The sequence below is a fragment of the Rhamphochromis sp. 'chilingali' genome (genome assembly GCF_963969265.1).
Source record: "Rhamphochromis sp. 'chilingali' genome assembly, chromosome: 8".
In the NCBI taxonomy this organism is placed as follows: domain Eukaryota; kingdom Metazoa; phylum Chordata; class Actinopteri; order Cichliformes; family Cichlidae; genus Rhamphochromis; species Rhamphochromis sp. 'chilingali'.
The window spans coordinates 22,449,350-22,737,707 of record NC_137935.1 but is presented as its reverse complement, the minus strand read 5'-3'; the positions used below and the strand labels follow the sequence as shown (position 1 = coordinate 22,737,707).

General features: G+C 40.5%; 5 protein-coding genes across 8 annotated transcripts; 3 read left to right on the top strand and 2 right to left on the bottom strand.

The window, feature by feature from the left end:
* Positions 1–23,869: 23,869 nt before the first annotated feature.
* On the top strand, positions 23,870–25,262 carry LOC308401106 (uncharacterized protein). The gene is made up of 3 exons (XM_080889168.1): positions 23,870–24,143; positions 24,242–24,524; positions 24,657–25,262. Exons 1-3 carry the CDS (start codon positions 23,881–23,883, stop codon positions 25,116–25,118), a joined length of 1,008 nt encoding a protein of 335 aa, XP_080745294.1. The 5' UTR covers positions 23,870–23,880; the 3' UTR covers positions 25,119–25,262.
* A 3,663-nt stretch (positions 25,263–28,925) lies between these two features.
* On the bottom strand, positions 28,926–39,874 carry fzd4 (frizzled class receptor 4). The gene is made up of 6 exons (XM_080889245.1): positions 39,179–39,874; positions 34,644–34,781; positions 34,130–34,516; positions 33,583–33,728; positions 32,699–32,946; positions 28,926–32,540 (listed from the first exon to the last, which is right to left on the bottom strand). The coding sequence occupies exons 1-6, from the start codon at positions 39,440–39,442 to the stop codon at positions 32,122–32,124; spliced, it is 1,602 nt and encodes a 533-aa protein (XP_080745371.1). The 5' UTR covers positions 39,443–39,874; the 3' UTR covers positions 28,926–32,121.
* Positions 39,875–109,157: 69,283 nt separating this feature from the next.
* Positions 109,158–118,298, bottom strand: LOC308400940 (uncharacterized protein). 2 transcript variants are annotated; one of them, XM_080889006.1, is made up of 8 exons: positions 118,245–118,298; positions 115,419–115,447; positions 114,684–114,754; positions 113,456–113,749; positions 112,934–113,230; positions 111,751–111,858; positions 111,598–111,641; positions 109,158–111,410 (listed from the first exon to the last, which is right to left on the bottom strand). In XM_080889006.1, the coding sequence occupies exons 1-7, from the start codon at positions 118,248–118,250 to the stop codon at positions 111,598–111,600; spliced, it is 849 nt and encodes a 282-aa protein (XP_080745132.1). In that variant the 5' UTR covers positions 118,251–118,298; the 3' UTR covers positions 109,158–111,410. The 2 variants fall into 2 exon arrangements, with proteins under 2 accessions (XP_080745132.1, XP_080745131.1); XM_080889005.1 differs by having other exon boundaries at positions 109,161–111,410; positions 111,602–111,641.
* Positions 118,299–123,159: 4,861 nt separating this feature from the next.
* Positions 123,160–265,008, top strand: dync2h1 (dynein cytoplasmic 2 heavy chain 1). 3 transcript variants are annotated; one of them, XM_080889712.1, is made up of 97 exons: positions 123,160–123,195; positions 124,127–124,330; positions 124,907–125,080; positions 125,211–125,349; positions 125,563–125,681; positions 126,019–126,163; positions 126,537–126,682; positions 127,100–127,186; positions 127,822–127,956; positions 129,401–129,514; positions 129,617–129,728; positions 130,188–130,312; positions 131,603–131,778; positions 132,048–132,243; positions 133,325–133,420; positions 133,663–133,824; positions 133,967–134,065; positions 134,335–134,474; positions 134,765–134,993; positions 135,704–135,831; positions 136,331–136,446; positions 136,756–136,883; positions 137,168–137,317; positions 137,430–137,635; positions 137,828–137,983; positions 138,105–138,219; positions 138,940–139,110; positions 139,650–139,808; positions 142,264–142,337; positions 142,546–142,695; positions 143,097–143,229; positions 143,323–143,440; positions 143,615–143,727; positions 143,925–144,038; positions 144,156–144,297; positions 148,033–148,238; positions 149,187–149,369; positions 149,585–149,767; positions 150,071–150,294; positions 150,566–150,681; positions 153,975–154,174; positions 154,286–154,417; positions 154,619–154,751; positions 154,993–155,200; positions 155,302–155,431; positions 155,813–155,968; positions 156,132–156,391; positions 157,318–157,564; positions 157,706–157,857; positions 158,008–158,152; positions 159,385–159,487; positions 161,273–161,437; positions 172,244–172,368; positions 172,802–173,050; positions 173,430–173,538; positions 174,266–174,379; positions 177,560–177,702; positions 178,044–178,125; positions 179,073–179,236; positions 179,708–179,845; positions 180,999–181,112; positions 181,263–181,423; positions 181,847–181,970; positions 182,138–182,259; positions 182,563–182,649; positions 183,168–183,294; positions 184,326–184,467; positions 184,933–185,042; positions 185,349–185,369; positions 186,353–186,451; positions 187,133–187,256; positions 190,148–190,311; positions 190,504–190,623; positions 199,715–199,849; positions 200,775–200,918; positions 203,960–204,049; positions 208,616–208,681; positions 208,795–208,845; positions 208,926–208,979; positions 209,257–209,388; positions 212,925–212,997; positions 216,925–217,085; positions 217,527–217,652; positions 221,879–221,989; positions 223,337–223,406; positions 223,691–223,776; positions 228,024–228,099; positions 228,324–228,544; positions 229,305–229,409; positions 235,982–236,098; positions 238,332–238,439; positions 239,845–239,946; positions 248,070–248,159; positions 261,161–261,270; positions 261,389–261,470; positions 262,592–262,708; positions 264,328–265,008. In XM_080889712.1, the coding sequence occupies exons 2-97, from the start codon at positions 124,148–124,150 to the stop codon at positions 264,487–264,489; spliced, it is 12,921 nt and encodes a 4,306-aa protein (XP_080745838.1). In that variant the 5' UTR covers positions 123,160–123,195; positions 124,127–124,147; the 3' UTR covers positions 264,490–265,008. The 3 variants fall into 3 exon arrangements, with proteins under 3 accessions (XP_080745838.1, XP_080745837.1, XP_080745839.1); XM_080889711.1 differs by lacking the exon at positions 123,160–123,195 and adding an exon at positions 123,220–123,499; XM_080889713.1 differs by lacking the exons at positions 123,160–123,195; positions 185,349–185,369 and adding an exon at positions 123,220–123,499.
* A 3,712-nt stretch (positions 265,009–268,720) lies between these two features.
* LOC308400880 (piggyBac transposable element-derived protein 4-like) lies at positions 268,721–270,508 on the top strand. The gene is made up of 2 exons (XM_080888907.1): positions 268,721–269,628; positions 269,717–270,508. Exons 1-2 carry the CDS (start codon positions 268,945–268,947, stop codon positions 270,263–270,265), a joined length of 1,233 nt encoding a protein of 410 aa, XP_080745033.1. The 5' UTR covers positions 268,721–268,944; the 3' UTR covers positions 270,266–270,508.
* Positions 270,509–288,358: the final 17,850 nt, after the last annotated feature.

Genomic DNA, 288,358 nt, shown 5'->3' with positions numbered 1-288,358 from the left:
TTTCCCTGCATTCTACAGTCACTAGTTCTCCTCCTCCCACTCACTTTCACTCCTCCTCTCCCACATAGCCGTAACAGATATAAATAGAGGTAATAAATTGCAGTGAATGTGCTGGGGTGTGCATTTATGTGTGTGTGTGTGCGCTCGTGTGTGTACTGAACTCTATACATGTTGCACACATGACACATTAATTTACAGCCATGCTGATTTCCAATTACCAAACAAAAAACAACAGCAGCAAAAAATAAAATAAAATAAAATAAATACTGATGGAACTTTACTCAATCTTAAATTTCACTGGTTTTTCACTAAGGGGCAAAAATACTGCACATATAACAGTAACAATTTAAAGAACAAAAAAACATCAAAATGCTGTTGGGTTTCCTTACACAAACATAAAAATACCACACATACATAAATTATTAATATTATATATATTGGTAATAACTTTATACCAATTTTGTGAGAACTTGGTGGAGACCAAAACAGAGCTGAAAAAAGACTGATTGTGATGTGTGTATTGATTGCACCATGATTTTGTGTAAAGGGACAACTGGAAATTGGTACATTTGGCTCCTCCCTTATTTCCCAAATTTCCACCCCAGTAGAGGATGCATTCATTTGATATAACACAGATGTGAGATGCCCTCACCTTTATTTGGACTTGGGATTTTTGTGTGTCCTTCCAAGTGTCATTTTTTTGTATGAACAAAAGAATCCACGTGGGTTGCCATTATCACACCAGAGGCAACTATTATTGCCCTCAGACCAGCCAGAAAAGCCATTTAAGTGCATACATGCATGCTGACTGTATCAGCTTAAAGACTAATGTTACACAAACTACACTTCAGTATTCACTTTTAATGATTCACTGGTTTATAATTATACTATATAAACTGAAAGAACACACATACATAAAAAACAGGGGTGGGAGAGCTACAGGGAGTGAGAAACATAGTGGATCATGGTCATATGATCTGTACTGTGAATTACATTTAAGGTCAAGGACTGTACCTTGGTCAGTTAAAAGATCGAATCTCTTCAAAGCCTTATCTTTTATAACTGATTTGTAAAATATTTGTATGTGGATCTGTTACTTGTATCCACATTAAGATGAATGTTTCAGTTTTTCATGATAACCTGAATGTGACAACTCTGAAAGTCCACAAAAGTCCTCTCACAATTGTGCAATGGCACAATTAGAATAATACTGCACTCTGTATACAACAGGATTCTTTTGATAAAAATCACAAAAGGTAAAAACATTCAAAGGAACTTGTGTATCTTTAACAGCATAATTGAGCATTGTGATTGGGTGGCGAGAAGCCAATAAGAGCAAGAGGGGGCAAACTAAGGAGTCACAGAGTCAGACAGCAATTGAAAATTGTGTTAATTTATTTAAAATAAATATTAAATTCCTGCCCACTAAAACACGAATCTTATCAAAAAATAACAAATAAAGGGTCTTTTTGTTTTTTTGTTTTTTTGTTTTTTTTTTTTTGGGGGGGGGGGGGGGGGGGTTACTGCCCAAGGCAGTAAAAATACAAAAATAATGAAAATAAAATTGCACAATGTCCCAGAGTAAAACCCATCTCAGCAGCTCAGCAGTGTAACAGCAGTACGCTCAGTCTTTCATGTTCAGTTCTCTATCTTTCTAAATCATCTATTACTGTTGGCTCTGTCTCCTCCTCTTGGCCAGATGCTCATCCTGAAGAAACAACTCCATGACCTCCATTTCCAATTGAAGATTTCCATTTTCTGTGGCCATTAAGCTGTGCCTCTCTGCCAACCCCTTGCTTTGCTAGTACGGTGGCCTCCTGTCTCCATTTAAACACAGTAGACTAAGCATTTGTGAACTGTTTTGTTAACTTGGAAGATGTGTGTACGAAGTAAAATGCCAAAAATTTTTAAAAATGTAAAACATGCAAAAAAGTCCACACCAATAAAACCAAACAATAAATCACGGGATAAAATACAAAAATTGCCTCTGCTGGGTGACACGCATAACTGCAACTGTGCAAAGAAAAGGTCTCTAGGAAGGTGCGGATGTGATCAGATTCCTCTCTTAGCCTTAAAGTACAAGCACAAAATAGATCATAAAATAATTAATCAGTATATAAATGACGACTAATTAATGTTAGACATTATTAATTAGTCATGATATTAATTACTAATAAAGTAGTGCAGCCACCATGACAGTAAGTTCATTTTTATACCACTCTATTCATCTTTCATTTACACTGTATTTAGTTACACAGCGTTTTTATTGAAAAGTTTTGGGAGACATCCACATCCTTGCCACATGAGCTACATCCTATGACAGCTGGGACAGACTCTCTTCTATCCAATTCTTCTAATCTCTTCTAAAAAAAAATGGATGAATGTACTTAGGAAGCAAGACAAATAAATACTTCTGTACAACCTGTTTCCCACATTTACTTTTCCCTGGTGGCTCTTACCTTATGTATTTCTTAATCACCTCTCAGTCCTTTACTCACACACAGAGGCAAGTAATATGCCATGTGATTTATGGTTTTATTAGCATCAGTATGTGTCCCTGGGTGTGGAAATAAGGTGGAAAAACAGAGCAAACAAATGAGCCCAGCTGAGACCTGACCCTACACTCATCTGTCCATATCCATTGGGGGAAAAAGATAGGAGAGATAATAGAAAGGCATTAGAAGATAAATGTGAAATATATGACAATTTCTAATCAGAGCTTATCAACACAAGACAGGAATTCCCAAGATTTATCTTAAAAAGACAGCGCTGCCAACTGAGGTGGTTTCAGGTTGCCATTTATGTCCCAAGGTCACTCTGTCTAAAAGGTTAGAGGTCGTACCTGAAAACTGGAATATGACCACATCACGTCTATCAGTACTTACAAGTGTTAAGCATTTCATTGAAATCAACATGTACATAATGAATGTGTATCCATACCATTATCGTAACTGCCTACACAATATCATGGTCAATGTTTTCGATCAGCTACAAACAGAAAAAAAAAAGCTGCATTAATGTGAGTATTTAACCCTGTAGGAGAGGCTAGTAAAGAGAAATCAGTGAAATGGAGCCGCAAGCTGTGAGCAGTTCTAGAAGAATAGTGAAGCTGAGGTGTGATGAGGATGTGACGAAGAGATAGTGATGATGATGATAAATGGAAAGGGGAAGAGAGAGTACCATTGGGGGAAGGTTGGATGTGCTTTGAGAGCTCCAGTGTGTTGGTATGGCCTCTCCACACATCTGTCTCCTCATCCCATGGGGGGGCATTGCAAAAGCAGTTGCAACAGGGCATGTGTGTCCTCACCTCTCCCCTCCAAACACAAACATCTGGCTCATCACACAGGCCATATGCCTTGTAAGCCCTTACTCATCTCTATCCTCCTGCCTCACTTTCATGTCCTTTTCTCTTTCTGTCCCCCATCTCGTTGCCTTTGATGAAGTGCCAGGAGCTGGCACATGCTCTTTCTCCACAGCTTTATGGGCACACTGTCTCCCTCCGTAACTGTCCACACTTACACACACACACACACACACACACACACACACTGAGGAGACAAATTAGCTGTCTAATATGGTTTTAAGGACCTTTAAAGCATTTATTAGAGTTGGATGTCTCGAGACCACTTTTACGTGGTCTTGGTCTTGTCTTGGTCTCGCTGTCTCAGATCGACATAGTGGTCGGGAGATTTGGAGTCGACAGTATCCATGACACACAATGTAATGTTCGATAATGTGTCATGCACAAAAGCTTCAGCTCTAAAAGCCGTGCTTAGAGAATGCTTTCTAGTGAATCAGGAGAGTCGACTCCCATTGAGCGAGAGCCAGCTTCTCACGTCATTTTTTTTTCGCTGCTCAGCTCTCACACAGTGGCTCAGCTATGCTCCAATCCCTCCATATTGTGGCCAATCACATGCGAGGATATAGGATAATATCATTATGTGAAAAACTGAGATGGTGAGAGATGCGACAGTCAAGTGGAGCGTCTGTCTGTCCTCTCAGTAAGTGAGTGAGACAGTAGACAGCGGTGAGGAGGGCAGCAAAAACACATAAATATGCCTCACACCCGTAAACGAAGCAGCATCTGGCTGCAGTTTAAAGACTTTCTTGTCTCTGTCTCGGTCTTGGTCTTGACTCGGTCTGTCTTGGTCTTGTCTTGGTCTCGATACCCTCTGGTCTTGGTATTGTCTTGGTGTTAGTTTAGGTGGTCTTGACTACAAGTCTAGCATTTATCTCTTACTGCAGGTAGCAGCATACCCTAATCATTGTCTCACTGACAGATGAGAGAATACTACTTATCACTATAGTTAACTAATGTAGACCACATTAACAACAACAGTCTCTTCCACATCGATATAAAGCAACAGCTTGAAGATAAAGAGGTTGGTAGAATTAAAAACATGAGGCATCTTTATCAGTAACTCAATTTGCAGAGTAAAATCTGTTATGCTGTTTTTCACTCAGTACGGATTTACTCAGTTGCTAGATTTTGTTGTATACTCACAAGGATACATCTACATGTCCTTTTATACTTTTCAAAAATATATTATGATGTTTATGTGAGACATCACATTAACATCAAATTTATTTGTTAGCTGAATTTATTGAACATGTTTTTATCAAGGCAGTGTCCTCACTTGACTTCTTTGTCTTTCATCCCCTCAGAGTCACAGCTCATTGCTGCAACCAAACAGCTAGATCAGGGGTGTCAAACATAAGGCCCGGGGGCTAGAATAGGGCTACCAAAGTCTCCAATTTGGCCCACTGGACGACTTTGGAAAATGTGAAGGAGGGGGTAAATTCGAGACTTTGAAATGTATTGTCACAAGTCCAGCACCTTTTCCTACTGATAAAGACACTACTTCATGGCCATTCATAATAACCAGATGAATTAGGTAATAGATAAACAACTAAATTACAGAAAATGACTTTTACAGAGGGTTTAAAGTAAAAGAAAAAAATCTGTCAGTTAACAAAAAATTCAGTGCTTGTTCCACCAGGAGTTAACAGATATTTTTTTTCTGTAATTTTACACATTTATTTCTTGTTGGTTGGGCCCAAAGCAGCATCTTTATCATGTAGAAAAAATGAGATGTATTGATAAAATTGCACTTATATTAACATATTTCCAGTAATACATACATAGTTAAACTTCTTTACACCAACAGAAGGTTGATGTAAAACGTGGTCAGACTCACTTAAGATCAAATCAGGCTGTACTTGGTTGACATTCTTGCTCTAAATAAAGCAGGGTTTTTTCCGACCCGGGACTTCTACCTGTGATTCGATGTGAACACGTTTCCTGTTATTTTCCACAAATCCTCACCCAGTTGTGTGTTGTGAGCCCATTTTTAATGAATTTAAGAGGAAAAGCGGATTGGTTATATAACTGAGAGTTTTGTGAATGAACAAAGACAGTAAGCTCAGTGCATGGGATCACTCAAACAGATGAGTAACAACAGTGAGCTCACTGACGGTCACAAGTTCGTCTCCAAAACAGAACACTTCTGTGTTAATGTGCTTAACGGTGTCCAAAAACATTGTCGGTTTGTGGGCTGAAGTGTTTTAATACCAACATACTGTATGCCGTTCTGCTGCTGAAATGTCAGGCAGACTAACTTCATCTGATCATGCAGAAATACACATTGCACCTGCTTGTTAGTTTTTGTAGTTACTGGTGGCCAGTTTTACTCTGCGTGGGTTTTGCTTTTCCGTAGTTACTTTTAGAATGGCTCATCAGTTGTATGCATGGACTGCAAAGTTCACATCTAATTAAAAACAAAACAAAAGAACAACAACAACAACAAAATTGGCTCACAAAAATGGTATAATCAGTGTGAGCTTTAAATATCATATGTGTGAGAGCTTTTCACACCTGAAATTAGCTCTCCTCCTGTAATGCCTGATGGAATAAATTATACCACTCAGATGAACAAACATGCAGACACATATTTATCAGCAGGCAGATGGACATGAAGGGAAAAATGAAGATGTGCTTGAGCACACACATCTCTTATATATCTCAGGAATCGATCTAAGCCATGTACCTGTCTAAAAGAGGATTTAAACCACAAGTCTACAAGCAGTCTGTCACGCTGCACTGCCCAGCACACAGACGTGGGCACACACACAAACACTCAAACTGTCTATTCTTTTCCATCATCCACATTCATCCATAATGCATGAAGCCTGTGTCTGGTTATTGGAAGTAGAGAGAGAGAGAGAGAGCGTGTTTATCCTATCCTGTGGGTGTGAGCCTGTGCGTGTTTGACAGAAAAAGGCAGCATAACAAGAAGAAAAAGTTTCACTCGTCTTAAACGAGAACTAGATATACCTCTACTACGTTCACATGCACTCTCTCTGGCTCTCTGTTGCGCACACAATCTTTCAGTGACTGCTTCCTCCTTTTGTCCTGTCACTCCACCTGTCTCCTGCAGCGGTTTCCCTGGGGACCCAGCCAGCAGTGACCACTAGAAAATACAGTGGGGCAAAAAAGTATTTAGTCAGCCACCGATTGTGCAAGTTCCCCCACCTAAAATGATGACAGAGGTCAGTAATTTGCACCAGAGGTACACTTCAACTGTGAGAGACAGAATGTGAAAAAAAATCCATGAATCCACATGGTAGGATTTGTAAAGAATTTATTCGTAAATCAGGGTGGAAAATAAGTATTTGGTCAATAACAAAAATACAACTCAATACTTTGTAACATAACCTTTGTTGGCAATAACAGAGGTCAAACGTTTACTATAGGTCTTTACCAGGTTTGCACACACAGTAGCTGGTATTTTGGCCCATTCCTCCATGCAGATCTTCTCGAGAGCAGTGATGTTTTGGGGCTGTCGCCGAGCAACATGGACTTTCAACTCCCGCCACAGATTTTCTATGGGGTTGAGGTCTGGAGACTGGCTAGGCCACTCCAGGACTTTCAAATGCTTCTTACGGAGCCACTCCTTTGTTGCCCGGGCGGTGTGTTTTGGATCATTGTCATGTTGGAAGACCCAGCCTCGTTTCATCTTCAAAGTTCTCACTGATGGAAGGAGGTTTTGGCTCAAAATCTCACGATACATGGCCCCATTCATTCTGTCCTTAACACGGATCAGTCGTCCTGTCCCCTTGGCAGAAAAACAGCCCCATAGCATGATGTTTCCACCCCCATGCTTCACAGTAGGTATGGTGTTCTTGGGATGCAAGAACACCATTTCAGACGGGCCTGGACATGCACTGGCTTCAGCAGCGGAACACGTCTGGCACTGCGGGATTTGATTCCCTGCCGTTGTAGTGTGTTACTGATGGTGACCTTTGTTACTTTGGTCCCAGCTCTCTGCAGGTCATTCACCAGGTCCCCCCGTGTGGTTCTGGGATCTTTGCTCACCGTTCTCATGATCATTTTGACCCCACGGGATGACATCTTGCGTGGAGCCCCAGATCGAGGGAGATTATCAGTGGTCTTGTATGTCTTCCATTTTCTGATGATTGCTCCCACAGTTGATTTTTTTCACACCAAGCTGCTTGCCTATTGTAGATTCACTCTTCCCAGTCTGGTGCAGGTCTACAATACTTTTCCTGGTGTCCTTCGAAAGCTCTTTGGTCTTGGCCATGGCGGAGTTTGGAGTCTGACTGTTTGAGGCTGTGGACAGGTGTCTTTTATACAGATGATGAGTTCAAACGGGTGCCATTCATACAGGTAACGAGTGGGGGACAGAAAAGCTTCTTACAGAAGACGTTACAGGTCTGTGAGAGCCAGAGATTTTCCTTGTTTGAGGTGACCAAATACTTATTTTCCACCCTGATTTACGAATAAATTCTTTACAAATCCTACCATGTGAATTCATGGATTTGTTTTTCACATTCTGTCTCTCACAGTTGAAGTGTACCTCTGGTGCAAATTACTGACCTCTGTCATCATTTTAAGTGGGGGAACTTGCACAATCGGTGGCTGACTAAATACTTTTTTGCCCCACTGTAGATTATATCCTTAACACTTTCCCTGCCAGTGACTCAAGACCTCCCAGAATTTTCTTGTTCAATACGTACACATAGGCACATTGAAAGAAATTTAGAGTTTTAACACCACTGCATGGTGTGAAATTACTCATTGCCAGAATATGTTGTCATCGATGGGGATAGTGTTAACCAGCCACGATGAGAAGATGGGAAGAAAACTGAGATTGAGAGAAGAGCGAGCAACATGGCTGAGATGGAGGGACAGGATGAAGCAGGCTAAGTGTAGGGGAAAAGGTATAAAGGAAATATCAGGTGAAAAGAGGAGCAAGAAGAGTCCTCAATGAAGAAGTGGTAAAGGTCTTAAATGGTTCATTAAAACTAGCCTGAACTGTGTTAAAATTGGGGAAAGACGAATGTGCGAATGAGAGAGAATGAGCAGAAGAAAAGTGAGGATAAGGGAATAGTCAATACTGAAAGTGTAAAGTTAAGGAACCATAATGTGGTCACTTTACCTTGTGATACTAAAGAGCTCCACTGTCATTTGTAATATTGCTTTAGGGCTACCAGTATTATAGCTAAAAATGTAAAGTTTGAGGGAAACAGGCCACGCAGCCATTAAACATTAAACAAAAAAACATTTATATAGATGAACCATGATGTGGACGCATCTTGCACGCTCTCCCTCCCTTATCTTCCCTGCTGCTGCTTCTATGTCTTTGTCTAGTCTCGTCTAACTCTAACCCTAAAAGAGTTTCTCAGCCTTGGTCTCTAAAACCTAAAGAATTATGGATTTGATCAACTGGTCCCGTAATGAGATTCATACCTTCCTGGGCTTGGGAGAGCCCGATTGTCCTGTGGAGACGTTTGCTGCCGGACACTCGATGGTCGGTTGCGTTGTGTGTCTGGCGACACTCTCGATGGAGGACATTGAATGACATCTACCAATTCAGAACCACAATAACAAAGTTCTGGCTGATTGGAGCTGACTCGGACCTGGCTTATCTAAGAACAAGAAGCGGCTACAGCTGTTCAAAACCCCATAAGGCTGGCCGACATGTAGATGTTGGGCAGGACTGTGAGTACTCAGACTGTATTTTGAACGCAATATGGATAAGATCTTGGAGAAGAAGAACGGGAATTGAGAGAATTGGTGACCAGTGATGGACACTAGACCAACTGTTAAAATTGGATGCAGTTGTTCGCGCTAAACCCAAACATTCACCATCTTCACTCATGCGGCTATCCCACTGGCGCCAGCTGAAGGCCTGCCAAGGTCGAAGCTGACTGGAACAACAAAAATTCTCCATGATAACCGGACTGTTGTCAGAACTCGTTGTACCTCCTTCAAGGCCACCTGGGTCCACTGGAGACTGTTGATCTTTGCTTAACGTGGAGACACTTTCTCTCAGCTGAACACGGGATACACACCCACACACACACGAAACATGTAGACTGATACTGATACGCCCTCACTATCACCACCCCTCCCCCGAATCCAACGCCTCCACCCATGCTTACCTCCCGTCCGATTTGGACAGCGGATCAGCTGGAGGCGCGATTGAAGATTGCAGCGGTCCCAGATCAGCTGTACACACTGGAATATTCTCCCATGTTGCTTGTCTGTGTTTTGTTGTGTTATGGTGTGTTGATATCTGTGCATTCCTGGATTATCCTTTTGTGTTACACATTTCAATGTTTTTTTTTCCCTTGCTACGTAGCCTGACCTGTCTCCCAAAGTGATGTTTGTGTATTTTATGTATGGTCGGCGAGGTCTGTCATCTCGGTTGTGGGCAACTGCAACGGACAAATAAAGGCTATCTCATCATCTCATCTCGAAAAGTCAGGAGATCACCAAAAAAAGATGAATCTTATCCTGAAAACTTTTAATAATTTGTACAAAATGAATGACAAACATGCAGATAACACCTACAATATACAATACAATATACAAGACTACACTGAGAGACAGACAGAATATAACACATGGAACTCAATGCTAAACATGAGACACAAATCCTGAAACACAAATAAACAGAAACATGGAATCCCAACAGTAATAATAATAATAATCATAGCACCCAAAAAACACAACAATCATTCAAAAATAACCAAAACATCAGAACTCAAAATACTGACCCAGAACCGTGACAGACATTTAAGGCAACAGTAAACATTAAACTGTTTGCCCATCATATGTATGAAAAATGGATGAAGCAACTTTCAGAAATTCGTTTCTGGACTATTATTTTGAAGGCTCGCGTGTGGTTTTTGGTTGTTACTATGTTGATTTTTTTAAACTGCTCTGTTATTGAGTGAAGACGGGCTGATGCTGCTGCTAGCTACTGTAGCTTGCATGTTAATTCTAGCTGCATCTATATTAGTGAAAACTGAACAGCTGACTCCAGCATTACAATTGGATGTAGTAGCAACTCTTCAACCGCAAAGTAACTCTGCTATTTAAAGTAGACTCCAAATGTGACCATAGTTTACAAATAAGTATTATCCAGTTTTGAAGAAGAGTTGGAATTAGCTTTCAAAACCACAAACTCATCAGGAAAATGCTTACCGACTCCAGTGATACAGTGGCTAGCACTGCTTAATGGCAAGCAGGTCCTGGCTTTGAATTCAGAAATTGCCTGGGACTTTTCTGTGAAGGGTTTGCATGTTCTCCCCATGCAGTTAGTGGGGTTAGGTTAATGTGTGAATCTAAATTGCCCATGAGCATTAATGGTTGTCTGTCTCTCTGTATTAACGCTACTGCCAACCTGTCCAACCTCTCACCCTGTGGATGGCAGCTGGGATAAGTTCCCCAGTAACCCGAATTAGATATGCAGAAGCGAATAGATAGATGGATGACTAAAATCCAGTGAGGAATGGGTATTTTTGTCATGGTTTGTGTAGGATTGATCCCAATTTTCCATTGGAACAAATGCAAGTTTAAGACACTTTGCAATTTTTGCAGTTTTAAAGACCTGGAGTCTTTATTTCATATCCAGTCTATGGCTCATCATAATATGTATTATGTTTTGCAAGCATTTAAAGATAGCGTGACTAATTAAGAATGACAATCAATGTCTATTGTATTGAATGTACAGAATAGATTTATAAGAGAAATGAGAAGTAGCTTAAATATAAAAGAAAAGGCATGATGTGCTTGTAAATGGGTATGTGCGTTTGTCTCTATGCATCCATTTTTGTTCGAGTGAGTGAAAGTAGGTTTCTTGACATTTTACTTATACTGACATTAAAGACTTGTCTGACATTTAAATTTCCCATTGATTTTTGCAGACAACTCCACCGCTGCTGTACAATAAGACTGATCACCCACCTCAGTATGTGCTTTTGCTCTTAAATGCATGACAGCGATTATGTATACCTACAGAAGGCCAGAACCAGATATAAGAGTGACCTAATATGTAACGTTTATTGTTGCTTCTGCTTGTTAATGTTTTCAATCCAGTTGCATACATGCGTGTGTTCATCATACTGGTGAATGATATTCAAACTACTTATTGCTTTCAAGATCATACCCTTAACTTAAGTTAAGAAGAAGAAAATACAGTTTTAGTTTGACAGAAGGATGAGGAAAGCATCTACAGAGTTTGAGCAGAACAGCATTAGATGAAGCAGAATATGATGGTGAACATGGTCACATAAACTGGCTAAGAGGACATTGTATGCACTTTGCTCTGTGGAAAAGTGCCTACATGCAGAATGTCATGCTCAGCGTGCTACTGCTGGACCACACAGCACTGGTGGTTTATAAATGCAATTAGTGCCAGAGCTCCTTGAGCTGGTGATTTACTTTGCAGTGGTTTAACAACACCTGAAGCCATATGTTGTGGACACAGGCATGAATCACTGTAAGAAATGTGTAGCACTTTCCATTGATCACCCTTTGGTGACGAGTCAGTTCAGACAGTTGGGAGGCTTCAGGTTGGAACCTATCAGCGATTTTAGAATGAATGAGCATGTTAATGTTGGGGATTTATTCATCTATGTGGGTTTCATGAAGCAGACACTACTGTACATCCAACAGGTGCTCACTTGTTTTTTTTGAAGATGTTATACACCTGGGTTATTTTGTGAAGTTCAAATAATATACATTAGAATTCGTTCATATCTATAGACTATTCATATGTTTGTTATTCTTCCTGTATTCTTTGGCCATTTTCTCAGCAAGAATAACTAACATGCTGCTGCAAATTCAGCAGTGTCAGCGTCTATATCAGAGAGCTGTCAGCATTCCTGTATTTAGATGCTGCTACCAGATAAACCCAAACCAGGAAAATGCTAACAAACTGAATGATTCTCATGGAACTATGTTAGTATTAAAAAATGAATAAAAAAAATAACAATGATGAGGGAATCCATTATTAAATCTAGGCTGAGTAGTCAGTTAAGTGATTGGTGAAATCTATACATTATTTGTTTAGGTAATACTTAGTTTCATGTATGAACTAGTCTCCACTCATGCACAAAAAAAAGACAAATATTATTATTTTATTTAAGTTTTCTGAAACAGATGCCATGTGATGGTATATACCACAGGATTTATTCTATAGCAACACTCGAGCTACTTGTCGCACTCTGCTTTTTTTTCTTTCTTCAATTAAACTGACACAGAAATACTCCATTAATCTGATACATTGTATTGTTCACCAGCAGAGATCAATCACTGGTTGCTGGAGGAGCAGCGAAGTTATATGAAAAAGATGGTGAGACCTTGGGTTACTCTGTGCTTTTTTAAAAAATTCTTTTTTTCTTTCTTCTTTTTAGCTTCAGATGTGATGATAAAGGTGAGTCAGCCTACATGGACAAAACTATGCACTAATTGCTGCAAACCATTTTGTTCAGAGTGGGTAACAAACCAAACCAAAAAGAAGATCAACATTTTTCTCTGCTGTATAATTGGGCTTCCACAAAACAACATTTAAATTTAAATTTAAAACCATGCTTAAAGTAGAGTACACGTGTTTTTTTTCTTATTTAAATATGTTTACAGAGCACTGACAATTCACATTTAAACATCTGTGTTTAAATTTTAAGTTACATATTAAATAAGGGGAAACTGAAAAGCTGCTAAGTGATTGGCTGAGTCTTACAAAAAGTTCATATTTTTCACACAACTTACGAATATTTAATCCCTGCAAGGCAGCTTCAAGTCTTTGGCATCACATTGTTACTGTAGAAAATGAATTCCCAGAATTTCCTGAAAAACAGGACCTCAGTGTGCTCAGTTGTAGTAACACTTCCCGTGTCCACCCATGTGAATATTCATGTAATAACTGGGTATGCAGTCCTTTACTATTTCATTTCTGTGGATCATTCATACTTCTAGCTTCACATTTAAACATTTCGTTGCTGAGTTTGTAAAAGGATCCCTGTACACGAAGAAATAACCAGACATTTAGTTTCGTAGTACAAGTAAAAGTATTAACTGTATTTCTTTTTTTTGTTTTGTTTTTTGCAGCAGCTGTCATACTCTCCTCCCGCTGCGCTCTATATATCCACCCAGATGGCAGCAAAGACTTTAAATGCTGCAGACTTCCTCATTTGATCATAATGCATATCATTATGTATCAGCAATGAAAATACCACCTGAAGTAATCCATCCATCATCCACCCATTCATCCATCTGCTCATCTAATTCATGGTTGAGCTGGAGCCCATCCCATAATGTGTTTTTCTAAAGTTATGTCACTACACTGTAATGTGAGACATTTTATTGCCTCAGCATCTGAAAATAAAGTGGTTGTGAATGTTGGTGGATTATTGTTTTTACTGTCGCTGGTTTGACATCGAACACCTCAGGCTTTCTCCTAGCAGGAGTGCAATGAATGGTCACTGGGACAAAGTACTCCATGGTGTTGTCTTTGAGCTAGAAACCTTTTCCTCCTGGACAACTCCATAGTTGCATTGCTGGGGGAAGAAGGAGCACTGAAGCTCTCACTTGTATTGTTATATTTTCCCAAAGTCACTGGTGGGAAGTGTTTATGGTTTTATCACAGTGATATCAGTGGCTTTCTTGGCCTAAGAACACACCTCTGTATGTGTCTCATATCACTGTACTTCCAAAGGCACAAGCACAGGCTTGTACTTAGGGATTGCACGAAAGAGTAGGATGAAATATATATATTTCTATCTCTACATTTCTGTAGGCAAATGGTTAACAATAATTACAATACTTAAATTAATGCAAACATAAAATATTATTAGAGATAAAAATTTGTCATTTAAGTATATCTTTTACAGATCAAGCAAATGAATCAATAGCAGTAATTACTTATTAATTTATCATTTTAGTAAAAAGATAAAGGTGCCTAAAAGACCTTCAGTGCTTTTTTTTTAAACTCCTAAAACAAAATCCATCTTTTCTTTCACCAGAAAAACGGCAGCTGTGCATCCATACTTACACTGGTTAGTGTTCAGAGCCCAAATCCCTCATATTTTCTATATTTTCAGACATTGTAATATTTTGTATCACTGAACAAAAAAAAAAAAGAGTCTCTTTTCTTTTTTTTCCCCTCTCAAAACAAAACCCATTCTTCTCTCATTTACTGTGGAATTGAGGCCACACAGTGGCATTATATCCACTGACAGTAAACAAAGAGATTGTCCATTACCTGGCCACAATGGCCCAGCTGGTTTCTGGCTGAAAATATATTTTTACAAGTATTTTTTTTACAGCCCGCTAATAAGAATGTTGCCAGCTGTGATATTTGTGGGAAGACAGTCTGCTACAGTCATAATACCACAAATCTGATCAAATATAATCAGAAGAAAGGGCACAGCAAACTGTTACCAAGCAGAGAGCAAGAAGAAGCCACAGTAGGACCAAAATGAATTTAATTTAAATTCAGTAATTTATATTTCTAAGAAATAAAAGAATATCCAGGGCTGAATGGGAAACTACTGCAATCACTTATCAGATAGTTTGCAATGACACTTTTCATTTTTGCATGTCAACCATCTCTAATTTCATCCTGTTATTTTACATTCTAATTACCAATAAATGAAAAACCCTCACACCCCTGCAGCATTGCGTTTAGTTTAAAAAACCCTCCTGACTATACACCACTGAAAAGCAATTTGATCCTGTTGTATTCAATATAATGTGAGACTAGCCACTGATGGGGGGACTTTGGAGCTGACTTTAACTAGTGTGCACTCTGGTTTTTTGCACTTGTACTGCCTCTGTGAATGTCTGATAATCAGGCAAATTATCAGACATTGTTGTTTCCTCTGCACCACGTCAGATTCACATACACTAAATGCTGCTAGTCATGACTCTGACATATTCTTTCCTTTTGCTCTACCCCTGATGAGTCCACTCAGAAATGGCTCTTCCTCAGTGAGCACCTACGGAAGTAAGCGATGTAAGTCACATGCAGAATTATACAAATACAATTGTTGGGCATCACATGCTTTTAAATGGGAATCCATCCATCTTCTGCCATTTGTCCAGGTTTGGGTAGCAGGTGCAGCAGCCTAAGCAGAGACTTGCAGACTTCCCTCTTGAAGCACATCACCTAGAAGGCATCCAGGTGGCAGTCTAGTCAGATGCCTAAACCACCTCAGCTGGCTTCTTTTGATATGGAGTAGTGGCTCCATTCTGATCCCTTCTGCAATGACCCACCTCCTCACCATGGCTAAGTTTAAAATTAAAATATAAAATTCTCAAATAGAATTTGTAAAAAAAAAAAAAAAAGTGTCCTGCAAAAAGGGCGTCTGTCAAATAAGAATGTTTGAGCACTAATTAGGTCTATCTTTGCTCATCCCCTGCTGGCCAATTTAAAGAATGCAGGTTTATGGCCCTTCTGCACTGAGCACACTTCTCAGACCAAGAAGTGTTGTCCATAACCTTTGTTCTTTGTGTAAATGCTAAAAATCAGTGTTTCATTATAGCAGTCTTGTGAGCTAACTGATTAATTTACTCTAAACACAGTATACAGTCTTAACATCACACTACCTAGAAAGCTTACCTGTAAATATGTATGGAGGGTGACCTGAACAGTGTGCACTGCACTCTACCATCTACCATCTGCCTCATCAATCTTTGACTGCCCCCCCCCCTCTCTCTCTCTCTCTCTCTCTCTCTGGGGCATTTTATGATCAAGTGATTGTTTAACTTCAGGTTAAACATTGTAGATGCAGGTGTTTCTGTATAGAGAGATGCCGCTACTTGTAATTTCTTTTTTTTTTTTTTTTTTTTTTTTTTTTTTTTCTTCTAAATGACATCAGAAACAGCAGTATGCGACATTACGTGATGGCAGAGCTTCAGTTCATCCTTTGTCATTTTTTTTTTTTTTTAATAAATAGGACAGGGGGAATGAATGAGAGAGAGAGGGGGAGAGAAAGAAAGAAAACCAAAGGGGAGAAGAGACGGTGAGAAGGGGGGGGAAGAGAGAGAAAAAAAAAAAAACTCCTGGGTCACCTGTATGGAGAAAAAACAAAACAAACAAACAAACAAACAAAAACAAACAGAGGAGACAGCAAACAACAAAGAGCAACATAATAATAGAGAAAACAAAGCACCATCACAATAAACTAGCTAGTCATAGATATCAGTATTTACTAAGTAATAAACGATATTGTGCAGCACGCAAGATAGACAGCGCACAGTGTGCTTTGAGGCAGCAGCCAAGAAAGCTTTAGTCCGCGTCTGTGAATACCCATGTGTGCATACCTGTGTGGATCAGCATGCTTGCATTCCAAAGGTTTCTCCATGTAATGATCTGCTAGGGAGTGTGGGGGGGCCACAGCCCCGTCCTCCAGGGTGTGAAGCGGGTATGGAGGAGATCAAAACTCCAGACATCCAGAGGCCCCCAGAACACAAGAGACCATGGAAGACCAACAGAGGGGCAGCCGCGCCACTGTCCCAGTAAGAGCTGAGGAGAGTCCCAGATGAGGGCTCGCCCAGCAGCCGCGGAGCAGAAGTCAGGGGGAGTTGCAGTGACGCGCCCGTGAGCTCCGCCGGCCCCCAGCTGCGCCTGAGTGACCGAGCCCTAGGCCGAGAGGCCGGGGGCACCCCACCTCCAAAGGGGCCCGAGCGAGCCCCAGGCCCCAGGCCCCGACAAGCGGCCGCCAAGGAGTGAGCCGGTGTGCACCCGGACGCCCACCCCCAGACACAAAGAACCACCAACACACCGACACCTGAGGGAGTCCGCCACCGGCAGGGGAAGTGGTGGTGGGTGGAGATAGGCCTCCAAACCTTGGAGGGCCTGAGGTGTCCCCAGAGAGGTGGCGTCTGATACCCAACCTGACATATAGACACAGACATACAGGCACACACAGACACAAACATCCATTCCCACCCTCATGCTCTCATATGCACTCACTCCACACTCAACCAACGTGGAGACAGACATAAAGAGACGCTGTACACACAATCACACTCCCCAAGCGTACTCTACAAACCGGGTCTAGGTACCCTTGCCCCTGGAGGGGGGAATTGCACCCAGACCCAGGTGGTGTTACCCTTTTCCCTGCGGTGGGGAGAGGCAGACCACCCCGACTCCGCAGCAGCAGGGAGGCCCCACACCCCAGACCGCAGTCGGACGGCCAACTCCTCCTACTAGCCCTCCCGCTCCAGCAGGCCGCAGAGAATGGGGGTGGGAGAAGACTCCAAACCTCCCTCCACCCGCTCATTGTAGTGTTGATGCATATGTGTTCTAAGGTGCAATTAAAACCCAGGAGGGCATGGAGCTACCTGCCAAGGAGCAGCAGGTAAGCGCATAGTCCCTCCTGCTAACCCTCAATGACTAAGTGTATTTAAAATTGAGAGTTGGGCAACGACGTCAGGGGTGAGGTATACACCCTGATGGTGATTTGGACTCCGTGATTGTGCCCACCCCCAAGATCCTATATGTATGTGTAATGAGAGTGTGAATAATGTGAATGTCTAAGTTGTGGGATAAAATTGAGGCAGAGGCAGCCAGAAGGGGACGGGGGGGGGGGGGGGGGGGGGGGGGGGGTAGCCTCCTCTGCACCCTGGTGACATACCCCCACTCCAAGGCCCTGCATGTGTGGGTGGTTGTGGAGGAGCGGGAAGAGGGAGGCAGCTGGAGATGGGGAGGGAAGGAAGGGAGGGGCAGGTAACCCCTCCCTGGGGCCAGCTCCCCCGCTGACCCCAGTAGGCACTCCCACCCTCCGCGACCCGCCAGGGAAGGGGGGCCCAGGCCCATCAGACCGGGGCCCAGTGCAGTAGCGCCCCCCGGCTCCACAGAGCCCTGGACAGTCCACCCAACCCCACCACAGAGAAAACTGCACCCACCCCACCAACCACACATCTTCCAGACAACATAAGACGGTAAACGCCCAGGCTGAGATCTTCCTCCACCTCTCCTGTATCTCCCCCTCCTGCAGAGAGTTCCTGAGAGAAGAAAGCTCCTGCAAGATGTGACCATCCCCCCCACCAGTTGAAGAGCCCCCCAGGCGGCTCGATGCACCGGCGGCACCCTGCTCCAGGGCCGGGCCCCCATGCACCCACCCGCCCACAACCCCGGCAACACACCAACCAGGACCCGAGCCCCCGAGGCCCGGCCCGGGCCCCAGCCCAGAGACGGAGCGCCCCCAAAACCTCACGCCCATCCCGGACCCACCCAGGGGCAGCCAGGTTGCCAGGTCAGTAACCCACGTCCGTCAGCACAGACCCTCCCCTAGCCCCGCTGCACGCAGCCGCGAGGAAACAGTCACCTGAGAGCCAACAGAGCCCTCAACCGGACGTGACCGCTACCCCGGGTTGAGCCCCCCAAGGAAGATGCCTCCGGGGAACCCCCCGACGCCCTAAGCCTGTCCCTACCCCCTCACCAATCACAACAGTGAAGGCGGGACCAAACTACTTGTAATTTCAATTACACCATTACATGTGAAAATTATATTTACAAGCCTCGCCTGTTCAGTTCCATTTAGTTATACATGGCTCATCTTTTGAAGCATTTACTTGCAGCTGATGTCAATTATTATTCATGAAACCTTGAAAAGCTAAGATTTGTAATTTTTATTCTGCAACCCACAGACCGACTCCACAGACCAGGAAACAGAATCCTTTATAGGTGATTGATTTGCTCACTTCACAGGAAACATTTGGACCTTTCTTAGTGGTAAAAGGACAGATGTTACTAATAACAGCAATGACCTATTCAACTGTTCCAGCACATGTTTTTCACATTAGACTTCGAGTAGGGGAGGCACAGGTGTATTAATGAGGCCTCGCTACGTTTGCTTTGGGGCGGTCTGGCTTTTTTTTTCAGTGCTGGGCCACTGTTGAGGCTTACTGGGTCAATTAGTGGAACTTTGCCATCATTGGTTACAGCTGTGCTTTATATCTTTTACTGAAGAACAAGCACGTTGAAAAATCTAAACTGTAATAACTGTATTGTTTTCACTAGTGATGTTGACAAGAGGATATTTAGATCTAGATTGTGAAGAGCAATGAAAACACAGCAAGCATACACTCTGTATGATGTGGCTCCAAAATGACTTGGTATTTGTCTGTTATTTGTTGCCAATAGCTATATGTAATACTGCATTCAATTACTTAGTCTTGTAGCTTTGGGTGAGTCGCAAGATGCACAAACTGCCATCATATACAGTAAATGACTGCAACTCAGAGACAGACTCCAAAACCTAATTATGTCAATCACTTAGACTCATGGTTACACAGTCACTTACACTGCTCAGTCTCCCAGAAACCTTTCTTGGTGATGTCTGCATAGCACTATTTATGTGTAACATCTAATCATGGTTTTTAGATGGAGCTTCTTTATTAAATGGCAAACTCTCGCATGACATCCAGCAGCATCCTTGAATTTACTAACTAATCAAAATTCAGTTCAAGATATGTTCATTTCCTTTTTAAGAATCATATAGCCCGAAGCAGCTTTTGAGACATTTTCTTTATTTATCCTGAATAAAATCTTTTCAACACAGAGTAAAAAGCAATGCCCTTCATGTAAGTTCAATTAAATGCTTTTTTTTTCTTTTCATTTTACCTAGTTTTGTTGCCATTTCAAATGAAACTGCCATTAATACTTTGACTGCTTTACCTTAGGCAGTTTTTGTGACATACTTTTCACATTGACCTGTTGGATTAATGCCAAGGAATAAAAATAAGCCCCATAAATGTCCTCAATTCTTTATTTCACTTGGTTTTTGCTTAGGGATATGGTTAGATTATTATTAGGAGAATTCATGAGATTTGAGGCCTGTACTTATCAATTTACAGATCCTTCTTTGATAAATCAGTAGCTTTAATAGCACTTTTTTTTTACATAAACCAGGAGAATATGATACATCCAATCAAACATTTCTCTGGAATGAAAGGTCAACCTACTTTAGGAGGATCACATGGATTAAGCAACAGTAATTATACCAGTTAAATTGTCTTTGTTGTAGCAAGAGACTTTTACATGAGGAAACGTCCCAACTGCATGCCAAACTGTCCCTTCAAAGCATATGTTACACTGCTGTAGCCCATTTTCTGCTGTAACTGAGAACAAACACCAAAAACAACAACAAAAATAACCTTTGACAGTCCCTAACATATTAATAGTACCACTATAACAATCGAAAAATATGGCTGGGAGCTGAGAGGCAAACAAAATTACTTAAAAGAGTAAGATGTGCAGTGGAATAGAACAAAACTAAAAAACACTAATTCAGAGAAAAAAGCGATATTTGTTGGATTTCTTTCTTAAGTACAAATTCTTGGAAAGAGCTCATGTGTCCATTAGTCATGTGAATGATAAAATGCATTATGGCTGCTTTCATCTTCCTTATCTGATTGTGTTTGTTTTGTGACTGTAGTGTCTTTGAGTTTTAATTTGTCTGTGCATGGTCCCACATTTCCATATTGGAGTGACTGGGTGCAGCTGTAGTGTGTTAGACCAGTTCTAATAAGCAGGGCACAGCAAGTCCCGGATCATAGGCTTTAGATAATTGTCTCCTTCCTATGCGGGTGTCCAACGAAGTAGAAAGGCTGCAGCACAAAATGACCCATGAGTGAACAAACAAACGTACACACCCACAAATGCTGTCAAATATGCGACGGTACAAAGCTTACTAATACAGCCCGACATTCAGGCACATAAGCTATTCAAACCGGATGAAAGAATAAGGGAATTAAAGGTTTACAGTTGAGAGAACACACACGTCTGATCCATTTCATTTACTAACTGTTCAGATGTTCCAAATTGTACTTCAGGTTTAGTTTAGAGTCTCTGAAGGCACATCGGAGTCATCTAATTAATATGTAGAAATGCTAAGTCAAAATTTATAGTTGACTTTACTGTTAGCTTGACTTTTTCTTAAGGGTCAGATTATGAGCCGTAGCATGAAGTAACAGTACGGCACAGTAAAAAAAGCACACTACAGATGTGATGATTGCTTTGAGACTGTTGATGGAGAAGTATCGAGAAGGCCAGAGGATGTTGCAGTGCAGAGAGAAACTATGATGCATGACGAAGTCAGGAGTGCCAAAGAAGTATGTGAAGATGGTGTGGGACATGTATGAGTACAGCAAGACAGTCATGAAGTGTGCAGTAAGGGTGGGGGTGGGATTACATCAGGGATCAAATCTGCACTCCTTTATTTGCAATAGTGATGGACAGGTTCACAGATGAGGTCTCTGTGGATTATAATGTTTGCAGATGACACTGTGATATGTGCTGAGAGCACTGAGCAGGTGGAAGAGGGGATGGAGAGGTGGAGGTATGCTCTGGAAAGAAGACAGAATACAGATGAATGAGAAGGAGACAGGTGGAAATATGAACGTCTAAGGAGAAGCTGTAGTAAAAGTGGATGGGGGCAACCATTGAAAGCAACAGACATTACGTAATAGAGATGAAGAAGAGAGTGCAGGTGGGGTAGAATGGATGAAGGTGAGTGTGAGGGATTATAGGGAAGGCTTAGGAGTTGGTAGTGAGACCTGCTGGTCAGAAAAACTAATAGGAAGCAAACCCTGACAGGCTCTTGAATTTAGATTATGTATGAGTCATTTCCAGTCAGCCAGTCTGCCAAACTGACTGTCTAATTGACGAAAGCAACGGACTCATTATTTTGTTTTGGTTTTCAGGCTTTTCGCTGCATTTTTTTCTCTGACTTTGTCTTTAACACTGCCCCTCTTTTTCTCAGTCAGTTTCCCCTTCTGTTTCATTTCCTCTCTTCCTGCTCTTCCATCTCTCCCCCATCATTTTTCAGTCTGTTTTTCTGTCGGATATTCCCTGTTGCCCCACAATCCATCAGTGTGAGCGTGACTAAATTGAACCGTTGACATTTCTAAAGTTGACAAATGTCCTACTAAAATAACACGGAATCATTCAGCCTTTCACCCGCACGAGACCACTTTTTTTCCCACTGTCACACATTTGCTTCTCCTCTCATACAAAAACCACTGTACACAACGGATTACACCTCTGAGGGTTCATTATGTGCATATTAGAAAAAGTGCTAACACAGTTGCTTTCTTGTGTAACAGTCATTATCCTCCTGATTACATTGGACCGGTGAAAGCGTTCACCCGTGTGAATTCGCTCACTAGCTCACCAGTGTAATAAGGTAGGTAATAATATGGCATATATTATTCTGATAAATCCCTACAAAACCAGCCATTTAAAACACATTCTCAGCCGCTGAAACGTTCAGGCGCTTTGAAGGGTAAGTAAATAATTTGTACAGTTCAAATTTTGGCACATCTAATAAGGATTTCATTGTAGCAGTAATTGTAGTAGTATTAGTAGTAATATTGTAGTTATATTAGACCATGTAGTCAATGAAAAACCTAGACACCAAAAATCCAAGTTTACATCTTAACAACGTTACTTTTGCGTTCAATTGATCCTTTATTGGTTGCAAATTTTCTTATTTCAGAAAGAAAATAAGAAAATCTTGATTTTTTCATTATTTCATGTTAGCAGGCAATCCACACAGTGCCACCAGACAAGACTGCTGTTAGGACCAAATGGAATATAACCAAGTACATTTTCTCAAGTAATTTACAGATGTGTACTTTATTTAAATATTTCTAATACTACTTTCTGCTTTTACTTAAATGCTTACTCAAGTTTCTACATATTTTAAAGCTTTATTTTGTTATTCATTTTCAAAATAACTTGCATTAACATAGCTCAAGCTATCAAGCATCCAATAATCCAATAATATAACATGTATGATTCTGAAAACTGCCATCCTGAGAATGTTTCCCATACGTACTTTGAATATATTTTAGTTATGCAACTTCTGCTTTACTTCAGTAGGTTTGTAACTTGTATATAAGTTAAATCTCTAAATACATTGGAAAACTATAAAAACTGTTATCCAACATGTATATAGATTATGCCCAGTGTTCCCCGTGGTCTTTGTTCTTCTGCCACAGCATTTAATAAATCCTAGAAACGCCTCTGTACAGGCCTTTACAGTTTTTTTCAGTCGCTAACAAGCGTTTGTCCAAACAGTTGTCACATTTGCAAAACTCTAAACACAATTAGCACAGCATCGGTCTGTTGTGGCCATACCATTCACACATTTCATGTCGTGTTCACCCAATATGCAGTCAGTGAACACATTTCCACAATGCTTACATTTTCTTAACAGACAAGCTATACCTCCCAACAAAATTATGGACTGTTTTTGTAGTATCTACGAATGTTAACACACAACATCCCACAATAGCAAAAACAATATTCCAAACCTTAGATACAGTATAAAAGCCTCTGCCTCTGCAATGATATCAGTACAAAAACAATATCAATATCAAAAACATATCTCAGCTGATAATAAACAAACAATTGAATAATTGACACACAGCTGATTTATGTTGGGTAAATTGGGCCAACCACAGCTTCTTCCATTCTGGCTTAGACTCAGTGGGGTTTATAAGGCAAGACCTTGAGGAGTGATGTTTTTGGAAACAAAAAAAAGACAAACACTGTAATGTCTGGTCGAGGAAGAGTAAGAGCAAGGGGCCCAGGGAGAAGAGCAGGCCCAAGGAGAGGGCAAGGTAGAGGTGTAAGAATGCGTGGTGGTGGCATTCCAAGGGCTGCAAGAACAGTAGTCAGTGATGAAATTCGTGCCACTATCATTGACCATGTAATCAACCATGGTCTTTCACTAAGAGAGGCTGGTGAAAGAGTGCAGCCCAATTTGAGGCGGTCAACGGTTGCCTCCATTATACGCATCTTTCAACAAACCAACAGGTAAGTATTGCATTTTACATGGATTGTTTCTATTCTCACTTGACATGTCAATATTGTCATACAGTAATGTATATGTTGAATTTTTTGTCTTTCTAAAGAATGCAACGTCTTCCACCCTCTGGGGGAAGAGGAAAGCTCCTCAGTAATGATCAGGAGCTTGCCATTGTAGAAATGGTTACTGCAAATAATGCAATAAAACTGCGTGAAATTCAAACTAGAATTGTGGCGGACCATGAGATATTTGACAATATCGATAGAATCAGCCTCACAACCATTACGCGGACATTGTCCAAACACAGAGTGCGGATGAAGCAGCTCTACACTGTTCCCTTTGAGAGGAACAGTGAGAGGGTCAAGGAGCTACGACGACAATATGTCCAGGTATAGTGTATATTCAATCCAATGTCCAGTTCTATAAGCTTTGCACTTTGCAAGTAGGTAACCTACACAATACTAGGTTACAGTACAGTATGGTATACAGTAATAACATGACTTACATAAACTTTGTTTCAGAGAGTTATGGAATTGGAGGCCAACCAGGCCCCTCATGAATTCATATACATCGATGAGGCAGGATTCAATCTGGCCAAAAGGCGTCGACGTGGACGAAATGTAATTGGAAAAAGGGCCACAGTTGATGTGCCAGGACAGAGAGGGGCAAACATTACCATGTGTGCAGCAATTGCAAATGCAGGATTACTCCTTCACAGATGTCAGGTTGGACCCTATAATACAGAGCGCTTGCTTGCCTTTCTCAATGATCTCCACCAGCGCCTGGTTCCAGAGCAGGGTCAGGAGGGTGAAAACATGAGGACCTTTGTAATTACCTGGGACAATGTGGCTTTCCATCACTCGCAAGCAATAACAACATGGTTTGAAGTCCACCCAAGACTGGTAAGTCTCTTCCTTCCACCCTATTCACCTTTCCTCAACCCCAGAGGAGTTCTTTTCTGCATGGCGGTGGAAGGTTTATGACCATCAGCCACATGACCAGATGTCCCTCCTTGAAGCCATGGATGCTGGCTCCAGGGACATCACAGTTGACGATTGCCAAGGGTGGATCCGACATACCAGGCGGTTTTATCCCAGGTGCATCGACTTGGATAACATCAGATGTGATGTTGATGAAAACATGTGGCCTAACCCTGAAGATCGCAGAGATTAGATGCAAATTTTTTGTCTTTTTTTAGCCCCCCTCCCCCTCCCCCCTTTTTATCTTGGCTTTTTGCTGTTGTTTTTTTTGTTCAGAATGCTCTTGTGTGTTTCATGGATATTTTGTTCACTGTAAGCAATACTGTAAAACTTTCTCTGTCCTATCATACCGTGTTTCTACTGTACCTCCTGTGGTAAACAGTAAAGAAACAAAAACTTGTTTGCTTTTTACTGGAATGCTTTTGAATGTGAACATTACTGTACATGTGGACATACAGTTACCAACCAAGACATTTCTGGTGTCAAAATGGTGGATTGCATGTTTCGCATGCAAATACCTGTAAAACTGAATCATAAAGGTCTATGCAGTTTTTGTAATGTCAATAATAGCCAGTATTTTGAAACCTGGTGTACTTTGATTGACTGCATGTACCTTGTGAAGTGAAAACAAGTGTTATTCTTTGACAGACTAATTTCATTTTGAGTCAGATTCATAGTGTTTTTGTACAGTTAGTGTGTGCAGAGAAAGATGTGTTCTGTTTTGAAATGAAGAGTTAGTATATATTTAACAAAATGTATTTTTGAGAAGGAAATTATCCATTTGGCCAATTGTGTTTTGTAGGTGTGAGTCTGTGTTAAGAGTTTAGAAAAGTATCTGAAGTATGGGTAGGCGCTTGTTAGCGATTGAAAAAAACTGTAAGTTCAAGTCGTTCATTTACACACATTTAGAGAAACAAGCAATAGCGACGCTGAGAAAAGTGACACTGACAGTGGCACAGTGACATCTAGTGGTGAATGATGGTTTGACATGAAAGCAGCATAATTCATACAATCACAAATCATCAAATGTGTAAAGAGCAGATTTCATGAAATCTGGTACTGTGTCAGATGTTTTACAGCTTAAATGTTATGAGATGTTATCACTTTGTATTATTATACTGATATTATCATAGGGCAGTAAACACTGAAAGCCTAAAGAAAGATTTTTCCGTGCAAAGTCAGTGACATGTATGGAGGGTCTAAATAAGAATTTAAGCGCTCTTTAGGATGAATGTAGTTCCATCAGCAAAAAAGAATACTTACAATACTCTACTGCCAGATTATTATTGACATTACAATAAAAAATACACTCTACATGTTCCAATTTCTGGTCTGACCTTAACACACAGAGTATGGTTTTGTTAGCCAGAAAAATAAATTCCAATCTTTCACACTCATTGCCACGTAAAAAAGAGCTCTCTGTTTCAGCTTGATGGCAAATAATTTGCCAATCTGCCTCCTGGCCAGGCTTTTGGATTTCAGTCTCAACTCGTTAGCATGTTTGGCCCGAGAACCAGGATTTACAAATTCTTCTTGCATCGAATTGGCTCTTAGGCCAGGACACCTACGTCACCCAGAATCCCCAGGAGTGGCCATTACTCAAAACTATTCATACAACATAGATGCTCGGTAGAATGGGAAAATGATTTCAACATTGCTGAGAGTGAACAGCTGCAACCTTCTGCTGCTGGACGATGACAGATTTCCTTTCCTCTCTTTATCTCGCTCACTTCCTTTTGCGTTACTCTCTCTTCTCTAATTTTGTCAGTTTGATGTCGCTTTTCTTTCACTTCTCGCATTTGACTTGTTTTTCCCGACCCTGACTTCTAACTTTAGCCTTTTTCTCCCTTCACTTTACTGTGATTTCTTACCCCTCTTTACATACCGGTACACACACACACACACATACTGTACATACACAATTACACACAAGGGAACCCGACTCTGAAAATACATCTCCAAGAATAATGGCTGAAGAATTTTATTAGGGCCCTTTCACATTTCATGTGGAAAAGAATTCTAACATGCTGTTCGCTAACATAGTGTGTGTAGCACTCGGTCTGTATGTACGGTTATTTCGTCCAAATGTCACCAGGAGAGTGGATATACAGAAAATATGCTCTAGAGCTGTCACTTGTGAGGAAATGTCACAGTCAGAAGTGGAATTTCTGTTATTTTAAGGCTTGAAAATTAGCATTTAGGGTGAGCTTCTCCCATTGCAGAATTTTGCTCATGACAAGCTGCGGTGTCTCTAAACAACCAAAGAAATGTGGAAACCAACGGGTAGATGGAGAAGCGTGGAGATTGAATGACCTGTGGCATTCACTGGGGGAAAAAAAGAAAGAGAAAAAATTGGGAGGCTGTGTGCTCGAATGCACCCTCGAGTGAGAACACACATGAACTCACTATACAAAAACCACCATATAGGGTATAAATTTGAGAGAATTTAACTCCTCCTCTTGCTTGTCTGTGTTTGTGAATGCACATGTCAATGTGTGAACATGTATGTGCGTGTACTCTCACTCTCTCTGTCTGCATGTACCGGTGTGTGTATGTGTGTGCTTTAGAGGAGCCACATCTGGAAACAATAGAGAAGGAGATGCTGTCACTTTCCCTTTACCTCAGGCTTTCGAGTGTGTTCTTAAAGAAACACTCAGTTCACTCACAGTAAATTACAGGAAGGCAATCTGAGCTTCAGACTTAGATATTTGGACTCTCTCGCTTGCCGACGCACACACAGATGCTCTCGGGCACATACACACATTCATTCAGACAGTCTAACATGCCCAGAATTAATCAGTTTCTCCAGATGTAATTTTACCCCTGCACCAGTAAATTGCAGCCTTGCTTGTATTAAGTGTAATTGTAAAGCCAAATTACAGCTAATTTTGAAGTGAGAGTCTGTGTGTGCTTCTGCAAATACTCCTGTGTGTGCTGTAAACGTGTGCGTGTGTTGGAGGGGTTGAAAGTTCATAGCTGATAAGATGTGATTGATGGTAAAGTCGTGTTTACACAGCATAATCACTATGTTTACACTGTGGATTCAAATGGAATTTAGTGGATATAGAGCATTACTTATCCTAACCCAGAGTGAATGTTAAAAAGAAACGCAAACTCGATAAAAGACCTAATAGGGTTGCGTGCCGGCAAATAATTGCACAAATTGTAAATGCACTTGTGTCTGAAAGACCATTAAAATTGAATTTGCCTCATTAGACAAGAGGTGGCAGCATTGTTCAACCCAGTAAGTAAACACATCCCAGAGGACGTGCAAGGATGTTATACTGCATGGGCCAAAAGCAAAACAGTAAAGCAGTTATCCATGGGTTCACTCATTCACACTACTTTTAAGTGGCCTTTATGAGTCATGGACTGTCTGTTTGTTTATACAAAACTACAATTTTATATGATAACAATCTTACATTTTAAATGTCTTACCATTACAATAGTATGCTCACTAACTGCACTCTATGACCAAACTCTACTCTTCTGTACATAACACTTACTTTTTTTAAGTTAATTTATTCACAACAGACGGGAAAGCATTTTTCAGTCACCTCAAATATAAAATTCTGCTTTGGTTATTCGAGTGATGACGATTTGAAAATAGGAAATATTTACCGTTTTACTTCTTTTGGAATATTTGTCTGTAATTTGAGTATCTTTGTGTTCAGGTAAAGGTTTACCTTTAAGCTTTAAAGAAACTGGAGGGCAATTTTCATTTTTTTTCCCGATGTGCAACGAAAAATGTCACTACAATGAAATCAACACTCATCAAAGTCAGAGGCACACATATACCCCGTCAGCATGTCAGAAAACAATTTTTTTTATTCTTCTGATACAAAACTGTTTTAAATAACAAACACATTTTAAAATTTGTTGTCATTTTTTTTTACAAGGATAAATTAGCAATTTCATTATAAAACATTGACGATACTGACTTTTCAACACAGGGGTCAGTCCAGACCTTAAAGGCTGCGATCAGTGCTGGTGAACTGACTTCGGCAGTCATTCATATCGGGGTTTCTGGCAAACATTTAACAAATCGGTATAATCAGTGGTTCTCAATCTTTATTAAGCTTGACACATACGCACTGGGTTTCAAGGCACATTCTGTGATTGTTTGGAAATGTTACCTGAAGCTCAGTGTGGTCATAGGGTAGACCGCCAAAACATTCGCAGGGAAACTACATTAGCTCAGAGGGGAGGTGGTCAGAGGTTAATTTAATTCACTTTGAGTGAATGTAATGTTTGTTTGACTTTGGAAATGTAATAAATGTGCCAGGCTGCGCTGGTTTAAGAAACACTTTCTTGAGGGGGTTCTAGGTTTCACCACAACCATTAAAAGTTGTCTCTTAATGTTAAAAAATGGCTCATATTTAACATATTTTGGGGCAATTGAATCCCCACAATGATTTTCTGTCCAATTCTAAACATTAAGCCAAAAACAGGGGTACGTGTGAGGCACTACAGTTACAGAGGACACACAGGAAGACAAAGCTCCAGGTCTTATATATTTCAACTGTTTGAAACAGACATTTCCTTATTCTTCTCAAATATGGAAGGCAAAATGTGACAGATATCACATATACTACAGATATAAAGGCTTGCAGAACTGCAAGAATGTTGCTGGGAAGATTGTCATGCAAATATACGGGACACAGGAGAAAATATCAGAATTTGGTAAATACAGCTCCAATCCAACTTGAGAGACAATAACTTGTTTTAGTCATCCATGAAAATGTGAAATACAATGAGCAATAATCTCTTCCTTTGAGGGTTTGATTGTCTGGGAAATTAGCCTTATAAAAAACACAGTCTAGGCAGAGAGACGGAGAGAGAGACATGATGTGACATTTATAGAGAAAGAAAATATACACACCAACAGACCAGAAAAGAAAAGCACACAAAAGAAGATGTTTGATTCCTGATACTGACCAAAATATAGTCATAAGTGAGCTGATGAACAAGATTTGTGGACAGAGAACCACGAGTACACTTTTATGTACAAAGGTTTTGGACAGTTTAGATGTTCAGATGAAGAGTAATGTCAAAATATCATGTCAGGCATTTACTGGTCCTACATTCAATCTGCAGCAGCACAACGAGAATCAGGAAGGACTCTCATCAGTGGCTAAAAGAATTGCTCTAACCTCCACATATCTGTGCCATTCAGGGATAATGTGATTAAACAGGAGGAATAAAAGAATTAAAATCCATCTAAGGACTCAGGTATGACACGTATCTTCATGCAGCATATACTGGGCGTAACTATACTTATGACAACTGGTGCTGTTTTAGCCCACAAATATGCCCCTTTGGGGCCCATGTGGGGTCATTGCGGACCCGTAGAACCCACAAGGAGGTCAGTGCAGGTTTTTTGTAGGTACACCAACTATAGCTTGCCCACAAAAAAAACACATGGGGATTCAAAAGGGCAAATCTGCTATGGGCCCAATATAAGCTAGCCATCATGGGCTACACCTGGGTTATTTTCTGGTCAGCCATCACTGGGATACCCACAGAATTCCCTTTTTTGGGACCCAAAGGGGCAAATGTCCCATTGGCCCCACATGGGCTTACTTACATTTACCTCACATTTGGGGGGGGTTGTGTGTTTTGTGGGCCACAGCGCGTAAAACTGCTGTGGGCCCTGCGTGGGCACACCCACATGGGGTCCGTGGAATAGCCGTGGTTGCTCTGCCCACACAGTTTACCCACAGCTACAGTCCACAATTCACTCTCTGTGGGTCCACACCTAATACAGACCGCTTGTCTTCACTTTACTTTTATTGCCAAACATTTTGACAGTGATATCTGTGTGAGCACATGCATGTCTCTGTGACGGCCCTTTGCTGTTGCGTAATGTGTATTATGGCAAGTGATTGTCTAATAACCTCAAATTCTCTAACCGTTACCCTGCCATAGAGACAATATTTGGGTAAGAACAGAGAGAATAATTTCCAGGAAAACTATACACATCACTGGAAGTTAGCCGAGCTCCTCGTAGAAAAGCACAAATTCCTTCATTTCCCAGGACATCTTAGCAATTACAAATTTATGGGGCAATAAAAGTCACAGCTGGTATTACCAGGATTCATTGCGGTGTGGTGACTACCTCAAAATGTTTTCTTTTCTTTGCACCTACATCTGACCAAACTCTCCCCATCAATGAGGCTGTGCATATAAATGTGTTGTATAATGATTCACTTTCAGTCTTACCAATGCTTTCCCAACCCTTCACATATTATATCTCTATAGTGCATAAAACAGCTTAGAGCTGGTTTCCCAAAAAATTCTGAGAATAAAATTAACTGTTCTCTTGAACTGAAAAAAGTATAGTTCCCCAAAAAAGCAGAAAAATATAACCAAATAAGGCAGTGTATCAGATTCTCAGTACACTTTGTCTGATACGCTCAATGTGGAGGGGGTTTTAAAGGTATCGGGTGCTTCTTGGAAACTTCAGCCCACACCTATATGATACCTGCTCCAGTGTAAAATTTAAAACTTGAAGGAGACCCTAAAAGGACACAATGGCGTTAGGGTTATTTGTATTCAGCAGGTTCAGTCTCTTCTGCTGAGGCTCTGGAGAAAAGAGAGACAGAGAGGTAGACGTGGTGCTGTACAGCTTATTGGTGTCCGGTCTGCTTGATGATGCTTTAGTTCTGCCTTTTCCATCTCTCTTTTTCCTTAATTTGTTTTGCTTTCTCCAGCTCTCTGAGCAAAGGAAGTCTATCAAGGTAGAGAGGCTATTGTTGCTACTAATGTATGACTCTCATCTTGTCTCCTTCATAGAGGCACATGGTCAAGGACTGTCTTTACTTTGATGATGCAATTACATCCAGAGGCTGTTTTGGTGATATTCCTGCAACGTTCCTGTGCCACATTTGCAATCTCCGTCTCATCTATTGATTATCTGACCTCCTTCATTCGTCAGAGTGAGTTTCTGTACATGAGAGAGAAACAAGCAGAACTCCATTCCTGTCCATTCTCTCCTTCTTTCTCCTCAGACCACCGTCTCATTGCCTTTCCCTGGTTTGATCCAGCTCTCGCCCGGTGCCCTCTTGCCACCTCGGCTCGCTCTGCTGTCCCTGAGCAGGCGCGCAGAGCAGCGCTGCCAGGTGTGGAGGGTTTTTGCTGACCAGATCCACATGCCCGACGTGATGCCCACAAGCAGTGACATGAAGATTCGAAGCATCTCTGATGCCACATATGAGTCCTGGGTGCTGGCCCTGAACTCCCCCCAGTTAGAGAGTTGGTAAAGATAACAGCCAATAACGGTGGATGCTGGAACGGTGTAAAGAACAGAAAACACTCCAATCTTCACCATTAAACGCTCCAGCTTGTCTGTTTTGGCACCGTCCTTCTGCAGATTGGAGCGAATCTTGAAAAGAGCCACAAGGCCAGCACAGATGAACAGAGTGCCTGAGGAGGAGGGAGGAGGACATGTGAGGACCACCAGATTGAAAATTGTAATGAGAAACTGAGTATGTTAAAGAAACGCTGAGGAAGAAGAACAAAGTAGAAAATAAGGAAACCCAACATAAGCAGATGAATGAATACCAATATTATGCTTTAATTACCTATAAGCAGGTACGTGGCCAGTGGTGCAACCACAAAGCCTGTGAGTGCTTCCTGCTGCTGGTTGCCAACATAGCAGAGCCCAGTCAGGTCATCTGCATCCACCAGTCTCATGATGAGGATGACAATGGTTTTAACTGCTGGAATGGCCCATGCAGCTATGTGGAAATAGGAGCTGTGCATTTCTATAGCCTCATGGCCCCACTTTAGTCCTGCAGCCAAGAACCAGGTGAGGGTCAGGATTACCCACCTGGAAGAGAGAGCAGACAAAGGAGCGATATAAGCAACACATTTTCCTCATGGGTACACTTATCAGATTATCTTTTTCTTTTTATAGTGAATAGAAATCATCTGTTTCTAGAAACTAAGATACTTAGAAAAAACCATAGGCTCCTGATTACTGTTGGAACGACACATAATTTTTCATTTATGTAACTTTTTCATAACCAATCAGGTGGATATGGCCAGTCCTCAATTATAATTAAGTTATCCTGACACCGGCTAGCCATGAGTTGCATAATACAGGGTTATGATCATATTTTAGGAGAGAGTGAAGTCATTGGTCTGTTGCTTTTCCAAATAAGGAAGAGTGTAGGCAAACAGGAAAGCAGGGCCCAAGCAAAAAGGAAGAAAAACAGCTGTAACAGCAGTGTTTCCAGTGCAGGACAGATTTAAGAAGTGTCACTTTTACCTTTGCATGTGTCGGAAATGAACCCAAATGGTACATGGGTTATGAGACAGGGCAGTAAGACTTTAAGGAAAACAGGATGCAAGTCTCATATTCCAATTGTTCTAGCAAAAGGCATTCCCAGCTGCTGATGACAATGATTAAACTGGGGAAAAGAGATGAAGGATTTATAAAAACTCAGTGTTTATTTGCACTAACCAGAGAGAGGACGCCATGCCAAAGAAATAAAGGAGGAGGAAGACTATGGAACAGCCGGTGCTCTTTAATCCTTCTTGTACCAGAATTGGCACTGCTGCAGCATCCAGATCGCAGGAAACACGTTCCCTCCCAAGAGTCAGTCGTACCTGTTAAATGACATAGAACAGAAAGGGAAAAGAGGTGAGGCTGAATTAATCCCAGAATAAAGTAAAAAGAGAACGAATCGTCTTTCTTTCTAAATGCAAAGAGGCAGAGCTGGAGATTACTGAATTATCTCAACGCAGTGATGAATCAAAAAGGGCTTTTAGTATTTAATCACTGATGTAACATTTTGAAAACTCAAAAACAAACTGTACTCTTGTTGGATTATGTTCAACTGCTGGCCCTGGTACTCTACAACATTTTTATAAAATATAAAAAATAATCAATATCCAAAAACTGGTCCATAAGGTGCTCATCTGATTATTTTTGATGAAATAGCTTTATTGATTTGCTCACAACAAGTGAAATTAAATAGATCAAAATTATTACTAAACCTCCTGCTTACCAGGTAGGCTACGCTGTACAGGTTACAGCACATGGAGAGAAAGATGATGGGCCTTTCTGGGTAGGAGAAACGCTGAGAATCCAAGAGAAAGGTCAGGACTGTCAGAGTGGTTGAGAGGAAGCACAGCACAGCCCACACTGCCATCCACGCATCCGTGAACACTTTGGCCCCTCGCCTGTAGAGCCCGCTATCGTAGCCGCACTGCATCGTACAGCTTTCAGTCTGTTTAAGCCAAGTATATTGGTCAGGTGCAGATCCCAGGGCGTGACACTCCTCTTGGTGGGGAGGATGGCGGACGGGCTGGTATGGAGGGTCTTCATCCCCTGGACCCTCCATACACATGTGGTTGTGGTCGTTTTGAGGTGGGAAGAGGCTGCAATTGAGCTCCTGGGCAGAAAACATAATGGGTAATGTCAGTAATGGATTTAAACGTTTCTTGGTTTTCCACATTGCTAAACTATATCCTGAACTTTTTTAAGACATGCATGATGTCTTTGATGGTGATACGACTCACCTCAGGCCATATGAAGCCAAACTCGTGGAGCACGGGGAGGCATTTTTTCTTGACCGACAGACACATGCTGCCACATGGACCAATAGGGATGGGAACCTTGTCTGTGCACATTGGCACATAAACTGAGCACAAGAAGAACTGTTGGAAAGTGGAGATAAAGAAATACATGTTTAACATGTGATCCTTTGTGAATGTAATCAAGTTTGGCAAACTATGTTTTCTGTGATGAGATTTAAAATCATGGAGCAGGGAGTGACTGCAAAGCAACTTTTGATAGAAAAAGCAATGTCACACGGACAATATATTAGTCTAATACTAATATACTGGCACATATGCACTTCTCTTTGGGGAGATTGTTCACAATACTCTCATCGATGTCTGCAGTTGTGTTAGGGAACCACAGCCAAGTAGGTGCATGGTCAAGTTGTGTCTAATTTGTCAAACACATTGCCGGAAGTTCAGGAACAATGGCCACTCATCATTTTCCTGTTCAGCATAACTCAAACATAAGGTATGGGCAGAAAAATGAAGGACAACCAACATAAAGCTTCTTACTTAAGGTGTTGGTCCATTACATGGCTGTCAGAAGTGCTTCAATAAGCCTTGGCACTGATTCTTCAAGTGGAGGCATGGAAACTACTCTTCTAAAGGATTTTCACTCATTGGTTATTTTTAATGATGCTAATGGGGAATGCTGTCTAAAACATCTGTCCAGAATCTCCACAGATGTTCACCTGGGTTGGCACCAAGTGACTCTAAACCCCCAGTATATTATTCAAATCATTTTCACTCTAATCAAATTATTCAGATACCCTTTCTTCACTTGAAAAGGCCAATACTATCAAGATAGAAGTGTTTCATCATAATATAAAGGGGATCCCTCGGAACAACTCTGAGTTGGAGTGACCCTTCCCTCCAAGGCCTCTTCAGAAGCAGGACAAAAGCTAATGCTCCACACCCAACAACAGTTAATAATTTATAAAATGAATACAAGTTGAACTGTAGTGAAATAAGAGCCAGCATGATATCATCTGTAAATGCTTGTTTATTTTCAACCACAATAATCATTATCATTCAACTTGGCCCTTTTATAGTCCAGCTCAAGTGGGCCTCTTTGGGGTCCGCCCGACAGTTCGAGAACCACGGCTCAAAAGGGGACAAGTGGACGCTAATGATGCCAGCAGCACTCCTCCCATAGAATTCTCAAAGCAGTGAACTCTAGAGGGCTTTTTCATCCTCTGTGAAGTATAAGGAATATATATGAATATGTATATATGAATATCAGAAGTTTTTGCCCATTAAAAACTGGCACTAGTATTGGCCCCAAACCCCACTAGCAGGCTCCAATTCCAATTCATCTAGAGCAGGGGTGTCAAACTCAAATACACAGTGGGCCAAAATTCAAAACCGAAACAAAGTCGCGGGCTAAGGTTAATATTTATTGAAATATATTTATTCCTCCAGATATAAGAATGAAGCTTTTCTTATGGACTCAAACACGTTTTGCTGAAAAACTGAATATGGAACAAGCAAAGCTTAATACTAAACAATATATATATTAGCTGTATAATACTAGTAGGCCAGCTCTAATAGTCATTTGTATGGCTTCGCCAAATTTGGCCCGCAGGCCAGAGTTTGACACCTATGATCTAGAGAAAGTGAAAGCAACAGTATACTTAAGCCAGTTTCAATTAAACACTGAAATTGCAGTAGGAGCGCAACAGTTATCCAATCTTATGTCATAATTTTTAAGACTTTGATCCACTTCAATCAAACTGTGAAGCACAAGGTAAATTGTGTCATTTGTGTGGTGTATTTTAGAGGAGTGAAAACAGTGCTGTGGCCCTGCAGGCTTTCTGTATATTACAACTGGATTACAGCTGCTAACTGTACAGTACTCCCACATGTGGCTCCTCCAGCTACTTGCATATACGTCTCGCTATCCTGCTGCTTTTTCTGCTCCGACTTTCATTACATTGCATCACCTCTTCTATTAGTAGCTCTCTATTTTCACCTCTAATAAGGAATGCCACATCTTGAGTCAAGACAGAGAGAGTCAACACTAACCTGCTCCAAGGTTACGCATACAAATCCGTACCATCAAAAACAATCTGTGATGATTACAGCAGCGAGGGCATGTGCCGTGTAATGCTGCATGATCCCCCTGATCTAAGCCTGAGTTTTATTCTGTCCCATGGCAATAGTTTTGAAATAGATATCTAAGTCAGTGTTATAAAGATAGTGAACAGTCTGGAGTCACATTTGACTGTGTTTGACACATTTTGACAGACATTCTGGCAGCAGTGAGGGAAGAAGTACTCTGGGGTTACAGAGGGTAGCAATTTTAAGTGATTTCATGCATTTATAGTGAAATCTGTTTGAAGCCAGAGTGTAAAATTGTACCAGGCTCATGATATGAAAACACACAGAAGCAGAAAGTGCATTTCACTCAGCTACCATGAGATAACGGAAACAAGCTCTAGGCACTTGGAGTGGTTAAAAAAAAAAGTGCTGGAGTAAAAGGTTTGATGCTGTTTTTCCATTTGAAAAATATCAAAATATGTATTGGGCCACAGCAGGAACTACATGTTACAGAACTGCAGCCTTGATCCAGTTATAAACAAATCGCAGCTTGAAATTGGCCCTTGAACGGAGCCCAAATGAAACATGAATCCAACAAGGGTGTCAAGGTTGGGAAATAAATATCAGGGAAATGTTATACAACTCTTAGTGTCTGTGAGAATTTACTGGCGGGGAAAAGTTAAAATTGTTGCCTCTGTGCACTGAAGCATGTTTGAGATATAAACAAATTTAATATACATTGAATGACTGAGCTACTGTTCTGCTACATATCTACAAGCAGACAATGTTGACTTGTCTTCTGATAATGAATCAGCGACTCGTTACCACAGCAATATCAAAATCACTAATCCGAGTCTAAGAAAACGTCCTTTAAACTCTCAGCTTATTACACTGTTCCCTGCTCAGCATCTGGGTTGTCATGTAGTTTCACTGGTCTGGCCCAAAGTGGCCTTTATGTGGCCAACAATGTAAAATGAGTTTGACATCCCTGTTATAGTGTTTCTCACCAAAAACAGAGAATGTCTGTTCTTGAATTTTATGGAAGACCTGCCATCCTGAATAATTGTGACTTGATAAAATGCAGTCAACCCAGATGTTGTAATATTGTCTTGGTTTGACTAAAGCATTCAAAGAAGTTCATGAGACATACAACACATGTTATACTTCAAATAATTCTCACGGTGGGCTCTGCATACTCAAGCGGTGACAGTAACCTCACATATTCTGGGTGTTTTCCCTGACTCTTGGTAACCTGAGTCCTGTCACTTCACTGCGAAAAGCTACTCCGGTTACTACTCAGGAAGCCTCCCATTAGAGCAAATGTTAAATGATACGGTTCCTCTTTCTCCTTTCTCCCTCTTTAGCATCTGTGTGTGTGTGAGAGAGAGAAACTGGGTTGTCAGCTAAACTCACTGGACAATTTACAACTGGAGGAGGACAGTTTGGCTTCATACTGCAGTTGCTTCTTGTTCTGTGTGGTTGTCTAGTACACACTGTATGCTTCTTAAGCAGTGTATTAATTTAACATGCCAAAATATTTTTTTACCCCTATTTCCCAACAGCTGCACACAGCAATAAGTCACTCTAACGCTGTAATAAAATCACATGCCACTCCAGACAGGGCAGTGGACTTAAAATAAGGACCGAGGGAGGAAAAAAGCACTTGGAAAGGTGTGGGCTTGGTTTCATGTCAGTGTACGGGGATGTCTAGACGATCTGGACATGCTTGCATGCCTTTGAAACTGGGCGTCTCTAAATAAAAGGAATAAAAGCAAATTATAGAAAAATGTAAACACCACTTGTCCACACTGAAACTTGCCATCTCTAAAAGAAATCTCTGATGTGCCACCAGCTGCTCCAATAATTGAAAATGAAATGACACATAATTGGTCCAATCTTTTTCTTTTTTCCTTACATGGTGCAGGAGTCAAACAAGCAGCATTTGTTTTATGACACTGAGGGCATCATTGTTAACAAGACAGTGCAGTATATAGCACTAAAGACTCAGCTGTTGCTGTGAGGGGCATGAACTCAGAATGTCAACAGACAGAGGGGGCATTTTCAATGAATTTAGCATGACAGCCTGGCACAACAGGAAAGGAAGGAAGGCACGGAGCCCCCAACTCCCGCCCGATCCTCTTGACTTCGTGGGAATCAACCCATGTTATGGCCCTCATTATCACCGGGGCCATCAGTCTGATCAGTTCGCGGTGCTGCAGCTCTGTCATGCGCTTTGAGACAAACACACTGCTTTCTCTCTTTGACGCACGCAAATAAATATAGCGGAGATTCCAGACTGAGCCATGCTTTTTTTAGACCAGGCTTGTTCCTAAATCTGTGCACGTTAATGGTGTATTATTATCATCATCATTATTATTATATTTGCATGCTGGTTATTCTACTTTGTTGTGGTGGCTTGACATCAGTCGCTACGATTTGCATGGGTCCACTACCTTGAGTTGACTTGAGCAGCCGTACTGAATGAGCGGCGTGAACGTGGTCAGTTGCAGCTCTGCGTCCGACTGCAGAACGTTGCCGACCAGGTTGGGCATCTTGGTGACGTTGTAACCGAGACCCTGGCACATGCTGATCCGGATCGGGTCGCAGGTCATCTCCTCCACCTCATCGCCAAAAGCCCTGACCAAGCAGAGCGGAGCGACCAATCCGGATAAGAGAAGCACTGCTGACCCCGTGAGCGACACCATCATCCCGGGCATGGTCACCCTGATATTGAGCGGCTGCCCCTCTGTAAATGTTGCCACAGTTATTATCTCGTCAAACACAGTCGGGTTAAGTCGCCCTGGAACCTAGAGCGGCGTTTGTAGTCCAGCTGGAGCGGAGTGCGTGTTCGTCCGTGCGCTCTGGGAGCTACACAATCCCACTCTGAGCCATTCAATAGATTCAAATATCCTGAACGCAGCAGTGGATCATTGCGATATCAAAAGCGCGTGTTTTCAATTAAGATAACGTGCGCACTTGCAGTTTGAGAAACAAACAAACAAAACTGCATCTTGATAAATCCTCAAGTCCTTCTTATGACGTCTCCCGTCAGTAACTCCGTGTGGGAAAGCGCAGCGGACCGACAAAACATACAGCGGGACTGATTTTATGCCTACTGCTTCCAAGCGTCCAGCATTAAACTTTATTGTGTCTGTGAAGGGAGACTATTTTCCTCGTCCAGAGAAAAGCCGACCAATCCAAGCACAGGAGTTGGGTTTCCCTGACCAACCCCTGGCCAGGTGGGCGGGATCCAAGAGAAAAATAGAAGAGCGAGCTTCATCCACTCCCCTCTCCCCTTTATACTCTCTACCCCCTCTCGCTCTTTCCTTTCCTTCAGCATTTTGCCTTCTCCCGACTCATTTCCTTTTTCATGCTTTTCTTTTCTTTTCTTTTCTCATTCTTCTCACTGTGTTTCCTCTCCGTTCCCCCTAAAAAGAAAATGAGAAGCATTCCCCAGCTAATTCTGACAATATCCAGAACGTGTATTTTGACCGGCTGATGTGGTCTACATATAATTTTATTGGCTGTATTTTTAGAAAATATGCATCTGAAAAGTAGATTTAGTGTGTGTGTGTGTGTGTGTGTGTGTGTGTGTGTGTGTGTGTGTGTGTGTGTGTGTGTGTGTGTGTGTGTTTATATTTAAAGTCCTTAATTGTCTTTTAAGGGCATCTGGCATGTCACCACAGGTTCCACTCCCCTTCTCTAAAGGCTTGTCAGCTCTAAGTGCTCATGACATTGTAATTGAAAATAGGGCCTTAAGTGATGCTGAAGCATTGGAAATCTGTTTTGCATTGCAGTGAATGCACATACTGGACAGGTTTTGTTTGCAAGTGGCACCCAGGGATAAGGTTTCTTTTTCTTTTTTTTTTACAGCATGATACTAGCGGTGAAGAGTGTTGCTTTGGATTTTCTGTGTTGTTAAGTGGCCTTGGGTGAGAAAGGGCTTGGATATGCTTGCAAATATTTTGGGAGAAAAGATGCTTGATGTGTGTGTTCTTCAAAGTAACATGCAGAGTTATGACAGCTTAAAGAATATCTCAGATGTAATCCAACTCAGAAAATTCAGATGCAATTGCAGACTAGCAGATATGCAGTACTCGGGCTTTTCTGCAAAGTTATGATTCTCTAGTTAAATTCCATCTATGTGCAAGGACTGCTGTAGTTCTGTCATTTAAATATGTACCACGTCCAAGCATTATTTATCAAGGTTCAGGAGTTAACCTATTGAAACAACTGAATACACACCCTTTCATGGACACAAATAAAAAAGTTCGCCCTGACCCCAAATATGTGTCTGTTTAAGCTCTACTATCTACGCACACAAAGTAAACATTATCAACAAAAACTGGAACACACAGGACGAGAAAAGAACAGTAACATTGCACAGATAGCTAATTGTGATATAATTTGACTTGAAACTTGAACTAGAAACACTTTTACACATCAGACCGTTTCTATCATATTTTATGAGATTTCCTGTCTATATCAGAGAGTTGCACAAATGCTGAAAACATGTCCAAATCAGCAGCAGTCAAGTTGACTGGTGTCATTGTGCTGCTATTCTGGCTCCCTCTTAGATCACCCCATGATAGTTTTGCAAATCCAGTGTGAAAACTGATTGGCAGCACCAATGACCTCCCCAACCAACCACCCCAACCCCCAACGCAGAAACACTCACACATTCAGAGGGGCACATATTCGCATATGCACCTTCCCCCTCTATTGCTCTTCGTCTGAACCCGAGGTCAAGACCTGAAGTAATTAGCACCGAGCTGAAACAATAGCGTGTGCCTTGGAGCTGATGGCTATCTGGGGAGTGGCTTGTGTGCATGAAAGTGTGTGTGCATGGATTCAAAAGAATGAAGTGAATGCATGGGAACTTAAAACGAAGCAAACTTGGGACCAAAGTTCTTGAGCAAAGCTTAATTTAGGAAATTGTGATAGTTCAAAATGAGACTGCTGGAAAAAGTAAGTATCCGTGAAAGCAGAGAAAAGTGGCATCAGCACACACACACACACACACACACACACACACACACACACACACACACACACACACACACACACACACACACACACACACACACACACACACCACCTCCCTCACCTTCCCAACAGAGTGTGAATAGCAGAAGTGAGCATGTAGCATGTTTGAATGGATGAACTAATGACTATTACACTGGGTAGATAATGACCACAGTTACCCTTTAAGCCGTAAAACTAACACATCAGACATTACACACCTACACATTCCTGAACTGACATTCAGCTGCTCAGCAAAAAAAAAAGTAGTCCCATTTAAATATGTTTATACATGTAACTTGTATTTAAAAGAAACAGATGTGCATTATAAATATTAATACAGCTGACTGATTGCATGGGACGCAGATGTTCTGGCTGTTCATAATAAATTATTTTAGTACTTTGATAGTAGTTTTTATGAATCCACATGGAGGGTATTTTTCGAGCCATCCTGCGTCTTAGCGCAAACCACGTTCTAACCAAACCAGCAATCAGCTTTGAAAGGAAATAGGTCTGCCAATACTTTGGTCAGGCTAAGCATAACATCAACATTTACACTGAGTAGTTAATTTATAGTGACTGTACAGAAAGCAGGATTTGAAGGCTGCAGAGGTGGGACCTGGTCGAGTAAATATGTAATCAAAATCTATTAAATGCTTGTGTGGATGTGGGAAGGTGAAGAATTTCAGCCATTCAGGTCACCAGTGGCAGAAGTCGCTTCAACAACAGCATAACAGCGCAGTTCCGTTTGGTGTGTTTTTACTGATTTTGTAACAAGAAAGAATAAACCTTTAAAATGACTTTCTCAAACATACCGCATAAGGTCTGTGTGCGGTTTGTTTTGCAATCCAGTAATGCTGATTTCCACTGCTGAAGGCCAAGCAAAAATAGTCAGGGCTTTCTAATTATCAATGCCACACAGTTTTCTCCAAGACAGCGTTCATGTGACTCTTTTTGCATGCTGATGCCAACAGAAAGGACTCGGTGGTGTGGTTCTCATCCCCAAATTACCCACCCCTGCTAACATTTTGATGGTTTAATGCCTAAAGAGCCCTGCCTTTGGAAGGACATGTGCCCTGGTTGGCCCGAGTTCAAACTTCCCTGAGGTCTTAACTTCCCCTAATCCCTACTCTGCACCACTGCCACCTTTGTTACTTCCACAATAACAAAAAAGTACATGTGCAGAATTATAGACACCACAGGAGGTAAGCTGGTTGGGCAAATATAATAACTGAAATGCCTCACCCACTCCCACTCCTACCAGTTTAATTCAGCTTTAGTCTTTGGTTAATAAAGGGAGAAGTGAGGGAGAAGAGACAAATTAAAGAGATGTCTTGACAGAGTCGAGTCTCTGCATCTTTTGTTGCGGTGACTGCTGGTTTTAAAATGGTTGTGCCAATGCTGAGCTGATTTATGATTACTGGTAATGAAGCTTCACTTGAGATGACAGCTGCTAAAATCAGATACAGTCTGTGAGTGGGCAGGGCACCTGCATCTGTCCTAATGATTTAATAGCAGATGTTCAGAGTGAATTAGATTTTGTTACTTACTTCCTCCATGGTTGCTCTGTTTATTTTCTGGGGGGGAAAGCACATTATAGCAGCTACACTCTCCTTTCATTTTTGTCCAAAAGACGCACCATTATACCACATGAAACCTTTAAAACAGCACTAAATACAAAATGCTTTTCCCTAAAAAATATATATTCATATACTAAAGACATCTGAGATTTGTCACAACCCTGTGAAGGCCAACTGGGTCTTACTGTGGGAATGTAACCATTCTAATCTTTCAGCTTGGCAGGCGGAGTGAAAAGCACTACCCTGAGGACAGAAAGAGAGACACAAGTGTGTATCTGTCACCAGATAGCATCTTATGGCTCCATGCCCGATCCCTTAGTCCTTGAAGTGTGGTATTAATAGGCCTGCCAACTCCTTGGAATGGTGTGAGTGTGCATAACTGAAAATGTTCGACATAGACTAGTGTGCTGCTAATGATGTGCGGCTTTGCTTCCATGAATTTAGCATTTTAAACTCCTTTGCATGCGAAAGTTTGTGTAGGGTTGGTGCTACATGTTGATGATGCTGAAGTGAGTGGTTATGTCAGTATGGGGTTCGGGGCGTTTGACAGAAGAATGTTTTTTTTACCAATTTTTTTCTTTTTCCTTACAAGTGATCTGTCCCCCGTAGGATAGTAGGTTCACATTACTCCATTGTATAATGCTATATACCACACATTCTCTTTCATCAGCGCTCCTCCATCGTAATCTAGCCCCTGACTCCAGCTCTTTACTGCCACTACCAGCCTCCTTTCAAGCTGTCAGTCTTCTCCTCCTCCTCTTTTTAGGACTGAAGTCACAAAGCTTGCAAATGACATCAAAATTTAGATGAAAAAAAATAATACTCATAATTTTAGGTCTGATATGAACAGTTTATATGTTGAAATGTTCGGTAAAACGTTTGGAGAATCATGTTCTCGGTCTTTTGGGTTGTGTGGAAGAGAAAATGTTCAGTAAATCAACAAGATCAGAAAGGGACCCTTCTAATGTTAAAATCCTGAGCTTTACGGGCAAACGAAACAAGTTTACAGTCAGTTACAGTGTTGCCAATATTCAAGTTCATTGCAACAAAGTAATATGTCAGCCAGGGCAACTATATGGCTCCTTCACATAATGGATTGCATTTATATAGTGCTTTTCGAGACCCTCAAAGCACTTTACAATTCCACTATTCATGTAAAATACTCTCATTATCTCAGTTTAAAATGACATGGCCATGAATTTAATGTGATTTGTCATTTGACACTGAGGTTTTTCTCATGTCTTCTTGGCAGGATATTGGCATATATGCTGTGTGCCTGACTTATTTGCACTGTAAACAGTGGCACATGTGACCTAAATAGGGAAAAGAAATACAATCAAAATGATAAAATACGAGATTTATTTACATTTTTTTTATTTTATACATATTATAAAAACAGCTCAGCTGTAAGGCCTCTTATAGGCAACAAGATTTATGGCAGTTTTTCCTTAAAAATTCTGTTTTTCTTCTTATCTGAGCATGGGACATGTATATAATAATACCCTACATAAAATATTGTCATTAACTTCTGCATAAAGACTTGACCCTCACTGGCAGGATACCACTGCACACCGGGAAGTGTCTTGTCTATTCATCTTAAATTCTTAAGCCACTTTTCTGAGTGGTGACTTTAGCCCAAGGCGGCCCTGTTTGGCTTGTTTGGTGACAAGCAACAGAGTGCTGATAGATGGTTCCTGTCCGTGGCTGTAAATCGGCCTCTTGTTGGAAAGTTAACCCCTGTAACCCTGCTTGTCTGTAACAGCAGACTCCTCTCTCACAGCCCAGGGCAGCTGATGAGCTTTTCCCAGAAGTCCGATGAGCAGGTGGTAGCGGTCCAGTTGGGATGCGGACGGATGTGCTCTCTTCTTAAAAATGTCCCCATTTCTGTATATGACTGCGTGGGTGAGTATTTGGCTCAGAAGAGAAAGAGAGGGAGAAAAAAAAAGAGTAAAAAAAAATCAGCTCCTATCTTCGGAACATCTGTGCAAGCAAATGAATGCAGCTCCCTGTGATTACAGCAGTGCCGTAATAATGGATGAAAAAACATGTGTCTGTGCAGAGCATGTCAGGAGAGGTCAGCTAAGTAGGCCGGGCAAACCAATTAGGTAGCTGTTGCTGCTGAATGTGTTTCTTTGTGTTATGACTGTGTCTTTATGGTCATTATTAATTAGAAGGGAGATATATTGTGCAAACGCTTAATTCTGATGAACTGTGAACACATTCGTGCTCACAGAGAATTAGGGAGTAGTTCACCTCCTCCTCCTGACCTTTTGCAGACACAGCTGTTTCTCCTCTCCTCTGGCTGGTGACTGGGATGAGTTTTATTAATGTCCTGTAACTAAGTAACTACATAATATGGATCTCTGTGGCCCTGCTCAGTGACTGATTTATCTCCCTGCTTGCTGGGAGTGGGTGGGTCTGACTTTACAGTATTTCATGTATGAAGAGCGACATGCCTTTTTGATGAGCTGAGTAACTTCAGCATTTGTTAACTAACTGTATTCTAAAATATATTTGAGTATTGCTGCAATTTGTCCACTGCTTCCAAGTAAAGCAATCATTTTTGTGGTATGGCGATTTTTGGCAAGTGCGAGTGTTCAATCGAACATGACAAAAACCAAGCACGACTGTATGTCTGTGTGTGTGTGTGTGTGTGTGTGTGTGTGTGTGTGTCTGTGTGTGTGTCTGTGTGTCTGTGTGTGCGTGTGTTCTTGGCACACTATTCATTCATGAACTGTAGAACCACCATGACACCATAAGATGACTGCATACACCATGAGCACGTCCAATAATACCTTTTGGGTAGTTTGTGCATGTTCCCTCCGACTATTGACATTTGTGAGTCAAGGAAGAGCAGACAGAGTGATGAGTGGTTTAAAGACTCAGAGCACACACAGTAACTCACAAACACACATAAGCACACGAGTTTGGAAGAAAAATATGTGATAAGAGCAGGCGTGTGCTCGTTCTGACTATGAAGTGGAAATGTTCTGTCAATTGTTGTGTCGAAGGGCTGACATCCAACGTGCAGCTGTGCACCGGAACAGAGGGGGGGAGCGGGAGAGAGCAAAGGAGAGACTGATTTATTATGCTTAGAGGAGGAAGGTGGACACCCTGTTTTTCCAATACAGTGGGAGATATGCAGAGAGGAAAGCAGGAGCGACTTCAGAGAGCTGGAAGCGGATACAACTGCGGTGTGCACTCACAGAGAGACAAAAAGAGAAAGCAAAGAGAAGACGAATCTGTGTTTATTTCTATAACCAACTGAAAGAATAACTGTAACACAGTCATAAAAGGAATCGTTGTTTTAGTTGTTGAGTGCTCAGTGTTCTGGTTTCTACAGCAAACACACCATCATCTGCTTCTCCCTTAGTTTGTTATTCATAGACCTCTGCGCTGACTTCCTTGGCACCTGTCTCTTCCCCATCTTGTTGCTCCGCTCCCTTAAATAGAACTCGTGTCTCCAGAGGAAGAGTAAACACTAGCCCTGTCGTGGGAATACAGACAAGCACAAATACACACACAAGCATATAGCAATGTACTCATTGTTTATATCTGAGCACACATGGGGTGAGTAAATCACAAGATCAATTGTTTAGAAGTGGAAAGTGCAAGAAAAACAACAATGTAAGATAAAATGTGTATTTTATGATGCAAAATACCTCTGTTGGATATTTATATGTCAGCGTTTAGTTTGATCTGGCCTCAGTGTTTTGGACCCAAAGCAAAGATGCACTGCCTCTGGGTATGTAGGAGGAAAAGGCCATTACGCTTGTGTAGGCTGAGGCACTCCCCTGCATGTGTGCCTTTGTGATAATATGAAAACATTCATAAACAATCTGCAGCTTCAGGCATGTTTAAGTTCCACACTTTCCTGAACTTTTCTAGGTCATTTTACAGCAACACCAAAAATGTTTAATGTTAGGAATGGTGATAAGTCATTGTTGTTCCAAACTACAAGGATAAAATTGGTTTAGGAAAAAAAATAGCAAGGAGTGTTTCGAAAATAATGATTTGTAAAACGTTACATATTAACCCGGTGGGCTGTTTGTCCTGCCCACCAGGTCGTGCCGCCCCAGACTTAAGTACGAACTGTTCAGTGCTACAGAGAGCTGAACTGGTCCTAGCCTGAAGAACTGTGGTGTAATCACTGGAAACACTGTGAATGCTGACTGTTGATGTTGACTAGACAATATTGGCGCATCTTTTTAAAACCAAATGTGTGCGTCTATATCTGTGTGCATACACTGGTTCCATAACGGTTCCACCTTATTATGTACACACACGGGTTGTGGTTAGAGTGTTTCTCTTTTACATGTCTGACAAGAGTTAAAGAAGCAGCACACAGCCAGACTGTTTGATATGTGGAGTGCCTGCTAGACACAGTCCCCTCCCTCACAGTGTTGCTCTCACATAAACACAAACACTTTTCATTCAACAGTCAGATTCCTGTTTTCGTGCCGCTCATTCAGTCTCTGGACAAGAATAACCTGAAAAGAATTCACATTCTGACACGCCCCGTCTCGGTACTGATGATATTGTCTTTTGATGCTTTTACACTCATACCTGCGTTTCAAATTCTCCACCACAGAAACCGTATAAAGCATTCAAAAGATCACAACCGTATAAAAAATGCATCTGTGGCTCTTTCTCGTTTTTAGTCAGTACCTGAGTGTGTAATGCCTCTGTGTACAGTGTAAGCGAACGTCAGTTTTGATACCTGATGTGGGTTTGTGGTCATACGTCATCCAGCATATGGTGAGTGTGAGAGTGAGTGTGTGCTTGCAAAATGCTTTATACAAACGGCTTATTCATCTTTGTTGCAATAGTGGGTGCCCGCCATAGCATTCTCACCATACCACGTCCGCTCAGTCCAGTTGTGTGTTTATGTGTCCCCTCTTTGTCTCACGGCTGCTAGCTTTACTGCAGACAGTGGCTGACAGACATAATCTTGCATGCACACTGAACCTTTCTCTGAAGACACACACACAGAGAGACACACACGCGTGCACGGACTGGAAGACAAATGATCCTTGCTGACACACAGACAGAGATGTAGACAAGCTGCTTTTCCGTTTGAATGCTCAGCCAAACCGCAAGCCGCAATTACACTTGTCCCTGTCTGTTTGACTGCGGCAGAGATAGCGTGCTGTGTATTCACTCTGTGGCAGAAGATGATGACAGACAACGTAGATGTCATGGTCTTCTTTAAAACTAATTGTAATGGTAAAAAAGATCAGTTACAGTACTACAAAACTAATTCTCAACAATATATGCATTTTTTTTGACCAGAGTAAACACAAAAACTTGGTCTTCTCCCTTTTTTTCACTCTCTCAGCATAAATCTATGTGTCACAGTGAGGAGGCTCTGTGGAATGTGTTGTATATGCTTTATAGAGCAGCGTTTCCTGGAATTAATTGGCAACGTTTTTAGAGGAGCATAACGCAGGTGCAGAGGAATTTTGGCTGAACTGGTAAAAATTTGTCAGAATAAATTGACGGAATTACAAGTGGAGTAAAACAAACTATGTGAGCAAATGGTGCGCAATAATTCATGCAGGATTTAGAAAGAGCTCAAATCCACTGGCTTTACATGACCGTTAAAGCGCTGAAATATCAACCACCGTTTTTTGGGGATAAATTATAATGAAGTTTCATAACAGCATAGCAAGGCATGTCAGCTCCCTGCCAGACACTTCCTTAGTTTCATATGTTAATGTCATGTGTTTTAAATATCAGTCATAAAGCTTTCTTTCCCCAAAAACTCCTTTCCTTCTCTTCTCTCCGTTTTCCTGTTTTTTTTCCTCGGGGTTTCCGACCCCTGACCCTCGTGAGGTCACTCATGGCAAATCATCAGATTGTTTTCCTGGCTGCTGTCAGCATCTCCCATGAATTTATTTTTTCCACTTCCCCCCCTTCAAGGTTTTTAAAAAAACAACTATATACATTTCAGGATGTGAAGTCTTTACTTTTGAAACTGTCAGTCGACAGTTGAGGATGAAAGGGTGAATCTGTACGCGTGTGTGCATGCAGTGTGTGTTGCTGCGTGTGCAAAAGTCCAGGGGGATTTTTGGCCGCAGATGTAAAAGTAATTTCTGGGCTATTTCTCTCTGGATTCTTTGTCTTTCCTCCATCGCTTTCAGACTTTATTCCCTTCCTACCAAGTTTGCTCTCATTTTGTTCTGTGTCAATTTGTCCCTGTTTGTCACTCATATTTCCATTAGCATCTCCACCTAACTTACTTTCTCTCTTTTCATAAATCCTCATTTAATTATTATTGGCTTACTTTCCCTTTTTCCCTTCGTTCTTTTAATGGCCGACTAACCCCCCCTCATCTCTGTTTTTTCTTCTTTTTCCCCCTCCTCTACTCTACTCTCCCTCTCCAAGGCCTAGTATAAGTGTATATATCTGGCCGAGTGTTTTATTGCACTGTCAGGGGGCTGGGGAGGACTAATTTCACCCATAAAAGCAGCTCGGAACAAGAAAAAAGGGGCGGCAAACGGGGATTGGGGGCAAATTTATTGGAACAGTTTGTTTTTTTAAACTGTGAACAGCTATTATTTTCCTTCTCCTCTTTCCCTTTTCTTTCCATCCTGGCAGCGGAGCGTAGTTTTCGCTCTCGCTCGCTCGCTCGCTCTCGCTTCTGCGCACACAATGAAACACTGAGACATGCTTGTGAACTAATACTGTACAATCAAAAGGTGTCTGGGAACACGAAGAAATACAAAGATTTGATTATACATTAAGATAACCACACACACACATGCACAGACTCTTTGGTGTGGTTTGGGGATGATGTGTTTGTTTGTCTTACTGAGTGCTACCGCTACCACAGACCACAGTGTATTTTGTGAGGGCAAGCCATTTTGTCTCACTGCAATTTGGCAGACAGCCTGCAATTGTCAGCTCAATGCACACAGATGTGTGTGAATATGTGTGTTTATGTGTGTATTCCCTTAGTCTGGTTCCCATAACTTAGCCCAGCCATAAGTTAAGCTTCCAAAGAAAACCCACACCCACTGAACCAGCTAAAGAACTAAAGAAAGCCATTATTAGTTGTGACAATACATCATATATGCAATATCTTGATATATATGGAAGTTAAAGGGGAACTACTATGCACGTTTCCAGCTCTATATTTTTCCACTGGACTGGCTCTCCATGGCTCACAGTTTAAAAAATGTCACACTTATCTTACACTTGGCCTTGGGGCAGCTCGTAAGTTCAACCAATGTCTGAAACAGCCCACTGGCCAAGAGTCATGACGTTTCTGGCCTCAGGAGGACTCAAACAAAACATCTGTTGTCTTTGTGCTGAAACAGTAAATTCTGTCATTTTTGTTATTGGTTGTTATGTTGACTTGTGTTTTTCAGCTTGTAGATGTGGATAAAGGTATTTGGCCACAGCTCTTAATCTTTAAATTCAGGTCTTTCCAGTCCCATTGCTATAGGTGAATAACATCAAGCAACCATCCATGCTGTGTGCCTTTACAAACATTTGTCAAAGGAGTCGTTAAGAAGAGCTCACTGAATTCAAGCATGGTACTGTAATAAGACGCCATCATTCCAACGAATCAGTTTGAGAAATTTCTTCCCTTCCAGATATTCCACCATCAAGTGTAAGGGGTGTTATTGCAAAGTGGAAGTGTTTAGAAACCACAGCAGCTCAGCCATGAAGTGTCAGACCACATTAAGTTACATAGCAGCGTTGCCAAGTGCCGAGGCACAAAGTGTGTGAATAGTCACCATCGCTGTGCTGACTCAGTAATTGCAGGGTTAAAAACCTCCTCTGGCATTAACATCTGCACAAAAACTGTTCACCGGGAACTTCTTGGTTTGAACTTTCATGAATGAGCAGCTCCTGTAAGTATAATGGACAGGAGTACATCCTGGTACATTTGTCCATAAAATAGGGGAAATAATTACTTGAGCCACTGCTGAAGAAACAAACAGTCTCTAATTTTTTAAGGCAGTTTCATTATAATAGTGAAATCTCCAGATCTCAGATGGTTATGTGTGTAAAGCACACCTGCCCACAGAATCAGTGTCTTTTATCCAACCTCTCCATGGGAAAGACCAAAGAGCTGTTAAGGGATGGCAAGGACAAGGTTGTAGACCTGCACCTGGTGTGAGACTGGTCATGTGAAAGGTTGCAGATGATTCCCAAACTAATCATGTGGATTGTTAAAGAACTGAAGGCCATTAGGACCACAGTCCCCATGCACACCATTGATAACACACTACACTATACTGAACAGAAATCTTGCGAGGGTCCCCTTGCTCAATAATGAACATCTACAGGCCTGTCTCAAGTTTGCCAGTGAACATCTAAATGTTTCAGAGAAGGTTTGGGACAAAGTGCAATCATAAACAAACTCCCACCATCTTTGGAGGAAGAGAAATACTAAATATGACTAAAAGAACACCATCCTCGAAGCAAAGCGTGGAAGTGGAACCACTATCAGTACAAGATGACTTCACCACATTGAGGGCCCGATGGACGGGGCCATATACCATATAATCTTGGACGTGAGCCTCGTTCCCTCAGCCAGAACACTGAAGATGGATCATGAATGGGTTTTCCAGGAGAATGACCCAAAATACTGTATACTGCTGAGGTAACAGAGGGGTGCCTAAAGAAGAAGGACATTGAGGTCATGGAGTGGCCTAACCTGATCTCAGCACTATAGAAAATCTGTGGAGGGAGCTGAAACTGTGATTTACTGTTGGATATGGGAGATGAGTGGGCCAAAATCCCTCCTGAGATGTGTGCAAACCTGGTGGCCAGATACCAAGTCTAATAGTAATGCTTTGCTTGAGGAACAAATACTCATTTCATTCACTTTCATGCAAAAAAAATATTACTTTTATGTTTTTTGTGAGTTACAGTTGGTCAAAGAGCCAGAGAGTTTCACTTGCCTCAACCAAGCGACAACCTCCAGCGCCAGAAAAAAAAAGCTGACTTGTAAGTGCCAAAGTTTAAATTTCCTGTACTGAACCTGGCTCCAAAAGTGCGTCAGTCCCTGCAGACTATAACTTTGAAGTGCCCAACTTTACAACATTGAAAAAACATGTCTACATCATGGAACAAAAATTTGTTTGGTCCTGTTTGAATCCCCACCCCTATAAAAACTCTCCTAGGCATGCAGGGGGAGATCTTCAAGACTTATTTTTTATAACTCATCAACTTTCATACTGGACTTAGGGAGCACTGATTGACAGGCGTTCTATCTGCAAGGCTTCATCTCTGCTAATTGGATCCACTGAATTGGATTTGAATGCATTTGAATGGAACTGCCTGAGAAATATTACAGCCTTCTGTGTGGTGCTCTGTGCAATGAGCCTGTACAGTGTAATGCTGACATGTCCTGAGATCACATAGCTTATAGATAACTGATAACTCACAACGCGAGTCCAAAACGAATGGATGACGTCACTGTTTCTGTGTCCATGTTTTATATCGTCTATGGAATCGAGCAGACATCCTTTACCATGTTTTATAGTTTTGCCGTTACCTAATTAAAGGGCATTGCCAAAGCAGCTCTTGTTGACTGCTATAAAATGATGAAGTGCTTTAAAAATGTTTATTGTTGTGAACATTTAAGTATTCTGTAAGAATCTCATAGTTTATTGTTCTGTAGTAAAAAGAATTTGCTTAAAAAATTGAGAAATGGGTTTCAGTATATTAGTTATTGGATCAGATATGAAAATAATACCACCCAACCATTATATGACTTTCTGAGGGTGTTTATATTTACCTGGAGGCCTGTTTGGAAGAAACACAGCTCTGTGTACCTTGTAGTATTGGTAACAATAAAATTGCATGCTGAAGTGATTAGTGAGCAAGAGAAAGAAAGCTGTACTGCTTCTCTGCATGTGCCCACTTATGCTGCCACCCAGAAGCATGAGTGCTGTTCTCAATATGCGTGTGTGAGCGTGTGTTTGGGTGGGTAGGAGTTTGGTTCAGTATAAATTGAATTCCTTGTTTCTAACTATATAAACAAGCACATGCAGTTACATTTGCAGTATTTTGTCCTTGGTTTTCCTGATTAGCTAACAGCTAAGTTACAAGGGACTTTATAATGCTGTGGTTTTCAGGCTCGTGTATTACTGAGTGTATAATGCTGGACCAAAGAAATGCAGTGCCTGAATGTGTCTGTGCGTGTTAATGAAGGCAGATTCCTGTTTGAAAGTGTGCAGATTGGGGCTTCATTTGCTATATGTACCATGTTTGTATGTTAATGGTGTCCAGCTTTAAATGCACTTTTTTTTATCTCATTCAGTTCAGGTATGTAAACAGATTCATGCTTGACCCTGATCACGGTGTCTTTGTTTTCCCTCAATGCCAGTTTTACAGTTTCATCATGATTCATCCATCCATCCATACATCCATATATACATATATACATTTGTCTGTCCATCCTTTTTCTGCCACACCAAATTGTTCCTGTAGGACATGTCCAAAACACCTCACCTGGTTCATGTCAAAGTAGAAGAAAGAAGATCATCAAGATTTTAGAACAATTTTTATTTTCCTCCCCACTTTCTTTATGTGAAAGTCTTTAGGGAAAAGGTCCTTTTTCTACTTGTGGAAACCCCCACAAAGCACAATGACACACTTTTGTACTGTGTGTATAATTCTTTGAAATATGAAGAATCAAGCTTAATTTTATCCTACAGCAAATTACCTCAAAGCCCGTGCTAAGCCTGCAGTCTACGGACCCACTCATTTTGTATTTCTGAATGTGTGTGTGTGTGTGTGTGTGTGTGTGTGTGTGTGTGTGTGTGTGTGTGTGTGTGTGTGTGTGTGTGTGTGTGTGTGTGTGTGTGTGTGTGTGTGTGTGTTTGGGAATGGGAGTGAAAGAGGATATCTTTTGCTGAATAGAGGTTTCAGGAAATGCCGCTATAGGAGCCCGATGTAGCTGGACTGTATAACTTGGTGTTCTCACACACACACCTACGGACACACACACACACACACACAGTTTGACAGGCCGGTGTTTTATGGTCACCAGTTGGCTCAACTTAACTTTCCTTTACATGTGCCACTTGTGAACGTGTGTGTGTGCAACGTTTCCCTCTAACACAGGTCCGTGCACAAGTTGTGAGTGTGTGTGCGTGGGTGTGTGCACATGTGTGGCTATGAGGTCATTAGAAGCAATTAGCTGTGGCACTGCAGGGCTAGTTAGGAGGTTGCTGATGGATTGGAAACATCCACAAAGCAAACTCACACTTCTTCAGTTACATCCTCTCTTCTCCGCTCTCCTCTCTCACACAGTCCACACAACAATCACTTGCTGTGCTCTCAGACAAGTTTGTGTGCGTGTGTATGCCTCAGTTCAGGTAAAACTGTGTGTATAGCTGTTGATGTGTGTGTGTGTTTTTGTGTAGCTGTAAGTGGATTTGATTTCAAAGGTATGTCTTAGGCCCATTTGAATCATTAAGTATGATTAGTGGAGAGGGAAGGAGGCCTCCTACTTGCTCTTTACCCACAGAGAGAAAATGTACTACACTGTACTACCAGCTGTGCTTGTGCCAAAAAAATGAAAACAACTCTCTCTCTTTCTCTTTCTCCCTCTCGCTCTCCTGTTTTATGTCTAATGTTTTCCTCTTTCTTACCTCACTTTGTTTTTCATTTTCTCTCCACTTATTTGAAATATGTCAGCTAAAGCTGGTACACTTGATATTTTCGTATGCACACTTCAACCTGTTTTCCATCTACAGTCTACTTAAATTTCTATAAAGTGGTATGTGTGTATAACACACAGATTTGATTAAGGGTCATAAAGGCTACTAACCAAGGCTTACAAGGTTAATCCCCAGGCTCTGAGCGCTAAGAGCTCCAATCACATGAGTAATTTATACTTGCAGAAATATGGACACATTATATGCCCAAACCACTGCATTAGGACCAGTTATATACATAGAAAGAGTTAGTTTTAAGGTAAGGTAGAAAGTTAGCCTTTTGCATATTAACGATTCTTTAAAATCATTAGTCTACTGCCAAGTTCAACTTATTTGATGTCGTACAGTCTGGTTGGCAGAGGAAGAGGAAGTGGAAGAATAACATATGCGTTTACAGTGTCATCTGATACACTGAAGTGAAAAGGGGTATCTACATCTGGATTCTTCTTATTTTCCCCAGCAATCTTCAGCTGTCTCCAGAATATTTTGGTATTTTCTCTGTGCGATCGACAATCTGAAGCTTACCTATAAGCTTCTGTGATGGAAGGGAGACATCCAGGATGGATGATTTATTTGTTGAAGTTATAAGGACTTTCTGCTCTCAATCCACATCAGTACACTGCTGTAAATCAACAGGCTGGGAACCTGTCCAGCTTGCTCTCCTTTTTCTTGTTTTGATGGAGGTTAGTGTCAGGCTTTCTTCTCTGTCTCTTTTTATTTTTGGTGTAAGTGTCACACACTTCTGGGGGATTTGGTAGGAGCCTCTCAAAGCTGCATGTCAGACAATATTGAGAACCCGCTACACCCCTTTCAAAACTTCAACTCGAATGCTCATCTGCCCGTTTGCTGTGATTGGCCAGCTGTTTGGTGATGACAGAAGATCCTGGCTGTGCCTTTCTGCAGATTTTTGCATTCAAATCCGAACACACAAGGGACAACACACACATGTGTGAACTTTGCCGTGCACTGTACACCCACATAGACTAACCACAGCATCCCGTCCTAAGGGGAAAAAAAGAAAAACACGATGATAATAAAGTAAACATGACTGCTGTTCTGCTGTGTAGGTACATTTACATTTATGCACACAGGTGCTTCTGTATAATGGCTTGTTGCCACAAATGATACAGCAGTAACTCATTGCTTTTAGGCATGTGGACGTGGTCAAGACCAACAGTTAAAGTTCAAACTGAGCATCAGAATGAGGAAGAAAGGTGATTTGAGTAACTTTGAATGGGACATGGTCGTTAATACCAGACGAGCTGGTCTGAGTATTTCAGAAATGCTGACCTACTGGGATTTTCTTGCTCAACAGTCTCTAGGGTTTACAGAGAATGGCCCAAAAAGAGAAAATTTCCAGTGAACAGCAGTTTTCTAGGCCAGAGGTCAGAGGAGTATGGCCAGACTCTTTTGAGCTGATAGAAAGTCAACAGTAACACAAATAACCATTTGGTACAACTGACCTATGCAGACTTACTTAGACTTAGATCCTCCCGCGCCGATCGGCGCATCGGGCGACAAGAGAACGCCATCGAACTCGGTCTATCGCGGCAGACCGAGTTTGATAACGTTCTCTTGTCGCCCGATGTGCCGATCGGCGCGGGAGGATATTTCTCTCTTGTCGTTTCTGTAGCGGTAAAAAATTTTTATGGGGTCGGGTTGCTAGCCCAACGCCCGACCCTCCTCCTCTCTCATCCTGTCTTGGGACCAGCCATGGCGGAGTTATGCAGAAGAGAATCTTTACATGAAGCAGATGGACAACAGCGGCAGAAGATCACACAAGGTGACACTTCTGTTAGCTAAGGTTGGGAAACTGAGGCTGTAGTTCACTCAGGTTTATCAAAACTGGACAATGGAAGATTGAAATATGCTGCCTGGTCTGATGAGTCTTACAGTTTTTTCTGATTGCTTAAACCCTAACTGTGATTCCTGTAGCACAATCTCTAAAACTATTCAGACTTATAGCAAAACCACTCACTGAGTTTGCAAAACTAAAAGCACAAAAACTGCTTTGCACTCAGTTTGCAATTTTGTAACACACACTTTGCAAAACTGTAGGCACAATTCACTGCACAACACTAAATTACCAAATTTCCAACACACTCCTAGCAAAAGTATACACATGTATAGCTATCATTAACACTAATTTGCCAACTGTCTGGCACACTTTCACATGTGAAAACTTTTTTAGATAATTAGTTCACTTTGCAATCAGCCTAAGCACTATAATACAGGTAAGCTGTGTGTGCGGAGTACAATGGAGGGAGCAGAAAGAGTGAGAAGTAGAGGAGGCCGAGGAAGAGGACGTGGAGGTGAAGAAGTAGGATGAAGAGGACGACAAGGACAAGGAGGAGCAAGAGGAAGACGAGGAGGGGGGAGAGGAAGGGTAGGAAGAGTAAGAAATAGAATTGCTGATGACATCAGAGCTACAATAGTGGACCATGTAATCAACCGTGGAATGACCCTGAGGGTAGCTGGCCAACGGGTCCAGCCTAACTCGAGCCGCTACACTGTAGCAAGTACCATAAGGACATCTTGAAATGAGAATCGGTGAGTACAGTCACTTCGCACAAAGATTTGTAGCACTGCCATATGCCAATGAGAAACACACCAATACCATTGATGTAAAAATACTGAAATTGTACTTTACAGAATTGCTAGATGACCAGATGCTGGGGCAGAGGAAGCATGTTCACTGCAGACCAAGTAACCCATAGAGTCATTATGGCGATTGCAAATAATCCTATACTTGGAAATAAACACTTGTGTTTGTTTTGATGTGTGTGAATAAACACCAGTACTTGAAGTTTGGATCCCTCTATGCTTATGGATCTATGACAGAAGTATGAGCTCAAACTGACATAGCCTACCTTGTGCACAGAGAAAGCAAAGGCCAGATGTGTTTTGTATTCATACCATCAGTGTGCAGTTGGCGCATTGTGTGCTTAGTAGATGATGGCTTGTGTGTGCTGTTTGATACGGAAACACCATTTTTACGAAGGTGTGAAGAGTTAATCTAGCTGTGTTTGCTTTTGCAAGAGAACTACAATGTTTTGATGATTGGGTGACAGGTTTTCTTATTTGTGTGAAGAGTTTTGCAAAATTAGCCAATAGTTACAAAAAATGTGCTTAAGCATTCAGAAAAAACTGTAACTTTTGCTGTGACATTTGGATGGCAGAAATAGCAAATGATAAATGAATGAATATAGTTGGACCTTATCTCACCTCCAAACAGGGTTTTGTAGAGCCCCACAGGTGTTTGCCTATATATATATATATATATATATATATATATATATATATATATATATATATATATATATATATATATATATATATATATATATATATATATATATATATATATATATATATATTTCTCCTAACTGACCCTCAGCCTGGCAAAGCAGTTCATTTCACATTCAAAATGCACTACAACTACCAAAACACTTCATTCAGGTCTCAAATGAACACATTCCTCCAGAACACTAGCAAAGGTTGACAGCCGACAAACACACTTTGTCACCCACAAAACAATGACCTAAAAAACACTAACAACATGTAGCATTACACAGTGTTTTCTTGTGTAAACCAAGGACACATCTCTGTTTATAATTTCAATATATGTTACTGGAATGAATCAGACATCATGTATTTATGTTTATGTATTTTTATTTTTTTGCACTAAGTAATCCCAAAATACAAGAATTTGTATACACACCATCCACTGATACACATACAACAGTAATGCTAATCTACTCGGTCTCCTCCATTTGGCCACAGGTTCTCATCCACATCACATCTTATGTCATCTAGGGTAATACACCTAGGAAAGAATCTTCTGGCTGCCAGAATTGAAGGAGTTGAAAAATTGAAGGAGTAACACCTGTGTAGATGTTCATCTACAATGAGAATAAGCTGTGGCTGGTTAAACTGCATTTTTAGATTTGAAATATGTTTCAATAAAATATTGCTGTCTTTTCAAGTTTTGCATTGTGTTATTGTTTTGACCATGAGTTTAACAGTTTTGAAAACAGTATGTAAGCACATGCAAAATGTCCTGTCCGTACAAAGCTTTTTGGCAGTTGTTGTGTCTGAGTGAGAAGATGATTCATGAAATTTGAGAGATGTAGTCATTGAATGCATTTTGAGCCAAGACAATGATAACTGGTCCTCAGTTTAGCCCACATAGACTTCTGTTGTGCTCACTGTGTGAGGAGTTTTGCAAACGTGACCTAAGTATTGGGAAATGTGTCCTAGCGTCTGTAAAAAACTGTAAGCTTAGTATGATTTTTTTCTTTGTTGCTCCCAGGTGACTGTTACCTTCATTCCCTCAGCTATTGGATCACTTAACACCACTTAGACAAATCCTTATGTGGTTGTACATTTTTAGACATTTCACCTTGTTATTCTATTTCTTATTTCACTTTTAATGTATTTATTTATTTATTACCTCATTGTTGTTGACATGTAACAGTTTTTGATTAGTGGTTGTGTGAGTTTGACTGTGAGATTAGGATGTGTGGGTAAGCTGTGAACAAATTCCCATTTTAGGGGGATTTGTAAAGTTAATCTCAATCTGTTTTATGTCTATTGTCACTGTTGTTGTCTTTCTACATTTCTCCCCTTGGAAAATAAAATATTTACTGTTCAAAATGTATTTAAGTAAGTTTCCTGTTGGCTGTTACATGCATTTGGTGCCTTTTCCCCACCCTTTTAACAATTAGCATCATTACACCTAATATACTCCATTCTTTATAATCATCTTCCCACTTTTGTGCTACAGTCCGCTCCACTTCTGCTCTTGCCTGTTCTCCTCGGCTGCGTGTTGTTTCAGTGCCTGGAATTTGTTTTAGGTAAAAAGTCATCGCTTCTCAGCACCACACCACACACCACAAGTAATAGTTGTTTTAAGATGTAATCTGGGGGCACTTAGGCTTGTGTATTTCTGCAGCGAGAATGTTCATGCATGTATGTTTTTTCTGCTGTGGAAGTGTGTGTGTGTTTATGTGTCAACAGCCACAGAACTGTATTCTCAAATTAGTCTGTGGTTTGTCAAAGCTTCAGAAAACAGCTTTTTTTTTCAGGCAGCTGAAAGATGTATGTTTGTGTGTGTCACTGTGTGTGTACGTGTGTGTGGTGTGCGCCTCTCTGTTGGCTCTATGTGTAAGCCTGATCTGAGCTCGTGTAAAACTGTGAATGCTGAGAAATCAGGCAAGCGCTGAGGTCATATTGTGCTTTTGGCCAATTTCTCCTATCAGTAACAAACCCACACACACACACACACACACACACACACACACACACACACACACACACACACACACACACACACACACACGCAGACTCCTTTACCTGAGCTCTCTCTTTGTTTCTCTACCTTTTTGCTTTACCTTTGATCTTCAGACATTTTAGTTTTAAATCTAATCCTTACTCTTTGCATAAATGCACCATTATCAGTAGTTTACAGTAAACCCAATCCCACTGCTGTGGCCAGTTTACAGTCATCTCTTTTTACTCCCTCCTTTTCTTTCTTCTCAGATGACTTTTTAAAAAATACAAAAAATATTACACAAATAACAAGTCCTAATTTGCTTATTTTATGCCTCTTTTTAGAGACGGTGTGTGGCTTTTTATTGTGGTGTGTGGGTGATTTTGTCTTGCAACTTTGTTTGTTTACTCACAAAAAGAAAGAAGGAGGAGGAAAAGGTGGAGGAGGGAATGGAAAAACTTCAGTTTTATTGCATGTTAACAAACAGATCTGCGTAGTTTACGACTCTTTAATGAAGGAGCGGTGCTGCTGCTCCTGCTGTGTCTCCTCAAGTGACTGTTTTCAGGAGAAGATGAGGGTTTGAGAGAATATAAAAAATAAATAAATAAAAGACCCGGAGCTGTGATTGCAGCGGTGGATGAAGCATGGATATGAAACGAAAGAATTGTGAACGTGTGTGTGTTTATATGTGTGAACATGTGTTTCAGCAGTATCTAATAGCTGCTTCATCTGGTCTTCATTTGGTAATAAATGTTTGGCTGCTTCTGTACTGCTTGCACATGTGTGTTTGTGTGAGAGTGTTTGTCACAGAGAAACCATAAGAAATGTCTGTATTGGATTCTGATGTGTCAGATGTGTCACCAGGTGTGAAGATTTGTCTACTTCCCACATTGCTGTCTGGCTTTTTCTTTCGTTATGTGATCGTAAATAAAGCTAGTTAGAATGAGAAGCTTTTTATTTACTCTGTACAGTTGCTTCCCCCAACTGGAACTCTAAAATCCCCCATCAATGAGCAAAGCATGCCAAATGTTTTGTTGCAGGATGCGAGCAAAGACACGATTCTTTATTTACTTCTGCCAGCTGAGAAGCTGACGAACCAGTGGATTAGTTATACCAGCATCAGTGCATCAGTATACTGGCTCAACATTCAGATTTTAAAATTACAGGAGTTTTTCCACCCTAGAGCATCAAATACTGTCACAAAGTTATAAATGAGGTGTGGGGGGGGGGGGGGGGGGGGGGGGGGGGGGTGCGGGTTTCACATCAGTGCCTTTATGCATAAGCTATGGCAATATTGGACATCAATAACCAGTGGTGCTGTTTTATAGTGTCAAACATCTGCATAAGGAAGTTGGAAGGACACCAGTGGTTTGTTTTGTGGGGCTCTCTGTTTTGAAAAAGTTGCTTCAAGACACTAAAGCAGCTTGTTATGTGATACCGAAGAATGTAACAGCACTGAATAACCCAGGTAAATATTTAAATGGTGCCTGCTTATATTCATTTTCCTTTTTAGATTCTTATAGAGAAGTATTCTAAAATTATGTCACTGAATATTTTGAGGTCTCTCAGAGGTTTGAGCATGGGTATAAACTGTGCAATCTCCTCTACACAGATGCCCACCAGCACAGATGCTTGCAGAGCACAGGACTGGTTCTCAGGCTCTGCAGTAATTTGGGGTCAGAGTTTGGGCCTCTTGTCAATCAGCAGGTCATTAGAGCTCTTTAATGACCCCCTCCTTCGTCTTCTCTTCCTCCTCCTTCTACTGCTCCATTTACTGCTCTCCCTTCGTCTCTGTCCCTCCTACCCCTTCATCCCTGTCCCCTAACTGCACTATATTCTAATGCTTCTTGTTTATTTCTTCTCTTTCCTATATCCTCTTGTGCCATGTTTGATTTACCTCACTCTTGATTCTCTGTCTCTTTTTAGAAATCCAGCAGATTATTTTCTAACGCTTTACCTTTGCCTCTCTGTTTCATTCACTACTTCTTTTCCTCCTCTTCTTATTTTGGTATCTCCTCCAGGGGCAAGTGAACTGGCTGACATGGTGCAGGCCTGCACTATTTCACATGTCTTGGGGTCGATTCCTTGCATTCCCTCAGATAACAAAACAGTCCGAGTCTGTTTTTCTTCTTTTTTATTTGTCATTCCCTGATTTGTCTTCCTCGCTCATTCCCTTCTTCCTGCTCACTTTTTGAACCCACTCTGTTGTCTTTCTTTACATTCCTGCATGCCTCACTCTTATGTCTCTATGACAGTGAATAATTCGGCAGCATCTATCTATTAACTGTGTGTCAGCCTAAGGGCGCTTTATCATTTGTCAAATGACATCACCCAGCAACTGACACTCAAAAAAACAAACAAAAAAAAATGTGCACAAACAAAAACTGTGTTTGGCTTTTTGTGGGGTTTTTTTTTTTAATTAATTGATTTTGGATGGAGGCTGAGGACTGTAGTGCCTGGAAAATGTGTTCTTTAGACTGTTTTTGATCTGTGTATTTGATCTTTGTCTGGCTTTCCATCTTTAAAATGCTACATTTGTTTTAGGTTTTTTTAAACTATCTTTTCCAACTTCCACCTGAAAGTATCAAACCATTAAGAATGGTATTCATTGTAACTGATTGTGCAGTTCATTGGTTGCATTCAGAAGATCTCACCCACTCAAGACAAGGGTTGTGATTCTACCAAATACGCCATAGTTTGTTTCAGAAGCATCCCAGAGGCAGCTTCCTGCTCCAAATCCCTAAAACTAGGTTTATATTTTATGGAAGTCAAGCTGCTCAGAGCAGATGAGGAGGGCAGGTAATACGGTCAATTATCCCAGGAAAACACCACGTACGCAACAAGAGCGCCACTTCTGCACCTGGTAAGAAACCGAGCAAACGAAGAAACACAACTGCATTTGAGTCTCGGCGTCATGGACATGCACTGGGAGTATTACCAGGGATATCCTCATCTCAAGTGTTTCCTGACTAGCCCTGACAGTGTATGGCTATAGTTTACTTGATGTACCTACAGTCTTTTCCTAACCCTAACCGCACTGTATTTTCTGCAAATATTATAGAGCTCTGAACGTAAAAAAAACATCTTTGACCATAATCTGGGGTTTTTCCACAACCATCTATTATCAACACTCGTATCGGATGTCAGGGCTTGCTGGAAAAGTATGATAATGATCTCTCAAATCTGATTTGCAATCAGATTTTACACCGATCTCTTCCTCCATGAAGTGTAGCTTTAGTTTACCCCAAATGAGCTCCACTAGTTGAAAGATTTTTATTAAAGGCAGAATCAGAGCTGTTGGAGAAGTTGACGGGATCCTCAAAGAAGCCAGGAGAAACGCCTGCTTGAAAACTGTACTTTTCAGCTCAATTTCAACAACTAACCCAATCCAAGTTTCTCACCTTCAGTACTGAGTGAGGCGGTCTAGACGTTACAAAATGCTAAAACATATTTAGCATTTTGTACTTTGAAGGAGACATCCAATTATCTCTGTAACAATGGGAACATTTATTTTTTAAAAATGAGCACAATTAGAAAAGGGTCAAAGGGACCAGCTTGAGTGTGTGCTGAACAAGCTCTGTTTGTATTCTAAGAGCCCCGCCTCCTATCTCGACAACATGTGGAAGTAATATCAGCACAAATGTGTTTCTCATTAAAGCAGCATCAGCAGCGCGTATGAACATGGTCAGGATACACAGACAAATTAGCCCATTTCCCCCAACATGCACATGCATGCCTAAACACACACACAGCACACACACAACAGCACATGCACCCATGCATTGACACCTAAACACATGCAAGCACATACACTTTTTTATGAGCACATGCCTGCCTAATAAGCACTCAGCAAAAAAGCAACATAATGACTTTAGCTGTGTGTTGCTTAGTGTTCTGTGTTTCCTTGTAGAAGACAAACTAATTAAGCCAGGCTGCTGAAAAAGTGTAGGAATGTGCTTACAGTTTTTTACAGACGCTAGGACACATTTCTCAATACTTAGGTCACGTTTGCAAAACTCCTCACACAGTGAGCACAACAGAAGTCTATGTGGGCTAAACTGAGGACCAGTTATCATTGTTTTGGCACAAAATGCATTCAATGACTACATCTCTCAAATTTCATGAATTATCTTCTCACTCAGACACAACAACTGCCAAAAACCTTTGTACGTACAGGACATTTTGCATGTGCTTACATACTGTTGTCAAAACTGTTAAACTTATGGCCAAAACAATAACACAATGCAAAACTTGAAAAGACAGCAAAATCCAACAGCAATATTTTAGTGAAACATATTTTAAACTAACAATGCAGTTTAACCAGCCACAGCTGATTCTCATTGTAGATGAACATCTACACAGGTGTTACTCCTTCAATTTTTCAACTCCTTCAATTCTGGCAGCCAGAAGATTCTTTCCTAGGTCCAAGATGACATAAGATGTGATGTGGATGACAACCTGTGGCCAAATGGAGGAGACCGAGTAGATTAGCATTACTATTGTATGTGTATCAGTGGATGGTGTGTATACAAATTCTTGTATTTTGGGATTACTTAGTGCAAAAAAATAAAAATACATAAACAAATATTAACGAATTCTACATGATGTCTGATTCATTCCAGTAACATATATTGAAATTATAAACAGAGATGTGTCCTTGGTTTACACAAGAAAACGCTGTGTAATGCTACATGTTGTTAGTGTTTTTTAGGTCATTGTTTTGTGGGTGACAAAGTGTGTTTGTCGGCTGTCAACCTTTGCTAGTGTTCTGGAAGAATGAGTTTATTTGAGACCTGAATAAAGTGTTTTGGTAGTTGTAGTGCATTTTGAATGTGAAATGAACTGCTTTGCCAAGCTGACGGTCAGTTAGGAGGATTGTGTGAAGTGTTTTGCAAAAGTGACCTAAGTATTGAGACATGTGTCCTAGCGTCTGTAAAAAACTGTAATTATGTGCTGTTTGTCTACGTGTGTCTGTCAGTGGGGTCATGTAGAACCAGGCATAGCAAGCTTGGTATAAGAAAGATTATGAAAATCAGACTGTTTCAGCTCCACTTATTTCCCCATTGGGTGTGTGGATGAATCTACAGTATGTGTGTGTTGCATTTAAACGGAAGGGATTGGCTTCCTGTGTTCTGATTGGACAAAGTCTGAGGAAAGCCCCCTCTGGTCTCAGTCTCATTCACTGTTGTCACACTTTTCCTCCATAAAAGTGGCTATAAATATTACATGATTTATACTTGTACGTGGACAGAAAGTGCAGTGTGTGTGTGTGTGTGTGCGTGTGTGTGTGCGTGTGTGTGTGTGTGTGTGTGGGTGAGCGAGAGAGAGAGAGAGAGAGGGTGTGTTTAGATTCATAACTTTTATTACCTGTTCTTAAAACCTGGAATCTCAGTATAGTAACATTTTATGGTTTTCACATAAAATATGTATATGTTGATACATTTGGTGAAATAATCAGACATATACCATATATGTGTTTATCTATAATTGAACTTGGCTCACTCACTCACTCACTCACTGTGGGCCCTGTCAGAGTCATTGTTGATCCTGGTCCTGCTCTGGGTGAGGGATGTTTGGATATCCTCTGAATAATAGCGAGAGACGAAAGCTTGGGCGGACACTGTAAGTATGTCTGGCGTGGTATTTTTTTGGAAGTACATTTGTACTCTTGCTGAGATGAAATCTTGGCCAGAGCTGCGAAAACAGAAAGACAAAAAAGATTAATGACTGACTAAATGTCCATTTTAGGTAGTGAGACTTTTGAAATCTTAGAGGGGGAAAAAGAAAATAGGCAGACCTGCAAATTGATTCATTTTTTCATATTGTCTTTCCTGGGAAACATTCAAGAAGAATGGAATGAATTCTCATTTTTATACCCAAATTTGATCCGACACATTGAACATAAAACCACTAAAAACTCATTTTTCTTTTCAGGAATGCCTGAAAATTTCAGCATTTTTTGTAGAATAGTATGGAGTGTGTACGGATAGCAAAAAAGCTTGCACATACTGGTGGATTATCAGGGCAACATAAAAAAAATGATTTTGGTAATTTCAAAAAATGCTAAATCAGGGTGTAAAACTTTACATTTATAGGTGGTTTTATGAATTTGTTAAGCTCAATTGTTCCATAAAGCATATGTGAATGTCAGAGGATTGGATGTTCGGTGTCAGATATGTGTGGGGAAAAAAAGAGGTTTCTGAAAGTATTTCACAATCACAGCATCCTAAGAATGAAAGTAAGGCTACAAATCACATAGAAATACCGACTGGAACAGTGTGATCAAAAGGCTTAAGGAGCCTGCCTGTAAAGATCAACAACAGAGACAACCTTTCCCGTTAGAGGTCATCTTCTAGGGTACGTCCAGATCGGCCTTAGCACTGCTGCAAAAATATATTACCACTTGGAAGATTCATTAAGAGCACTCCCACTTAGCCTCTCCAATGGACTCCTTCCTCGAAGGGAAGACCGTGAATTTTGTTTATTCAGACAGCACTGCAGAACTCTTACACTGAAATTTGTATACATATGAATGTATACAGGATCAAAAAAACCGAGACAAACAAGAAAACTCTGCAGTAATTTTGAAAGTTATCTGAGTGCTCACTATAATGCCATTGTAGTTGCTCAGTGAAGCTTGGGGAGGAAACCGGTTGAACCTGCTGCAGACGGACTCTGAGAAAGATGAGAGTGTGAAAGAAAAGTGAATATAGAGAGAAAGTTTAAAATGGCCAAATGTTACCCAGCTAGGTGCCTTTTCATAGCATCTAGTAATAGCTAAAAATAGTTTGAAAGTGACCGCCATGCCAACGTTATGATGTTCTTGTTAAACTCAACACAGCAAATGGGACCAACTAAGCTAACCCCAAACCCTCGGCCCCTCAACACTCAGGGTATAAAATGATGACATCACGATGAGCTGTATGGTGGCTTTCCAACATGCTAAGTTTGGCGTGCAACAAACGAGAGAGAATTTAAATATACAGAAACATTTGCAGCTTTAAATACTAGTCTATGTATTTGATGCTCTATTCACAGCCATGTAGTGACCAAATTAGCCCTATTTTTTTCAAAAAACAAAAAAACAGCTGCATTTAATTCTTTCAATCTGATATTTCTCTCTTTGGCTGTCTTCATTCTACATTGTGTACGATTCAATTTTTTTTGCTGTGGTGTTTCTGCCGTGTACTGATGAAGTAAAACTTTTTCGCTGGTGTATAAATCCTGAGGCTGTTGTTTGCTGCACTTTTTTTTCTCCATGTTTAATTACCTGTGGACCAGCATGAAAAAATGAGGTGTTCAGGGCTTAACAGAAGCTTAAATTAGAAGAAAATACAAAATGTCACAGCCATCTTTCATCCAATTATTTTGTACTTACTGGGGCAATAAAATTATTTCAGGTTTGTTCACAAGTCAAGATGTTGATACTAAGCCAGGGAAAACAGTTGTGCAATACCTGCTGTGGCTCTCACTTTTTCCAAGTCTGATCGAAGGATCCCGCTGATGTCATTCGGGCTTGGAGGCAGTTTAATAGAAAACCTATGCTGCAAATGGGAGTTGTGGAGTTCATGTCAACAAGAAGACAGCACTGGTTCCATTATCCAAAATACAAATATGATTCATTTCTTTGATCGGTACATGCAACTACAAGAGAGGATACTGACCTAGCATTATTTCACTGGAGCTTCTTATAGTGTCTGCTTATGAAAGAAACCGTAAAGTACAATCAAATGCAAAGTCCTCCATTGCAGCACCATCCTCTGCAGATGTGTTTTGCAGATATTGTCTACAAGGTTGACCTTTACTCTGGAAAACCTCCCAGTTTTCCTTCTCAGAGTTGACTTTACAAATCAAAAAAAGTAGAATTAATCATTTGACCAGTGACGGGAAATGCATGTGAGCAGTTTGACAAAACACAAATGCACACATGCAAATACACACGTGCACACACTTAGCAGGGGCTTTATGGTTGGAGCAGGGGCGCTGGCTTATATATTCAGTCTGCCTGTTTTCCTAATCTTTGATAGTCCCCTGACGCAGGTCTAAGCCTCGTCACTGTATTGGTTCAAAAGGGGTATTAATCACATTTGGGAAACGTGCCCAAATCCTCTTTCCTTCCTCTTCTATTGTTTTGGTCTCCTTCTTTATCTGTTGCTTGTCTTCCTCTTCTGGATTTTGTCTTCTCTTGTCTGAAACGCTTCACTATCAGCCTCTACTGCCTCGTCCAGTTTTTCCGTATCCCAGGCCTTCATGTTTGTAAGCGTGTGTTTGCGTGTAATGTGTGAGCACACATAAGTCTACGCCCCCTCCCCTTCGGGCAGTGTCTTGTACTAAATACAATGCTAAACTCGCAACAATGACACTTTACCCTGCTTCTCTTATAGCCTTCTTATAGCAGGTGGACGGGTGTGTGTGAACAGAAACCGGAGACTGAATTGTATACCTTATGGTCACATTTGTAGAAGCAGAAGTAGAACAAGATCGACAAGCTCATGAAAAAACAAACTGAAGGAAGTGGCTGATGGATATGACAGAGCTCAATAATTGTAAATGAGTACACCAAAATAGAGGAGGGGAGGTGGGTTTTATAGCCCCATCTGTCTAACTGAGTTAATGATCAAACAGATACTGGAGCTGAGTCTCACTTTAAGTCTCCCCCTCTGTCTAACGAGACAGGGGCACTCAGCCCAGACTAATGCAGCTTTTCTTCTTCCTCTTCCTCAGTCTGTTGCTTAATTAGTGGCCAAAGAGAGAGAGAGTGGGGGTGGACTGAATGAAGAAAGAATAGAGAAAGAGATTAAGAGAGCGATAGCCTAACTTGTCACGGCTCCACCATTTCTTTGGCCCTGTCCATCAATTCTCACATCTTGTTTTCCTGTACACGACCACAACTTTCACTCTCTTCCTCTGCAGGAACCAGAAGTTTAGGTGGGAAAAAACAATGAGATAGTTTCTTGTAACCAGGAAAAAGTCTGCTTTCACACACAGCACCATGAATAGGGCTTGGCCAATACACAGTTTTAAAGTAAAATAGACATACATGAATACGTTTGCTCTGACAATGGCATTTCTTATTTACGTATGCACTCATTCAAATCATGTGTGACGTTGTGTCAATTACAGATGAGCCTTCTCTTTTGTTAAAAGAAGGATGCTGTTAAATGCCTCAGACTGCTGGTATAGTTCAGGCTGTACACAACTCCACTCGCCCATCAGCTCCGAGTGACAAAAACCTTGTCTTGCTTACTGCAAAGGAAGCAGATATGATTAGCCATTTCAGTTAAATAGCAGGGGAACTATGGAATTATTGGACATTCAAATCACTTGTTTTCAACCGTTTCCCCATTGTGTTCAGCAGGACGTAGCGATAGCAAAACAGCTGGAAGCACTGACGGTGAAAACCTGTGGGGATGTGATTGTTTCCCACAAAGAAACAAGCGGGAATCATTAGGAAATTGATGAGCAGAATCGATAATCCCTTTGATATCAATAAAAAATCAATTCCCTTTTCTGCTCGAGAGGACTTGGAGAGCTTGGCTTGATGATAATTGGGCTAAAATTACTCCACAGCAAGTCATCTGAGTTGGGTCGATTATGTTGTGAGTGGTGGAGCAGGAGGATAAAATGCGAGTCAGCTTTGACTTGGATGTACCTGGGGTAGGGTTTGAGGATGTGGGATTGCAACAATCTAGGTGGAGAATTGTCTGGATTTGGGTGCAGTCTGGGCATTTTAAGAAATCACTGTGCACAGTGGTGACTCCATGGTAGTTCTAACTGAAAGGCAATCCTGGCTTAGGTTGAAAAACACTTTTGTTATAGAAATATCTGCTGTAAAATGACAAAAATTGTCTTTTTTGTTCATTGAGGGGAATTATCTTAAAGGCACTGATTTCGCTAGTGCAGTTGGGTCCAGTAAGTGTTTAAAAAGAAGAAAAAAGTGATCTTTTCTATGGTGAGAGCCAATAGAAATGGATAAAAGAGTAAATCATTTTGGGTAAACTATGATCTCATGATCCAGTCTGCTCCATTCACCCCTTCTCCATCCTTCATCCTCCGATCTCTTTCTCCCCCTACTTTTCCGCTCTGCAGGATATCAATTGGTCAGACCACCTGTTGCTGTTGGCGACGGGGCCCTGACAGGAGAATGTGATTGGACGGCGAGGTCGTTAACCTCTGTGGTGAACCCTGGCAGGAGGGGGTGACGAGGACACACACTGCCATAATAAACACAAACACGTATACGCAGACGATCCCACTGACATGCACAAATACCCCCACACACCAAAATTATACACACCCCAAGGAAACCCAAACAAACACACACACATTTAAAAGCACTTTCCCCTCTCCCTCCCCCGTTCATCCTCCTCCCTTCCTCTGAAGGAGTATTTAGTAAAACAGCGATTGGCTCTATTGAGGACCAGTCTCTTTTCTCCTCTTCTCTTTGTCCTCAGCTGATTGGCAATTTGTCTGGAGATGAATCAGTTTGCTGGTTTCACAGGAGAGGCTGAATGGAATAAATTCCTAAAAGGCAAAGAATTAGAGAGCTAGTTAAGAGAGAGGGGGTAGGACAGAAAGGAGAGGGGAGTTGGGGAATGAGAGAGACATCGAGTGAACTAGAGGAAAAGTGAAAAGGGTGAATGAGAGTGCTGATTTAAATGGTGTATATAGCACTCCAAAGAATTAGAGCAGAGACAGAGTGCTTCGGGCAATTAAAACGGCTCGCTGCACCTCTGGTCCTGTTGTCATGGGTGGAGGGTCCTTTGTAAACCTCAGTGCTCAAACTATGGCTCCAAGGTCTCTGAAAACAAATGATTTTATCTAAACTCTTGAACGACTGTTGGTGGGACTTTTTTTCTTAACTGTAACATTATGTCAAAGCTAGATGGCTTAAACAGAAAGTTACAGTATTGTGCAAAAATCTTGAGTTACTCCTCATTTATACGATGCTAGGAAACTAGGAAAAAGGTGGGTGAGAAAAAGATCTATTGAAACGAGTGCAAATGTACATGGAAATACAGTATAAAGCAGCTTCTGTACAATTCTAATGAATTCAAAGTCACTATTTCACTTTTATTTTTTTGGCACAGTCCTTGAACTCTTTTAGAAAAGCTTTCTAATTATTTCTCTCAGCAGTCGTCAGGAATAGTTATTCAGGTTTCCTGAAGGACACTCAAAGCTTTTCTTTGGATGCTGGCTGCCTTTCGTTCAGTGTTCTGTCAAGATGATCCCACACTGATTCAATAATGTTGAAGGCCGGGCTCTGGGGAGGCCAGTCCTTGACTGATACTGTTCCACTGTGTGTTTTTCTATTCAGGTATACTTTTACTTACTTGCCAGCCTGTTTGGGATCATTGTCATGCAAAAACAATGAAGCTGCTGCCAGTCAGGTGCTTTTCAGATGGGATTGCATGGTGGATAATTATCTGACAGTACTTTTCTTCAGTCATATTTACATCAATTTTAACAAGATCCCCGATACCACTTTGCGAAGAAGCATTTTAAAATAGTTTCTTCTCCTGATTTAGTTGCCTTTTTATGTTTAAATGATTCATAGATCAGTGTTAAGTTGCAAACAAACAAAACAAAAATATTCCTTTGAAAATGGTGAGGACAGGACTAAACTGAAAATAAGAAAATGTCTCATAGACCATCAGAAAGCCGGAAGAACTATTGTTCAAGACCACTATAAAAATTACAAAGTCTCCTTAGAAGCAAAACATGAAGAAACAAGGAACTGCACAGGAAGAGTACATTCTGGAAATGTTAAAATTACCAGTACCTTTCCAGCACCAAAGGATTTCTGAGGCATTTTGAAGCTGAAAAGCATCAGAGACAGCAAGTAAGAGAAAAAAAAAGCAAAAACTAATGGCGTATTAGTTAGTGACAATGCTGGATGTGTAAATATAAAACTTCTAACTCTGTTATCACATAACTGATGAAATGAGAAACATGTGCAGTGTAATTTAACATCTAAACAACCTTTCCAGTTGTCCAGTAAATGAATCATCAGCAGATGTCTCATAACTGTGTCTTCATCTTATGTGGAGCCATGGAGCCATGGAGAGGTGGGACACATCCAGGCAGCTATGGTCGTTTTCTTCGTAAAAAAAAATGTAACTGGAAAGTAACGTGTAGCCAGCATGTGATTGTAGCTGGAAACAAACCACATGTCAACATGTCAACATCACAAAAGAAAATCCACAATTACACAAGTTATGTTTTTAATTTATAGCCATATTGCAAGGTTCAAATAAAACTTCACAAATGCTTGACTGTCACAATAAGCTACCGACAAATAGTCACACTCATACTCCCATGCACACAGACACAGACACACAAACACTTCCGTTGGGATGTCCCCTATTCTGTTATTTTGGCACAGTTGACAATATAAACCTTCCTAACAGACAAAGGCTCTTCCTGAAAGGCTGTATATGATATCCTCTATCTCTGTTTTACTCACATGCACTCTCACACACACACACACACACACACACACACACACACACACACACACAACAGCATAAATGGACGGAGGCATAGATTTCCGCTGGGATGTCGTCTTCTTCTTTGTTTTGCGACAGTTGACACTGCCAAACTTCCCAAGAGACAGTTGCTTTAAGGCTGGACATTACATCATGACACACAAACACGTACAGCAACATTATACTGTACTCATGCACCCACACGACCATGGGTGTTTGAACAGAGTGTGATGTTCAAACTCTCTGTCACTTTGTTTTAATACTGCACAAATGACGTGATACATTTCCTGAAACCTTTCATATTTTCTCATAAGTGTAAACAGAAAACACGACGTGAAACTGGCCCAACCAGTCTCTTGAAATTTGTTTTATTCATGGACGTGGTTTTCAGATCATACAAACATACAGATGAAATTAAAAAATAAATATTTCTGAGGCTTTCTGACACTCAGCCATGTCTTAAAGAAAAGATTTGCTGTTTATAATTTTTAAAAAGCATTTTAAAATTTAAAAAATACCCAAAAATCTGTTGCAGTCACAAACATCCATCCATCCATTCGCTACCGCTTATCCTTTTCAGGGTCGCGGGAGCCAATCCCAGCTGTCATAGGGCGAGAGGCGGGGTACACCCTGGACAGGTCGCCAGTCTGTCGCAAGGCTAACACACAAGGACAGACAACCATTCATACTCACATTCACTCACAGATTCACACCTAGTGGCAATTTGGATTATCCAATTAACCTATCCCCACAAACTGCATGTCTTTGGATGGTGGGAGGAAGCCGGAGTACCTGGAGGGAACCCACGCAGACACGGGGAGAACATGCAAACTCCACACAGAAAGACCCCGGCCTGATGGTGGAATTGAACTCAGGACCTTCTTGCTGTGTGGCAACAGTGCTAACCACCGTGCCACCATGCTGCCCCCAGTCACAAACATATTTCAGGCATTTTTCACTATAAAGATAGAATGTGATACAGTAAAAATACAGTACTGCAAAGACACAATGTATATCACAACTGATTCTGCATCACCTCTTGTTGCTACACAGGATCTGACCCCATGTTTGATCCTCCCTTTAAAGAGTAACATTATACAATTTACTTTTGGTAGAGCATAGATGTTAGCCTTTATTTTATCTGAGCCTTCTCATTGTGGGGGCCACAGATAAGTAACAGATGTACTCTGTTTTACTCTAGTTTCTACTGATGTTGATGGCATTCAAGAAATTTTAGATCATTTCTCATCTGCTGCAACTCTGTTTGTGAATGTCTCAAAAACAAACTTGCACCCAACCCTGAGAAGAACCATCCACCTGACATACTGCTCACTGGGGCAGTGCAGTCACCTACACCAACTCATCAAACATTGAAGGTGAGAGGAGAATCCTTTCAGCAGCAAAAAGCTTTAGTACATTACATAAATGACTCATGACATCAGAATGGAAAGAAAAATCAAAGTGTATAGCGTGTTTGTTCTTCCACTGTCAACCAGTAAGCTAGCCAGAACTCAACTCAGACACCTGCAGCATGTACAGCAAATAAAGCGGGAAAAGAAAATGCCACATGTTGAAGTGCTTAAATGAGCCGGGACAGTCAGTGTGTTATCCCTTAACACAGCCTCTCAGCTGCGATGGACTGGCTATGTCAGGCCTGTTCTCTACAGAGAGTTCAGCCATGGACAAAGGAAACCAGAGTAACAGAAACTCCACCTTAAAGATTTCCATCATGTGAAGAATGCTGCGATAAATGACGACACCTGTGAGGAGGATGCCTTAGACTGAAATAAATGGTCAATTCAGGCAACCGAAGAAAAGCCACATACAGAGAATGTCAAAGCACTTCCTACCAGCAAAATCAGCACATAGACGCAACCGCTGTGGAAGATACTATTGATCTGTGGGTCTTGTGGACCACAAAAGTTCCTGCCAAAAAATTATATCTCCACACTGTCATCATCGAAAGTGGACTGCTGACGTGGTTGATTAGGAGACTGCGAATGAGTGTGTGCATTTTTCCAGTGAGATACCAAGAAAACAACTCAATCACTGCAGAAAAAAGATAAATGGACTGATACTTACATGCTTTTCTGCTATGACGGACCACTCAGAGCAATTTTCACTACGAGTGTGTTTCACACACGTAGGTTTTTGTAAGCACCTTGTCTAACATTGACACACACTCTCACGGATTCAGGGTTTAGTATCATGCCAAAGGACACTTTGACATGCAGCCTAGAGGAGCCAGGAATCAAACCTCCAACTGTCCGATTGTTAAGCAACCCACTCTACCCCCTGAGCCACAGCTGCTTCAAAAAAAAGCAAAGCACTCACTCATCAAATCTTTATGTATGTATGTAACCCCCCATGTGGAGAGATATGTGCATGTTTTAACGTTCACACAGAGGATCATCTCAAACCGACAGGTACAGTTCTGTCTCTTTTTGGCAACTCACACAACACCTACTGTCTAACTTTTAGGACACCTGAGAGTTAAGTGTTGAAACTCTAACTACACGTTTCTCCATTGTGGAATTTGATGTTTTTTTTCTGGGGCTCTTTTCTTTGTCTGTGTCTACATAGGAGTGGTAGTAATTGCACAGGTACATTTTTCAGATGTCTGCCAGTAGACCACCTCATTGGGGCTGTCAGCACATACAAGGCATGAAAACATACAGCAAGAATGAGTAAGGATGAGGGAGGAAGGAGAGGACAACAAAATTAGATGGGTACAGTGGCAGGAGAGCAGTACAAAAGGAAAAAGGTCAAGGAAAATACGGAGAAAGATGGAGAGGTGAGATGGACAAGCGACAGACAGCATGGAAGCATAAAAAAGAAGAAAGGGGGAAGAAGAGAGAGAGAAAGGAGAAAGGAAAGACGAGAGAAATAGACAGGGTGATTTAATGGAAACACACTGCTGTCATCAAGGCTAAAGCCCAAGAGATATTATACACATCCCTCATTATATATGGATTAAGCAAAGACAGACACATGGACACACACACACACAGTGCCCACACATATAACGCTTATAGCTGCACACAAAAATGTGCTCAAAAAGTCAAGCACACACATGGAAATGTTCTCATGGTCAAATTGTGATAGCCTGTCCCGATTTTGTTAACCTCTACCCTCTCTGCCTCTGAGGCATGTTTCCTAAAATGTTCCCTGGTCAACTGAGCCTATGGAGTTACCCTCCTGTATGGAAAAAAAATCAGCACTTGGAAATCTCATCATTGCTTATCTGTGTTTGTTCAAGACCCTTTAAGGGCCTAGGCTAAGTGATGGTCTTATTATTTCAATTTTGCCTCATGCAGAAAGAAGCACTTCGTAGAGCTTTCAGATTCAAACATACAAAGTCGTGACTCATTGGTTGCCGAGTACATGAAACCGAAGAATGCATGTACAGACAGTCACAACAAAGTCAGGCAGACAAATAGTCTGGCAAGCACCCAGCATCCCAAAGAACCAGAGAGCCGACAGCCGACAAAATCCCCGCAGTGAGCTATTCATACTAGACATGCATAACAGTATAGGCTAGGAAGTGTGTCACGTAACTTATTTTTCATTTGAGTATCTTCTTTGGTCTGAAGTTGGGTTTTTGGTGCTGGTTGTTGGACACTGGAACGTTATTTGTAAAAATGGGATTAGTTACTCATTAAAAAAAAATTAGTGGGTTTAATGGTATGGGTTAAATCAAAAACCGAAACTCATCTTTCTCTCTTTCTCTCTCATGTCTGATGTCAAAAATACTAACGAACAGACATTAATGGTTGATTCCTCACAGGCCCTTTGAAAGGCAGAAAGTCCTCCCAGGTGTCCAGCAGGCATACGTGTAACAGTGAAGTTGCAAAGAGTAGAGGTAGTGAGTGACTTTAAATGTATGAGGTCAACAGACAGATGGACAAAAAGACAGGACGCCAAGCTAAAAATGGCAAATCTGATGATACCAAGAGTTTCATCAGGAGTAACCAGGATGGACATCAGAGGAACAGCTCAGGCTGAGCAGTTTGGAGGCAAAGTTAGAGAGGGTGGGCTGAGATGGTTTGGACATGTGTGGAGGAGGGATAGTGGATATACTGGACAAAGAATACAGAACATGGAGCTCACAGGCAGGAGGAAAAGAGGAAGCCCACAGAGAAGATTCATGGATGTAGTGAAGGATGACATGCAGAGGCTAGTGTGACAGAGGGATAGGGTGAACTGTGGGCAGACGATAGAAGACGATATTGCCACAGATAAGATAAAACACGGATGTAGCTTCCAGGTCCAAAAAAACAAAAAAACAATGCAGAAGCGCTTTGGTTCTTTGATTCTCCTCAAAGAACATAGATGGTGATAGTTGTGATTGCAAAAAGACTTCCAGTCCTACAACTTGACCTCTGTAAACACTTTCCTGCTAAACTTATGAGCTCAGTAGTTTAAATCAGGGTATATTGAATTAGATTTACAAGATTTTGTAAATCTTGGTCATATTGTGGTTTAAAATGGAGGATTATTCCTGATATGCTCATTGGACAATGACGTATGAGTGACAAGTCTTTAGCCAATAAGCAAGTGGTTTCACAGCCAACCCTCCTTAGTCACATCTGGTTTTGTCGAAACCAAAATAGTGACGGTGAAAAATGCTCAAATCTTTCATGGAAGCTCTGTCCATCTTTTATGGACATCATGTATATAGACTTGCAGGCAGGCTGATCTTACTATTTCAAAGTGTGGGCTGAGTTGGACTCCTGTGCTGCCGTGCCAGGGTAACACTGGTAGTCTGCCCAGTCCAAACTAAAAATTAGTTATCCACATAACCCCATGATGAGTGAGCTCTGGAGATCCTTATAGATGGATTTTGTTACCTTTTGGCAGAACAAGTTTAGCTGTCCTGTTGTCAGCCTTTCAGCTGCTAAGCAAACTGCACTGGCTGTGGTTTTATATTTGTCTTAAAGAAAGGTGAATAGTTTAAATCTAGGGCCTAAGAAAACATTGATTCATGTTTTTATTGCAGTATTTAAGATTTGTGGACATTATATCCCAAAACAGGGTCCAAAAATCGGTCCTAATTTTGAGGAACATCGCCCGTGCCAAAAATATAGGATTGTGTAACTGAAGTAAAGAACTATTTTCAGCAACAAGAAAAACATCACAGGTCTGTTTTTCAGTAAAAACATGACAACACAGAAATAACTGAGTCTGCCTGAATCCACAGAAAAAGTTCTTCAAGATGTTTGGAACCACCTGTCTGCCAAGTTCCTTGAAAACGGTGATCAAGTGGAGAAGAAATAGGGGGGGGGGAAGGAACATTTATAGTCAAATCAGGTTTAGATTTTTGAGTTTGCAGCTCTCTAAATCAGGGGTGTCAAACATAAGGCCCTGGGGCCAGAATTGGCCCGGCAACGACGCCACTTTGGCCCACTGGACAGCTTTGGGAAATGTGAAGAATTGCATAAATTTCTGATCTTTTTGCTGTATTTTTATAATTTTTACAGCTTGTCCTGCTGATAAATAAAGATAAAGACCTCCTCCATAGTCATTTAAATACACCAATGTAGTTAAGAAACAGATAAACAGTTAAATGACAGAAAAGTTCCTGTTTTTCATTGCCTGGTATCAGTGTTGGGTAAGTTACTTTAAAATAGTAACTTAGTTACATTACTAGTTACTTCTCTCAAAAGTAACTCAGTTACTTCAAGTTACTCGTTACTTTCAAAGTAACTAGTTACTAGAGAAAGTAACTTTGGTTTTACTCAGAATTCTCTTGTTAATGTGTTTCTTCCATAACTTTGCCAGTCTTCTAGCTTGCTTACTTGCCACAGTGCACTGTGCCACCTACCAACAGAAAGGAAAAGATAATGTGCACATTTCCACGAGAGAAATCCCACGCCTGGACCGTCATTGACTGCTGCCATGATTCTAGCCTACGTCACAGCGTCATGTGCGTCTTTTACATCCAACACAAAAACTGCAGTCGTGGTGCTTTCGATTGTACTCAGAACTCGGAAATTCTGCCTTCTGAATAGGAAGATGTAGGTAACACCAGACTGCAGATGAGCTGCATACAGGGCTGGACTGGGACAGAAAATCGTCCCGGGCATTTTGACTAGAGACCGGCCCACCATTATAGGAAAAATCATAAAGCCTTTGAATGAAAACAAACACTGTTGTGACAGTGATGTGCACTGTTCTGATGGTATATATGCATCAATCTATCAATCGTTTGTTGTAAGATTCAGATAATTATTTAATAAAAGCTAGACATTTGAAATGAGAATAAGAAAGAAAAGTATTTCTTTGTGCCCCCCTTCCCCTGTTAATGCCCTACCTGGCCCCCCTGGCAACACTTTGCTAGACCCGCCCCGCACAGTTACCAGCTGTCAGCTACTTAGAAAAGGATCCTGGTGTTATTTGTCTCTCAGAAACAGTTCATAACTTCAACTCATCCATGTCACCTAAAAGGTAAACCTGTTTCTCCATCACCTGCTCAGCTCTGATGATCCAATAAGGACATCTCCTGGTTTCATCTTCATGTTTCCCTCTCACCAGATAACCAAACCATATCATGACCAGCAGCTTTTTTACAGCTGTGGCTCCAGCAAACATCAGCTGATACTAGAAATTAATATTAAATTCTAACAACAGCTGATCAAGCTTAAACGTGCTGCTGTTGTTTAGCGCGACATCCGCTGGTTTCCTCTTTCTGGCGCAAAGTGGGCGATAAACAAACAAGAGAGCCGATCAGCTGATCATTGATCAGTTTCATGATTGAAGTAGAAACAGGAGAGAGAGAGAGAATGAGAGAAGAAGAGGCAGCTGTGCAGCAAAGACACAGAATAACTCCAGCTTTGTGTCTTTTTCATTGTAGCTGAAGTCCGGGACAAACTGTGTTTCTTTTCACCTCAATAAGAAACACGTAATATTTTCTCTGAATACCAGGCGGGACGGTTGGCAACTCTAATAACTTATGAACAAAATAAGGTTCAACATCATTAACTTCATAGCACCACCCAGCTGTATAGAAACTCCGTCATGCTAGCTAGCACGCAGTACGGAAAAAGTCAGAATAACGAAAATAAACTCCACCTAAACTTGGTTCATATCTGACCCAGAGAGACTGCAGGTCATAACTTCTTACCTGAAGTTCAGTTCACACTTGGACCGGCGGCCGCCTCGGGTCTCTTTTCCTTCTGCGTCCCCTTTCCTTCATCCACCTGCTGGCCTCCACCACTTGCTAATGTTACTGAATCTGTGGAAGCTCCGCGATGCCACCACACGAAGTAACGAGTAACGACCCTATCTAAATCCCAGTAACGACTAACGCGTTCCTGGTTTTGGCATAATAACTAGTTACCGTGCTCGTTACCACAATAATAACGTAGTTACTGTAACGCGTTACTTAATAACGCGTTAGTCCCAACACTGCCTGGTATGGACATTTTAGTTGAAAAAAAGACAATTTTCATCAACCAACAATAACTTTGTTTTATAAATGAACGACGGTCGGGGCAGTGATGTACCAGAGGTTTTTACTGTCATTTAAAACATTTAACACGTATGCTGTTGAACTTGAACTTCTCTATCTTATGTTAAGATATCTCAGGAATTAAATGTGTAGTTACACGTTTTTTAAGTGGAGTTTCACTTATCCGACACAATTAAGATTCAATGTAAAGTCCCTGCTCTAAATGAACAAATATATAAATATAACCCAGATTATTATGCTTTCTTTTTTAAATCCAGTCTTACTTTTAATGCCTGTACATGCACTGATGTTCCTGACAGTGTGGTGGCAAGAAGTTGGCATCTTACCAACTCAGGTTTAGTGGCACAAAAAGTGAAGCAGTGCTGCAAATAACTGATATTATGTTTAAAAAGTGTTTTGAATTCAAATGTTTCAGAGAAGGAACATGGTATGCAAGCACAGCTCGCTTTTGGCTTAATCTTTATAACTAATAAGAGCCAAAAAGTAAATGTGGGTATAACTCAGCAATTTAAAACTTTAAATGGTCATTAAATGCTGGATGGGTGCAGATGCTAGGTGCAAACAAAGAAACATTTTAAAAGTAAATTGTATATGTGTGGATGTGTCCTGAGTGTTTCCTCTCTCCTCTCATGTTTGCCCTTTGTCGTGTTTCCACCGTGTCTTTGCTGTGTGGGGAGCAGTCAGATCAGATCATCTCTTTCACTGGCTCTTCTCCTGTTTCTCACATTATCATCCATTATCCATCTCTCCTCCGCTCTTTTCAGTCCCTTTGTCATGTGTGCCCGACTCCCCCTTTCTGTCTCAGAGAAACTCTCTCAGATTCTGCAGCGCAACAGCATCTCCCATGTGCACAGTTGCTCCATCTCCTTTTTGCATCCACCTTTTTACTACCTTGCTTTGTTTCTTCCTCCCGCTCACACAGACACACTTAGACGTATGATATCCCTCTCTCTGCCTCTTGCTCCTCTGTAGGAAACAATGCACAGGAATGGGCGTGCAGAGTGTGGAGGGGGGGTAAAGTTGCTTTTCAGAGATGTCAGGGACATCCTGTTACGCACGCACGCACACACACACACACACACACACACACACACACACACACACACACACACACACACACACACAAAGAGGATGTCGGCCGGACAATGGATAGGTCTCAGGAGTCTTAGTGTGGAACGGAGGCCTTACCATACTTTCCACTCCTTATTCCCTGCTCTGTGTTTAAAGATCTTTTTCCACCATATTCCATCTTAAAGCATACATATTCTCTATGTCTTCAACGCCATATTTAAATGACTTTTGCATCCCTTACTGTCTGTCTACCATCAATAAAAGTAACAAAGAAGCAGATTTCTGCTACATGCTCATATGTGCGGGTGTGTGTTTGAATACAGGGCAGGTGTACGAGTGTGTGAATGAGTCTTTGTGCAAGCCAGGTAGGCAAGTAAAGCTGAGACAGAGTCAGAAGTGCAGCCATGGGGTGAAGAGTTCAGACAGAGAGTAAGTAAAAAAGCAAAGGGACAGAAAAAAGAGGAAAAATACAAAAACAGTAGAAATGTTTCTGAAAGGTTCGAATGAACGTGTTTGTCAGACCATGTGAAAGACATCGGTCTGGACTTTCATAACATTCAGAAGTGGAACGAGAGGATGTTTACTCAAGACGTGAAAATCAAAACAACTGCTGCTGCTGCTCAGTGTCTTTTTGTACATTTTTTAAATGAAACTGCTGTTATTGAATTTGCTCTTCCACTAATTATAAAGAATCCTCACCGAGTTTCTGACTGACTTTGCTGCAGATGAAATTCAATCACATGAAAATTTACTGACTGATTGTAAATCAGGGAAAAGTGAATCTGTACATCAATACATAACTTCACATGTCTGTGTGAAGTTGCGTATTGAAACGTTCCTTTCAGTGACTGACTGTCTCACTATAGTTTAATGAAACACTGTATTTGTTCTCACCCCCAACCAGTCGTTGGAGATGAGCCTGGTGCTGTTTAACACAGGGTCTTTACCTTACAATATAAAGCACCTTGAGTTGTGATTTGTAAATAACATTTAATTGAATTGAATGTAACTTTTTGTTCCTTGATATTAACACTATATGCAGAATAGAACATTTTTATTAGCAACAAGAGACATGCCTATTTTTACCGGTTGATCTTGGTTGTAATTTTCAGTGTTTGTTATATTTGGAAAAAACAAACATTTTCCTTCAATACCCCACAAAAAATGTTCTTTTAATATGGCTCAAGAATGCACATTAAATATCATGTGGGCATTACTGGTTGGGGAAAGTGTGGGAAATTTCAGGGACATTTTTCCTATTTTTTCTTCCCTAAAATGTATTTTTACTCTCACAGCGCTCCACAGATGCGGTTCTTTTTTTTTCACCACGTTTCCCATTTTTGTCTTTATGTTTTCCCGGGGCACTGAGATAATGGTGGAAACTTAGTGTGAGAGTCATCTAAGCACATGCTACCAAAACACATGATTATTAGGTTTTGTTGGCTTTTTTTTTTTTTTTTCAGATCTAACGCTATGCGTGACAGTATGAGCCACGGATGAATGGAGCAGAGAGATGGGTGAGGAGAATGCAGAGAAAGAGTGTGGAAGAGCAAAAGAGAGCTCGAGAAGGAGCTGTGCCCAGTGCTATTGTCCTGTCTGTCAGTCGCTGGAGGGAAAGAACAAAGAAAACTGGTCGGCTGTGGCGTATCACATGTCTGCCTCACTCTTTCTGACTCTTTGCTCTGTTATTCACTCGCACTCTCAGTATTCACTCCAGGAGATGTGTGACTTCTCTGCATTTGTCCTGTCTTCCAACCTCCCCTCCACAATTCTTCTTCTTTTAGCCTAATCATCTCTCCTGCTGTCTCACTTTGTTTACCCCCTCCGAGATATAAACGTTCTACTCAGAGGCAGGTGGGGTCAGAGCAGGTGGAAGGCAGGACTATAGGTAGGCACAGGAAGAAAACAATGAGGAATGGTGGGGGGAGGAGACCCCGGACTACAGCACAGGAAAGGAGGTCGCTGCAAGGCCAGTACATCCCACACCTGTCCCTTGGTGCCAGGGAGGGGCAAATAGGAAGATTGGGGAGATGGAGAGGGACACACCTGTCCCATGAGGAGCTCACCTTTTGGAGAAATGACTGAAAGAGCTGAAAAGAGAAGAAAGGGAAAATGTAGAAAAACACACTCGTCCCCTGACTTTTGATGGGGGATGAGAAAAGCTGTGTGTATGCTATTTGCAACAAAGGAGATAAAAAACAGAAGAGCATAGATGCTGGACAACAAAATTAGTCACTGGTAGCTCTTCACACACATTTTATTTCTCTGCCTTGGTCCACAGACCATCCTGATGATTCTCCCTGTTGTTTACTTCTACCATCTGGTTCCAAGATGGCATCTATATTCATTGGCCACCCAGCACCGTAACATGGAAAAAGTTAAATAATGAAATGTTTAACCAAATGGATCTATTGTTATGGTAACAAATCGGTGCTTGGAGAGACATGTGCTGGACTACTGCTAATTTCCATGACATAACAAACATTCTGTCTCAGCTTTCGGAAGTATAATGGCAAACTGGCCTCTTCTCTTCTCTTCTCACACTAAAAAAAATCTTTGTGGGAGATTTTTTCCCCTGTAAAGTTGAGGGAACATTTGTAGCTTCCAGAAACAGTCCAATAAAAACAGACCTCTGCCTCACTTTCTGTCATCTCTTGCTCCCTTGCTCATTTTCACTCTCTCTCTCTTTCTATTTTCTTTCAGCCCCATATTTCTATCGCAACTTGTCATCCCTTCAAAAAAAAAAAGATCATACCATTCCAGCCTCTCTTATTATGTTGAAACAGGATCACGCTGCTCCAATGTCAAGAAGTTGTACGACTGCTAGTGTGTTCTCATGCCTGGTGTTTATTCACCAAATAAAGATACCTCATAAAGGGAGTTACAAATACAATGAAAATGAAAAAGAATGTGGGACCTTGGCCCACACATTTCCAGTGGCCTTAAAGCTTGATTTGTAGTGCTAGGTTAAATCTACACTGCTGCCATGCCAGAACCATAAACCTTAAACTGCAGTCTACGTCAGCGCCTGATGTGCACCTTTCCAGAAAAGTAACTGTGCATTACACCGATGCAGCCTACAACAAGTGTAACAAGTCCACCTTGTTAGCTATATGCTTTGTAAGCATGTGATCGCAGACAAATGCAGTTAATATGAGAAATATATAACCATCCCCTCAATGATGGTTTGAAAAACATTAAACTGGTTTTCCCTGTGCAGCCCTAAATCACATGCTGGCACCCAGTCATCATGTAGTAACTCCTGTTACAGGCTCTGTTGTCAAGGCAACATGAACGTGAACAACAGCATATTTACAAATAAGTGTCCTTACTATTATTCCTGATTATTCATACTTCTATCATGCTGCTTGATGCTTCACTTGCCCTGTTTGAGGCCATGTGAAGACAAGTCCTCAGCTTCACTGCTTTTTATTGGATATTTTATTACCTGGCAAAGGAACAAGAGCTGAACATTAGCCACTTAGATAACACTGCTGTATTTGCGGTGATGTTATCATCAGTTTGCACCTGCCCTATAAGTACTGTGGAAAAGATAAAGAATAAAAGGTGGTGGTACACAGTTTTGTTGTAGTCATCGACTGCTCAGATGCCCACATTTAAACTCAAAATGCCACAGATGTGATGATAACACAAACATGGCATCACTTAAGAAGCACAGGCTGGTTTAATGTGAGCTGTTTGAGGATTACTACTTTCCTATCTGGTCTTTCTTTGAGGATCACAGCATTTCTTTGTCATGTTAATCCAGTAATTCCCTGCACTCGCTTACTGGGGCTAGATCAGAGGGTACAGCTGGGGACACCTACCTCCGAGTTGATTACTTAGGCCTCTTGTTCAGCTGACATTACACGTGTTTGATGACAAAGGGACCCACATCCCAGAGAGGCTTTAACTGGTTCATGTGTACCTCCCCAGTCATCTCTCACTTTTTCCCTTCATCGTGTCGCGTGTGATTGATAATCAGGCTTCTTCACTCAATGGTTAGAGTCATTCTTCTGAAAACCTGTTAAGATTTCGAAGAATCTTCCTCAGGGACACAAGACAAACAAAAGCGCTAATATGTCACAATGTGTTACATAATGTTTTCTAAATGTGTTTTCATATTGAACTTCTGATGCTTTCTATCAGTGGAAATTAAGATTGATATTCACATTAAGCTTCAGAGGGGAAACCCGTCTAACCTAATTATGTGAGTTTATTATGCCATGCATGACTCCACTTTAATATACAGCATGAGTGTCGAAAATCACTGGCAAACTAGTCATAGCACAATGTACCTTACCTTTTTCTTATTGACCTGCTCATTCCCTCTATCTTTTGTACAGATTACTTAGCTCTGATGAGCGTACACTGCTCTGCTTTAAAAACAAACTGATCTATCAAATAGTTGACTGATCCCAAAGAGGATGAGAGAAGTGAATTTGTTCAAGGAAAAAGAAACTTTTTTTTCATCATCATCATCTCTTTTTTTCTGTTCCTTGTCTTCTCCACACCTTCCTCTTTTCTTTTTCTTTAACCGCTTGTCAGTGAGGCATTTTCTCAGTTTCTTTAGCGTTTCTGTTGAACCGAACTCTTCCTTGTAAGGCCTCACTGGTTGTCTGCCACTTTATTTCAGGGGAATCGGTTTGTTTTCTCATGAGTGAGTGGAAAAAAAGGCAGATCTGGTTACAAACTACTTCAAAAAGCCCCACACACAGTACATGGAACGTAGGACATTTGAGTTTTTGTTCACTTTTCAAAACATGGGATGATTATCACATGCTTAATCCACATGGTTGGGGGGGGGGGGGGGGGTTGAGCTCCTGGACAGATATCATGTCATTGTTATTCACAGAGAATCCAGAAGTGTGCTCACTTTGTAATCACTCCTAAACCACTATATGTTACCAAATCTCTATTAAATCTATATGTGGGTTAAGCTACAATATTATTTTCATAACAAATCGGCTGTAACATTATGATTTCTTATTTTGAGACTTTAGGATCTCCTAGCAGATTTTAGCTCTAATGCAGAATACTAAAACTACCCTATTAGGTTACCAACGCTAGTTTCCATTGTTACTGCCCGTATACTCCCTCATACCACAGCTAAGTAGTGCCAGGCCTGTGGTAAACCCCGAGGAGAGAACAGATTTACAGAGAGAGGTTGGGTAAGGATATTGATTACAGTATATCTTTTTATTTTACCCAAATCAGGAACAAAGACGACAACGGTTTGTTGTTTTTGACACTGCAGGTTTTTCTTTTGGTATGTCTATTACTTTTAAGTGTCATACTTCTAAACATAAGGGAAAGCAAGTTATGCATAAATAAATATACATGGTTTTATGCTGGCTGATAACATCGCCCCACTGACTCTTTGTTGACAGGAAGCATTCTAGCTTTAACCTTTCACTCCTGCCACTGACCAGATATAATCTTTTGACCCCTCGCACTTTCTTCTTCCTCTTTCCATTTGTTCTGCCACAAAATAGACAATGTGAAAGAAAATTTCCCAGCTGGTGAGAGAAGAATGTATTTGTGTTTTGTTTTTTCTTCTAAAACATTAAATTTATACCATATTCCTCATCAGTTAATAATTATTTCTCTCTATCTAGACAGACTGATAGCTGCTTTACACACATGTCTGGTAATGGTGTCAACTGCCATAAAACATAAAACAGAGCTTTGTTTAAACAGTGTGTGCCCTTCATGTGTGAGTATAGTTTGTTGTTTGCATACACTCATAACTGGAAGCAAGAAGCTTGGATGATTTGTGGGTAGTCAGTTATTTGTGAGTTTCTTGGTGTGTGTTGTCAAAAACTCTGACAGCACTTAATAGGGGGTTTAAGAGGGATTTGGGTCAGAGACGAGGAGATGCTAAAATCAGGTGTAACAGCGCAGCATGTGGAAAAGACTCACTTAGAAGTTAAGTCACATAATAATTTATTTGGTAAGCTCCAGCAGATTTTTCTTTGTGTACAGACTGTTATCAGTTGACTTGTGCTGCTACTCAAATATTCACTGCTCTTAAAAAGAAGGAATGAGCTGATGTTACACAAAATATATGGATGATTTCTAATCTTTAGAGAGTATAAAGCTAGTGTAAAAGGTAAAATGGGTGAAATAACCTTATCATTATAAATACTTTAAAAAAAATGTATGTCTGCTACTCTTAATGTAATCTATCAACAGCACCCTACATGCAACCAGTCTATTATAGTGCATCACTGTAAACTTTACCACAAGACTGCAAACTAACCAGATGAGCCTGCACTGATCTGCCTGGTATTTTCATGCAATGTACTAAATACAAGACATTTCCAAAAACACAATTTAAATAAATGTAAATATATGTGTGTTTACGATGATGTGCAGGGATGATGTTTGACTCCTATTTTGACATCTTAATTTATATGACGGACTGTTCAGAACTCCAAGGCGCTCTCTTTTCAAATATTATTCAAAATGCCTTGATGGTCATGTTTGACCTCGAAAACTCCGATGCATTTCGATGTACAAGTTTTCATCCAGGAGTTAAACACAGTTTCTGAAAACTCTAGATGTTTTCTAGTGGTGTTCCAATAATAACAATCCTCTAGCTAACAGTGGAATATACCACCAGTGGTGCCCACCAAAGGAGGAAACTTTGAAACCTTGACAGGTGAAGGAGTCCAAAGGCATTTTGAATCATATTCAAAATGAGAGCGCTTTGGAGTTCTTTGATTATTAAATCTATATCCATCCAAAGAGCACCTGAAACCAAAACAATTTAAATCCAAGAAGTGCTTCGTCTCTGTTGAGACTGTTCTGCTAGCTTCTGTCTAGTAACTCGGCCCCCACATCCACACACCATCTGCATGGAAACCTTTTCCTCCCAGACAATGGACATAACGTTAGTGCAGATAGGATTGTGGGGAGAGCTTGATTGCTTGACCTATCATGAGATGATGGCCCTTCCATATATCTGACTGACTATTAACACTGTTTTGGCCTGCCTAAAGTTGGTATGGATGTTTGCTACCCACCAGTACCCACCCAGGATTTTAGAGTTAGGGTGTTTTCAAGTGTTTTCAAGTGTTTTCAAGCTGTGTTTAACTTAATCAGTGTCACTGATGCCTGATCTGTACAGTTTGTGGAAGAGCAGCCATATAACTAAATATGACTTACTGTCAGTGGAAACAAAAATATAGTAATCCTGGCTAAAAATAATATTTTGGAAATATAATTTTAGAAGAAAAATGTTTCCAACCAGTCTGCAGCACAGAGAACCAAATCATTCTTATATACAAAACAACATTCATCTAAGTTTATCAGAGAAATATGATGGAAAATATGGATGTTTCTGCTCTCCCTTCCTTTCTCTCAGTGGATAAAAGCTAAGACTTAGATAGTTAATACAGAAGAGTCCAGGGTCAGTCTGTCTTTATCTAATTCATCCTCTATGTGTGTGAGTTTGTGTGCATGCCCAAATGAGAAACACTTTATCACAGAGTCGAAATAGCTCACTGTGTGTGAGCACACGGGGTGTATTAGTGTTCCAATTATTTCTGCTGGGAGTGATTAGGCTTCGAGTCTACAGGAATCCAGGGGTCATATAGGTTACCACTCCATACTCCCCTATCCCACGCACAAATACGCACACACACACACGCTTATACAAACATTCCTTTCCCCATAACTCAAAGTTTTACCTTTCAAACTGCATTTTCAAATAGTCACTGCAACTCTCAAGATCTAAGAAAAACAAAAGCACGAGGATTAGAGTGGCTACTGTTTCCCTAGCAGCTAATCCTCAGCCCACACTGTGGCAACATTCGGGGGAGGTGGTCTGTTGAGGGGTCAGTGGGCAGGTCAGCAGGTCATGGTCCTGTTTGAGGTGAAGCTATGGGAGAGGATGATTGAAGCACTGACATGAAGGGACTTAAATATACAGCAAAGGGAGAGTGGGGGTGGGTGGGGGCTCTTTTTTTTCTTAACAGAAGAAAAAAGCGTGGGGTAACCCTTACAATTTAATGTTCCTCACTGTACCTCCTGGAGAGAAGACAAACTACTTACTTTGAGATAAGTTAGGTGGAGACAGGGCATGGGGGGGGGGGGGGGGGGGGGGGGGGGTAAAGAAAGACACAAAGACAGATTCAAATGGATGAGAGGAGTGAGAAGGATGTGACGGTGGATAAGGACAAATAAAAGAAGAACAGAATGGCTGACCTTTCGATTACACTGTGGTGCTTTTAAAAAGATCAGAGTGACCAAAACCTGAGATTACAACTTTAACTGCCACTCTGGCCCTGCTTACGTGCCAGCACCTTTTGATTCATAGATTTCTTCTATCTTCTTTCTTGTGTTTCTTTCTCCTTATGCACTCAAACTGACTTGCTTTCAGGTACCTGTGTGTTCACGTGAAGGAGGACAGGTTGTGCAGCAGCTGACTGAGATGACAGCATGCTCTGCATTTATGTGTGGTGAAGATACAGTGGGGAAAAATGATTTGATCTCCTGTTGAATTTGTAAGTTTGCTCACTTACAAAGAAATGACTCTAGTTTTTATAGTAGTTTCATTTTAATGGAGAGAGAGAGAGATGTATCGACCAAGAATTAAAAAAAAAAACACTACACATAAAAGTTATGAATTAATTTGCATGTTAGTGAATGAAATAAGCATTTGATCCTAAAGCAAGAAAAACCTTTGTTGCCAAGCACAGCCATAAGACATTTCTTGTAGATGTCACAAGGTTCTCATACACCTCAGGAGGGATTTTGGCCCACTCCTCTTTACCGAAACTCTTTAAATCCTTTAGTTTCTTGGCTTGCAGCTTTAGCTCCTTCCACAAAGTTTTCATAACATTGTGTTTTGGTGACTGGCTAAGCCACTCCATGACTTCATTGTGTGACTTTTCTTTGTATTTTGTATTTTGGGCCGTTGTCATGCTGGAAGACCCATCCACGTCCCATCTTCAGTGTTCTGGCTGAACGAAGTTCGCGTCCAAGATTTTATGGCACACGACCCCCATAATTGGACTTTGTGGTGAAGTCATCCAGTACCCTTAGTAGAAAAACAGTCTCGAAGCATAATGTTTCCACTTCCTTGCTTGACTGTGAGGACGGGTTCTTTGGGTCACACTCTGACCCACAGCACTTTCTCCCAAACATTCTCTGAATCATTTAGATGTTTACTGACAAACTTAAGGCGGGTCTGTACATGTGCATGACAAAGTACAACTGCAACAAAAACGTACATTTAATACAGCAGGGTTAAGACCTCTATCAACTTAAAGTTATGTTATTGGTTTGTTTCTTTATAATTTCAAGTATCGATGGTGTTGTGGTAAGAATTAGTACTGTTCGGCTAAGTGAAATGGAGAAAAAAACGGTATATATACACATGCACTAAAGCCTGGGAGCCTCTTAAAAGTAGCGGTGTGATGAGACAGCGATTGAAAATCCAGGTTCTTATGACTACACAATTGTCCTTGGAACATTGCTGAGTGCACACATATATTCATGTCTGTGGAAGCCAAAAACAAGTAAAGTCATGGTTGCCTTGACTGATGTCATGGTTGCAGTGGGAGTGGTGCCTGCTGACTTTAAAAGAGTTTTGTCCTCTAATCTCTGGGCTATCTGGAGCAATTCAGGGCAATGAATGTTAAAAAAATATTACCTTAGCTTCCATAGAGACGAGTTAAAAATAAAATCAGTGTTGGCTAAGAAGCGAGGCATAAAATCATCATTCTTGTTCTGTGTTCAAACACAATGTGTCAAGTTATAAATTATAGCCTCCACTTTGAAAAGATCGTCTACTCACGTATCTCATGTCTGTTTGCTTCCACCAGGTGTTGATGATGTACAGCTGTTTTTTTTTTTTAAAGGCATGAGACAACAATGACTTGTTCGCTGCCTGTTTACTTTAAAGTACACTGCAGGGGTGTTTTAAAAACATGTAAAAACAAAAAATCAGGCTTTTAGTAACAGAAAATGGCCATTAACTAAGCTTTGCTGTATATATATATACACATACTTGATTTTTAAAGCTGAGAAACGTTGCCATACCAAATGTTTAGCATCTTGTATTTCTATGCAACCTTTGGATGAGTTTCCAGCATGAAGTCATAATGATCTGGCCGTGGAGTGAGAGCATTTAAGGGTAGAAGTGTGAACATGTCTCGCCACACACCAGTGGTTAGATTCAAAGACACGGGGTTATAAAATTACAACCTCGTCTGTTTAGCGCATGCAACAACTGTTGCCAGGAAGAACACACACTTAAACTCACACACACGCTCACACAATAAAAACAGTGCAGTTTGATATGTGGTACTAGGTCAGTCCAATCCAAGTTGTATAGTTAGGTCCATGAGTATTTATATAATGATACTACACCACAACAGTAGGTTTTAAATCAGGAATCAAAATGTGATTAAAGTATCAACTGTAAGCTTTAATTGAAGGGAGTTAACAAAAACTTTGCACTAACTTTTTAGGAATTACAGCCATTTTTTATACCTATATAAAAGAAAAAGGATCAAATTCAACCAATAAACAAATTAGCTGTATAATATTTAAACCCTTATTTAAAGACATGTTCATATAAATGCTTAATGCTTTGCATAGATCACTTTCATAGAAATTCATTACCTCTTGGTAATTTTCACATTTTCTTGCTTGAATCATATTTTTGATATATCTTTGTCCCTCCATCACTCTACTGCCATTTTTTGTTTCTGAGTAATATTTGTCTCTTCAAAGTAAGAAAAAAGTTTGATATCATGTTTGAATCCAGAATCACATGCAAAACCAAAATGGAATTTGGTTATTTATTTAAAAAGTGTCTCTTTTTTTTTAAACATGATTGCTTTTCCTCTGCCTCCAAAATAAAATCAAATATTCCAAGTATGACAGACTTTTTTTAAAAAAAATTATGTCTTAACAAAATGCAAGTATTGTCAAGAAAGACTGGAGGAATCTTGTCTGGCCATGGATTCAGCTAAGTGACAGCAGAAGTAAGATGAGGTTGTTTTGGGTGTTGTAATCCAACTTTTGGCTGAGGCCCAGTGCTCACCTAACCAAAGTGCCTGGGAGGTGTGAAAGATCAGATGCTTTTATTGGCTAATATTTCACTTAGATACAGGAAAATGTAAGTAATGACTAATACCTTTATACATAAACAAATTTATATAAAAACAAGCTTAAAATGTTCACACGAAGCACACTATTCAAGCCTGGGTGAGAGTGAGTAGATAAAGGAGATGGAGGAGAAAAGACAGGAGCCTCCCACACATTACCTGGAGGCATATTCCCCCTCCTCCCTTTAATTCATTCTGTCATCCACCCTCTCTCCCTGCCTTGTGGCTTTGAGTAGTTGTCACTTTGCCTGTCACATTAGAAAGACAAGAGGGAGGATAAGTAATATAATACATGAAAGCTAATACTGGTGTAGGTCATAGCAGTTTATCAAGTGTCTGTCATCCTGAACGGCAGCTGCTAAAGAAAAAATCCTGTGATTAAAGCTCTTCATGGTGTTGAAGGGAAAATCCTTCACATTAGAGAAATATGCATGCTATTGCTCCCCATCCCTGTATATACTGTTACTTAAATATAAAACAGCTTACCTCACTCCAGTCTCACTGTCAGATATTTCAAAATTTCACAGGAGATGCATCACAAAATGTTATAATATGTATATTACTGGAATAGCAATCAAAGATAATTCCAGTTTACAAAGTAGGTAAGATGTGGTGTCAAAGTCTGCTATTTTTTAAAATTAATTAATTGTGGTAACTAATCATGGATGTGGTGTCATTGCTAAATCTAGGGACATTTGATGCTAAAATAACACAGGCTGACTATACCCAGCACTTTAGCAAAACATGAAACCCCTTTTTAATACCCAGCAATGCTACTGCACAGCAAAACAGTGTCTGCAAACAACTACCATAAGTTAAAGGAAAGTGCTAATTAGCTTTGCTTAGCAACAAGCAGCACCGATCAGTCAAACTCAGCCTAAAAGTAACAACTCTCCACCAGCCTAGAGCTCTAATGAGAAATCGTGCTTTGGGTCATTTTAATTTTGATGTATAGTGTAATTGTAAAGTTTGAGCTAGATTAAACGTGCTGTTGGTGTTTCAGCTGTTTTGCTTCAAATAAATAATAAAAAGTGATTAATCGAACCCGACTGCATATAGTTCATCACTAGAAATCTTTGAAGTGAACTGCACAGACTGGTTTCATTCAGCAAAGCGATTTGATATTTTGATATTTTGTTGTAGACTGCTCACACTTATCTGCAATAATGCTTCAATTTCAAATCATTGTTCTCAAGTTGATCCAGGACGTTTATATGTAATCTGTTACAACAGTAAGTACTTTATCATTCATTTTCATTTCCTCTTACATTTTTAGTTTTATGATCTTTTCTGTTGCTGTAGGATTCCCGGACCTAAGCAAATAGCTCAGGGATTATTCACATTCATCCTGCTGTGACCCGATAGTTTCTATATTTAACAGTGTTGAAAGAAACTTAAGATTAAAAACAAAAACTTATCAAAAGAAGTAGACTGCGAGCTCTTACAGCTAATAACACAAATGTGGTTTATAAATGGGGCCGATGACTGTGTGTGCAGGATAAAAGCAAAAAGAAAAAAGAGAAAGTGAGGGGAGTGAATAAAGAAAGAAACTGGTAGAGGTAGAGAAAGATGAGAGCAGTGGCAAGTCATCTGTGGTTCCCATGGTCCAGAGAATGAGCTGCTTGTGCTCACATGGTTGAATGTGTGTGTGCCATTAGAGTCCCCCCAGAGCGCTGAGACCAAAGGGGTCTCACTGTGACACCTATTATCCCCCGAAACATGACACACCACCAGGGAGGGAGACAAAAACAGAAAAGGCGCTTGAGCCCACATTTCACTTGTGTTATAGCGACTGCTTGCTTGAGCGCGTGTATGCAACTAAACACGCGTGTGCGTTTAAATGTTTCTGCATTTAGCAGCATCTGCTCCGTGTGTTAATGCGCACACATGCTGGCAGAAACTGTGACTGCACACAGACTGAGTTTATGTCTGTGTATGAACTCCCCGTGTGTATATTTCTGTGGTAGATGGTGAAATGCAGCAGATCACTGAACTGTGCCAGGTGTTTGCCTTGGCCACACTTCTAAGGCCCTGACACACATTTTACATAGTCCACGGGGGGAATGTTGTAAGGCTTTGGGGGGCTGTTGGTTTTGTATGCAGAATGAGCACAGTTTAAAGGAAAGGAATGAATTATTTTCCCTTTCCACTAATTTAACTCACATGATTATACTTAGGTCATGGAACTATTGTAAATGTCTTGATGCATTCTCAATGATCCAGGAAAGTAAATCTCCAAAAGTTGATTCTGTTCATCTGGACATCCAGATGACTTCTTCAGTCTCAGCTGACTGCAGGTTTCCCCAAATCTTATAAATAGTACATTTGCATAATGACTGAAACCAGCCCACTGAGGAACAATGGGCTGGGAGGTCAGTCCCTTAATCTCCCACAAAACGCTACGTCCAGATGAACAGAATCAACTTTTGAAGAACTATTGTAAATGTCTTTTCCTTTCACTTTCAATTAGATTTGGTAATCCTCTTGCATTTAGTTTAAGGTGGATTTTTTTCCATGAGAAGTCTCTGAACAGGACATATTGCACAATGAGACGAGGATAGGAGCAGCAGACACAATGTGAAAATGCTAAAAACAAAAACAACAACAACAAAAAAAAAGAGGCAACTCCTAGAATGGCCACTTGGAACAAGCAAGATATTCATGGTAAAATTCCCAAATTCAGGCTAAAAACATATTTAGAACCAAGTACAACACAATTTGGGTTTTTTTTTTTAATCTAATGTCCCCCTTTTCATAGCTGTACTCATATGTTTATATATTATCAAAGTTAAAAGTTACAGTTTGGTAGCTGCTTGATAGCTAGTAGCCTGTTTGCTAGTCCTGATGCTTTTTTTGCTATTGGTTGTGCTGTTGTCTGTACAACAAGCCATGTTATTTGTCAGATAATAGCTAGCTGACATTGCTAACATGAATTATTATAGCACCACTGATATAGTACTAATGCTATTATGTACATAGCAGGAATTGTTATTTGTCAGATAACAGTTGTCTAACATTGCTAATGTTAGCTGATGACCTAGCTGTTTCTCCAAACGTGAACAAGTCAAGACTGAAGCACTAATAATGTAAAAATTCATTTCTCAGAGCCCATAAAAGTTATACTTGGCAAATGCATTACTAACCACAAAAATCTGCATACAGCTAAATTATGGTGTGCTATTAACCATGTATGTAATGTTTGCATATGAAAGAACTTATTATTAGACTTAATTAAGTCTATTCAAGCCATGTTTGTGCTTACTTGTGCTCACACCAGTGGGCCTGTCATTAGCTTTGATTGTGTATGTGTTATTTTATGATAGTACTGCAATTTCTGTCTGCAGTGCAAATGAAGTGCAACAAATTGCTTTTTATGGTCACATTATGTTCATTAGCAAAATATCTTACCAAGAAACAGTTTGTCAGTAACTAATAAAAAAATAATAGAGCTTTCTTTGAACAACTTTTACTGCAAAAAATTGCTTCTAAATAAATAGTCACCATAAAAATTGACCCCAAGCTGGCAGAAAATAAGAAAGCATAATACTAATGTTTGACTGAATTGGCCCTTTCACATACATTGTGTAAAATATAGACCATTTTACTTATAACCACATACATGATATCATTAAACCACTACCTGTAGCTGACTTGTCTTCTTCGTGATGCGCAGAGAATCCAGAAAGAAGTAATCAGAGAACACTGCATCCATCACCCAGTTTGTCCAGTTTTGTTATGCTTACTTAACACAAGCAGAATAACGCATTTACAGGACAATATTTATTATACTTATGATCACAAGCAAATTATTGTCTTAGTTCAATTCTCAATACAGAACATGTTAAAGAACACAATGTGAATTTGCTGTGAATGCATCTGTCTGTCTGCAAACTGCTCTCACTCAATCAGGAAGTGAATGACCAAACTTGGCGCACAGGTACATCTTAGGCCTCTGAAGGTTTTATCTGTGTCACATATGATTTCATCGTGTTACCCAGCAAACCCCTACCAACAAATGGCATTTTGTTAGCAGTTCAACACCTTATAAAAGCATCATTTTGCCTTAATTTAACAACATTAAAATCTAACATTATCTATATAAAATATTATGATGTCATCACATTGCCCAGCATAGCCCGGAGACCAAAGTGACATTTATGAAGCAGAGCAGGACATGGGCATGGATATGTACTATAAATGCTTGAATGTAGATATAGATGAATGTAATGTGGATTAAAAGGAAGATTGGTTTAAGGCGATGCTGAGTATGGAGCAGTGTTTCTTTCATAGCATTTTGGGATGCATATGCAATAACTGTTCCCACCTCCACACTCCAGCCACAAGGCTCTGAAGTTGAAAACACACCCCGTGTTGCTTAAAGGCTTGTGTGTGTGTTTGGGTGGGGTACGGTGGTTGTACAGTAGATATAAGTGGAGGCTGATTGGAGGGGGTCGACTTCAGACATTTTAAACCCTGGCTCCTCTCTTTCTATGGGCCCTATCAGGTTTCCAAAAAGGCTGCCAGCAACAAAGCAATAGAGAGCCAGAAAAGAGATGGTTCACAAGTCAGAGGGGTGTAGAGTGGTTGCAGGGGTCAGCATAAAGGGGGGTAAAGTAGGTCTGGAGGGAGAGAGAAGAGGAGAAGGGGGGGAGAAAACAAGCAGAAATGGGGCGCAGTAGGAGGCGGGAACATATTTGAAAAAAAAAAGTGAGGATGTGTAAAATCCTAACAGCGCATAAAGTTAAACTAGAATAAGGAATCGACAAATGAAAGGTAGAAATAGGTTGAAGAAGGCAGAGAGCTAAAAAAAGAAAAGAAGAAAGGTTAGAAATAAAAGAAATTGTGTCCCTTTTTTGAAAGTCAAAGTGCTGCCTGTTCATCCATTTCTTTCCCCCTCTTATTTTTCCTCTGAAGCCATCAAAATAATGGATTGTCACGCTAAATAGCCGGATACAAGAGGGCACAGGGGTTGCCTGAATGGGGGAGAGTTGGGAAGGAGGGGTAATTGTAGGAGGCCAAGAGAGGAGGGTAGTCTGGATAGACAGGGGGCGGACAGACTGATGCATTGGGAATGCTTCAAAGTCAATTTATTCGCTATTAAGGAGCGCAGCCAAAAACAACATGAAAGACGATAATCATTCTGATTCTGAGATTAGGTTTTCATCAGTTTTGCTTTCCAGCTTTGGTTTTGTGGAAAAAAATGTATCAGGCTATTTTATTTCCTTTTTTTCTGATCGACGATTATGAATTTTTGATAAAGTATTTTTCTCGAGTTTGGCTCAGACATTTGTCATGCAGCACTCTCACTACATTAGAGGCACAAGGTTTTTACAAAACACAGAGACAGTCTTTGGTTTCTATCAGAATTCTACACTTTGTTCTTATGGATACAGCTTGAATAATTTTTCAATATTTTAATCTAAGAATGTGTTTTGACTGTTGCAGATAGTCAGCAGACTTTCTTGGAGCGAATCATTTTTAAAGGATTTATAAACGTTCTGGGTAAGATAGGCTTTGAATGCACAAAACAAGATAAAATTTAGTCCATCTGTAGCAACTGAATGTCTGCATATACGAGACAAACCCTCTACCCCACCTTCTTTATTATCTATTATGCGTACATTTCCATTGATTTTCTGCAGGGTGTCCTTATCTATTGCAACACTGCCTGTTATTTGACATTTTGGCTATTTGGGAACTTCTGTTAGCCAAAAATAAATCCCCCGTCCACAAAAAGATCACGTGGTCATAAGAAATTGGTCTCTATTGTCTTCCAGATGTTTCCAAATGCTATCCAGAAACCAAAGACAATATGGTGCTACAAAAAGATATATTTTTCCAGAATAATATTCTGGTGTCAGTTGTGCATTTTTTTTTTCTATATTTTAATTTTATTTATTTATTTAATTATTGGTTCTGCTTTTGCTAGACTTTGTATGGAGTTCTATTCTTTTCACCTTTGATATTACTTGCTTGTGTTTTTTTCCTTCTTTTAAAATCATGAATCACAGGGGTTCTTTGATTTATATTTGATGTATCTCAATATTGCAAAAATCAAGACATCTCAGTTCTGTTTAGTCTCCCCAATACAGTATGGCGTGCATGAGTGTTTTGACATACAGGTTTAGCTGTATAAAGCATAAAGGGAACATGAAAAAGATTGTTTATAAAAATGGTGACATACTGTAAAAGGCTTTAGGTGAGATCGTGTCAATAACACAAAAGATCTAAAGGGGCTATTAAAGTGTGAGATAAGAGAAAAAGTGTTTATTTTGCATCTGGATGGTTTCTGGAGGTTCCTGAAAGTCAATTTGCATTAAATCCATATACGGTGCTGCACCAAAAATTTCATTTTGATTGCTTCAACCGCTAGCAGGTTGCCTCAGTCACCCATAGTTTGCACAGAAGATAGCAACTCGGCTAAAAACAATAGAAGCTAATGGAGACCTTTAAAGTAAAATTTGCACCAACGTTTTCTGTTTCCAATTTACTTTTCACTTTTTAAGTTTTGCTCCAACAGAGTGAAATGGTAAGAGTTTGCAGATAAATTGGGATCTTTCATGCAAACAAAGGGGTGCCTGCAGCAACCTGCTTGTAATCAAAGCAATCACAAGAGTTTTAGTGTAGCACCCTCTTTCCAACTGATTTCACCCAGTGCCAGTGAGCAACCAGTCAAAGTTGGGATCGGGAAACACTCATTTTCCGTCACGACTGGTGGTTTCCAGATGGTCAATAAGTGCTCTTTAGGTCTGTGTCCCGTAGGCTTTAGTTGATTAACTTTTGTTGTTTCGGTTGGTTGTTGGTCAACACAGGAAGGGACGACATTCACGTAGTCAGTCAAAGGCTTTAAGACAGTACTTACATATGTCAGTCATGAGGTTGAGGTTGATGTTCTCCATGTGTCTGTGTGGGTTTCCTCTGGCATATGTAGAGCATGAACATGGATATTAGGTGGGATGCAAAATGAGAATAGTGCTTAAATATTCAGACGAAAGTCCTTTGTGAATTTATTTGAGAAAAAGGCTGACTGTGTCTTACAGTGTAGTGTCTTTTGAGTGGCCAGTATGAATAGAACACCTCTATATAAATGCCAGGCCATTCCATTCTGTAAAAACAGTATATTTAAATTCATATCATAAACATGCAATGACTGATTGAGTAATCAACTTGGAATAACAAATACTCAACTAGGAAAAACTTTGGATTTGCACAGCCCAGCTACTTTATCAGAGCCCTTTGGCACACTCATCTGAGCGTAATGTCTGCCTACAAATTCATCTTACTCCCAGGGTTCTTTTTTTACATTGTGTTCTTCACATTTGATTTTTTCAGCTTGTGAACACTCAATCAACAGAATAAAAGAGCCAACAACAGAATTTCAACTTGTCAGCATCCTAGCCAGAACGTTAATGGTACCATAATGCTGCAAATAAAAAAATGCTGTGTCCTTCCTAAAAAAAAAATAATTGTGGTTTTCTGCTCTTTCATGCAAATACAGCATTTTATTCTATACCTTTAATAACTTACTAACTTGCATGGATGCATCAGGGGGAATTTAGGGTTCAGACACATCCTTGGGCAAGACCAGGGTGCATCGACATGAGCGAGATCGAATCTGCGTAGATGACCCATTCTCCCTCGTGAGCCATCCTAAATACATGTACTGAGAGCTGAGAACACTTTGGGCTATTCAGTTTCTACCTTTACTTTTGGAGACTTGTTAATGTTCACAGATGTGGGTGGAAAATTCTCACAGGAACAGTTTAAAGAAAAAAAATTGATTTAAAGGAGACACAAATTACCAACGTTCCCCGCTCTCTCGTTATAAATTCTCTCACAATCTTCCTCCTCATCCTCAGGGCTCCTGATTTCCCCTGGTCTGTTTGCATATAACATGCTTTTGATTTACACCCAGTCCCCTGTGAATGTGAGTGCGGGCCTGCGTGCTCGATGTTTGTTTTTCCTCCGGCCTCGCAGTGAATGCTTGCATGTTTGGGTGCATTTATCTCTATGAATGTACATTTCTCAGCTATTCTCTGGGTTGTGAAACAGGAAGGTGAGCCTGACCACGTCCCATGGTGACGTGCTTTAACAATGTGTATTCTGCTTCCAGAAATTTGTCTCATTGGAGCAGTTGGGAGAGTTGGCCGAACATGCAGTGCATCCTCCCCCGATGCTCTGTTCTGCTATGAGAAAGATGAGATGCTGCAATACCTTTATAATGGATTGATGGTGCCTGCGGGTCTTTCAATGATTTGAACTACAACCAAACATGGTCTCTGTGCAGACTTTCAAATGAAGATACTCCTTTTTTTTCTGGGCATTTATTCAAACAAGCATTGATTTTTCTATGTAAGGCTATGAAGCAGACCGAAGTCCTCATCAAGCAAAGGTTAGCTCTGACAAAGACCATGTGTGGTTAAAACTCAGCGCTGAAGAATCCACAGAAGAAGTATTAATCTACAGAGAATCTAGGGAGAGCGATCTTTCCCTTTGCCCCAAAACTCTTATCAAGTTTAACACCTGGTGACTTGTTGGTTCACAAAATTTATTGTTGTTTTTCACAGATTTGGATCCCGCTGAGCTTCATCTTTTTAAGCGCGGACTGCCAGGGCACGCACACTTACACGAAAAAGCGGGATTTTTACGATCACACTTCAAAAGCGTTTTAGTATTTTCAGCTGTCTTCTTGTGTTTGATATCAAAAACATGGTCCACTCAGACTTAAGAATGGCTGAGAGTGATGCTTTTGCTTATTTATTATATTTGTGTTCATTTTTATGTCTCGAGGCAAGAGTTTGAGTATTATTCAAACAAGAGAATTGGCTTGCCCTTCTCGGAAGTCTTTATAGAGCTTGTTCTGAACCAAAAATTGATAGTAAACCATAGTTTTAAAAAAAACTTATAAGCATTCGCTTTAATGTTGCACGTTTACTGTTCCTTGCAGCAGGAAGGAACGGCTGAGTAAAAAGACTAGAGCTGAGAGTTAGATTTTACTGTGCTACTCTGCAACATTAAAAGTGTTTTGTACTTAACTGCAAATGTTGGCGACTTTATTCGCTATGTCAAGTACAATCGTGACATGGAGAATTGAGAGAGAGAGAAAAAAGAAAGGATCGGGGCTGAACTTTGCAAGCACTAAATATAACAAGAGCATGGGGGTTTTAAAGAAGCTGCCTCCAGCCATGCATGCTTCCTCTTCCTCTGCTCTCTCACTCTCTTGAAGATATCATCAGACCACCAAGACTAAACCTATCAGAGCATCTAGTAAATGTGTAAATCCAATAAAGGAGATAAAAAAAAAAACAACATTTTTACAAGTATGTCCTAAAACTGAGAGAAAAGAGTTCCTCCTGGTGGCTATTTTAGGACAAGCACAGATATAGTGCAGGTGTGTGTGTTAAGAAGGATAAGCACCAGACTGTTTATAGACCAAGCTGTTTAAATTAGGTTCTGGTCTTTTATGGATGAAATCTTCAGGAAACATGTGACTATTTAAAACACTAGCTGTGCCAATCTGACAAACTCTCATGCTGCATAGCATGGCTTAAATGTTGTATAACTAATAGCAAAAAAAGTATGTAATTGTCAAGTATATTTAGGTACATAATTCTGTGCTTTTGTGTGAGAAAGCGCAATTTTTACTACCACAAAAAGTGGCAAAAAGACACTTTGATGAGCAATGTTTGGACTTAATTATGCCATGACAATGTCTCCAATTGCACCAATATATGTCTATATGTGTTTATTCAATGTGAAAAACCAAACAAGAAATAGGACTTATTTTCTGAAGATTAGAGCAAGTTGTTTTTGTTACAAGGACACTTGTATGGTGGGATTCTCAGAGTCATCTCCCCCAGACGATGTCCTTGCCTTACAAGGTTTCCCGCATCCACAATTCCATAAACCACATAAAGATCCGAGTATCTCTTTCTACAATCACTGCACCTTCTTGTAAAACTTGTTCTCAAAGTAAAGAAACACCACACTCCATTAAAAACGTCTGATGAGGAAGATTAAAACAACGAATCTGCAGATAAATATTTTATACTATTTACGTCCTCTACTATATGTTATTAGCTCAAATCTAACCAATTCAAACTCCTCATGTTCATTGTTCATAAAAGAAATCCATACATGCACAAATTAGAGCTCAAAGTTCTTTTTGAGCTTGAGAAACCACAATCACCCCTCTCAACACTCACATGAGTGCACACAGACTTCCCCCTTGGGTATTTGCATACATGTGCATGAGCCTTTTCACACGATAAATGCAAGCAGTGGCAAACAAAAGTATGGGTGCAAATGCATTAGGGCAGTCATGCAAACAAAGGCTTGTGCACTGCAAACAAGTGCACATTCCCTGTCAGTCTGTTAGACGAACGTTCTCCCTTGGCCTCCCCCTTGGACATAAGTACACACAGAGCAAGGGAGTGTTTGTGCAAACTCTGTCCTCTCTGGTCTATTTCTGAGGCGATGAGAAAATGATCAAAGCTATGTGACCAGACTCCAGGAATGACCTTCTAACTGTCTCAGGTGTCAATTATTGCACACATACTGCACGCACACCTTCGTTCACTAAGACAAACGTACGTGCAAGACAGATGCAAGCTCATGCACAGGGCTTCAATCTGATAAACTCTTCTAACATATGGAAACAAAATTCTCTGGTGGGTGCGTTTTTTGTTTTTTTTTTCCACATTAGTGTCTGTACACCATGTCCCTCCTCAAATCCCTCAACATGTCTGGGATGTAGAGATAAATTTAAGATGAGGTTGCTGCAGGGACCCTTTGGTGTCAAGTATCCCCTGCTTGCAGAGCATTTTTCTTCGCATCTTTCTTCACTTTCAGTTGCTAATTATGTCCCCTTTAGCCCATGTAACACAAAAGCATACTTTTTTAAAACGGTAAAAGACAGCTTTCTCCCTCCTTAACTTATCACTAAGCAGTAAAAGTTAATTGCATAGTAGCTATAGAACACTGCCATCAACTGTGTTGCCTTCATATAGATTCTTGCTCCCAGAAGAGATGAAACTTCACCCAGCAACAGAAAGGGGAAAACACTTGCTGTGAAAAGAGGGTGAAGGGGGGTATGACTGAAGAAAATATGTTGTTGGCAGAGCACAGCTTAGTCAATATTATGCAGCAACAGCTACTGCCATGGTGCCATGATGAAGTGATGGCATACATCCATGCACTTCACACGCACAAAAACACACACCAAACAGCAATCATCTATGTAAAACTATAACCGACATATTAGGATTTCCCTATAAGTAAATTCGGCTCATCTACTAGCTTCTGGTCAACTGATTTGATAAAAAAAATACTAGCTCTATTTTTTTGTTTTTGTTTTTGTTTGAGGGTTGTTGTTTTTTTTTGGGGGGGGGGGGGGGGGGGGGGGGTTAAATTTTTCATAATTAAAGACTGGTTAAAAAGTTGAGTATGGAATGCGGTACATTTCTTACCCTCATTGGCTGCCATCTTGGCTATGTAGCTAGTTCATCATTTCAACTTGATAAGGTACCAAGAACAAAACAATAACACACATTTTTCAGGTTGTGCTAGTTTTCGTTTTACTCATATTAATAAAGGCAAGAACAAGCCAATACTCAATACACAGCTTATGGCTGCGCAGTTGTTGTATGCACTACAGAGCAATCCACAACACACATTACTAATACTTCTGGTAGTCTTTGATGTTCAGCTTTTGCAGAAACATGAAGCTGCCAAGTATCTGCAGCCAACTGGGCATCCCACCAGCCATTCCTTGATACTAGTTGCTCACTGGTCTCTCACACTATCTCCCCTCATAGAGTCTTCCCACAAGAGTGATCACCTGTCTGAGTGTTTCAGGCCGCAAACTAGTGTCTACTCCACACCTACCCTAGACAGATAGATGGCTACATAGATAGATAGGTAATATAGTCTTCTCTCTATATGTTTGCATGCATGAGTGTGCGAATGTAAAGGTCAAATCTTAAGCAGTACTATAAATATTCAAAGGAGATGTGACTCTAGTCAATGTCTGCTCAAATTTCGCTTATGCACACACACACACACTCACACACTCACACACGCTCATACATATACACACACATGCACACTGCTTTAGATATTGGGTTATTGCCTAGTTAAAAAAGCCCTCGCCAAGAGCTCCATTGGTGGATCATCATTACAGAGGGGTGTTAATAGTTCTATTGAGCTAGAAGCCAACTATTTCTCACAATACTTCACGTTCTTTCAAATCTCTGATGATAACTAATGGCTCAACCAAACCAGGCCCACACATTTGCACCAGCAATGCTTTTATCCTCCGACTAAGAAATATCTTCATTAATGCACACTCAAATAGCCCGTACTGGATTCCAGCAGTTTCAGAAACCTGCCACTAGAATTTTCAAAATGCAGAATGAGATTCTTTACTCACAAATATGGACAAAAAAAATATGGACATTCTCATTTAATGAAACACTAAAAAAAAGTTTTTCAGTTTACGAATTTGGCTTAAAAGTGACAGATTGTTGTCCGGGTCACAATTTTCCTCATCTATTTCTCTATCTCCTCCTTGCTTTCTCCTTTTATGTTAGTGTTATTTTCCCTCTCTCAGGCACCAGCCCATGGGTCACAAAGCACAGAGGTGATAAATGCTTCCAGGTCACCTCTCCTGTCTCTGGAGGTCAGAGAGAGAGGGTTTCTGCAGTGACAGCAACATGATCAGTCAGCCTCAGCACCAGAGCTGAACCTCCTGACCTGCTTGGTCCCTCACTGCGACCGCTCCAACAGCCTCGTTATGTTTCTTCTCTGAGCACCATCTACAAAACATATCTAACTTAGGGTTCTCGATGTGGAGCCCATTTCCCTCAGTGGCTCTCAGTAAGGTTGTGTGCAGGCAGCACTGAATGAAAAAGAAACTGCCGTATATTTCCTGTAGCTAGTGTAAAGAAATACAACAGTTGTATCACTATTTATTAAAAAACAATAAACTCCTACAGAAATTACACCGAAATCACAATCATTTGACATTTCCAGTTCCCCAAAACATTTCTATGTGGTTTAAAATGTGAATAAAAACAGACTGATCTGTTGATGATGCAAATCTCATAGACCCATATTTTATTCAGAACAGAAACACAGAAAACATATCTATTGTTCACATGAGAAAATGTATCATTTTAAGAAATAATCCCTTTGAGTTGGATGGAACAACAAGCATCAGAAACATTGGAACAAGGCCATGTTTTTCACTGTGTAGCAATAGTCTGTAAAGATCTGGGAAATGAGGAGACCAGCTGATGGACTTTTGACAGAGGACTGTTGTCCCACTCCTGTCTGGATTCTAGCAGCTCAACAGTCCTGGATCTACTTATCTCATGTTTGCTTCATGATGCGTCAGATGTTTTTAGTTGGTGGTTTCAGTTTCGTGTGGCTTGTTGAAATATGCAAGGCCTTCCCTTAAAAGGATGTTGTGTGGATGTCAGTATATGTTGCTCTTAAACCTGTATATACCTTTCAGCATTGATGGTGCCTTTCCAGATATGCCAGCTGCTAATTCCATAGGCACTAATGCACCACTGTACCATCAGAGGTGCAGGCGTTTGGACTGTTAACAAACTGGATGGTGCCTCCTCCCTTTAGTTTCCATGTGTTCCAAAAAGAATTTCAGATTTCATTCATCTGACCACAGAACAGTTTTCTACCTTGCCTTAGTCCATTTGAAATTAGCAGAGACGTGGACTGACAGCCTAACCTCAAGAAATGAACAGATTGCCGAACCTCTACCCATGTTGAAAACCTGCCTCTCTAAGATGCTCTTTTTATACCCAATCACGTTAATGACTTGTTGACCATTAACCCGATCAGTTGTGAGATGTTCCTCCAGCTGTTTCTTTTTAGTACCGCTTACCTTTCCAGCCTTGTGTTACTCCAGTTCCAACTATTTTTGTTGAGGTTTGTTATTGGCATCAAATTCAAAATGAGCTCATATTTTTATGAACGTGAAGTGTCATTTTAAACCTTTGAAATGTTTTCCATCTTCTATTGGAACTGGGGTTTAAATTGGCAAGTAAAAATATAAACTAAAAGTAACACTTGTAAACATAAGACAGAAGACCTAAACAGACCACAGACTGAGTGACTAACTAGTAGGTCCTTTATAGGCATGATGGGAAATGAGAGCCATTGGTACAGCCTACAGCCTCAAATGTATGTCGGCTTGTTTATTTAAAAAGCCGACACCAAAAAAAGTGCAAGGCTAGAATGAAACAGCTGGTCTTTTAGTAAAGGGACAGACATTAAGTCACCAACTTATTAGTGTTTTGTGACAGTTTATTTACATCAGCAATATCTGCAAACATACAAACATTTTCTTGTCCAATCAGAATACTCGATTTGTGGTATTACTTGACAATACCTACAAATTGCTGTAGTATTTTGGGCACATTTATGAGCACATTACGATTACTGATACTCCAATGCAATTCTAAAGTACATTTTAAAAGTACAGTTTTGAGCTGAGTTAAGCTGTCTACATTATTCTACGTTGTTTGCCTTGCTACACTGCACTCTCTGTGTATTTAGCAAACATTACCAATCCTCCTCAAGCTGATCAGCTCCCCTCTCCTGCTGTGAATTGATGCCTTTGTGCTCCAGCTCCCTCCACTAAAACTAATCTAGTTGACTTTCATAACTAGTATAATCTGATTATAAGTCCCACACAGAACAATGTGGCAGAGGTCACAAACCACTTGCTGAGAAATGCCACAGGCCTGTGTTCTGACTGAGAGCATTCTCCATTAAGCAGTAGATTACACGCTCTGCTGCGTCACTGGAAAAACACAAAAGTCTGCTTAGATTCTTTATGATGATCATAACTCCTCTCTTTGCCCTGACTCCTAATGTGTCTATAAAGACTTGTGCTTTATAAACAAAGGGAAAACTGGATAGTTTTGCTTTCCTTGTAGGCTAGCGTGTAGTACTATTAAGTGGTTTTTGTTCATTAAACAGAACAATGGAGAAGGGAATAAACTTTTTCCTATATACACCAAGACATTTTGTTTTCTAATTGTTGTCTATTCGGTGGTTAGTTTTACCATAAAATAGTAATTTCACTTCATGCTGAACTTAAGTACCTCATATTCTTTTTCAGTACTTCAGATTGACTAATGTTTATGTTTAAACCAACTCTGACATGTGGTGTGTTTCTCTTACAATCACCAGAGAAGAAGGTCCTCCCTGGTTTGTTTGGGTTAGGCAGCAGAGGAATGAGAGGAGGGAGGACAGAGATGGGGCGGAGTGGGAGGTGAGGGGATGATGACAGGGGAAAGGGGGTGTGAGTGAGCGGGGACAATGCTCTGAATTTTAAAAAGGGGAAAAGAAAAACATGGGTGAGAAAGGGAGTGGAGGCTTGGCGAAGAGAAAGGAGAAAGGGTTGGTAAAGGAAAGAGAAGAGAAAGGTGGTAGTAGGAGAGAATGGGACAAGTGGGAGGGGGTGAGATGGCAGAGGAAAGGATGTTTCTGGGAGGATGGGAGTAGAAGAGGAAAGACTGGAGAAAGGGAAGAGTTGAGTCTTTGCAAAGAGTGAATAAAAAATGAAGGAATGGAAGGAAAAAATTGGGAAAGTTAGTGGGGAGAAAATGGAAAACAGGAGGAGGAAGGCACGGACCTTGGGGTTACATTCCTGAAGTGCAACGAGCCTGGTGCTGCTCTGCTGCGCAATGTAAACACAGGGCAGAGACGTGGACTGACAGCCTGTCACAGTGACTCATGATGAGAGAAAGTGAGAGAAAATCTGCTTCTGGAGAAATGAGAACGATAATGGGAGCAATAAAATGTAAAAAATACTGCCTGCCACTAGTACTACCCCCCAGCCTCCTGGCAGTAGTATCTTTAGGTGGGACAAATTCAGTGAAAAAAGGAATAAAGCACCTGGTGCTGTAGCAGCAGAAGACCACACCAAATGCCACTCTTATCAACCGATAACAACAAACTGTGGCTCAGCAAAATTGGCCAACAGAAGATTGGTCAAAAATGTTGGCTGGTATGATGAGTCTCAATTTCTGCTGCAACCGTTGGATGGCAGAGTCTGAAACTGTTATAAACAAAATGAAAGCATGGATCCATCCTGCCGTGTACAAACAAAGTGCTGTAATGTTGTGAAGGATAATTTCTTGGCACACTTTGGGCCTGTTAGTACCAACTGAGAATCACTGCTGACCTTCTGTATATATGTGCGAACACAGCGTACCCATCTCCTGACGTCTGCTCCAGCAGGAGAAAATGCACTCACAAAGCTGAATCATCTCAAACTGGTTTCTTTAAGATGACAGTGAGATCACTCTACTCAAATGACTTCAATAGTCAATAGATCACAATCAAATAGAGCATCTTCCAGGCAGTGTGATGATAGATTCACATCATAGATAGCATCTGATAAAGCTACAGAAGCTGTGTGATGCTACCATGTCATAACAGACCAAAAATCTCAGAGGAATGTTTGGAGCACTCTGCTGAAACTTTGCCATCAAAAATTAAGGAATTCCTGAGGGCTCAAGGGGGTCCAATGTGGTACTAGCAAGGTGTAACTTATAAAATGGCCACTAAGTATATAGTACTGTGTAAAGGTTTTAGGCAGGTGAGAAAAAATGATGCAAACAAAGAATGCTTTTAAAACGGCAGTATTAATCATTTATTTTCATCAATCAACAAAATGAAGTGAATGAACCAAAGTGAAATCTAAATTAAATCAGTATTTGGTATGACCAGCATCCATTCTTCTAGGTACACTTGCACACAGTTTTTGAAGAAACTCGGCTGGTGGTTGTTTCAAGCATCTTGGAGAACTAACCACTGATCTTCTGTGGATGTAGGCTTCCTCACATCCTTCTGTCTCTTCATGTAATCCCAGACACACTCGATGATGTGGGGGGCACACGATCACTTCCATTACTTCCTGTTCTTCTTCATGCTGAAGATAGTTCTTAATGACTTTGGCTGTATGATTGGGGTTGTCGTCCTGCTGCAGAATAAATTTGGGGCCAATAAACAATCATTTATATTTCTGAAAGTGTTCTTTGTTTGCAGCGTTTTCTCCCTCCCGCACCTGCCTAAAACTTTTGCACAGCGCTGTAGGTACAAACTTGGTGTATATACAAAAAGACAGTTCAGTGTGACGTGTACACCATATTCACTTGCATCTCCTCTCTCAAAGACTTAATAGTGAGGGAATTACCCTATTTATGGCATGTCCAGTCTACTCTACAACACCTTTCTTGTACTGGGAAGGAAAGTGCAGACACTGATATAATTACACATTAAACAATGTTTCCTTCTTAGGCAGAAGGAAGTTAACTTTGTTTCACAGGCTATCTTAAGACAAGTGTGCTTGGGATCATGAGGTATTTCAGTAACATCCAAATGCACTTGTACACATAAACCTGAAAAAACAATCATATACGTGAGCAAGAGTCAGCTCAATTTTGTGGTGCTCGTACTACATCTAGTGGCAGTTTGACTACATTGCAGCTGAAGGTGAACTTGGAGGTTTAAAGCTGCGTGTGGTGTAGTGAAGTGCGAGTGTAACTCTTCCCACAACTTCAGTTAAATTACATAACTTTTATTGGTTGAAAAGGGACACAGACAGAATTTGAAACTCTAAAAACAAAAAGAAAAGATAAATTAGGCACCGAACAAGAGTGTTTCAAGCAAATTTAGGAAATGAAAACACCCTTTAGAGAATTTTTGGTAATTCCAGGGAATGGGGAATAACAGACAGGCTCCTCTTACCAAAAACTGTAAATAGCACAAACATTTTACCGATAAATATCTTCAAGGAAGTAAAAGTTAGACTGAAATAAATATTATGCTTAATAGCATACAAAAGGTTACATGTGATAACCTGAGAACAGTCACCTGAGAAAACGTCAGAATTGTGGAGAAGACCGCAATATCCCCCATTAGGGAACGTTTAACGGCCATTTAAATAAAATACAGAAAAAACACATTTCCCTTGTATTGAACATTGCACCTTACAAGGAAATCTGAAAATACTGGAACTTACTGCACAATACACAAAATTTGCTTAAAATTACAAGTTAATCTGCACAAAATGTTCTGAATTCCAGCTTTTCTTCATCCACATTTTTTCCAGTACATGTCAGTTATTATTTCTGACCCCAATGTAGTACTATTCTATTAAAAAATAAACAAAAACAAAAAAAATCAACACTAAGATGACTGAACTTTTCTTTTTTGTTTATTAAAATAAAAAAAATATATAGTATTTACACTGTTGTTTAAAAATCTAGGGAAAAAAACATTAAAAATTGGCTACAGAAGAAATGTACAGGAGGGGATTTTAAAGTGCAGCAATGACAGTATTTTCTTTTTTTTAAATGACTCATAGTCCACAAGTGACCATTGTAGCGAGTGTGCCAGGTTCTTCCCGCAGTGGTTGGTGTAACAACAAAGTACACATATACATAGTATACAAATACAAACATACATATGTATAATTCTTCTAACTTCTTGTTTTTCGTCTATCGTCACACGGCGTCAGGAGGTATTTCTGTCACAGTTTTCCAGTATTCAACAACAACCTAACCGCACACCGCTGATAAAGTCTGTTTTTTTGCTTTTACATAGTGAAGTCAGCCATTCTCACTTTACTGACGCACTTTGCTTCACCAGTAAAAGAACAAGATATGATACTTCCTCAAACGCTAAAAGTCACAAGTGTTGAGTGTGAAATGTTAATAGCATGTAGTTCCTGGTGATGGGTCACTCACTCTTGGCGAGGCCTGGTGAGGTTATTCCTATTTTGCGTGGAACCAGCTGATCACAGTGTGTAATTGACACAGAGGAGACGATATCTGTCCCTCTAGATCCTTGAACGTGGGTTTAATGTTGTCCTTCACTGGTTCACCCCTCAAGCAGCTTCTTTTTCTCCATTTTTTTCACAAAGTGATATTTCCACCCTGGATTAAATAAAACACAGAAGGAAATAATTAGGCAGAAGGAAAAAACAAGGAAAGCGAAAGCACTATCTGTTCTAATCTACAAGCAGAAATCAAAAGTACAATTTTGATTTCTATGAAAAGTTACACAGATTACTGTGTAATCAAAGTATTATGACTACACTATTATAGACAATTAAACACTTACTTACGCCTCATTTGTATTTACTCTCTCTAGCCTCATACTGCCTCCTGAAAAACAACACAGAGCCTGCCATGAGTTTCTGCACATTTTGAGTTATTCATTCTCTTATTTTCATGTCCCTGCAGTTTTACACATGTGTGCAATTTCTGTGCTCACCTGTCCGTCTTCTCCAGCACAAAACACCTGCAATCATGACCACCACCACCAGTATACAAATGGCTGTCATAATTACTATATCAGTGCTGCGTTGATCCTGATGAGCACCTATCAATGAGAACAAATGTATCAGAATCAAGATTATTACAAAGAACCCCACATGACAAGTATTATGAAATACAGAAAAAAAGAGTTATTATATTTAATTACCCTGAAGAACTAAAACAAAAAAGTGAACTGAACTAAAAACAAGGCATGTCTGCCTTTTCTTTTCCATGCTGGGGAACTTAAAGGTCAACTTAAACTATTTCATGAAAATGAACTGCCGAATGTTTTAACTGAATCGTTTTCCTTAAATCTGAATTAAACTGAATTCATTTCACAGAACTAACATAAGTACAAACCCCACTGTATGATTAAACTGTATGATTCTTGATTCAGGAAAACGTTTATAGCACACTCTTAGCATATGCAGAAAAGACTCGTTAATCTTTCTTTTTACATTGGGCACAGCAGTAATACTACACTACTACTGCTGTCAGTGCTGATATTGTGATGTTATCAACCCAGCAACCACAATGTATTCACAGTGTCACAGCTTCACTATTTTAACATGAAGGTAAATTAAAAACCACCAAGCAACTGATCAGAAAAGAAAAGGGAACAATCATTATAATTTAATATGTCAAAACATGACATATAGTAAAACTGCAAAGCTCTAAAAAACCTGGAACTTCCCCCACGCACCCACTCTGTTGTTGTATTAATAAACATATAGTAGGCTCAAACAAATTTTACATTTCCATAATACCTCAGTTTAAGAATAAATACAGCACGTAATTTTTATCACGTCAGTCTCAGCAGTAATTTGAGTTTGATTCTGCAGGAAATGCTTTGCTATTCAGTCACTTTCATTCGTCTTGCTGAAAAATGTAATCTAGTAGCCTCACATAAGTTTTAAAAATCTCAAAAATCACAAAAACTCAACCTAAACTGTTCTGTGTCAGCCACACAAATGCTGACAGAATAAGAGGATGTTGCTATGAAATAAAACAATAAAGGGGATATATGCCAAGAGATTTCCACTGGCTTTCAAACTTCCCAAAACTTGTCCAGTAGCTAATTGTGGGAACTACTTTGATAAAGAAATAATTGTCTTTTCTAAGATGAACAGGCTACTCACAGACTGAGAACTCATCCGAAGTGACGTCACCCACGGAGCAGCTGAACTTTATCTCCCCGTTCGAGCAGTTATAACTCACAGCGGTGGTAATGTTATACAGAAATGTACTTGGATTTGGGGAAGAGACAGACTTCACATGTTGCCATATCTGCCTGATGGTCTCATTAGTGCTGGTAACTATAGCCTGAACTATCATGCTGGATTCTGGGTATCCATTATTTGATGTACACGTTGTCTGGCAATTCTGGGTTTCCTCGCTGCAGACTGGAGGACTGAATAAAGGCCTGCTGTACTTTGCTAGAAGAAAGACACAAGGAAAGTGATATCAGCCTGGTGTTTCCAACATGTACAAAGGGACTGGCGTATATATGAATATAAACAAAGAAAACAGCTGTTTTCTTTGTTTATATTTATATTACATGCACATACTTTACACTATTGTAACGCTTCATCTTAAAGGTCTATTCACACTGACAGTCATATAAAAATGAACTTCATGAGATGAATTGAAGACATAAATACCTGTGACACTGAGGGTTATTGAGTCTTCATTAATATGCTGCTCGTCTTTGTACCGAATGTGACATTTGTATTCCCCACTGTGTGAGACCTTTAGGTTATCCATGAACACAGATGAAGTGTTGCGATCAAACTTTGTGTTGTTCCACGTTGCTGGTACTTTTTTAGATTCATAATAACCATTAACAAAGACGTTGTCTCTTTGGAGGTAAAGTAAGTCAATGTTCTTTACTGATTTACCAGAGCAGTGAAAAGTCACATTTCCACCGACCTCCCCTTTGAGAATAGCAGCACCTCCTGTTAAAAAAAAACAAAAAACACAAAAACAAAAAAGGAACAGGGATGAAGTTTTAGGGCATATATCTTTTATTAAAGAAAATATCTAAAGGGAGAAATGAATGCAAACAGTTTCTATTTTAGGGCAGACATGTGTTTCCATGCGGTTTTGTTTAAGCTCCTGCAGAGTTCCGCTGCATGACGCGGTAGGCTAATTTCACTTCTTCATAAGCCCCTTTGTCTTTCCTTTTTGTGCAGAATACACGGAGAGAACTTTTTTGTTTTTCCTGTTTTGAAGTGTGAGTGTTTTTGACTGATTATCTACCAACTCGTAAGAAAACATCTCTGGCTTTAGCTTCCAGATATTCAGATTTTTCTACTAATTGCATTTTCCAGCAGTTCTGGGCTGGACTGGTAGCTGGAAACTGAACAGGGGGCATTAAAGGGACTAAGACAGGAAAGCTATAATATTCTGAAGGAAGACATAGAAAATAGTTTGGAAAATGGGGTTCCTTGCTTTCTTGGTGAGAGTCAGATGAGAAGAAATAGTCAACACTCGTGTTTATACACTAAATTTGGAGCTAAACCCAAAAACCCATTAGCTTAGCTTGTGTTAGCATAGGGTGCTGCTGTAATGGCTGGTCCAGTCATGTGGATGGCAGCTTCCTATTCATTACAAAGATGTGCGAATAGCATTGATCTACATATTCACCTTTTACAAAGAAAGGAAATCTCCTAAAAAGTTTAACTTCTTCATAAGACCACTCCATCAAACTAAGAAAAAATTAAAGTTATGTAAATCTGAGTTGGGGGAGCACACGTTTGCTTTCTTTCCTTAGCTAGTGATGTGCAACCAAGCATAATACTGTCATATCACACATTCTTATTCATGTAATAAACAACTGGTTTCTATGTTTAACCACAATGAACGAGTGCTGCTGGCAGAACTGCTCACCTGTGACAGTGAAGGGCCAAGTCAGTGTCAGAACAAGAGATAGCAGCAGATCAAGGGAAAACCTTTGAGTTCTAGGAACACAGAAAATGGTGAATCATTAAAGTGGCACGCGGAGATAAAGAATCACACACACTTTTTTTTGCATCAGTGCCTAAAGATGGCTGAGATAGCTGACAGTAACAACAACCAGGAAATAACTGAGACAGTTCAGTAAACAACATCTGTGGCCAAGCAATGATCGTAAAACACAGATAATGAACTTGGGCCAGATTTGCTCTCTTCTGTCACCAACTTCTTGAAGCTAAAATGATCACTTCTCTTTTCAGTTCAAGTAACAACACAAGCGCACACATGAGATCAGTGGGAAGGCTACAAACTCATGTCTGGATCCATAAGCTTTCACATTAACCTTACGCTGATGCCCATAACTAGCTAATATAAATAATTAATAATATAATATTTAAGTAACAGGAGATATATAGGAGGAAACTGCTTTTAAAATTAGAACACCAGAAAATTACATTCCAAAATTTACTTCCTAGTAATCCTTTTGGGCCTTACTTACTGTAAGTCTTACAAGTCCAGTCACAACAGTGGCACATGGATATGTATCAGAGCAACAGTTAATAACAGGAACATGTGACTGGGTGTTAAAATATCAAAAGTGCCCTAACCACACGCTGCCTTGTGCTGAAATCATGATAGGAATGAATAGAAAATCGGAGCATTACTTACAGGAAATGATACCGGCTCCAGGTGGACGCCTGTTAGAAAGACAAACTGGTTAATCACTGAAATGAAATGTAGTGTGAGATGCCATCAAGTGGCACATGTACACCTGAACACTCAAAAATAACTTGCATGCAGTGATTTCTCACCATTTACATTTGTCAGGAGAATGATAGTTTTGTCTTAAAATATCATTAATGCTACACAAGGGCGATATCAAACACCCAGTCCCGAAACCCACCCAATCCTACCCTTTCAGTGAACTAGAATCTTATTTGAAACATTTGACTGGCTCTTTACAGTCATGTTTTGGGGGAAAACAGGCTGTCTCATCCTGAAAGAACACACCCAAATGGTTTTCAGTATACAAGAAGCAAAAGGAAAGTCCCAGTCAGTATAAGAGAGGGCTTGTTCTAAAAGGGTGTATTCCTGTACCTGCTAGGAGAAAACAACATTCTAGTTTTCTTTTACTACGCATTTGGTATCATAGGAACCAAATGCTAACCACATAAGCACATAGCTTATTACATATCCTCCCCTGTCTTATATAAATTTGGAAAAATAAAAAATGAAATATAATAAACAAATAGATCAGTTTGTTTCGTCCAACAAGAAGCACAGACTTTATTTGTTTTTGATGAACTAGTTTCACTTGAAATTGTTTCTAAAACTATTCATGAGGAAGTGATCTTTTTTTTATGTGACTTTGCTGGCAGTGATCAGAAATCTCAGGAAATTCCCACTTGGAAAATCAAATCGGGATTGTTTCAGTTGTAGGATATGGTGTAGTAGGATAAAGCACAAAAAAAAAAAAAAAATCACATATGCTTCTCTCCACATTGTCAGTAAATATCTAAAGTGAAGGTGTTTTAAAGAGGCTGACCAGTGGAAACACCCCTACCCTTCACGAGTGGCCATTTAGCAGCAGTGACTGTCATAAGTTGAAACAAAAACAGAGGGAAATCCCAAAGGTCAAGTAACTGCATGGTGTATTTGGTTTCAGGAATACTGATACAAAATGAACTGTGGAAGTGATAGTAATGCAGATGGATTTCTTTTTTTAAATCAAGGACTCAAATTAAGTGACAATTTTATCCAACTCTGATGTGGCCATTGGGGGAGGGTGGTTACATTTCCCTAATGAGACATGTGAGAGTAAGCTGTGAATAGCATTTTGTTTGATATAATGTTACATAAAATAATTTACAGATCTTTGATGTTAAAACAACAGGGCACACCTCCAAACTCTAATGCAAATTACAGTACTTACAAGTATATTTAAAAATAGAATTTCTGATTCTGTGTTGCAAATCAATCTGTGAATGTATTTTGTTTTCCTTTTTTCATTATTGTATTTGCAACTTCTGCTTTATCACTACACTGCTGTGCAAACTGAACAGCATTAATCAGCAAGGCTTTGCAGTACACGGGAATTCCCCTGACGTAATGATTGGAGAGAACACTCATTCTGCTGAGCTATTCTCATACACACATACTCTCCTCTAAACCCCTTTTGTCTTACAAATTAAAAACCTCACACCTGGTTCACACAATCAGCTGAATTCATCCAAATGGAGTTTCACGACTCATCTTCTTTTTAGATTTTTTAATCTAAATGATACTAAACAACAAGCCAGACTGTAAAGGATTCTGTGGAGTGCCTCTGTTTGTCTTCTAATGCTGACACTTTCTGCATTTGACCTTTGTTTTTCCCAGAGACAGCCAAAACACAAAAGTTACTTTCTCTTTCCTTTCTCATTCTCTTAATTATTTGGGTTCATGCATGGTGGACACACTGTTTCATACTAAAGTCGTTTTCCTAGAAAGGCTGTACAGTCACACAGACATTCAGTCGTGCTGAAAAAATATCTACATATAACAATTTCGATATATGTATATGAATGTCTATCTGTTTATCTGTGTTAAACGCTCAGGATTTTTTTCTCTGCTTTCTCTTTGAGAGCACATCTATACTAGTCGTTACCATTACCGTCACAATTTATACTCCAGAGCTTAAACACATTTCCTGAGAAGCATTCATCCCTCTATACAGCCATCCATTTTCTTCCGGTTATCCGCATTCATTTAACTATAAAACCCTTCTCGGTTCTTTGCTAGCTTTGCAATAAGCATGCTGTCTGTGCAGCTGGTTACAAAGAGTTGTATTAGCAGTATATTTTTTCTGTCCTTGATGCAGTTTCCACTTTACCATGCCATTTTTGTTCTTTTCCATCCATCCAGCTATCCACCTATCTTTCACTTTTCCGGGGGACAGGTCGCGGGGGCAGCAGCCCTAAGAGGACGCCGAGACCTCCCTCTTTCCCCAGCCACCTCCTCCAGTTTATCCGGGGGAACACCGGGGCGTTCCCAGGCCAGCCGAGAGTTTCTGTCCTGGGTCTACCCTTGAGCCCCTCTCGGACGGCTGAACTCCTCACCGTATCTCTAAGGGAGAAGCCACCCTCCTTTCGAAGAAAGCCTATTTTTGCCATTGTATCCGTGATCTCAGTATTAGTTTCAGTTGAACACTTAAAGTTTTAACTTGTATAAGGATTCAGCTCAAGCTACAACCGAACTGTTAATTTGTTCACTGCTCCTGAGGCAAGCTAGAATAAAGCAATGTAAACACCGAGACCCTGACACACATGCCTGCACACTCCGCTTCTCTGTCACTTTCACATAGCCTCGATTGTTTACACAGCAGCTTACATTATTGAGTGACTCACATTATTATTATCATCTAGCATAAGCATGAACGATGATGGTAGCCCGAATCAATTCAAACACTGTTTAAGTATGTGACATTATCAAACTTCAAATGACGCAAACACTCACCATCATGCCGCCGTGCTCTCTGTGTTAAAATGAATCGCTAAATCAATGTAAATTCTTCAACTAGTCTGGTATGCTGAGGGGGCGGGGGGAGGAGGAGCCACATCTCAGTTCCTTTTTCATATGCTAGTAAGAACTGATAGCAGTTGTTACTAGCATAAAGGCTAAAGGCATGATCACTGACTGTTTTGAAAATGTAGTTAACGATAACTAGAAAATCTAAATCAAATCGTTGCCTCTTTCACTTGGCAAAATCAACAAGCCTTATAAAGAATTACACAGCTGTGAAGATTTTGATTGTGTGTGTGTGGGTGTGTGTGTGTCTGTGCGTGCCTGCTTTTTTATGTGGTAATACAATCAGCCTAAAACACTTCCGTATGCATCAATTTCTGGCTCATCTGAACATGTGACAGAAATTCTTCTGAAGAAATCCCAAATAGTTCTCCTGGTAACAGACTGTATAAATGAGAAATAAAGAAACTAAAGAGCAAAGTTAACCTTAGTTTATTAGCCCTTTTAAGGTATTGTTCTGGCATCGACTTTATCTGCTCCACTACATGCCAGGAACATCAGTGCGCTTCAGTCACATTTCACCAAATGTAGGAAAAGGATATTTTCTTTCAGGTTGCACAGTAACACAGACATAAGCAAGCACCCCAGTTTTATTGTTGTAACACAATAAAAAAAATCACATTTTTAAAAAAGGCTTTAGATGAAACACCATGTGATATTCATTATTCATTATGATTTTCATTTTGAATCTTAGCTAACATGTGTAACTTTGTTTGACAGACTACAGTGAATGTTTCATTGTGCCACCTATGTGACTATGTACTTGGAAACCTATGTACTTGACGTTCGCTAAAACTGGTTAACGCACACAAACACAAAGACTGTGGCTTTCTGTGTGGCCAAGTTATGGACTTTCTCTGTGGCTTTTGACGTTTTATTACAGGCAGTGACCTGTGAGTGTACAGTACACGCCCACCTCTGATTTTTCATATCATCTCTTTGACTAACCACAAAGTGTTTCACATTGACATTATGTTTTTTGAATTCTTGCCAACTTTTCTAGAACTTCTTTTGTTTTTCTTGTTAAATAATTACAATGTGTCTGATGACACAATTATTAGTTGATTATTTCCCCATATATGACATTTCCAGGTGGACAATTTTCTCATTTCTAGTGTATTAGAAAGGTTATTGTTTAATTTAACATGTAAATGATAAAGATTTACACACAAAGCATTTCCCTTCAAGTGACCTTTAGCTCAAAAATTTTGTTCATACGAAATTATTTGGGATGTTTCTTGTAAAAGTTCTGTTTTCCTTTGCATTGACCTTTTCAAAACACGTTGGTTAGAGTGGCCTCGGTTAAAAGGGGGAGTGTCTAGCTGCGAGGAATAGGGGGAATACCCAAGATGGGCCGGCAATTTCTCACGAGGCCATGAGGTCACTGACACACCCATTTAGAGAAAAGAATTCTCCACAGCACCTGGCAAATATACTCGGATTTAATAACGAAACAATGTGGAAAAGATTTATCAGATAATGTGGGAATTTTTTAATGTATCCAGGGAAAATTTAAGAAACTGCAGTATTGTTTGTAAATGACTCATCCTTATGCTTTTCATTTAACATTTAGATGACAAACCTTTAATGAAAAGGAATATTATTTAATGCACATAAAATACAAAATACATTTTTCTTACAACTTTCATATCAAGATCTTCTACATACTACCTTGAAACTTTGTCTTACTTGCTTGGTGAAAAAGAAACGTGCTGGCAATGAGCACTATGTGGGAGGAAAGGCTCTAAGATTTGAAACAAGACATTAAACAAATCAGCTCGTACCATGTGTGAAACTCCCCTCACACCAAGCAAAGGCTGAATATCTCTGTTAAAATAATTTTACAGGCGTCCCTGCATAAAGCTGCATGTTTATGGCAACATAAAACCCTTCTCGGTTCTTTGCTAGCTTAAAAAAATGATGACCACGATTTACACATTTCTACCAGTCCAAGTCAGATCATCTAATTCCATCTCACCCCATCTCTAGCATCCTCGTCTGTCACACCAACCTCCATCACTAAATCCATTAATCTTTTATGTGGCATTCTTTTTTTCTTCTCCTGCCTGGCAGCTCAATATTCAGCATCCTTTATCCAATATATCGACTTTCCCTCCTCTGCACCTGTCCAAACCATCTCAGCCTTGCCTCTCTAACCAGACCGCTCAGCCCGAGCTGTCCCACTGATATACTCATTTCTAATCCTGTACATTCAGTTCATTCACAATGAAAATGAAAAACAATTTCAATTCTGCCACCTTCAGCTCTGCCTCTTGTCTTTTTGTAAGTGCCACCTCTCCGAACCAAACGTCACAGCAGGTCTCACTGCCCTCTTGTAAACCTTCTCTTTCACTCTTGCTGCTATCCTTCTGTCACAAATCACCCCTGACACTCATCTCCAGCCACACCCTGTCTGCACTCACTTTTTCACCCGTCTTGTGCACTGGATGGCTGACCCCAGGTATTTAAACTCATCTACTTTTGCTATTTTGATCCACCTTTCCACCTGTCTCTCTCTCATTCACATACATGTAATCAGCCTTGCTTCTACTGACTTTCATTTGTCTTCTCTCCAGCACATGCCTCCCCCTCTCCAGATTCTCTTCCACCTGCTCCCTATTCTCACTACGTATAACGATGTCATCTGCAAACATCATAGTTCACAAAGACCCCTGCTTGATCTCATCTGACCTCATACACTACTAATCAAATGTTTGGACACACCTTCTCATTTAATGTTTTTTTCTTTATTTTTACTACTTTCTACATTGTAGATGCATACTGATGATATCAGATAATGAAGATAATATATGAAGCAAGATATATGGAATTATGCAGCAAAGAAAAAAAAGATAACTCTAAAAATGTCTTATATTTTAGATTCTTGACAGTAACCACCCTTTGCTTTGTTGACGATACTGCAAACCCTTGCCCTTCTCTCAATGAGCTACATGATGTAGTCATCTAAAATGGTTTTCACTTCACAGGTGGGCCTTGTCAGGGTTCATTTGTGGAATTTCTTGCCTTCTTAATGGGCTTGGGACCATCATTTGTGTTGTGCAGAAGTGATCTAATGAGTCCAAATTTGAGATCTTTGGTTCCATCCACCATGCCTTTGTGCAACGCAGAAAAGATGAACAGATGATCTCTATATGCATGGTTCCCACCATGAAGCATGGAGGAGCAGGTGTGGGGGTTCTTTGCTGGTAGCACTGTTGGAGATTTATTCAAAATTGAGGAACACTGAACCAGCATGGCTAACACAGCATCCTGCAGTAACATGCCATCCCATCCGCTTTGTGTTCAGTTGGACCATCATTTATTTTTCAACAGGACAATGACCCCAAACACACCAGGCTGTGTAAGGGCTATTTGACCAAGAAGGAGAGTGATGGAGTGCTGCGCCAGATAGTCTGACCTAAACCTGATCGAGATGGTTTGGGATGAGATGGACCACAGAGTGAAGGCAAAAGGGTCAACAAGTGCTCAGCATCTCTGGGAACTCCCTCAAAACTGTTGGAAAACCATTTCAGGTGACTACCTCATGAAGCTCATCGAGAGAATGCCAGTACTCAAAGCTGTAATCAAAGCAAAGGGTGGCGGTTTTGAAGAATCTAAAATATAAAACATGTTTTGAGTTATTTCACACTTTTTTGGTTTACTACAAAATTCAGTATTCATTCATTCATAGTTTTGATGCCTTTAGTGAGAATCTATAATGTAAATAGCCATGAAAATAAAGAAAAAACATTAAATTAGAAGGTGTGTCCAAACTTTTGACTGGTAGTGTATGTCAACCTGTCCATCATTACTACAAACAAGAAAGGGCTCAGAGCTGCCCTTGATGTAGTCCTATCCCCACTTTAAACCAATGTGTCACTTATATTGTGGCACTCACCACTATCTCTCTGTCCTCATATATGTCCTGTACCACACTCACATATTTCTTTGTCATTCTTGACATCCTCATATAGTATCACAGTTCCTCTCTTGCCACCCTGATTCATCAGTCCCACTTTAGGGTCTTTGCACGTGCTGTATTAGTAACTGAGTGATTGAAGACTGAACACAAAATTGACTTGAACTCGTATAACGGAAAAGATTGCTTTAGACAGTGATTTGAGAAATGTGTGACCACAGATTTGATTGTCAGTGTTACTAGCTTCTCAGCATTAAAGATAAGTTTGCAATTTTGTAACATACTTACTTTCATATATAACAATATCTTCATTCATGATGTAAATGCGCAACGCGATATGAGCACAGTGTGTGCCAAATGAATCAACGCAGAGTCAGTGAAAGAAACTAAACTACTTACAGAAGGGAATCCCTATTTGTGAAGTGGTTTTTGCCATGTTTACAAGTATGAGTTCCTTATCCAAGACCGAAAATGGTCAGTCTAGGATGAGTAATTTATGTCTGGCAGGGAATCTTTGTCTTAAAGAAGAAGCTAACCACATTAGATAAAACAATACTGATTCAGTTAACACAGCTTACTTACATTGTTCTTAAATTAAATTGTGTGAAAATGAAAGCACACAGCAAACGTGGAGGGGGGGGGCAGCATACACCTAACGTCTACAATGTCCCACTTTCTTTACTAAATAAGATAAACAAACGCGTCATTATTGTTTTGAATCCTTTGCAACATTATTCTTACACAGAAGCATGCTTATTTAAGGTTTCTTACCTCAGCAACTCACACTGGCTCACAGTAGGCTACCTGACCATTTCCTAATGCTAATATAAAACCTACACTTTTTCTGCCCTCGCGGTTTCGCTCAGTTCGCTTCACGGATTGATAAGATCTTTTAGTTTGAAAATCTAAATCTGCTTGCGTAGCTTCCGGAATGTCGCCGTTGAAACAGTAGCCGAATCGCAAGTATATACTACTCTACTATTAAAGTAACAAGGCAATAAATACTATTGCATTCTAACATTTCTATGTGGTAAAACAAAGCAAAACAAACATTTAATTTAATGTGGCCGCATACGTAAATGCCGCATAAAAACTACGTAGGAATAGCTGTGTCACGTGAAACAAAATCTCGTCGTTGTTACCTGGCAACGACACTAGCATTGACGAACTCCCTTACAAACTGAGAGGGGCAATTTTGCTAAAACTTCAAACCATGGATTAAGCATTCAGAAGCTTTCGGAGTTTGGTTTCTTTTCGAGACATAACGGTATGAAACCAGATATTCTGTAGCTTGACTGTGCGCCGAAAGTGAGCCAGCGAACTGATGCACTGCACTTTAATCTACACAGGCAAGGCTAGTGTTAGCTATTAGCTGATGGTTTACTCTGCCCGTGGCCATTCCTTTGCCACAACCTGGTACTGCTGCTTTCCAGGCATAAATCTGATTTTAAACAAAACGAAAAAAGCTAGTGGTTTGATGTGCTAACGATGTTTCAGCGCAAAAACAGCTACTAATTTAGCAGGGATGTCAGCACTGGGTCAGTTCAGCGACTCTAAATACTACCCAATAACCTCTAGCTGGACACTGAACCAGTGAATGTAAAAGGTTTCGTGGGTTTACCAACGGTAGGCTGTTCAAATAGAAATTTAGTTTGATAGTATTTGATATTAAGGCATATTTCTTGCTGGATAAAACAGCAAAAAGGCGAGATTATCCTGAATAACCATGTATATCAAAGCCGCTCGTTATGGTTACTTTTAATTATTGTTATTTTTTTATTTAGTCTCAAGATCTATGCTTGATAAGCAATACAATTGTGTTTACTCTTTAAAGACGCATTCCTTTACAATTATTTATCCCTACATTTGGATGTCTTTGCTTTCTTGCTGCCAGTATTTTAGTTCCAGCAGAAAGATGCCACATGGTTCAGATGATGTCCGCAAGAAGTTTATTCTGACCACAACTGGAAACTTCTATGGATTAAAGCCATCATCATCACTGACTGACAGCCCAGAGCTCAATAACTTCTTAGATGATGGAAATGAATTTGTCTTATCTGTCAGCAGACATGACAATGACCTTCGCTTATCAAATAAGGTAAGTTTTCTTTAAAAAAAAAAAAAGTTATTAAAAGGGTCACATTACACATCGATAATTGTTGAACTGATGCAGTGTTTAAATCTATAACATCTTTCAATCTAATCCATATTTAAAAATGAATTATCAATAAATATATTAATGCAATTAATATTTATATCTCTAAATATCAACTTAACAAAGAAATTGATTTGGGTTTGTTTTTTTTTATACATGATTCACTTTCTCCAACTTATCTGGGTGTTCATCAAAGAGGCAGCAGAAGTAGAGATGTTAGACATCCCTCTCTAGATGGTTTGATTAGTCTGCCTGTCAGTGTCCTGCTCCACTCTCCCCTCACTTGTGAACAACATCCGATATACTTGAACTTCTCCACTTGAGGCAGAAACTAATTTCCAACCTAGGGTGGGCACCTTTTTCTGGCTCTGAACTGTGGTCTCTCACACAGAGGTGCTAATTGGAGGGGCAAATAACAAAATGTTATTTGACGTTCTGTACAGTTACCTTCCATGTGTTGACTTGACGGTTTAGTGCCTTTTTAATAAAAAACAACAACAACTCCATCCTTTGACACAGATTGAAGCTGTGGGGGAGACTAGAGAGAATGTGCTGGTGTTCTTCAAGCTGCGTCCCACAGTGATCACAGAAGATAACCTTCATCACAGCCTTCTGGTTTCATCCATGCTGGAGTCTCCCATTAACACCCTCTATCAGGCTGTCAGACAGGTTTTCGCACCTGTACTGCTAAAGGTGAGTCTGTCCCTGTGCATTGAGAGGTTCCAGATATGTTACATGAAAAATCATTATCTGTAGTTAGACTAAGAAAGAAAGTTTTTTTTTTCTTTTTGTTTTTTTTTAACTTTCCTTTTGTTCTCTCAAGGATGAGCGTTGGCGTTCTGCATTTGACCCTAAACTGGCTGGCCTCCTGAGTGAGCTGGAGCTGGGTCTGGGTTCAGTAGTTCGCCAGTCTGGGACACAACCTTCTGCCAAGAAGGGTTGCACAGAGGAAGATGTCTTGGGTATGCGCACATATTGTTTGCAGAGTATATTTTAGCAGAAAGGGTGTTAATGAATGGTTATGGTAGTTTTTTAAATTGTTGGATTTTGGAGCGATGTAATCATATGCATAATGAGTGGTAAAACGTCTTGCGAGTATGTGTATATCATTTTGTATATCACTGATTACGTTATGACTTTTAGACATTGTACATCATATTTCTTACACTCTGCAGGCATCCTGACTCCCAGCGATGAGTTCCAGTACTGGGCAGATCTCTCAGAGTCTGCAGAGAAGAGTAGTTTGAGAGAAAGATCTCAACATTTCACTGAGCACTTCAAACCAATACAAAAGGTATGAATGCATGTATCAAGACTTACTCATTTAAAAAATGAATACAAATAAAAATGAATACATTTATATGATGCTAAATATAGTTTTTGTACAAAGGGGGGAAGGTAATTAAACTATGAGATGAGAACTGTATTCTGTTACTGTACTAAGCAATAATTCTATAAATAAGCTGGTAAAGCAATGTTATTTACAATATGACAAATTTAGACATTTAAAATCTTTAAAGCTTAGCACTGTATAAGTGCTGTTTTCAACAGTAATTTGTTACTATTACATAGCTGTTAACACACCGGGAGGAAACTAAAAATGATCACTGATCTCTTTGTGTTGCCACCAGGAATACGATGGTCTCGATAGCCTGTCTATGTCTGATGTTATGGATCTGGTGGAACAGAGCAGGGACGCTCTGGATGACATTTGGAGGCAGACTGATTACGACCCTTACCCAGAGACACGCATGGTCCGCCTCATGGATGTCATCGGTAGGACTCTCAGACACACACAAACCAAAAAGGGGAAATGAGAGAAAATATTTGCCAATGACAGTACTTACTTACTCCTTATATTACAAAGTAATAATTGGCCATATTTTGGGAACTGAAACAAATGTCCTTTTTTGTACTTGCTACGCACTGCAATTACGTACTTTATGCTAAAAATAAAATGCTTACATGCTTTAGATTGCAGTGACGTACTATCGAGGTCTCTGGGTTTTGGATAATATGTTGCCAAATATACCTGTTATGTGCCTGTGAAATCTTTTTTAAATTGTTGGTTTTTTTTTAATATGCATATGCATGTAGCAACTGTATTCTTAATCTTCTTTTTGCATTTCTTTATATCTACCTGTACAAGGCGGGGCCCTGGGGAGATTTGTCCAGAGGAAGCTGAGTGGTCTTAAAATCTTTGAGGAACCATTTGTATTAGTGAGAGAGAACCTGAGAACGGGTTTTGCCATCTGTGAACAGTGGGTTGTAGCCTGTGAGCATTTAACTGGACAGGTATGGGAAGCTTCAGAAAATGAGAAAAAATAACAGTGCATTTGGAAAATATTCACAGGGCTTCACTTGTTCTACATTTTGTCACGTTACACATTTTTAATAAATCAGCTAAAATTTCACAGAAACCTTTTTCACTTTGTCATTATGGGGTGTTGTCTGTGAAATCTTCTGGTGAAAACTGAACTTAATCAAGTTTAAAATAATGATGTAACGTGACAAAAAATGGAACAAGTGAAGCGCTGTGAATACTCTCCAAATGTACTGTATGGTGTAAGAAATATATTTTCTTCAAGCTGGAAATAGTGTGTAAAATTTGACAGATACTGTTTCTTCATTTTGTGAATTAAAAGCCAGATGAAGATGATTTGTGTTCAGTCCCGGAAACCTGTTAAATTATTTTTGTTATTTTTTCCTCAGGTGTGGAAGAGACATGCCCCCCACCCCTGGAAGGGAAACAAACACTCCCCGGAAACCCTGCAGTGCCTCGCAAACAGATTGAATGAAGTAAACTGTGGCTCTGTTCCAGAACACTTCTTGTTTACTTTAACGAGAACAGGCAGAATTTTTGTTTTGTTTTGCTTGTTCTTGCACAACCTCTTTGTTGTTTGCTTTGAATACAGCGATTAAATGAAACTTACAGACACACTTTTAATAATCAGTTTCCTTCTTGCTACTTTTTTAGACGTCACATTTAGGTGGAATTTTCCCTCGCATGTTTTCTACTGAAGAACAGAACACAAAAAAGTGTAATATAAGACCAGTAAAAGAGATTGGCCCTTAAAATAAATAGATAAATAGAAAAAAATTGTTTTGGAGCTCTTGTTAAAATACATTCAGGCCTAAGTTTTGTCATTTCATAAGTTGTCAGTCTCTTATAAAGAAGACCTGTTATTAAATAGAGTATTTGATTATTTTTGTTTTTAATTTCAGAAAGGTTTTATTAATTGAAACACATGTAGCCACTATTTCCTCTTCTTTTTTTCTGACAACTATATTTTATCTGCCCTGTTTTCCATGGATGGAACATGGATGTTTGTTACTCTACACTAAGAAGTCACAAGTCATATTGTTGACTCTTGTGAGAATGGATATTGGACACTGATGTGCACACTGTACACTTTTCTGTTTATGTTTTCCAGGTTGTGACTCTACGTGTGGTTCATGAGAAGCTGCTGTGTTTGCTACCAGGAGCGAAGCAACAGGCTCTGACTGTAGAGCGTGTTTTCGAACCATTCTCTGGGCTCAACCCTCTGCATTACAACCCTTATACAGAGGTTCGATATAAAGAACTTCACGTGTCTGTGTATCTTGTTTCTGTCATCTATATGCAACTGTTGTGGATTGTGGTAGACCGAGTGGTAGCAGTTCAAGTGAATCATTGGTATTTATCACTTCTGAAGAATCACAGTTTAAACCACATTTACCACTGAATAGGCTCTGTGTGGCAGAGACGTGCTACCAGATGGCTGGGAAAGTACAGCTGAACTGGTGATAGAAACCAAATTCCAGGAAGATATTTAGTGTGTTCAGAACCAAAGAAGGAAGATAAAGACACTAGGTGGTGGAATGAGGAAGCACAGGAAAGTATTCAAAGAAAGAGGTTGTCCAACAAAAGTCAAGTCAAGTGGCTTTATTGTCATTCCAGCCATGTGCAGTGGTACAATACACAGTGAAACGAGACAACGTTCCTCCAAGACCCTGGTGCTACATATGACATATAACAGACAATCAACAGAGGATTACATAAAGTGCAATGTGCATAAATTGAAAAAACAAAACAAAAAAACAAACAAAGACAGTCCAACACCCAACAGAACAGGATGATACAGACACAAAACAGTGCAGACACAACAGTGCAATAGAAATGTGCAAAAGATTAAGTATTGTGCAAAAAGTCACTTGGTTCATGAAGGTGTGCGTGTGTGTATGAGATTCTGCAGATAAGTGATTGGTAGTGATGTGTATGAAGGTATGTGTGTATGTGTCAGTCCAGTCACTGAGTGTTCAGGAGTCTGACGACCTGGGGGAAGAAACGGTTTCGCAGTCTGGCAGTGAGGGCCTGAATGCTACGGTACCTGTTGCCAAAAGGCAGCAGGGTGAAAAGTGTATGTGACGGGTGTGTGGGGTCCTCCACAATGCCGGTGGCGTTGCAGATGCAGCGGTTACGATAAGTGTCTGTGATGGAGGGAAGAGAGGCTCCAATGATCTTTTCAGCTGTTCTCACTATCCGTTGTAGGGTAGTGCGATCCAATTTTGTGCAGTTATCATACTAGACAGTGATGCAGCTGCTCAGGACGCTCTCAATAGTCCCTCTGTAGAAGGTGGTGAGAATGGATGGTGGGAGATGGGCTTTTCTCAGCTTCCACAGGAAGTAGAGATCCTAGAAAAATTGGGATTGTCAAGAAGAAGAAGAATAGTAGACAGGTAAATGAAAAAGCTTATAGTGAATTGTATGTAAGGCTGGGTGCTAAGGAAGATTAGATTGGCTTGAAAGGATGTGCAGCAGGTTAGGATGGTTAAAGATGGAGCTGTGAATGTATTTAAAAGTGACAGGAGTGTGTTAAGAAGATGAAAAGAGTACTTTGAGAAGCTGATCAATGAAGGAAATTACAGTGACAGGAATAGATAGAGAAGGAATGATCATCATCAGTGATCATGAAGTGCAAAGGATTAATAATAGCAATCAGTGCTTACTCTGATTTTTTTGTGCTTTTATAGCCTCTTTGGAGAGCAGCAGTGGCTCAGTTTGAGCGTCTAATGGCTCCATCAGAGCAGGAGGTTGCTGGCAGACTGAAGAGCTATATAGCTGATGTACAGGACAACCCACAACAGGTAGTGAAACATCACACTTCAGCTCAGATTGTGAAATATTGTGTGGGTGTGTGCTGATGAGTTAACTTACTGGATTTGCCTGAGTGTGTATTTATTTCCCAGCTATTACAGGTATTTCTGAAACATAAGGAGCTTATAAGACGTCCCACCATCCGCAAAGAACTGCAGTCAGAGAGAGAGACCCTACTGGCGAGATTACTAGACGACAACAAGGGTACATAGTACACACACACACATACATACATACATACATACATACATACATACATATTTTTCTCAGTTTTTGACTTTACAGTGATTTGTCTAAACACTGGAGGATAATACAAACACCTTGAATAAATCCTGTTTATGCATGCTGTATATTTATGTGACAGTGAATGCTGAATTAATGTTGTTTTAACAATGTTATTGTCCATAACAGCTGATTTTATTGTGTAAGGCTGGGAGAAAGAAATTTAGAAATGATTTTGTTTGAATAGAGCAATAAAATTCTATAGATGTTAGAGTGAATGTCCTGAGAGCAGTATGGTGAGTGTCTAGGAATGCTGGTATTAGTTCAGTGTTATATGTTAAATAATATGTCTAATATGTCTTCTCTCTTTTGGGAAACTAGGTGGTAATAAATTGTCACTTCTGATTTCTGACCCCCCCTCTTCTCTTTTGGTTTTCTCAGGTCTGAAAACTGACTTTGAGACACGCTGCCATGGAAGTCCTGGTGACAAGTCTGGCCCCCTTATTGGCCGAAACCTCCCTGAGGTGGTCAACAAAATAGTTTGGGTGCGGCAGCTCCTACACAAGGTGACTGGTTCATTTACAGCTGCCAGAATGGCGATGTAGAGTATGGCACCAACATGTGAGCACACCTCTCCTAACCCTACCTTACTGGCCAAATAGCACCAAACCCAGGCTTCTCCACAGCAACCCAGACTGTCAGCGGCAGCTCATAGATTTACCTGACATTAAAAAAAACTCTGTCAACTTTATTGTTATGACACGACATTAATGTCAAAAATTATTGCTACTGGAACTTTTATGGCCCTACACTGTAAATGCCAACAAAATGTAAGATTTACATGAGGTACTGTGTTTAAGCTGGTGATGTACCACTTACTTTTGCTTTAATGATGAACAATTTCTTGTTCATTTACTTTTCTGCATTCATAGTTCAATCAAAATTTTCAACCTCGCTGGATGAAATGCTGCCTCCACTGTTTTTTTACAGATTACTGTAGACACTTACTGCTATATCTACCTCCTGGCCTCCTCCTTACATACTGATGACAATGAAAAGCAATGTGAAGCAGCATTTTCAAATTTGGATTAATTGCTCCATAAGACCTGCCACTGATTTTCAGTCTAATTTTGTGTAATGAGGCATATTTCGGCTGTTTCTTCCTGTTCCCCTTTTGACAGCCACCCTTTCACTGAAACCGTTTCTGATGAGCCTTCAGAAGTCATTTGGGTCATTTGATAGTCCAGATGCATATCTCAGTTCCTGTGTCAGCTCTTTGCTGGATTTTTTCGTATTTGTTAAAGACAAGGCTTTCAGATACTGTTGATGTGCTGTAGATAATTTTAGGCCTCAACTTCTTGAATTTCCTAAAATATTCAAGTCCTCAAATTGCCCAGTTTCCTCAAAATGCCCAAAGATAGCAAATAAAGTTTTCTCCCATATGTAGACACAATGCTGGCTTATATATTTAGTTAGGTGCCTTTTTTATGCTGGAATAAGTCATAGGTCAGTGTTAGGAGCTTAAAAACGTAAAAAAAACTTTGAAAATGGTCAGGTACAAGGAGTGGACTGAAAATGAGTGAAAAAGCAGCTAATCTTTAAAGAAAAACTTTGGAAAAACTTCAGAAAGTCTGAAGAACAATTGCTCAAGACCACTTTAAAACATTTTGAGACAGTCTCATTCTTGAAAGCAAGATATAAATAAATGTAGAGTGCTCAAGACTTTTGTACAGTGCTATAAAACAACTGTTACATTTGCAGTTTTTTTTTGTTTCTAATATGTCAAATACAAAATAATTTCTGTGACAGTCAAAAGAAAATGTATTTTATTTTCATGTCTTTCATTCTTACAATAGGTGGAAGACTCTGTCCGCCTAGCTGAGGCTCTGCTTTCAGATCTCTCTGGGTTCAAAGGGTTCCTGCATTTCTGTGATGACCTGCTGGAGATTCTGAGGGCCTATGAACAAGAGCAGTTTGAGGACTGGTCAAGAGATATACTTTCTGAGCTGACTGACCCAAAGTCAGGGATCAGGTCTGTAATATTTTGACCTTAGGTTACAAAATCCTAGAAATGAAAGTGTAAAGAAGAACTTCAGTTGAAGCATCACAGAAGAGTATGTTGGTCATTAATATACAAGTTTGAAAGAGGCATGCAATTCTACAATGTTATTAAATCCTTTTGCAATTGTATGCTGTTTTTTTGTATTTTTTATTTAATCATTTAAAATACCCAGAGTGGAACGAATATTGGCTTGAATGGATGTTACATTTTGCACTTCTCTATTCTCACACCCTGTATAGTCTTCAGGCCAGTAACCGTGTGATGGAGCTGGACCATGATGATGGCAGACTCAAGATTCAGTACTCAGACAGACTAGTCAGTCTGCTCAGGGAGGTCAGGCAGCTCTCTGCCCTGGGCTTTTCCATCCCAGCCAAGATACAACTGGCTGCTAATACTGCAGATAAATTCTACAGACAAGCCATTGTCCTAAAACAGGTGAGAGCGGAAGCTAAGACATGCAATATTTTTTCTTTCCTAATTTATTTATATACATTCAGTTGCCACTTCAGTTGTTACGTGCAGGAAGTCCTGAGTTACATCCTGGGTTTGCCCATTGCCCAAAAAAGGTGCTCTGTTGGATTGAGATCTGGTAATCGTGGAGGCCATTTGAGTACAGTTTATAAAGTGCCTAATCACAACAGCAGTTGCCTCAAGGCACTTTATGTTGTAAGGTAAAAAACCCCCACAACAATCAGGTCAGGTGACCCCAAATGAGCAAGCACTTTGGTGACAGTGGGAAGGAAGAATTCCCTTTTAATAGGAAAAAACCTCCGGCAGAACCGGCTATGGCATTTAAATGATGATCAGTATTTAATATGGAGCCTAAGTGTGGCAAGAACATATCCTTCAGACCATCACACCACTACACCAGCACCACCGGCCTGAACCACTGATATAAAGCAGGATAGAGCCATGTTTTCATGTTGTTTACACCAAATACTGACTCTGTCATCTGGATGTTGCAGCAGAAATTGAGATTCATCAGACCAGGGAATGCTTTTTCTAATCTTCTATTGTCCAGTCTTGTTGAACCCATGAGAATTTTAGTTTCAATTTCCTGCTACTACCTGACAGGAATGGCATGCAGAATGCTCTTCTGTTAGTAAAGCCCAATATAGCAATAAGGTTTGGTGTGATTTGTGTTCAGAGATACTCTTCTGCATACCTTGGTGGTAACAAATAGTTATTTGAGTTCCTGTTGCCTTCCTGAATTAGTCTGACAAGGTCTTTTTAGTTTGCTTGCTGGTGTTTTCTCTCTTTTAGACCAGTCTCTGTAAACCCTAGAGATGGTTGTGAAGGAAAATCCCAGCAGATCAGCAGTTTCTGAAACGCTCAGATTCAGACTTAGACTAAATTCATTGAGTTGGTGCCATGTGATTGGCTGATTAGATATTTTTGTTAAAGAGCAGTTGAACATGTATTCCTAACATAGTAGCCAGGGTATATCTGTGTATATCTTTATGAATATCTATTGCTTTTTTTATGCTCGTACTGTTACATATTACCGTTTTCATAGGTTGCTCATTTCTACAACACCATTGACCAGCAGATGATTCCCTCTCAGAGACCTATGATGTTAAATCTTGCCCTGGCCTTTGAGCATGTCATTAAGGTACAGCACACATTTGAAAGTATTGTTTTATAATACTAATTGTATTTATTCTCTTTTCTATGTGTAATGTTATAAGAGTCAAAGTTGATGAGTTGCCAGTACCTTATATATATATATATATATATATACATATATATATATATATATATATATATATGGTGAACTTTGTTCACCTTGAAAATTTGCCTGCCATCAATTTTGTGTCTTGACGTGGAGATAATCGGTCTGCTTGTCTTTGTAAGAATCCTCGTTCTCAGTCAAAGAAAACAGGAAGTAAGCTGCAGATCACCTGGGACAACCCCAAAGAGTTAGAAGTCTACATTGGCAAGCTGCAGGCTGCTGCTGAAAAACTCTCCACCGAAAACAGGAAGTTACGAAAATGGCACACTGACTTCATTGAGAAGGTGCTAGCAGAGACACAGTATTTAAATTTTTGGCCTTTAGTACAGTTCTTTGCAACAACACTTCCCCACTCAAATTGGAATAAGCAGCAAAAGTCTTACTATTCTCTTTGTTCTTCTCCGTATCTGTGGGTACATTTTTTAGGTCGTGACACTGATGAATGTTGACCTACTGAGACATCAGCAGCGATGGAAGGATGGTCTTCAGGAGCTTCGTGCTGGTTTTGCCACTCTGGAGGCTCAGGTATTGACTGGAGATGTCTTGGATGGAATGTGTCGCAGATGTTTTGCCTAATAGGATTTTTATTTTGTGCATAAAATATTTTTTTACAAATAGTTGCGTTGATTTGGCTATAATAGTAAATAAAAAAAATTAAAATACGGAAGTAAATATGTCTCCATGTTTTCAGCATGAAAACATTCTTATTTCAGGATAAATCATTCTGGATAAATAGTTAAAATCTTTTTTGTATAGGAAATAAAAAGTGTGTGTGTGTGCGTTTGTGTCTGTAGGGCTTCAGGTCTGATGACATGCGGGCATGGCGTCAGCACTGGAACCATCAGCTGTACAAAGCTCTTGAACACCAGTATCAGACTGGGCTGGAAGCACTGAACAAGAACTTGCCAGAAATACACATTGATCTCACTTTCAAGTCAGTGCCCAAAATTTCACTTGTCCAGGTTTTGCTTTCTCTCTCTGCCCTCTAACTCTTGTCATCTTTTTTCCCTTCTCTGCATTTTCTCTGCATCTGCATTTTCAACTTCTCTTGTCAATAACAGCAACTACTGACTTTTCCCCACACCTCTCACTTCTCACCCTTGGTCATATCAACAGTTTTCTCTACCTCTCTATCACTTCCTCTTTCTTCTAAAAGGGTATCATCGATTAATGTGGATTTAAGAGTAAACCATGGAATCGTTTTAATCCTGTTCTTGTTAACAGGCAGGGCCGCTTACAGTTCTCGCCACCATTTGAGGAGGTGCGTGCACGCTATTTTAGAGAAATGAAGCGTTTCATCTCGATCCCAAACCAGTTCCGAGGGGTCAGCACCCAGGGGGAGGAGCTCATCTTCAACATCATGATTGACAGGAATGCGTCTGGGTTCCTCACAATTTTCAGCAAGGCTGAGGACCTCTTTAGTCGCCTGGAAGCTATACAACACAAGTTCAAGGTGTTTTGACTTTTATAATTACTCTGAGAGTGATTTGTTATTAACTTTCCTTTAAGAGAGCCTCTGTATAGTGTTTTATGTACAAAAAAGAAAATTTGCATGTTGTGTAACTCTTTGACACCTGGACCGGATTTGAGGCTGGTCAAATTCGGACTCGAGATTTAATAACTTCCGATCAGTTATTTGGCTCAGCACTTAAATCTTTAGTATTATCATCATCATGGTTCTGACTTGATTTTAGTTTCTTTCAGCAGCGTACCATTTTATATATGTACGTATATTTAAAATAATGAAACACTTGTCACAAGTTTCTCACTGAAGCACTGCACTGAGGAATAACTGTATTGCTGTCTTTGAAAGAATGAAACCTGGATCAGTCATGGTTCTCTTTTTTTTTTTTTTTTGTACTGAAGCGCTGTTGTTTCACTGCTGTGTTCCCCTGCATACTACCATGACAGAACAGTTTATTGTCTTTTCCCTTTAGTCTGCGATCATGCATGTATAAATTGCAGGGGGAAGCCCTCCGCCCGCACCAGACTTCTCTTTTATCTCATCTTCTCTTTACTTCTCTTTTTATTTAGTCATCTATGTCTTGATGGATGATATCGTTACTGTCACCTTTAACATAGACACCTTTAAAAATAGGAAATATGCACTGCACCCCGCCTCACTGTGATCCTGTGTGCGTGTGTGTGTGTGCGTGAGTGCAGGAGTGGGTGGTGTTGGGACAGACTGATTTAGAGAAGTTGATCGAGAAGCATTTGAGTTCTGTGCAGGACTGGGAAAGAAATTTCAAAGCCCTGAAAGCCAAGGGAAAAGAGTCAGAACGTTTACCCAGGTACACATCACGTATTAACTAATGTAATTAAACCTGGTGAAATGAAAATGATATTTATGCTTACACATAAGGACAGTAAACATTGCAAAAAGTGTATAGACTGTATTGTTATATACTGTTTATATAACTAGGTCATTCACAGATTGTTTTGATATCTTAAGTGATTTTGTTTGTTACAAGTTAATTGTTAACCGAGTCCTCTGAAGTGTTTTTCTCTGTAACAGCTTGGGAAGGTTTGTTTAATCATACCAGCAAAGATCACACATCAAATTCATAACTTTTAGAAAATGATGCACTCCAGAAAAGCCCAAGGCATTATGTTCTGTTCTCTACTAAGAATTTGTCTCACTGTCTGAGTCAGTGACCTGCTTTATCCATTTATAGTTTTACTTATTATATTTCTTTATTGGGTACAGTTTGTGCAGTTAAAAGTGAACTTACACCACAAATGTAACACTTAACAACTGCATTTCTGTCACTGGCCTCCGTTCTTTGTCAGTCAGGAGAAAGTGGACTGTATCACCGTCAACTGTGAGCCTGTAAAAGCCGCCATAGATGACCTGATTCAGAGGCTGTTTGACATGCTGCTCCTCTCACTTAGGAAATCTATACAAGGTAAACACAGACACCTTGATTTTCCTTGTTTTTTCCAGTATGTAATGTTTGTGGCAGAACGAAAACACTCTAGCCAAGCCCCCACTTTGTTTCTCTCTTTGCATCAATAAATGCTTTTATATAAAAGACATTAAGTGTATCTCACCAATGAAAAAACATTGTTTTATTTCTCTTTCTCAATTTTGTGTCTGTGTTTTGAAAATTTGTTTTCCATTTCTTCAGCTCTAAGATATCCCCTTTGCTCTCACTTTCCCTTTCCTTTTCTGTTTTCCTTTTTTGAAAGTATATTCTCTTCCTTCTTGCTTGCAGGCCACACACAAGCAATAGAAACTTTTGTGACAGAATCAATGGACGCCTTGTCCACTCGACCAGAGAGTATGGAGGAAATTGGTGCGGCTAGTGCCAAATATAACCAGATACTTGCCCGCAAACCTGAAGTAAGACACAAGCACTCCTAAACCCAGCTCGTTAGGGTTTTTTGTAAATTTCTTCCTTCCTTGTTTGTGGGTAATTTTAGAATTCAAGGTTAACTTTCATACACCTAGTAAAACATTTTGCTCCCTGTCAAAGAAATAAAAGCTTTGTCTTCCTTAATGCATTTTACAGTATGTCTCGTCATATTTCTGATTGATTTATAGCATTGGTCCTATAAGTCCACAAGGAACCGTCTAAAATTTAACCATGTCATTTGAAACAAACTGTGCTTCATGTCTATACACAGATTCTACCTCAGTTCCAATTTGCTGAGGAGAAGAACCGCTTGCTACGTGCGGTGGCTGGAGCTGGGCTGGACTCTCTCTCTTCACTCAGGGCCAAGTGGGACAAGCTGGAGCTTGTCATGGAGAGCCACCAGCTAATGGTCAAAGACCAGGTGACATATACTCATACAGACACACTTAGATCAGCTTATTGCTCCAACTGGTTTTTCAGATCCTATTTTCCTCAGAATGACTCCTTCTTTTTCATGCATGGTACTCTCTTAGGTGGAGGTGATGCGAAGTTATGCAGCCAGTCGTATCGATGTTTACAGGGCAGATCTGGAGCGGTTTAAGGCACGCTGGGACCAGCTAAAACCTAAAGATGAGATGCTTGAGACTGGTGATCATGCTGCCCTGCTTGTATGTCTTCAGACAATCAGGGACAAACAGCAAGAGTTTGAGGAGCTAGAGCTTGTGCGCACTAAGCTGCTGTACGTTTATTTTCATTCAGGTTTATTCACTAAGAGATTTAGAATGTTTAAAGTATTTGGGATTTTTATTTCCTTTATCGTGTGCCACATGAAAAACTTGTACAAGATCATTTTCAGTTATGACTCTGGTGTGAAGAGATCGCATTTAGTTCAATTACGGCCAAAAGTCTGACTCTCCTGTGCTCTCCTCAGTGAAGACTGTGCCTATTTCAATCTGGAGACTCCGTCTTTCTCTGTGGCCGAAGAGACAAAAAGAGACATGGAGGAATGCAGCCAAATGTGGGGTCTGTATGAGGAGTGGCACCAAGGGTTCTCAGAGAAGGCCCAGGAAGACTGGATATCATTCAGGTAGAGGGGGGTCATGTTTAGGGCTCATATCTAAACTTTTACGTAGAGTACTGATTATGTTTTTAATCAGTACTATGTGTTTAGTCATGTAATTGTGTGTGTTTTTTCTTTTAATTTACAGGAGTAAAACATATGTATTTGAGGAGTTTTTGTTTACTTGGCAAGAAAGACTAAGAAAACTAGAGCAACCCACTGTGATGTCTGTTAAACTACAAGGGGAAGTCGACAAATACAAGGTATATACTAGTACAGTTCAAGTAATAATATGTCGCTGCCTTCTTTTCGTATTCAATTCAAGTCTTCTTATCTGAAATATGTGTGTATGCTTTGGCTGAGTCAGATATCCAGAAAACTTATTCTGGTTCTTGTTGGAGTTTACTCAGAAAATGTCACAGCAATTAGCGGCTACATTTTCATATACAGTTTGTTTAAGTGGAAACATGACTTAAAAATGTACACAGTTCCATCCTTTCTCCTCGTTTCTCCTTTTTGAGGCAGGGTACACCCTGGACAGGTCGCCAGTCTGTTGCAGGACTAACACATAGACACAGACAACCATTCCCACTCACATTCACACCTATGGGCAGTTTAGAGTTTCCATTTAACCTATCCCCACTAACTGCATGTCTTTGGACTGTGGGAGAAAGCCAGAATACCCGGAGAGAACCCACGCAAATGAGGGGTGAACATGCAAACTCCACACAGAAAGCCCCGGCCTGATGGTGGAATTGAAATCAGGGAACAGTAAGTGCTGCCCTGTCGTACCACCATGCCACCCCCGAGCGGGAATCCCAGCAAAGGTGGGATGTTCCCTCGGGGGCTGTGACGTCTCATTTGAATCTACACGGCTGTGAGGGAAATTTTTAATCTGACTTTATAAGTGATCTAATTACAAATCTTGTTTTGTTTTCTTGTTTTTTGTTTTTGTTTCCTTTTCTTTTTGTCTCAATATCTAGAACATGATTCCAGTGCTGAAGTATGTACGTGGGGACCACCTGTCTCAGGACCACTGGTTGGACATGTTCCGTTTACTAGGCCTCCCAAGAGGGATGACTTTAGAGAGACTTACCTTTAGTGATCTTCTTGCTGTGGCAAATACCATCATAGAGAAAGCAATGGAGCTCAAGGTCTGTACAAACATACTTTTGAAATTGTATATAAATGTCTTTTTTAGCGCCCTAATCTTTAGGGAATCAGAACTCAGTAATTTTCAGTAATGGCATGATAAAGATCGTAACTGATATCTATAAAGCTGCTTTGGCCTGCATTTGTATATTTGGATTGGCCCGAGTTTCGCCTTAATCATGTGTCGTGCAACATGTAGTATACATGGGGTAACGAGAAGCGATTAACACCTCACGACCAGCTCCCGATCAAGAAAATCGCAAGAAAATCAAACCTGTTTGAAATCCTGAGGGTATTAAAGCAACCTCTCACACGGTGCACGCACAAACACAGAAATGGAAGTGAAAAAGTCAGTACATCATGACTCGAAGCTGAGAAATGTTAGTCTTCCAGGTTTTTTAGAAAAAGTTGGCATGTTGGCAGATTTCAGTGATGTGTTGGAAATGTAATGAGGCAAACGGGCGGTCCAGACGCAAAACCCAATATGACTGATGCAGAGGCGTGTGTTTTTTGTGTGTGCATGTGGTGCACATTGATATAGGATCTGAACAGTCGTGCTCAGGCGGAGGTGACGATCAGAGAAGCTCTGAGGGAGCTGGATTTGTGGGGAGCTGCAGCTACCTTCACCCTCACTGAGTACACAGACAGCAGTGGGCGCACTCTCACCCTCATCAAGGACTGGAAGGATATTGTCAACCAGGTAGATGTGGAGCACACATAAAAAAAAGACATCAAGTCAGCTGTTGTGTACAAATATAAAATGCAGATTTGGTTCACAATGCCACACTGAATCTCTGAAGTTTGACTAGGAAAGTAAATTGAGTTTTTTTTTAATTGGTTAGAGTTGACCATAAATCATTTTATGAAAAATAGTCACATCTCCTGGATGGACCTTGCACCCCTCCCTGGTTGTCTGGTTCTCTTTTATGGCCCTCAAAAATCATGTTGTATATGGTGACCCAGAATTGAAAGCAGGTTGTCTGCTATTCAGAAGGTCCATGTTTCGATCCTCAGTTCCTGCAACGCTAAATTTAAGTGCCTTTAGGCAAGATCCTGAATCATCAGTACCATTTGATGCCTCCATCTAGGTTTGCAGGTGTTACATTAAAAATGCGAGTGTAAAAAGGTACTGTATAAATTGCAGTTCATTTATTGTGAACTAAACTAGGAGAAGGTTGAACACAGAGATCTAATGTAGTTAGATCAGGTGCAGTTAGCCTATAAGAAATTGCTGGGCAGCACAGTGCTTGAGATAGTTCAGAGAAATAAGCTAGAAATTAGCTACTTACTTATAGTAAAAAGAATACAAATCGAGATTAAAACCCCTGAAATGTATCCACTTGTTGAAATTCACTAAAGAAGCACTTGTTTGCTAAGATGGAAATGATGGCCAAATAGGAAACTTTAGACATTTTGAACATTCAAGTGGCTAATGAGATTTTTCTGTTTAATGACTCCAGAGGGACAAACAGGCAAATCTTGGCACTTGCATCCCTTTTTGAGAAACAGCTTCAGTTATCTGCTGCGCTCATTCATCCTCATCTTGCTTTACATTTGTCCTGCTGTAGTTAATCTTTTGCCTGTCTAGATTGGATTGTTTTAGATGTTCTATATTGTTGACTATTGAATCTGCGATGGCCTCTAGATATAATTGAGCTTCATTATATCCTTGGATAGGGTGGCACAAGATTGCTGCTTCTTTCCTCTAGTTTAATTTATCAGAGGAAATTGAATAAGAAAAAGAGCCACAAAGGGATTTGCTGCAATTATACACTTTTTTTGTACTAAAGTATTGCTTTTAGTGATTTAGGCTAACGTGGTTTAAGATACTTCTTGAACACAAATGTATCTGAACATGAGCCCTGAATATACCACATATGGACAAAAGTACAAGACTGCCTACACATACAGTACAGGAGCTTCTCAGCTATGGAAACCTCATCTCAGCAAACTCAGTTTTTGTGCTGATCTTAATGCCAGAGGCGGTCTGGTCGACTTACTGAGTCAACAGAGTGAGGGCGACTTTTACGAACTATGCACCTCAGCACTTGGCACTCTGACACTTTGTGGCTGAGTTTCAGTGGTTTCTGGAAACTTCCACTTTGTAGTAATGCCACTTATTGTGAAATATTTACAAGGGTAGAAATTTCACAAGCTGACTTGTTGCATCAGTGCCACACTTGAATCCAATGAACTCTTTAGAACAGGGGTCTCAAACCAAAATGGGCTGTGGGCCACTGCTGGCACTGTCATCTCATTGGAGGTCCACTTTAGTGTTCAAGTAATACAAAAACAAACAAACAAACACAAAAACACCCACAAATATTTCCAGAAATATAGTGTTTTGCTAGTTTTCTTTAAATGTCAAATATTGTATAACAAGACAAATCTGCAAATGTGAACGTAATTTTTTTTCCTCACTCTTAACTGAGGCCTTTCAACTGCTACTACTTTGAACTATCAAATAAACAAATTGTTACTGTCTTTCTGATCAAACGCGTGGCAGCACTTCTACTCTAATTTTGTTTGTATTTAACAAAATAAAAATGCAGACGTAAGTGTACACATTAGTTTTTGACTTCTAGTGAAAATTGTTTTCTTTACAAATAACTCTCTCACTGAACCAACACAGCCAATCCCTCAACATGTTTGTACTCTCTGCTCATATTGTTTTCATATTAAATCATTTTTTGCTTTTTAAAGAACTTATTTCAACATTGCATTCAGCAACAAACAAATCATGCCTACAAAAAAAGTTCAATATGTAATTGCATTACATTTCTTCACGTCAAGTAGGAGTGACGTGGGCCACAAGTGGCCCCCGGGCCGAAAGTTTGAGACCCCTGCTTTAGAATGACCCATACATAAGGTTTGTAGAGGCTTACCAAGATAGAACCCATTGTGTCTGATTGTGAAACAGTGTTATTGTTTTAAAAAAAATTTTTTTTATATAATTAGTACTTGCTTCTTTAAATGTTGCTGTCCATATTTACATGCAAATGTTGTTTCAGTACATCAGTGAAATGTTATGTCAGGCAGTTCAAATAAAAGAGCATACTTGACTCAATTGTTAGGGAGACATAGTTGACACTAAATGCCTAAATGACATCTTATGTATTAGGTATTACGTTTTCACCATTTCTCTGTCTATCTAGGTGGGAGATAATCGCTGTCTGCTGCAGTCGCTAAAAGATTCCCCTTATTACCGCAGCTTCCAGGACAAGGTCAGGTCAAGGTCTTTAAATCTATGAATAAACTTTAAGTGCTTAATTTTTTTTATGTATGGAAAAAGTACTTTTCACATACCTTTCTCAGCTTGTATTGGTACATGCAGTTTTTAAAAAACAAATTTGGTTCATTTATATATTAACATTTAATCCCTAATGAAGAAACTGTGACAAAGGTTTGAGTATTTACTCCACGTATATCCAGGTCAGTCTGTGGGAAGTTCGTCTGTCCGACTTGGATGAGTATCTGCTCAGTCTGAATGCCATCCAGAGGCGCTGGGTTTATTTGGAGCCCATTTTTGGACGAGGAGCATTGCCCCGAGAGGAAGCTCGCTTCAAACGAGTTGATGAAGACTTCAGGTACAGTGTGTGCAGCTCTGTGTAATAACACAAATGAAGCGTTTGCCCATTTAGGCACAATGGTGGCTAACACTGATACTTCACAGCAAGAACGTTCCTGATTTGGACCTTTCCTTCTGGTGTTTGAATGTGCGCACTCACTACGAGTGCATGAGTTTTCTTTGGGTAGTCTAGCTTCCTCTGACAGTTGAAAGACCTCCATGTTTGCAATGTATAGAATAAAACACTATTTGACTGTGTGGTTAAATGTGGCTTGTAGTCTGACGCACTTTGAGTGTTCAGTAAGATTAGAAAACCACTATATACTACATGTGATAATATACCATAAACTACATGTGGCTTCTCTTTTGCTGACAAATAGAAACTGGCATAACTGAACATCTTCTCGCTCCGTGTCTTAGGTCTATAATGTCAGACATCCAGAGAGACAACAGAGTTGTTTCTCTGAGTTCGAGGGCTGGCATCAGAAACTCCCTCGTCACCATACTGGACCAACTACAGCGCTGCCAAAAGTCACTCAATGAGTTCCTGGAGGTGAATACGCACGTGTGAGAAGACATTTGCTTTCTTTCACATGGGTTTCAAATATCACCACTACCTAAATGTGGTTTTGTGTCTGCATCACAGGAGAAACGGTCTGCCTTCCCACGGTTCTATTTCATTGGGGATGATGATCTGTTAGAAATTCTTGGGCAGGCAACCAACCCTAGTGTCATCCAGTCACACCTAAAAAAACTCTTTGCAGGTCAGAGACATGTGTGTTCTTACATTCTGTTGTTGCTGATGATCGTTTGCATTTATCTGCTGTCGCTCTGTCTTCTGCCTGTTTTCCCCCTTTTGTTATATTTGTTCATATTGTTTGAATCATAACGGTTGTATTGGATAGTGAAGGTAGTCTGCATATATATTCCCTTTGCAGGCATCCACAGTGTTGTGTTTGATGAGCAATGCCAGCACATTGTCGCCATGTGTTCTTTGGAGGGAGAAATTGTGCCACTCAGAAATATTGTACACATTTACAGCCTTGTGGAGGTAAAGCTATGAATGTATATAAATGGATAAATAGTATTATCATTGTTGGAGGTCTAAGGAGGTACTTGTAGTATGTTTATCCTTTTTAAAAATGTATTCAAAGCAACACAAATGTGTATTCATTTTAAACGTTTTATATGCTTTTTCTTTGAACCTTCCTTTGTGGTTCTGCATAAACAGTTTTCCTTCGTTTCTAGGTGTGGTTAAGTGAGCTGTCTGTGGAAATGAAGGAGACCCTAAAGCACTTGCTGTATGAATGTGTGTCAGCAGCAAAGAAAGGGGAAGTGGACCCCTCTCGTTATCCATCACAGGTGCACACACTCATTTATACAACTGCTTTTTAAAAATATTCTTTAAAGCTTGTGATGTAAAAGAAAATACGTTTTTTTTCTCCCCAGCATTAAACAATGTTGCATTTTTTCGTGTAGATCCTGTGTCTGGCTGAGCAAATCCAATTTACTGAAGATGTGGAAAGAGCTATAAAAGAACAAAATTTGCATCAGTTGGAGTTGGAGCTTAACAGCAAATTAGAAGTCTATACCACAGTGGACACCAGCTCTGATAACACAGGTAGGGAACACATTTGTGTTTAAGCATCGGGGAAGATAAAGTATGTGTGCCCATTCAGACAGGTGTAACGTTTCCCTGGACGGCATGAAATTCTGCACACGTGATATGGATTTTATTTAACATATACGTTTAGCTTAGTGTGTGCATACAAGGATTAAAAAAACTTACAGTTAAAAGCAATTTATAACCAACATTAATGAATAAACATCAAATCTGTGATTATTACAACCAGCCAGTTTCTTTCTTCTTCTTCTTATTTCCACTCCTCCCTTTAGGGATGGCCATAACAAGTCATCTTACTCTCACTCTATCCGTAGTATCTTCTTCTGTCACACAAACCCTCTGCAGGCCCTCCTTTACTTCATGCCTGAACCTTTTATGTGGACTTCCTCTTTTCTTTTTGCCTGGTAGCTGTCTTCAACGTCCTTTGCCCAACATATCCACTACCTCTCTTTTGCTCATGTCCAAAACAGTCTCAGCCTTGCATCTCTGACTTCATCTCCTATCCCAGCTGACACAGGGCGAGAGGTTGGGTACATGCTGGACAGGTTGCCAGTCTGTCACAGGGCTAACACATAGAGACCGACAACCATTCACACTGTCATTCACATCTGAAGCATATTAAAGCCAATCACCAACTAACCTAACCCTACTAACATGCCTGTCTTTGGAGTGCTTGAGGAAGCCATAGTATCTGGACAGAACCCACACAGACACGAGGAGAACAAGCAAACTCCACACAGAAAGGCCCTGGCCAGATCCAGGACCATCTTACTGTTCGGCTTTGAGGCAACAGTAATCACCATGTCACTGTGTTCACTAGTGTTTCTACAGTTTTTCTTCCTCTAATCCAAGTATTCAGCTAAACGTAGATGCTAGCTTTAACATTATATATAAAGTGATACAATATAACTGATATATAATAGCAGGGCTACTTGAGTGGAGTCCTATGACCCCTAGTGGCCATATTGGCAATTAGAATTGCCAATATTGACTGGTTACGATCTCTGACATAAGGGTAATGCACAGAAAGACAGAAGAAGTTGTGATAAACAGGAACTACACAATGTTTTTTCCCCAAGAGGTCTTAAAATATTCACGTCTTTGCCCCACACTTGATGTGTGATTTTTCTCTCTCTCTCTGTGGTTATTTCTACAGCAAATTTCACAACCCTTATTTTAGTTTTTGACCTTTCTGTGAGAGTCCAGATAAACAATTGCTACTTAATATGTGTACTTAATCTACATCAGATACTGATCCAAATCTCAGGCTTGGTTGAATCTGTTGGGATTATGAGATGAGTGGGAAATTAATTCCAAATGAGTGTATCACTCATAGTCTCCTAGGAAGCTGCAAAGGGGCAGTAGTACGCTTTAAATCTGTAGGCAACATATCTGACAGGCGAATTTAATGACCCGGGGATGAATATATGGCTGCATAAAGCATAACAGCCGACTTTTGCCTCAGAACTCAAATCTGCTTTACTTTTAGATTTAAACAAGTTACTCATTCATGAGATGAAAGCGCCAACAGTACCGACATTTCACAGGACATTGGCGTTCTGGGAAATGGTCAAATTCCAAATCTCTTCTGTCATTTTCTTCATGCTTAACTTCAGCGTGTGGGCTAAATTTGCTTTTAGACTTTTTCACAAAGTTGTAGAATACCTTTTATTTTAGTACAGCACTGGATTATATTATATGGAAATATTATATTCTTACATGCACACCTTTTCCATTTATGCCTGTAGCAGTTATTTCCATGATAATACATTATTAAATTACTGGCTTCTGTGTAAAAAACCAAAATATATGGCAATGTTTCTTAGAGATTTCATTAGATAGGACTGACACGCCTAGGTGGTGATGTACTGTAATATTGCAAGTGCTGTTTCTTTTAGCTGTTAAAGAAAAAAAAGGCGGCTTTGGAGTACGTAATTCACTTCTTGTGTCAGGATGGTGCCGGGGGAAGTTTTCATTTTGTTTTCTACTGAAAATGACAAGCTGTATCAAATTGGGGGCTTTTGATAGCTGAAAAGGTTATTATGACTAAACCAGTGTAAAGGCTGCAAAGGCTCATTTTGGACTATTTTGAGTGGTCGTGTCGCTTATTAGTTTTAACTTAACTAATAATGTCTTACTTTTGCTCGTTTATGATTCATTTTGAGAGGAAATGATGGATGCAGGACACCGTTGTGAAAAGGGGTTAAAAAGGGTAAAATCCCTATGTGATGTGCTTTCTTTTAACACCAGTTTGTCTCAAGTGGTTATAAAGTGCTGGGACTGATTAAAGCAGCAAAAGTAATGGCAAGAAAGACAATCTAATTACCCAGTCTGCCTAAAATGTCCATAAATGGTAAATGGCCTGTATTTGTATAGCGCTTTTCTAGTCCCTAAGGACCCCAAAGTGCTTTACACAACCAGTCATCCACCCATTCACACACACATTCACACACTGGTGATGGCAAGCTACATTGTAGCCACAGCCACCCTGGGGCGCGCTGACAGAGGCGAGGCTGCCGGACACTGGCGCCACCGGGCCCTCTGACCACCACCAGTAGGCAACGGGTGAAGTGTCTTGCCCAAGGACACAGCAACTGAGACTGTCCAAGCCGGGGCTCGAACCGGAAACCTTCCGATTACAAGGTGAACTCCCAACTCTTCAGCCACGATCGCCTCATAAACTCCACAGGAAGTGAGGAGCCATTTGTTGGTGAGGCAAGACAGGATACATTTGGCAGGATACATTTGGCAGGATACATTTGGCATACATTTGCTGAAGTAATTTGTATGCATCTCTAGCTAGGCTGACACTATTGATGCATACATGTCAACAAGACTATAAAAGATGCCTAAAAGGTGGCTTGAAGTGGTAAAAAGGAGTGTAGCCATAATTGATTTTGGGGGGTTGCTAGGCAAAAAAAATACACATATAAACAGACCCAGAAGCACCAGTGCTCTCTCTGGGCCTTTGTTCGGACTGAGGGAAAGCAGAAAATATTCCTGTGGTCTGACAGGTCAAATTTTAAAACTCTTAGAAATCCTCCAGGCTAAACAGAAAGGCCATCACTCACTTGTTGTAAGCACACAGTACAAAAGCCAGCATCCTCGATGGTATCAATGCGCATTAGTGCACAGGGCACGGGCAACTTGCCCATACTGAGAGGCCCTTTTAATACTGAATGACATGTATGTGGTTTCTTTGGCCTTTAAAAGAACATTTACTGCTTTCCAGCAATGTCTTTTTGGGGAGAAGGCCTTGCTTATTTCTGTTATATAAGCTCAAATGCTATTTTTTAATACAAATTACAATCCCCTGAAGTCAAGAACTGACACCTGTTTGGAATGATCACCGCTTTACCAAAAGAAAGAGAGAGAAATCCCATATCAAGCAAGAATGTAAAATTCAGGGTTACAGCTGCTGGTCTAATCAGTTCCATAAAACTTGAACAGTGATGAACTAAAGAGGTAATGCAGCACTGTTTTTAATGTTTAAATGTGTTGCCTGAGTCATACTGAAAAAAATCATATTGTTCATTTCAGAATTTCTCAGTTCTACACTGTGGTTTATTCAAATTCAATACACTATTGTAACAAATATTAACTATTTCCTGGCCTGGTTAAATCCAGCACCCTGCATTTACAGATACAATGCTCTTTTATGTCAGAAATGTGTTATTTGTGTACTTTTACAGGTTCTGACACCCTAAAATTTATGCATGTCTCCTTGTACAGAGTCTAGTGTCCTGCAATTGAAGCTGAAGGCCTTGATCCTGGATATTATCCACAACATCAGTGTGGTGAAGCAACTTAACCAGGCAGGAGTTACCACTACTGACGCCTGGGCCTGGAAGAAGCAGCTTCGGTTCTATATGGGGCCGGACCAATGCTGCCACATACATATGGTGGATGCACAATTCAGCTATACCTATGAATACCAGGTGTGATATAGTGCAAACGTGTTGTATATGCGTTCCTCTTTTCAATTACACAAATGGAACAAACCAAAACATTCAGTGATGTTTCCTGCACTCCAGTTAATCTTTACTTGACATTTTGTTTTTCTAATTAAGAATATTAAACCACAGGAAATTAAATCTGCTTTCTTAGCATTCATTTTACAGCACATTGACTTGCAAGGGAGGAAAGCAGCAGACATTTTCAACAGCAAGTTGTGCCATCTGTATTAGTCTATTTTTACAGATGATAAATGACTGACATCATGTCTAATTTTATAACCATAACAAAAATTATTATATTCATGTGTAACAACCAAAAAAAGGAAACCAAATATCTAAATCTAGCCGAGGGTTTAATATTCAGGTGAAGCCCTATAACATTTTGTTCATTCTGTAGCTACTTTCAGTATGACCCAGGTAAGGTAGTATTAGGAGAACATGCATTTTCTTAATCCCAGTTTATATCAGTAATAATTACACTATAGGCAGGAGTTTGGGGGCTGGATCAGCTTTATCACAAGCTATTGTTAAACAGTTTTTGCAGTGTGGCAGGCTGCAGTATCCCGCTTATGGGAGCTGTTGTGTAGGTGTTAATCAATGTATTTGAACCTATTTTTTTTTACCTTTGGGGGGCACTGTTTATGCAGGGATAAGGAGCACGTGTAATACAGTGCCTTCTTGCATTTCCACTCTACAGTTTTTTACAACCACATCCAGACTCCCGTTTACTTTTCTTTTCTTTGCCCGTCCATCATTCATTTGTCACGTCTATCCTTTTCCATTCATTTCCTTTATTTTTTTGACAAGTTTGTTTCAGTCTCCATCGTGTCCCTTCACCCATATCTCTGATGCTGTCTGGCCACCATCACTTTCCTTTGCTGTCTTTATTCCTAATTTTAATCTTTAATCTTATCTCTTACTGCCTCCCAGGGGAATGTGGCTAAGCTGGTGCACACTCCACTGACTGATAAATGCTACCTGACTCTGACCCAGGCAATGAAGATGGGGCTTGGGGGGAATCCTTATGGGCCAGCCGGCACAGGCAAGACTGAGTCCGTCAAAGCCTTAGGAGGGCTGTTTGGACGTCAAGTGCTGGTGTTCAACTGTGACGAGGTGTATAGATGCTTCTGTGAAAAGCAAAAAATATATACAAAGCGAAAGCTACAACTAAAGACGTGGATACAATATATCCATGAATCACATATGTGCAGTAGTAGACACACACATACACTAACCTTTTGATTAGTCCACACACATGCACAAACAAAGTAGGATTGCAAATTGAGTACAAATGACAACGACTGCTTTTTTTTTGGTCTGTTTTCCAGGGTATCGATGTGAAGTCAATGGGACGGATCTTTGTGGGGTTGGTGAAGTGTGGAGCATGGGGCTGCTTTGACGAGTTTAACCGTTTAGAGGAAGCAGTACTGTCTGCAGTTTCCATGCAGATTCAGGCCATTCAAGACTCTCTCAAACACCATAAGAACACATCCGATCTGCTAGGGAAGGAGGTCAGAAAATAAACAAATGCAGACAAAAACAATAATGCTGAACACCAGGTCATTCTGATTTCTCAAGCCCACCTCAGTAATTGATGACACTTTCTCATGATATACAATTATTTTTTCTATTTTTTTTAACTGTCTTTCAGTCAAATCAGTCCCACAGTAAATTATTTATGTTTTCATATATGGCGTAAAAACTGGATTTGTCATAATTCAAGAAGGAACTGCTTAAACTTTACTAATGCCAGTTTTAAAAAATCATACCGGTAATATTGAGAAGAACATGTTCTTCCTTTCTTCATCCTCTAGGTGGAATTGGACCCTAATTCTGGAGTCTTTATCACATTAAATCCGGCAGGAAAAGGCTATGGAGGCAGACAGAAACTTCCAGACAACCTAAAGCAACTGTTCAGGCCTGTGGCCATGAGCAGGCCAGACAATGAGCTCATTGCTGAAGTCATCCTCTACTCCGAGGGCTTCAAAAATGGAGAAATACTGGGATGCAAACTGGTAGCAATCTTCAACCTGGCAAGGTAGAATTAAGTCATTTTTGGTTTGGATTAGGGTCAAATTGACATGCAATGTGCTTCACCTGTGTAGTTTGATGTCTGTGTTGTGTGTGATTTTTGTGTTTCACGTGTTATTATTAGACGGACTTTCCGTTTTAGCATTAATAGTATGCAGTTGCTTGATTTTTGTGGATAAATTACCCTTTCTGCTTCCCACCACTGACTGTTACAGACAATGCTACCGCCAACTGCGAGTGTGTGATGTGTAAAAATGTGCCTTTATTTCTTTCTCCAGAGAGTTGTTGACTCCTCAGCAACACTATGACTGGGGTTTGCGAGCTCTAAAGACAGTGCTGAAGGCCTGCGGCGGTCTCCTGCAGCAACACAGAAGGAATCGCAACAAAGAAAAGAGTAAGACCCCCTCTGGGTGTTTTTCCTTTTTTTTAATATAGATTATTTCTGTGAGGCATTTTTATTTTTTCTTCTCCAATATTGTGTCAAGAAAGTTTTGAGGGGGTGCCAGTATAGCTCACTGGGTTGAGCAGGCAACTCATATGCCACAAGGTTATTCCAGAGACCACGGTTTGATTTTGTACCGGGCCAATTGCTACATCCCTTCCCCCTGCTCTCCCCAACCTTTCTTGTCCACCTTCAGCCTGTCACATCATTACAATGGCTAAAAAGGCCAAAAATGTATTTTAAAAGAAAGTTAGGAGGAAATGGGTTCATTTTTGACTCAAAATCAAACTCTTTGCCAAGTACAAAGGGTCAAAACTTTAACAATGCAAAGTACTAGGATTTTTATAAAATACACTGTGTTTTATTCGGGTTTATAATTACACAACATTAATGGCAGACTTTCATTATATTCAAGCAGCACCTGATGACTTGATTAATGATTTATTTCTGTCTGAAGCAGAGGTTGTGCTAATTTGTGAAATCATTTGGTGGGGTGAGAATGAAATCTATACTTAAGAGGGAGCTGCACATAATCTGATAAATTGTCTTAAGCCACTTTAGTCAACACTGATTGAGACTACAAGTCTGAAAGTTATGGGCTGCATATTTGTTTAGCCAATTTACACATTCTTTATTCTAGTCCTACAGAGGAGTTACAGTGATGTATTGTACTTAACAAAAATAGGCATAATTAGAAAGAACATCCCTCTGGGTAGAGTTTTGAAAGTCTACTGTTGTATTCAAGACATTTCTCATCTGGAGGCTGAATTTAAACAAACAGACACACTTTTTTAGGTGTTCTTGGCTGTTGCTGTTTCTCCAGCTAACGAACTTTTTGCTATGGGCTCCTCTCACTTCCCCTGTGGGCAGCTGCTGCACAGATGCTTCAAAGCTGCCCTGGCTAATGATGACCTTGAGAGCTAAACAAAAGGCCTTAAGTTACCTCGATGCCTCATACTGGGACCACTGGTCTGTTGTTGGCAGAGGGAAACATTATGATGTGTGGTTTTCACACTCCTGACAAGATTTCCAATGAGAAATTAAAGTCAACATTTCATCCCCTGGTGTGTCACTCAGCTGGATCCAAGGGATTAGCAGTGACTTGGGGGTAATTGTGATTGGGTAAAGTTGGGCCATTTAATTAACATAAAAAGCAGCTATGTGTAAAACTTCTGCTCCTTGATGGTGAACACATATAGTATGGGATATCATCGCCTCTGTCAGTGCGCCCCAGGGTGGCTGTGGCTACAATGTAGCTTGCATATCACCAGTGTGTGAATGTGTGTGTGAATGGGTGGATGACTGGATATGTAAAGCGCTTTGGGGTCCTTAGGGACTAGTAAAGCACTATATAAATACAGGCCATTTACCAGGCCAGGCCATCATATCCCCTCATGGTATATGTCAAGAACAGAGTGCAGGTCCTCAGATTATTATTATTATTATTATTTTTTTTAATATCAGTTGTTCACCCTAACTCTGGGGTACACCCAGAACCTATAGTAGAAATTATATTTTCCGTATGGGAATACTTTGGGGTACAAGATCCCTCAGGAGTAACTGAGGGATCTCAAAGTGTCGAGTCTCACTGAGTGAGAGGATGTCTGGTTAGCCTGCTGCCACTGTAACATGACTTCATATAAGCAAAAGAGGATGGATAGATGTTAAAAAATATATAGTTCAATCCATTGTGTTTATTGGAGACCGGACTCTTGTCCTGGTGAAGGATCATTCAACACATCATAAATAAATATATCTCAAAGGCAAAGTAAGCGTAACTGTGCTGTCATGTAACATCCAAACCACGCTTTTAATATCATCTGATTGTTTTAATCGACTAAAGTTAAAGGAGCCCAAAAGACTATTGACACTTTTAATAATAATAACACCCTTTGTCAGACTGACATATTTGGCTCATTGGGGTTATTGAAAAAGAATCCACAAGTAAACTTGTCAAAGTTTTAGCCTCTTTAGACTTCTTAACTTCTTCATCCACCACAGAAGTAGATGAACCTGTAACAGAAATCTCGACGCAGTCTCTGATAATAAAAAAAAAAAAGTAGCAACTTTTCTAAGTCTAGTTGAAAATCTACTTTTTGGAAGTGCTGAAACTGCTATACTGATAGCAACCTTTGGACCTGAGGGATAGAAAGTTTTCGAGTTGACGTAAAGCATCGGAAGATAAGGTTACAGTTAAAAATTTGACTGGTCTGGAGATGCTTATCCTTTGCTCAACAGAGATACAATAAAAGTGCTTGGCTTATCTGTGCCTCTTTGTGTGGATATCTATTGAATGCAGCCGGATAAACACCACGAGTATACTTAAACAGAAAGCTTTAGTGTCCAGCTCTTTTTCTGTGCACATGCTGCGCTTGCCCTCTAAATATTCTAGTACAGACATGCCATGAATTGACATTTAGCTCAAGCACTTTCCCTAAAAACTTTTCTTCCCTCGGGTTTTTCACTTGTCTGTACTTTTGTCCTTCTGCATTCTCTCGTCCTCAAAACACTTTGCCAGAGCGTTGTTGTTTACCTCTTCAGCATTTCTTCCTCAGTTCCTGCTCCCTCCTCTAACCTCTTGTTAGCGCTCTCTTTCTCTGATACCTGGCTGTCGATGTTGCTCTCGTCCCGCTCGTTCGCAATCGGTGCCCTCTTTTTCTCACCCCAAAGGTCCCCTTCATGCCTCTTGTTTTCAATAACCTCCCACACTTCTACCTTGGTTTTACTCACCCTTTCCCAGATTCTATCATTCTTTCCTTTAAATCTTTCTCTTCCTCCAGCACCCACCTTTTATCTGTCCAACACACAAACACACACACACAGATTCACAGACACATTGTGTGAACCTCTTGTCTGTCGATGAGTCCCTGAGGTTTTTCCTTGTGTTTGTCTCTGTATGTAGTCTGGCCAAGTGCGCTTCTCTGCAGAAAGACAAGAGATCAAAAGTATTGACAGTGTCTTAAATCGTGACAAGTTTTGGTAATTAGCACATTTTTCACTGGGGACATTTGCAAGAGCAAACCAATACTAAACTTTCCTCCCCTTGTTTTTATATAATTTTCTATTTTTTTTTTCTTTTCATTCAGCATATTGCCTTTTTCATAGTTTATAGCTGTTTTATAGTGTTAACCATACTCTTATTCAAGTATTTTTTATGCTTATCCCTGTTTTGGATTGAAATTAAATTTATATTAATTTCTTTTCTTTCTCTAACTCATTTTCTCTCTCTGTCCATCTACTTGCAGTTGAAGAGAGTAGTATGGTAGTGCAGGCCTTAAGACTGAACACAATGTCCAAGCTGACCTTTGCCGATTGCTCTCGGTTTGATGCTCTGGTGAGAGATGTCTTCTCTGGGGTTGATTTCACTGACGTGGAGGACCAGATACTAACACATGCACTGGAACAAGTTTATAAGGAGGCACAGCTTGAACTTATACCCAGCCAGGTGTGTATATGAAGAATTCTAATAAACACTATGTGAACTGACGTTGTTTGTTAGAAAGATGGTATAAGAAAATCAGAGATAGTTAAATGGAGTAATTGTTGTCATTTATAGCTAAAGAAGGCATTGGAGCTAAATGAACAGCTAAGACAACGTATGGGCGTAGTTGTTGTCGGGCCAAGCGGAGCAGGCAAGTCCACACTGTGGAGGATGCTCAGGGAGGCTCTCGGCAAGACAGGAAAAGTGGTGAGTAGAGGGAGAACCTCCCCTCTTGAATTTAATGCTGTAACTGGAAAAAGTGATGTAATACAAGTCCTCTAAAATTACATTATGCACTGTCTGAGTTCCAGTGTTATTTAGCATATAAAAGAATCTAAAAAGCGACATTTTCAAAATTAAAGAAATTCTGCCTTGAGTTCTTGCCAATTCACTTTTTTTGTTTGGTAGGTGAAGCAGTACACAATGAATCCTAAGGCCATGCCCAGACAACAGTTGTTGGGACATATAGACATGGACACCAGAGAGTGGTCTGATGGCGTCCTCACCCACAGTGCCAGGAACGTGGTCAAAGAATCTCAGGGTAATAAGAGAGGGACACTGCTGGTTTGTGATTAACCAGACGTTTGACATTATTGCCCACTGAAACTGGAAAAGTGTTTGGCCATCACCAGAATCATCCAATTTCAAAGTGCTTTAATTCTGCAATGTTAAGCACTTGTGAACAAGTTTTGTATGTAAAACTTTTGAAATCAGATGATTCTTTCAGACACACCCCGTATCGTGATTAATATCCTGAATGCATGTATATTTGTGTTTTCTAGAGGTGAACTCTTGGATCGTATGTGATGGCGACATTGATCCTGAGTGGATTGAGAGTCTGAATTCTGTCCTTGATGATAATCGACTGTTAACCATGCCCAGTGGCGAACGCATCCAGTTTGGACCTAATGTTAACTTCCTGTTTGAGACTCATGACCTCAGCTGTGCCTCACCAGCTACCATATCCCGCATGGGCATGATCTTTCTCAGGTCAGTCAGCCTATGCAGAAAGAGTTTTAAGCATTTATTTCTACCAAATTCCACCTTTTCAGTACTTGTCTCACTGGCATTTTACTTCCTCATATCTAAAGTGATGAGGACATTGATGTGGGTGCCTTGGTGAAGTCGTGGTTAAAGGGTCAGCCAGAAGAGTGTCACAATAATCTTGAAAACTGGCTGGGCGATTACTTCCAAAGATCTCTGGACTGGGTCCTCAAGCAGGTCAGCGTCCCACTGCTACACAGTGCATAAAAAGCAGTCACATCTTTTCATTGTTCTAAATATTAAACACATCTTTTGTTTGGAACCTGACACAGTGGTGTCATACGCACTGAGCAACTTAGAACCTTGATCAGTTAACTTCATTTATAATTACCAGTATTTATTATGATATATTTAATTGGTAACATTATGAAAGTGCAATCAAGTAACTGAAATGACTTGTGACCTTTCAGCTCAATGAACAGATCCATTTATTATTTCCTTCTAATTTACATAATCCTTACAGACTGGATTTTTCTTTTGCTCAACTGGTTTATTTGAAAATCGTAAAAGATCTTTGATCCTTACATCTGTATGCTGTTCTTTCTCTCTCCTCATCAGAATGACTTTGTGGTGGAAACTAGTTTAGTGGGCACAGTGTTCAATTGCCTGTCTCACCTCAATGCTGTGAAGGAGAGGGGCCAGTTCATCGTTGGTCTACTGAGAGGTATGGGAGGAAACCTCAACCTCAAAACACGACAGGAGTTTGCCAAAGAGGTGAGGACCTCATTTTGTTCTCGTTTGGTATCAATAGAGGTTGAATTCAAGAACAGTTTTATGTTTGGATTTAAATTGTATTCATGTCTTAATTATAACTGCTGAAAATTATAAGGATGGATAACTTGCTAATGTTTGTCTTTATGTCTTTTCACTCCTGTAGTTGCTGAGCTGGGCCAGGGAAAGCCCACCAGACCCCAGAAAACCATTGGATACTTACTATAACACTGACAGTGGTCATCTAGCAAGTTACATGTTCCAGCGTCCTGAGGGTCTCACGCTGGAGCAGTTCTCTCATACACACATGCTACCTGTGATTGAGACTCCAGGCATGCAGAGAGGTCTGCAGGGTTTCTCTCCTTGGCTCACCACACAGCACAGGCAGCCCTTCATGGTCATAGGGCCAGAGGGTTGTGGAAAGGGGTAATTACTTCTGGATCCATATACAAAAACACATTAAAAACCATTTAGCCCTTCACAAAGCCATGATTGCTGAACAACTGTTACATTACCTTCCATTATCCTGACTTAAGATCAAATGGCATTCTGCGGAAGCAATTCACAAAGGGTATTTTTTTATTCTATCCTCATGTTAGCCTTTAGTACAAAAATCACTGGTGAGGTCAGAGTGTGCAGTGTGGTTTGTGAGACAGAGGCACTCAAATAGGAATACTCAGAATGACACAATCACATAATCAACAGTGAAATCAAAGCTGCTTTTATTCAAGACTTGACCTTTCTTGTAAAGGCACTGAAAGCTCAGAATAAAGATCAAATCTTTGGGTGTGTGTGTGCGTGCTGTTTGTGCTTGGGATTGTGTACGTGTACACATCAAGTTCTGAACTGCCCCACAAGTAATTGTGTCCCTCCCCTCGGTATAAAAGAGCAAGGGTCCCTCAGTTTGCCTTTTACACTCCACTTTTGTATCTCTCAGTCTTTTCTTTTCTCATCCTCATGCCCTGCCTCACTTTGTCTGAAACGTTACGGTGCCAGTAAGGCACGGGATTTGTCAACTTAGTCTTCTGATAAAAGTACAGATTTTCTGATAATGACTGTGCATGCCCATGAACACGTCATATTTACTTTCTTTAATTTGCCTTTGAGTCAAAGGTAAACAATTTTCTTGACGTCCCAAAAATTTATTTTTTTGATTAATGTGGCAGTAACACAGATTTCATCCTCTTATCCTTTCTTGCTGTCCTTAGATCAGCTTAAAAATGGGTGAAGCTGAACTGTTTAAAACATTTAAGCATATGGATGAACTGTTGCCATCCTCTGCGCTCATGTCTCACCTCACGTACTTTGAGTTCTTGTGTGTTTCCTGACCTTATTCTGTTCGTCCTGTTCAGCATGCTCCTGCGCTACGCCTTCTCTCGGCTGCGTTCCACCCAAGTTGCTGTGGTTCACTGCAGCGCCCAGACATCATCACGCCACGTCCTACAGAAACTGAGCCAGACGTGCCTGTTGCTCAGCTCTAACACTGGTCGAGTTTTCAGACCCAAGGACTGCGAGAACTTGGTCCTTTATTTAAAAGACATCAACCTACCCAAACCGGACAAGTGGGGGACCAGCAACCTCACTGCCTTCCTCCAGCAGGTAAAAAGACAGATAAATTAAAAAGTCAGTCAATGGCTGGATGTGTTGGAAACAGTTTTGATACAAGTGCCCACTCTCAGAAACTTAGACTGTTTCATGTCCACCACCAAGCATCACAATATATATTAACCTTTCTTTCAGGTGTTGACCTATAAGGGGTTCTATGATGAAAATCTGGAGTGGGTCAGTCTTGAGAACATACAAGTGGTGGCTTCCATGTCCACAGGAGGTGCTGTTGGGACACATTCACTCACAACCCGCTTCTCTTCTATAGTACGCATCTGCACAATAGAGTAAGTACAAAACAAGCAACATATAAGTAAATACCAGTAAAACAGCACTTTGTCATTGTTCCCATCTCTCTCCGTTTCTCTGCTTGGGCTCCTTCAAACTTGACAGTGATTCATTCTTGTTATCCTACTGTTTACTTTACCTGACTTTAGTTATCCAGACAGGGAGCAGCTGCAGACTATCTACTCAGCTTACCTGCAGCCAGTTCTCCAGCACAGCCTGGGCAGCCAGGCAGCCTGGGCCAGCACAGGGAAAACACACCAGCTGGCTGGGTCTCTTGTGCAGCTCTATGAACAGGTATTGCATTTCACAGGGTGTTCATTCAAGTTTATAACCAGGTTTGTAAAAACACAGTTTTCCTGAGATGCAAAGAGCATAAAAAAGGCACAAAGAAATCTGAGTAATTCCAGATTAAAACAGTCTCTATGTGATGCAAAATCACACTGTCCAAGTCCTTGTATTTTCACAGATATCCATTTTTAACTAATGGGTGTTAGCCAAGTTCTCTCCAGTCTTTTCAAAAGCACATTAGGTTTTCACATAATTCGTGCCGGTTTTATTACAGGTACAGGCATTACATTGTAGAGACTTGTGCATAAGATAACTTGACACTCAGAAATGTGTCCAGATGAATGCTGAGATTTTGCTTTCATGATGTTAGAAAATATCAGTTAAAGAAATCTGTTGTGTTGTTATTCGCCTTCACAGTAGCTTCTTACTGTTTTATTGCAGCCACAAATGTCAGATATTCTCAGCAATTGTGACATTTTCAAGTTATTATGCATTTGTGTACGCACTTAGGGGGGAATGTTTGTTCTGTTGCTATTTTGATATTGCTCTTCACGCCATTGGATTATTAGGATTATAAATGCAGCGTAGTGATAAATGTGGAGATTCAGGTGCTTATTTTTAATCGTGTCATCTTTTTGCATATCTAGTTTGCGGTAGATAGAAATGTGTAATGAAAAGAGGTTTTATCTGTATCTATAGATATTTACTCACAGCCACTTTATTAAGTCAAAGTCAAAGTTTGTTTATATAGCACAATTAAAAGACTAGTGTACATCAAAGTGCTTCACAATAAAACGGCAATGCGGGCAGAACAAAGAACCTTATTAGGAACACAGTTTTATCAAGTGATTGTGATGTTCAAGAAACCAGTTTGAGATGATTTGAGCTTTGTGGCATGGTGCTTTATCCTGCTGGAAGCAGCCATCAGAAGACACATACATTGTGGTAATAAAGCATGTGTACAAGGTCAACAAAGAAAATATCCCCCACATCGTTACACCACTACCATTAATAGAAAAAAACGATGAATCTGTTCTATGTTCAAAATCAATTAAGTCATTTTTCTCCCTGTTCTGATGCTCGGTTTGAAGTTCAGTATATGCCTAAATGCATCAATTTGCTGCCATGTGGTTTTTTGTGTTAACAATCAGTTAATTAAGTTGATTAATAAACTGTCTGCTGAGTGTATAATAATATAATATAATAACCCCTTTCTGTATTTTCTTCTTTCCTGTTAGGTAAAAGCCAAGTTCACAGTGGATGACCACAGCCATTATGTGTTTACACCTTGTATTCTCACAGAATGGGTTCTCAGCCTGCTGCGGTATGACCTCACTGCAGGTAACTAAAATCAAACCAAAAATAGATCGATATAAATATGTATGTGTTTTAGAAAACAGAGTAAGATTTATGAGGTTAAAATTTTTCAAATAACACGGCCCAGCCTTCTCTAAGTTAAAAACTTAGGGGACTATTTTGAGGCACTAGTCACTACACATACAAAAGCAGAAGGTTGAATTTAATGACCCACTACTAATTTCTTAGTTTATTCATATTGCTGAGTAACATTAATAATTCCATTTTAATGCCAGAATAATACAAAAAAATACAGCCCCACAGAGTTAGTTACTCGTCTGTGTTCTTTCAGCTCAGAGCCACCGTTTCTGTCTCTCACCTTTTTCCTTCTTTCTGTCGGCCTCTCTCTGATTCCTCTCTTCTCTTTCCCCAGTCCCTTTCTGCCACTCGTCTGTCTCTCACTCTTTCATCATCCTCTCCCTTTGCTGTCCTTTCATCTCTCCTTCTGTCACTCTTTCTCTCCTTCTGCAATGTGTTCCTGCTGTGATAGTGAGTCCAATCATTTATTTTAATTAAACACGTCAGCAGAGAAACTTCCCTTTTCCTGTCCTCATCAGTTTTTACTTTCTTTTTTTCTTTCTGAATTCTCTGCCCGGTTTGCTGCTTACCTTCTTTTTGGTATGTAAAAAAAAAATCCTTATTCTTTATATTTCTTCTGTGGCTGCGGTGAATTTGAGCTTGAATAAAGTCCTTTAGGCAGTGTTATCTGTGCTTCCTAGTTTTATTTGATGTGTTTTAGAGGTGATGGGTTGATACTGAGACTGGATACTGTCACAGATGCTGACATATCACTTTTACAATTTCACTAAAACATCAGTGTAAAAATGCCAAAAAAATAACATATCTTTGAGGCCATTTAAGAACATCTGTTGCCGTTATGTAGAGTATCCACAAGAGAGCACTGACAAGTTTTAGATGGATGCAGCTCGTGGAGCCCATTCTGTATATACTCAGAAATTTACAAATTATAAATTAGAATTGCTTTTTGTTTGTTTTTGTGGTCATTGCTTTTTTTATTAAACAACCAATATTATTAATTATTCATATTAACAAATATCAATATCAGTGTTTGCCTTAAAACTCCAAAATAAGCGAGGATTTATTTGCCTTACTGCTGGTGGCGGAATCATTATAAAGTGGATTTTGGAAATCAAAAGTCATGGGAATAAAAAAAAATGCAGGAAAAATTTACATTTATTTTTTTTTCCTGTAATGGTTTTTAGAATTTAAATTGCTAGGAAAACCCCAGAGACAGAACTGTGTCTGTGTTTGTCATGTTTCAGTATTTTCAGGCACCGTTGAAACCAGTGTTCCATAGTATCACAAATCTGGCTTGTCCCTCCAGTTTTCAGCAAGTAGCACTCTGCTGTTTCGTGGGGAAATTTATTACATATGTGTGATCCAGGGAGGTGATTTTGTCATACTGAGCATTGTCAAAAACAGCCCTTTGACTCATATTAAATCCTGAGTAATAGTGTGATTATTATGAAACTAAATGCCAGGTTTAGGCAGACTAAAATTTGGATTGTATATTTAACGTATACATTTAGCTAACACCTGGTATGAGATCACCTAAATATTTAAATTATCGGGGAAGGGGGGGGTCTAACAAAATGAATAAATCTTAATTTTGTGTAAATGTGTAAAGGTCTTTTTTTAACTATATTCTGTTAAGTCTTAATTCATATATGTGTGTGTGTGTGTGTGTGTGTGTGTGTGTGTGTGTGTGTGTGTGTGTGTGTGTGTGTGTATCTCACTTGTTCCCTTTAGCTCAATCTAATGTGACAGACAGCGTGTTGGAGGTGGTAGCATACGAGGCCAGGAGGCTCTTCAGAGACCGACTAGTTTCCTCCAAAGACCTTCACACCTTTGATAACATCCTCTCCTCCATCATACGAGGGGACTGGAGCTCTGATGCTCTAGATAACATGACTGGTATGGGATGGCTGTGCTCTTACTTCTAAGTCATAAGCCAAATATTAGGTCTGACCATGAAAGACTATTACTGAACGAGGCTTTTAAGCAGTTAATGTCAATATTACTGGCTGGGCATGTCTGAATGAAAGCAGTATATGATTAGAGCCCTTTTTGACAGCTCTGCATATATATTTACACGTGGCAATATCTCTGTTAATGGTCTGTTTTGAATACTAAACTAGTAATGATTTTAATTATTGATTTTTTTTCCATTTGCTTTGCTTGCTTTCAGTGTGTCAACAGAGCCAACTCTGTGCCTAGTAGTATGTCTTATTCACTGATTGATAAAGTTCTGAGATTTCTTCTGGATAATACCAGAAGGTCATCTAGTGTTGTCCATGTTGTACACAAGCTTTACTTTGGACGCTGTGATATCAAAAAGATTAGAGTAAAAGATAAACCCCGACACTTCTGTTCCCTGAAGGAGAGGAACAAGGTACAGTACAACACATAAGTATGGGATATCACCCCCTTGCGTGTCCTGGCTGAAGAAACCTTTGTTCACGCCTTTAAAGCAGATGACGTGTGATGACATGCGCAAGGCCCTAGTAGATGAGGCCCTAGCGCTCTGAATTGTCGCTATCACACTAGGTGGCAAACCCTTAGCAATCAAGGCAAGGCAAGGCAAGGCAAGTTTATTTGTATAGCACAATTCAACAACAAGGTGATTCAAAGTGCTTTACAGAGACATTAGAAACAAGAACAAATAAAAAGCATGATTTAAAATTGATTAAAACAAGCAAATAAACTAACTAACTAATTAACAAACAAACAAACAAACAACAGTATATAAAATCAAAACAGATAAAATCAGAACAGTAGATAAAATCAGTAGTTAAATGTAAGTTTTGAAATTTAAGCTTAAAGTGTGGATTTGGTGCTTTATTCAAATGCAGCTGAGAACAGGTGAGTCTTCAACCTGGATTTAAATAAACTGAGTGTTTCAGCTGATCTGAGGCTTTCTGGGAGTTTGTTCCAGATATAAGGAGCATAAAAGCTGAATGCAGCTTCTCCGTGTCTGGTTCTGACTCTGGGAACTGATAAAAGACCTGATCCAGATGACCTGAGGGATCTGGAAGGTTCATACTGGGTCAGGAGGTCATTGATGTATTTTGGTCCTAAACCATTCAGAGCTTTATAGGCCAGCATCAGAACTTTAAAGTCTATCCTCTGACGGACAGGCAGCCAGTGTAAAGACCTCAGAGCTGGACTGATGTGGTCCACTTTTTTGGTCTTAGTGAGGACTCGAGCAGCAGAGTTCTGAATGAGCTGTAGTTGTCTGACTGATTTTTTAGGTAGACCTGTAAAGATGCTGTTACAGTAATCAAGCCTACTAAAGATGAATGCATGGACTAGTTTTTCCAGGTCCTGTTGAGACATCAGATCTTTTATCCTTGATATATTCTTGAGGTGATAGTAAGCTGACTTTGTTATTGTCTTACAGTTTTTCTCGATTGCTAAAACACATTTCTTGAAACTATGCCTCATATTCTCACAACAGTAAACACAAATCCATAACATCTCACTCAATTTCCCAAACATCCTATTTCCAGGTCAAAATGAAGCTCTACACTCAAAACTATTCACTCTTGCTGAAAAACCAAACTTTGCCCTCAGACATCAAACACAAGCCCTCAAAAACACACACACTACAACAGAGTTTTGCACACTGGTACAATTAATTCAAAACAATAGTTCCAAAACAATTAGGTTGCTTATGGTTCTCCCCTTCAAAACCCTTGTCACATGATAAACACAAAAGACGCAACCAATGTATGTACAGTGGCACATTGTCATTCATGTACTATACAGTACAACACACACCAGAAACATTATCCCACCTCAGCATCTTGTCTTTGGTCTGGGTCAGGCCAGAGAATCTCATCCACATCACAGGCTATATTGGCCCTAGCCAGGCAGCGGGGGTAAAATCCTCTTGCATGCCTGATCCACCCCTGGCATGCATCTACTGATATGTCTAGGCAGGCTTCTTCCATGGCCTGAAGGAGGTGAACACGGACATAAGGTTCTCGGTCATACACTTTCCACCGCCATGCCGAAAATAACTCCTCTATCGGGTTTAGAAAGGGAGAGTATGCAGGCAGAAAGATATTAGAAAACCTTGGGTTATTGGTAAACCAGTCATGAACCAGAGCAGCGCGATGGAAGCTGACGTTATCCCACACAACAACGTAGTGAGGCTGCTCTGGCTGTGCTGGTTCCCTGTAGTCCAGCTGGAACATATGTTGTCTTAAACCATCAAGAAAAGCAAGGAGAAGCATAGTGTTATAGGGTCCTAGTACGGCATGGCGGTGGAGTACCCCTCGTTGGCTGATGGCTGTGCACATAGTGACATTCCCCCCACGCTGACCAGGGACATTTACAATAGCCCGATGGCCAATTATGTTCCTCCCCCTTTTCCTTCTTTTGGTCAGGTTAAAACCTGCCTCATCCACAAAGATTATTTCATGGGGAACAGGCCGTCCTTCAATCTCAAAGATTCTCTGCAAAACACATAACACAGTAGAGTCAATCGGTACCCTGAACCACAGTTCAAGAGTGCTGAAATGGCAGCATAAACTGCCATGCTGTGATGGTACACAATACTTTATACAATATCCAAACTCATACCTGAACATATTCCACACGTTGGTTTTTCACTCTGTCAGAGTTTCGTTCGAAAGGGACTCGGTATGCCTGTTTCATCCGGAATTGATTCTTTCGGAGGATGCGGTCAATTGTGGAGAGGCTGATGGCATTTATGCCTCGAAAAAGATGATCATCCTCAATCACTCTCCTTTGAATCTCTTGCAGGCGGATTACATTATTTGCAATTACCATGTTTACAAGTTCCCTCTCTTGCCCCTCCGACAAAAGCCTTAACCTGCCTCCACCAGGTGGTCGTCTCTGTGTCCTACAAAAATAGAAGCACTCATTACTGTAACTGTCACACATTCGAAGGTTCTGATTGGTGTGTGATAAATTTTGACTCCTAGTGTTTCCACCTGGTTAATTGTGTGCTAATTGAGCTCAAGCTATGCTGACTTAAGTTAACATTATTGAATGCTAGTGCTTTCTAAATGACTACATGGTGTAAGCACTGAAAAATGTAGGGATTTGTGTGTAGAGTTTTGCAGTAACAGTTCACCAAATTTGACTCATGTGTCAAAGCAGGGAATAGTGTTTATAGTTCAGGGAAATGGGTGAGCTTTTTGAAAAATAGCGTTACGGTTTTGAAATTTTAGTTTAAAAGCCTGGTTATAGTGTTTAAGCAATCGAGAAAAACTGTAATGTGTTTTTCTAAGTTTAGGTCTGCATCCATCACTACACCCAAATTTCTCGCCTGGTTTGTGGTTTTTAGATGTATAGATTGAAGTTCTCTGGTGACCTGTAATCGTTTTTCTTTGGCGCCAAAGACTATTACCTCAGTTTTGTTTTTGTTTAGCTGGAGAAAATTGTGGCACAACCAGTCATTGATTTCCTCAATGCATTTACCAAGAGCCTGTACAGGGCCTCGGTCTCCTGGTGACATTGTGATATATATTTGTGTGTCATCTGCATAGCTGTGATAGTTTATTTTGTTGTTGTTTATAATCTGTGCCAGTGGGAGCATGTAGATGTTAAACAGAAGGGGTCCCAAGATGGAACCTTGGGGAACTCCACATGTGATACTTGTCTGCTCAGATGTGAAGTTACCTATTGATACAAAGTATTTCCTGTTTTCTACGTATGTTTTGAACCAGTTTAGTACAGTTCCTGAAAGACCTGTCCAGTTCTCCAGTCGTTTGAGTAATATGTTGTGGTCAACTGTATCAAATGCTGCACTGAGATCCAGTAAAACTAGGACTGACATTTTTCCACTGTCTGTATTCAGACATATGTCATTAAACACTTTGGTCAGAGCGGTTTCAGTGCTGTGGTTCTGTCTAAAACCTGACTGGAAGGCATCGTAGCAATTATTCTGTTTTAAGAAGTAACTGAGCTGTTGAGAAACTGCTTTTTCAATGATCTTACTTAAAAACGGGAGATTTGAGATCGGCCTGTAGTTGTTCATTTGTGTCTTGTCAAGATTGTCCTTTTTCAGTATAGGTTTGATTACAGCAGTTTTTAGTGATTCTGGAAACACACCTGATAATAAAGAAAAGTTGACGATCTGTAACAGGTCTGACTCTAAAGTCTTTGAGACCTTTTTGAAAAAACTTGTTGGCAGGACATCTAAACAGCAGGAGGAGGAGTTCAGTTGACCTAAGATGTCCTCCAGGTCTTTGCTGTTAATAGGTTGAAACTGTTTCATGGTGTTTAAACAGTTTTTTGGTGGACACAGTACATATCCTGGATCTGCTGTTGATGTACCAATTGCTTGTCTAATTTTTTGGATTTTTTCAGTGAAGAATTTGGCAAAGTCATTGCAGGCCATGGTCGAATGAAGTTCAGCTGCCACTGACACAGGGGGGTTTGTTAGCCTGTCAACTGTAGAAAATAAGACCCGAGCATTATGGCTGTTTTTAGTGATGATGTCAGAGAAGTAGGACCTCCTTGCACTCCTCAGTTGTAAATTATAATTGTGAAGTTTCTCTTTATAAATGTCATAATGAACCTGGAGGTTTGTTTTTCTCCATCTGCGCTCAGCTTTCCTACACTCTCTTTTTTCATTTTTCACCAGTGTGGAGTTTCTCCATGGAGACTTTTTCCTTCCAGAGATAACCTTCACCTTAATGGGAGCAATAGTGTCCATTACATTTAACATGTTAGCATTGAAGCTATTGACGAGCTCATTGACTGACCCTCTGGACAGGTCAGGTGTTAATGGGAAGACCTGGTTAAAGATCTCACTACTGTGTTCAGTTATACACCGTTTTGTGATCACTGTTGTTGATATATTTGTGTGGGCTGAGATTTTACTTTCAAAGAAAACACAGTAATGATCAGACAGGCCCACATCAGACACAGTAACCTTTGAAATGCTCAGGCCTTTGGAGATCAGTAGGTCAAGAGTGTGTCCTCTATTATGTGTGGCCTCTGTTACATGCTGAGTCAGCCCAAAGTTGCCCAGAGTGTTACTCAGGTCTTTAGTCCCTTTGTCCTGAGGGTTGTCCACATGAATGTTAAAATCCCCAGCAATAATTACACAGTCAAAATCAACACAGATCACAGACAGCAGTTCACTGAGGTCATTAAAAAAGTCTGTGCAGTATTTGGGAGGCCTGTAAACATTAAGAAACACAACTTTGGATGGGGCCTTCAGCTGTAAAGCCACATATTCAAAAGACTGAAAACTTCCAGGAGATAGCTGCTTACATTGAAATGATTCATTAAATAAGACAGCAACCCCTCCTCCTCTCCTGCTCGCCCTGACCTCACTGATAAAACTGTAGTTAGGAGGGGTCGTCTCGATGAGAACAGCTCCACTGTTACTTTGGTCCAACCAAGTTTCAGTTAAAAACATAAAATCAAGGCTGTGCTCAGTGATTAAATCATTAATTAAAAATGTTTTCCCAGCTAGAGATCTAATGTTTAATAAAGCCAACTTAAGTGTTTTAGAGGTATTACTTGTCCCCTCGTGTTTGGGAGCAGTCTGTGGCACACAAGGTATGTTTACTATGTTTAAAGATCTTTTAGAGTGCAGCTCTCTGTGTTTTGACCAGGCCACATGTCTCCTGTCACCTAAAAGTACAGAAATTTTAAAACCTTCTAGTAAACAGGGTCCCAGCTTCTCCTGGGAAAAGTCATCACTGCCATAATCCTCACAGCCCGGACCCTTCACACATCACGCATCAGACTGCGGAGACAGGGCATGAAGAGGAACTAAGGGGGGCGAGGCTGGGCAATGTGACTTCGATTGCTCTGTTGAGGGTGGGGCTCGATGGCGAACCTTTGGCCGCTCTGGTGGGGGGTTTATGGGGGACAAAAAGGGATTGGGACGGGGGGTAGATCTGAGCCCAGCATTGACCCGCTCCATCATCTCCTCAGTGAATTTCAGGTGTGGGGAGGAGGGAGAAAGGGAGGGGGAGGAGGGTGATGGCCTGTCAGGGGTTTGGGGGACTGGGGAAGGTCGTGGTCCCTTGTCCTGGTCGTTGGTGTTGTTGAGAGAGTTGGAGGCAAATAGGGACCCCTCTTCTTGCCTTAGATGTCTCTCCTTTCTGAGGCTCTTCCTCAGATGCCATGGATGTCTCTCCTTTCTGAGGCTCTTCCCGGGTGGGGGCAAATGGAGCTCCTCCTCAAGGTTTCTGCTGGGCTTTGTCTGTTCTTGGAGTACTGTTTGTTCCTCTTTATGAGATAACTCCTCGTTTATCTCAGCCTTGGCACCAAGCACGGATGGATGACGTATGGAATAAAACAAGTTGGAGGTGAACAGTTTCACCCCTGACTTGTTAAAATTAAATCCATTTGCTTTGAACAGATGCCTGCGTTCCCAAAAAATATTAAAGTTGTCGATAAAATGCACTGAGTGGTCAGCACATGCTGATATAAGCCATTTATTCAGTGTAAACAACCTGCTGAATCTCTCGTCTCCTCCTCTGACCGGCGGTACAGGTCCACTGATGAATACAGCTGCATTCAGAGAGTTTACAGTATTTAATAATCCAGTAAAGTCCCGTTTCAGAACCTCCGACTGTTGTTTGGACACATCGTTTGACCCTGTATGCAGAACAATGTTTGTCACAGTTGGATATTCATCTGCAATTTGAAGAATTCTCTCCTTCAGGTTGTTGACCATATCGTTAGGAAAGCAGAGGACTTTAGTGTTCTTACCGCACATCCTTTGTACATCCTTTACGGCAGAGTCACCCACAATCAGAGTTTCAGGCCTAGCCTTTAGCTTTCCCTGTGGCCTTTCACTTTTCAACAGATTTTCAGACCTTATTTCGCTGCTTTTAGATGGATGGTTGTCCGATATAGATCCAGGGTCCTTTGATAGTGGAGCAAATCTGTTCTGCAGTTTCACATTCAGTTGTTTTGGAGGTTTGTTGTTAACCTTCCTATTCACGGTTGTCCAGTCCTGTTTCCTCCCGTATACAGGGGTAGAAGAGCTTCTCTGTCTCGTAGGAAGTGAAGGCCAGTCGGTTTCAGAGATTTCAGCTCGCTGTGCCCTGCCTGTGATACGTCCTCCCCCTTCCAGGAGACATGATTTATGTCTTGGTTTTGCACCAAGACAGTCTAAGGGGGGATTATCACTTGAGGATTTATAATAATGCACAGAGTCTACTTTCTTGGTCATGTTATCTGTGCTCCTTAGCTGTGTACTAGCTTGCTCATCGCCATTGTTTTGAATCAAAGGCAAGGTTGTTTCATTTCCACACAGTCCATTTACCTCCACGTTTACTTCTAAGCGATGAATTTTTGTCTCCAGTACTGCAATCTTCTGCAGGAGGCTGTGGTAGTCATCTGTGGAGAGGGAAGGCATCTTGTTGCTAGTTAGCCTAGTGGTTAGCACCTTTCCAGGCTATTGAGGCTGCTCGGTGCCCAGACGCTGTAATCAGGCTTCAGCTGTGTCTAGGCCACAGACACACGGAGCGCTGAGGACAAGGTAACCATAAAATGTTGCTGTTTCTGTTAAGAACACTCTAGTCCTAATGATCTACAAGTGTCCAGAAGTTATCGCAGGTAAGCTCACACGGAAAAAAGGGAAAAAATCAGCATAAAAATCAATAAAAATCAATATAAGAAGCAAAGCATTCAAGAGCAAAGAGATGAAGCGTCCACACTCACAAAGGGGAGGAGCCTTTGTGAGTCAAGTTTAACCTCTCAGCAGGTAAGCATGAAGGCGCCACAGATCTGGGCGCGGATGAAACACTTCTCCTCCCGCCTGAGAGAGGAGATCCCTGCGGAGAGGAAGCTGCCAAGGACTCGCTGCTAGCAGGTTGATTATCTCTGCATACCATGACCTTGTGGGCCACCAAGGGGCCACTAGAAGCAGAGAGAGAGACTGCCGACGCACTCTCTCTAGAACTGGAGATATCATTTCCACTGGGGGAAATGCATACAGGAGCACATCTGGCCATTGGTGCGCTAGTGCATCCATGCCCAAGGGTGCATCGTGGTCGATTATGGAGAAGAACAGGGGGCAGTGAGTATTTACCCTGGAGGTAAAAAGATCTATTTGCGCCTTGCCAAATAGATCCCAAATCTGAGCCACTATTAAAGGGTGTAACCTCCATTCTATCACCAGAGAGAATGGAGGACCCCCCCCATGGAGAGAAGGTCTGGCCCCAGGTTCAGGTGGCCCTTAGAGACACAGCTCTAAGTGGTTGATGTGCAGCTCGTGCTGGGCTGCGGACCAGATCCCTCTCACTGATGCACCCTCACACAGCTCTCCACACCCTCTTAGGGAAGCATCTGAGGACACCATTTTGCAAAACAACACCCTCCCAATCCAAGAGCCCTGATGCAGCAGCCCGGGCTCCCTCCAAGGACGGAGAGCTAGCATGCAAGATGCGGTTACCGTCAGCCTGCTCTGGAGGTGACGCAATGCAAACAGGCGGTGAGAGAGAGTCCAGTGTTGAAACGCTCTCATCTTTAACTGTCCAAGTGGCACTATGGCGATCATAGATGACATCATGCCCAACAAATGTAATATCGTCTGGAAACGCAGTCTGCGTCCCAGCTGAAACTGAGCGAGGCAGCGATTAAACCAGCCACTCTGTTCTCAGACAAACGTGCTGGAAAGTGAGCATATTTCCAAACCGAGGAAAGAAATCAGCTGACTCGGGGTTAGCGAGCTCTTTTGAAAGTTCACAGAGAACCCCAGAGTCTGAATGTGTGACAGAACCAGCGACAGCTGTGTCTCCGCCTGCTCTCTGGAGCAAGCTATGAGAGCCCAGTCGCCTAGGTAGGCTAAGATGCGGATGCCTCTCTCTCTGAGGGGCGGTAGCGTTGCCTCGGCACATTTCGTAAAGGTGCGAAGAGCGAGCGACAGCCCGAACGGCAGCACTAGGTATTCGTAGGCTATGCCCTCGAATGCAAACCTCAGAAACTGCCTGTGTTTCGGGTGTATAACCACATGAAAATAAGCATCTGTTAGATCGATTGTTGCAAACCAATCTCCCGGGCCGACTGCATTCAAGAATTGTCTGAGTGTTAGCATCTTGAACCTGTACGTTTGTAGATACGTGTTCAAGACTCGCAGGTCAAGGATGGGACGAAGCCCTCCACCTTTTTTTGGAACAACAAAATAACGGCTGTACCAGATTTTGTCTGTCTCCGAAGTGGGGACCACTCGTATTGCTCTTTTCTGCAATAGCGCCTTTATTTCGTCTCTGAGTATCATGGCCGCCTCTGTGTCGACAGTCGTGTTTACGAGTCTCCGGAAACGAGACAGTTTGACCCGGAACCGGTAACCCATGGCAAAGGTTCGCAGCACCCACAGAGAGGGGGCGCAAGCGCGCCACTGAGGGAAGTGAGCAGCCAGCCGGCTGACCTGCAGCACTGACGGCGGGGCGTTGTTGCCCCTCAGTGTGTCTGCAGGGGACTGCACCACCTGCCTGACCTGGCTCATTCTGCCTGCAGGCTGAGCATTTGTGATTGTTTGAGAATAAACAACACTCTTTATTGACTGTAACATGGAAACATGTACATTCACACATTTTGTTGGATGCACCTTTTCTGGGGCACAACAATGAAAAACAGCAGGAACACTTGATGTGGTCACCTGAACATTTAACACACCTGAACAGGGAGTTACAACCTGAGGCATTTTGTGTGCAGGGGGTTTGTGCTTGGGAGAGTCAGAGTGTTAGGACATCGACTGGATAATCCTCGTCTTCAGACTCAGAAAGGAGAGGGTCATGCCGTGCGACAGCCAAGCGTCCCAGCACTTTTTCCACAAACATCACCCATCTTTCCAGGGTCAAGCGCCCGAGCTGGCGACAAAACGCACAGGCTTTGGGCTCCGTCAACGCTCTCCTAGTGTGGACGACCCCCAGGCAGACAGGGTAGGCATCGTGCTGTTTGCTGTCGTGCAAAGAGAAACCGCATCCCTCAGGAGGGACCATGCACATGTCATCACACGTCATCTGCCCTGAAGGTGTGAATAAACGTTTCTTCAGCCAGGACACGCGAGGGCGTGATATCCATATCCATATCCATACTTATGTGTTGTACCGAGTGAATCGACTGAAAGGGAACCAGCTCACTGTGTTAGCAATAATACTATGTATTGTGTTTAATAATGTGCTTTACAGCAGTCTGGAAATCTGTGAAAAGATGTAGCTTTTGCTAGCTTTTGTCATAAAAATAGCACTGAAAACCCTTATAGAGAAAACTGGCTCGGTTACAAAGAGGCAGACAAATCTAATCTAAATCTTTAATCTAATCAGCTTGTAGATTGCCTTGTATCCCCAGTGAGGAATGCCTCTCCCAGACTGTGGCCACCTGGAAAACAGGGATTGCAAAAACAAAAATTTCTTGTGCACAAGTTGCTTATAAAGGCACAAACTACATTCAAGAATACAATTTGATGTCTGTTTGTTTGTCAACAACATTGTGCAACAATTACCCACCCTCATTTTAGGAAATCTGGTGAAGATGTGAATCATGGGCAAAGTAAAAACCCATCAAAGCTGATTGCAGATCTGGATCACTTTCTTTGAACTGACAAAATGGGCCATTTAGCCCTGATGGTGGATGCACTCTCTGCACTTCTGTGTTTCATACACAGTTGATTGCTAGTACAACACTGTCTATGCTGCACTTTTATTTTTTCTTAGACAACCTCCATGTAATTTAACATGTCCACTAATAGTCTGTTATTTTGTCTGTTTGCAGATGGTTTCTATGTGACATGGGGAGCGTCTGAGGGGGCTGTGATCACTCCTGGCCAGTCTCTGCCTCCTCATGGCAAACAACTGGGACGCCTGGACTCTACTGATTTAAAACAAGTTATACAGAAGGTACGCAGTAAGAGACTGTTGTTAGACTTGTTGGATTAACTGTGGACAGAAAGATGTGTCTACACAGTGTTACAGCAACTATAGGGATTTTCTCTTTATTCTTCTTAGCTAAAACACTGATATGGTCCTTATGTGCAAATGCACTAATACAATAAATCATCAGTATATCAATAGCATTTTAGACAGGATAATCTGCACTAGTGTCATATTTTGCTAAAAAAGCTTAAACTTTTTACCTAATTTAAAGTAAAAGAAATGGTACTGCCACTTTGCTTTAGTAAATTTATAAACTTCTGTTTTTGTGCTTCTTTTTTCATCGTCATGTCTAACTCTGTGTTTGCATTTCTTTGTCTTTGTTTTCTTATTTTCACTTCACTGTGTTTGCTGCTGTGTACCTCCTTCACCTGTGTGTCTGTTCCTCGTTTTCCTCTAGGGAGTCGTGCTGTACAGTCGAGATAACAGGGAGCTGGATCTTCTCCTGTTCTGGGAAGTGTGCGACTTTGTGTCCAGGGTAGATCGGGTCCTAAGCAGACCTGGTGGGTCTCTGCTTTTGGCAGGGCGCAGCGGAGTGGGTCGGCACACAGCCACGTGCCTAGTGTCACACATGCACGGATACACGTTGTTTACTCCAAAAATCTCCCGTGGTTACACCCTGAAGCATTTCAACAGTGATCTCAAGACGGTAAGTGGATTTCCTTTATTAGATTTTATCTCTTTATCTGGTTCACATTATACTTTAATAAATTGCATTTGCAAAATGCTCTTAGAGATAATCACACGTTACACACTAATCCTGCAGGCTATACGGTTCCTATTCTGAAGAACTCCCTGTTGAGCATTTGTGTGTTTTTTTCAGATTGAGTGACACCTATAATTACCATTAAAAGTGAATAGTTACTGATAAAAGAATTTTCTGTCGTTTTAGTTGATTTTTATGCATTAAATCAGTACCCATTATCATATGTTGACAGATGTCTCACTTTGCGGAGGTTTAAGCATAGACTATGTAATCTCAGCTGATGGCACTATATAATATATTTGTGTGGATACTGTGTGATTAGGTGATGCAGCTGGCAGGTCTGGAGGGCCAACAGGTGGTTTTACTATTAGAGGACTATCAGTTTGTCCACCCAGCTTTCTTAGAGATGGTGAACAGCCTGCTGTCATCAGGTATGTGTTGTGTTTATTTATGCTTTTGCCTTATTTTTTTATTTATAGAAACGTGAGTTATTGGGACTCAAGAAATTGTAGCTTCATTTAAGAGTTAATGTTTAAACTGCGATTGTCACACTGCAAATCTTAAACAGTATTTGCAATATATAGCTGGACTATGGTTTTAGATGGGTTTATGTTCTGATAGAAGAAATTATTTTGACCTTTGGGTTTAGTCAGACCAGAATTTTCTTCCTGCTCACAGACTTCATGCTAGGCTAACCATCCAACCATCCCCCACTCCAGCTTCACTCTGAGCAGACAGATCTGAGTGGTTATTGGGTGATATTGTTCATCTTGCGTACAAAGTCTTGTCAAATGACTTTCAGCTCTAATTCAAGGGGTTTACCAAAAGTATTTCATTTACTGTTCAGGAATCATTTTCAGAGTCTCAAAAGTAACTGGGCAAACTACCAAAACTTTAAATATGAGCATTGTTTTTAATGTTCAGTTTCATCTGAAAAAGTGTGCCTTGTTGGGTTGAGATCAGGTAATCATTGAACATGTTCAATGATTACCTGACACACATTTCTTTCTTCTTCTTGCAAGAAGAAGAAAGAAATGTGTGTCTCCTAAAATTATAAACTATATATGAGATGTGCATTTGAATATGGATCATACACTCAAGAATTTTCTCTGTTGTAGTTAAGTTGTAGTTCTAATGTATCCTGGGGACATTTTTCAGGTGAAGTTCCAGGTCTATATACCCCTGAGGAACTGGAGCCACTCCTCTCGTCACTGAAAGATGGTGCTTCCCAGGATGGATTCACCGGACCTCTCTACAACTATTTCTCTCACAGTCAGTATTGTGGTTTTATTGACAGCATGGTCCCTCTGTCTTTCTGTTGTTCATTGTTCCTTCATTAGGGCCTCTTCTCACTGTAAACCTCTATTACAGTGCTTCCCAAACTTTTTCCAGCCACGTACCCCTTGAGACATGTCACCCTCAGCCGCATACCCCCTACTACGAACGACTCTTAATTAGTGTCTATAAATACATTGCAATATCGCATGCATAAAGATAAATACTGCACAGTCGATTATTTCTCACCACCAAATGAATTTATCAATATTTTTTAGTAATGACAGAGTTTTAATAACAAACTTTACTACTTAATACTAGCAGTGTATCAAAGGATTTATTAGAATTCACTTTTTTGTCGAGAGCATAAAGGCCATGAACTTTCATTAAACAGAACTTTATTTAATGTGATGGATGTGCTTGAGCAGAGGCACACAGCTCTTCAATGTTTGGCTCAATTTGGGAAAGGCTGAGTCTTAAATCGTTTTCCACACAAAGTCTTGCTCTGTATTTTGTTTTCATGTTTGTTAAAGCAGAAAATCCCTTTTCGCATAAGTATGTGGTGGCGAAAGGCATCAGAGTCTTGACAGCGCGCTTAGCCAGCGCGGGCTGTTCAGTGCGCAGCCCTATCCAGAAATCCGCCAGGTTCTTTTGAGCGTGTTCAACTTTTAGAGATCCATCTGTGGCGATTTCAATTAGGCTCTCCTGGTCAGACGGTGATAACGAAGTAGGCACGGCGGTGAACGGGTGACGTATCCAATCATTTGAGCCGTCCGTCTCTGGGAAGTATCGGCGTAACTGCACCGCCAGCTCCTCAAGGTGCACGTTACATTCGCGCTTTACACTTTTAGATAGTGTGAGATCATTAGAGCACAGAAAATCATGCAGCACAGGAAAGACTTCAGTGTTGTTTGTATCCAAGCAGTTCTTCCAAAGGTTTAACTTCTTTATCATGGCCTCAACTTTATCTTGAACATTGAATATAGTTGCAGAAACGCCTTGTAATCCGAGATTGAGCTCGTTCAGACGAGAAAATATATCACACAGATAAGCCAGGCAGGTAAGGTACTCTTCATCATGCAAATGTTCAGACAGCTCAAAGGGATGGTTACTGAAGAAAACTTTAAGTTCATCCCTCAACTCAAAGAAACGGGTCAGCACTTTCCCTCTAGATAGCCAGCGAACCTCTGTGTGGAGTAATAATGTCTCATGCTCGCTGCCCATCTCATTGCACAACGCAGTAAATAAGCGGGAGTTCAGCGGCCTGGCTTTCACAAAGTTAACCATTTTTACACTCGTGTCCAAAACATGTTTCAAACGGACAGGTATTCCCTTTGCAGCAAGAGCCTCTCGGTGGATGCTGCAGTGTACCCAGGAGGCATCTGGCGCGACTGCTTGCACACGCGAAACCACACCTCCGTGTCTCCCAGTCATGGCCCGTGCGCCATCAGTACAGATGCCAACACATCTGTCCCACACGAGTCCATGTGTGTTCATGAATGTGTCCAGCTTTTGAAAAATATCTGCGGCAGTTGTCCTTTGTTCCAGCGGTTTACAGAACAGCATGTCCTCCTTGATGGTTCCTTCATGAATGTAGCGCACATATACGAGAAGATGCGCCAGGCCAGCCACATCCGTGGACTCATCTAGCTGTATTGCATAACATTCACTGTGGCGTATGCGCAGAAGTAGCTGCTGTAAAACATTTTCTGACATTGCATTGATGCGCCGTAAGACAGTATTGTTTGATGATGGAATGGACTGTATCGTCTTTTTTGCCTTTTCCCCCAACATTGTCCCTACCATATCTAAAGCAGCAGGGAGAATGAGGTCCTCCACAATAGTGTGGGGTTTGTTGTTTTTAGCCACTCTGTAACTGACCATGTAAGATGCTTGTAGTCTGTTTTTATTCATAAGATCTGGCACCTGAATGCAGGTTTTACTTGTTGAAAGTGATTTTAGCTGTCGCTCAAAATATTCCCTTGGTTTATTTTTCAAATGGGGATGATTTGTCTCTAAATGTCTGCGCAAAAGTGAAGGTTTCATTGAGTTCTGAGACAATACTTTTGCACAAATAACACACTGTGGCCGGGGAAATCCACCAATATTTATACACGTAAACCCCAGCGAAATATAATTGTCATCATATTTGCGCTTCTTTGATGAGGTTGTGTTACAGTCCGTGCTGTCATGCTTTCTCCCACTTTGACGCTCCGCATCAGACACTTCATCACTTTCCACATGGCTGGCTCCAGCTATGCTAGCCACTTGGCTAGTAACCACAGATACATCCCTGCTAGCACTGCTAGCATCCAAATCTGACGAACACATTGTTGTTGAACAATCACCTGTGCGGTCACTGGAAAATGCATCTTCAGATATGAGCTTATTGGTTGTTGTGGCCGGTGTCTCTGTGGTAGGGCCTTTTTTTCTTGTTAACCACTTGTCCATTTTCGCGCTGCACTGAATGCTTGGAGGCAACTTCAACTGTTAGGTGTCAGTCATTTGGGCAAATCACGCCCATGTATTTTGTCAGAGCTATTTTTTTGCTGAACACCAGAGGGTGGTATATAGTCATGTATTTGACAGGCAAAAAAAACTGCATTAGCGCAAATTTCGGCTTTTAAAACTTTTGATCCCCACTCCAACCCCAACCCACGCGTACCCCCTACAGCCACTTGCGTACCCCCGAGGGTACGCGTACGGTAGTTTGGGAACTACTGCTCTATTATATGTGACATTTTGTTACAGAGATTGTTTTTTCTGTTTTTCTCCTTGATTATATCCGACTGTGTTCTTCTGCTTCATTGCTGCGCACTGTTGTTGGTACTGTATAAATGCTGCAATGTCACAGAGGTTGCTGCTTGTGAATCAAATCAATAACCATTATTGGCAAAGTAAAACCACTAAAGAGCTTACTCCTCACCTTTTCTCTCCAAGTTAATAAAGATGCTATTATGAATATGAATATTCTTTATTGTCATTGTCACAAGTACAATGAAATTGAAAGATGTCTCCGGTCAGTGCAACATCACGAAAGATAAATACTTAAAAACTATAATATATATTGGTATTATTAGTGATAATACCAATGCCTGTCATTGTCCCACACCGTGTCCACCTTTCATCAAAGTTTCCCGATGAATTCCCTTCACCACTGTCTCACATCCCACTCAGGAATCCAGCAGAACCTCCACATTGTTCTGATCATGGACTCCTCCAACCCTAACTTCACCATCAACTGTGAGAGCAACCCAGCTTTTTACCGCAAGTGCTCTGTCCAGTGGATGGAAGGATGGTCTGAAAGCAGCATGAAAAAGGTTAATATCAGAACAGCAAGATCAAAATGGGCATTAAATCATCAGCTGTTAATAAAGCTCACGCTAAGTGTTGCTTATGAGATTAGCAATGCACATTCCTTCCAACCTTTAAAGACAGACCTGTGTAATTCTGCTCTACTAATGTCTGTTGACCTAATACAGCAGCCCTAATAATGAATTGGTTTTCTCTCATTGTTGGAATTTTAAAATTGAAAACTTTTTTTTTTTTACTTTACAGGTTATTTTTAAAAATCAAGGTGTTGCGGTCATATTTGTGCACACACCAGTTCTTTTATAGTCACATTTGCAAATCTGGTAAACCTAAACGTGTTGCTTGTCAGATACCTGAGCTGTTGTTGGCAAAAACTGAGCAGGGAGGGGAGGAGACCGAAAGAGAAAAGGGCAGCAAGAGGAAAAGCTCAGGTAAGCACATGAACATTAAGTCACAGTTCATGAATGATTGATGATCTCTGGACTTAAAATGTTGTCAGATAGCTGATAAATGCCAATGCAGAATTGTATACACGCGAAGCTATCACCTTCACAATGTGAGTGACTTTGAAATAGGAGTGATGACAAAGTGCATTTGAGCCATTTTATAGTTGTTCATGCTGTTGGCATGATTAATCACATTGAAAAACGAAAAAATTAGAACTGGTCAATGTTGTTTAAACAAATAAATAGATCATCAGTCTCGTATTTATTTTCTATTTATCTACAGTGTAATAGTACTCACAGACTGCACAACACTTTGTTGAAGCACCTTTGGCAGCAATCAAGTCTTTTTGAGTATGATGCTATAAGCTGGCGCATCTATTTTTGGGCAGTTTTTCCCGTTCTTTGTTGTAAAACCTCTCAAGCTCCATCAGGTGGATAGGGAGGGTGTGTCGATGCATAGCCAGTTTCAGATCTCTCCAGAGATGTTCAGTCGGGTTTCGGTGTCTGATTCCCTTCAGACATGAGACTCTGCATTCAGGCCAAAGAGTTCAATCTTTGTTTTGTCAGACCAGAGAGTTTTGTTTCTATGGTCTGAGAGTCTTTCAGGCAAACTCCAGGTGGGCTATCCTCTTACTGAGGAGGGGCTTCCATCTGAACTGTCTACCATAAAGGCTTTTATTGTTATTATTGTTATTATTATTATTGTTATTATTATTATTTATTTATTTGTTTATTTTATTTTACTCATATTTCCATTTAGTCACTACCATGTGATAAATTAAGATGAATTATCTTATTTTATTAATAGTAGTAGTATCATAAGCTTATAATACTTAGACATATTTAATGGCTCTATATTTTTAGTGTAATCAGAATGACTTTATATCAACTTTTTCTCTTTGTGCATCTTTTTTTTCACCTGTGACTCTCAGGAGGGTCTGGGCAGGGGGATCTGTCCCGATTGTTCTTGATGGTCCATGAGTCATGCCGCGAACACGGTGCAACACCGAGCAAGTACATGGCCTTTCTGCATGTTTACACCGCATTATACAGTCGGAAGCAAAAGCAGCTTACTACAAGACAGCAGCATCTGCAGGTAAAATTGCAAATCTACCCTGTGATACAGAATTATAAGTAGTATGAGTTTTACTACTTCCGTATGAAGCAACTTATTTTTGGAACAACTGATGAGAATTGTTTATCCTAGACTTGAAAATCGATAGATCTACACATAAAATAGCTCTTGATTTGACTTTTAGTGACGATAAGGGTTTTAAAAGAGCCTTGCGGTGAAAACGACACACAGCAAATAAAAGACATGGATTAGAGAAGTTATTTGGTTTTTGGAACTGTATCCAGCCCTGATAGATGAGCTTGTGCCCAGCATTCATCCTGTGTAGTATTTTATTTAAAGTTTTACTGCAGTTTTACACACTGATATGAGAAAGTACAATTACAAAGCAACCGTAAATGTTGTTGGTAAACATTGCACACACAAATTCCATTGAATCTTTAAGAGGAAACAAGTTTGACATTACTTGTAAAGTAATACATGTTATGTCTACAGGCAGGCGTTTCTAAGCTGAATGAAGCTAAAACATTGGTTGATGAACTAAAGAGGCGGGCTGCAGAGCAGAGCGAACTGCTGAGGACTAAACAACAGGAGGCAGATTCTGCCCTGCAGGAAATCACAACCTCCATGCAGGTGTGTATGTCTGTGCTGCTGGTGCATTGTCCGCTAGTGACTGTGTATTGGGATGGGTGGATGTGGGTATACGTGTGTGGCTCAGGACAGTAGTCCTGCAGGGTTTCATGTCTTTTCTAACTTATATCTATTCTATGTCTATCTATCCAACTTCTCTCCTCCCTTCTCTTCTCTGGCTTTCTTTTTCATCTGCATTGCATTATACAAAAAACTTTCTGCCTTTCCCATGGCAATATCCTCCCTGCTGTGAAGACACTATTTATTTAGTTTGTGTACGTATGTGTATTTGTTTGTTTTGTGACTTTCCTTTCATTCTCATCTCCTGATACCCCCATTTCCATTTCCTCCTGCTGGGTCTGTCTCGAGGATGGATGGTTGGATAGATGTGTGGAAGGGGAAAAGGAGATGAACCTTGTTCATTAGTTATGATATCCTTCTATCTTTCACTCTGTGGGGATTGGGTTTGTTGAGTTAGAGGGCGGGAGGAAGAAAGGAGATGAGAAACAAAAATAAGAAAGAAAAAGAAATAACTGTCAGAGGAGTCAGTTTTGCAGAGTGATAATTAAGAACTAGACTCATCCCTTTGGTCTGTAGTAGCTATGTCGCCTGTGGGGATGGAGACAGCAGGGAGAGAAGCGAGGAACACTGGAACAACGATGGGAAGAGTGTAAACAAAATAGATGGAAGACTGACTGAGGCTTGGCAAAGATGGAAATATTAAGAGAGCCGTTAAGGAAGAATGAAAATAAGGTTTGGAGCAGAAAAGGGGAATATATGTGGCATATAGCAAGACCTGGAGCCTTGACTATGGAAGAATTATAGGGATGGGAAAAAAAGCCAATGTTGGGATTAGCTTTAGATGAAAATGTGATGTGATAAAACTTTCAGGTTTGAAGAGGTCAGAGAGAGGACCTGTTGGAAAATGATGCGGCCAAACATTTGTCCTCACTGCTTTTTCATCATCAGTGTCACAATATTCCTAAAAAAATCCTATAAATGTAAAATACAATACAGATGATTATATAGAAATCATATATTCAGCTGCTTACTTTCAATCCTGATTAAGCCTTTTTCCCCTAACTTCAGTACATGCTAAAAGCCTGTTTTTTAATCTAGTGTACTGAACATTTTCCTTATTTTTTGGATTTTCCAGAATGCCAGTGACCAGAAGGCAGAGATGGAAAAATTGAAAGGGAAAATGGCTCAAGAAGTGTCCAAAATTGAAGAGAGAAAAGCCAAAATCGACGACGAGCTGAAAGAAGTACAGGTAAGTGGTTTGTTGCCTGTTTTTGTGAGCATGCCCATTTCTGTAAGTTACGAGAAAACATCCCCCCTTTTCAAGGCTTGCAATCCCCATTGTGCTTATCCTTCACGTACTTGTGCATCTCTCGCTGCCTTTTCCCCTGCTGCCCTCTAGCCTTTGGTAGATGAAGCAAAGCGTGCAGTTGGAAACATCAAGCCTGAAGCGCTGTCTGAGATCCGCTCCCTCCGCATGCCTCCCGATGTCATCAGAGACATCCTGGAGGGGGTACTGAGGCTGATGGGCATCTTTGACACCTCCTGGGTCAGCATGAAGAGGTGAGAGAAAAGAGATAGGAAGAACGTGTAAAGGGATGGATAGGAAGATGAAGAGTTACCCTGTTGGGAGTAATTAAATTGATGAGGATCTTCGACACCTCTCGGGTTAGCAAAAAGAGGCATTAGGAGGTGATGAGGTGTTAGAGAATGGGTGGGAAACGAGGAAGAAAAGGGAAGGATAAACAAAGCCTTTCTGCACTGCTAATGAGCGAGTGTAGGTTGTGTGCGTATATTTGGGCGGGGTGGTGCTGGGGGTGGGGGGGCAACTGTTCATGCTTAATTAAGGAAAAAAAGGCTCATATTTTAGGCTTGAATTAACATTAAACTATCTGCTTTATGGGTTAATTTGATCTCTTTCTGATGATTTCATCTGTGTTTGGCTTTAATGTTGAACTCACACATGAAAACTCCTCTCTTCTCTAGCTTTCTAGCTAAACGTGGTGTGAGGGAGGACATAGCTACATTTGAAGCCAGGAACATCACTCCTGAGATTCGCCAGAGTGTGGAAGAGCTACTCAACAGGAACAGGGCTTCTTTCGACCCTAAGGTCTGCCTACCATAGTAGCAGAATCAGAATTAGATGTACTGTTGGAGGTTGTTATTACAGCTTGATTGTTTTTTTGTTGTTGTTGTTGGTTTGTTAGTGTGTTTGTCTTCTAAAGAAGTTATTATGGCTGTTTCACTGATTTGTAATGCTACTGTTGTTTCATTCAGAATGCAAAGCGTGCAAGTGCAGCAGCTGCTCCTCTGGCTGCCTGGGTCAAAGCCAATGTCCAATACTCCCGCGTCCTAGAGAGGATAGAGCCACTGGAAAGAGAACAGGCTGGACTTTTGGAGTAGGAAAACACACAAACACAACTCTATAAAAGACCGAAAATGCTTTCAACCTGTAAAACGCTGTATGTTTAAACAAAACAAAAAACAAGAAAGTTGAAGTTCTTGATTAAAAAAATTAAAAAGTTGCTAAGTTTTGTGAAGTAATTTTGATCTAGATTGTATTATTTTAAACAAACTTGTGATCACTGACTTCATCTAATTCTACTCAACTCTAACTCACGCTCAGTTTCTCGATGCTACACATGCAATAAATGATACATAAAGTAAGTCAATAAATCAATGCGTGTGTTGTATGTGTCCAGAAACCTGAGGAAGACTGAGAGTAGGAAGAATAAACTAGAAGACCAGCTCAGCACTGTTGGAGCCAAAGTCAATGAGTTGAAAGAGAAGTATGCATCCTTCCTTCACCAATTAATCCTTCTATACTGTGTAGTTTGGGTTTTGCTTCTGGTTTTTGCGTGCTGTTGTCTTAAATTGAGATTAGGGTCGTAGTTTCTTTTAATCTTGAACTGTTGATTTGTTGATGCGATGATGAGCCACCTAAAAATGAACAACAACAGCAACAAACATGGGCAGACATTTACCAGCATCAGTGTTTACGACATCAGAGCACAACAAAGGGTCGAACTTCACACTTTACATTAGTGTCACTGAGCTCCCTGCGCTCTGTCCTCTTTAGTCTTCAGTTTTCCTCCTCCTCATCCATGTTCAATCATACAATACAATCATCTTATAACTGAAAGATGTCCTACTTTCACTACACTCATTTTCTATATGACTCTACCTGCTGTAAATGTCATAGAGGAAGCCTCACCTGTTATATTTACAATGCATCTTATCGTCTTGGGTAAATATTACAATACATCTGCTTTCGGTTGGCTTTTCTTTCTCCTTACTTTCTCTGCAGGTTTCAGTGTCACACTGCAGAGGCAGCTAAGTTGGAGGCCGATGTGTCAAAAGCTCAGGACACGATCACTGCTGCCCAGCAGCTTATATCACAACTGGACGGAGAACACACACGCTGGAATGCACAGGTAGTTTGATGTATGGCTGTGATGATATATGTATTGGTGGGGGAGGTTATACACATTTACTCAAAAAGAGGCTCATTTGCCATGTAAGAGCAACAGGAGCCGTGAGTGTCTAAGAGCTCGTGGGTGTGTGTGTGTGTATGACAGGGGGGATGGATCCCGCTGTCTTGGGTCCCTTCTGGCTGTTTTTACTCCTCTCCACAGCATCTGTCTGCACCTTAATTAAAACACTCAATCTCTTCCTGACACGCTCGCTCGTACACACACCCTCAGTCCCACCGTCTCCCTCAAGGACTACACCAGAGAGCCAGTTTGCTCTCCACTCACGTATTACCATATACTTTCACGTGTACACACATACACTCACTTCAACGCTGTACAGTAGCTGTAGGTCACTATACATCAATACTTCTAAGCTGTTTTAGTGTTTCTCAGGAAGGGAAAACCAATGAGTCAGGTGTACACAGCTACAGTGTAAGTGAAACAGATGCAAGTTTTTAAGTAGGATGTATTAATGCAGTAGACTAGAGATCTCAAGGTCATGAAAACTTGCAACCTCAGATGTGGATATAAGTGGGGAAAAGGGTTAGCAATTAAGCCTGATGTTTAAGTATTTTACAGAGATGTGCGGGTGCGCCCGTGTTCCCCTGACATGCTATTAAAATACCTCAAAGGAATCCTGATGAACCTGGAAGTCTTTACAGCTGTGTCAGTAAAATCGGTGCAGAACAGCAAGTGTGTTCCAGGTCCTGCACTTGTGGGTTAGCATTTTTTCGTCTAGTTAAACACTTTATGTGGTCATTTGGTATTTATAACTGTGTTTAGTATTAAAGAGTCATTAGGAAGAAAACCAAACAAAAACCAAACATGTTTTGCACTGGGCCATATTAGCAACATATGAGCAATGTACCAACTTCAGTTCTCTCCTTGCTCCACCTTCTTTTCTCACATCCACGCCTTTTCTCCCGATACTGCCCGTCACTCTAATGTGATTAGTTTTTATACTTTGTTCACCTACCTGTATTTTGTCCTAGATGTCCGAGATAAAGAATGAGTTGGATACGCTCCCTGTTAGAGCCTTGCTTGCGGCAGCCTTCATCACCTACCTGTCTGCAGCTTCGGAAGACCGTAGACGACAGTGTCTGGACTCGTGGATGGCTCACTCTGGACTACAGAGTAAATATATCACTAGTTCTTTTACCACACTAGCAACAGCATATGGCAAGTCCTGTCCCAAGCAGCCTACTCAGACACCGCTGCCCACACACAACATAACGGACTCTACTGTTACAACATGGAACATACAGACGTTACAGCTCCAGGGTCTTCTCGAAGAGCTTGTTTGCCATTTAACTAAATAAATGGTAATTTTAATTTTAATTTATAATGATGTTATGTTTTAATCCCAGGCTCAGAAAGCATCACAGTACTTGATAATCCTGTTTTGTGACTTTGTGTTTTTTAATGATATGATACTACATCAATAATCAATACCCCAGTAACTGATCTCCTCTTACGTTAATATAAATGCATTGAAATTGTACATGAAAAGCACTAATTATTATCTCAGTGATATTTAAACTGAGGTATGGTGACAATAAATACAAATAAAGACACAAGCCTTTTTGTTGCTTGTTTCAGAGTTTGACTTGCGATCATTCCTGTGCTCGGAGAGTGAACAGTTGATCTGGAAGAGTCAAGGGCTGCCATCAGATGATCTCTCAATGGAGAATGCACTGGTTATACTGCAGGTTAGACTAATATTTCAAATCTGCATCTACAACGTGACACAGGGATTTACTAAATATAAACACTAATTTCAGTCTCTTTTTGCCTACTTTATATAAGGATGTTATTAATACTATTTATGCATTGGCTTGCTTATTTCACATCACTGTATAAAATATTTAAAAAGACATTAAAGTACAATACAAACCCAGCATTAACATGATAAAACAAGTCTAGCTGTACCGAAAGTTGTGTCCTTGTTGCCATACGTCTGTGCTCCATTTGGTTGTATCGTGTTTGTGTGTTGTTTTTATCATCGCCACCACCAGATCAATGCACTCAAGTTGAAGGTAAGAAGTCCATCATTCATCCTCGTAGCTGTTTCCTACATAGCTAGTTTATTTATTTAGTGTTTCTTTGTCTCTCTGTTTCTCTTTTGCTTTTGTGTTTGCCTTGAAACTAGTGAGAAAGAGATGTGCTGTCACTTTATTAGGTACACCTAGAGAGTACCAGGTTGGACACCTTTTGCCTTCAGAACTGTCTTAATTCTTCGTGGCATAGATCTCGCACATCCCAGACGTGCACTATTGGACTGGGATGGTGACTGTGGAGTCCATTTCAGTCATGTGAACTCATTGTTATGTTCAAGAAACATAACAATGAGACAGTTTGAGATTATTTGACTTTTCTGACATGGCACATTGAGTTCATGCCATGTGGTTAGAAATTTGCATTAAGGAGCAGATGGACAGGTGTACCCAATAAAGTGTCTAGGGAGTATATGTACGCATACACTCTCGCAAAAATGACATAGATCATATAAAATTTTGGGGGTTCTTGGAGACATCAAATGGTCCGCTCTCTCGCTGAATGTGCCGTAACTACTTGTGGGCAAATTGTCAGTGGTTCCATGTACAAGACTTGTAGATTATTTGCCTCAGAACTGATTTGTCAGGCTCATGAGCATTCACAACCATTTTTTTCCTAAAGGCATTAGAGATCTTTTTATATTGCTGCACACTTCAGCTGGTACAAGAACAGTGGACCCTATCCGGATAGAGATTTCAAAAACACTGGTTTCAGCTTTCACTGTATAAACAAACTGTAATCATTGGTGTGTATGTGAGAGGGAGTAAGAAAGACGGCGAGAGAAAGACTCCTGTGCCTGATATAGGAAGGTGGTAAGTATGATAGCACTGTGACGGGGCTAAACCATATGCATACACACATGCAGTGCACATCATTTTCTAGGTGAGTTGTGTGCTTTATAAGTAAAACTATCCTAAAACAACGTCAGCTGAAATGTCCTGCTTTCTCCTCATTTCTGACTCAGAGTGTTGCGTGTCCATTCCTGATCGACCCATCATCCCGAGCTACAGAGTGGCTATGTACACATCTCAAACAGCACAGATTAGAGGTTATCAACCAGCAGGTAACAACACACAATCAGTAACGTGTCGTGGAATGGAGGGTCATTAATCTGTTAGATTTTGCAAAATCCTGTGCACACACTGGTGATGTGCTTTGTTTAATTCAGTTAACCCTCATTCTAACCCGTTCTTTCTTCTTTTTCTAAGTTTTCCGTTAGACATTCTTGACTGATCAGTTTCTTCTTGTCTAATGAATCCAAGTTTCTCTTCTTTACTAGAATATCTTAATCATTTAGAAGCAAGCCTTAACCATACTTTGATCGGTCCAGGTAATGATTTTAGCAAAAAGTTATGATGATTACATTAAGTAACACTGGTGTCCATTACTTATCACTTAACTGTTACATATTAATTACTGCATTAGTGTCATCAGGTACACTGAAAACACTCATTTAATTATTTATTTTTTGTATATGTATTTAAATTGGTTGGTTTTTGCTTAATAACTTGTTAAAACTCTCTAGATGCTCTAGATGTAAATGCTTTGTTTAGAAAGAAAATATAAGATTTATTCATCTTCCAACTGTAATTTTTTTTCTTTTTTTTCTTTTTTAATCGTAATCGTACTACAACTATAATTACTCTTCCATCCACCAGATACACGAGAGAACTGTGTTACCATCCACCTCTAGAATTTAATGTAATCTCTTAGTACTGGGTGTCTGTGTGGCTTCTCTCTATAGGATAATAACTTCATGACATCCCTAGAGCTGGCAGTCAGATTTGGAAAAACCCTTATCATCCAAGAGATGGATGGAGTTGAACCTGTGCTCTATCCGCTGCTGAGGAGAGACCTAATAGCACAGGGTACTCACACATTCTCACAAGCACAAACACCAATTTCATACAAAGTTGGGCTGAAGAACTCTTTTGGGCATAATTCAGAGGCTTAAGCAACCTCAGGTTGCTGACTACTCACCTCTATCCAGGGGCTACTTTTCTGCAGCGTAGTGAAATCCCATTCTGAGGGATATTGCCTCAAAGTTTAATTAACCAATCCTGACTAGTGCATTGGGCCATCACAGTACTTCTTCTCACTCTCAAAAGCCTTACTCTGTAAAATATTAAGTAAATCAAATGGTTAAACATTGACTATTCATGTTTTATTTTATATTCAGACAAGACCTTTCCACAATACAGTCACAGTAAAGGGAAAGTTAAAAGAACTCAGCCAAAATGCAGAAGCACCCCTCATTTCTCTATAATTTACTTCAAAGTTGCCAGACTTCTAATATGTTTTAATTGGTCTTCAGTGTTTTAGTTTTGGACATGTTTTTTTTCCACTCATTTTCAGGCCTTCTATCTTACCATTGTTTTTTGTTTGTTCGGTTGCTTAACACTGTCCTGTGAATTGTTTACAGATGACTTGATACAGAACCAATTAGAAGCCTGATGCAAAAACACATCATTTGTTTACATTTCTTTATAAAATGTCTATGTCTGCCTTTATGAAATTAATCTATGAAAAATGGAAAAGATAAAATAGTTTTACAGGCATAAAAAATAATATTTTTCTGCTAAAAAAGGTGATTATTGAAGAGCTATTTGCTGAAAACATGGCATATATCAATATGGTGTAGACTTTGTCCTTAAACAATTTGAGGAAACTACAAAGCTGGTCACAAAAGATGAAGTGGCAGGCTTTAAAAAAACAGCCTACAGCAGATGAGCAGTATCATAAAGTCATGTCATCAAGAAATAGAAAAAAGTATCCGGCAAAGACCTGACACAGGACCTCAGAGATGCATCTGGCCCTTCAGTCAATTCATCTACTGTTCACTGAAGCATCAGCAGAAATGGTCCCATTGGAACGGTGGCAATTAAGAAGCCATTCTCAAGGAAGGCAAAAGGGGAGAAAAGGCTGAGCTATGCTGAATTACTCAAGAGCTGGACAGAAATCAGTGGTAACAGCTCTATAAAACACGGTGGAGGCTCTGTCATGGTTTGGGGCTGAATTTCAGCCAGTGGTGTTGTGGATCTTATCAAAGCGGATGGATTTACAAACATAGAAAAGTACCGTCAGATCTTGATCCCCCTCAATTCCTGTGGAAGCAGTTGTAGTTTGTTTAAATTTGTATGTTGCCAGCTGTAAAACCTGCTAAGGATCAGATTGTTTTTACTATGTCCCCATACATAAAACCTTAGAATTTAAATAGTGTGTACTTAATTTTTTACCAAACTGTAGATAATGATTGAAAGCCAATAGATTCAAATTAGTGTCTCAAGCCTTACATTTTGATAGTGAGTCTTGATGTCAGTGATATTAATAACTTATTAATAACTTGCTCCTGACTTACTTTTTTTTTCAACAAACGCCTGTGAAACTTTGTACCATGTCCATTATTTTGAGTGTTAGTTATATTTGAAAGAATTAATGAGCATACTGTGGGCGAGCATTACAAATGAAAAAGAAAAGTGTGAACGAAGGAGACGGTGGATAAATAACAATAAGTGAAAAAAGAAAACAGGTTTGCTGCATTATCACACTGTGGTACATAAGAAGTAATTGCTTTCCGTGTGTCACTTCTCATTATTTGTACAATCACAGAAATGGACCTTTCAGGTAAAGTGTGGTAGTTTCTCAGTAGGAGCTCACTTATTGATTTTCCTTGAATTACCTAGTCTTTGTTCCTTGCCTTTTTGGAAAGGCAAGAGAAACAGCAAAGAGAAAGAGCACATTAGACTTTTCAGTTTTGAGGGTTTTTTCTGTATGCATGAGAATAAGATGCTGTAGAACCCTGGTGTTGTCTCATTTAGTGTCCATAGGTTTATGCAAATCTCACACATGAGAAACATGCATTCACTAGACATAAATATCTCTTATTTTACACAAGGACTAGCCTGTATGTACATAATATGATATTAAAATCCATCCATCCACCCATTTTCTTCAGTTTAAGCCTAATGAATTCTATGTAGTAAAAATATCACCAAATTAATAGTCTCAAAATCTCAAAATGGTAGTTATTTTATCCACTTAATTTTCTCAAATACTTTGCAGCTGTTGGATATTAAAATTGTCCATAGAAAAAAAACATGCAGTGCAGTCCTTTGGTCATTCCATTTTATGGATGAATACTCTTTGAAATTGTCTTACAAAATTGGACAAAAAAAAGCCCCCAAATACAGCGTGTATTCATAGACGACTGGTTTTTGAAGCGTCTTCCGTTTTTATTTACCAAACATTTCCAGTTTTCTGTCCAGTAGAGCCCATGGTGACCAGTGCTTCATGAGCAGATATGCTGTAATACTCCTCATGGTGATTTTCTTTTAGTTTTTTTCCTTTTTTCTGTTTTGGACTCGGCTGCATGATTTTACTTTAGTTTCTCCTTTTAGTTAGTTGCATTCCAATCACATATATAAAAAACAGAGGTTGAAAACATACCTGTAAAAATGATGTGTGATTCATAAGGCTCTGAATCATCCAGGGAGAGGCGGTTCGCTATTTGAAGCAGAATTGGAAAGAGCGGGGGCAGAGACAGTATGTGAAAGGGCAAGTTATCCACTTAAAAGTAGTGTTGAACAAGAAAGAAAAAAGTGCTGAGACAAAAAAATTGACAGTTCTGCACTGCGGACATCTAGACGACAGAAGGGGAAGAAAGTAGAGGGAGAAAAGTAAAAGGACGGAAGGTAGGATAAAGTTAAAAGTTGATGTGAAACAAGGTACCTTGTTAAGAGACACATTTGCACATGTGCAGGTCCTAGATATGTGGTCCAGATAGGAGACAAGGTTATTGATTACAATGAGGACTTCCGTCTCTTCCTGGCAACACGGAATCCCAGTCCCTTCATCCCTCCTGATGCCGTCTCAGTGGTTACTGAGGTCAACTTCACAACAACTAGGGCAGGCTTGCGGGGACAGGTAACCCATTCAACCAGCACACAAATACAAATGCATATAAAATGTACAATGCCAGTAATTTAAAATGTACCTATTGAGCATAATCATGTCCAATAATAACTTTAAAGTTAATAACACAAATACATGGGATATATACTTGATGTGGCCATACAGTGTGCCCACTGGCTCTTTATTTGTGTGTCTGTATGTTAGTTGCTAGCCTTGACCATCCAGCAAGAAAAGCCAGAGCTGGAGACTGAGAAAACAAGGCTACTACAACAAGAGGAAGACAAGAAGATACAGCTGGCTCAGCTGGAAGAATCATTATTGGAGGTACTCATGCTAACATATACTGTGAGGGAAATATAGACAAGGATTCTACAGGGTGGGCCATTTATATGGATACACCGTAATAACATGGGAATGGTTGGTGATATTAAAGTCCTGTTTGCGGCATATTAGTATATGTGAGGGGGCAAACTCCTCAAGATGGGTGGTGACCATGGTGGCCATTTATAAGTCGGCCATCTTGGATACAACTTTTGTTTTTTCAATAGGAAGAGGGCCATGTGACACATCAAACTTATTGGTAATGTTGTGGTGGACCACTAGAGGGCTCCACTCACACCCAGTGTTGAGGAAGTGTGTTGCTGTGTTTTGTGGCACGATGTGTTCAGTTGATGTTGGAGAGGAATAAAGAAGGAGTGAGAACTGAGAGCTCTGTGTTGTCCATACTTACCTCCACATTGGTGACCCCTGACTCGAGCATGCTACGGGCCGAAGATAACACAGACTCCGCTTTGGATGCATCAGCGGCCGCCGGTCCTCCGCCTCCGGTTGCAGCTGTGGCGCTGAAACTGCCACTAGCTCTGTACCTATTTTAGGTGCTGATTTTCTGTGTGCTCATGGACTGCTTGTCGATGTTGCTAACAGACGTTTAATTGATGCTCTCTCGTTTTCTTCGCTACCCTGTTTTACTCGGGCCGCCGAGCCCCTGATTTGGGCTAATGTAGTGACCTCCGGGGATGCTTTTCAGCGTTTGCTTTTAGAGTTTCCATAGCTGTCTGTCCCTAATTTCTCTAGCACAGTAACGAAACACGGGGTGGAGCATTATATTCCCACGGTCCCACGGTGTTCGCATGTGCGCGCCGCCTCGACCCTGCGACACTGTCCATCACTCGGGAAGAGTTTGTAGCCATGGAGCGCCTTGGCATTGTACAGCGTTCAAACAGTGTATTGGCCTCTCCGCTTCACATGGTGAACCCAAATCGGATGGTCGGTGGCGGCCATGCGGAGATTTCCGCCGTTTAAATAATGCCACGGAGAATGACCGTTACCCCATTCCCCACATTCAGGATTTTTCGGCCAATCTCGCCGGAACCTCGATTTTTTTCTAAAATTGACTTGGTGCGGGGGTATCACCAGGTTCCCGTGCGCGCCGAAGACGTTCCTAAAACCGCTGTCATTACCCCCTTCGGCTTGTTCGAGTTTTTGCGCATGCCGTTTGGCCTGAAAGGTGCCGCCCACTTTCAGCGGCTGATGGACTCCGTTTTGCGCGGGCTGCCGTTCGTTTTTATTTACCTGGATGATATTGGTGGCCAGCTGCTCAGCGAGCCAGCACGAGTCCCATCTGCGCCAGGTTTTCCAGCGTTTGGCAGCGCACGGCCTGATCATCAACCCTTCCAAGTGCCAGTTTGGGTTGCCTGTTCTGGATTTCCTCGGGCACCGCATTTCCGTTGAAGGTGTGGTTCCATTGCCCGACAGAGTCCGGGCCATTTCGGCTTTTCCGCGTCCCACATCGGTTAAAGCGTTGCAGGAGTTCTTGGAGATGATAAATTTTTACAACCGCTTTCTTCCCAGAGCTGCCCACCTGCTCTATGCTGCCTTAAAAGGTAAAACAGACAAAGATCCCGTTGACTGGCTGCCGAACGCGTCCAGGTGTTTTCCGCAGCCAAGTCTGCGCTGGCTGACGCCGCCCTTCTGGCCCACGCCGCCCTGCTGGCCCACCCATTTCCGTCGGCGGAGATCGCGTTGACCACCGACGCGTCTGACGTGGCAGTGGGTGCCGTGTTGGAACAGCGGGTTTCAGGTCTCTGGCAACCGCTCGCCTTTTTCAGTCGTACGCTCCGGGATGCCGAACACAAGTACAGTGTTTTCGACAGGAAGTTGCTGGCCCTGCACCTCGCGACACGACATTTTCGTTTTTTCTTCAAGGGTCGCAACTTTACTGCATACGTCTACCACAAACCTTTGACGTTTGCCATGTCCAAGGTCTTTGACCCATGGAGCGCACGCCAGCAGCGGCAGTTGGCGGCCATTTCAGAGTTTACCACAGACATTCAGCATGTGGCTGGTAAGTCCAATCACGTCGCTGACTGTCTCTCACGCGTGTTTGTTTCTCCGGTGTATGTCGGCGTGGACTACGCTGCCATGAGCAACATGCTGACCCGGACGTCCTTGCCCTTCAGTCAACAAAAACTGGCCACGTGCTGGAGGACACCCCTGTGTGGGACGGCGGTCCGCACCTGCTTTGCGACGTTTCCTTTTTTTTTTTTTTTTGTTTTTTTGTCTGTCCCATTTGGTTCTTTAGCCATCAGAATTGTTGTCTGAAGACCAACAAGGATACCCAATGGATTTATTTTGCCAAATGGATCATCGTGGCATTGCCGTATTGGTCCATTTGATGGACCTTTGTTTTTATTATTTATTTTATTTTATTTTCAGTTGTTACAGATGGGACAGACATGAGTGAGGGATAGGAAAGGGAGAAAGAAAGAGGAAGGAAAAGAAAAACAGAAGGGGAGAGGGACAGTGAGAAAGGGGGGAGAAAAAAAATCTCCTGGATCACCTGTTGAGAGAAAAAGAATAGAAAACAAGCAAAAAAAACCCAAAGCAACATACTAAACACAACACCATCGCATTAATCTAGCTAAGTGTAAACAGCAGTAAATACTAAATATTCAATGTTGCTGTGCAGCACGCAGGACAGACAGCGCACAATGTGCTTTGAAGTAGCAGCCAAGAAAGGTGTAATTTAAGTCTACAAACAGTGAACACCCGTGTGCACACCTGTGTGGATCAGCGTGCTTGTATTCAAATGGTTTCCACATGTAATGGTCTGCAAAAGGATGTAGAGAGCCATAGCCCCGTCCCCCAGGGCATGAAGCAGGCATGGAGGAGATCCAGGCCCCAGACATCCAGAGGCCCAAAAACCCCCCCCCAAAAAAAAACATCCAGAGGCCCCAGAGTGCGAGAGCCCAAGGAGGACCACTGGAGGGGCATCCGTGCCACCCTCATGGGAATAGAATAGAATAGAATAGAATTCAACTTTATTGTCATTGCACATGCACAGGTACAGGGCAACGAAATGCAGTTTGCATCCATCCAGAAGTGCTTTAGTGATATAGATATATTACAATATATATTAGCAATAATATAGATATGTGAGTATATTACAGAAATTGGTCTATTATGGTATGTTATAATGTACACGGTATGAAGTATGTTGTGAATATTCTATAACTATAAGTATGTACAGGCTGTAGTGAGTACAAGCTATGTACAGGATATGAACAGGATATAAATATGAAAAACTATACAGAATATGAAATAAATAACTTTACAGAATCTGGGATATACAGCTATACAGAAATGGGAACTATGCAAGTTGTAAACAGTTGTAGGATTAAAGATTATCGAATGTACAGAATGATTATTTACACAGAGCTATACATTAGTGCAGTTAAGATAAGTGAGGGTGTAGATAGTTTCTACAGAGGCTATATAAAGTGCTAGTGGTTGTGAGTGGTGGTTCAGTCCATGTTATTATTGTGTTTGAGGGTACAGTTGTCCATTGTGGGTGTGTGTATGTTCAGTCCATGAGTTTAACGTGGGTCAGATGTCAGGAGGCAGAGTTCAGGAGTCTGACAGCTGTGGGGAAGAAGCTGTTCCGGTACCTGGTGGTCTTAGTCCGGAGGCTCCTGTGGCGCCTCCCAGAGGGCAGGAGGGTGAAGAGTCCATGTGATGGGTGACTGGGGTCTTTGATGATTTTCCCAGCCCTTTTCAGACACCGCTTCCTGTAGATGTCTTTTATGGCAGGAAGTGGTGCTCCGGCGATGCGCTGGGCAGTTTTCACGACCCTCTGCAACGCCTTCCGGTCCGAGGCAGAGCAGTTCCCGTACCAGACTGTTATACAGTTGGTCAGGATGCTCTCGATGGTGCAGCGATAGAAGTTCACCAGGATGTCTGAGGACAGGTGGTTCTTCCTCAGAGTCCTCAAGAAGAAGAGGCGCTGGTGAGCCTTCTTGACCAGCTTGGAGCAGTTGGTCGTCCAGGTGAGATCCTCGGAGATGTGGACTCCCAGGAACTTGAAGCTGCTCACACGCTCCACAGCCGTCCCCTTAATGTGGATGGGTGGATGTGGGTCAGCATTCCTCCTGTAGTCCACGATGAGCTCCTTGGTCTTCTCGGTGTTAAGCAGCAGGTTGTTTCTGTCGCACCACTCAGCCAGATGATCCACCTCCTCCCTGTAGGCGGCCTCATCGTTGTCACTGATGAGGCCAATCACCGTGGTGTCATCTGCAAACTTAATGATGGTGTTGGAACCATCAGCAGGTCTGCAGTCGTGGGTGAAGAGGGAGTAGAGGAAAGGGCTCATCACACAGCCTTGTGGTACACCGGTGTTCATTGTGATGGTAGATGAGCAGCGGTTATCCAGCCGGACATGTTGGGGGCTGAGGATCCCCAGACGAGGCGTCACCCAGTAGCCACCGAGCAGAAGCTAGAGGGGGCTGCATCGGTGTGTCCACCGGCTCTGCCAGCAGCCAGCTGTGCCAGAGTGAACCGAGCCGCAGGCCCAGAGGCTGGAGGCCCGAGGGCCCCCCGCACCCCGGAGGAGGCCTGACCGAGCAACAGCCGCCAGGCCCCGCCAGGTAGCCACCGGGAGTGAGCTGGTACATACCTGAGCGCCCAGCCCCGGACACCAAGAACCACCAATGCACCGACCCCTGAGGGCATCAGTCACCGGCAGGGAGTGTGGTGAGGGGAGATAGGCCTTGGAGGGCCTGGGAGTTCCCAGAGAGGTGGAGTCTAAGACCCAACCTCACATATAGACACAGACAAACAGGCACACACAGACACAAACATGCATTCCCACCCTCATGCACACATATACAAACACTCAGCACTCACCCAACGTAAGGATTGACATAAATGGACATGTACACACAATCACACTCCCCAAACATACTCTATACCCTGGGTCCAGGTACCCTCGCCCCCAGAGGGGGAAACAGAACCCAGACCCAAGAGATGTTACCCTTCCCCCCGGGGTGGAGGCAAGCAGACCGTCCCAGGCTCCGCAGCAGCAGGGAGGCCAATCGGACAGCCAACATCTCCTCCCAGCCCCCCCGCCCCGATGGCTAGCAGAGAACGGGGGTGTGTGAAGCTTTGCGACGTTTCCACCGGCCACCCCCGACCAGTGGTTCCCCTTTCATGGCGTCGTCGTGTTTTTGACTCGGTGCATGCCCTCTCTCATCCTGGTGTCCGGGCCTCGGTCAAGCTGGTCAGCGCCAGGTTTGTTTGGCCGGACCTTCGCAAAACGGTGAAAGAATGGGCGGCGGCTTGTATCCCATGCCAACGCTCGAAAATCCACCGGCACACGCAGGCACCCCTCGAACCTTTCTGTGTCCCCGATAGGCATTTCGATCACGTTCATGTGGACCTGGTTCACGCACCTTTTGACTGTGGTGGACCGCACGACCAGGTGGCCGGAGGCGGTACCCCTGGCGTCCACGACAGCGGTGACGGTGGCCAGAGCATTTTTGCCCCCGTGTTTCGATACCTCTGTGTTGCCTTCAGATGACCCCAAAGATAAAAGTCTAAGGGGGTCAGATCAGGAGACCTTGGGGGTCATTCAACTGGCCCACGACGACCAATCGACTTTCCAGGAAACTGTTCATCTAGGAATGCTCGGACCTGGCACCCATAATGTGGTGGTGCACCATCTTGCTGGAAAAACTCAGGGAACGTACCAGCTTCAGTGCACAAAGAGGGAAACACATCATCATGTAGAAATTTCAAATATCCAGTGGCCTTGAGGTTTCCATTGATGAAGAATAGACCCACTGTCGTTGTACCCCATGTACCACACCAAACCATCACTTTTGTTGTTCCAACAGTCTTGGAGGGATCCATCCAATGTGGGTTAGTGTCAGACCAATAGCGGTGGTTTTGTTTGTTAACTTCACCATTCACATTCAAGTTTGCCTCATCACTGAACAAAATCTTCTGCGTGAACTGAGGTTCCTGTTCCAATTTTTGTTTTGCCAATTTTGCAAATTCTGTGCGTCGATCTGGGTCATCCTCGTTGAGATGCTGCAGTAGCTGGAGTTTGTAAGGGTGCCATTTGTGAGTAGCTAATATCTGCCGAAGGTTCGACTAATTTCACTCTCCAGTGACATGCGACGAGTGCCACGCTGTGGGCTCTTGCTTTGATCCCCTCCTCATGTGTTAACCCCTTCGACATGTCAATCGCTGTGAACAAAGAAAAACTTGTCAATAACTCATGAAAGAATAAAGTTACGTTGAAACCAAGCACACCATTGTTTTTCTTGTGACATTACCAATAAGTTTGATGTGTCACATGGCCCTCTTCCTATTGAAAAAACAAAAGTTGTATCCAAGATGGCCGACTTATAAATGGCCACCATGGTCACCACCCATCTTGAGGATTTTTCCCCCTCACATGAACTAATGTGCCACAAACAGGACTTTAATATCACCAACCATTCCCATGTTATTACGGTGTATCCATATAAATGGTCCACCCTGTACATAATGGAGTACAAAGCTATAGGTTGTTGAGTTCATAGTATTTGGATGTTGGCAAAAACATCCTCCTAGCTGTTCTGATATTTATAATTTATTTTAGTTTGGCCATTGAATATTTCCTAAAAAAAGAAGTAATATTTGAAAAAAAAAATCACCCGAATAGAAGATAAAAGTCTACATTCAAATCATGTGTTGATTGCTTCGCACCAAATCTGCTTTGGTGGTGTGCAGAAGCAAATTCAGAATTATGTCAGAGCCCAAATACCTGCGGACCTGAATGTGGAGATGATGATTTCATGTTGGTGAAACCTCATTTTCTTCCAGTGTGAATGCTCAGTTTTCTCTGCACTGCAGATCTTGTTTTTGCTCCCACCCACTGATGAGGACTAAGCCTGAGGAGGGTATGGTAGACAAAATGGAACGGTGTGTACAGACTGAGCAGGAGGAGTTGCTGCTGTCGCGATCAGTTTCCCTCCCCTGAACGCTGACGCATATGTCTGATGGAGCACTTCATCATAACCAGAAGCTGTTATTGCTGAGTACTGAAGTTTAGTTCAATGAATCTGTGAAAATTGACTGACCAAATGGAAAACTTTGGATACAATGTATCCACTGGAGGGGCTGCTTTCTGATGATTTAGCCTCTGTAACTAGTGATATCTTAATCATCAGTAACTGGGCCAGTTATTCTGTATTCTCGTCATTGCAGACAAATATGAACACAACAATTACTGACAACACAGCGTGTTCATTTTGTTCTCAACACAGATAATTTAAATAGCTACAGCCAAAGCCCATTCAAACCTTCTTCTGTCCAACTACTTGAACTGCATAAAGACTAAAAACAGAAAACAAACCTTCTATCATCATCATCATCATCATCATCATCATCATCATCATCATCCCATCATAGTTTAAAAAACTGAAAATATCCATTGAGCAGAATGGGCAGTCTGCTTTGAGTTGACATAAAAGCAACAGTAACTCAAATAACTACTAGGCTGAATGCTCATCGCTCTTCTTCAACATTGCTAATTTGGCAGCATTATACCTGCTGCTTGTGTTAGATTTGTGCCTCACTGCTACACCATTTATTGAAATTGGCACAGGTACTCTATCCTGCAGGCATGTTTGGTCCCTCTAAGCCAGGAGGATGGCCATGACAGATGTCCACTGTGTCTTGGCATTGAATATCTCAGGCAGGCTCTGACAGATGATGTTTGCATCAACTCCAGCTGTATGCCATTAACTGAGAGGACCACGAGGCTGGCCTGGTTTGACAATACTTTACTGAGGCTGACTTGCCTTTTTCAGGGGTGTCTGCATGTAGCTCCCCTTTACCTACTCAACACCACAAGCTTGCTCAAGGCCATGCTGCTACTGATAATATCGCGAGATGAAGCCCTCAGTCCCAATAAGCATTACTTGCGGCCACAGGTTAGAATCCCTGATAATCTCCTTACCACAAGTTATACTATAGCGACTTACATGGGGCATATTGGGAACTCTTCTTCCCATGTGGTTTCAGCTCTGTCCCAGACTCTCCACGCTGCTGTGGCTGATGTCTTGACAGTGGTACCACAAAGCTCAAATCACCTAATCCTGGTTTCTAGAACATGACAGTGTACTGAAATGGCCTCCACAGTCACCAGATCACATTACAAGAGAGCACGTTGATGTGGTGGAACAGGAGATTCAATGAGCAACCATCAAATCTACAGCAACTGTTTGATGCTGTCACGTCACATGGATCAAAATCTCAGATGAATGGTTTCAGCAGCTTGTTGAATCTGTCCCATGTGGTGTACCTAATAAAGTGGCTAGAGTGTGTTCATAAAGACTGCTGGTTTAAGAAGATGTAGCCATAAGAGGGGGTGAGCATTGTGTGGACATGTCATTTTACACATATTGTAATGACAGTATAGAGCAAAACATCAAATTCTTCCTGGCCAAGTGCTTCATTCCAATGAAGATTCCTTCATTTCTTTACTTTCACACAACAGCTCAACAAAAGCTTCATGCATACAGTATACAGTCAGAGAAACGTGCACACATCAGCGATGGACATTGTGGAATTCACCCTAATGATCTTTTTTTTTTTTGTCTAAGGGAAATCTGTTCTCACACACACACACACACACACACACACACACACACACACACACACACACACACACACACACACACACACACACACATATACACACACACACACACACACACACACATACCAAGATGTCAGTGCTTCAGTGGTACTAGACATATAATTATTCTTGAATTGTAGGAGCATATTTGACTTGACATTTCCATGCTCTGCTGCTTTCTCATCTATTGTATTTGAATTTATTTGAATACATTTTATCACTTGGTTTCAGAGAATAGATTCCACAGGATTTAGTGGAAGACTCTTGACACCCAATGAATGCTTAAATACAACAAAATAAATAAAAACCCCACATGATGCAAACAACTTGTCTTTTCCTTGCAACTTTTATCAGATCAAAGATTTTATCCAATTGAACTCTCTCTATGTAATTTAAATTTCTCCTTATTTCCTGCTGATCTTTTGCAACTTGTCCTTTTTTGGTTGTCAGACCTTGGCTACAGCTCAGGGGAATATTCTGGAGAACAGGGAGCTAATAGACAGCCTAAACCAGACCAAAGCAAGCAGCGCCCTAATCCAGGAGTCACTACTGGAATCACATAGGCTGCAGGCTTCCTTGGACCAGGTATTTCAACCACACACACACACACACAACCCATGAAAATCCTATATACTAAATACATTTTTGGGGTTCAGTTTTAAAAGGAGTAACACTTTGGGAATCAACAGTATGAGTTATGTTGGCCTTCTACACGGATGTCATACCTTGATGTTTGTGAGGCAAACTCTGACTCTTCATAGTTCAAATGGCTGTAAGTGAAAATCGAAAAGACTGTAACTTCTAATCTTTGACAGATGACTCCTGAAAGCTTCGCTAGCTGAGATATGTTCTACTTTCCAATAAATGATTTGAGACCCTGTAAAACAGTTGCTAATTAATTATTAAAACAAGATATTTAGGTAGATGTAACATGCTGTCAATTTCACAGAATGTGTACCTAAACAAGTAAGCCAAATGTATATTAAATGTAATAAAATGAGCAATATAATGCTGCAGGCATCGGACTGCACATATGTAAAAGTGTAGGCACATTGTAAATGCATTATATACTCATCCTCTAGGGTGCAGTGTTATACCAGAACTGATTTTGCCCTTTACTCTTTTTTCTTTTTTTTTTTTTATGTGTGTGTGTATTTTATTATTTCTCCCCGGGTCCCATGCACCTCTTTTTTCTCTCACAGCTCCTTTCTCATTACAAGTCATTGAGTCCATCCTAATTTATCCCTCTATTCTTCCATTTTGATTGAAATAAACACCTGTAATTGCTTTTTCGCGCATGTTATGTTTTCTGCATGTCAGTGCAATTTTCTGTCTTCATCCATCCATCTGTTGTAACTCCACAACATATGTGGTCCTTCTTTCACTGTTTCCTTGTTTTGTCCCTTATTTCTTTTTGACATTGTTTTCTCTCTCTCTCTCTCTCTCTCTCTCTCTCTCTCTCTCTCTCTCTCTCTCTCTCTCTTTCTGTTTTTCTTTGCTTTTACTTTAGGAACGGGATGCCTACCTGCCTCTTGCAGAGAGTGCTAGCAAGATGTATTTTGTTATCACAGACCTGTCAAAGATCAACAACATGTACCGCTTCAGCCTCGCCTCTTTTCTGCGCCTCTTCCAAAGAGCTCTTCAGGCCAAGAAGGTAACTAAATACTTTTAGCTCTAACTTTAGCTAACTTTAGCTCTAACCCTTTATTGTTACTGCACAGTCATACTTTGTACAATAGTACAATGGAATTGGAGTACTGTCCCACACTGGCGGTAAAAGAAATACAAGCAGATCACCATACATAAATAATACATACATACAATACAACAAATAAAAAATATGTATACAGAAATGTATACAATGCAGCAAGAAATTCCTCACAGCTCTTACAGTACTCACTCATGTTTTAAGACACTTTTAATAATTGTGTTTAATAAACTCTTGAGGTGAAATCAGCATCAACAAAACATCTCCTTGTGACTAAACAAAAATTAGTTCAACGGATTAAAAAAAGGTTAATACCCACACTTCCAAATAGTCTCACAATCAGGGCGTAAAATTAAACTGTTTAAAATAACAGTTGACTGTTTTCAGTGTGTGTTCATGTGTTTTCAGTCGTGGCATTGTGTATTATTGGATATATGGACAATCCGTGGCTTTTTATTAATATACCAGCTAATTGATGCTTAGGCAGTTTAGTGTAGTTGATGTTTCAGTGGAGATGGACCATGTGTGTATGGATGAAATAGTATAAGTTCAGCTTCAAAGAATAGCTTTGGACATTTTGGATAATGCATTTATTTAATTTCTGGCAAAGAGTTGAGTGAGAAAGTTGACACCTCCTCTTTTCTGTCAACTAAATATGAAACTATCACCAACAGCTCATCAGCTTAGCTTAACATAGAGACTGGAAACTGTCCTAGCCCGACTCTGTCCAGCAGTAAAAAAAAAAAACCCTCTAAACTGCTCGCTAATTAACAAGTTTTTTTTAACAGAGGGTCTCTGTGGTTGCCTGGCAACTGCTCATACACAATAGATATATATGCACACAGCTATTGGGCAGAGCTATGCACAATGCTAGCTCTGTTCAAGCGATAGCCTAAACCTCTAAATTAGCAAAGTGGCCTGGGAAGAAACGTAGAGGGAAATTTCATAAAAGCCTGTTCACTTTTTTCCAATATATAATAACAGTTCTGCTCAGTGCATTGTGTGCTCTGACCAGATAGTTCTGCTTCTTTCTTCAGTTGGCCTTTTACCTTTCGACTAGTCAGCCTCATACGTTGCCCAGGCGGTTGTTGGGCAAGTCTAATGACGTAACAACCACTAAGAGCAGAGCAACTCTTCGATTGTTCTGATCAGGCACGCACCCTCAAAGATGGAAAAAAAAAAAAAAAAGCGTCGCATCATTACAGATCTTCTGGGAAAGGCTGGTTCTGTGACATAGAAATTCATTTACAAACTGTTATCGGGAAAGAGACTATACGGGAAGGTCTAATTTTCTTAATTTCCATCACAGCTCAATTTACATTGATGGTAAAAAAAAAGTGATACTTATGTAATGCATTTCTACTCAGTTGAGCACTCAAAGCACTTTCTTACTGCAAGTCTCATTGACCCAATCACACACACATTCATACAGCGCTTTTATCTACGCTTTGTAGTATTTACACACATCAGAGGGCAACTTGGGGTTCAGTAATTTGCCCAAAGGCACCAATCAGACTGGAGGACTCTGGGATCCATCCACTGTTCATCTGATAGGTAGACCCCCCAGTGTTTCATACATTAAAAAAAAACTGCTTTGCAAACTTATTCACAATAATATAAACTGCTGTTTTTGGCATGTCCAGAGTAAAGCAGTTTTGCTACTGCTTATTTTTTTTAATACATTTATTGCTCATCAGTACAAGCATGAGTGCAAGACAATATGTTTACACTGAAGCAGACTGCAAAAGATATATGGTGTCTGTAGTTATTTAAGAATATTTTGTCTAGCTCAGTTTAGTTTTGATAAATTCAGCTTAATTTACTTTGTTACATTTTTTGAAGGATCATTTTTGTGTTCTTCTGCAACCGAGTATTTCAGCCTGACCTGTACAGCTGGAGCACATCGTGCATGTATCACACTGCTGTTTCCCATCTGAGCCCTAAGCACTGTCTGATAACCAGAGTGCACACATGCATGTGCACACACATACACACCAACACACATAGAGTGGGTTGAGAGACTGAACACTAACTCTCCCAAATCCTGTGTGGGTTGTTAGAGCCAGTGCTGCCATCCAAGAATGTCACCAGGCAGCAGCTGGTCACTACTCTTACATGTTTCTACGTATGAGTGTGTATGTTGTCTTACAGTCAGCAGTATAGTCAGAATAGTGCACTGATTCATGGACTCTCTATCTTTGCATCCATTGGTTTGTGTGTTGAATAAGCAAGTTTAATTTGCCACAAAGTGCAGATGGCTTCTGAAATCTAACAAGAGAATTTTGCCCTCTCATGGCTGACAGACACACTTCTCTGTTTGCCTACATACATAGATTCACACAGTCACACTTTAACAAGCATACCCACGTGGAAAAGAAACAGGAAAGACTTGTGTTATATTTTTAAAAAATAGTTTTTTTTCAAATATAACTATATAACAGAAAAAAAAATGTCACACACACCTTGAGTGGAAGCAGGTTACGAAGCCTAGATTAGCTTTTGCAAAGGTTTAAAACAGCAGAGATTTAGATAGGAGAGGCAGAAGGACACATACATGGAAAGAAAAACAGATGGGGCAGAGAATAAGTCCATCTGGATTTTTTTTTTTTTAATTACCGTATTTATTTATTTGTACTATTTCCATTTGTTTCTTTTGTGTCTTTCTCTATATGTGTTATTATCATGGTGTAATTGCTGCGCATGCACTCCAGAATAGCCTTGAGACAATTGGGTTCCTCTGATATGACAGAAAAAAAGAACACACTAAAATAAAAATGCTGTTTTCAATTATTCTACTTTTGGTAGTACATCTAGGACACAGTTATTTATTATAAAATACAGTTACAGACACTTTTCCTGCTTGGTATTAATAAAAACTTACTTTGTGACACGACATCCTTTTGTAACATGAGTTTGTCCTCTTTAATGTCCAGTGTCTTCTTCTTCAGCTCATTTATGTCTGTGTGTTTGTTTGTTTTACATTTTAGGAAGAAGAGAATACTGATGCCAGGATTGCGGCATTAGGAGCCAACTTGAAGAATATGGTTTATGAGTATGTCTGTCGGTCTCTTTTCAAGGTAAAGCACATATTTATACAGAACTACAAAGCAAACGTTGTTCGGATAATTTATTTGGGTAATTTTGGTGATTTGTATGTTATCAGTGGGTAATATATAAAACAAATGGACATGGTCATGTGGGCTGTGGCATTTAAATGATGCTCTGTTGGTACTAAGGTGTTAAAATACTAAAATTAATTAATTAATATATTATGATGCCATTTGACCTCCTTTAGCTATTTAATGTTTTCATGGTTTTTACAAAATATGCTCAAAGAAGATGGATGGATAGATAGACAGCTAACAGGTGGTCATAAAATATTAAATATATATTGTGTGATGACTTGCTTAGTTTTTTTACTTACTGATATCTAGTTAAATTCCACTGTAGAATGAATTGACTTTATGAACAGATTATGAATGTGTGTTTGTATTCTAGTTCTATTATTCTTAATGTGAGAATTTAGATACATCTCTTGACTTGGACAAGGCACTAGTTTCACTTGTAGTAGCATATATGACATATAGTCAAGGTTTTACAGTCTACCCGGGGTCTTTACCTGCTACTATTCTAGTATATACTATACTAGTAAGAGACTTTTATGGTTTTAGACTCTTTCAGCTTCATTTCTTTCTGACTCAGAGCACACACTACAAAAACATGTATACACACAGATTGACACATGCACACAGAAATGTGGCACATTTTTGTGCTTTGTGTAATCAGTCATTTTACTCTTCAACTTTGTGTGTGCACAGCTGTACAGTATCCACTGCTGCAGCACTTCAGTAGACGGGCTTGAACTTTGCAGCTTGGGGTAAATCACTTAGACATGGATGAAGAGATGAAGCATAGAGAGGGTTGGACAGAGGTCATGGCTGTTTAGATGTCTGGTCTAAACCTGAAAAATTAACTTTGCTACACGTCAAGCTGGGTCATCATCTGGTTGGTAAAAGTACAGAATATAGTAGGTGACAAGCAGAGATGTGTTAGGAAGGCTTTTGAAGATGTGGACTATGTAAAAATGCTTGATTTTCTTTTTTGATTTATTTAGGTTATTTACAGGTGGGGCGTGTGGATGTGTTGTGTCTAACAAAACACTTGCATCTGATACAAAACAAAGTGAAACTCAGTCACAATAGTCCTGTAATTACCAGGAAGCTCTCAGGAAAGTAAACCTGTGATATCCTGTCATATCTTGGTGGGGACATGTAATTGATATAATGCTTTCCCTGGCCGCTTCCCCTAATCCTTGGCCCTTAACCATAACCTAATTGCTTTTTGTCCCTATAAGGGCTGTTGGTCCCGATAAAAATAGTAACATTCCAATTTTTGGTCCCCACAAAGATATGTAAACATGGTACACAGATGCACGCACACACACACACACATACCAGGCTCTGGTTACCTAGGTAACATTCTAATTTATTTACAACCTGTCAAATATCAACTAAGATTATCCTTCATGCTGCTCTCTTACTGGTAGTCGCTTCAATCTCTCACCTCAAAGTTAAGAAAAGTTTACTTTGTGTTGCTCAGTGCTGTCCATAGGTCACAAGCATTTCTATTGTCTCTGGTTGCCACTGCCAGCCACTTCCTGTGTGGATGCCCCTTTGGGAGCGACAAATGAATAAATAACAACTACTTGGTCCTGACAAAACAAAGCGCTGTATAATATAATTTCTTCACTATAACTCTGGTTTTGTTGCCAGTGGTGCTTAGTTTATGGGGCGATCGTAGCTCAAGAATTGGGAGTTCGTCTTGTAATCGAAAGGTTGCCGGTTCGAGCCCCGGCTCGGACAGTCTTGGTCGTTGTGTCCTTGGGCAAGACACTTCACCTGTTGCCTACTGGTGGTGCTCTTCCTCTGTCCAACCCTCAGAGGGCCCGGTGGCGCCAGTGTCAGGCAGCCTTGCCTCTGTCAGTGCGCCCCAGGGTGGCTGTGGCTGCAATGTAGCTTGCCATCACCAGTGTGTGTGAATGGGTGGATGACTGGATGTGTAAAGCGCTTTGGGGTCCTTGGACTAATAAAGTGCTATACAAATACAGGCCATTTACCATTTAGTTTAAAATGCACCCAAATTAATTTATAAATAGATTCTGGAGCCCTGTGTGCACCTCCTCTTTTGCTACCATGCGTTAGATAATCATCCAATAAATACACCCAAATAGGGCTGGGCCATATTATACCGTTCACGGTAATACCGGTATAATGTTAGGCAACGATAGGAAAATGAAATATCGCGATAGAATGGGAGTAAAACGCGCATGCGCAGTGCACATGGCCGATTGTTGAGTGAAACAGATGAACCAGAATTGGTTTGTAAAAATGGTGCAACTTCCGTGATGTGGAACTGGTTTGGTGTTTGTCCGTCAGATACACGACAAAGCACATTTTTTTTGCAGAACATGCAAGCAGCCGTTGTTATTGTCGTATTTGTCGGACTAAGATGCTCTTAAATCTGGGAGTAATCTGGGTCCTAAACTCCGTATTCTTCAGGTCAAACAACACTGCAGCATCACTTAGAGTTAAAAACTGTCTAAATTCTTTCATCTTTAATAAAACGATCAGCATTGCTGCTTTACCAGGTGTAACTATGAAGTTTAACTTCCAGGCATCCATGAAAACTAAAGTTATTACATTTAACGGAGTTAGACGTTAGCAGGAAGCTAGCGGAAGTTAGCTCGCTAGTTTCGCTAGTTACCTAAGCATGATATAGCATGTTCTGACTGAGAGATTTCTGAAAAAAATCAAACGTACAGTTCTGCTATCACTTCCAACATAAATGAAGACAGGAAACTAAACAGCAGTGACGTTTGTAGGGTTACGGAAGTTGGGCTAGCTGGTATATAATGATGTGCTACGTGATCGCTAGCGACACAGCTATGTTAGCATAACATAAACAGTGAAGCTGGAGGACGAACACTAACACTTTTCCACTTATAAAAGTTAATGTGAAGGTTCTTCATGGTTAGAGACAAATGCAATTGCATGGCAGGATGTTGTAAACGGACCAAACTTCAGTCAGGAGAACAACTGAGATAATCCATCCACAATATGAGGTTAGTCATTAATAGACTGCAACAACATGGGAATAGAGCAGCTGCCAGAGAATTCAACATTAATGAATCAATGGTACAGAAGTGGAGGAAGCAAGAAGAATGAGTTTAATAAAGTTTGATTTATCTGACTGCTTTGTTTCGCTTAATGTGCCTTATAATCCTGTGCACCTTATGGTCCGAAAAATACGTACTGCACACTGCAGTTTAATGTTGCAAAGCACCTCTTTTTAACTTCAGTGGATATTATACATGGTTATGCTCAGGATATGTCAGCCCATTTCTACTGGAAATGCCTTTTGGTTAAACTTTCAGCAAGGAATTTGCATTTGCACTGTTACATTTTTATAAAGCTTTAATGTACATAAAAACCAGCTTCTTGTTTAAGTGAAAATAAATGGAAGGTTGTCTTTTTGCGCTAGTAATGTTGTGGAGTTGTATTTTGTCTCGCATCAATTATATCGTCGGTTATATCGTTATCGCAAATTTTCAAATATATATTGTGATAAATATTTTTGGCCATATCGCCCTGCTCTACACCCAAATGATGAATAGCTGTTCTCTGACAGACTACAATCTTTGCATCTGATAGCAGTGACATCAGCTTCTATGAATAACCCGGCTGAATTGATTAACACATTTAACCTCTTTTTGCCCACTTTATAGAGCATTGAGACTTATTACGGACAAGCATGCTAATTCTAATGTGGTTGCCCTTGCCAGCTGTTAAGTGCATGAAATTAGATTAACATAAATATGTGTGGCGGTCACAGAAGCAATGTGGGTGTATTCCACTGTGAATGTTATTAGGTGCATTGTGTGTTTGTTTATTGAGTACTGTGGTACTGTTACATGCAAATGATGAGAATTCAGTAGAATCAATAGATTTATATAATGCCAGTTATGGGCCATTTATACCACCACAGACGTAAGATGTGAGCTATATTAGAAAGTCGTGACTCATTGAAGTCTTACATTAAGCATGTTCGAAATGAAAGAACTTCTTGAGAGTTACTGGTGCAACTAAGTTACTATAATTACTTTGTTTCAAACTGGTTTATTTTTTTTAATTTTACATGTATTTTTACTATTTGCCTTTATGTACGTACAGAATATATTTCAGTGTTATTTTTTCACTTTTATCATAGAGGGCTTTAAACTTGTTAAAAATTGTCCTATTTTACTTTAAAAGAAGGTGATTGTGCATCCTTCATCTAGTGTGTACTACAGTGGCATGAAAAAGCATTCGCCCCCTTCCTGATTTCATATTTAAAATTTAAATATTAGACAAAAATAACACAAGGGGGAACTTGAAACTTGAAACCTGAAAAATAACAATTTGTACTTTGAAGGCTCATTTCGTCGGTTTTGAAGCATTTGGCTGAATCTGAGCAGAAAGTATAGCCCTGTACATGTCAGAACTCAACTTTTATCACTAGTGATAAATAACCCCTTTTTTTCCCACCCTTTCTCTCTCTCTCTTTCTCTCCTTTTCTATCACTTCCTTTCATTACATCTGTGGCAGGCTGACCAGTTGATGTTTGCTATACACTTTGTGAAAGGCATGTACCCCGAACTCTTCCTCGAGAACGTGAGTCATTTTGTTTGTTCATTTTTAGGATTTTATTACCTATTCCAATGACAATCGATTGCTATGCTTTTTAGCTTTCAATGTGTTAATCTGAACTCTTCTGCTTGTTGTAGGAATGGGATGTCTTTACTGGGTCCATCGTAGGAGAAATGTTTAAGAAAGAGGTAAGAATTCAACTTTTTCTTGTAACAACAAGAAGACCACATATTTTTCTGTCTCTCTAACGTCTCCCCTGTCTTGGTAGGAGTTCCCTTCTTGGATTGATCAGGAGAGGCACGGAGCAGTGGCCATTTTAAAAGTAAATGCACTGATATTGAAAATAGCAAACAAAGCATACATGCTCAGCTCGGATAGAAATGGATTTTCTTTTAAAAGTTCCATGTTAACATCATCTACCGTCTGCCGCAATATGCAGCACAGACATAACAGTAGAATATTGCCTCCTGACCATGAAAAATGCATTTTTAAAGGTGTTTAAATAGATTGCCAGTGAACCAGTCCTTACCAAGCTAAAGATTGGATCTATTCATCTTACATCTCTCACCCTTTTAACTTTTGCCCCCTCTCTTTTGCAGGCTACGTTCCCGGCTCTCTACCAGACCCTCTGTTTAAGTGACTCAGACCTTTGGCTGTCCTTCTTGCAGAGCTCGCACTGTGAACAAGAAATCCCATCTTCCATTGCCAAGAAGATTACTCCCTTCCAACAGGTCAGCTTTCAATCAACTTCTTTAGCTGTGAGCCACAGAATCATTGAACACCCGCATTTGTTGGTTCAAGATGAACCTTTCAGCATAGGTCACTCCTGTTTCTGCTTAGAAACTGATTGCTGTTACAACAACAGACAGCCTGCTATTTTAAACATTTTTATTTACCCTCCAGATATAATTTGTATCTACTTCTTCTTATTTTGATAGTTATTATCATAATTACTTAAAAGGATAATATGTACAAATACATAATATTATGGTACAGAAGTTATGTATATGTATATTAACTTGGCTATAGATGTAATTGTTTGTGTAATCGATTTTTGCTTTTGCATACATACAGTACATTTAAGATCTAGGTTACATAAACCTAGGACCCCAGAAAAATGTGTATTAGGTTGGCAGGTTTTTATTGAAGGTTGCTGACTGTCAACAAATGTCACAAAGTGATTGCTACACCAAAAGCTGCCTTGTGAATGCTTTGGTCACTAGCAGATTGCCGAGCTCTCCCATAGTTTGCATGAAAAATGCTGACTTGTCTGTAAACACTTGCCAAATGCCAGTTGATCACCAGAAAACTAAAAAAGGCCAGTGGGAACTTCAAAGTAAAAGGTGTGATTCACTGCTAAAACCAACATGTTTTAACAGATACAGCTATTACTGTGAAAGCAAATAGTTTCCATTTCAAGCTTGCGACACACTTTTCACAATTTAACTGTTACTTGAATATAGTTGCTGAGCACTTGCAGACAAGTTGCGATCTTGCATGCAAACTACAGGCAACTTCCAGCACCAATCACAGGGGAACGTTCAGTGCAGCACCTTTATACCTTTTTATGACCAATTTCCCTTTGCAACTACCCAAAACCTCAGACAACCGCTCACCAACCAGTTGGGGAATACAAATTACTCCTTGCAACCAGTGGCTGCCAGCAGGTTGCCAACCCTCTCTGGGCCTGTGTGACTGTAGCCAAAGTGATTGGGCAGCTTCAGATGAGGACCTCGCCCTCAGACCATCACAGACTACAGGACCACCAAACCCTCCCCCGCATCCTCTGATGTCTCCTTCCTCAACGAGCTCAACAACTTTTATGCTCGTTTTGAGCGAGGGAACCCCACAACCACAACCAAAGCAGACATGACGCCAGACCACCAACCTATGACTCTCTCCCCCACCGATGTAGGAGCGGTGCTGAGCAGGATCAATGTCCACAAGGCTGCAGGCCCTGATGGCATCCCCGGGCGTGTTCTCAGAGCGTGTTCTGGGGAGCTTGCAGGAGTGCTCACAGACATATTCAATCTGTCCTTGGCCCACGCTGTGGTACCGGCCTGCTTCAAATCCACCTCCATCGTCCCGATACCCAAAAACTCCAACCCATCTTGCCTCAATGATTACCGCCCAGTAGCACTCACCCCCATCATCACTAAGTGCTTAGAGCGACTGGTCCTAGCACACTTCAAATCCTGTCTCCCCCCCACCCTGGACCCCCACCAATTCGCATACCGCCGGAACAGGAGCACAGAGGATGCAGTCTCCATCGCAATGCACTCTGTCCTCTCACACCTGGACAACAACAACACCTACGCCAGAATGCTGTTTATAGACTTCAGTTCAGCATTCAATACAATCCACCCCTCACAACTCATCAGGAAACTGACAGACCTGGGTATCAGTTCCCTCATCTGCAAATGGTTACTGGACTTCCTGACCAACCGCCCCCAACATGTCCGGCTGGATAACCGCTGCTCATCTACCATCACAATGAACACCGGTGTACCACAAGGCTGTGTGATGAGCCCTTTCCTCTACTCCCTCTTCACCCACGACTGCAGACCTGCTGATGGTTCCAACACCATCATTAAGTTTGCAGATGACACCACGGTGATTGGCCTCATCAGTGACAACGATGAGGCCGCCTACAGGGAGGAGGTGGATCATCTGGCTGAGTGGTGCGACAGAAACAACCTGCTGCTTAACACCGAGAAGACCAAGGAGCTCATCGTGGACTACAGGAGGAATGCTGACCCACATCCACCCATCCACATTAAGGGGACGGCTGTGGAGCGTGTGAGCAGCTTCAAGTTCCTGGGAGTCCACATCTCCGAGGATCTCACCCCGGACGACCAACTGCTCCAAGCTGGTCAAGAAGGCTCACCAGCGCCTCTTCTTCTTGAGGACTCTGAGGAAGAACCACCTGTCCTCAGACATCCTGGTGAACTTCTATCGCTGCACCATCGAGAGCATCCTGACCAACTGTATAACAGTCTGGTACGGGAACTGCTCTGCCTCGGACCGGAAGGCGTTGCAGAGGGTCGTGAAAACTGCCCAGCGCATCGCCGGAGCACCACTTCCTGCCATAAAAGACATCTACAGGAAGCGGTGTCTGAAAAGGGCTGGGAAAATCATCAAAGACTCCAGTCACCCATCACATGGACTCTTCACCCTCCTGCCCTCTGGGAGGCGCCACAGGAGCCTCCGGACTAAGACCACCAGGTACCGGAACAGCTTCTTCCCCACAGCTGTCAGACTCCTGAACTCTGCCTCCTGACATCTGACCCACGTTAAACTCATGGACTGAACATACACACACCCACAATGGACAACTGTACCCTCAAACACAATAATAACATGGACTGAACCACCACTCACAACCACTAGCACTTTATATAGCCTCTGTAGAAACTATCTACACCCTCACTTATCTTAACTGCACTACTGTATAGCTCTGTGTAAATAATCATTCTGTACATTCGATAATTTTTAATCCTACAACTGTTTACAACTTGCATAGTTCCCATTTCTGTATAGCTGTATATCTCAGATTCCTGTAAAGTTATTTATTTCATATTCTGTATAGTTTTTCATATTTATATCCTGTTCATATCCTGTACATAGCTTGTACTCACTACAGCCTGTACATACTTATAGTTATAGAATATTCACAACATACTTCATACCGTGTACATTATAACATACCATAATAGACCCATTTCTGTAATATACTCACATATCTATATTATTGCTAATATATATTGTAATATATCTATATCACTAAAGCACTTCTGGATGGATGCAAACTGCATTTCGTTGCCCTGTACCTGTGCATGTGCAATGACAATAAAGTTGAATTCTATTCTATTCTAATTTATTTTAGTATAATAAAAAAATTCTTCAATCTTTCTTTGTTTAATCCATGGTCAAATAGAAAGAAAAAAAACACCATTCCCCACCTGGTTCCAGATTGAATAAAAAAAATTACCCATTCTCAAGACAAAGAAAGACACTGGAAGCCACTTATCTGTAAAGTCAAATACATGCATTACATGCAGGTGACATACTCGTTTGCATATATATTTCATTCTAAAATATATTAAAAAGAAGATCTCAAACCCTCACCCTGTGAGTCAGACTGTGGATCTATGAATAATTTAGGGAATTACTTTTTAATACCTGACTCTTTGGAATATGTCGCATACTGCTTTGACATAAGGTTTTTATTTTATCGGTTTGTGGGGATTTTTTTGTTTTTTTCCAGCTGTTATTGGTTCAGGCTGTCAGACCAGACCGGCTGCAGAGTGCCATGACTTGTTTTGCATCTCAAACCCTAGGTAAGTGTTTCAGATTACTACTGTGTGTTCTTTTCATATTTGCTGTGCACCTGAATATACATAAAAAATAGGTTCCCAGTTAAAAACAACAAATTCACAGTGTCTTTCATCTTTAGTGATGCTTACAAGATTTCTTTTTTGCCCTAATTAGTCAGACCAAAATCATTAAAATAAATACACCAACACTCTTTATTCTCTTCTTATGCAAAATATAATGCAGATGTTGAAAGTAAACAAACCAAAATGTGACTGAAATGATAAACTGAAGCACATTGAAATTTATTGTGATTGCTGTGAATAATGAGATATAAACATATGAAGATGTCCTCTTTTATTCCTTTCAGTAAAGTATTTTTCTGCTTTCACTCCACTATATAGAAAGGTGCTTTGTTTTTCAAGTGCACCTTCTGCTTTCACACTCTACTCAAACAAAATATTCTCAGACAAGGCTTTTATTCAGGACTTCTAAGCCGTATTTTCCCACTTGTCATCAATGGTGTGATTTTTATAGTTTTTCACAATAGTCCTTCGCATCCTCTCTTTATTTGTCTTTCATCATTGCAAGAATGTCACTGTCCTTAAGTAAATGCCACACACACACGCACACATGCACACAAATCTCTGTCTGTGCTCTTTTTTCATCTCTCTCTCTCCTACTGACACAGACGCATCCAAAATATCTTTGTAACTCTTGTTTTGCGTCATGTTTTCTAACACGAGGATAGCCAATACCTTAGTTTCAGACCAAAGCGTCAGCCAAAACAACCAAAACTATACTTGAATTCTCTGTTTGACCTGTGAAACCACACAGTGGAAATATTGCACTTAAGCAGTGTGATCTCTGGGTACAGCTTTGCTCGCTCTTTGAGGAATTCACTAGATTGTTGAATTTAAGGTCAGAGTTATGCACTGTCCTTGTGCTTATCTGTCAAAGTTTCCATCGATGACCCCCATGTCAAGTCTGAAGCACTCGTCCCTGTAGTTTGCTTTCTTAACCAAATATCTATCATAACAGAATGTCTGCTTGGTTGTGCAAACATTTCCAAGTCACCTTTGCACCGGTGCATTAAACTACCAAGGAATGGATGTGGACCCCTGTGGGTTTTCCATTTTCTGGCATTGTTGTTAATTGCAGATAAAAATTTTACACTGACAATAAAATCATTTGAATTCATTTCATTTTGTTGTCAGTTCCATATGATCAGAATGCAGTGAATGTCAAACATTTCCAAAATAATTTCCTAACTGAAATGTATACTCATTTGCCACTTTGTTAGGTACACGTATTAAGCTATAATCAGTCAATCATATGGCAGCAATTTGCATTTAGGCAAATTGCTGTATGATCACGACGACCTGCTGAAATTTAAACTGGTCATCAAAATTGTGAGATCCAGGCCTTGAAGGTAGAGGTCAGACTTGAATGGCAAGACTGCTACAAGCTAAAGGAAACCAACAGTAATTCAGATGACCACTTGCTGCAACCAGGTTATGCAGTAGAACATCACTGAATGCATAACACATCAGTCCTTGATGCAGATGGACTAGAATAACAGAAGACCACACTGCGTACCACTCCTGTCAGCTAAGACCTGCAAACTGAGGCTGCAATTTTCACAGGATCCCTTAAATTGGACAGAAGAAGATTGGAAAACCCTGCTGGTCTGAGTAGATTTGATTTCTGCTGCGTTATTCGGATGTAGGACCAGTAATCAATATGAAAGCATGGATGCATCCTGCCTTAAATCGGCAAGCTGGTGGTGTAATGGTGTGGGAAATATTTTCTTGGAAAACTTTGGGCCTCTTACTAATTGACTAATTGAGTATTGTTGCTGACCACAGCCATCCCTTTATGACCACATTGTTCCCATCTTCTGATGGTTTCTTTCAACAGCTCAAATAATCTCAAACTGCTTTCTTTGAAATGTAGTGGAACGGCAGATTCTCATCATGGATGAGCAGCTGGCAAATCTGCAGCAACTATGTGACCAAATTCTCAAAAGAATGTTGTTAAATCTTTGCCATTAATAATTAAGGCAGTTCTGAAGGCAATACTTGCAAAGTGTACCTAATAAAGGGTCCGGTGTGTGTATGTATTTTCCATCTCTCTGTCTTAGTGGTGTTATTTTCTGTTGTGGACTGAGCTTATTTCTCAAACACAAGTATCACATCTGTGTATCTATTTTTATACATAGGTAGACTTTTAAAAAAAATCACTATACAGAGTTCATCTGCACAATCCTTACACGCGCAGTAACCCACTGATAACAGTGTACTGCGTGTACAATGGATGAGGTGGATAATAGTGCATGTATATTTGAAAGAGCTTGAGCGACAGACAGATGAAAAAGAAACAGAAGAGAAGAAGATTTTGTGTCTATGTGTATGTGTTTCTGGCAGTAAATCAGTATGCTAATGAGGCATGGTCTGTAATCCTCTTACAGCTAATCTCACTCAATCCCTCCAGTCCAGGCCTGGGCACTGCTCTCACACACCCAGGCATGCCTGAGTGAATACAACAGACACACACACATAGAGACTCGGTGCTTGCTCATACAACTTCTCAAAACACACAAAACCTCTTTCACAAAAATAGTGACTTTGACAGAAAGATAATGAAATTTTTATAGAAAGACTTGAATGCTCATAATGCCAAGGATTGTATGTGAGCACCGTTCTTTCACAGTCGCTCAGTGTTTCCTCAACAGCACTGTTTGAACCACAGAGAGACCAGTACTGTCCTTTTCCAGGCTCATCTTAGCCCTGTTTTTTGATAGCATGTTGTAAAGGCCAAGGTGAACTTTGCTATTCAGACGGAGGATGCTGGTCTGCAGCATGAATACTGATTACCTGCGCACGTCAAAGGTAGTTGTGTATGTAATTGTGCAGGCCCACGTTCTGCCAATTCTCCCTTACTTTGCAGAGAGACATCACAAGCCTTGTGGTCGGAGAACTGTTTTTCTTAGTGTTGCCATAGCGATGCGGCAAAAGGTCACTCGGCGATGTTCTCCACTAAGACCTTGTGTATGTGCATACATGTGTACTTCAGTGCAGCAGATTGCATTTGGCAGCAGACACCAAAAGAATGTTCAGGATGGGGCAGCTGCGCCAACCAGAGAAGACAGCACTGTGCGTGTGTGTGTCTGTTTGTGTGCGCACGCTCGTATCTGAAAGCAATATCTGCTGATACTTGCACAAAAAACATCACAGAGGAATTTCTAACACAGCCACTCGTGCTCGGCGTGCCTGGATCATTGCATGTGTGTCACTATTAACCCATATCTGATATGTGATTCAATATATTACAGCGGGATTAGAGTTTAAGTATTCTCAATAAGGGGTTGCACACCACACGCACACACACACACTGATATAGTAAGAGCTTGGCTTCTCAACACCAGGGGGCTGAAAAGGTGTTCTTCTCTGTGTGGTGAATTCTGCTGCATACCTAGTACTCAATATGCATAGCACATCACCCTCCTAAACTTTCTCTCTCTGTCTTTCATAGTGTCTTCCTCTTATTCCCCATCTCCCTTTCTCCATTACCTCCTTCTTTCCACTTTCCCTCATCCTTCCCTTTTTTCTTTTTTACCCCAGACCTCTCTTCACATCACCACCCCTTTAGGTGCTGTCTTCCCCTCCTTCTCTCTGTCTCCCTGTCTATCTCATCTATGTCTCCTTCTAACCCATCTGCCCTCACCAAATACCGCTTTGCTGCTATGTACTAGCATTTCCCTCTATTTCTTCTTTCCTGCTGTGTTCAGCCCTTGCTCTATACATTGCTAGTATCCTCCCTGCACAATATATCCACTTACTCTGACTCTGAGTACCGTATCAAATTTGAACGTAATGTTGACACACATTTTACAGATCCTTTTTCTGACTCTTTTTGTCATCTTCCTACTCCCTTTTTCCTCCTCTGTGCAGCTATGAAAGAGCTCTCACCCCCTCCTCTGAATCTGCGGCGTCTCTACACCGAGACAATGGAATGGGAGCCAGTGTTGATCATCATCTCTCCAGGGGCAGACCCTTCCCAGGAGCTCGCAGAACTAGCAGCCGAAACTGTTGGCAGGGACAATTATCATGAGGTAGCGAATAACAGTATAAAATGGTAGAAGTCGCAGCAGATTATCAAGTGCAGGTGGATTTTTTCTTATCATAACAGCAAGATCACAACTATAGAATCTAGCCCATTCAATTTAGTCTAGCCTGGAATCTAGTAATATACTACACACCTTAAAGGGGAAAACAGAAGGTGCTACAAAATGTCCTGTTGCTAAATAGTTGTTGACATATGTTTATTTGGCATATAAGTCTGAGAAAAGATGCTCTTACACAGCTGAAGTAATACAATGTGGTTATTATCACAATTTAAAAGCTGAAACTCAGTGATAATCTCACTTGAATCAGATATGTGCCTAACTTGTGAGTTATTACAGTGTAGTAATCAAGTTTCATACCAATTTCTCTGTTTCTCTCTCACCCCTCCATCTCTCCCCCCACTTCTCCTGCTCTCCCTCTCTGTGTAGATCTCCATGGGTCAGGGGCAGGCTGATGTAGCCTTAGCTACACTCAGAGAATGCTCCCGAAATGGAGACTGGCTTTGCCTGAAAAACCTTCACCTTGTCACCGCATGGCTTCCCCTCCTGGAAAAAGTGAGTACTCTGTCTCAGTGAGTTTTTGTCTGTGTTAGTGCCAGAGGATCAGCCGTTAGCTTTTATCTGTGTTCATGCGTCTGAGTGAGGTTTTTTTTTTGTATTTTGAACTATTTTTTGGGTTAATAATGGTTGAACAATAGAACCTGAAAAGGGGTCAGTTAGTTAGTCTGAATAGATTATTTATTCATGGATAAGAACTTGTGTCAGTCAACAGCTGGACTTTATTAACTAGCTCTGCATTAATGTAAAATGATATTACATTACATCAACGTGTGTGTGTGTGTGTGTGTGTGTGTGTGTGTGTGTGTGTGTGTGTGTGTGTGTGTGTGTGTGTGTGAGGGGGGTGGCGGGGGGGTTCACTCCAGCTTGTAAGTGTTTATCTGTAATGTTACAAAACTGCTACATACAAAAACAAAGCCAAGAACACATTCTGCTGGTTGCCCAAATTTCCATATCTAAAATTACCTTCTGTCCTTTGTCTACACATACACATTTTGTATTCTGCTATTCTGCCTGCCCACAATAGACTCTTTGGTGTTGTTTATGCCGCTGTGTTTCTACATTTGTCTCTCTGGACATTTACGTGTGTGTGTCTATGTGTATATGTGTTTGGATCTTGCTTTAAGTATGTGTGGATTATCATGTTGTGATGTCTTGTATATTTTAATTTCAGGGAAGATGGGCTTTTATCTTACAATAAATAGGATTCTTTTGTGTCTTGCAAATTTTTGGTTGTTTCTTTATTTTATTTTTTCCCGGGGTTCAGTTTCATTTTTTTGTTGCTGTAGCAGGCCACATCTGTCAGATGCCAAAAAAAAAAGCGATAATGGGAAGCAAAGCCCAAAGCAGACAGTTTCAAAGTTTAGCTGGTTTATTGACTCAAGGAGAGAAGATGTCATCGTGCAGAGATCCAAAAGACTGAGCAGGTTAGTCACTGGGAGAGGAGTAATTTGTAAGTCTGGGAATGATTGGTTTTAGTTATAGGAGGTTGGGCAGGCAGGCAGGTGAGTTGAGACATAGACTTCTTCAGTGAAGTTGAACAGACCTACTCGATGGAAACAGGCGAGTTGCACTGAGTGGGGAGCCACTCTTTGGCCACTGGGGAAGTACTGAAAAGCAGGAAAACAAGAATATTACACTAAAAAATCTGCGAGAATGCTGGGGAGCCATAAAAAAGCCCGATTACCACTCTGAAGAGGCACACAACCTGGTGGACTCTGAGTGCTGGAGCCTGTCCTTAAGTAGTGGTTGTTGATAACAGTGTCGACCAACAGGTGACCAAACCGAAGAGTGGGAATCTGAGTCTCCTCCTGCCTAACCCAACGGGGACAGTGCAGGATGATAACGGTACCATATCGAGAGGAACCACTTCATGCTGTGATTACCCCCCGTGTCTGTGTTTGTTTGTGCATAGCCCTCACCTGTATATGTGTGCCTGTGTGCGTGCCTTGGAGATAGCCAAGAGATCCCACGTGTCAGCTCTGCGCCCCCCTCCCTGAGTGTGACTTAAACCATGGCTTATTACAGCTCTCCTCTACTTCTTCTCCTAATATTTCACTTTGGATTTATCTGCTTGTTTTTCTATTTGTTTCCAACTCTATACCCCCGCCATCTTCTCACCAGGTTTTCACACCCCTCCCTAAATTTTACAAGTATAACTCTTTCTTTCCGTCTCTCCCTTTCTCTCGCTGTTTCATTGTTTCTTTGCGCAGCTACCGATGTAGTTGGGGCCTCAGCACTCGAGCTTGAAATGAAAAGCTGACGCAATGTGAGGAACGAGGGAGGCAAGGAGCGTAGGAAAGAATGGAGAAACTGAGGATGAAAATAGAAAAAAAACAGGGAAAATGAACTGAACCGCAACATTCTAACAAGAGAGGGGGTGTGTTTTAGTATACGCTTCAGTTTCTGTAGCTTCGTCCTTTTGCTTACCGTTTCTCCCGCTCTATGTTTTCCAGCTTCTTTTTCTTGCCCATCTGTCTCTCTGGTGTTTCCTTTCTTCACTAAAGCAGTTGGCCATTTAAAGAGATGGAAATAGAGGTGGAGAGACTGCAGAGAAGAGTGGTCAGTGTTCATAATCTGAGTTGGCAGGGCAGATGTCCTCTCATTGCTGTCTACTCATATTCTTCCACTTGTGCTATTTTCTGTCTCATTTTTTACATCAGTCACTCCATCTGTCTACTTATGGATCCTTCCCTCACTCTTGCAATCAATTTGCTTCTGTCTGTATTATTCCAGTATGAGGAAACAATGGCAAAATTTGATCCACACTTTTTATGATAAATCAGATACCGCCAGTGATGTGTTTCAGAATATCTGCTGTGATGTAATTAGTAACTGATCGAAATATGATATCTGTGTCTTTACAAGGATAATTCTTATCACTGGTGTGCTGATTCAGAGCCTATTTAGTTTATCTATTTGTGCATGAGTGGTTTGGCTTTCACACTCTGGACAGTGTGGATATACTCCAACAAAGAGAGATTTTGATTTGTGAATACTAAAATAGATTTATGCTCTCTCTAGCGTCTTCCTGCTCCTGCTTTCTATCCACACATCTACACATTTTCTTTTCCTCGTTGTTTTCTTCTTGGTCGTACACCATCCTGCAACGCTATAATCTGTTGCAGTGGAATTCTGATTGACGACGCTTCAGACAGACATATGCGTAGACACACTTACGCAATACACACCCACATACAATGGGGGACATCAAGTATTTCTTCAAGGGACATCAGTTCTTGTGGTCTTTGATTTTTTTGGGGATCATGTGAGCTGTCATGAGGATGACTTGAGCTCTAAATGATGCAGAAACACATTGATTACAGTTTGACTGTATGTGTGTGTGTGTCTGTGCTTGTATGAGATCAGATGACACAAGACCCTAAGGTGCCAGCAGGCTATTTTTAACCATGAGTCTTTGAGAAAAATAGAAAGAGATGGGGAAGGAATGTAAAGGGGAGACGTGAAAGAAAGAAAGCTAGAAATTGAGAGAGTAATGGAGTCAGGAGAAAAAAAGATGCTGAAAGAAGAAAAAGAAAAGTGAATGTGAAGTGAATGGGTTTGTCATTGTGGAGAATTTATCACAGTGCAATGATTCTAAAAGAGAAACAATTACATAAAAAGACAGACGGAAAACATGAAAGGATGAAATGTATTTACTTGAAGTATACTGCTCAAAAGTCTAGTTTAATTAGTATAATTTCCCTACATGCAGCACCTTGCAAAAGTCTTGAGGCACCTCTCATTTCTTTATATTTTGCTAGGAAAATAAGTGCAGTGATTTCTTGAAATTTGCAAACATACAATATAAAAGGTCAGTATTTGGTATGACCACCTTTATTCTGTAACACAACCTGAACTATTTTAGGCAGGCTTTCTTGTAATTTCTTTAAGTAGTCTTCAGGAATAGTTCTCCAGGCTTCTTGAAGGACATTCAAAGCTCTTCTTTGGATGTTGGCTGCCTGTTGTTCCGCTCTGTCAAGATCATTCCATACTGCTTCAATAATCTTAAATTCTGAACTCTTGGGAGGCCAATCCGTGTGTGATAATGTACCAGTGTGTGTTTTTCTATCCAGCTACGATGCATCTCCAAGCTCCTGGGTCAGATCTTTGCTTATTTTTTTTCAGATTTCTTAAGGACATAACTTTCAGATCCTATCTGTGTGCTGTAGATGTAGATCTTTTAGGCCAACCATCACTTCTCTGGTCCTCTACTCCTCTCTTTTTATTTATTTATTAATCTTGGCACACCATACCAAACTGTTTAATGACACACAGCACACCAGGCTGGTATATGCCAAGTTTTCAGCTAATAGCTCTTTTGGAATCACAGTGTTTATACAAAAATACAATTTTTATGCCTGTCAAACTGTGTTTTAGGCACTTTTCAAATATTCAGCCAAAGAAATTGAAAGTAATGAGTTTTTTCAACAACATTTTGTGCCTAAAGATACAATTTAACATTGGTTCTGTGCTAAGTTATTTTTTGCATAGACACAACACTGGCGCATTTCTTGAGTTTGGTGCCGTTTTTAGACTCTTGCACTCGTTTCATCATGTCAACCACTGAGTAAGGTTTATAGTTTGAAATATTTAAGATTTGCACAGATATGTGGGTTGGGAAGCAGTGGTGCTGGATGCATGTCATAAAACTCAGATTTCAGCATTGATTTATTGGTATATATATTAATCTATTTAATGTGCACACTCTTTTTCCTCTATAGGAGCTAAATGTGCTACGGCCCAAAGCAGGCTTCCGTCTTTGGCTGACAGCAGAAGTTCACCCCAGATTTCCCCCCATTCTGCTGCAGTCCAGCCTTAAGATCACTTATGAGGTATACACACACGCACACAAATACACATCCAATACCATAAGTTTGGTGTTTTAACCCACTGCACAAATTAGAGCTGTTCCAACACATTTTTGCAGGCATTCTGTACACATGCTTACATATCCTTATACTTATTACCACTTTTTATACAGTATCTCAAATCATCCTTGGAAACAGAATTTATCTATCTGTATCTCCCCTACTCCATATAATACGCCAGGAGATACAGAAGCCTGAAGTTTGTGTGTTAGTGACGCTGCTTTAGTGCTCTGTGTGTTTCTGATTCGAGTTGTGCTCATGGGGTTAGCTGCTTCAGCAGCCAAGCATGCTGCATGAACTTCCTGTCTGTTTCCCTATTTTCATCTTTTCTTTTTCTTCACAAACACTTGGAAAAATCTGTTAGTTTACATGTGTTTATACACATTATAACACAGTCTGGCTTACTGCAATACAAAATGTCTCGGCTCCAGGATAAGTGTTAACATTAATATCTGAAGCTATAAACTGATATATGTATGTAATATTTATTTAAATGGGTTAACTGGTTGATTTGTGCTACACCTAAACAAATATATCTAATCTACTGATTTGGCAACTTATCCAGTACATTGATCAACTTTGGCAAATTCTGTGTACGCCTTACTGGCAGTGTGCATTGTGAAACCCCCCAGATGGTGTACAAGATCTTCAGCTAAGCTGTTTATGTTTGAACAAAGTCGATGTGTACTGATTGGTTTTAACTCAAATGGGCCATATTGTTGGCAGAGGAATGAAATGTTCAGAGAACTGTTTAGAGGAACAATATGTGTTGGATCATGTGGCAGATGCTTCAGCTAAATTATACCAAAACATTTATATAATTTATATTCAGTAGTTATGTGCACATGTAGTAGTTCTGTGTATAGTCTAATCTGTTCTTGCAAGAGTACCAAAGTACTCTGTGTCAAGAAGCTTCTGTTCCAGTCCTTCCTGTGGTTAATTATATGTTCAACACTGTCGAACTAAAGAATTATTTTTATATTTAATTTAGCTCTTCCTTTTTTTAATAAGTCAGTTGATGGGCTACAAATAACTTACCTTACAGTTAATAAGTGCAGAAAGGATTTTCAGCCTTCCTGCTATGATTTTTTTTCAGTGTCTCGCAGTTGTCATACTTTGCCAGATTTTTGCTACGGTCACAAGTATTTTGTGTATGAATGCATTTGTTCAAAATATTTATGTGTTTGGAGCTTAGGATGTTTTTTTATGTTTGCAATTTTAGCTTTGAATTTACATGTGAATAATGTGCAGGATTAACACCTTTCACACTTTCACTTTTCCTCCTCCAACATCTTTCTTTCACAATTCCAGGATCCTCCTGGATTAAAGAAGAATTTGCTGAGGACATATGAGTCCTGGACTCCAGAGCAGATCAGTAAAGGTTGTCTCTCGTCTCTGAAATTGATACGTCAGAGTAGAATATACATCTCTGAACTCATCATGTGTCAGCCTTTTGAGATAGCTGACAAGTAGACCTGATGCTTATATTATAAATAATCTGTCTTGTAAAATGACAGTTCACTTTCTTTGATTATAATATAAGTACGTGTTCTTGCACTAGTATAATCACTGTTTGTGATATCACTGCCTATTAGCTTTAGCAGCTTGTCATGTGAACCAGAATCACAGCTTCTGTGTTGTGACGTCGTGACTGATTGTGTGCAGGAGGTATTCTGGCCAGAGCCCAGTCTCTTTTCTGTCTGGGTTGGTTCCATGCCGTCTGTCAAGAGAGACGAAACTACATCCCACAGGTAAAATACTTAACATAATCATAGTTCTTAGTGCTTAATCGTCATGTGAGTGAGTACTCCAACCTTGTCATTGTTACTACGCACACAGCACATTTTCAAATTCCAAATCATTTGAAAATGATTTGTCCCTCTGATGAGAGAGGGTGTCTAACCCATTTAATCAAGGCGTACAAAATGATTAAACAACTTTAAAGAGGCTCTTCTGTTCAGAACTGAATGAGAACTGAAACATCTAAACAAACTTGAAGAAGTTGAGTTACCTTCTTTTTTTCAAGCTTTTAAGGACTACCATTACCTGGATGACTGAGAACCTACTCAGACACTGGACAATTAAAAATATTTGTTGTGAATAGTCAACATGGTTCTAAACTATATAAAATATAATTAACCTGATAGATGGGCCTATAGCCGGATTAACGATTGATAAAGGATGTCACATTAGAGGGGTGGTGAAAGGTTGCTGCTATGAGTTTCTAAAATTTAGGATGACCAAAATTCATTCCCAGACCTATCAGTATCTGGAAAATACCTTTTTCAAATAGTGGTTTAAGATTAAGCCCAGTATTCAAGGAAGGCATGAAATGATGGTTAATTTAAGACAGACTTCAAACAACAAGAAATACGAAATATGTTAATATAATTAATACCTACTAAAGCAATAATAAAAAACATGAACAGATCAATTACAAATTATAAAAGAGAAAAAAGAAATGCAACATAGCAATAAAAATAATCTTTGAACACATTTTTATGTAGAAATGTTTTTCAAGAAGGGATTTAAAGCAAGTCACTGACTCTGCAAGCTTTATCTCTGCAGGCAGGTGGTTCCAAAGATGAAGGGTCACTTTTAGATTAAATCCTTGACTTTGGGACAGCCAGAAGGTACCCACCTGAGGGTCCAAGGCTCCAAACCAGCTTATATTGAATCAGCATCATTGCTGTGTAGTTCTTGGGCACAATAAATCAGTAAAATCTTGAAATCAATTGTAAAACATACAGAGATGCCATCTGTGGGACAAGGATTTTACATTAGATTCCAAAATGCATGTTCAGTGGGTTTGTAGTATTGAAGAGTATACAGTGGGAGAAATAACTACCTGATTCCCTGCTGAATATGTAGGTTTGAACATGAATGAACATTTAAAAATTGTAAACCTGAAATTAATGTGAAATAAAAACCTACAAAAAAAAAGAAATAAACAGAAAAAAGCATGACAGCTCTGTTAGGCAAACACACAAACTGAGTCTCTCTGTGTGTGTGGGTGTGTGCATGGCTGTGTGCATGTACCCATGCATGTGTAAATGTTTACATCCAGCCAATATAAGCCTTTGTAGTAACCCAGTCTGCTGGCCAACACACTGAGTTTGGTCAATAAACCCCACACTGGTGAGGCACCTGATGCTTGTCATGCATACTGCTTATAGAGCAATGTGTGTGCTATTTCTAATATAAAAGACAGTGAAGTATGGAATACTTTTGATGTTGGTGGCCAGTCGAAAGGAAATTAAATTGTCACAACTCTGTCTTGACTCATGGCACGTAGTGGAAGTAGAGCTTTTTTAGTCCATGCGAGTTCAGAATGTGTAACGTATATAAAAGCATTTAAGCAGTATTGAAGTAGGAACACGTGCTGGATTTGAGTCCTTTGAGGTGCTCTTGGAAATGGTCATCCAGGCTCCCAAAAGAAATCCAGATAAAGGCTGGAAAGCACAAATGCCCAAACTTGAGATTTTTAGGTTAAAAATGACCATGGCATGAGAATAAAGGCATCTGATATGTTATTTAAAAGCAAGTGCTTAGAGGTATTTATCAGTATTTTATTGTTTAATTTCTGTAATCACCATTTCTATAGATAAAATCTGGCTGTTTATTTTCTCAGTTTCGGGCATTGATGTATTGAGGTCATTCTATATCACTTCATCAAATCCCTCCAAATGACGATCTCTGATTTGACTGAAAACATCTTAAGGAATGATACACTTATTAATGATAATTATACAAAATTTCAGAGCCTCAGGCCAAAAATAGGAAAATGAGAGAGAATGCCATGCCAAATTTTGGATGTAATATTAATAGAAACTTGCATTTTGTAAAAACATTCTGGGAATGTCACACTGAAGATGGATGGAAGAATGTTTTATCTCACAACCAAGCTTTAATATCTGTTAAATAATTTACCTGATGTTGACTGTGTTTTTTTAATGTTATGCACCTTGTCTATGAGAAGCTGTAAGTAAAAAAAATATAAAAAATCTGCCCACCCAGCCTACCCACAACAATCAGGTTTCCACAGGCCTTCAAATCTGCTGTCAGAGACTGGATATGGAAATATTCTGTAGACTTAAAGCATCCATCTTTATATGTTAACCTGAGACACTCCTGAGAGTCCATATTCATACAATCACGTACCCTAAAATATTTGAAGGACCTAGCTCAAGGAGTTTTTTTAGATATTAGAATTTTAAAATGCCAAAATCCCAAAACAGCTTTAAAACGTGTGTAAAAACACCAATAACAATTTTTTAATCAACAACTCCAAAAATGTATTTAATTCTTGTTTTTATATTTCATGTATTAAATCAGAGTTGAAGGTTTAAAATGTCTGCATGAATGCAGAAATAACCCATAAAAATACCTTTCGTAAAGTGACAGTCTGACATTCACTGCTACCTCACACAGCTTCAGGTGTGCGGGGGAGAGAAAGTAAGCATGTTCTTGCTCTTTTCTTAATGCAGCATTGTGACTTTTGTACCCTTTTGACGTGTACAGCTGAGTACAACATTATAAAAGAAAAAACCGAAGGTGTGTATTATTATGCTTGTTCCTTTCAAATCCTAACGAAACGAGATTCACTGGAAATCAGTCTTGGCTGATTCTTACCTTTCCTTGTTTCCTCGTGTGTCTTTATGAACCAATCAACTAAAAAAAAAAAAGCTTCTTAACTTTAGAAGTGCTGGTTTGTTTGACATTAAGCAATCTGAGTACATTCTAATGAAATATAAAGATAAAAAGAGACTTCAACAAATTTAAGATGTCATTTATGTGTCAGTATATGGTACTTGATGCATTTCTCAAATTTAGGACCAATCATAGAATACCTCGTCTGCCAGCATTTCCCTTTATTTAAAATCCATTTTCCTTTCCGGCCCCCGATATTTGTTTTAGCCTGTCTGCAGTTTTCTTGTCTCTCTTTTGCTGTTTTTATCTCTCTCATTCTCTTTCTTGCTCAGTCACTGAATCTCTGGTAAGTGTTTTCATTTGAGATGGTAATGTTGTTTCTCATCCAAGAACATGATCACCTAATTACTGAAACAGTCGCAGCGCCTCTTGTCCACTCCACCATCACTCATTTTCTTCTTGCTTCATCTACTGTTCTTCTTCCCCATCTCATTTATTCTCTTGTTTTCATCCTCTTTACATGCCACTGCAAAAAATATTTCTTTTAAAAAGACAAAGGCAGTAGAATTAAAATGAAGCAAAGCGGACAGGCTTCTATTTCCAAGGTTGTGTATATTCCTAATGAAAGGGAATCTGTAAAGTTGCGTCTGTGTGTGTGTGTGTGTGTGTGTGTGTGTGTGTGTGTGTGTGTGTGTGTGTGTGTGTGTGTGTGTGTGTGTGTGTGTATGAATGATTAACATTTGGCCAAAGGACAACAAGCTGACTGGTTAGCTATGTCTGGTAAATTACTGATTTTATAGCACACCATCTGAAGTGCTTACAGTCAGTAAGCACAAATATAACCCATACATTAAATTAAACAGTGGCTCAATAAGCAGCATTTTCTTAATACAAAAGCCTACAAACTTGTGAATGTTGACACTTATACTGTAAGCGAATTTATTAGGCCCTGCGAAACGTGTCCCACAAAAGTCTTTGAACGCACATTCAGGCACACAATTGCTGGACAAACAACATACACTTAATCACTGAAAGATGCCCACACAGTTTTCCTCCACCTCTCACCTCATCCACCTACAGTGGGCAGTTTACAACAGGTGATTAAGTGAAGTGATGTAATCAAATTAAAAAAATAAAAATGTTTTTTTGTTTGTTTTTGTTTTTACAGAAATGGTCAGTGCTGTGAAAATGTGTGTTTTATCGACTTATTAAACTTTGTACTTTCAGTTCCATCTGGATTTTAAATTTCGATGGAGTTTTGGATCTAAATAAAGTCCAGAGGTTTTTTGTCACTTTTCATTTGTCATTTCTGTACTGACTTGTACGCTTATCTCTGATTTATCTGCAGGGCTGGACAAAGTTCTATGAGTTTTCCTTGTCAGACCTTCGTGCTGGCTTTGAGATTATCGACAGGCTTTTTGAAGGTAGGACGCTGATGAAATGTGTAAATTCAGCAGAAAGCTCTGCATTTTTGTCTGCACATGATAATCTCTTGTTTCTTTGATTGCCTTTTATGACAGTGTTTCTTTGACGACCAATTATGAAAGAGCATACCCTGGGCAATTCAGCATTCGCATCTCTGTGTTATTTACCTTCTGTGTGGACCCTGCTTTTTATTTGTGTATTTATATGTCTCGATATCTCTAAGGTGGTAAACAATTTCAGTGGGAGTTTGTCCATGGTCTGTTGGAGAATGCTATCTATGGGGGACGTATTGACAACCCGTCTGACCTCCGCATCTTGCGCTCCTACCTTGAGCAGTTCTTTTCCGCACGTCTCCTTTCATCCTCCCACTCTGCTGGACAGAGAAAAAGCAGAGGAGGATTCTTTCCACCTCAGATAAGCCTCCCAAACTCTTGTGCCATATTGGTAGGTTTTTGGGAACACTCATCATGTAACACCTAGTTGTACATATACTTTTTATTAAGATATATACGTGCATTAGAAATATATGCATCTTTAAGCTTAAGGTGAAAGTTTATATAGTTTGTTTACATCTTCATGAGCCCACGTCCAGTGACAAAGAAGCAAAAACGGTTGATTAGATTCACTTCTGTCTGGTGTTAGCTTCATTTTCGCTTGGTTTATAAAGTAGCCACTACAAATAAATGTCAGCAATAACTCTCAAGTAAGTGGTTATGTGGTTCTGTTTTTCTGCTGCTCTGCTTTCTGTTTATATTTTCTTTTCCAGAAGTTAGTTCATTCCACAGAATCACTGAGAGGTCATTTGTTTAAAAAAACAATCAATATAGAAATCTATCATTTGAATTGACAGTCTATTGCTAGAATTTAGCATTTAGCAGTGAGTGATGAGGGAGATCAGTTTAGTAATTTAGGCTTTTAAAGCCCTATTCAAGGCAAATATTTGTTGTTAAAAAACCTGCATCAAACTGTTACAAACAACACACCCTAATGAGCTCAGTATTGCATTATTAATCCCATACACCCACACAGAAATCTAACAAGCATGCCACAAGATTTTACTTTTCAATTTGATATCGTTGCTTAGAAATGGAAAAATGTATTTTGTCTTAAAGCCATGATATAAATTGGCAGAATGCTTTAATTTTCTCTCTCTTTATATGGGTGTGTCAATGTGTGACCTGTATGGGTCTGCGTGTCTTCCCAGGACTACCGCAGAGTAATAGAGAATCTCCCAGAGGATGACAGGCCAGCATTCTTTGGTCTGCCTGCCAACATAGCGAGATCCTCCCAGAGAATCGTCAGCTCCCAGGTGCACCCACACACAGCAGTCTGCCTATTCACACAAGCACATGTGCTCATATCGCCTGCAGCTCACATCAGTCTTGCATGTATACAGATGAAAAATGAAAAGAAAATCAACTCGAATTGTCTTAGTGAGGTGTTGGGTCAACATGTGTCACTAGAGCAGCTTCAGTGCGCCTTGGCACTGATCCCATAAGTCAGTGGAACTCCACTGGAGGGATGGAGCAGCAATCCTGGCAGTGCTGGCGTAGACTCCACATGATAAGCCATGTTATCTCAGCGTGATTTGACAGTGTTCCAAAGAGCTCCTTGTGATGTCAGGAATACTTGGCTTTTTCCACTTTTTCAAGTGCCGCCATAGATGTACAGTTGAGGTCAGGTGACTGTCAAAAAGTCACAATCATTGAAGTCAGTCCTCCTCTTTGATCTTCAAGCAGAAGGTGCAAAGCTTTGAGGTTAGGGTCTTTATTCTGCTGCAGCATATATCCTTCTCCACAGAGAAGCTGAGCAGAAGGTGTAACACAGTTTGGAAAAATAGAGTTCAGGGCAGTCTGGTTAAAGATACCCCTTCTCTTACTGCTAACTGTTGGGCGTTTGTTTCATGTCTGTTTTCCAATCATCCAATGACAAATACCGCCTTTGCCCACTGGCTAGGGTTTTTAGTTGATTTAAATATTTTATCACCATGAATCATATGATTGCCCGTTCGCCCTGGTGAATTATAGCAGATGTTTTAATCTATTCTACATGTATTTTAACAGAATTTTACCAGTATTCGGGTGGACAAATATGCTCGCTTTATTCACATGTATGTTTATTATTATTGCAACATTCCAAAACAATGACAACGAATGAGAATATTCTCCAGAAAAGACTCAAAAGTACCGCATGCTCATAAAAAATGCCCAGTACACTTAAGCACATACCGTACTCTCATGTAATGTAACTACCTGCAAGCTGTAAGTACTCATTTAGCTATGGTTGTTGAAAGTTTGTGGGGATAGGTTAATTGGATAATCCAAATTGCCACTAGGTTTGAATGTGCGAGTGAATGTGAGTGCAAATGGTTGTCTGTCCCTATGTGTTGGCCCTGCGACAGACTGGCGAACTGTCCAGGGTGTACCCCGCCTCTCGCCCTATGACAGCTGGGATAGGCTCCAGCACCCCCCGCGACCCTGAAAAGGATAAGCGGAAGCGAATGGATGGATGGATGTTGAAAGTTTGTTGCATGTAGAATTACGTAGATGTCTCATTTAAAACTTATCAAGCATAGTCTGCTTTTGGCCTAGGAGACGAGGGATCTGGGTTAGGGCTGGGCGATATGACCCAAAATTCATATCTCGATATTTTTTAGCTGGATGGCGATATAAGATATATATCTCGATTTTTTTTTTTAAGCCATAAGTTAAGAACAAAAAGAGAGTTCTTAGTCACACTGTGTCCCAGATGTCACACGGGCACTTTTATTTACATACAGCGTAGATGTACATGAAGAAATTACTCAAAAATAAATTATCAGCATTTATTAAATAATCATGGTCCATAAATAAAAGAAAACAATGTTGTTTTTGTGCATAACAAAAAGCTCACAATTGTGCAGTCAAAATGTAAACTAATAGACGCTGAGCGTAATAACAAAGAGACAGATTTCACAGCTGCACCACGTCTCTAAACAGGTGCCATTTGTGGTCCTTATACACACACAGTACGTATCACTCCGCGAGGCTCCTCCCCGGTAGCCGTAATCCTCCGACATCAAGCCGTGCAGCTCCGTAGCTTAGCAAAGTCATATTAAAACATTTTTTGACAGATTGCTGAGCGCTGTGTACCACATAAAATCGGTTCGCGGTCAGTAAGCACAACCAGAATTCATACATAAGGCGCACTGTCGAGTTTTGAGAAAATGAAAGGATTTTAGGCCGTGCAGCCCCTCCGGGCTGCATGTCGTTAGCGCGGTTAGCTCGCTAACACGTTGACGCCGTCCAGCCCCACGCACGGGGCAATCCGCGGTAACTCGCTAACGGAGATTTTCCGCTTTTATTGCCTGCAGGTGAAGCTATGGGGGAGGCGGAGTTGTGTTCAGTGAAGGAGAGGCGAGGCCGAGTAACGTTGCGTAGAGACAAAAGTGGACGAAAGAGAGGCAAACCTGCGGCTCCACAAGTATAATTATAACGTAACATAGGCTATATCGATATAAACGATATTGCCACATCTTATATCTCGTATGAAAATATATCGATATTTTTAAAAAACTCGATATATCGCCCAGCCCTAATCTGGGTATTTGAGACTCAATGTACTACAGCGCTAACTTTCACATTGACAGTAAATACAAAAACTTTTGTTCTCGTCAAGGCAACAAGTCATTGACAATTAAAAATGTTTAATATTTGGTTAATAGTTAGTTTGTAAACACTATCAGGATGTCATTAGAAGTTGCAGCTGACATTTATAAAACTGTTTATACATTCATTACACAGTATTTATTAAACATTAAAATAAATGAACCCTGGATATTATAAAGTTGAAACTTGTATTTATGATACTTTATAATTCAGTTTAAAGAATGTATGCGTTTGTTGGTGGTATGGCAGTGATAAAATCAACTGTGAACCATCTGTTTAGTTTTGATACCATATTAATATGACTTATAATTAATAAAATATTTTTCTTACATAAACTAATTGCATAAATAATAACATTGATAATATTTTTTTCCTAATTTTGTAAACCATAATTTCAGTCATTTCAATATCATGTCTCATGCAAATCTCAAAATAACATTTTTCACAATATGATGATTTTTGCATGTAGTTATCATTTTAAGGAACATTTGATAACATCAGAAAGTTGACGTTTATCATCCGAACAAGTGTATGGCAATATTTTATATATTTTGCATCAGATAAGATTGATGTGTATCTGTGTTAGCTCTTGCGTTGAGCTATATAAGCAAACTCTGCAAAAGCTGCACTCAATCTGTTTTGTTCATTTACGACAATAAACCGAAGCAACTTGAGGGTTTCTAATAACATTTCAGCCGTAAATACATTTACCACTACTTCACAGATATTGAGTCTGACAGTTTGTATAGATGATTGTAGCTGATTAAAATGGATGTTGGTGTTTTTCAGCCTATGGAGCTTTGAGCAAAATCTGCATAGTAAGTTGAATCTGCCAAGTACTTTCTTCCTTTATAGAGGATGGGAAACCCTGGTGTGTATGTGTGAATGTGTTTAATGGTTTATGGTCACTGCAGATTCTGATGTAATACAGTGTAACACAGTCTCACATAAACACACAATATGTTTTATTTCAGTGTGTGTGTGTGTTAGTGTGAGTTTGAGGGAGATGAAAATCTTAAAAGACAGAAGCAGGATATAGACTGAAGGTTGCATGGCTGCATTGTTCACTGACTGTGAACATATCATTTGAATTTTGCAATATTCACATCTAATAATACAAACTATATAGTCTATGTAATATATGAATCTGTGTGTAGTGTTTGGATAGAACCTGTCTTTGGTGTTTACTTTACACATTCAGGTAATTATTTTTTTCAGGCTGAGACTTATTGATTTTTATTCTTTTACAGATTTTCTGTGAAGCAGAAAAATATGTTTTGATTTGATTCTGCCACTTGTGATATTGTGCAAATGTCGAAATGGTAGAAAGGTTGACCTATAATACATGTGAAGGAAGCTGCATAAGAGCCAGTTGTCTTTGAGGAACTGGCCTGGACTTTGGCCAGATGCTACAAAATCTATAAGAGGAAGCAAAATCCAAGATCTTTTTAACCCTAAAGGAAAGATGAAATAGTATAAATGTGACACACACACCACAATTAAACCTTGCTTGTTGCATGCACTAGAGAAAGAGTTTTTTTTTTACAATAGCATGTTTGTTATCATTGTCGTTTGTGCAGAAAAGAACATGTATATGTTTTTCCATTGTTTTCCATTCAAGCCTGGTATCGTTGTTAAGAATTCATTTTTGAAAATAAAGATGCTTTAGTGTAAATTGGATGAGTAACCAAAACATAAGCACATATAAGGGTTCATTTATTTTAAAGAACCAAATCATTGTTTTCGTAAGAAACATGCTGATAGAACCAAAGCAAGAATGAAATGAAAATGGAATACGTGACATTGCGATGACATTACAATGAGCTCGTTTTGCTGCGTTTTTCTGTTTGTACAAGGTATGATCTTTTTAAAATCTTGCTCATCCTACATTCAAGATCATGTTCTGGGACATATCCAGAGAGCTTTCAGCTATTTTTAGATTGCTACTGCCACTTCCTGCTTTATGCCCTCTGTGATTTTACCACTGACATCAAACTTAGAGCTAGCATCATCTTCTTGTTAAAACTGACCCAAATTTCATGTGAAGGATCGTCACTGACTGTGACCAAGCGGTTTTCTGTTGAAGATTTTGCAGTTTCCAAGCTCAAAGGCAGCATTCAGTTGACCCCCAGGATGAGACTGTCAGTGTAAAGATCTACTGTATCGTCCTGAGGAGTCTGAAGGAGAACATTCAGATGATCTTATCTTGTGCCCCTTAGAGTCCACTGAAAATACTGAAGATTTTAGGTCAGTGTCTGAGATGATGACCTTCAATGTGAGATTGGCCACATTTACATCAGGTAGAGTCTTAGTCACACAGGTCCGGAGATGGTCAACATTGCATTAGGGACAAATGTCTATTCCCTGACCAGTTGGCGACTGGTTGCTGGCTGTCACTAGGAGAGATTTGCTGCACCAAAGTTCTCCTCATAATTGCTTTGACCGATAGCGTAATTCTGTGGTCGCTGGTGGTTTGCATTGAAGATCTCTACTGATACAGATACTGATTTCTCAGAAGATTTTTACACTTTGCATATCTTGTGATTTTAAGTGATTCCACACTGTCGGAGTTTACAAGCAAAAGATCCATTCATTCCAGGAGATGACCCAAATCCTTCTGGACTCGGATGAGTAAGGACATCCAGCATTTAAAAGAAAAAAAAACAACAACTGTCAAATCAAACATGTGGAACTTCCCACTGTGGCGAAACCTTGTGAATAAGTGAACAGCTGAAAGTAGCTGCTGCTCCTTTTTTTGTGTCTTCTGATTGTAATTATCCTCAGTTCAACCACACGCAACCTTTACAGATTGTAAGGACAATCCCCATGTGGGTTTTAATACAATTAAATTCACTCATAGCGTGGTCTCCTGATCACTGGAACCACCAACCTAGTTTAATTCATACGACTCCCACAAGACCACTTATGTGAGTCTGTTACTGTGTCTCTTTCTCTACCTATCTCCCCCATATGTCATTGTCTCCCATCCTGGTGTCATTTGTCACTGTCACTTTCATCTTCTCTCTTTTTCTCTCCCTTTTCCCCAAAATGTGTCCCTTCTTTACTCTCACTGTATTTGAGTTCTGCTGTTAACCACATACACTAAAGAGGTCCTGGGGAAAAGTCTGCAGATTTTGTGGAAACCATTAAATATAAATGTCTAATCTTACCAATTACCTGACACGGGTTTGAAATGTCTTTACAAAAGGCTTGAGGTATGATTTCCTGCATTCATAGTTTTTATGCACAATGTCAAAGATAAGCACTTTGGATAAAACTAGCATGTGAAAATGTATCATTGTGCCATTACAACTACAATAACAGAAAAAAAAGACATTAAATGCAGAGAGATTTATTTCTCCAAATCTTGCATATACACATAGAAGCTCTCTCGTATACTGCTTCTGTTCATTTCTGATTATATATTTAGATATAATGACATCTGTGCCTTCTGTGGCATCTGTGATTTTCACTCTGTTATGCTCAATTTATCAATCAGCTTGACTTATTAACAACCCTAAACTAGAATACTGTTATACTGAAATAATGTGAAAAACTGAGTAAATTGACTGCATGAAGTTGTGTAATGTCCAGTAACTTTTTATCCCCAGACAATTATGGCAGAAATTTCAGCTTATTAAAATCTTGGTTATCTTAATATATTTAAATTACTATTTGAATCACCTTATATTTGATATCAACCTCCTTCATATTGCTGTCAATTCAATTTTAGATTAGGATTTTTTTAATCCTACCTTCATCTCCCTCTTTGATGTACTCGAACAGACATGTGTGCAAATGCACATATATACCGTTTTCCTCCTGAGCAGAGAAGATAAAACAAATGTTAGTAAAGAGTTCTCCTGGACCAAATGAAAGTCATTTATCAGACAAGCTGCTTTACTTGTAACGCAGACATAAGTGGAAACTTGCACTATCACAAAACACACACACAGACACACTGAGTCTAGATAAAAGTACTGTCCAAGATTCTAATCCTGAAGCTAAGCTTGGCTGATTAGGTATGTAAGGAGGCGTGTTTATGGTTCTCTTTTCTTCTTCTTTTTTTCAACATTACAGGGCCTGAAACAGTGTTTTGGGTTTTACATATGGGAGTCAAAATTCATGTGCCTACTTCAAATTATATGGGTGGTGTTTTAAAAAAATAGGCCGTTTATTCTTACAGGAGCACATGCAGCATACCACTGACTCTTTGTGTTTTAATTGTTTACAGGTAATTTCTCAACTGCGCATCCTGAGTCGCTCAGTCGCAACAGGTTCAAAGTTTGACAGGGAGCTCTGGTCAAATGGACTGTCACCTATCCTGAACTTATGGAAGAAACTCAACCAGGTTAGCTGTCTTTACCATTTCATATTGACTTTTTATTGACCCATTACTTTTTGTTGCCCTTTTCCTGCAAACCAAATTGGAAAGCTGCATCTGTAGCTTTTAAAGGACTTCATTTGCCTTGATTTAGTTAACTTTAAAAAGTCAAACCGTACTAATACTGCAGCATTTCTACTGTCACTGCACATCAACAACAACTAGTTGTAATATCAGAAATGGGTGGAGGTCCAAAGTGCATGACTCTGAGGCAAATTAAATAAAAAAAGGAAAACTATTGAATGATCAAAAATTGGAGAAACACACAGTCCAGTTGGCAACAAAAAAGAACAATACGTAGATATACAGGAAGTAAATGGAGAAGGGGAGAGGCAAGGCTATATGCACAGACAGGGCAGACTGTTCACATTTGAATACAATCAAAACAGGTCAACATGAGGGTCACAGCAGAGGGAAAGACCCAAAAGCAGGAAGTAAAGCCACGGTGAGACAACTAACCTTCCAAGTAAAACAGCATTACCACAAAGACAATTAAAATAACTGAAGCATGAAGACTAACATTAAACATGAAGACAGGGGACAGGGAATACAGAAGGCAGGGGGGTAATGGAAAAACTAGGAACACAAAGGGACTTAACAAAACCAACAGACAACAAGGGTCGTGACACCTAATTAAAAGTTGTGGGAAGTAATCGGATATTACTAGTGCTGTCAAAGGCTGTCACACACAGTGGCTTGCTTGGCCAAGAAGTACTGCTGTGTGCAGTTGCTTGGAGACTGGCACGTTTTCAAATTAAAAGGACATCTGCCTCCACCTTTAACAATTTAGTCACCGTGTATCAGTCTCCTCTCTCTGCCTCTCATGCTGTCAAGCACACATGCTTACTGTCTCCTCTCTCATTTACACTTATGTCTCCTCTCTTTCTGTCTCTCTTCTTGCTCTTTCAGTCTCTTGTAGATGGAGTTGTTTTGTACTTACTGAAAGGAAAATGGTTAACTGTGTTAATTGTTGCCATTATGTCACCAGCAAGCTTTCCATAGATCACAATCAACCTCTGGCTGCTTTCAATTAACTATCCCTTTGTCATCAACCAACCTTGTTGTTTGACCCTCAGTGGATCTGAACTTCCCAGTGTGCCATTTAAATGCACGTACTTGCACGTGTGCATTGGTTGTGTGTGCAAACCTTTATGGTTTGTGGAAAATATGTGAGAGGTGTGTGTGTGTGGAAATGTACAGACACATTTATTTTTGGCAAATCATTATGTAGTCTGGAAAGACATGGGCAGAGCATGATACAGCAGAGACTGTTTATTTGGCTTTTTAGTTACATTTTTAAATGGAAACAATAGCTTAGCTCTAGTCAATCTGAATCCCGTCCAACCAGCTTTTTTCTTCATTGTCTGTCTTCATCCCTTGGTCCTGCTATCCTTCTCTTCCTCTCTTTTTTTGCCTCTTTCTCTAACTGAGTTGTTGCAAGGAAAGCGAAATAGAATCCAGGTATAGAGTGTGATGGTTCTAATAGATTACAACAAAATCCAAGCTTTTCTATTTTTTATTTGTATATTTTTTGTAACCTATTTGTATACTGTATGGTATACTTTGTATACAGAACACAAAGTGTTTATCTCATGTAAACAAGTGCTCAACCTCCACCCCTGTGTTTGCACTGTGTGGAGCAAGAAAATAAATTCTGTTTAGTAATATGATGTTACTGTAGGAATTTAGTATATGCATATATACAATGATCCATATGGAAATCCATAGATAATATTTTACCATTGTACTGTATAAGGGGGGAAAGATAGCATGCTAATGTAGCAGGAGTTCCTAAAGTGAACATACATCTTACTCTGAGTATTATGTAGACAATACATGTTGCAAATGAAATGAGAAATCAACATTAAGTTCCATACACTGAACTAGAACACATTAAAAGCCCCTCAGAAAGTCTTATGAACTCTACTGGGTGGAACCATCCCCTCATTCTGTTTCGATGATTGTGGTACAGAGCACTGTCATTTCACGTCAGTGCAATTTATATACAGTTAACTACAGATGAGAGCATTGTAATCTTGAAAGAGAGCACTCGTCAGAAAGAAATATTTTTTTCATAGGATGAAGGTGATCACGTTGAACAACTTCACATTGATGTACAGTGATCATTTCTGTATTGGAACAAGTAGACTCAAATAGCTATAGCTCTCTCATAGTTTCTCTCATGTCTCTCATCTATCAGGGCTCTACACTAATCCACCAGAAGGTGGACCCACCTACAGAGAGTCAGAAATCACCAGTCCTTTCATTCATTTCTCTGGAACAGTTCAATGCCATCCGCTTGGTCCAGGTGGGTAAAAACATTAGAAATGATAGCTACATTCAAAATGGGCTACCACATAATTACAGTATCCGAATACTTTTTTTTTTGGGGGGGGGGGGGGTTAGGTAGTGGTACCCACCGTGTTTAATTCAACATGGAGTAAAAGACTGAGACTTGTATGTAAATAAAGCTTGCTTTGTTTCTTCTGAAAAAACTGATTAAGATTAAAAGCCATGGAGATGCATAAGCTAATTTCCCTTCATTGATTGTTTAAGTATGTTACTTATCTCATGGAATAGTTTTATTCATTTCTAGACACTCACAGTTATCTGTTTGTTGGGGGGGGGGGTTAAATGAACCAAGGCAATCAGTGGAAGCAGGCTTGATCACTACCTGCATCCAATAGCCATTTGCCTCATCCGGTTGTTCAGTCTGACGTCACTAGCCGTGTCTGGGTCTAAACTCCGCTGCAGGTCCATATATCAAACGATCACTGTGGCATTACTGAGAGTTGAAAAACTGTCTAAAGTCTTTCATCTTTAATAAAATGATCAGCGTTCTGCTCTCCCAGGTGTAACAATTGAGTTTAACATCCAGGCATCCATGAAAACGGAATTTATGACATTTAACGGAGTTAGAAGTTAGCAGGGAGTTAGCTCGCTAGCTTCTATCTAAATACAATATAGCATGTCCTGACTGCGGGGTTTTGGAAACAAATTAAAACGTACAGCTCTGTTATTACTTCCAGCATAAATGAAGACAGAAAACTAAACAGCAGTAACGTTTGTAGGGTTACTGAAGTTGGGCTAGCTGGTATATAATGATGTGCTGCGTGACCGCTAGCGACACAGCTACGTTAGCATAATATAAACAAGCTAACTTTTTTTTCCACTCGATAAAAGTTACCGTGAGTGTTCTCGGTGGTCAGGAACAAATGTAATCGCATGGCAGGATGCTGTAAAAGGACCAAACTTCAGCCAGGAGAACAACTGAGATAATCCATCCACAATACGAGGTTAGTCATTCATATACTGCTGCATGGGCTGGGCTGTAGTTACATCCTAAGGTTTTAAAAACTGAGCTTAAATAAATGATTAGCGGTAATAAAAGCCGAGGGAGGTCAACAGTGATCATTGACTGTTTTAGGAGCTTTTTGAGATCAAATAGAAGAAAATACATAACATTAAACATGTTAACAACACAAAAGCCATATTAAACGCAGACTACTTTAGACCCGGAAGTAGGATTCGTCGCGTCATCACTGAACAACCGGATTATGAAACATACAGTTGTGGTCAGGATCATGTGAATGAATGTCATGGTATTTTGGGGCTTGAGTGTACAGCATATATCTTTAATGAGTTTGATGACTTTAATGATTGTATTTTTTTGCACAGTATGTACTGTATGTAAACTGTAAGTGTCATCACAGAGTATACACCAGTCTCTGGCCGCACTGAGCAAGGTCATCCGAGGGACTCAACTGTTAACTCCAGAAGTCCAGAAACTGGCCACTGCCCTACTAAATCAAGAGGTAAGACAGGCAAAAGACAGAGAAACTCAACCCTAACACTCTATGTGCTATTTTATGCTTTTGAGTACATGTGTTATCTAGAGTTTTTTTAATGTTTCTCATGATGATTTATTAAATGGGGCTTAGTGCAATAAATGTGGAATACAATTGAAAATAAAATGGAAGGCCTTACCCTGATAGTATTACAAATGCACACAGAGTCCCAAATGCTGTATGCAATGCATCTTTTAACTCACATTTATCTTAAATCTTTCTACAATGCTGCTGAAGGTTTCTAACTCTTACCATAAAATACACAGTTAGCTCTGTCTTCAGTGACAGTGACAATGTAAAGTAAAGCTTTCTTTTTACCATATTGTTTTAGAGGGGGACTGCAATTCTTTTTATTCTGTGGTGAAATGAAGGCCACAGGGACAGGCCCATACACAGTATACAGAGCTGACATGTAGACATGTAGCAAACACAATATGTATCCTTGTATGTCCTCAGGCTGAGTTGGGGACAAAGGGGATATTATGAGGTAGAGAAGAAGAGACACATCCAACCTTTCACTCCTTCTGTGTGTAATCTCCAGAGAGAAGCCTTGGGCATAATTCCTGTTTCGCTGCTTGCCTTCTCTCTCTTTTTGTATTAATCAGCAGGTTTTTTTAGTCGTATCTCCGTTGCCCTCTCGACCAGCTCCAGTCTTTATCTGTCACATTTTCCAATCTTTGATTTCCTTACATTTTCTCTATCTTGCTAGCTTTTTCTTTTAATATGCAGTTATGGTAAAAAGTAAAGTGCACCCTCTGTCTATTCTAAGGTTTTTATATTATCAGGACATAATAAAAAATCATGTGGTTCTTACCAGGCAAATTAGGAAAATGCAACTTCAGATAAACAACAGCAATACAACAATACAAAGGATTTGACTGTCAACTCAATGACTTCAATATGCACAGGTCCTGTGGCTTCAGAACAAGCCAAAATTATCGCCCTTCTGTCACCATTCTTGACAGTTAGTGTTTGTGCCGATATACTGTGTATGATTTTCTCCAAACAAAATTATGGCCAAACATCTCGACTTTGGTCTCATTTATTCAAAGAACAACAGATAATATTCTGAAACCTATAGAATCTATGATCCAACCCTTTTGCAGTTTCTCTGAGCATTGCACGGTGTGATTTTTGGGGGAAGTTGCTGAGATGTTCACTGATGGGAAGATTGGCAGCAATTTTGAATGTTTTCCACTTGTGAATAATCTTTATCAATAAATAGACTTTAAAATCTTTTGAATTGCCTTATAACTCTTCCTAGATTGATGGGCAACAACAAAAGCTTCTTTTAACATGCTCCAGACCAGCAAACTGCCACAACCTTTGCTTTTATAGAGGTGTTCGTTAGGGATGGGTATCGTTTAGGTTTTATCCGATACCGGTGCCAAACCGGTACTTTTGAAACGGTGCCGGTGCTCAAACAGTGCTCAAACCGGTGCTTAAAGAATGGAGAACACAAAATTGGTCCAAAAACCTCTCATGTTCAGCTGTTTTTTGTAAAAAGATAACAATGTTAGCCTTTTCTGCAGCTATGGGGCATATACAGTATCACTCTGGAAGCAGTGCTTAAACAATGGAAAAAACACAAACTTTGTTCAAAACCTCTCATGTTTAACTGTTTTCCACTTTTTCTTTGGTCATTTTAGCCTTTTTGGCCAGGGTGAAGGGAGTATCTGCCATCAAACAAGAAGACAGCCGCATGTAGCTATGATGATGTTTGCTAGTTCACCTTACATGCATTAATTTAATAACATGGTTAGCCTACTCAACGTAAATTACACACGAACAACATTAAGCTACTCACGCAGAGAAGAACGGCTGCTGCTGCCATCATCATCATCCGTCATCATTTCTGCTACACTGGCAGGGCTAGGGGCCAGGACTCTCCTCTTCGTGTTTTTGGGGGATGTTGCATAACAGGCAACCCACCCGCAGTAGATGTGCTCGGTGTGAGGTCTCGCAGCAAGCTATCATACGGTGCATTTCTGGGCTTTTAAAAAAAACGCTATGCGTCGCCAGGTGTTTCATCGGATTTGAGGTGTTACCTCCTTTGACAGTATCACAGTATCAGCTTAAAGCACTTGTTGCAGGCTGCTGAGTTTGCATATTTTGCTGTGAAGTACAACCAGACTTTTGACCGCTTCGCCTTGGACATTTTTAATCTGTAGCTCTGCTCTAAAAGAACGTACGTACCTGGGCCCGCCTACTATCCTCGGAAACGTAAAATGATTGGCTAGAAGTGTATCACAGCTCAGGAAAAAAAAGCACAGAAATAAAGCACCGAAATGTGCGCTGCTTTTCGGTCTGGTTACTACCGTTTATGTCAGAACTGGTGCCATCATGGCACCGGACACCGGTACCCATCCCTAGTGTTCGTACTTGCTGATGACCACTATGCATTGGTTTATTACCACCTTGCTGGTACTGACCCTCTTAATTGCTATTGAAACAAGAAGGGTCTACTTCGTTTTCCACACGTCTTCTACATTTTGGGTAGTTTGTTTGTTTTAATAAATGTCACTGTGTAATGTGTAATGCTTTGTAGTTCATCTCAGGTTATGTGTACCTTATAAGACCTACTAAAGACTGGACTTTTTATCATGTTCTGATATTTAAAATCTATTCCGAATTTCAAAATAATAAAATATGTTAGTGGTTTAAAAATATATGTAATTACAATTAAGTCAGTTATCAATGGGAACTGTACAAATGTATAAAATAAAACAAAGCCATTTGTTTTATAATTTATAATTATATCTCTAATATACATCTAATTTATATCTCAATTATAATTCGGTATCACAAAAAACCCCAAAACACTGTCCATCAGCTTTTAGCACACTATGGTCTAAATAAAAACTTTTTTTTAAAAGTCTGATTTCCACTTTTAAGTGTTTAACCTTTAACATTATTTACATTGTTTTCCTAAAAGATCATACCTTGTCGTCCATTTTAACTGACCTATGTAACTCCTCAGTGCTGTATATGAAACAGATGCAATCACAGTTTTTACACAAGTTTTATAAGAGTTCTGTTCAGCCTATTCTGAGCCTTTTCCTTTATGGCCTGTCTAAAGATTTAATTTCTGTAATATGCATAATCAAGATACTGTGTTTTACCTTTTTGTTAAAGACAGAAATGCATTTTGTTAGCTGTATAGATCAGGAGAATTTTTTCAGTGTCATAACTTTTTATCATAGCTTTTTTTCTTTTTTTATATTAAAAAAAGATCATTAATTTTGACCCACAATATTGTTTGAAGCTCTCTGATGTGAAGCTTCTCCCAGAGAGGGAGCATTGCTTGACAATTAAATCAGAGTTTTGCGAAAAAAGATATTGCCTAGAGTATAAAAAGGTTGTTGAACCATAGAAAAAGCAGCAGCAGCTGTTATGTTTCCTGCTGCACATTTTGCAGAAACACAAAATTCTCGGCATACATCGAATTTACTGGCAGCTAAATTTTTTAACAAACACCTGATGACTTCTGTGACCCTAGCTGGCAGTATTTTTACATCACTGACAAGAAGCCCCTGAGTGAATTGGCCTAAATGCGATTCTCCCTGCAATGCTACAGTACGTGACTATAATATTTGGTTCTAACATTATTTTAAACCTCAGTATTTTAAAGAAACTTTATCACTGTCCAAGCAGTAAGTAATTACGTATGTACAGCTTCAGTTATTTATGACTATATAAAGCCAAGGTTTCCAGGGGGGCAAACTAAACAGACAATGATATTCTTCCCTCACACCAAAAGTTCAAGGCAGTTGGCTGTCCTCCATGTGCCTGACTGAGGAGTTTTTCTGTCTCACTGTGGCCAGGTTTGGTGCTGAGAAAATCACTGTTTTGGGGGGGGTTGTTTGTTTGTTTTTCTTTTCTTTTTGTTAAAGTTCTTATGTTGCGACTGGGCACTACTACTACTACAAATGTCACTGAAAATTGAACCAAACAGAAGCATTTTTACACAAGCAGAAAATTAAAATATGAGATCAGATATAGCACTGGTAAAATAAAAGCGGGTGCTTCTTAAGGTAAGGCCTTGAATTTGTATTACACATTAAATTTTTTAAATATTACTGGAAAAAATCCTAATTACATACAACAGATACACAGTTAAGTGAGCATTTAGTGTCTTTTATAACAAAACAGAATATGAATTAGATTGGAGTCTTTACAGGAAATACTGTTGCATACAATGAGCAGATCACATGGATTAATGCCATTTTGCATTTGGGCTTCTATTATAACCGACTGTTACTAATTAACCCCATTTAAATCAGAGAAGGTTAGAATGAGCTGATGATGCGATTTATGCATTTGAAAAATGCTCCATTTATGGTTGTGATAATGTAAAAGTGTAGCAGACACAGTTCTGAGGGGATCAGCTCTGCTGCCCTTTCTCTCAGCTGTGCAGTAAAAAAATAATTACATGATTGGAAAGAACCCAAACTACCTACTTTCTGATGGGGGGCTTGGGTTGTATGAGAGTCATAAGCAGTGCTGCAAGACAGAAAAAGTGTTACCCCTACCTTCATTTGGTAGAAAGAGCATGATTATCAGGACATGGTGACCGATGAGGAAATGGCTTTTTGATTAAAGGTGAAGTAATCTCTGGTATCAGTTAGATTTTCAGTACCACTTGTAGTAATTCGCAGGCCAATACTAATAATCATCATAGTAGCTTGGGTTTGTAACCAAAAAGTAGTTATTCAACATATTATCAACACATACAGTGGGGCAAAAAAGTATTTAGTCAGCCACCGATTGTGCAAGTTCCCCCACTTAAAATGATGACAGAGGTCAGTAATTTGCACCAGAGGTACACTTCAACTGTGAGAGACAGAATGTGAAAGAAAAATCGATGAATCCACATGGTAGGATTTGTAAAGAATTTATTCGTAAATCAGGGTGGAAAATAAGTATTTGGTCAATAACAAAAATACAACTCAATACTTTGTAACATAACCTTTGTTGGCAATAACAGAGGTCAAACGTTTACTATAGGTCTTTACCAGGTTTGCACACACAGTAGCTGGTATTTTGGCCCATTCCTCCATGCAGATCTTCTCGAGAGCAGTGATGTTTTGGGGCTGTCGCCGAGCAACACGGACTTTCAACTCCCGCCACAGATTTTCTATGGGGTTGAGGTCTGGAGACTGGCTAGGCCACTCCAGGACTTTCAAATGCTTCTTACGGAGCCACTCCTTTGTTGCCCGGGCGGTGTGTTTTGGATCATTGTCATGTTGGAAGACCCAGCCTCGTTTCATCTTCAAAGTTCTCACTGATGGAAGGAGGTTTTGGCTCAAAATCTCACGATACATGGCCCCATTCATTCTGTCCTTAACACGGATCAGTCGTCCTGTCCCCTTGGCAGAAAAACAGCCCCATAGCATGATGTTTCCACCCCCATGCTTCACAGTAGGTATGGTGTTCTTGGGATGCAACTCAGTATTCTTCTTCCTCCAAACACGACGAGTTGAGTTTATACCAAAAAGTTCTACTTTGGTTTCATCTGACCACATGACATTCTCCCAATCCTCTGCTGTATCATCCATGTGCTCTCTGGCAAACTTCAGACGGGCCTGGACATGCACTGGCTTCAGCAGCGGAACACGTCTGGCACTGCGGGATTTGATTCCCTGCCGTTGTAGTGTGTTACTGATGGTGACCTTTGTTACTTTGGTCCCAGCTCTCTGCAGGTCATTCACCAGGTCCCCCCGTGTGGTTCTGGGATCTTTGCTCACCGTTCTCATGATCATTTTGACCCCACGGGATGAGATCTTGCGTGGCGCCCCAGATCGAGGGAGATTATCAGTGGTCTTGTATGTCTTCCATTTTCTGATGATTGCTCCCACAGTTGATTTTTTTCACACCAAGCTGCTTGCCTATTGTAGATTCACTCTTCCCAGTCTGGTGCAGGTCTACAATACTTTTCCTGGTGTCCTTCGAAAGCTCTTTGGTCTTGGCCATGGCGGAGTTTGGAGTCTGACTGTTTGAGGCTGTGGACAGGTGTCTTTTATACAGATGATGAGTTCAAACAGGTGCCATTCATACAGGTAACGAGTGGGGGACAGAAAAGCTTCTTACAGAAGACGTTACAGGTCTGTGAGAGCCAGAGATTTTCCATGTTTGAGGTGACCAAATACTTATTTTCCACCCTAATTTACGAATAAATTCTTTACAAATCCTACCATGTGGATTCATGGATTTTTTTTTTCACATTCTGTCTCTCACAGTTGAAGTGTACCTCTGGTGCAAATTACTGACCTCTGTCATCATTTTAAGTGGGGGAACTTGCACAATCGGTGGCTGACTAAATACTTTTTTGCCCCACTGTACATCGATCAGGCATGACATTAAGACCACTTACAGCTGACGTGATTAAGACAGATTTTCTCTTCATTATGGCACCTGTTAGTGGGCGGGATATATCAGTCGGGGTGCTTATGCTGACCCATATCCACTGCTGAAAGCCCCAGCAATGGCACATAAGTATCAGAACTAGACCATGGAGAAACGGAAGAAGTTGGCCTGGTCTGATGCATATCATGTGCATGACCCGGGTGTGTGTTCACTGCTCGCTTGGGGAGGAGGCACCAGGATGCAGAAAAAAGGAAAGCCAGCAGAGGCAGTTTGCTGCTTTGGGCAATGTTCTGGTAGGAAATCTTGGCTCCTGCCACCTACCTAAGCATTGTTGCAGACCTTGTACACACTTTCATTAACATATCAGGTAATCCCTGATGGCTGTGGCCTCTTTCAGCAGGATAATGTGGCATGCCACAAAGCAAAAATGGATCAGGAATGGTTTGAAGAGCACAACAACAACAAGTATGAGGTGCAGACTTGGCCTCTGAATTCCCCAGATTTCAATCAATTGAGCATCCAGGATTCAATTGAGTAAAAGGGGTGCCAATACAATATTAGGTAGGTGGTTATGATGTTATGTCTGATCGGTGTATATTGATTGCACTCCTGTATACATTTGGTTTGTGTCTCTGTTTTCTGCCACCCTTATCTTGTTAAAAAATAATAATTAAAACAGCATTTTACACTTATTTGTACCCCACAAATGGCAGTGACTTAACTTAAACCAGCACGTTTTTCCTCCTAAGACACTTCAGTGCAACACACACACATACATACACACACCCATCCCCGCAGCAGGAGAGTGAGTGAGTGAATGGTTGACTTGCAGCTGAGAGACATGCAAAGTCTCTTTTATTTCCATTATGGCTTTCATGCCTAAATACCACCAAATTCTCAATTCTCAGCCTCCTGCTGTGCATGTTTGTGCATGTGTGTGTGAGTCAAATCTTTGATCTCTGTTTAACGGTAACATACACGGCCTAACGTGTTCAGGAGTTAACATTCTTCTCTTGAGAAAGCTTTCCTTTCCCAACCCTGCAAACATTTTACATTTGTCTGTGACTTCCAAATTAAGACATTACAGATATTGCTGCACAGACAAGACTGTCTGTGGATCTGCAACAGTTACTTACATCAGGAGACAGACAGACAGTACTGTTTATGAACACAAGAGTATTTTTCACTTGTAAAGTTTAAGTTAGCATTGTAACAAGTCACAAATATATTCAGTATTTTTACAATATATAAAATAGTGCCTGAGATTTATCTCAGTATCACCCAGCTGTAACTGTTTTTGCATGTCATGACAGAAATTGAGGATGTCACCAGTGACATCACAGAAACTTAAATATAGATTGCATTTTAGCTGGACCACAGTGAGGATGTAGCTGGGTGCAGCGTGCCCTTCAGTGACTTACACATATTGTTAAATTTGTATTTTGAATCGTGTCAAGGCAACTCGACAGGGGCTGATGTTGCTGCAGTCCTCCTGCAGATTAACTGTGGCTTGGCTGCCAGCATGGTTAGGAGAAGGACATAGAGGCAGGTTCACATAGTGGCAGAGTAAACCTGCAGAGTACCCCTGTTTTGTTTTTGTTTGTTTTGTTTTTTAAAAAACATGGTTTACATCACTCTTTTGCTTATACTCATTTTTGTGATTTTTGCTTTTATTATTGCTTGCATTGACCTTTATTCTCTGTGCTTGTTTCCTCTTGTCTCAGTGTCCTTTAACATGGCAGAATAAATGGGAGGGACCAGAGGAGCCAATGCAGTACCTCAGAGCAGTCGTAACACGGGCCCTCGCCATACAGGTAACACGTGATGGATGGTATAGCAAAAAGACATAATCTGCTGTCTTTCTTTAGGAACCTGCTTTTCACCACAGTCACAAAAAGAATATTTATAAAAAGCAGACAAACATCTATTAACATGCTATGCAATACATGACAAATATAGTGCATTCTTCGTGCGTGGGTTCTCTCCAGATACTCTGGTTTCCTCCCACAGTCCAAAGACATGGAGTTAGTATAATTGAAAACCCTAAATTGCCCCGTGTGAATGTGAGTGCGAATAGTTGTGTGTGTCTATATGTTAACCCTGTGACAGACTGACGACCTGTACTAGATGTACCCTGCCTCTCGCCCTAAGACAGCTGGAATAGCCTCCAGCACCCCCACAACCCTGAAAAGGATAAAAGGAAGAGAATGGATGGATGGAAAAGTGCAAATGTTTTGAGGCTTAATGCTACAATGGGAAATGGGTGCCGAAATATATGGAAAATCAGTACATAAGGCAAAAAAAAAGAGTTGGCACAAAGCTCAGTATTTGTTATGGCCACCTTTATTCTGTAACACAGCCTGAACACCTTTAGGCAGGCTTTCTTGTAATTTCTTTAAGTAGTCTTCTGGAATAGGTCTCCAGGCTTCTTGAAGGATATTCAAAGCTCTTCTTTGGATGTTGGCTTCCTTTTGTTCTCTTCTCTATAAAGATGATTCCACACTGCTTCAATAATGTTCAAGTCGGTATTCTGGGAATGCCAGTCCATCACTGATAGTGTTCTACTGTGTGTTTCTACTCTCCAGGTATGTTTTTACTACACTGGCAGTGTGTTTGGGATCATTATCATGCTTGAAAATTTAAACTGTTGCCAATCAGACGCTTTCCAGATAGTATTGCATGGTGGTTCATTATCTGATAGTACTTTGCAGTGTTGATAATTACATAAAATTTTGGCAAGATCCCAAACCCCACTGGCTGAAATACAGCCACATGTCAGAGCTTCAATCATGTATTATAAATGGCTATATACACTCACTGTTGTCCAAATTTCTAATTTGGATCCATTACTCCAAAAGACCTATTGGCACTGATTTTCAGTCCAGTAATTTAGCATACCTAAGCATTTTCTCCCTGTTTCCCTTCCTCAAGAATGGCTCCTTGATAGCTACCCTTCCACAGAGAGCAATTCTGATGAGGCTTCAGTAGATGGATCAACTGAAGGGTCAGATGAAATAGAGGACTGTGACAGTCCTGTACTCTACTTACCCAGTTCGCTCAGGCTTTTTTTTTTTTTTTTTTTTTTTTTTTGAACTTTTAATTGCAGAGCAGGAAAACAGCAGTCACCAGCATATACATACACAGGACAAAGATGCATCTACATGTATAGCAGGACGTGGGAGGCAGAAAGAGAAAGCCAACAGCAATATTAATAAACAATGAAAAAGGTTAACAATCGTCCCTTTGTTGCCAGGCTAAATCCCGTAAGCCCGATTTCAACCTCTGAGCAGAAGGAGTGTTCAGGTGGGCCAAAAAAGGGTCCCATATGCGATAGAAAAGGAAAGGTTTGTCCTTAAGTGCTGTAGAGAAGGCTTCCATTGGCATGATACATATCACAGACTGTAGCCACTGGTTGACAGATGGGGCCTTATCAGAAATCCACAGTACCATAATGCACTTTCGAGCGTAGTGCAGCAGTATGTGAAGGAGATCTTTGCTGCGAAAGCCGGCAGGTAGCTCATCGTTCAGTCCTAACAGGCAAGTCCTTGGACCCAGATGCAGTCGGCAATTAAATATAGTACATAGCTTGTCTATAAGTGATCTCCAAAACTGTAGAATAACAGGGCAGCTCCACAGACAATGAAAAAAGGAACCAACAGCAGACTGACATTTGTTACAGAGATTAGGCAAAGCTGGATACATTATGTGTCTCTTCTCGGGTGTAATATAAAGCCTATTTATAAGTTTAAACTGCCTTTCCCAAATAGAATTAGATGCCAAGGCTTTAAAAGGACGACAACACAACTCATCCCAAGCTTCAGCATCTATAGCGCCTACGTCTGATTCCCATTGGCCCTTGATTTTGTTAGAGTTATCCATTCTAAGATCAGAGAGAATGTTATAAATCTTTTTAGTGATACATTTTAGTTGGGTAGTTTTTACCATGAGTGATTCTATAGGAGAAAGACCAAACCCTCCATTCAAATCCTTCAATTTAGAAGTAATATAGTGCTTTACCTGAAAGTACTTCAAAAAATCCTTATTGGTCAGACCAAACTTGCTTTTCAGTTGATTAAAAGTAAGAAGAGAGTTCTCATGAACAAGATCACCCACTGTATTAATCCCTTTTTGAGACCAGTCCGCAAAACCAGCCTGAAGACCAGGTAAGAAGTCAGGGTTTTCATGAATAGGAGTAAGAAGGGAGAAACAATTAAAATATCCTTCCAGGCGCCTGACTTTGCGCCAAATAACGAGCATATTCTTTAGCACCATATTATCTTGTGTTAGAACTGTGGCTTTACCTGAGGAAATATATAGCAGGTTCCGCAACGGAATGCCCTTTAAAGAAGCGGACTCAGCGCTGAGGTAAATGGAATCCGGATCGTCCATAAACCATTCTGTAAGAAATTTAAACTGTGCAGCCAAGAGGTATTGTGGGAAGGAGGGAGCGGCAAGACCGCCTTTCTGAACAGGCAAACACAGAAAACTGTATCTCAGCCTAGGTCTTTTCTTACGCCATATAAAAGAAATAATTGAACCATTTAATTTTGACAAAACCTTTTTGGACAGAGCAAGCGGTAACATCTGGAATAAATACAAGAGGCGAGGGAGGATATTCATCTTGACCAGATGAATACGACCTAAGAGAGACAGAGGGAGGCTGCACCACCTACCCAAATCGCGATTGATGGTCTGAATTAAAGGGGTGTAGTTCAGACTATACATTTCTTTTAGATTCGGTGAAATCTTTACCCCTAAATAAGTGAAACCGGAGGGAGACCAACGAAAAGGCTGAGAAAAGGCTCCGAATTTAAAAGTCTTCTTAAAACTTATTTATTCGCTGAAGCCTTTGGCATTGATTAGAGGGGTTGACTCAATTTGTTTTAGCATGTTTCAATTTATTGTATCTATTTATTTTATCGTATCTCATTTTAATTTTCTTTACGTATGCTATTAACATGTACAGCACTTTGTGAAACTCTGGTTTTATGTTAAAGTGCTTTAGAAATAAAGTTGGTATGGTATGGTATGGTATGTTTGGATCAACCTCATTTAGAACAGAGAGGGGCATAGCCTCACTTTTAGAAAAATTGATCTTGTAGCCTGAGAAGGAGCCGTATTGGGAAATTAACGCAACTAATCTAGGAATTGAGTGAGCAGGAGAATTTAGAAAAATTAAGACGTCATCTGCATAAAGTGAAATCTTATGTTGAGAATTGTTCAAACAGAGTCCTTCAATAGCAGCATCCTTCCTAATGGCTGTGGCAAGGGGTTCCATAGCCAGGGCGAATAACAAAGGGCTCAGCGGACAGCCCTGTCGACTGCCACGTTCAATACTGAAATTGTCTGACCTATAACCATTGGTAATCACTGCCGAAAGAGGGGAAGTATAAAGGATCTGGATCCATTTAACGAAGTTGTCACCTAAACCAAATTCTTGAAGTGTGAAAAGAAGAAACGGCCATTCCAGACGGTCAAAGGCCTTTTCAGCGTCAAGTGAGATGACTAGAGCCTCAGGGTTAAACAAAGATGAGTGCTGAATAATGTTAAGTAGGCACCTCACGCTATGTGTGGAATACCGCCCTCGTATAAAACCAGTTTGATCATTCTCAACGATCGAAGGTAGTATTGGCTCAAGACGTACAGCCAGGACCTTAGCAAGTATCTTCAAATCAAGATTTAAAACAGATATAGGCCTATAGGAGGCGCATTCTTCTGGAGGTTTCCCCTTCTTCAGAATTAGCGAAATATTAGCCTCCATTAAGGAGGGGGGGAGAGTGCCTGCCTCAAAAGAGGACAGAAGCATCTTATACAGTGGGGAAGTCAGAATCTTACTAAATTTCTTAAAGAATTCCCCCGTGAACCCGTCTGGACCCGGGGCTTTGTTATTTGGAAGCATCTGAATAACTTTCAAAATTTCACTTTGCGTTATAGGTTTACATAAATCATCCCTTTGGATTTCAGTAACTTTAGGTAAATTTAGTCCTAAGAAGAAGTGATGCATACCTTGTTCCAATGTTGGTTTAAACTGGGAGGTATATAACTGCTTATAAAAAGTTTTAAAAGTATCATTAATAATTAAATTGTCATATTTAGGTAAACCAGATGAGTCTCTAACACATGGGATATTACAACCAGCACCCTTATTATGAAGAAGATTGGCCAGATAGCGGTTAGGTTTATTAGCAAACTCATATAACCTCTGCCTCATGAAGAAAAGAGATTTCTCAGCCTTTCTTGTCAATAGTGCCTCCAAAGCTGTTTTAACCACCTGAATTTCATTCCTTAATTGCTCTGAAGGTGATTCATTATGTTTAGCTTGCAGTTCGTGCAATTCCAGTTCCAATTTCCGTTGTTCCATCTGATTTTTCCGCTTCAGGCCTGCTGAATATGATATAATCAGTCCACGGGTGTAAGCCTTCAGGGTGTCCCAAAGCAGGCCTGGAGAAACTTCAGGGGTTGCATTGACCTTTAAAAAATGTTCAAGCTGATCATTTAAAAATATTTCGAATTTTGGGTTGTGAATCAAAAAATTGTTAAATCTCCAGGTATGAGACCGAGGGACAGGATTTAGATCACTTAGCTGAACAAAAACCGGCGCATGATCTGATATAATAATATCGCCTATTGTACATCTCAAAATGTTTCCCAGTGATCGCTTGGGGGTGAAAACGAGATCGATCCTACTACTTGTTCTATGAACACCGGAAAAAAAAGTAAATTCTTTATCGTTAGGATGAAGAGTCCGCCGGGTATCAACCAGATCAAGTTCGTTACAAGTATCTAAAAGTGCTTTGGCCCTTGTAGACATTTGAATTTGTTTAGGAGGGGATCTGTCCTTAGTTGTAGAAAAATAACAGTTAAAATCACCAGCTATCACAGAATTATCACAAACCCAATCAGAAAAGGAAGAGAAAGTATGAGCAATAAAGTCGTTAGACTGTACTGGCGGAAAGTAAATATTCAGAAATGACACCGCCTGACCACCTAGGGTGCCTTTTAAGGAAACATATCTACCAGACTTATCACAAATTGTTTGGTCAACTGTCAGCGGTAGGTGTTTATGTATTAAAACGGCTACACCGCGGCTCTTACTCGTAAAGGAGGAACTAAAAACTTGACCGACCCAATCACGTTTCAGTTTTAGATGCTCCTGAGGAGACAGGTGAGTTTCTTGCAACAAGGCAACATGTACATTCTCCCTCTTAAGAAAGCTCAATATTTTTTTCCGTTTAACAGGGTTATGTATACCTCCTACATTCCAGGAACAAACATTCAACATTGAATTATCACTTATCATACAACATTTTAAATAAGCATGGAACCACGCTCAGGTGACCAAAGCATAGCTGATATGTAGGGCTCCCAAACACTGCTCTACAACACCAGTGGCAAGTAAAATACACATAGAAAAACAAACGTCCTGCTCTGCTAACAATTAACAGAAAACTATTTATAAGAAACAGAACCGTCAAGAAACCAGTGAGTATAGAGGTCAGACAAAGGTCTTCAACGCCCAGCAGGGGGCGCAAGCAAACTTTCCAACTTGGACATAGAAAGATGCTGGACCAGAGTACGAGTCTTTTCTTAATCAGTAACGTGAAACAGTTGCCCGCCCGCAGCTAAAACAAGAATTCGGATTATAAATGGCTAAATAAAATAGTCTATGTGTATGGGGTTATTATCTCCGCACAGACCCGAAAAGAAAAAAAAAAGGAACCAAACAGAAAAAATAACAATAATAATAAACAGGGAAGGAAAAGAAAAAAAAAAAAAAAAAAAAAAGGAGGAGGAGGAGACGAGGGATTGGCGAATGCCTCAGGTATGGGACAGGAGCACAGATCAACAGTCCACTGGAGCCACCGAGGATGAGCGCGGCCCCGCCCCTTGAGGTACGTTATCCAGGTAAGCTGAGACTGCTTCTGGAGATCTAAAAGATTTCTCCTGGCCATCGATCTTGATCCTAAGGACAGCCGGGTACATCATAGCGAAGGGGACACCCATCTCCCTAAGGCGTTGTTTGACGTGGTAGAATCCCTGGCGTTTCTTCAGAACAGCGGCGGAGAAGTCCTCGAATATCATAATAGGAATGCCATTATGAAATAAGGACTGCTTCCTCCTAGCCGCTTGCATGATCCGTGCTTTATCCTGGAAGTTGTGGAGCTTTATGATGACCGCGCGGGGCCGCTGGGCACTGGAAGGGAGGCGTGCAAGCACCCGGTGGCAGCGATCGATTTTAACAGCGCCGCCCTTGAAACTCACAGCCACCAACTCCGGTAACCACGTTTTGAAAAAAGACACAGGGTTGGTACCTTCACTGCCTTCGGGTAGCCCAATAACACGTATGTTACACCGTCGGCTCCTGTTCTCCAAGTCATCAATCTTATCCAAAGCGGCCTCCAGCTTAAGCTCCACTTCAGAAATCTTGGCGCCATATCCCGCTGTAACATCTTCCTGCGTTGATATACGTGCCTCTGCCTCCTTCATTTTAACATCCAATGCAGAGATGTTAGCTGCGCATGTTTCCAGTCTTTTCAGAACTGGATCAATCTTCTTCTCAAAGGAGGCCTCCACCGCCCTCAGCACCTCCGCCGATATCCTCTCCACCAATTTGTCGACGTCCATTCGGTCGAGAAGTGGGGGCGACTGGGCCTCCGCCATAACCGCTACAGCATGATCGCTGAGCGGAGGGTGATTTTCTCCGGATTTGCCCGGTTTCGACCCAAGGTTGAGCTTCTTCTGGGTGCTTGGCATCGTACGAAGTTTAAAAGTCGAAATAAACAGAGACTTTAACCAAACAAGACATATAAAGGCCTAAACAAATGCCAAGCTGCGGGAGCGGGCGAGAAACACAGCTACTCCGCCATTGACGTCACGTGACCCCCACGCTCAGGCTTTTTAACGAAACTCTATACACCGTTCCGAGATATGGCACGTTTTTGGCTAATTGTTCTTTTGGAATCACCTTGTTCGTGCAAATATATGTGTTGTCTTTTCCACTTTTGTAAATAATGTGTTGGTTCTTTGCACAGGTTTATCTCTTAATGTTAGGTGTCATTTTCTACACATGAATGAATAATAGGTCAGTATTTAAGTGGCTTGACAACCAAAAAGTAACATTTCCCTGAAAATGGTCAGGTACAAGGACTGGAGTGAAACTGAGCGTAAAAGCAGCCAATGCCCAAAGAAAAACACTGAAAGACCTTCAAAAAAATGTGAAGAACTATTGCTTGAGATCACTTTGAAAAATGAAAAGAAATTGTGGCTCCATAGAAGCAAAAGAAAAAGGCTTTGCACCTTAGTGTGTAACAGTTGTTATCATTTAGTTTTAATTATTTCTTCACGGGCTGAAATTCACAAGAGCCCACTACTATAAGAGCACCTTTGTCCTCAACAACACATGGTATTTTCTGATGGCCTGAGTTAAAAATTGAGATGGCCTTGAGAATCCTCTGTAGTGCTGCTCTCAACGGAAGGAGACTTAAGAAGTATAAGAGTTTTCTAATCAGCCTTTGAGGGATCCATTTAAATTCATCATGCATTTATCCTACCCAGAGCTTTGTCATTCAGCAGTGATGAATATTAACAGATTTCTTTTCTAAAAATTTTAATTCCAAAGGATTTAAAGAGAACCTCGCATTTCAGAGATCATAAAATATGAAGTGGAATTCCACTTTTTATAAACGGATCTCAAAACAACAAGAGGCCTTTAAGCTGAATTTGCGGTACTTTACGTTATGACATACAGGGTGGTCTAGGCAATGTGTTTATTAAAACGCTGCCAGAAAATTTCTTGTTGTTTTCAATAGGGGTACATAAATAAAAGGGGATTATTCTATAAAAGCAGGAGGTTCTGGGAAGTGTCAGCCTTAGGTTGGTGCCAGGAAATAAGGGTTCTGGCGGAAATTCCTCTCTATCTCCGCTCAACTGTGTCTGACTGTACTTCAATATGTTCTGGCAGACTAGAATGCACACATACACCCTCACGTTCAGAAATTATTTCTGTGTGGATGCATTTCATTATCTGCGTGGGCGAGCCTCCCTGCCTCTGTCTGTCTGCTGGCCTGCCTGTCTACCCATCTGTTTGCGTGTATGTCTGCCTGATACTCGATTTTTGTTTTTTCTCTTTTTTTTGCCCTGTCTTCTAGCCTCCCTGTCTACCTACACTCCATCTGTCTTAGTATGTGTCTGTCTAGAGGCTGCGCTGTCCTTAATTGTCTGTTTCTGCCCATCAGCACTGAGTGATATCTCTGTTTGCAGCATGTCTGTATTCTATTAGCTAATCAGCGCAATAAAGGCGGACTCTTCCAGAGCTGCAGCTGTGTGGAGCTGCTGAAGAATAAAAAGCCAACAGCACAGCAGTGCACCCAGACGAACAGGACGACCTTGACAGCACTCAAATGCTTGCACACATACAGTATATACGCACAAATAGCATGAGCAACATCAGCACAACTCGGTTCGCTTTATTATTAATGCACCCAAATCTTTCTTGGTGCATGCCTCGCTTTGATTATGTGTGCCCACATGCGCCCGGTTGCAAGTGTGTACTTGTGTGTATGTGAAGCTAGGATTTATGCACATTTCTTCTTGACATAAAGCTCATCTCAGTTTATCTCTAAAGCCAGTGCAGACTGATTCTGTGGTAAAAGTGAATCTATTAATAAAAGAGATTGGATCTCTATTGGACAGATAAAATGTTTGCTCATTCTGCCTCCATTTGTCAGCATTTTTCTTCAGTTGACATTAAATCTTAGAACTGAAGCCAATCGGGCTTAAATAATCTTTTGTATTTATAAAGTTTAAAAGCACAGTGAAATCAGTTGTGCTCTGCAACATTTACCAGTAATAAAGTATTTTTGCTTGCCACACAATTTAATAATTTTTTTTATCCCTTTTTGTTGTGACACAATAGATGGCCGACATCTAATCAAAGCAGATGTTGCTGAATATAGCAGACTGCATCAACATATTGGACGGGGCTAACAAAGCTCCAAGTCCATCTGTGCAGAGTTACACAAAGAATTATGTTTAACATCACTGTTTGTCTGGGTTAAGCATTTATTTTATTTTACTGTTTTTGCACAAAACCCAAGAATCTGGGAGTGTTTCCAGGATTATTTTTAAAGTTGGGATGGCAAATCTTAATACTTGATTATAAATACAGTTAAGAAATTGCTGTAGAAAATATTCTGCATGGTTTTTGGTCTCATGCGCAGACCTTGTACAGATATACTTTGGGAAAAGCAGCACTGCACGTTGTTTTGTATTTAATTACTCTCTTACAAAGTGCTGAAACACATACTCATTACTTAAAAGAGAAGGATAGAAATAGAAATGGCATTACATAGAAATACCTTAATCAAGTACATTAAAACTGTACCTCAGAATAGTGCTTCAGTAAATGTACACCACTAACCCTGTCCACGCGCTCATAAAATGGCGTTGGGCTTTGCGAGGTTTGTGGGCGTGCGTCTGTATGTGTATTATGTTCCCATTAGTGCATAATTGGTGTTCCAGTTTTATCAGCTTGTTGATGCGGTGATAAAAAGGTGAGGCATTAAATGGTCTATTAGCTACATTAGGCTGTGCATTTTATTCTCTCCTTTGTAACCCTTTGGCTTCACTTTACAAATACACAATAACTGAGACAAAAATTACTCTGTCCAATTTAGGAACCATTCCACTGAAAGATACATGCTGGGTCCATGTGTTTTTGGACTGTGACATTATTTATTATTTTAGCTGTTCACCAAAATGTGGTCAAGTTACAGTTACATGATGAATATGAGTTTGAATCTCAACCTTTCACCTTTTATTTAAAGGTTTGAATAAAAATATTAGCTGAAATGTTTTTCTGAACAGTTCGGTGTTTTTAGAGGTTCAATATGTAATTGGACAAATCAACATATTAATAAATACTTTGTAAAAATCCTTTTCTTTAAATGATCCCCTGAAGTGTGGCACTCGTGGCCCTCCCCAAATAATGGTTTTCCTGCTGTGTGTGTGTATGTTTTTGGCCATTACTGCTGCTCCATTCAGTTGTTGTTGATCGACTCAGACCAGGTGATTAACTCTGCAGAATATTCTGCTAATTTACTTCTCAAAACCTGATGGATTGCAACTATTTGCCCCCTTCCTGATTTCTTCGTTTTCTTTCGTTTTTTTTATTTTTTTCATATTTGTCACATTCACCTGTTTCAGATCATCACAACAAGCTTTAATTTTAGAGAAAGATGACCCAAACAAATATACAATGCAGTTTTTAAATGAACAAAGTCCTACGCTGTGTTTATGGAAAAGTCTAATATGTTCTTTCTGTTTTGAGGCTGGTGACTGGTTTGCATCTTGTAATGAATATGCTTCTCTTTATGGTAGACCTGGATAATGATATAAGATAAGATAAGATAAGATAAGATAGAACTTTATTAATCCCTTGGGTGGGTTCCTCTGGGAAATTCGACTTCCAAAAAAAGCACAGCAACGACCAAAGTTACAGTTACAGAACTGTTATATATATATATATATATACACACACACACACACACACACACACACACACACACACACACACACACACACACACACACACACACACACACACACACACACACACACACACATATATAAATACAGAGACAAATATAAATAAAATATACAAAGGGGATAAATAGAATAAATAGGAATAAAAAATAAAAATACAAGTGAATTGCACATTTCAAGTATTGAGTCTATTGCACTGTTGACTATTTACAAAAAGTATTGCACAAGGTATTGTACAGTGAGGTGCAGAGGCACTACAGCTTAGTTGTTCCCCCCTCCTTTGTCCTCCTGTTTCCCCTCCCTCTCCCCTCCAGAGAGGAGTTAAACAGTCTGATGGCGTGTGGGACAAAGGAGTTTTTAAGTCTGTTAGTTCTTGTCTTGGGGAGAAGCAACCTGTCACTGAACAGACTCTTCTGGTTGTTTATGGCCGTGTGCAGAGGATGCCCAGCATTGTCCATAATGTCCATCAGTTTCTTTAATGTCCTTTTCTCTGCCACTGTCACCAGAGTGTCCAGCTTCATGCCGACCACAGAGCTAGCCTTCCTGATCAGTTTCTCCAGCCTGGATGAGTCCCTCTTTGCTGTGCTGCTCCCCCAGCACACCACAGCATAGAAAAGTACTCCAGCAACCACTGACTGGTAAAACATCCTCAGGAGCTTCCTGCAGATGTTAAAAGACCTCAGCCTCCTGAGGAAGTACAGTCGGCTTTGGGCTTTTTTATACAGGTGCTCTGTGTTGCATGACCAGTCCAGTTTATTGTCCACCCACAGCCCGAGGTACTTGTACTTGTTGACCACCTCCACCTCCTCCCCCTCTATCTGAACTGGCAGTGGACCTTCTCTGGACCTCCCGAAGTCCACAACCAGTTCCTTAGTCTTTGAGGTGTTGAGTTGCAGGTGGTTTGTGTGACTCCATGCGACAAAGTTCCTCACCAGACTTCTGTACTCCTCTTCCTGATCATCCCAGATACACCCCATGATGGCCGTGTCATCTGCAAACTTCTGAATATGACATAATTCAGAGTTGTAGCAGAAGTCAGAGGTGTACAGGGTGAAGAGAAGAGGGGACAGCACAGTTCCCTGTGGTGCTCCTGTGCTGCTGACCACTGTGTCTGACGTGATGTCCTTCAGCCTGACGTACTGTGGTCTGTCGGTGAGGTAGTCGGAGATCCAAGCCACCAGGCAGGGGTCCACCTCCATCCTGTTCAGTTTTTCCTGAAGCATACAGGGCCGGATGGTATTAAAGGCACTGGAAAAGTCAAGAAACAGGATCCTGACCGTGCCTTTTCCCCCATCCAGGTGTGAGTGGGCTCTGTGTAGGAGGTACAGGATGGCATCCTCCACTCCGACACCCACCTTGTATGCAAACTGTAGTGGGTCCTGGGCATGTTGTACCTGTGGTCGGAGGAGGTTGAGGAAGAGCCGCTCTAGAGTCTTCATAAGATGTGACGTCAGTCCCCTCCTGGAGACTGTCCTTCCACTCGGCTGAATGTTCTAAAGGGTTTTTTTCATAGGAAAGGACCCTGTGGTCATCTGGCACTGTTATCTTCAGTGGATGTCTAAACCTTTTTATGTTGCGGTGCTCACCGGTGTGTCCCAAATGCACTCAATTCTTGATCTGACCACTCCTAAAGTCCCTGCTACCTCTCTGTTGGATTTGTTTAGTGTATGTAGCCTGAGGACGGCCTGTTCCTCCTGCAGTGAGTGCTCCTTTGACAGCATATTTTGGATTAACCCAAACAGCTTCCACTCTTCAGCTTATATCCGGACATCTGACCTACCTAATTTATGAAAAAATGTAGCCCACACTTGGCCATAAAACAGCTTTATAATTATGTATCCAATTACATCTGAGCCTCTGTTTATAAAGACACCTACTGTGGTTCATGCACTTTTTGTTTGTGTTTGGTTCTTTTGTTCAACCCCTCCAATTAAACCTGTGCTACACTTTAAGCCCATAGTCATTATTTAACTGAAACTAGAATAAGCTCTGGTACACACACAAAAAAAAACCCAAAAGCACATGGATCTAACTGTATGTTTTATTTTATGAGAAGCACAAGCATGTAACGTAAACAAGTTTTTTAGAATTCAAATCTGTGTCGTATTTCCATGTGACATAAAACTGTGTGACGCCTTTGTGTTACAGATTTTATGCCTGCATTATGTGTTAGCTTTGAGTCTTTATTTGTAATTTGCAAAGTATTTGGCTCATTAATCTTTGCGTCTACACATCTCTCTGTTTCTGTTTCTCTGTCTTTCTTTTCATACAGAGTTGGGTGGAACGTGCAAATAGACAGGCACTCCTGTCAGACATCCTAGATCTATCTGAGCTATTTCACCCTGATACCTTTCTTAATGCTTTGAGACAGGAAACTGCCAGGTAACACACACACACACACACACACACACACACACACACACTGGACACCTTCATAGGGGATTGAATAAGTGTATATATCAATGTTAAAAATACATATATTCATTTTGCTTTTTTTAAGGACCATGTCCTGTTCTATGGATAGTTTGGTGTTTGTTTCGTCATGGAGGAGTCCAATTGCACAAGCAAAACTACAAGTAAAGGTAAAGCCAGTCATCTACTGCTCATGCATGCAAACATCAGATCCTCACCTCCATCTACAGAAGAATACAATTGCTATAACCAAGGTACACTGGCTGAGTGAAAATTATTGGAGGAGAAGACAGCAAGAATAGATACAGATGCAGGTAAGGAGGCAGGAGTTACAAGACTGAAGAAAAAGGAGAGACTGGGGGTAAAAGAAAAGCAAAGAATTAGCCATTGTGCCAGAACTCAACTCTTTAAGAAGGGTACGTTACCCAGAATTATGCCTGATTTTGGGACATGGGGATCACTCAGCTAACCCAAACTGCACTTTTGGAAATGTGCAAAGATCCCCCTGGTGTGAATAAAGCCTTTATTAGGGACAAAGCCGCTGCTGACAGCAGCCAGCTCAGGTCTCTGGTGCGTTTTGGATATATTGTGTAATTCTAGTCCTTTCTGACCAAACAGAACTGTGCAGCACTCCTCTCAGTCATCAGTTATTCATTTTATGCTCTGATTTAAGGGTGATATGACTGTCTTTAATATAATACTTTGAGGCAATACTTCTATTTCTCTCATGCCAATAAAAATTGGCACAGTTTGACATGCGCTTAGTTAAAATACACAAAGAGAGAAGGAAAGGGTGTTGGTGCTGACAAAGAGGCTGCAGCTGCAGGGAGGGAAGGGGAAAACACTCAGACGTCTGACAGAGAAAGTGAAAGGATATAATTGTTGTGAAGCAATGAGCTCTCTCTCACACACACACACACACACACACACACACACACACACACACACACACACACACACACACAATATGTAAAAACATTTTCTGGATTTGTGTCTTGCTCTCACTCTCTGGGTTTTTCTTTCCCAGATTATGGTGATATAGTACTTGTATGTGTGTGTCTGATTTGACGCCAGAGTTCCCTTTATTGTCTGTCCTACTGTGGAAAATCCCTGAGTCACTAGACTGACTTCACTTGATGTCTCTTTCATGTAGTATGTAGCATGCTAGTTAATCTGGGAAGGGCTCCCACCAGTGTTCAGCGTTTAAGTCACAGAGTAGCTGTTTTCCCGTTGTTCCATTTTCGCGTGTCTGTTTCTCTTGTTCATCTTATCATTTGCATTTTCTTTGTAGATTGGAGGTCTCCAGTTGGAGGGTTGCAGTTTTGATGGTGTCCATCTTTGTGAGAACCAGCATGATTCTCCCAGCGTGTCAGCTGTCCCTACGTGCTACATGGCCTGGGTTCCACAGGTATGCATGTGTTCTTAAAAGAGAGAACCACACTGTGCAGCACCTGACAGTAATCATCTTAAATGTTTTGTTCAAGATTTCCAAAGCCCACAGCAACGTCGTCTTTCAAAACCCAAACATGTACAGTTTAAGCTAATAAATTGTATAAAACAGAATTCTTTTTGTTTACATTTTAGGGTTTTGGCAGCAATTGTTTGCAATTTTATTTGAAAAGTGACACAAATGACTAGATCATTTTTTAAACAGTTGCCAGGTGCTCTCATGTCAGTTGACTACTCTGTTAATGAAGTACTTGTTCTTTGACCTTGGATGTTGCGTTATGGTGGAAATATGAATTTTTATCAAAATTACACAAAGTCTGGAGGACGCTCTGGGGATTTGTGCAGATGGGAGTTTTTTGCTGTTTAGGCTTCAGTGACACAGGTAGAGCCCAGCCAAATATCTGACTGATATGGCTGATATTTGCTAACATGTAACAGCTGATAAATACTAATTTAAAAAGTAATGAAGAGACGAGAGGATCGTCTTTCAACTGCGTTAGAACATTTTTCAGTGTTGATGTTGCATAGTTTGTCCAACAGAGGGCGCTATACAGCTTCAGTGTTGACATTGAGACATGTTTATTTTTAACTTGGATTGTTAATTATTTTAGTAAAAATTCATAAATAACATATGAAATAAATAACATTTGTCTGTTTGCCATATTTGTAAAAGACCGAATATTAGTATTGGTCTTAAAAATCTTCTGTCAGTCCCTAAAAAGAATTAGTGGTCATCGTCGGCCTCTCTGGCTTTTTATTAGCACTATTCATGTGCAACATGTCTTTATGGTCAGTTTTTAAAACCCTTCCACGTAACTACAGCCCACAGACTCTTGGTTTGCCGGACACCAAATATATGAGTGCTCCAGAAAAGAATCGCTCTGACTAAAATTTCAGTGTGGACGTCAAGCTTAGGTTTAAGAATTGTTCATAGCGAGTCATCCAAACCATGCAGCAGCATATTAATGTCTAAACTCATGTTGTAGATGGATCGTCTCAGGTCTTCTCTTGCTGAAGTTGGGTCAGTTTTTGGCGTCTTCTTCTTACCATGTGATTGCATTTGTCTCTGCCTATCGGGGACCCGCACACGAACGTTTATTGAGGGGAAAAAAGTTAATCCTCATCCTCCTTCTTTGCTGGGCTAAGAAATGGCTAATGATGTCAGACTTAAGAGGTTGACTGGGCTCTACAGGCTGGTCTTGAGACCTTTCGACTGGTTGGCGAGTAGTTGCTGTGAGATTGGTTGCAAAGAGGCTACACTGAAATGCGATTGCTTTGATCTCTCTTTGCGACTGATTTAACCTAGAGGCAGCCAGCAAGTTCCAGCAACCACTCGCCAACTGGTCTAGGAATTCACATTTTCCCTAGTGACCAGAGTTTGCCAGGTCTTCACTGACCAATGACTGAAGTTTTATATGTTTTATCTAATCAGTTACATTGCAGTGGCAGAAAGTTGTCATTTATTTGTTATCACGTTTGTGAGATATGTCAATTTTTAATCATTTAGCATGAAACTCTGTGACTATACAGTATTTGTGCATACTTACGCTCATACACTAAATTTCTACTTCATCCTAGAACTCTGTTGCTGCCTGCACTGCAGCAGAGGAGAGTATCTGTCTGCCTCTCTATACCAGCTCTGAGAGGGTGAAGGTGGTCACGCACATCTCTCTGCCCTGTGGAGCGAACCCCAACCAGTGGATACAGTGTGGAGCTGCTCTTTTTCTCAAACAGCAGTAAGAGGACGGGATCTGGTTGTGGCGAGAGTCACAGAGAGAAAAAGGATTTTCTGTGCTCAGTATCTGACCAGGGCAACAAATAAACCAGATGGATTGTTAGCACTCTGATATGTCAGGGTAATTTTTCAGTGACGCGCATTAGCTCATAGACCAAACCTTTTAAAACACATTTGCTTTATATCATATCATTTGTATAACAGAGTACAAGGGAAAGGACCAGAGTGAAGGAAAACAGGACCAAAGAATAACTGATGCTTTCTCGGGTTGTGCTACGACACTAAAACTGAATAAAAAGCTAAAAGACAAACAGCGGTGATACTGTTAATAAACTATACATGCATTATTATTTGGATCCCAAGAAACACTACTACACTAAAACTGTCAGTAAGTCTTGCTACTTCCAGTCTCACAAGAAAATTGTGTTTATTACATATTAAAAAATGTTTTTTGCATAGGCATTGTATTCCCTGCTGTACTTTTGGACGTATTTATTCAAAATAAAGGTAAAATAAAAACCATCTTTCCTGCCTTCAATAGAATAACATTGCTAAAGTACTAAAAGAGATGTGTGTGTTTGTGCGTGGTGTTTCAGAATGGCGCTGACCCTCCGTCACATACTATTAGTAGTCAGAACTGTTTGACAGTGAACTGTACAGATCTCAGTTCACTGTGTTCTGCCTCTCCCACAGCTCTGCTGAAAGGGGCTTTACAGACATGATGCACTTCAGTGTCAGTTCTCTTTCTGTAACGCAAATACACACACATGCACAAGTTAGTCCCTAACCTCTGTGTGATTGGTTCTGAGTTGAGGTTGAACGGAGTCAGTGAAGCTGTGATGGATGGCCGCTGAGCTGCAAGTGTGGGCGTGTGATTTGGAAGGTGTGTATGGGCGCTTGTGTATGAATCCAATCATAAGCATCAAGCTTGATTGATGGCTTAATTAAGATTCCCCCCTCCCCCACTCACTTTTTCAATTTTTCTCATGCCTTTGCGCAAATGTCTGTTAATGTCAGTGTATGAAAGTGTGATCACATCTGTGTGTGTGTGTGAGGAGACGGAGAGGAGAGTTGAAATTAGGGAGGAGCGGGTATTGTGTGTGCACTGCAGTGTGACAAAATGGGAGTGAAATGGAACAGCAGGTTTGAAAAAGAGAGAGGATTGGATTTCAGCGAAACATGGCCCTCTGGGTCAGAGAGGGAGAGCGAGCGAGCGAGAGACAGACAGAAGGATGGAGGCAGAGGAGGAGAGAGGGAGGTGATGATGCAGGGACGGGAAAGAGCGAGAAAAGGGCCGTAAAACTTGGGCGAGAAAATTGAAGAGAAACAGGAAAATGAGTGTGGCTAAGGTGACAGGGTTTGGGAGGACAGGTTAAAGGGAAAGATGGATGGAGGGAGTGAGGACAAGTAGTGAGTGAGTTATGGGGAATCAACAGGGGAGGGAGAAAGTGAAACACAGGGAGCTTATAGAAAGGTTTATACCTGCTACGGTACTGGAAACACTGCCAGTTTGTCCTGTATTTCCTTAACAGCATAAAGATCTTTAATGTTTTCATTAGATTGCACTGTAACAAGTCAAAATGGGAATCTAAAGGCTGATTATTTTCTCTCTGCTCAAAAATGAGACGTTGAAATTGGATTCAAAACAGTGAGCGCTGTTTCACAACTCTTCCTCGCGTTTTGATGACTTCTAATCCTGTAGGCAGCGGTGGAAAATTAACATCAGCATTGCAGCAGAGGGGGGAGAAAAAAAAGGCTTTTGCCAAGGGCTTGTTTCCAAGGTAATGTGTTTACAGAGTTTTGTCTTTATCTCAAATTAGCATTCCAGGTTTGAGAAACTATTGTGATAAAACTCCTGCTGCGACGGTGTTCAGCAGCTGCCTTTGCAGGTTGTTTGTTTGGAGTTCTGATCACAAACCCACACGACATGAGTAATCCGGTGAAACGTCAGAGCAATGATGTAAACGCGGCACGCTGCAGATTCCTGCGATAGACAGATTTCTGATTTACCTCAGCAAAGCATTGTAATCCGTTTGTAAACCGCCACGTTTAGTGCGCGCATAGCATTCAAAAAACTCCCACTTTTCAATAATAATAAAAAAATCTTGGCCTTTTCTTTGCCTTTGTCTTGACCCGCCCTCCATTCTTCCCGAGCTTCCTCCATGACGTCCACAAGTGTTTGGGGATTTTCTGTGTTGTTTAAGCAACAATACAATAATGCTTATGTAAACCGTGCATATGTGAGACATAAACATTTTGTTTTCTGTCTGATAATGTCTCTAACACTTGTGGGGGGCTTTTTCGTCCAAATAAACATGAGGAAATAAACAGGAATGAACAGGACCTTGTCATTTGTTTTTCTATACTGTAAAATATACAATCAGGCCTCCTCAGATTGGAGTCAGGTTTGGTCTACATTTAGTCTTCCTTTCACGGCGTGTCGAATGGTATTTTAACTTTTGGCATTCAGCATGCTAACCAGGCCAACATGTGTTGGCTCGCCATAAAACAAGGCTGATAAAATATCTGCTTCCCAGATTTTAAAATGTTAGAGACACTCCCTTATTGGGCACTTGCCATATTTTAATAAGCAGTACAGGACTGGAACCTTCATGGGCTTCACAATTTGATTCAGAAGTCTCACTGCGCTGTTTTCCCAGTAAACGACAACAGAAACGCTTCAGTGTGTCCAAACTCAACAGAGAGTTTTCTTCAGGGGTGGGAAGTGAGAGGAAGAAGCCAACACAGTCAAGCCGGATGGAAACATGCAGAAAATACACTGCAGGAGAGCAAAATGGAGGAGGTGTAGAGAGAGATGCGAACACTACTGGCAAGGAGGCAAGAGAGGAAAAGTGGGATCTACCTGGCAGTGAGCAAGTTCGATTGACCCAAAGGCAACAGCAGCTGAAAAATATTGTACCAAGACATGTTTGCTTAATGCATGCTCTGCAGCTGTACATATAGTGTCTGTTTATCTTTAAGCGATATTAAAGTTCCTGGTGATATGAAAAGACCACTTAATACTGTCATATTTAATGCTTTGTACTATTTTATCATAGTGTCAGATCCACTGGTTTCAGACTGGGTCTGCCACACCCCTCATCACAAATACTGCCAGTTGTTACCTGTTAATTGTCCGTTATCTGTTCAATTCCAGTGTTAGTGACTGAGGAGCCAAAGATAGTGGTTTTTGATTGATTATGTAGGATATTGAGTTTTTGTTATTAAATAGTGTGTCAGGTTGTATTTTATTATTTTGGCCCTGGAGAGCTCGACACTTCCTTTTTTATCCCTCAGCATAAACATGCCGACTGGGGTGTTGTCACCATGCCGGCGGGCGGGCAGACGGGGTGGACAGTCAAGTTTGTGGAAGTGGTAACTCGAGAACAAGGCGATTAGGATTTTGAAATTGATACCATGGATTCATCTGCTAAACATCTTGGACCAGTTAGAATCTCAGTGACCTCGACCTCAAGGTGAAGGTCAAAGGTCAAGTTTTCTTGAGCATCTGTTGGGTGTTCAGAACTGCCCTTCTGCAGACCTCTAAAAGTTATCAAACCTATCTGACATTAACTGGCCAAGAAACAGCTTGTTGATCCATTGTCCCATTCATTTTGAACTTCTAAAAAAGGGGGACTGTAGATTCAAATGTCTGTAATTCTTCAACAATTCATGCAAAAAAAAAAACCCCCAAAAAACCCAGAGCAAACAAACTTCTAAAACCCTTTGAATTAAAGCGGAAAGTCTGCACTTTAGTCTGCCCCATATTGATTGTTTGATTTACAATCCACTATGGTGGTGTTACAGAGGCTAAACTACAAAGGTTATGTCTTTGTCCCACACATTATGAGGAGCACTACTTACCTCATGCTAGCTTCCTCTCGTAATGGGCCTTTCCTTGCCACAGCGCTGCCATCCAAGATGAGAGTACAAGATATAATGAGACAATGTATTAGTGGTCAGCTGCTGCTTTAGCCAAGATGATCATTTCATTCCTCTCCTAATAACAACATAGGATCCCCAGAGCCCATTAAAATAATTGCAAGGGACCCACTGCGAAAAGGTTTAACACTAGCATCCCCAGGCTTCTACCTTTCTACCTATAAAACCCGAGAGCAGTCAAATGGTGGAAGTGGAAGCTAAATTGGCTAGTCATTCATATGTATATTAGGTCGTTACCTAGGAATTCTGGAGGGAGGGGAGTGGGGGTGAGTGATTGAGGGGGTGGGGGAGCTGCTAAAAGCTGTGAACTTCCTTTTGTGTTTCATCTTGATGCATTCTCAATCATCCAGGGAAATAAATCTCCAAAAGTCACCAACTTGGAGTGTTTCAGTTTGCCATCTTAGGGAGAAATCAACACACATGGGTGTATGTCCTTTGTTGCTGAGATTTATTGATAAAAACAGTACAAAAAACCAACCATTTGTACACATATTTACAAATGGCCTGCTGAGTGGTGCATGGAGCATGTTCATTGGTTCATGGACCTCCCTGAACTAATGGCATTTATTGCAATTGTCATCTTGCGGGGGGTTAACAGGGTTCCATCTCTAAATGACTGCTGGTCAGCAAACCTGGGAAACCCACAGATAATTGGAACTATGGCACGAAACCGCTTCCAAAACATCATGCAACACCTACGCTTTGATGACAAGTCCACCCGCAGTGATCGAGCAAAGACTGATAAGTTCGCTGCAATTTCCAGTGTGTGGGGATCATTTGTCACCAACTGCATCACGTGCTACAACCCTGGTCTACATATCACCGTTGATGAACAGCTTTTCCCATCAAAGACTCGGTGCTGTTTCCTGCAGTATATTGCAAGTAAACCGGACAAGTTTGGGATCAAGTTTTGGGTGGCTTGCGACCTAAAATCCAAGTACATTTGCAATGTCTTCCCATATCTTGGCAAGGACCCCAGTCGTCCCACTGGGGAGAGACTTTCTGAAAATGTAGTAATGAGGCTGATGGAACCATTCCTAGACAAGGGCAGAAATGTTACCACGGACAATTTTTTCACATCGCTTTCACTGGCACAAAAACTTCTTAGACGGAAAACCACCATCCTCGGCACAGTCAACAGGATTCGCAGGGAAATTCCTCAATCCACTAGACAGACAGATCGCAATGTATTCACCACTCAGGTATGTTGCAGTCTTTTGTGGTTCTATGTTTATGTGTTTCATTGTGTGTAAAAGGGCTATGAAAATAACAATTTATCTTATTTCTTAGGTGTTTTCAACCTCTGCTGCCACGCTGACGGCATATGCGGCCAAACGGAAGAAGACAGTCTATATTCTTAGCAGCATGCACAGCGTGGTTCAGACTGATAACACCACCAAAAGGAAGCCAAACACTGTCACCCTTTACAACAAAACAAAGTGTGGCGTGGATGTGATGGACCAGATGGTTCGGGAGTACACTGTCCGCAAAGGAACACGGCGCTGGCCAGTCGCCGTGTTTTATAACATGATTGACATGGCAGCACTGAATGCACATGTGCTGTATCAAGCATGCACCGGGACGAAGGAAAGACGGGTGGACTTCCTGGTGGCGCTTGCAACAGAGTTGGCTCACTCTCATGTAGCTGCGAAGAAGGCAAGAAAAGATCAGTTGCTTCGGGCAGAACCCTCCACACCGAGCCCTGGAAAAAGAGCCACGTGTCAGGTCAAACACAAATGCAAGAAAAATCAGGCCACTGTGCGATGTGTTCACTGCTACAGGTACACATGTGGTAAATGCAGACGACAGATACCGTGGCAGTGCCAGGATTGTGAGTGATTGCTGAAAATGTTGAAATGTACTCACTCACTTTTTATCATTATTTGTAAATATGTGTACAAATGGTTGGTTTTTTGTACTGTTTTCATCAATAAATGTCAGCAACAAAGGACATACAAAGGACATGTGTTGATTTCTCCCTAAGATGGCAAACTGAAACACTCCACTCCCAAACCCCCTCAATCACTCACCCCCACTCCCCTCCCTCCAGAATTCCTAGGTAACGACCTAATATACATATGAATGACTCCAGCATTTGACTGACTGCTCTCCAGCTTTTAAAGGTAGAAACGCAAAATGATGACTCCGCGGGGGTCTAAGGTAGAAAACCAAAATGACTGCTCTCCGGGGGTCTAAGTGATCTTAAATATATCTTATATATCCTATATATATATATATGTGTAAAATAAGCTCTGGCCTCGTGCCTTGAGAACAAATACAGTGTAATCATAGGAGGGAAAAAAAGTTCAGTATTGTAGCTAATGTAATTTCCTTTGATAATGTGTAGAGCCATTTGATTTCTGGAGCGACTGCACAGAACATGAAACAAACGTTTTCAAAGAGACATTTTCCTTTTTACATTTGTTTTTTATGTGCATAAAATAGTAATGAAAATTGTTCACTGTTCAGTTTTCTATATACATTTTGAGTGGTGACCGCAGGCTGATGGTTTTCATGATTACATGCTGATGAAGGGCACGAGATGCAGTTTTAACTACTGCCAGATATCCCTGTCCCTGTCTGAAGTCCTTTAAAATCAGTCTGTTGGCCTGTGCACGATATTACATTTAAAATATCTATAGAAAAACATGTTTTCCTCTCATGTGAGTGTCACATATGTAAAACTGTGCCTGTGTACAAACCTCTGGGAACCAGTATGAGACAGCCTAGTACAGAAAAGTTGACGGCAGCAGTTTTTTACAGTGAAAGCCTTCAGGATGTGACATGAAGCGATCTTGTTTGTTCATTGCAAAGAGTGCAGTCTCTCTTCAGTTGCCTCACAACACGTATTTTGTGTTGTGCTCCAAATGATTTCATCCTTTTTGTTTTGTTCCTGTGCAAACGTGTGAGTGAGAATGTGGGAGTATGCATATGTTCTCCTCAGTATACTGTACGATGGTTTGTGAGTTCAAGTGTGTGCATGCGTGTGTGTGTTCTAGTGTGTCCTTTCCCTGGAGAGATATCCTGCCTCCAGCATAGTCAGAGGGGCTGACAGATGACCACAAGGTCACTCATCTCCTCAATCTGTGACCCTCTCAGGAGGCACAAACACCCATAAGAGGGATTTCATTCCCCTTTTTTTCCTCTTTTTGCTTTGAATCGCTTCTATTCCTCGCTCCTCTCCTCTTCTGCTGCCTTCAGTCTCAACTTTACTTTGTTCTCTTGTCATTTGCACTTATCTTTTCCTCCTTCACACCTCTTATTCTCCCCTCTGCGGTATCACCTTTTCCCTTTTTTTTGCCTCACCTTCTGAGTTTTTTTTCTTTACAATTTCTAATTTTGCACTCCCTTCTTACGTTGTTGCCCCCTTCTCACTTGAATTAATGACCTCTGTGCAAACTATTGAGATTATTGTATTAACTAGGTTCCTTTGAAGACCTCATGCAATCTCTGATACAATATTTGAGACCTACTGTGTGGTTGAACTGGCTCAGATCAAAAGATTTCTTTTTTTTTAGGTCATGTTTTGTATGAGACTTTGTTACCTGTGCCAGGGAGATGGGGTTAAAATTTAGTGTTGTAAACTAGCTTGAAAAAATGAGATATTTTAAAGTAAAGTATGTGAGTATGAGTTTGTGTAACTGTAAATCATAAATGAACTACTGTCCTCTGATGTTTTATGTGAGATCTTGCCAAAACTAAAAGCCAGCTCATGCAAAAATACTGACAGCTGTGGACTTGAACTCAGACCAGTCAGGTTTCTAATTTTTATACATATGAAGTGCACATATATGCATGTATGCTAGAAAAAATAACATGAGGAAAAATTGCTTTCTCAGTTGTACAGTTTGTGCATTGCAGACAATCCACATGATCAAAGGTTTTGAGCTACATGCACAAGTCCACAGAGGGGACGGGAAACAAGAAGCGACCTGCAATCACTCTGTGGTTCGTATTAATAATGTGAGCAGCATAGATTATTGATTAACTGATCAGGAAGAAAATCATCATTTTGAGTCTGCTCTGTCATAAAATGTACATAGAAAATACTCAATACTTGTGAAAAAATAAAAAGAATGACATGAAAAACATTTACTCTGCTCTCGGCTTCAGTGTAAACAATGTGATGTCTCACACTGACTGCAGTTTGGACCCATGAACGATTTCTGCCCTCTGTTAATACTGGGGAAATTTCAGACGCCCACCGCTTTGGTTCGTTTTACTCTCTGTGAATAACTCAAGGGATTTAAACTTAAATGATTTGATTTGGGGAAGTATCGCTGTGTGATCAGTAAGCAGCACTGTGGACTGCATCCTGATTTCTAGGCAGCACAGAAAACTTTCAGAAACTCTGGCAGTGGTAGCTCAGCCCTCACCCAACCTCACCCCAAGGTGTCTATGGCACATTTTAACTCTGATGCACTCTGATGCATCCATTCACTCAATTTTTCCCTACTAATTCAATTGAGGGTCACCAATTAAGGGGCTGGAGCCTATCCCAGAGGTCCTGGGGCGTGGGGTGGGGTGTAGTCAGTCTGCAGCAGGGTCAGCACAGAGACAGCAGAGTTTTTTGAGCAGAGGTTGTTTCTTTTTCTAATGGAATTTGTTCTGAATCACAATTGTTTTTATGTTATTTAATGTTTTCTTATTTAGTTTTGCTCCATTTTGTGTACAATGCTTTTTGACCACTTTTTGTAAAAGGTACTTTAAAAATAAACCTTACTTTCTTACTTACCTAGCCACTGTGGTGAGAAGCCAGATTACACACAGGTGCAGGCAGAACATGCAAACTCCACACGGGAGGGTCCCAGGATTCAAACACAAAACCTTTTGGTTAGCAACACTGGTAACAACCACACCACTGTACAGTATATTACTGTGATCCAAACAATTTAAAATAAGGATACTTCGAGGGGCGTTCTGCTCCAGAAATAATTTTCTTTCTATGAGGTATTGGCTCTATTTGACAGTCCTTTAAAAGCTTAGCTTCTATATCAGACTTAGCTTACTTATATAGGTATAAGTCATAGCTTAGTTTGGTCTTATCTAAGGAAGCCTGCTAAGATAAATTACTTTACCTTACCCAGAAAATCCTTTATCAATTTTTTTTTAAAGTATCTTGTGGTTTCCTTCGATCAGTGTTTTAAAATGTTGCCAGAGCCAGTTCCTCTTACAAAATAGAAAAAAGTCACATTCGTTTTCCAAATAGCTTTCAGAGCAAATGTCCAACTATCTTCTGTTCTGACGGCTATTTGCACAGGAGCTTAAAAATATGGGTTGGAAGTTTTTGCACTTTGCCCAGCATCTGTCTAAAGTCAGCTACAGTGGGCTATGTAGTGGTCATTATGGCCAAAATTATTGTGGTTGTAAAGACATTTTTATGAAATGCATGTACTCAATAGATGACCCAGGCTGTTGCTAAGAGCACTTAGCACCAGGGTATTATTTTGTACCTATTCAAAACAACAAAAGTTAATGGACGCCAGCACGACTTCCTGCTATAAATTCTCTTTATGCGTTGTATAGAATTGATATGAAATTAATTCATGCTAATCACAAGCTGCATTTTCAGTGTAAATGTGTTTGATGTATATCACATGAAACAAACTCGCTGAGAACTTTCAGCTGAGGTGCTGTTGCCAGCATAATAGAGATGGAGTCCATTAGGGTATATAATGGTGTAATAACCTCTCAGAGGAGTGTGAAGTCACATCATCTAAATGTTTTTTTTTCCAGCAAACTGTTTCTCTGGACTTGGTTGTTCTTTTTCTAAGATCTGACACTGTTTAGAAATCCATTTGAAGGCGACGGAGACTTTCATCACAGATATTGAACTTTCGGGCAAACTATTTGCTGTGTTTTTCCCATCTATGATCGATCCCACCATCACAGGCCACACACACCATCTAAAAGCTGTTTTCTGTATTGATTTTACATACGGTCTTCAGTCAGAATCAATCAGAAATCATCTTGTGACCACAATTGGCATCTGTCCATACTGTACTGCATGTATCACTGGAACATTGAATAGCTTTTCTGTGCTCAAATTAATTGTAAGAAGCACACTGGCTCAGGGGTTAGTACTCTTGGCTTACAGCAAGATTGTCGTGCGTTTGAAACATTTCTGACGGAGCATATCCTTCACTTGCTTGCGTGGATTTTCTTTGGAAGCTCCGGTGCTGGGCACAATATCAAGAATTTGACATTTTGGTTAAATAAATGGTAAAAAAACACAAATAAAGACATGTCAAACCTGAGAAGAGGTCACATAGAGTTCTATATTTGAGGCATGTGGATCACACTAGCCTAATCCTCTGCATCTCAGGTTGTGTAGCCAAACTGTATTGCAATACAGTCTGCAATAATTCTGCTAACCAGTTCAAACGAGTTTGTTCTTGCTGCATTATTGAAATGCAGAGCAAGTATGATCTTCCATCTTCGACCTACCCGGAGACCGTGCTGCATAATAAACAACAAAAAAAATGTGAGAGGTTAAAAGATGCAGGACAGAGAAGATGTAGTGTTTTAGTGGATCTGGTTGGGCCCCAGTGATCATGCACTCGCCATCTAATATTGAAGAATGTTCCATATTAGAAAGCTGACAGCAGTTAACTGACCAGCTGCACTAACCCCTCCCCTCCGCCGTTACAGCCAATGGACCAGCATAGATTAATGACCCTCCCCCACCACTCCTCAAACCCTCACCCAGTGACCAAACTGCTCCCATCTCCAATGAAGAATACCCTTGAGGAAGCTCGCAGGCACACATTCCAGTATGGATAGACACAAGCACGCACAGATCCACACACTCACCACTTAATTCAGCCTCCTCTACGGACAGCGGGCCGCTCAGTGGCCGTGTTTATGGCTTCTCCAAACCTGCAAATCACCGTGGTTACAGCTGGGCATATTTATGACCGCGGCCTGTCTACCAGCCCTTAGACAAACCGTGGATCACTGGAACAAGCGCACACGGTCACGAGTCTTACAGTGGAGACGATACACATGCTCAGACAGCATAAAAGGCCTTTGTTGTGTTTGCGTGTGACCAACCGTCACATGCAAAGAGATCCAATCTGCATGTGTCAGAGAAGCATTGCGGTATTACAGTTGATGAAATTCTTTGGATAATAGAATTTACACAAAAAAAGTGAGAAAAAAAGTGACTTAAAAGTTGAGAGCATGCAGTTATTTGAGTCTAATGAATCTGAGGTTTGTCATTGCTGGCTTGTGTAGCAGTAGAGGCTTTAAGGTGCAATATCAGACCCACTTCTTGCAGGATTTAGCAATTTATTTTGTTATTTCCACATCCAGAAACCATGATTTCTTTCTGTATTTTTTGTGGCAAACTGTGGAACTCAATAATTTTTTTCTTTTGTGATAAAAGTATCAGAAATTGCCAGCTCAAAGGGGATCTAACTTTGTAACAGAGCATGGCGCAGTGGGGGGAGTTTGCACCACCAAAGCGTTGTCATCACCTATTTTTCCACACCTGTGCCCATTTTGTTTCTTTGTTTGTTTGTTTTTCTATGACGCAAAATGACCTTGGCTGCTGTTATGTCAGAGAGGAGTCACAGTTGGGGAAGTTCTGTGTCAGTAACAATCAAGCAGTGAATGCCTGCTGTGGGCTGACATTGGCCAATTTGACTCATGAATTTCTGAAAGAAGAAGAGAAGTAAAAAAGCGCCTTTGTTCGGTGAACAGAATTATTGACATTATCATCTTGAACTGTCAGTACTCACCACAATACAGTCTGCTTTCCTTAGAAATATCTTTTCCCTGATATTCTTGAAGTTCTTCTTTTACATTTTAATAGCATCAAATGTCTTGTTTCTGCTCCAATTCTACTAGAACATGTTCCCTCACATTTATTTAAGGTGAGGTGTGATGATTTTGCACTTCCCACATTAGAGTAAACTCAGTTTCTTGCTCAGTAAAGGATTGTTGTGCTGTTGACACATGTAAATCATGACTATTAGAGCTCAGCCTTCAGCTCAATCACAACTTAGCCCTACCAGTTAAAATAAAGCAACAACTTTGGCTCAAATTAACTTCTCTTAATCATGTATTGAACTTTCCTCTTTTAAAGTTGGCTTAAAACATCAGTTTTGATTGCAACTGTGTGCAACAAACTTGCAGTCTCGTTCCCTTTGAAATGGTTGCTTCAAAGAGGAGGACCGGTCTTTAACCTCTTGCAGTCAACTGATATCTTCAAAGTGCGTCAACACAGCGATAAAACGGCAATAAGACAGTCAGCATGCTGTAACTGTGGGGTAAACCCCCCAATGGTGAAATGTTCAAATACATGGAAAAACTGTTGTTGACATAACCGCTATGATACTTTCAGATTTTCACATTTTCATAGTTGGTGTAAATGTAGATACAGTTACATGTAAAGTGTTTCTGTGTGTTTGTTTCAATTGCCCCAGCTTATAAAAGAGAAAAAACACTGGGGAACAAGTAACTGATGAGCAAAAAGGACTATGTTTCCCAGAGCGAGAAGTAGGATCTTCTCTGTTCTTGCAGAGGAATTGCAAACACTCAGTAATAATTGTGAATAGCCGGTTTAGACCCCTTCATATCGTCCACTGAACCAGGCTGAGGCTAAGCCTGATACAGTCTGTGGGGAGGGAAGTAATAACCCAAGGTGTGCAGCGATGGAAGGATGTGTAACCTTGATTTATCTGCGTGAGGGGGAATTGATGGTATTACACAACTGTCAGAGGACTCGACGTGGGAGCTATCCGAATGACCTGCGAGTCCAGCGATGGGGAGGATGCTAAGAGTATTCCTGTTGCTAAACGAGCTGTAAGCCCCATGATTTGTCTGAGTTACCAGGAACCAGCAGAGAAAAGCCTCCTGTGATTATTCACAGAGGGATGAGAGTATGCATCACCAAGGTTACAGCAGATGTAATCCCTGGTGCGCCTTCATCTTTGTAGTGTTTCACAGTTCGCTGTCCCAACCGCAAATGGCAACGAGAGAGAGAAGAAGACCTGTTAGACCTCAGAGTGAAAAAGAAATGACTGGTTGGGACATCGATACATTTAGAAGAGGGGCAGTATAATCCAGTGTTTACCCATGAACTGAGAACTGAGAGAGACAGAGAAGAGTGGGAAATAGTGAAACATAGTTCGGCTCTTGCTCTTGGACAGACCAACGTTGCTTTTTCATGGATGCAGAGTTTGGCTGTGTTTTTTCTTCACTGCCACTGTGGATTGTTGGACTCTTAGTAACTACAGTATAAAGGAGCATTGATTGCCTAGGGTGAGAAACCCTGTTATAGCACTGCAAGTGAGGAAGGATGGTGTGCTCGCTTACATGCAGTACATCATACTCAGGCCTGCAACGAGTTTATTTGTGTTCACTGGGTGTTTTACTTTTTCACACAAATGTAAATGTATTTGTAAAACTAGTAATAGCTTAACTGTGTTATCAGCGCTGAATATGTTTTTTGCAGGTTTTACCAATATGCAAGTACCATACCCGTGATTTTTAAAGCTTTTTTGGTTACCCTTTTTGCCAAGGGAAGTTTGTTTTTGTTTTGTTTAATTGATGGGAAAGTTGCATAAATTAATGCCTCAAACGAACACCAGAAACTCAATTTTTTGTGTTGCTTATGTTGGTTAAATAAATATGATCATTGTGCACAATTTGCTTTTTTTATTGCTCAGGCTAATAGGTAGATTTTTAGAAGGGGAAGGGGAAATAACATAAAACTTTGCAAATATTTTACTTTAATCTAGTTAATCTAAGCGTCTGTGGGTTTTTGTATGATAACAGTTTGCAGTGTTACAAACAGAAATGCACGTTAACTACGGTACTTGCATTTAGAGACCAGCCAGAACTTCATAGATCTGATACAGAAATTCAGAATTTCCTTCACAAATAGTGATGTAATTGCCACAGGATGGTAGTTTAACAGTGAAATCATGCAGGTGCTCTGTAACCTTGCGTTTTATATAGGAATATAACCAGAATATATCCATCTGATAAGGTACCTGTGGAATTGTCTTGCGACTGCAAAGTGGTTGTCAAGATTTCTGAGGTGGAAGTTTGCTCTCCTATTTTCACTTTACTGTGACTGAGCTATTAGACTTAAAGCAACATAGCACTGCACTTCAGGAAGCTCTACCCACTATATATCAAAATAAGATTGATAAATTTGCCTATTACTTTGTAAACAAACACAGCAGGCTCTCTGTCCCTCTATCCCTTTTATTTTTCCAGGAACAAAAAAAAAATGGATTGCGTTTTATAACTAGATTGTAATATGTCAGGTGAGTTGCCCTTTAATTTATGAAGCGAGCTTGATCGAAAACCAGGTTAAAGTTAAAATAATAATGGTTATTAAATGAAATCCAGCTTTAAACAGGATTGGGGAATCCCAAATGCCCAAAATGCTTTAAAGGTTCACCCTCAAGTCATTCTCAGTCTCAGAAATCATACACATTCTTTTTCAAGACGTGTCCATTTTTTTGATTGACTTAACAATGAATACAGTGAGGAAGGTGTCTGTCCATTGTCGTCAAACCCTTTTGTGAATTTTGCTTCTTTTCCACTGCCTGTCGTCAACCATTTCCTGACAAAATTCTAATTCCTGTGCATGCTAACATATATTATATATTTGTGTATATGAAACAATAATTATGTAGCTTTGTGTCAGACTGAGTCAGTAATGATGCTCATAACTGTTTTCTTGTGTGCATGTTCCACTGAATCTCAGTGTAAGACACTGCTATCTTTGACTTTTGTCTATATCATCAGGATTGCATCAGCAGAGTGTTACTGAGACTTGTCCCACAGTATCTCTTCCCAATCCTCTGTCTTGAGGAACACAAAATTGTTGCAGTTGTCCCCAAATGCCTCGAAAACTTTGATATTTTATTTGTGATTAAGATATATTTAAATCATTACCATAAATCCTTCTCGCCAGTTTGCTGAATGTTGTTGGGATGCTAATATTTGAACTTCAGATAACTCAGATCAGATCATGCAACAGAGTTTAGACAGCCAGCATTAAACTGTCTTTTCAGTTGTCTTTGCAATTCTGCTCAGTGCTGTAGCCAGGGAAAGATTAGCTCAGCATTTCTGTCACTAATATGCTTCATTAGTAAAGATAAACTCAGCCAAGCAGGCAGACAAGATGCAGTCTGACAAAACAGCTGAACCAGTGAAGAATGAGCCGAGAAATGTGAGTATAGACATGCAGTGAATTTAGGGTTGGATTATATTTTGGCATCTTTTGAATACATTTCAGCGATATCAAATACTGAGATGTGCAAGTATTTGTTAATAGCCTTCTTGTGGTAGGCTTTTAGTCCATCAGGCGTGGAGAAAGTAAAAAAGGTTAAATGTCAATGTCTTAGCACAGCTAAGCATTTCATTGTCACATTTCTTAGCATAAAATTGAAAATGGGAAAATATTACCGGTGCAGATAGAAGATGAAATAAGAGCATAACAAGATAAGATGAAAAGTAAGAATTAATATGATGGAAGACAAGGGCAAAACACTAAGGAGAAAGAATTTCAGGAGAGCAACATGGAGAGAGAGAAATTGATGGAAGCTGTGAGTCAGAAAAAAATAATATGCCTGAATAGGGCTCCTCTAATGGAGGAAAGAAATGGGAGAATGTTCACATCTGCCTAGAGTTACACTGCAAAAACTCAAAATCTTACCAAGTATATTTGTCTTATTTCTAGTCAAAATTATCTCATTACACTTAAAATAAGACACAATCAGCTACAGGGCAACATTTCAGTAAGCTAAAGGAACTTGTTTCAAGACAGTGAATCTTGAAACTAGAGAAAAACTAGAGATTTTTCACTTGTTCCACTGGCAGATTTTTTCACTTATTTTAAGCTAAAATATCTTGTATTAAGTGAAAAAATCTGCCAGTGGAACAAGTGAAAAATCTCTAGTTTTTCTCTAGTTTCAAGATTCACTGTCTTGAAACAAGTTCCTTTAGCTTACTGAAATGTTGCCCTGTAGCTGATTGTGTCTTATTTTAAGTGTAATGAGATAATTTTGACTAGAAATAAGACAAATATACTTGGTAAGATTTTGAGTTTTTGCAGTGTAGACAAATATGGAGAAGATGGAAAGAAAAAGAGAGAGGGATAGGCTGAGGAAGATGACAACTTCTTTAAGGGAGGAGTGTGAAGTTGACTCATCGTCATCCAACACAATCTCACTCTTTCTGTTAGAAACAGATACACAGTCACAGCACACATCAAGTCTGAAAGAGTGTCAGACTGTATTGCCTTTAAAAGACTGTGCAGGGAGAGAAAATGGTGTTAATGGCTCTGAAATGCTTTTAACAGTCCTACGCACACAAGTCAGATTTCTGCCTTTCCCGTCTTGCTTTTTGCTATTACAATTCTCAGGACCTTGTCAGAAACTTAGGATGTTCCTGAGTGGTTCCACAAAGTGCTGGAAACGGCCTTTCAGCCTGTTTCTGAGTTTTGAAAAATAACTTGTGTGTCTGTGTATTGGACCTAGTAAATCCTGTAGCCATTGACAGTATCCACCTCTTCATTTCAGACAAGGTGTTTGAACTGAACTTGGTTGAGCTGAACTCAGGGTGAATGAACTTGCTTGAATTAGGCTACGCTGGCTTCTAGATCTGGATCAGCTAGATTTGCTGGAGCCACCAGTTTTGGGATCACTGCCCCCATGGTTCCAGTTACCATGGGGACCGCTGTTGCTTTCGGTCTCCATACCTTCCCTAGCTCCTCTCTCAGCCCTTGCTATTGCTTGACCTTGCATGCTCCTTCTTCACTTGTTGTAGCTAAGTCTTTCACTGCAGCCACCTTCCTCTGCTTGTCCACTGCTACTATGTCTATGACTATGTATGATTAGCCATCACCAGTTTATCTGTCTGTATCTGGAAGTCCCACAAGATCTCCGCTCAGTATTTATGCCCTGCCTGCTAGCATCTTGCACCCTGCTATTATGCATCAAGTGCCTCTGTGCTATACTGCAGTCCATCTTTGTTGAGTCACTGGTAGGATTTTGTTATATCAGCCACTTCTTCTATCTGCAGATTGCACATGTAGAATTGCATCATCAGTGTTGAAAGGTATAAACAGGCTTTAGAGCAACATATACTCCCATCTAGACAATGTCTTTTTTTCATGGAAAGCCTCGCATACTCTAACAAGACAATGGTATATATACTGCATCTATTACAACAGTATGACTTCATAGTAGACAGGTGGAGAACTAGCTTGTTTGCAGTCCAGCCCTTTCACCAAATAAAAACATTTATTTGATGAAATATTTACCAAATAAATGTTTATTTACTTTTCTGTTTTTCCTGTGACAACACTAGACTTTTACACAGCTGTTTACTTAGCAATCACACAGATAATATGGAAAACATTTATTATTATGAACATTTATTATTAATTATGGAAAAAAACATGATAAAAAGACAGGAGAAACACTTCAAACTATGAGCTGACCTTGGCGAAACAAGGTGACAAGAGTGCAAGAGAGCTCATATAGAGAGCTCATAGCTTGAGAGCTTAAGAAAGGAAAGCATATTACTCAGTGCTTTAAAGACAAAAGGAATCTTCTTGATTTCAAATTTGGTTTGAAAAGAAAGGCAACTGAGTCATGTAAAGATTACAGCTACGAGCTCTGTAAACAATGGTGGCTTTAAAAGAAAGAAAGTTGTTTTATTAGGACTTTATTCTGTATTCATAAAGCATCTCACAACAGTTGCAAACATGTCACTTTCACATGTTTTAACAAACAAACATAGTAACAAAGCAGAAACCATGTGAAATATAAAAACCCACCTACGTACCCTCTCAATCCACACTGTACCAGCATACACAACATGCAGTTAGCATATATACCGAAACCTTCTTGGTGGAAGGAATTCCGAGAGTGTCACAGCAAGTGGTTGACTGGATATAGGAGGCGGCTCAGGAGGTAGAGCGGAAGTTCAACGATTTAATCCCTGGCTATTCCAGCCTGTATGCTGAAGTATCCTCGGGCAGGTTACTGAAACCTGAGTTGCCTGTGATGGATCTATTGGAGTGTGAAATGTTAGGTAAAAAGTGCTTAGGCATAGGACACAACACTTGTGTGAGGGGGTGAATGATGCACATTGTAAGAAAAGTACTACTAGTGCCAAAATTGAGTAAAAAGCACAATATATGTATAAGTAAAAGTAAAAAGAGAGAAGGGTAATGTGCTTTTCTAAGTGACTATAGATCTTTTACCAAAATACAACTGTGTCCTTACCAGTAAATAATGCCACACTCCCCTGGGAGTATTGTGATCTGAGTAGGGGATTACCCCCTTTGAAAATCTACACTATATTGCCAAAAGTTTTTACTTATTCATCTAATTCATTGAATGCAGGTGTTCCAACCACTTTCATGGTCACAGGAAAGTAAAATTAAGCTACTAAGCATGCAAACTGCTTCTGCATATACATTTGAAAGAATGGGTCATTCTCATGAGTTCCATAGTGGTACCCTGACAGGATGCCACCTGTGCAATGAGCCCAGTCATAAATCTACCCTAAATATTCCACAGTCAGCTGGTAGTGGTATTGCAACAAAGTGGGAGCGATTGGAAATGACAGCAATTCAGCCACAAAGTGGTAGGTCAGGTAAAATCATAGAGGAGGATCAGTGAATGCTGATGTGTATAATGGGCAGTGGTTGAGAACTTTCTGCAGAGTCCATTGCTGCAGATCAATCTTCATGTGGCCTTCAGATTAACTCAGGAACAGTGCGTAGAGAACTTCATGGAATGGATTTCCATGTCCGAGCAGGTGCATGCAAGCCCCACATCACCAAGCACAATGCAAACTGCAGATGCAGTTGTGTAAGACACGCCACCACAGGACTCTAGAGCAGTGGAGACATGTTCTAAAGTTTGGTGGAGGGGGGATTAGGGTGTGGGGTTGGTGTGTTTCAGATGTTGGGCTCAGGCTTTAAGTTCTGGTTAAAGAAACTTCATGCTTTTGGACATTTTTGGTCAACATACTACTGTCCAGTGTGAAAGTGTGGTTGACGGGCCTTATTTTGGTTTAGTATGCTGTACAACATCTAGGAGTAATACATTTCTCTTATTATGGCTTTAAAGGCAGATTTAATTAATGGCTAAGAACTGTATCTGTCCAGAAGCTGAAGTCTGTTCAAAGTTGCCTCATTAAAGTATAAATCTGTCATTTTTACAAGATTTCCCTCACACCGTGAATCTGTTGCTACGTCGTACATGTATGCATTAAACATCTGAATGATACGCTATGATGCGAATGAAGTCTTGCACATCACAGGTACAGCACAAAAACATCCTGTCTGCATGTTTTATCAAGTTCACCATAATCACAGTTTTCAATAAAATATGGAAGGGTGATGAATCTTGACAGCAAATTACCACAGGGGTAGATAAATCATACACCATGCCTTGTCATTTCTTAAAGCGCCGTTAAATTATATTGCCGATGTCAAGGTTTGATCAAACAACTTGGTTGTTAATACTAACCACCGCAACTGAGAATCAGCAGCTGGGCCTCGAGCTCGGTTTATCACACCACATGATTGACTCCCCGCACTGCAGAATGTGGTTGCAATTATCTTAGATAAACACATTTCACATTAGAAGCGCCAAGTCAAAAAAAGCCAAATAAACTTTTCCCGTCAAGCACATTGTATTACATTCGAATAAAAAAATGCGTGTCCCTGAGTCAGGATTCTGTACAGACATGAATAATGCTCTGCAAGTTTCCACCAACATCATCAAAAACAGGTCAGACACTTGCAGACACTCACCGTAAATTATGTAGCTGAAGGGCATTCAGGGCAGCCAGTCTGGACTTTATTTAGTGGAGTTGTGTGTGTCTCTCTGACTGCCTCTGTTTTTTAAATGTGTGTTGAGCTGAGTGCATTCATTTATCGTTATCTGCACACTGTATCTGTTGTGTGTGTGCCTGTGTGTGTGTTGTGGCTGCTGTAAGTTATGAGTTATGGCAGTCACGCTGAGGTGTCAGAGAGCAGACTTCCTTTCATAGGGCAGATAACCTGTCCGCGGGGGGGGCTCGTGCATTCACACACAAACACACACGTAGATAAGCAAAATGCCATTACAGTATTCTGTAACATGCAGGCTGATTATCGCACTAAGAATAAATGTTCACATCCAGGTAATAACAGCAAACAGTGCGATAATAAACTGTAATAACAGTTATCATTACTGAAATGTAGGTAAAGCTGTCATCGAAATGACTGTGTTCTAACAATACAGATGATGGGAAACATCTTGTCTTACAATAATAAAAAGGGCATTTTTGGCTCCACCCCCACAGCTTTGTGCAATGCCCACACAGTTGGAGAATAGACTAGAGGAGGTTGTGGTCACCTAGCCCTCCAAATGGCTTTGCACAATTTGTTTGAGCTTTGAGGTCTGTCCTCTCCATCTTTTTTTTTTTTTTGGAGTTGCTTTGCACAAAAAGGATTTTGACAGCAATAAAAAGGAGGAAGTGATTGCATTTTGGAGATCTTGTCAAAAAGCCGATACTGGTGGGGAAGCATAAATTTGTTGTGCAGAGGGGAGTGTTGCTCAGAGGTGTTCAGTTTGTGCCGGTTGCTTAGGTGAAGTCGTGTCTGATTTGTTTGGCCTTGAAGACACTTCTGTTCTGGAGGAATGGTCTATTATGGGCAAGCTGTTCTGAAGATGCTTTTCAATTTTATCTTGTTAGGATCTGATGTAAAGAATTTCATTTTTTAATTATGACAGCAACGCCAGTAAGTGTTTGCATATTTTGTACAATTGGGTATTTGCAGCATTGCACTTCTGATATAATGATAATGTGATGTTTTGTTGTTGTTGTTTTTAAATACTTTTATTAACCAGAAAACTCTTGAGATTAAAAATTTGTTTTCCAGGAATGTCCTGGGCTGACAGGGGCAGCCTTAACCTAGTGTGGTTTTCAACGGCACACTCCACACCGAAGGGCCCTACTCAGGTTTCAAACCGAGAGTTCCTTGATGTGAGGCAAAAGTGCTAACAACCGAAACTCCTGGATTACTGCTGTCTTGTATTTTTTAATTTTTAATTTTTGTTGACTTCTGGGCCAACCTCAGCAGCTCATAAGGGTTATAGAGTATAATATGAGCAGCCTGAGCTTGTAGCAGCAGAAGTAATAGAGGGTTCAGAGTCATCTGACCCAGCCCTAACTACAAGCTCTATCAGAATGCTTTGAGTCTAATCTTAAAAGTAGAGAGGGTGTCCGTCTTCTGAATCCAAAGTGGGAGCTGGTTCCACAGGAGAGCTGAAAGCTGAAGGCTCTGCCTCCCAGAACTCAGAGTCAGAAGTGAGACTGCAGTCTGAGAGCGAAGTGCTCTGCTTCGATTATAGGACACTATGAAATCTTTAAGATATGATGGGGCCTAAGTGTCTAACTGTCAAGAATAAGGATTTAAAATCAAATCAATTGAAATGAAATGAATTAAAGAATGAATAAGAATTATTATTTGCTGTATATTGATGCTACATATATTGAACAACAGTCATATTGAATCAAGTCTCCTTAGGAGACATTTCACCTTCATCCTGAAACTCTACATAACCATTATTATAGAAAAACTCCACTGCATTCTTTCACAGCACCTGCTGAAATACCAAAGCCCAAAGTAAACAGGGTCTGTAGTGCGGTTAACTTTCCCATAACATGAGTGGCTGTGTGTTTTTCCCCAAAGTCAGGGAAACAACCTTGGAATGTAAAGGGTTTTTAGAAGGTAGCCAAGGATAAAGTGAGATGCTTGTTGTGTTTACTTGTGCAAAGAGCACAGATGTCTCTGCAGCTGCAGTTTAGATGGAGTTTTTATTCACTGTTTATTTAGCTGCTTATAGAGTTTTATCAAATAAGTCTCAGGCTCATTCAAGCATCATGAGGTGTACAATGCTAGAACATACTTTTTGGTGCAGATCCTTTGTATTTAAGGTAAACTCAAGACTTCAGGACAGGACATTCTTCAAGACTTCTTCAATATTAAAATGCATTCCTAATATATGAGTTGTTGTCCTCCAAACAGCGATTTTCTTATGACAGATCTTCCATGTGATTTAGTAAAATCAAAGTTGAAATTTGGGGCAAACAGGAAGGTCCCCAACCTTTTTTGCGCCATGGACCAGTTTATGCCCGACAATATTTTCACGGACTGGCCTTTAAGGTGTCGCGGAAAAATACAACAAAATAAGACTAGTACCGGTACTGAAAAAAAAGAAGAGTTATTCATAACACACATGAAAAGACCCAGGAAAACCGAGTTAACGATATAAACGATAACAAAATAACGCTGAAAACCGATAAAAACCCTGAAAACCATACATTTCACACCTGAGCCTCAACTCTCGTGGCCCGGTACCAAACGACTCATGGACCAGTACCAGTCCGTGGCCCGGGGGTTGGGGACCGCTGGTTTAAAGGACATCGATGTGATAATCTGAATGATCAGTGCTTCCCATCTGTCATTTCATGCCTCAGTCATTCACTAACATACACTGCTGCGTGTAGCTGATCAGAAATGCCTCCTTGTTAAATTTAATGACATCTTCTATCTTGATGTGATAAAGTTGTGCATATTTTAACTATAATCTATAATCAGATCATCAGTGAGTATAGACAGCACTCGAGCATTTGAAACTGAGCAATTGGGAATGTAATTGGAAACCTATGAAATTCGTTACACTGCACTGGGATTATTCAGTTTATTTTCCCTGAAAAGGAGAGACCTACCCTTGTAGGTAGGCAGGAAATGGCAGGAAATGTACTATTGGTCCACCATTGGTCCAATTTCTGTCAGTTGCTGGGTACATGTATGCAGGGTGTCCAGACAAATGACTGTGGTGATCTCTAGATTTGTTCTGTTGTTGTTTCTGGGCACATAGTAAAAGGAGTTTGCAAAGAAAAGCGTCTGGACTTCTTTAAGTTGCTTGAAGACGTTTCACCTCTCATCCGAGAAGCTTCTTCAGTTCTAAGGTCAAATGGTGGGGAGTCCCAGATTTAAACCCAGTGGGAGTATCCCCCCAAAGAGGGACAAAGGACCCCCTGATGATCCTCTAATCACATGAGCCAAGCTGTGAAAGCGGGTGTGGGACCTAATCAGCCAGGGTTTCGGGTGAGCTCAATGTGAAACCTGGCCCCACCTTGTCATGTGATTTCCTGAGGTTAGATGGCCCAGGATGTGAGTGGGGATTAAGGCGTCTGGGGAGGGAACTCAAAACTGGATTATAGATGGCAGACATCTATAATGTCTGCCATCTCCCCCCTCTTTGGGGGGAAACTCCCACTAGCTTTATATCTGGGACTCCCCACCATTTGACCTTAGAACTGAAGAAGCTTCTCGGATGAGAGGTGAAACGTCTTCAAGCAACTTAAAGAAGTCCAGACGCTTTTCTTTCCAAGCTCCTTTGACTACAATGACCTGGATGACTGAGAACCTTCAGACATATTTCTGGGCACATGTTACTACAGCTGTTGATCCCACAACAGGGCTCTAGAGTGCGACCAATTTGGTCGCATATGCGACCAAATTTTTCAGTGGTGCGACTAAAAAAATATATTTGGTTGCACCTGTGCGACCAACTGTTCGGGTAGCAAAAAAAAAAAAAATCTGCAACCTTCCCTGTGGTCAACAACAGACACACATTATGCCCCTATCGTGGACTAAACCAATCAGAGATAGTAAGGGGCGGGACCTCTCTGATTGGCCGCGGTCCAGTTGAAAGTGCAGGTGGAAGTGGGAGGTGAGTAGCTTGAATAAAGCGATATCAATTCATTAAATCCTGAATGGACTTTTAAATATAACTGTGTTTGGCCAGAAACGCCAGATTCTCAGATTAAAGCTCACAAAACCATTTCAACAACAACCAAACAGCAAATGAGAGCAGGTACACGGACTCC

Coding starts and splice junctions, on each gene's coding strand:
- fzd4 (XM_080889245.1), bottom strand. CDS start 39,442: ATGCCCGGGATGATGGTGTCGCTCACGGGGTCAGCAGTGCTTCTCTTA. Junction 34,782..39,178: donor GCTGCTCAAGTCAACTCAAG/GTAGTGGACCCA, acceptor ACTTTCCAACAG/TTCTTCTTGTGCTCAGTTTA. Junction 33,729..34,129: donor TGTACAGCGTAGCCTACCTG/GTAAGCAGGAGG, acceptor GTCATTTAACAG/GTACGACTGACTCTTGGGAG.
- LOC308400880 (XM_080888907.1), top strand. CDS start 268,945: ATGGAGCATGTTCATTGGTTCATGGACCTCCCTGAACTAATGGCATTT. Junction 269,629..269,716: donor GCAATGTATTCACCACTCAG/GTATGTTGCAGT, acceptor CTTATTTCTTAG/GTGTTTTCAACCTCTGCTGC.
- LOC308400940 (XM_080889005.1), bottom strand. Junction 114,755..115,418: donor TGGAGCCGGTATCATTTCCT/GTAAGTAATGCT, acceptor CTGTGTTCCTAG/AACTCAAAGGTTTTCCCTTG. Junction 113,231..113,455: donor AATAACCCTCAGTGTCACAG/GTATTTATGTCT, acceptor TCTTTCTTCTAG/CAAAGTACAGCAGGCCTTTA.
- dync2h1 (XM_080889712.1), top strand. CDS start 124,148: ATGCCACATGGTTCAGATGATGTCCGCAAGAAGTTTATTCTGACCACA. Junction 229,410..235,981: donor AGAGAATCGTCAGCTCCCAG/GTGCACCCACAC, acceptor AATTGTTTACAG/GTAATTTCTCAACTGCGCAT. Junction 261,271..261,388: donor TTGAGACAGGAAACTGCCAG/GTAACACACACA, acceptor GCTTTTTTTAAG/GACCATGTCCTGTTCTATGG.
- LOC308401106 (XM_080889168.1), top strand. CDS start 23,881: ATGTCTGGTCGAGGAAGAGTAAGAGCAAGGGGCCCAGGGAGAAGAGCA. Junction 24,144..24,241: donor ATCTTTCAACAAACCAACAG/GTAAGTATTGCA, acceptor GTCTTTCTAAAG/AATGCAACGTCTTCCACCCT. Junction 24,525..24,656: donor TACGACGACAATATGTCCAG/GTATAGTGTATA, acceptor ACTTTGTTTCAG/AGAGTTATGGAATTGGAGGC.